Source organism: Carassius gibelio, chromosome B20, assembly GCF_023724105.1.
Source record: "Carassius gibelio isolate Cgi1373 ecotype wild population from Czech Republic chromosome B20, carGib1.2-hapl.c, whole genome shotgun sequence".
Classification (NCBI taxonomy): domain Eukaryota; kingdom Metazoa; phylum Chordata; class Actinopteri; order Cypriniformes; family Cyprinidae; genus Carassius; species Carassius gibelio.
Window position 1 is genome coordinate 16,434,755 of NC_068415.1, and position 286,379 is coordinate 16,721,133.

A 286,379-nucleotide genomic window follows, 5' to 3' on the forward strand; every position below is an offset into this window, starting at 1 on the left:
CTTTTACATTCAATTTCAAATAAATAATATTATTCTGTACTTTCTGTATATCAAAGAATCTTGAAAAGGTTTTTCAAACTGTTTTTAACATTGATAATAATAAGTGTTTCCTGGGCAGCAAATCAGCATATTAGAATGATTTCTGAAAGATCATGTAACAGTGAAGACTAGGGTAATAACTGCTGAAAATTCAATTTTGCATCACAATCATTTATGTTACTCTTTATTTTTAAATTGTCATAATATTTTCAATAATATTTCACAATATTAGTGTTTTATTGTATTTTGAACAAATAAATGCAACCATGGTGAGCATAAGAGACATTTTAAAATATTACTGACTGAAACCTTTAAATAGTAGTTTACATATATGTATGAATATAACATATCACAACTACAAAGATTGTTTCTAGAACTTGCATTTTAAACCTGTAATGGCATATTCTGGTATTACAATAATACCTCAATAACAACAAAGAGGTGTTTTCACCATTGCTCTATATTGCTTCCTAGTCTAAACTCATTACACTGAAGAGGATAAGAGACACTTGAAATGTGCAGTTATGATGTATTCAGCTAGCATGAATAATACATTATGAAACAGACTGGATTTCAGCCCTTGACATTATATCTGTTTTCACTTGAGAACAAATATGTAGTTCATGATGAAATGAAATGAGTGATTCGGTTGATTTATTTGTGATGTGAAGAATATTATTGTGACAACAGTGTAATATCCAATCCAAAGAGATTTGCTCTGTCAAGATTGGAGTATGGCATGAGAAATACCTGCATTTATTTCCTACATAATGACAAAGATTTGATGCTGGCAAAGCACATCTATCATGAAAGTTGTGCATTCGTCACAAACAATCTTATCAGCAGCTGCCGTCCACAAAGCAGTGATTACGTGTGAAATGTGATTAGGTGGAACCGCAGGTGACTACCTGCCACTGATAATAATAGAGAACCTTTGAATATGATTTACATGTTATTGAATAATAGCAGCTCATTGCTTTCTCTGTACTTTTCAAAGAAATATATCATCAGAACATAGTTTATTCAAATATAATTTACTCAAATAAGTGCCTGTTTCTATTGATTGCTTGACATTTTTTAACACTTTATATCCATTCCCTATTGGGGTTCATGTCATGGTATACAAAGATAGTGAAGAAATCATGCTCCTCCCTTTGTCACGTTGGTTCCAGATGGTTGCCTCACTTGGCTATCATGATTGTTCTCCCTTTTGTGCCCTTTGTAGCTATTATTTGTGCCATTTGAAATGCACTGTAACTTTTAAAAGGCCTGCTCAGCTCGGCTCGTTTCGCGCCATACAGTTAATGTTTTCATGACAGATCACGCTTCCATAAAGTCAGGCGAAATGAAGAATAAAAGCTATCACAGCTAAAGCACCTCTTATTCAAAAATTGATTCATATTTTCATAGGTCAAAGAAATTGCACCTTACAATTATCCCATTACAGATCTGTGCCATTATGAGATTGCCTCTGGCACATTCGCTGGAATCAGCCGTTACACACAGAAAGCACAAAGACAGCAGGAAATCCGTTTTCCATCGGGACTCATCAGAATTTGCACTGATTCTCCACCACCCTTATTTTCAGAGTTCACTGTGCTTTGCACTTTTGTTAATTAGTCAGCAAACCCTGCAAAGTATGAGCACTAACATATTTTACATTACTCTGTGGCTCCATGCTGTTATTATATTATTATATTATATTATATTTACTGGAACTTATATAAGTTATTTTTTGGACTGTGCTGAGCTTAGTCAACACCTGTAGATGAAGTCTTGATGTATCTGGGTGCATTTCTAAACTTTTTATTGAAAGGATATCTTGTATGTCATTGATTCATTGATTTTTTTTTATGAAAAAATGTCTTAATTGACACATTCACTGGTTAGCGGTTCACTGGCATGAATTGTGCTTATGAAAGCAGTCCTTCTGAAATTACCTTTTTGAAAATACCTGATGAAATATAGTAAATCAATCATAAAACAGCCAGTATGTCTCCAGGCTGTCTGTGAAATTTATGTTAAACATGAAATACTTGACATTGATGGAAGACCTTGTTGTGTTCAAAGGCTCATTTCTGATGCATTGCATTCAAGTGGACACTCCTGCATCACAATCTAGAACTGCAGTTAAGGTCATGTCTGAATTTCCCTTTATAGTAAATTAGATATAGTAATAGTAATATGTGCATTTCTATGTGCTACAGGAATTGAACTCTTTCACTTTGAGATTGCAAGAACATATAACCTGCAATCTTTAACCTAAAGGAGCTATTTTAATCTGTTGTACAGCATTTAGTATTGCTGGTGTAAAACAATGCATTTATGTTTATATGTGATGTTTAATATTGCTTTTAACTTGAATTAAATCAAGTTTTAGTTTCCACATAAAGCACTTTTTAGGCTACATTTTGCGGTCTACAAATAAATTCAATTAATTTACTCTAATTGTTGCATTTTGAAGAATCTGAATTCACTCTGAAGCCACAATAAATGGACTGAGAAGCAGTTTCATTTGACTCCTAATCAAATTTGAAACAAACAAAAAAAAAGTGTGTCCTGCTACACAAACAACATCCCGTTCAATTTTTGCATCTCTGCCCTGGATAGAATGCTGAGGTTTAATTTGAGTCATCATTGCCTGAGCTGAGGAAAACAGGAATAAATAAACATATTCAAGGTGACAACCAGGTGTCATCTCACTGAGTGCAGCGAGCGTGCATGGAATGAATTGCTGAGAGGAACAAATGAGATTGGTGATGGAGAAAAGGCAGAGCCTGTGATTAGATGACACATGAGGATGGTTCGCTGGTTTCCTGTTTGGCTTTTGGACTGTGATGGATGGCAAAACCAGGTGTCACCTGGGATTGCCTTTTCCTTACCTCCACTCACGCCCTTCTGCAAATTTGCTCTGTCTCGCTCTTTTAATCTCACACAAACAACCCTCACACACACACACACACACACACACACACACCTCACACACACACACACACACACTATCCATCTCTTTTTTTTCTCACCATTTGTGTTCTGTCTTGTTTGTACTGCAATATAAGGAAAAGCTAAAAATGTTATATTGCACCAAATAAGAGAAAATATATGAATTCTGTCAAACAAATGAATGTGTTTCAATTCAAAGCATGAATCCTTTCCTCATGTGCCACCAAAACAAGCCATGAGAAATATGATGCCTTTGGCAATGTTAACAGACAATAATAATATGCACTAATTAATTAGATTTTAATAACTCATAGCTCTATGAATATTTTTTTTATTTTACAGTTTTGTGAAAATCTGTTTTATTTTACTGTATTATATGTTTTTTTATATAAAAAAAATAATTATTATTTATTTGGACATTAAAAACAACACTTTCTCTCATTTTTAAATCCTTTAGAAGGCCAAAGAGCTATAGGTGCGACCATATGCAGCATTGAACAAAGTCAGACCTATGAAACCGTTTGCTCATGGGGTTTAGGAATAATAATATCTACATTTTTTATAAATTTAGTATTAATAAACAGACCTTTTGAACTGGCGGAGGGGGAATTTTAAGCTTTGAATAAATATTTTTTTTCTGCATGTATGTTTGTTTTTGTTTATTTATTTTACAAAAGTTTACATTATAATAGTAAATGAAATGCATTTTTTAAAAAAAACAAGAAACATTTGGTATTTTACAAAAGGATACATTTAAAGGTGCTTACAGACGTTTAAAGGCCAAGACAGATTAGTTAGCTGGAACTAAAATTAAAACCCTAAAAACAAATTTGTTTAAAATAAAATACATTAACAGAAAAAAATTATAAATAAAGTGATCTTTTATTTTGCGTAGCCAACATTAATAATTTTCATTTAATTTTACATGATGTACTAAAATAACCAAAAAGTAAAATTCATAAAATAAAAATAATAATTAAAAAAAACTTTCTAAAGTGACAAAATTTATAAAATAAAATAATTCACAGTATTAATAAAAACCAAAGCCGTAGCTGGGGTTAGCGGGGCCCGGTGCATGTTGAACCAGTGGGCCCTGTTTGAAATTGTTTAATTTGTATGTTCATTCTATTTATCTATTTGTGTTATTTGCACAATGTTTAATTTTTTTTTCAAGTCTGTAGGTGTCCAGGTACAGAAACCAAATAATTAAATGTAAAATAGCACTTCATAGTCTTCACTGTAAAAATTAAATATACAATCAAACCAAAATTTATTCAGATACCTTCAACATTTCTCACATTATCACAGTTTATTTTGCTATAGTTTAGAAAATGGTAATAAAATATGACAAAAAAATCATCATCTTGATAATGTCAAATAACTTCGATAGAAAATTATGTAATGGATTACAATCAACCAAAATTCAGACAACTGTTAATATGACAATATTTACACAATTATCAATACTTTGTTGACCAATTAAGCAGTGCTTAATTTTGTTCAGTCAGTGGTGTGAAAAGGTCGCATTAGAAATTCAGGAAAAAGAAGAATTTTTGGGTATAATATGTCACAGTTCCCTTTATTTTACTATACACACTTACATAAGTGAATTATAGTGTCCTGCACCTACTAGCAAAAATAAAAAATAAAAAAATAAAAAATTATATCTGTTGTCTGAATAATTGTTGGATTGACTGTGCATTAATTCTTGTTAAAACTGCAAAGTAATTAAGTCAAGAGCAGTGAGTGATTTTCTTTCTTTCATTTTCTTGGATTAACATTACAGCTGCTTAATACAGCAGCAGACATAACCTACAGTTTTTTCGAAACATACTTTCTAAGACTTGTATTTTGACATATTTTGTAATTGTCGGTACAAGAGTAGAAAGAGGCAAATTCGGTGTTCAAGTGTTTTGAGACGCCTCTCTCTGCGTGAGTCCTGAACACCAGAACACTGCGGGTGCTGAATTTGTCACAAACGCCGTACAAACAGGGAGATCCAGTAGCAGTGTTTATTGGGTTATTCAGAATTGCAATCAGCCAGGCAAAGGTCGAAAACCAGGTAAGCAGTCCAAAAAACAAGAAACATAAACAATGGCAGGGCAACATGAAATACAGGGTGACATTAAACAAGGACTCCATGACAATGACAGAAACAAACAGGGTACTGTATAAATAGACAGGTGCAAACAATCTGAGTGGGAACAGCTGTGTGCAATGAAGTGCTCAGTCCAGATAAAGGCTTGTGTAAAATGCAGTACTGAAGGGGGTGATGATATGGAGAAGTGAGACCTCTAGTGGACACCCAGGGATACACAGACCAGACACTGTGACAGAGCTGGGCTCTTTCACATCCTTTTCTGTTTGTTTAAACAACTGCGATTTGTATTTGTTCCTTCAGGTGCAGGAGAAACGTCGAGGAGAACTTTGCAAAAAGGAGAGCTCGGTTCAATGTTGCTGTCTGTGAGACACGGCTCTCTGCGTGCGCACTCGAACACACAGCGTGAGTAACCAGCTACTCAGTTGAGCTTTTCCGCGTATTGTGTTTGAATGCTTTAAACTCTATTGAATGTTTATTTTGGCAAGTGGCAAAGCTTAAAAACACATGAAAATTATAAGTTTTCGTGACAACACGCAGCAGTGGCCTATCAACTGTCCTGACCGTCTTTTTAGGCCGACCTAAAGCCCCCCAGCCATGGGCTCCTATAATCTTCACCACCTTTCATCCCACTAGAGATGGCCCTGATAAAAACTATAATAGTATCTCACTGATACTAAAATAACACTGGGTCAAGACATGATGAAAGGACCAAATTACTGTAACCCATCATCAGTGCAATAAAATAATGCAGTTAAATTGTTAACCCACTGAGCACAAAGAAGTGAATTATTTAGATGCTAAATGCAACATTCCACTGAAAACTGAAACTGTCATTGGCACAAATCTGCAGTTTCCGTGACAGAAGCATTAGTCCACATGCTGCCATCACATTCCATTTCAAATGGATAAATATTTCAGCATCACTTTTGGGTTCCAATACTGATATGAGAAAAGGGCCTTGCTGGAAGGGCCTTGCCTTGTCTTCCAGATCTGTGGTTGCATGGATTACTGATTGTTTGCCTAAAGCTTCTGATTGCTGGGACAGCAGATGCATCTTATAATGCTGCAATATTATGTGAGTGAGCTTTATTTTCTTGGAAATTCCTGGTGCACTAATGCTGATACTAATGCTACTCACTGTGATGAAAATAATATTGTCACATTGATAATGACATCAATGCTTTTTGTTTGGAGTTAATGTAATCACAATTTGTATAATAGCTGGTTAGACTAATTATTGTTTTCATTTATCAAGCATGCCCACGAATGAAAATAAGTCCTATCTTAATTTTTTACAGGCCTTTTTCAATGACCTTTATGTATCAAAGACCTCATTAGAACGATATCTTAAAGCATTCTGAAAGAAAACAGGCCTTTGACATTGTCTAATGATAAGATGAATGCATGCTATATTTCACAAGAATTAATGTGTGTGAACATGTATACAATCACGAAAGGGATTTTTCTTTCATAATCCTTCCTTTTCATCATCATGCAATAACCTTTCTTGTTCTTCTGGCATGCCTTTAACACTCAGAAATGATGGCGTTGGAAGAGAGATTGTGTTTGGTGTCTTTCTCAGATCATTTGTCTGGTGTGTCAGCTTCAGTAGGAGTGTGTGGAGAGACTGATATCCATGAGGCACTGGGCTTGTCACACTCTGTTAAGGTTGGCTGATGTGTTAAATGCCAGGTGACATGCGCAGAGTGGCAGCTTCTCACACCCACCACCCCCCCCCCCCTCTACAAAGATGACACCCTGACATCTGTTACTCTCAAAGTCATCTCATTTCTTTCATCTCGCTCTCCCTCCCATCTCCTCCCCTCCTCTTCCATTTTCTACTGCATTTGACATTAAAATCAAGAAAATTTACTCAAGTGTAGAATAGAAAATTGCACAAAGGGCTTACAACTTTACTGGTTTAATATTCATTTGAAAATAGTCAGTAACAGAACACTGAAACTGCTTGAACTGAAAAACAATATCGGGAGTCCCAAAGTTGTGAAAATTATGAAATAATGATAAATGAGGATAAAATCAATACAAATTAAATAAAATAAAAAAATAAAAAGCAACTGCAACTTTGTATCTCATATGTGACTTTATACATTAAATCAATATTGTGATGATATTTCTGATAACTGTGACTTTATCACAATTGCTATACTGTTTCTCATAATTGTGACTTTGTACATTATAACTGCAACTTTGTTTCTTGTAATAGTGACTTTATACATCACTATTGCAATTTTACTGATCATAATTATGAGTTTAAACAACACTATTGTAACTTTGTTTCTTGTAATTTTGACTTTATATATCGCTGTGATGATTTCATTTCCCTTTATTGTGACTTTTTAATTTCAATTGCAATTTAGTTTCCCATCATTTCACCACTTCTGAAACAGAAACAACGTCAGAAGAATCTCACGTTGAAGAAGAACTGGACTGTTGCTCAGTGGTTCAAAGTCCTCTTTTCAGATGAGAGCACGTTTTGTATTTCATTTGGAACCAAGGTCATAGAGTCTGGAGGAAGGGTGAAGAAGCTCATAGCTCAAGTTGCTTGAAGTCCAGTGTTAAGTTTCCACAGTCTGTGACGATTTGGCCACTGCAACCGTTTCCCAAGAAATTTTGGAGCACTTCATGTTTCCTTCATGCTGACCAGCTTTTTGAAGATGCTGATTTAATTTTCCAGCAGGATTTGGCACCTGCCCACACTGCCAAAAGCACCAAAAGTTGGTTAAATGACCATGGTTTTGGTGTGCTTGACTGAGCAAACTCACCAGACCTGAACCCCAGAGAGAATCTATGGGTTATTGTTAAGAGGAAAATGAGAAACAAGAGACCAAAAAATGCAGATGAGCTGAAGGCCACTGTCAAAGAAACCTGGGCTTCCATACCACCTCAGCAGTGCCACAAACTGATCACCTCCATGCCACGCCGGATTGATGCAGTAATTAAAGAAAAAGGAGTCCCTACCAATTATTGAGTAAATGTACAGTAAATTAACATACTTTCCAGAAGGCCAAAAATTCACAAAAAAAATGTGTTTGTATGTTTTTTATTTATTTTGTATTGGGTTGGGTTTTTGTTAAATGTTAGCCAAAATCATCACAAATAAAAAAAACAAAGACTTAAACTACTTCAGTCTGTGTGCATTGAATTAATTTAATACAGGAGTTTCACAATTTGAGATGAATTACTGAAATATTCAACATTCTAATTTATTGAGATGCACCTGTATATCACTATTGCAATTTTTAATCATAATTGTGACTATGCAATGGCAATATTGTATATTGTGATTTACTTTATATTTCACAATTGCTATTTTATATATCAGTATTGTGATTTTATTTCTTGCGATTGTGACTTTTTATAATCACAATTACACCTTTGTTTCTCATAATTCTTACTTCATAAATCTTGATTTTATTTCTTATAATTGTGACTTTATATCACAATTGTGAATTTATTTCTCACAGTGTAACTTTATTACTTAAAACTTTGCATCTTAATTTTTCCTAACTGTTACTTCATATCTCACAATTCTAACTTTTAAAATTTTTACAAAGTCTCCTTATCTGCAGAAGCCAAACATGAAGATGGAATGAATGCCAATGTAACAGCACCATACCAAAGTGGTCAATGAAACTATACAACAGAATGCAAACAAATTAGTTTTTAGCAGGGCTGAAAATTCTGATAATTTTTCATGTTTTATTACATTTCATATTTCAATGCAATAATACGTCTTGTTTTATAAAAAAATTATTTAAGATCTGACTTGAATCTAATCTTTAATTGTGCTTTTTGTTAGTTTGCAAGGCTCATAAGTTTATTAGTTTCATTAGACAGAGTCAATTCAAATATTTGTGCCAGGTACCATTTTTTTTTTTTTTTTTTTTTTTTTTTTGATTACTTTGGATGAATTCTGTTGCAGTATTGTTTTGAATGGTGGTTTCTCAGTGACTGGTGTCTGTACACAACAGTAATGTGCCAGATGCTCCTTTAACAAGCATCATTTGCCTCAGAAGCAGAGAGCTGGAGATGGGGCGGTAATTGCCATCTGGTGCGATCATTCAGCAGAATCATTTTTAAGACAGCAACATACGCTTTTACCACTGCAAACTGTTTATGTGTTCAGTTGCGTGTTTGCTGTTTTACATGGAAGAAGCTTATAGTCACTGCTTTCATTCAGTCCGATTTCAGTCACTGGTCATTATACACTCTGTTTATTTGGCTTGAATGTCTTTTGGCCCTCTGTAACTCTAATAGTTCAGGGAAAATTACAGGAAAAAGTTAGGGAGGGTCCTTGACAGTTTTGGTGCTGACTGTTTCCAGATTGTTTGGGCTTATTGATCTGTCCAGAGAATGGCATTTTGTCTTACTTTGTAATCCATTTATAGTCAGCATTCAGCCGTTCTGTTGCTTTGTTCTGTCTATAACTTTGCATGCGATTCAAACTTTTTATTAAAGACTCAAAACACTGAGAGTTTGCATGACTGAAGACATTGCTTTGACTTCACCACAAAGGAAAGGATTCACAGCATATTACCCCAAATAGCTGCACCATTGGGGGTTTTATTTTATAAAACACATTTGGTTATTACATTTCAAAACAAGAACATCTAACATTCATATTAAGCATATGCTTCATGACATCATTCTGCATTAAGTTTTGGTTTTAGGAATAATCCCTTTTGACTTATAATGCATTCGATATTATTATATCCTACACCTAGCAATTAATCTAGCAAGAACTCTGCTATCTGATGTTTCAAATGTGTCATTACTGAATCATTGTAACAGAATCCTAAATGAAAGAGGTAAATTGTATGTATGTATCTCCATTAAAAAAGAAAATACATGAACAATAATAAAATCTAATTATAAATCTTAAATATAGCCTTAATATTTGACAAAAATAAAAAAATAAAAATGAATGCATTGCCAGTTTCTTTTAAATGCCTAACTTCTTGTTCATGGATTTATTGGATTTCTTTGTAACTAATTCTTTAACACTGAATTATTTTAAATCTTAACAACTCTGCAGGACTGAAAGTGCTAGGCCAACGCTGGATCGATGTTCAGAGCAGAGGAGGTGTTCGCAAATTTGTCTTGGCTGATAGGAAGTCAATGGTTGTGTCTAACTAGTGGATTTACACAGAGGAGACTGACATGACACACGGTGGCCCGCAGCCGACCCTGCTGCCAGTGGCTGTAGACCCCGCACTCTCAACAGCTACATGAGTAATGGGCTGTGAGGGGCTTAGGTGGGACTGTTTAATTACCCGTGAATTATTGCTGTGGCAACTCACAGGTCTCGCCCGGTCCAGCTAAATGAGGTGGCAGGCTGTCATGATGGAGGGCTTGTAAATCTGACATTTGGGTGACAATTCTGTGTCCATGCTGGTCATTTTGGGGCCTCATGGGCCTAAATCAGGACAATTTTGTTTACTGGTGCTATCGAAAAACACATTTTGAGATATGAAGTAAGATAGTGGAAGATGCTCCCTTTTGCCCCAGTTTGCCCTTAGTTTGCCCGCGTTTGCATTTAGCCTGTAGGTTTTCATGGATAGTGGAAAAATATGTCTGAAATTTACATCTATCTCATGGAATTACTGAACAATAAGTTTTAGCCCAAGGGTCTAATCTTATCTTAAAAAAGATACTCAACAAATCTATAAACATGAATGCACCCACATATTTCTCATTAACAAATGTTCAACATAATACAACTTACAACATCAAAGTTCACTATTTTCCTAACTTCCAGAGATACAAGATAACAAGCTATTTTTCACCAACAAGTAGCATGAACGATAAACTGATTCATATGTAGAAAGTCTGCTTCATTCTAGTGAATTGGTTAGTTTGAAGGGTTTATGTAAATGAGTCATATGCTTACTTGCATAGAAGTTCATGCACATCATTTTAGACATTTTTACAGGAAAATATTTAGTTACAAGCAAATGTTGTTTAGATTTATATAAATTAATTTAATATATATGTTATAGTTTTAGTTTAAGTGTTGAGATCAGTTTAATCTGTTGTCACCTACTTTTAATTCTGAGTAGATTGTAGCTTGGCAAGCTACATTTTGAAAGTAAATTTCCAGAAAGTCATTTTCTGGCACATATATATTAGCAATTACAATAATTTTGTATGCATGGCTTTTAGCTAGCAGGCAAATTTATCCTTGGCTTATGTACATAATGATAGCAGTTTACCTGCCAAACTCTTTTTAGCAACATTTCTTACTATGGCATGTAATGGATGGCACCAAATAAACCCATGGATTCTGATTTGGCATGTTTAGAATGACTCAATTCACTGATAGAACAGTTTTCATTCCTTTAATGACATTTAACCTGGACTCTGGACTGTTAGACTCGCTCATGTGATTGTTTTTTTAATGCCTAAAAGTCCCTAAATTTGTTTTATCCACCATCTCTTTCGACCCTTCCGTGACTGTCATTTTTATTTCAGTAGAGCACACTTGTCCATGGCTGAAGTCTTTCAAAAGCCTCCTAGAGAATAATGGTCAAGGTTCATTTTGAGTGCTGCAGGATGAATTAAATAAAACGCTGTGAATAGTGGGGACATGCCCTTTGTAAGTGCACATTAACAAGGTTCTCCGCTGAGTCCAATGTGAAAGTGCAGTCATGTATCAGAGCTGGAACGCTACTCTTCAGTACATACTGTAGCCTATGAGGCCTATCCTACACTTCATTAGACACACACCTGCTTGAGCAATTTATTATGCCAGGCAAGGCAAAAAAAAGTGTGTCAAAAGAAGAAAAATGAACACAGTACAGCACAGGCAAGTTTGCAACTCATTTATCTATTGTTAAAGAGGGCCTGAATAGAGCTGATACAGTATGTCTGCATTCACACATATACACATATATCATACAAATATATAACAAGAAGCTCCCATCCAGACATTAGTTTAGCAGGAACACAGCCGCTGCATGGAATAAACAATTTAGCTTTGGTTATTAAATATAAAAGGGTCATTATTTGTGCATTCAGTGCTAGGAGGCCATATGATTTTCTATTACCTGTTCCCTATTACTGCAACAACACACCTTAATTAACACATACACACACATATGTCACCACAACACAACACATAGGACTAATTTTGTTGTGTTGTGCTAATTTCTTTGTGTTGTGGCTTGTTTCTATTGCGTTGTGCTGATTTTGTTGTATTGTGACTTGTTTCTATTGTAGCTTATTTCTGTTGTGTTTGGGCTAATTTATTTGTTTTCTGGCTTGCCTCCGTTGTGTTGCAGCTTGTTTCCATTGTGATGTATGAATTGTGAGTCTGGTGAGTAGATTTCATTATTTCTACATTTAGATTGCTGTACTTTCATGACTGAAAACATTTACCTTAGTGGGTTTCCAAGCTGTCTGTGACTTTAAATATTGTAATTGTAACTTTTTAAACATTTTAAACTTTATCAAACTAGAAACAGGCTTCAATAAACACCATAATAAACACCTCCATAAAAGAGCTCAAAGACTTGTATAAGGAAGCTAAAGTGGCATAGCTGTTCCAGCAAATGCATTTTTTATCTCATGTTTGCTTTTGTTAACACTTACTGACATGTCACTTTAAAAGTTTTGCAAAATCTACAGGTTTAATACAATAATTTAAAGACTATCTTCATTGGGAGAAATAAGGATATTATTTGATGCAGCTGGTCATGTTGATTCAGATATCTCATCTCACCTCAAAATATCCTGTCCATGTGAATTAATGTGGTCGATTTGCCAAAGGTCAGGGGAAGCCACCGCTAGCAAATTACAGACTGTCAATCCCATCCTCATAAATTTACAGTTTTCCCCAGATGGCTGTGGAAGAAACTGCACATAAATTGATATGCACTGTAAATTCAATGTAGCAAAATGTTTAGCATCCACCGTGAATTGGATATGGATGGATGAAGGATGAAATCTATTTAAATGTGTCCATGCATAAAATACTTGAAGGTGAATATGAAACTTAGCTATGGGTGAGATACATTTTCACACAGCTTCCATTATTTCCTCAAGTAGATGATGAAATAAACATTTCTTTATATTGGTATGCATGCATTTAAAAAGTTAATATTGTTATTCATGCATTTTGAAAAATTTTGCATGCATTTTGAGGCCACAGTTTTTCCATTATTATTGTCTGAATAAGCCTGGAATCCTATTACTGGCACAGTACACATTTCTGAAGCTCAGTGTTTGGAATCTGGTCCTGTCACACTTCCCATATATCTCAAGGGCAGAATCTGAAACAGCTCGTGCCCAGCAGATAAAGTGTGGAATAATGGTCCACCAGCTTTTCATCAAGAGCACCAGTGGAATGTGAGGAGTTTTGATTAGCTTTAAAATAGTCTGCTGTGGACATTGAGGAATTAGCTGTTATTTCGACTGGTTTTAACCCTTTTTTGAGGGTCAAAGCTCTGATATCGAAGCATTTAGCTGCTCCAGCTTTGAATTGGGGGTCTCTTCTAAATGGGGATTATGTCACTATAAAACATCAACTAAACACAGAATAGAAGTGATACAGTTTCTTACTTTTCTCCAAGTAAAAGATAAACTTAAACAGAAAGCAAGCTGGATATGTTGTTGTCCCTTTATGACTATAAGCATCTCTTATAAATCTGTCATTAAATTAGAATATCCCTAAATGACTTTAGTAGTGTTCATTCACATTGGATTCTGTATTGAAAAAAAACAATTAAATACTTTCGTTTGAGAAGTAAGTCCTAATGTAGGTGTTTACTCACAGAAACCCTTTCCCTCATCTTTGTCTGTTCAAACCATGATACAAATTTGAATGTTTTCATTTATGTTATTTATAAAACAAATGCTTTTTATCCATGGAATGGGCTTTCAGTAATTCACATCCATCGCTTTTGCTCTTTTGAATAGGGCTTTGCTCTGCTATCTCTTTACATGCTTTCAGTCTCCGTATTTACAAGTCTCAGGGGTGAAAAGACTAAGTTGTGTCACTTTTGAAGCATTGGTCTTACTCAATTACCATACTTTTGCACACAGCACTTCAACATTGGTCTTTTTCACTAACCGGCTGTAATCCAGTTTATTCAGGCACTGGCTGCCCTGGTAGAGTCTGTTTTTTCTTTTAGCTCAAATACATCTCTTGTCTATTTAAATTACTGTAGTTTTACTTAGAGATTATGCTCTGTTCATAAAACTCAGCACTCACAATTTGTTGTGCTATTACTGCATGTGGAAAACAGATGGTAAACAAAATTTGTGTACTTCTTTTTTTTTATTATTGATCATAGCAGCTGTAATTCAGTGACTGATGATGAATTTCTGGAAAAGAGCATTTTAACTATTTTGCTCTGCATTGAACATATTGGTTACAAATCCTAACTTAACCTAGAAATAAACAATGGTTTTGAATTAGGATTCTTTCTGAGATGGTGACATACTGTAGGCTCCAGCATACCTACATATGACAGTATAGTTTGGAAAATGAATGGAAGGATGGAGTACCATAGAGAGCAATGCTACAATTTTTGTAGTTTCAGTCCCAATCCCACTCGCCTCAGCAACCCAGTGTTGTCAGGGTATAAATAAATGTCTATAGAATCAGACAGATCTGTGTGGCATGACTTTGTCAGGCTCCCGGCCAGATTCTGGATCAGGGTTATGCATGGCTGTTTCCGTGATGAAGGTGGTCATGGCCCTATTCACCAGCTGTTGCCAATCGCTGAGCCTATCACAGCTGTCTGGAGGGAGAGGAGAGGAAGGACATGGAAGGACTAACATCGCTTTGGGCTGTTTGTATGCTCATTTTAAACTGTTTATAAGACAGTCTAGCCATGCAATATTATGCCTTTTTTAATTGTCTTGTTTATATAATGCCTTTGGTTGTTTCATTTGTCTCTTTCACTCAGTTTTTCCCCAGAAGACCACACAAAATGTATTCATATTCAGTTCATCTATGCAGCGTGTTTACTGAGAACACATGAGAAAATGACAAAAAGACAGCAGATCACAAAACCCTGAAAGCAATTTTACTGTCAAATGCTGAAACTTCACTCATTTAACACTAATAATTTCTTCATACCCCTCCTCTCAGATGTTTGGAAGCCGGTTTTTAAGTCTAAAAAAACTAAAAAAAAGAAGACAATTCTGACTTTATTTCTCAGAATTATGTCATATAACTTCGCAATCTTTACTTTTTTTCTCAGAATTGTGATATAAACTTGCACTTATGAGTTTTAAAGTCATATTCACAGGATATAAACTCGCAATTCTGACTTTTTTCTCAGAATTGTGATATAAACTCAAAATTATGACATGTAAAGTCAAAATTGCAAGATGTAAACTAAGAGCAATTGACATTTTTTCCACTCAGACTCAGTTTATATCTCACAATTGCAAAGAATTGCTTAATATAAACTTGCAAAGTTTTAAAAAAAAACTTGTGAGATCAAATTTGTAATTACCTTTCTCTTTTTTTTTTTTTCAGTGGTGGAAACAGGCGCCCATACTTATGCAACTAATAAGCCTTAATGATGATCGTAATAAAATCATCTTAAAGCATGATCGAGATTTCGACCCAGTTCATTCATCTCTTTTCTCTGTTACATAGAAATACATAGCTTTGATTCAGAGATATTTTTTCTGGTTTGGATTAGAAATCCATTAGATGTTTAAATCACTGGCCTGTCCCTGCATGTCTCACTGCTCAATGTGACTTATTTGGTTTTCCTCCTGAATAGTGGTTCAATGGATGCTATCACAGGGGACATGCTCAAAGGTGCCCGTCCAAACTATCCTCCCAAATTACTCTCGCCATCGATTGCATTGATCCCCAGTACTGTTAAAATAGGTCGAGTGTTGCATCATTTATCAGACACGGTCTAACGCAACCTGATTAACCTCTGAAAGTATATGTTAGGATGAATTATACTCCCACGCCACAGCACAGCGATCCACAGCCACCATCAATGAGCAGCCTGCAGGTTGCTGCAGAGGTCACACATCTCTCCAGATTTCTCATGCATGTCAGGGATTTATAGCCATAGGGCCTAAAAGCTTAATATTTTGTCTCATATTTTTTGCAGTCACTATTAATTGGGTCTCTGTTACTTTGTCTACTGTGCTATAGTTATTAATTAATTGCATAGGTGTGGGTCCAGCAAAAAGGAATTGATTGTCTTGAAGTTAAAAGCATTTAATTTAAGACAGTAAGCTTTTTCTTTGTGGATGCCTGGGCTTCACACTGACTATCTGGAGAAGCAGAAAATGAGCTAACTGTAAGGTGATTAATGGTTTTGGGAAAAACCTTTGTTTCATCTCTGGGGCAGCGGAGTTATAATAAACTAGTCCTGCTTTAATTCACTCATGATACACAATATTTTGTGATGTATAGTGTACTTCCCATCTTTCAGGTTTTACTGATTTACATTACTTGAAATCATTAAAAGATTTCACTATTTTCATTAGTAAACTCTGGGTTAAAAGAGTTTTTATATTTATTAGGTCAATAACATTGATTGGACAAATACACCTTGTTATGGACATACAGTCTATGATTTAAATAACTGCTTGTTATGTTGTAAATACAGATTTTAATTTCATTTTAATAAATGCCTTATAAGTCTCAGTAGAAATGGCATTGAATGTTTCATTAAAGTAATTTTAGTTTATCATAAACACTTGTCAGTACATACTTATATTTCACATATGTCATATTTCAAAGACTTATAAATGACCTTAAACATAAATTTATATGAAATGCTATTTTGATTTGCTACAACTGGATAATGCACTTAATTTTTGATCATGCTGTCACCGTTCTGATTCTTCCTCTTTTTACCAGACTGTGTTTTAAGGCCAGGAATATTTAATGAGGAAAGCAAACACGCTGTTAATGATTTGCCTGTTGTTAAACAGCTTGCTGTAAGACACCAGTTCCACATGTTTGGCACAATGACCCAGGTTTAAAAGCAGCGTTAACCACTCTTTTTATAATGCTCTATTTTATGACCTTTGCTTGGGGTTTAAAATGACAATAGCCCAAGGTGAAAGGCCTTGTGACCTGGTTGCCTTTTTATTTATACCTTTACATCCCTGGACAGATTTTACAACCATCTGTGCGTGAACTGTTTCACTTCACAGTAAATTTTATTAAGCTCAAGCCATTAAAACTGAATGTTGACTCGGGAGACCTGAGCCCTTCAGTTAATGACCATCCTATTAGATCATTTCTGACTAGTGCCATAATGATTTTTGTATATAAACAAATTAAGTCTTGATTTAGGGTATACTAGGCTTCTCAGCATGACTCATTGCAGCAGTGTACCTCATTCTGAGCTATAATTATTCTCGCTGAGCCTTAGTGAGCTTTGATTTGATAACCCATACTTCAACATCAGGACCGGCATCAAGCAGACCCATGACGCACGGCTGTGTTTTTATTATATTATTGTTTCCAGAGGCTCATTATCAATGAATCCATTATTTTAGCCACATACTGGTCAGTGCAGTTAGTAACAAAATCTGCCACGTTTAAGATACATTTCTAAGTTTGAAATTTCTAAATGATTTTCATTTGAATATTTGTGAATTATGAAAGTTTATAAATGTTATAGTAAGATAAAATGGAATATGGATAGACAAATTATTTAGAGAGCGAGATGGAACAGCTAGTTACAGCACATACTGTAAATTTATAACAGCCTTTTTTGTTCCTTTGTAATATGTAGATTGCAAGTGTTTGCTATTACTGTGTCTGAAACGCTCATTCAATTAACTTGGGGCATAATTTATAACTTCAAAATTAATTTCAAGCAAGAATCTAAGAGAGACTGCTCAAATGTTAATGTCTTTTGCAGGAGAGCAAACTGTGACGAGACTACTAATATCGGCCAAGTGTATCAGCAATAACACAGGCTCGTTTCATACACCGTTATTATCTTTGCAAGTATTCAAATGGCCACTCTGTATAAGATGCATATAAAGTATTTTTGTGCCAAAGCAATCAAAGGAATGGTCTGAAATCCTGAACCCCATAACAGTGGTTGGCGCAGTCATTTCCATACCATTTTTGTTTAGAAATGGAAGTATGCTTACTTTGTTGTCAGTCTTACAGTCTTACATGATTTATGTTCCCTCTGGATCACTGCTGTTTAGGCGCTAGATCTGAAAGTGCAGCTCCCTGTCCACTGGCAGACCTACGAGCACCATTAATCTAAAGCCATTAAGATGGAAGCAGTCCAGTGTCTGATAACCGATAGTGGTTTGGACGGATTTCCTCACTGGACTATAAACACTAAGTGCAATGTGAATCAACTGAAAAAGGTTGTGTGATGCTGTGACCAGCAAGATTTATCAGTTTAAAGCCCCAAGATGCGTTTCGGAGGTCCAGTCTTGTGTTCTTTGTCTTCAGTCTTTACTATCAAGACCACTGTATTTAAACAATGCTTTCCTCATAATATTGTTACAATTTTAAATAACTCTCTTTTGTTTTAATATATTTTAATGTTACATCATCCCTCATAAATAATTTTAATCTGCTGATTTGGTGCTCAAGAAACATGTCTTGTTATTACCGTTATTTAAAAGTTGAGCTGCTTTGTGGAAAGAGTGACCATTTCAGGATTCTCTGATAATTAAGAAGTTCATAAAACAGCATTTATTTTTAATTGAAATCTTCATATAAACACAAATGACTTAATTAACCTGCGCTGAATAAAAGTAGGCTATTAGTTTCTTTCAGAAAACAAACTGACCCCAAACAGTTAGGGGTCAAATATTGAATTGTAGTGTATAACTTCTATATAAATGGCCAGCTCAGCATTTTCATCTTTAGGAGTGAAAATTGGCTAATTAGCATTGCATTAGCATTAGTGGTCAGCCATTTCGTTTTTTATATAACTGAAATTTAAAATGTGTTATAGTGATAATGAGCTGCTTTGTGTAGTTAAGGATTTCAACTTAATTATCTAAGGAATTAAAACTCGCCCTTTTATATAATAGAGTTCCAAATGAAAGCTCACAATGAACTTGTTCATTTAATTAATACTGTACCTCAAACAGAAAGACACACACAAAGTGAAAAGCTTGCACACAAACTATTGGTTACACACATAGCAAACGCATTTAGCAATTATAAATAACAAAAAAAAAAAAACACACACTGTTATTTAACACATGGCTCTATTGTAGCTGGATAACTTTCTAAAACTATAGCCCTGGATGATTTATTTTTGACTCACTTACGTTTCACTCACAGAAGCAGAATAAGAGTATTGAGTTCAGTGGTAGCACTACATCTAGCACTTTATTTAGAGTCTACAGATGGTAAATAATGTTCATTTAGAATTTGCTTTTAGAAACACACAAATCAGTCTGAACAATTGCCACAGACACATTTATTAATGTACATTGATGCTCCAGTTTCTCTTTTATAGTCCTTGGGACTAAATGAGCTGAACTTATTGGAAAACATGTCTCGGTCTATATTTCGCAAAACTCCAAAAACTAGGCTGCACACAATTTGCTTAAGTTTCTAGTTGAAATGAACAACAGAGGCGTTAAAAGACACCTTATCCATTCTCATACAAATTACAATTACAGGGACAAATTAAGTCAGAGAGTGAATTTGCGTTCTCATTCAGCCTGTCTGCTGTTTTTGTTTCGTTCAGATGTTTTATGTAGTTAAATTTCACAAAGCTAAGGTCAGACTATTATGTTTTTGATTCAAATTTCTAAATCTAATTACAATCTAAATAACACGTATGCAGCATCTTTGAGTGGATCGTGATTAAAATACAGTGGTCGCCTCCCATTTAAAATGAAAAGAGCACAGGCGATGTCTTAGTTTGTTTATATACAGAGATTTAATTTATTTGTGTAAAATTTCTATTTTGTTTTGTTATTTGACATAAGACTATTTGAGTTTCACAGAGAAATGTGCAGCATTTTGTCCAGTTAATATAAAATAATACATTTTCATTAACAGTTTGTCTTAAATATCATTTTGTAAAAGTAAATAAATAAATAAAATAAATAATATTGTGAAATCAGTATCATAAATCTAATAACATGGTGAGCTGAGTGACATTCTCTCAATTTCATTTCTGAAATGCACCAGGACTAACAACCAACGTAATAAAAGGTTGGCAGATTCACATTCATCTTTTTCTGATTTTTATTTTTTTATTTTTATATGCTTTAAATAGTGTTGTGAAATATACAAGAAGTGCTTTAAAATCTTTTTGTAGAAAAATCACCACAGGCATGTTTTTCCAGTGTGCCTGATTTTCATGTCTGTTAGGCCTACTTATACAAAGCTATTGCAAGGTTACAGAAGACTAGAAATAGTGTATTTTTATTTCTCACCTTAAATATTCTGTTAAAATACTCTTTTTGTGTCATACAAATTGGATAAAACAACTAAATGGTGACATAAATGCTGTTTTATTTTGATTTTTTGTACTACAATAAACTGATCTTTTTCTCCTACAGTGAAGTCTCTGCTAACTCACAGTCTGTTTTGTTGAGAGGATGATGGGTTTGCATTGCCTCAGGGCAGTCCTGTGCCAGAGCGCCTCTGTCTTTCATGTAGTCTGCTGTAGATGGTCAGCTGGAGTTCAGAAGACTGATTGTCTTTTAAAGACTGGTCCACCAGATGAGCCAGAGGTGCACCTGTCTTTTTGTTTTCGAGTCTTGGCTTTCAAGGTTTTCTGAATTTCTTAACACTTTCACCTCACTGGGCTTTAGACCCTGTCACTTTATAGACCAATCCATTCTCTACAGCCAATAGGTTGCGGGTGACAACATATTTTTATTATCATCTTAAACTCTTGTGCTTATTATTTCTTTTCATTCAGAATAAAAGTACTTTTTGTGTTTTACTTTTGCGCCACATACCATCTCTATTGTCACGGGAGGAGCACAAGACAGACACAGTGGGCGTGGCGTCAGGCCTCGGAGAGGCTTTTATTAACAGAAATCATAAAACAAAGGGAATAAAAGTGGCCAAAGGGGGAAAGTGTCCAAAATAACAGGGAATCTGGTGTCCTCGTTGTGCTGCGGGGTTTGTGTGGGTCGGGCAGTGTTCACCGAGGAAGGGTCCAGGCAAGGGGCGGAGTCCGGCGGCCGCACGCGATCCCCTCCTAGGTCCGGGGCGCGAGGGGCGGCGGCTTCTCCTAGCGGCCGCGTCTCTCTCATTGGCCGCGGCGCTGGTAGGGGATGGACGGCCCGGCATCCTGGCCCGTCGGCCGTGTAAACGGGTGCGGTTCTCCTCCGGATCGCGGGTCCGGCAGCTCACGTCTTGGTGGCGCGGGAGTCCCTCAACGCACCCTTCCTGGACCCACGAGGACACCAGTGTGCATGCACGGGGAAGAGACCGGTCTCCTGAGGAGAGGCGCGTTGGGCTTTTAAACAGCGGCGGTAATGAGGCTCCACTTCCTTCAGGTGTGCCCCATCACACGCCGCCAGCCCTGACTCGTCCAGCGCCCCTCCTCTCACACACCCACTCCAGTCGGGAGCCTGGTGAAGGGCGGCGATTTAGGACGGGGTGCCGGTGATAATCAGGGAGGAGGCAGCTGACTCGTCACACTATTTACTGTCTGAATCTAAATTTTCAGCCCATTTAGATGACAAATTAGATTTATGTTTCCTTTCCTCCATTTAGTTGCCACAGTACATTTGCTGCAAGCGTTTGCAAAGTATTAATTTGTTTTGCATGAGCTTGTCCCCTGAAAATCACATTTCAGTCACAGTAATCACTTTTGCAAATATGCTATATATATTCAAAGTGTAAATAGCCTACATATGTGCATATTTACTGTCGGTGCTTGAAACTGGACTTAAATATGACACACGTTATACTAGCTGTCATACGCCCATAGCCTTATGTATTACTTTATTTGCATTCCTCCCTTCATGCCTCTCTTTTTCTCTGTCCCCTAAACAAATTTTAATACCAGAAATCATTAGGGGACCGTTCTACATTATTTTCAAAGGAGCAGTGAAAAGAAAGACAAATCCGTTCTCAAGAGCACTCTTAAATTCTTCAGCATACAGTATTGGACGGTAATGGGAGCCCTTTTTCACTTTTGTTTTTATATAACTAACATTTAGAAAACTGATTACTTTAATCACAGTGGGCCTATAAGTGTGCAGAGATGCTCTTTCACTCTACCTTGCATAAATGAAGGTCATTTGTACAGATGGTCTTGCTGTAATCAAGGCCATAGTCCTGCAGGATGGTTTCTTAAGCCATGACTGCATAATATCCATGACATTAATATTACATCTTTATTGAACCTTAATCACTTGTGGTTGGTGTTTATATAAGAAGCACACCATAACTGGACGCCTTCCAAACAACTCCAGATGAAACACTGTGCCATGCTGAGCTTAATAAATAAGCCCCATTCATCCCATTAGTTGTATTAGAGGAGATTGTTTGATATTTCCTGCAAATAATGACACATTTTTATGCTAATGAGAGTGAGTGGGCGAGAAATGTCAAAAGTCAGATTCTTATTAACGGTGTATTAAACTGAGCTTACTTGTGATTGTAAATCTGAGGTTGATTAAATTTATGAAAATCTATGACCTTTTTTTTCTTTTCTTTTTTTTCTTTTTTATGTAATAACTTTTTATATGAAAAAAATGGGTAACACTTTAGTTTAAACACATTACTTTTAAAAAGTAACTTTCCCCTACACTGATAAGGACCAGTTCTCACCATAGTTGCTTATTAGCATGCCTATTATTAACATATTGGCTGTTTATTACTACCCAATAACTAAACTTAACAACTAACTGTTAATAAGCAGAAAATTAGAAGTAGCACATATTGAGGCAAAAGTTGATGGATTGTTAATGGTGAGAATTGAACCTAGAAATAAAGTGTGACCAAAAATGTTGTTAATTCCTAGTTTAAATAAGATTTGAATCCCATTTTTCTATATTTTCTCAAGCAGGCAACAAAACTATGTAAAATACATATTCTTTCTTCATCGATATGCATAGGGTTTTTGTGGTTCAGATCAGATGAAAATCTTGCATTGTATATAGTGAGATGTAGACTGAAGTTCAGTCACCGAACCACAAAATAAGTACCTGATCTGGACAGCAAGATCCTTTAAATTGCATATCACTGAAGCAAGAAGATACATTTTATGTAGTTTTATTGCCTACTTGTGAAAACAATGAAATTGCATGACGATTTATTAATACTAAATGTATTCGTATGCAGTATGATCAGCAGCTGATTGAATTGATTGGTTAAATGTGGTTTGCTTGCTATCTACTGTCTGTGTTACTATTGCCACCAAGTGGCATAAATTTGAAAAAGCAGTAACTTCATTTGATACAATTCTGTTTGGTGCTAATTTAAAGAGATCAAATATGTAGAATGCCCAATAGTGCCTGTTGTCCTAGGAAACAGATTTTTAGTCTCTTTGTACTGCTTATAGTCTCTCACTCTCACTCTCTCTCTCTCTCTCTCTCTCTCTGTCGCTCTCTTTAGTTTTTTGTTAATGTTTTAAAGTACATTTTGGCATTTAGTTGGTAAACAGCTTTACAATTATGCAGAAAAATGTGCACTAAATAAACACTCTTTATCTTTACAACATAACTTTGTAAAACAACTTTTCCATCTGGACATAATAAAGTGAAATAAAATTATTTTTTCTTCCTTCAAGAATGTGTCCTACATAAATGATCCTCTCTGTTCTTTTCTCTCAGTTAACTCTAATCAGATCCGACACCTTTTGACATGAAATCTCCCTAATCCCAATCCCAAATGTTCCTGCTTCCTGCAGTTTATTTCCCTCCTGAGAATTAGAAAACATCTTGTCCAAACCTGCAGTTTTAAGTCTCAACAAATCTCCTCAAGAAGCAGAAATTCCCACAAGACCTGCAAAGCTTCAGCTATGTAACAGTGTGGAAAAACATAAATACAGTATCTGGGAGTTCTTCGCAAAGACATGCACAATGTCAGCTGAACCAAATAAGGACCAAATATTATTAACCAATAATAATTCTAACTCAAATAGAGGGTAAACAAAGAATAAGAAATGTAACAAAAAAAAATAAATACTTTTTATTCTGTCTTGGCTTATAATGAACCAAGAGTGAATATAAAAGGTAACAATACATTTCACCTTTTATTGTTGTAAGAACCCCCTAAAAGATTCATTGTTTTAAATAATGCTTAACCATGGCAGTGACGCAGCTGAAATGGAGGGCGTCCAATCATCAACGGCTCACTGAGTTACTCACAGGCTGTGTATTATATGGCAGCACTGCACTGCAGGCTGTCTACCTTAGGCAATAGAAATGGACTGCTGCTCTCTGTTTTATACCTCGTTCTCATTAGCTGATTCTATGAGCCTGCCGTTTCCTGGAAATCAACCTTGTTTATGGTTTGTGAGCTCTCGCACATTCAGTTCTCATTGCAGGATGTCGGAGTAAGTGCAGTGCTGACAAACTCTGAGCTACTGACATAAGAACACCCTCAGTTTTCCTGAAAACAGACAAAGGAAAAGTGATTAAGAAACCTGATATATTGTGTTGTATTGATTTTTGTGGTGTCCTGCTATGTGTAGTAATATTGTATGACTAGGATCCTTTTCAAATTCAGATGAGTGATGTGGTAATCCAGCAAAGTGAATGACTAGCAATGAGACACAAATAAACGTTTTTCAAAAATAAATAAATGTTTAACAAATTGCTGTTATTTAGCACCTATATGTCTGCATTTATATTCTGCATGTGGGCTTGAGACCCTGAAGTGTCACGGAAGTGTAATGTACTTTTGAGAAAGTGCAGTCATACATGCAACAGCAAAGCACTGCCAGTTTGTTTTCTTGTCCAGAAATGTGTTTGCTTCCTGTTTTATTTGTCTCCAAGTCTGTTCACTTGTATAGGTTAAAAAGATGTGGGTATTTCTACCCCTTTTTGCATTTTTGTGTCTCGGGTATTAACTTAATACTAACAGATTTACTGATTTGAATTTGTTAAATATTATCTTTGCTACTTTTTAAAAATGCAAGTATAAATAACATTATTTTACCTATGGCCCAGACTTTCTGACTTTCAATCATAAACTATGCTAAATCATAAAAATATGATTAGAAAAATATAAACAAAGAGTGCAATAAACATGTCCTGTTCTGTACTTGTGGCTTCATTTCTGCCACAATATCTGAACCTAATAAAATTGGTGTTCTTTCTAGGAAGACAACATCATTCATTCATTCATTCATTGTAATTTGCACCATCCATCTCAGTATGCTATGCAGAAAGGAAACTCTTACAGTGATTATTTTAATTACTTTCAGAAAACAAAATGCAAAATTACATTTCCTCTATCATAAATGATTCGCTGTTGGACAGTATTAGTAGATAATTGAACTGAGCTAGTGTGAGCATGGAAAGTGTGTTTTAGGAGATTTTTTAGGCAATTCTGTCACCAATTTAGGCTCCAGATTTCATTCTCCCATATCTATAGGAACAGAGAACTGCAGGTTCCAAGTTTTCCAGTCACATAAATCAGCACCGACTTCTACTAACATATACTAAACTCTCAGACCGAGATGATAAAGGACAAATAGAAGAGGAGTTCCACCACTGTCCTCACGAGCATTAATCATCTCTGTCTGTCAGGTCTCACTGATGACTCTGCATATCAAGTTTAGCAAGGGTCATTCACCCGTCATCCATGGCCAACTCATCAAGAACAGACAGGATCATTGCGCTCTCTCCCTTCTTTCATTCTCAATTTCTTGCTCTATCACTATCCGCCCCTATTCACAGTCTTTCTTTTATGCTAAAAGTCAGCTATGTATGCAAATACAATAACTTATCGTTTTCTAAGGTTTGCAGCCAAAGCAAGACGAAAATAAGCTTGTGCTGAAGCTGTTGTGGAAGAGGAGATCAGTTAACAAGAGTGCCGCTGTCGTCAGCTTGCCTGTCTGTTCTAGTTTTGTCAAGCATTTATCAGCAAAATAGCCACAGAACATAGTCACCATATTGGCAAAATGCCTGAAGAGCTCAGTGAAACAAACAATACCTTCGCATTTATTGCAAATACTTAATTTCAACCCTTGTCATTTGAAGAGTGTGAATTTAAAGGGATTGCTAATTCGAAAAAGTCAATTGTCTGAGAAGTCAAGGTGGTCCAAAAGTTGTAAGCTACAAAAATGGCTTAAAAGTAATATAATCAATAAAGTAATTAAACATCACTGGTGCTTATGTCAGGACATTGCGTCATGTGACATGCAAGAACCAATGAGAATTGATGTTATAACCCATGTCAGTACAAGTGATTTGAACACTGTACTGTATGGAAATTGGTCAATTTGATTTAAATTCCTATGAAAGTGGGGGGAAAACACTTACTGTGCATTTCTTGGATTTTTTAAATCAGTGGAGTTGAATTGATTAACTCTCAGCCATTCTTAATGTCCTTTTTCAAGCTTGAGATTTTGTACCCCACTGACTTTCATTGTATGAAGAAAAGCAGTCAAAATATTTTTCTAAATATTTTTTTTATTCTCAAAATATATATTTTTATTCTTCTTTATTGCACAGAATAAGTACTGTAACTATGATAACGAGTAAATCGTGACATCATGAAGTTCATAAATCATTTCCCGTCCTTTTAAGAAATTGCAATTAAACATCAGATCATTTAATAGATTTGTGCAAGCTATAAAATCAGGCTAATTGTGCTGTTTTAGCGCCCAGGACAATACAATTCTTTTCCAACAGTTTTGCATAGTTTCATTAATATTTATCATCAGAGGATACACATAATTATAGAAAAACCTGTGGGTAAACTAGAGCTCCACTACCACTAAAACATAATTATGAAATTGAAATAAACATGTATTAATCTCACTTTGGCTCTCAGGAATACAACTTTTTTCCATGACCTTAATTAAAATTACAGCAACACCTGCAACACTTGCAAGAGTACAGTTTGCAGATTATTCCCCGAACCTGAATGCCTGAATTCAAGTACAACATCTGGATAAGCAAGATCCCCTATAGAGGAAAAAAAATGCAGAATTTTTTTTTTAAATAGACTAAAGAAAATGATGAATGGGTTGTCAGTCAGGATGCTGTCCATTAAAGACTCAGATGTGTTAAACTGCTTCTCTTATCCATTTATCCAGCATGATGTGAATGCCCTGCAGCAGGCTGCTTTTAGACATGCATTTTACTCTTTTAAATTCATACACACTACTCATTCAACACTGGTAATGCAATACACTCAGTGCAGCTGACAAGCTTTAGAAAGATTGACTTGATGCTGTATAAAGTCTCTTATCCTGTAATTTATTTTAGGTTAATTTATCATGCAAAGGAGACATCTTACTCATCTTATCATGTTTTCATTTAAACACACTTGTCACTGCTGATTCCAGGTCACATCTGCCAGTATACTGTCATACACTTACCTATATTAAACAAAGTAGGACCAAAACATACTACGACTATGTTGCACTTTTATTTTTACTAATATTCCATAATTCTCACCATATGAAAAAAATTGCAGTTCAGCATGATTACTTCTATTGTGTTTGAAATATGGTTAAAGTATACTGCCAAATGTACTGCCAACCATGATACACTAAAATACATTTCTATTGACACTTGCCATGTATTTGAAAATGTTTGTAATTACATATTTGTAATGATGAAGTTACAACTTCAAATATATTTACTTTATATGCAGTATTTAAAAAAAAAACTAAAATCATATATAATACTTTAAATGTGCTATGGTATTTTAGTCAACACATTAAAACAAGTGCATTTCTTTAAAGCATGAAAAAAGATTATTAAAACATGATTTAGTTATAGTCACAAGAGTGTACTCTCTTTAAGTACATTTAAGTGGCCTTTTATTTCGTTAATATCATATGATCTGCAAGTACAGCTTTTTAAAAATATACTTTTGAAATTTAAAGTACAAGTATAATTGCACTACTGATATTTTGCATAGAATACATCGTTTAACAATACTATTGTACACTCAACCAACTGTATTTATTACCATTGTCTAACGTTTCTGCTGTTCATGTATATATAATCCTACGTTGCATTCCTATTTATGTTCTGTACATTTTCTGCTTAATACTGTATATAGCAACTCCACTGTACATCCTGTAAATCATAGCTTCACTTACTCTGCACTTCTATGTATATAAAACACCATACTTTTGCACTTATGTTCAGATCTGTACTTGTACTCTACATAATGACAATAAAGTTGAATCTAATCTAATCTAAAATTCTCAATAAAATCAAGCACACTTCATTTTCACAACAGTCAACAGCCGTAATGTGAAATGAAAGGATATTTATTTTCTTTCATATTACTATAACATACTGTATATCTTAGCAAAGCATACAGATTTCATATATATGATTTATTTTCTTTCAGAAAAGAGGACAATAAAGTTCTTGTCAACACTAAGGCACACTCACAACATCGCTTTATATTATTCTGAAGCATTTCATTTAGTATTAATGAAAGGCTTAATGAAAGACTGATAGAAAAAAAATAGTACTTTGTTTTTTAATCATAACTGAACCACTTCTGATAGAACATAACATGCTATTGCAGACTCTTTTAAGAGTAAAGTTGCATGAGCATTATGTGCTTCTTGTAGTGGAAACTGTCGCTAAAGCACAAAGAGAGCCAAACCCATATTGTCATGCCAAAAACCAACTCCAAATCTGAAGCACATTTATTCAGTAAACTGCTGTGCATCTCTCTAAATGTCTTTGTAATGAAAAGCTTTGTCTGGCTTTTTGTTTATTAAAGTTTTGTTTTCTGAAAAATACTCAAATGGAGCTAAATTGATGCAGACTTTCTTTTCTTTATTGCCTAAAAAGCTATTTAGCCTCAGTCTGGAACATTCCTAGAGACTGAAACATTCACTGTCTGTTGTCTGTTGGAAAATAAAGCGGCACAAAGCAGTGAATGCAAAAGCCAAAAAATGTTATGCCTATCGAAAAAAAAAAAAAACATTCCCAAAATATCAGAAAGGGCCAGCTGGCTAGTTGACATCCACAGGCTTCTTCCATCTGTCAACATGTAAGCTCTTATTATGCTAATATGCTTGAGCTCTTAAAGTTAAACATTACTGTTTATGCCAAGTCCTTTTATTCATCTCAATTCCTTAGTCAGCGCAGGGGTCAGCATTTTTAAATAAGCTGTCCACATTTCATTTACTGTAGTAAAAGGAAACAGACGAAAGGTCCATCAACAAGCGGCCATCAAGGTTTAATGAATTCCATTGATTCTTCTTCCCCAGTTAAAGACTGTTCTGACTGGAATATAACCACAGCAGACTGATGCTTCAGAGCACTGCTGATTTACATGTGCTGAAAGGTACAATGCACAGCTATTCATTTGTAAATCATTTGTATTCGGTTATTTATTTTCATAATCAATTGGCAAGTGTCTGCATTGTAATTCTATAATTCTAGGGTGGCACTGATCCTAAAATTCCAGTATCGATAAGGCAATAATTAGTGATTAGTGATAACTGTTTAAAACAACTATGCTATTTTGCCTAAAGAAATTAAAACACTAAAAACTAAAATCAGTTATTAGTAATTTAAAAAAATGCCTTGCAAGAAATAGTTCTCTGAAAAATGAAGATTTGCTGAAAATGTACTCACTCTCAGGGCATACAAGTCTCTTTGGAACTGATTTGGAAAAATTACATGAATGGGTGAATGGGTGCCGTCAGAATGAGGGTTTAAACAGTTGATAAAAAATTGATGGACTGGAATTGTGTGTACTACTTGTGGATTATTGTGATGTTTTTTATCAGCTGTTTGGACTCTCATTCTGACGGCACCCATTCACTCCAGAAGATCTGTTGGTGAGCAAGTGATGTAATGATAAATTCAAATCCAAATCTGTTCCGATGAAGAAACAAATGCATCTTCATGCATCTTGGATAGCCTGAGGGTGAGTGCATTTTTTGCTAATTTCCATTTATGGGTAAACAGTTCCTTTAAGTGAGCGGTGAAAATAATCTAAATGTACAAAGATGAGTAAAAAGAGAATTCAGTATCTGCCAACTGGTAGTGATACATCATACATCCCTAAAGATTGTTCAGACCTGATCCTGTTTTGGGGCTGTGAGATTCTTTAGTGTGGTCCCTCCTCACTATATGCTATACACTATATGTGTGTGCCGACTGCATCAGGTCTGGCTGTGATGGATGAGGTGGGTTTAGCTCCCAGCGTCATGTGGACTGGACTTGGCTCGACTGAGCGAAAAATTGTGGGATCAGAAGAGTGGAGTATATTCTGCCAGGAGACGCTGGTCTTGATGGGAATCTTAGCTGACACAGAAAACAGGATCCTGTCACCTTGACAAATCAAAATCCAGTGTGGGCAACTATACTCTCACTGCATATAAAGTGAGGAACTGTGATTGTGAGAAAAGTAACAGTTCTGTCCAGATGAAAAAGAGAGAGAGAGAGAGAGAGAGAGAGTTTCAAAATGCAATTGGCATGGTTTTCGCTTTCATTTAGCTAAAAGTTTCCTTTTATTCATTTCAAAGTCAACTGCACCACTGCACTGAGCACAATGAATGCGCTTTGAAAAGAAGGGGCTATATTTGGAGTGATAACAACAAGCATAAAACAAGACAGAAAGAAAATATAATGGAGGATGTCTGTGGGTAGCAGATATGAGGTTGAGTTATGTTTTTATACTATTTAAGACAACAATCACACCAAAATGAGAGTTTTGTGGCTTGTAGTCCTAGTATATATTGCTTTGAGCTCACATCCTAGAGTACTTCTAAACTTTGAAGGATATAACGTAATTAAAATCCTGAACTACACAGATTTTTGTCGAGTCAAATGCTTTCTAGATTGATAGAAAGCATTTATATCTCTCCCCCAATACCAACAGCAACTAGCAAGTACTAAATCATATCCATGGCTATTATATAAACTAAAGGTTAAAGGGCTTGGAGCAATCAAACAATCAATCAATGAAAGTTTTATTTAGCAAGGACACAGCAGTAAAGTGTCAATAAAGACATTTATGATGTTACAGAAGATTTGTAACATCTTTTGATCTTTCTATTTATCAAAGAATCCTGAAATTAAATTGATCACAAATTCTACAATATATATATATATATATATATATATATACAGTATTGTTCAAAATAATAGCAGTACAATGTGACTAACCAGAATAATCAAGGTTTTTAGTATATTTTTTATTGCTACGTGGCAAACAAGTTACCAGTAGGTTCAGTAGATTGTCAGAAAACAAACAAGACCCAGCATTCATGATATGCACGCTCTTAAGGCTGTGCAATTAGGCAATTAGTTGAAAGGGGTGTGTTCAAAAAAATAGCAGTGTCTACCTTTGACTGTACAAACTCAAAACTATTTTGTACAAACATTTTTTTTTCTGGGATTTAGCAATCCTGTGAATCACTAAACTGATATTTAGTTGTATGACCACAGTTTTTTAAAACTGCTTGACATCTGTGTGGCATGGAGTCAACCAACTTGTGGCACCTCTCAGCTGTTATTCCACTCCATGATTCTTTAACAACATTCCACAATTCATTCACATTTCTTGGTTTTGCTTCAGAAACAGCATTTTTGATATCACCCCACAAGTTCTCAATTGGATTAAGGTCTGGAGATTGGGCTGGCCACTCCATAACATTAATTTTGTTGGTTTGGAACCAAGACTTTGCCCGTTTACTAGTGTGTTTTGGGTCATTGTCTTGTTGAAACAACCATTTCAAGGGCATGTCCTCTTCAGCATAGGGCAACATGACCTCTTCAAGTATTTTAACATATGCAAACTGATCCATGATCCCTGGTATGCGATAAATAGGCCCAACACCATAGTAGGAGAAACATGCCCATATCATGATGCTTGCACCTCCATGCTTCACTGTCTTCACTGTGTACTGTGGCTTGAATTCAGAGTTTGGGGGTCGTCTCACAAACTGCCTGTGGCCCTTGGACCCAAAAAGAACAATTTTACTCTCATCAGTCCACAAAATGTTCCTCCATTTCTCTTTAGGCCAGTTGATGTGTTCTTTGGCAAATTGTAACCTCTTCTGCACATGCCTTTTTTTTAACAGAGGGACTTTGCGGGGGATTCTTGAAAATAGATTAGCTTCACACAGACGTCTTCTAACTGTCACAGTACTTACAGGTAACTCCAGACTGTCTTTGATCATCCTGGAGGTGATCATTGGCTGAGCCTTTGCCATTCTGGTTATTCTTCTATCCATTTTGATGGTTGTCTTCCGTTTTCTTCCACGTCTCTCTGGTTTTGCTCTCCATTTTAAGGCATTGGAGATCATTTTAGCTGAACAGCCTATCATTTTTTGCACCTCTTTATAGGTTTTCCCCTCTCTAATCAACTTTTTAATCAAAGTACGCTGTTCTTCTGAACAATGTCTTGAACGACCCATTTTCCTCAGCTTTCAAATGCATGTTCAACAAGTGTTGGCTTCATCCTTAAATAGGGGCCACCTGATTCACACCTGTTTCTTCACAAAATTGATGACCTCAGTGATTGAATGCCACACTGCTATTTTTTTTAACACACCCCTTTCAACTAATTCAACTAATTGCCCAATTGCCCAGCCTTAAGAGCGTGCATATCATGAATGCTTGGTCTCATTTGTTTTCTGAAAATCTACTGAACCTACTGGTAACTTGTTTGCCACGTAGCAATAAAAAAATATACGAAAAACCTTGATTATTCTGGTTAGTCACATTGTACTGCTATTATTTTGAACAAAACTGTATATATATATATATATATATATATATATATATATATATATATATATATATTAATAATACAAAGTTTTCAAATCTGTCAACAGTAAATATATATATATATATATATATATATATATATATATATATATATATATATATATATATATATATATATATATAGTCGAGCAGCAAATCAGCATTTTAGAATGATTTCAGAAGGATCATGTGACACTGAAGTCTAGAGGGCAGAAAATGTGATGAAAATTAACCTTTATAATCATAGAAACAAAACACATTTTAAAAATACAAAACAACATGCTGATTCTCTCAAAACAGTGCCTGCACTGCCCCCATCTGGCAAAATAATAATAAAATCCAAGTATCACCAGACTACGTTTAACTGCTGTGCTCACTTAGTGTTTTACTGGCTGTGTGGTGATTTTAAAACCCAATTAAATTGCTTCCCATCAGCATTTTATGACATCTTTTTGAGTGTTGCGAGTTACAGTGATTAATAAAAGGTTTACCACATTTTCCTATTGGCCTGTAATATTCACAGTTATGATGTCTATTTCAATGTTCAAGCACATTCAGTAATTTGTTTCCTCCAGCACTGAGGAACATTCTCATAAACGAGCTGAGATATGCATGTAATATAATGTCAGACAGATGTTTGATGACTATAACGCTGCAGCAAACTTTTCTCCTTTAGTTTTCTGCTTTACACAATCATTTTGAAAGCACATCAGGGTCCATAAATGGGATATGCAGTCTACATTTTTATGAACTGTTTTTATGTACACTAGTGCATGCACACGTACACAGTTGGAAACACTTACATCTTCTGAAATCATGTCTCTTTTCATTAGCAGCTTTGGTTTCATTAATACAGACAAATATTGAAAATTATGGCAGTTTCAAGCATTAGGGCTTGTGCATGGAGAACAGGTTTGGAACATACAGTAATTATCTGAATCAGACATATAAATTGTATAACAACTGGTATTGGGATTGGGGTAAAGAGACACATCTGATTGAAGTGATGAGGCTGTGGATGGTGTGCTTTGACGAAGAAATAGAGATAGATAGTATGATATTGTTTGTACTGGTTGTCCTTATGTATACCTAGAATTCAGAAAACTGTATATATATATATATATATATATATATATATATATATATATATATATATATACACACACACACACACACACACACACACACACACACACACACACACACACACACACATATATATATATATATATATATATATATATATATATGTATGTATGTATGTATGTATGTATGTATATATATATATATATATATATATATATATATATATATATATATATATATATATATACATACATACATACAGTACAGACCAAAAGTTAGAACACACCTTCACATTCAAAGAGTATTCTTTATTTTCATGACTATGAAAATTGTAGATTCACACTGAAGGCATCAAGGGCTATTTGACCAAGAAGGAGAGTGATGGGGTGCCGCGCCAGATGACCTGGACCCACAGTCACCGGACCTGAACCCAATCGAGATGGTTTAGGGGTGAGCTGGACCGCAGACAGAAGGCAAAAGGGCCAACAAGTGCTAAGCATCTCTCGGGGAACTCCTTCAAGACTAATGGAAGACCATTTCAGGTGACTAGCTCTTGAAGCTCATCAAGAGAAAGCCAAGAGTGTGCAAAGCAGTAATCAAAGCAAAAGGTGGCTACTTTGAAGAACCTAGAATATGACATATTTTCAGTTGTTTCACACTTTTTTGTTATGTATATAATTCCACATGTGTTAATTCATAGTTTTGATGCCTTCAGTGTGAATCTACAATTTTCATAGTCATGAAAATAAAGAAAACTCTTTGAACGAGAAGGTGTGTCCAAACTTTTGGTCTATACTGTGTATATATATATGTTGCACATTACAGTCATGCAGTTTTTCATCTGAATCACATTAGGAGGGCAGTTGCCATTATCTAAAATGCATATCTTTCAGAAATGGAATCAAATGCTGATTCTTTGCTATTTCATTGAAATGTCATCAGTTCTCATGGAATGGACCTTGCTGTACAGTAAAGAGCAAACAGATGTTTACAAAACCCTTCTAATTTCACGAGGAAACGCATGGCTCAACAACATGCAATTTGTTCTTTATTATAGAACTGCAGACTGAACAGCTCTATTACTTTTGTGTTTAGTAAACAAACACAACTGAACGACTTCAGTCTGAAGGGAGACATGAATATCACAATGCTGTAACACATGAACTGCACTTTACCAGGAGGGGATGCATTCATTCATTTTGAACTATATAATTATAAATACCTCGTAATCGAGACAAGAGATGGGTATGTCAGCATCATTCACATCTAGAGAGAGAGAGAGAAGAAGAGAGGGAGAGGGAGAGATGGGGGAGTGTCATCACTCAGCGTATGATTTTTTTCGTCGTGGTAGAGCTCCTCTATGAATCTTGTAAATTATGTTTTGAAAACTGTACAAAATACAGTGAACGTACCGAAGAAACCCGTTCTGACACCGATTCCTCTGTCGACTTAAGGTAATGTAAAACAATCTTCGTTCGCGCGAAAGACCACAAGCAGGGCACCCAGCACATTTGATAGCCTCAATACGTTTTTTGCATACTGCATACTATACTAACGTAAAGAAGGCTACTTTTCAACACATTGCTATATACTGTATGTATGTGTAGCATATTAGATCAGCGTGCCGCGACACTAATGTAGACTAAATACGACACAACTATGCGCTCTTATAATCATTTAGCAATCGCTTAATGATTGCATGACAAGAAAAATAATAAAATGCACATCGCTGGATTTAAAATCTATTGTAATGATAATTCAGGGCTTCTTTATTATTTGGACCACAGGAGATCTCAAACTCGTCTTTGTTTACATAAATACGAGTGCTGCACTACTCGAGAGAAATTGGAAACGGGGCAATCCATCTTATTTGTCATTATGATATCACATATTAAGGTTGTGTTATGACGTGTAATGCGTAATTTTAAGAGCTTACACTTATCCTACATTAATCATATATTAAGTCATTTCCTTCCAATACTTTAACATCAAATGATTATGTTAAATCACACTCAAGTCTTGTATTATAGGCTGACTGTTATTTCTCTTCCACAGAATCAGCCCCAGATCTTTCTTTTCGACCGACACCTGACCAGTAGAAGACTTGAGTTTTACATCAAAATGATGCTGATATGGGTTGTTCATACTAAATGACATAACATAAATAATAAATGACATCACTCAGTGAACACCATATGACAAGCATCTATATTTCCTTTGCTCTTCGGGAGGTGTTGTAATGGACCTAGAATCCAAGGCTGTGTAGGTGTGGATTTGTTTTTGACATCATGGGCTGTGGAGGCTCCAGGACAGATGTGTTGGAGCCCAGATATATGGAAAGCTGGACCAAAGAGACAGAGTCCACCTGGCTGACCAGTACGGACACAGACCTACCCCTGTCCTCCATCCAGAGCATCCACTCGGAAAACTCTTCAGAGGTGGGCTTCCCATCAGAGAAGACCGCCAACCTCGGTGAGAAGGGATTGAGATCATATTTTAAGGCTTTATTTGAATTTGTCAAAGCTTTTGAATGGAATGTTTTCATATTTAATTAGCTGAACATATCTGTTCACTGATTTTACCTGACAAACTCTTCAAATGACATTTCCTTCCCAGAAGGACAGGGAAAGTGTTGCGAGCCTGCTGTTGGTGAGCAATTCACTCAAGTAGGCCTCTTGTTGCCATGGTGATGGTTACATCCCTTTAGTACTTCGGTACAACAGTATGAGCAAGGATGAACACAATAAGCACTGCTTACCACTTTTGGGCAGAATTGTGGCACTTAGGGCAGCTATAGTGGGTAAATGTTTTAAAATATGAGGGTTACATTTAAAAATAATTATTGTATTAGCAAATATAGTATATAAATATATAAATATAGTATGCAATAGTAAATATAAGGTTGTTTTTCACAGTATTAGGTTTTTATTATTTTTTTATTTTAATTTTATTTGTAACGAGACATCTTTTAAAACTTTTGACTAATAGTGTATAATTCATGAATCATACATATATCAATGTATGTACATTTTTATTATTTAATATATAATTTTTTAATATTTTAAATGTATTTAAGTTCATATACAGCATAATATAATAATTAAAGAAATACTGTCTACTGATAGATAGATAGATAGATAGATAGATAGATAGATAGATAGATAGATAGATAGATAGATATGAATTTAATTATTCATTTAAATTTATTCTGTACATACACTCATACCTGAAATGTTTCTGATACGGTCACCGATGCAGAGATTTTGTGAAAGAGAATGAATAACTTTCATATTTTTTTTTCTGGGTACAGATCTGTTTGATGATGGTCTGCCTTCTCCAGCTCAGGCGTATCTGAAAGTGTGTTCTGCCATGTCTGAGGTGGGTCTGAATGACATGAAACCTGGCAGCACCCCTGCAATCCTCTCTTCTCAAGAACAGGAAGTGCTGTCTTCTTCTGCTACCACAGTGCAAAGGAGAAGCGTGCTACGAACTGAGGAAATAGTAGGTATTTTTTAATTGAATATAATGCTTTCTATTTGGCAGCATGTGTGAACAAGACACTGTAAACTACATCAGTGTTTCTGACCTTTGTCTTATGTATGGCTTTATCTACACCTCACCAGAAATGTGTTTCTTTTGACTCACTTTACAAAAATTTTTATTTAGCATTATTGTTCATTTTACTAAAGTGGGCTGTAATACATTTATGAACTTTTAAACTATAAAAGTATATTGATGCACATGAAAACCAGCTTTAGATTTTTTTTATTATTATTTCAGCTTTAGTCTGTTATTTTAGTACAAAACATTTGCATTGAAAACTAGCTGAAATACATTACATAGCTGATTTTTTTTTTTTCCAGAAATGTAAGCTATTGTACATTTTTGTACAAAAGTGTTTTTCTATGGTTTTAGTTTTTGCTAATAATAATAATCCTCAAACGCATCCACTATTTATTAACCTTTTGTTCATTCATCTGAGAAATGTGATAGATTTCCAGAAATCGTATTAATCTATACTGTAAACTGTAATAAAATGTTGAAAACATTTGCCAACAATCATGTCTTAAAATCTTTCATTGTTATCTTCATTAGACCAAATGGCAGGACAGCCGGATGTCCACCAAGCAAGTGACCATCACTGTGACTCAAAGCATCCGGCAGGTGGACAAGAGCGGGAAGATCAAGGAAACTTCACAAACCACCTATGAGGTCATGAAACCGGTGGATGGTTTGATGGACGCAGCAGTTGACTCAATGCCTCAATGAGGTGTTCACCCAAGACCTCAAGAAGACTGTATCCTGGATTTCTGGAAAGCCTTGTTGAAGATGTCATGGACCAAAGAAGAAGCAGGGATGACCTAAATGAAGACGTTCATCAGTGCTGCCATTAACAGGTTTCAAGGGTCAGTTAAATGTTGTATTCATTATTCAGTTACACTTGACCTATTTAATAATATGTATTTTTATGTACATCTTTTCTCTGTAATGTCTTTGTCAAAATGTATTGTTTTTTTTTCTGATGCCAACGAAAAGAATCTTAGTAAAAGCATCTACTGTACATACACTGAAAGCACAGGATTGGTCAGGAAGGGCAACCAATGATTTTGTGAAAAGTGTAAAAATGATACTTAAAATAGTTTAAAAACATACCAACAACATGTTTGTCCCAGAAATAAAAGAAAGCTTGATGTCGATGTACTGCTTTAATTTTCATCTTGGATCTAAAAAAAAACAGGGCCCTTACTATAACACTGTTGTTGCCTTCAGCTTTTTGGGGTACAAAAACCTAATTACAGTTTCTGTAGCAAGCTAACACTGCTGCGAAAGGTAGTGCAAGAATATATGAAGCAGCACTGTTTTGTTTGTTATTGCAGTATATCATTGCTTTACACACTGAAAGATGATGTTTATTGTTGAGTTATAAAATATCTACTGGAAGCACATAACTATTACTGTCTCCTAATCTTTATGTTGCTTCACTCTCTTAATTAACATTTTACAATAAGGTTTTGTATATGAACATTAATTTGTTAGGTATTATGAAGTAAAAATTAACAACGTATTTACAGTATTATTAATATAGATCAATGTTAATTTCTACTAATATGTTTTTTTTACTTTATTATTAATTTTTAAATAACATTAGGTGTACTCTGCATAGTTTATTAGAATTTGAATCTATTTTATTTTAAGTCATATTTTCAAATTCTTTAAAAAAATCGCCATTAAATAGGTTGATTTTGAAAACAAATAGAATCAGTTTAAAAGTATGAACATGGTTTAAATCTGGCTAGTTGTGCAACAAGCAAGATTCGATTAGTTGAACTGTATGTTCTTAATAACTTAATTGAGTGATGATTAATTTATAAACCTAGTGATTGCACATTTAAAACATATTTGGTTTAATAATTATTTTATATAATATTAGATAAATAACATTCCTGTTTCATTTATGCATGACTGATAGATATGCATCATATTAGGTTTATTAATAATACAATTGTCTAAACGAAATAGAGGAACATTTTATATGCAATTATAAAAAAATATATATATATATAGGCCTAAATATTTTTTGAGTAATGCATTAAAACAAACTGAAGTAACAATGAATAACAATAAATTGACATTCACTTAAAAATGTATTGTTCATTGTTAGTTTCTGATACCTAATGAAATAACTAATGTTAATTAATTTAACCTTATTCGCTAATCTAGAGAATAACATGGTTGAAAGTAAATGTTTAAATTATTTTTTTTCTCACAAATGAATATAATCATGTTGGCAGAGCTGTGGTAGAGATACTTTTTGTTCACAAAAGAGTAACATGGCCATGCAGAGAAAAATCAAATGCTGGAGCATCTGGTGAAAGTCACATTTATTTACTGTAGCACTGTAAAAGTACCATCAGACCAGGGAGCATCATGCGTCCTGGAGAGTATGAATTTGTTTCTTCTTATTATATTCAGCAAGTCCCAATCTAAAACATTCCTCTTCCCTCAACATCCACTCTTCTGCATTGAACTCTGGAAAGAAAAATGAAATCTCTCTCTTGGCAGATTCAGTTGAATCTGAAAGAAAGAAAATAAGAAAATGCTGAAAATTTAGAATCGAAGAATCTATATTTCGTAATTTTCGGACTATAAGTCGCACCAAAGTATAAGTCGCATCAGTCCAAAAATACGTCATGTCGAGGAAAAAAATAGATATAAGTCGCACTGGACTATAAATCATATTTATTTAGAATCCAGAACCAAGAGAAAACATTACCGTCTACAGCCGCGAGAGGGCGCTCTATGCTGCTCAGTGCTCCTGTAGTCTACCCCTGAAAACATTAAATGAGAACAACTGAAAACGTTAACTGAAATATTAACTTAATTTATTTACCAAAATCCAAGAACAAAAACAGATATTGGTCATCTGAAGAGGCAAGTTATTCAGCTAGCGTTACACAATAATACACAGAACAACAGGCTGAACACATGCCCGGTTTGTTAACATAACACATTTAAGTTACAGGAGCAATGAGCAGCATAGAGCGCCCTCTCGTGGCTGTAGAAGAAAATGTTTTCTCTTGGTTCATGTCAAATTAATTTTGATAAATAAGTCGCACCTGACTATAAGTGGCAGAACCACCCAAACTATGAAAAGAAGTGCGACTTATAGTCTGGAAAATACGGTATATATGATGTGTTTCTGAGTGTATATATGAGGAGTTTCTACATCAGAACAGATTTGGAGAAACGTAGCATTACATCAATTGCTCATTGGTGGATCCCCTGCAGTGAATGGGTGCCTTCAGAAAGAGAGTCCAAACAGCTGATAAAATCATCACAGTAATCCAGAAGTAATCAACGCAAGTACATTAATTAACATCTTAAAGAGGTGAAAAGCTGCGTGTTTGTAAGAAACAAATCTATCATTGAGATGTTTTGAACTTTAAACTGTTGCTTCTGTACTGGACAAAGCGTTATTTTGGCTAAAGAACTTGCATTTTGTCCTGAAGCAAGAGTTTAAAGTTAAAACACCTTAATGACGGATTTGTTTAAAAAAAATAACAAAAAAATTTATTATTGTGAGGTTTTTATCAGCTGTTTGGGCTCTCATTCTGACGGCACCCATTTACTGCAGATGATCCATTGGTGAGCAAGTGAACTAATGCTCAATTTCTCCAAATCAGTTGTGATGAAGACAAAAACTGATCTACATCTTGGATGGCCTGAGGATGAGTACAGTTTTAGCACATTTTCATTGTAGAGTGAACTTTCTCTTTAACAGTTCAGTTTTGAAAAGTGTTTCTCCACCTGAACCATGAGTAGTGTTTCTGGTGTCAGTCAGCCCATATTGGCCGCGCAGGGTGTCTGGTGAAGTGAAGCGAGCTCTAAACACTTTTGTTGGACCCATCATCCCCCTCCAGTGAGAGATAGCATCTTCCCTGGCAAGGATGTACGCTCTCATTGGGCCACTGTTGTGGGAATACAAGTAAACAGCAGGATTACACAGAGAGCTGTGACAACCTCATGTTCGCGCTTAGATAGATAAATAAAATTGAATCTAAAAGCAAAATTGGATTTATTTATTTTTTTCGTTTATGATGTTAATTGTACAAACAAGCCTTAAGTCACAAAATATGAGCAATACTGCCTTAGAGGCTCTGCTGGAACAAAAATGGAACTAAAAGCTTAGGAATAATCAGCTGCTTATTTTCAAATGACTCTGACTTAGAATAAAAGACATGGGTCAGTTCGAGCGCTGCGCTAATGTTTTATCTTTCACACACAAAGACATGTTCTGAGGACAGGGTGCCATGGTAACATGGACCTCACTGTCTGAACTGGATCAACCGCTACATTAACAACCAGCATTGATGTCCCTCTCCACAGATGAGAGATCATATATCTGCATTAATTATTCCTTTCGAGGGGAAGTGCAGTGGTACAGCATCTGTAGTTTTACATTCATTTATATTACACTACCACTTAAAAGTTTTGGGTCAGTAACATTTTTAAATGTTTTTAAAAGAAGTCTTGTTCACCGAGGCTGTATTTAATGAACAAAAAATAAATAAAAAAACGGTAATATTGTATTTCTCTTTTCATGATTTTTAAATGTAGTTTATTTCTGCGGTGGTAAAGCTGAATTTTCAGCAGCCCATTACTCTTCAGTGTCACATGGGCAAATCTGAATCTTACTGACCCTAAAGTTTTGAATGCTAGAGTATATTAATATTAATAAGTAGAACAAAAAGCTAAATAAAATGCATCCATTCTTTCTTAATGCAGTGATTTAACTGCCTTTGATGAAACGTGTCTGTGTACCTGTAGGATAATTAGCTCGTGAAGCTACAAGGGTTTACATGGTTATCCTTTGACTTCAGTTTCAAGAATTTGTACAGCAGTTGTTCCTCCAGGAACCATGAACAGGTTTTACCAGGAACGTTATCATGAAATAGCTGAAATGTTAATGATGTACACACATAATGAATTCTCAACGTCTGAAGCCACGTGCAACTGAACAGATGAAACGGGATTGAACAGAATTCACATAAAACTGTGACCCAAAAACAACTGAAGATCTGAACCAAGCAAATCATGCAAGAATGTTGTAGTAGAATGGTCATTATATAACATAAACCTAAAAGCATAAAAACATTTTGTTACCTGAAATAAAAGTTTGGTTGAATTAAAATAGGCATTAACTAAATAAATATAAATATATATATTAGTTCCGTCAAATGATTATTCGCATCCAAAATAAACGTTTTTGTTTACATTATATATGAATGTGAAAGTGACTTGACATTCAGCCAAGTATGGTGACCCATACTCAGAATTCGTGCTCTACATTTAACCCATCCAAAGTGCACACACACAGAGCAGTGAACACACACACACACACACTGTGAACACACACCAGGAGCAGTGGGCAGCCATTTATGCTGCGGACACTGTGAACAGTGTATATTTATTTCGTATAAATACAGTGTATATAAAAAAAAATATATATATATAGTATAAAATATAATATATATATAATATAATATATATAAAAAAATAATAATATATATATATATATATATAAATGTATATACATGTAAATATTTTCCAAATGTGTAATTATATATACATAATAAAATAAACACAGTACACATAAATATATTATGTAAACAAAAACTTGTTTTGAATGCTATTAATCATGATTGATAGTTTGACAGTACTAATATTATAGATTTTCTCATTTTAATTAATTTTGATGTAAATCAATGAAAAATAAATCTTAAAAAAATGTATAATTCATTACACTTATATAGCTCTTTTCTGTTATTGGACACTCAACGCGCTTTAAAGGGAGGAATCCTGTTAATTTATAAACTATATTGACATAAAAAAATAAATAAATAAATAAACATTATACCAATGACACACACACACACACACACACACTCACATACATATAAAGTCAAAAGATAGCTAGACAGATCAATAGCTTACAGCTACAAATTATTTAATTCATACATACAAATGACCACAATTCTGTATATAAAAATATATGTGTACATATAAACCTGATACTGTCTCCTTCATATATATATATATATATATATATATATATATATATATATATATATATAAACACTTTTTGATTTGTGGGGAAATTACAATAAACATTTACCTTGACATGAATTCAACCAGTCTTTGATAGAAAAAACGTCCTGTAAAAATAAAAACAACAAAAAATAAATTGTTGCATATCTTTTATCTTTGATTTAACTTTTGATCAATTGGAAATAAGCCAACGAGGGTGATGTGGTTTATGCAGCAGATTTTTGTTGCAATCTGTTAATATGGTCTGAAAAGGCTTTTGCATATATAATACAGACATATGAATGCGAGGCAGCTGCTTTTCTTTGGATGCAGGATATGAGAAGCTGAGAGTGAGTAACATGTTCTCTCTCCACATGCTGTGTCAACTTTATAACTCCAGGTTGTGTGAAGCCTTTACTATGACTCACCCTGTTTAAAATCATGCATCACACTGACACCCACCCACACATATACTCAACCGTTCAATCTGTTACAAACACAGACCCCTTTCATTCATGCAGAGGATATTATAGGAAGAAAGATGCTTTTCTACCTGCATGTTCAGCATAAAACCTTTCTGACTCTTCTGTTCTCCACATCAGATCCTTCTTCCTGACTATAATGAAGTTTTCAAGAATCTTCTGATGAAGAGCCTGAAATTAAAATAAATATTATATCAATATTATATATGTTTTCTATGCCCATCTGCATCTCTCAAAACCGAAACTTATTGTCAGTAAAAATGTGTTGCTATGCTAATGGAAGCCTCTTGCGGTTTTGATGTAGGTCTTTTTGTTTCATGTTTGTCCTCTGCAACAAGACGACAAAGAGATTTGTTCTCCAGAAAGAACAAGGTTACAGACTGAGTGATGAAAGTACATCTCACTCTAATGAAAACACGAACATTATATTTAAAATGGCTTCAGTTTTCAAACCACGCTACATGAGGAAATTGTTGCTAATTAAAGGCACCTTTATCTCTTTGAAGTGACAGACAGCGGAAATTAAATCAGGCAAGACGCTGGCTCATTTTGATAATAAAGACAAATTATATCGTTTTAAGCCTCCACATATTTTGAGTTACAAGACATCTTTCTTCGTTAAAAGGGTAATGTTCATCAGGATGGGTATAGAGTAAGTCAGAACCTTTTTGTCAGCCAAAATTCTTTTACCTAAAAATCTTTACTGGAAGTAACCCCTGAAACTTGTTGATTTATATGAATAATCAATATTAGACTCAAGGTTCTAATAAAAAAAAAACAACAACAACAAGAAAATAGGACAACATATACAACCTACAGCATCTACCACACACAATAAGAAGTTTCAAAATGCAACAATACCAATGTCTCCACAGCTTTGACTGATACTGTGTAGTACTAACCCTTATGTTTGATAGACCCACAATAATCTCATTTTTTTAATTATTTAGCTGGCAGATAAATCTATACATAAGATTTCATAAAAGTGCTTTAAAAGTGATTACTCTAGCACTCACAAACATTTAACTTGCACTATGCCATCTAGGTCTCTTTAGTAAAATTCTCATTGCATCATTATAAGCTACCTGCAGCTTCTGCAAACTAGATGTTCTTTAGTTGAACCACAGATGAGCAGTATAACGTGTTGTACAATATGCTTTAAAAAGTGACACCTTCACCTCTTCTTCTGAACAGAAACTAAACTTACATAAAAATATATTCGCCTGCATATACATCATATGCCATTGTCTTTCAATATCCTCATCATCTGTCATGCGTCTGTCAAGAATACTTATAATATTTCAATTTAATAATTATTTCATTCTTTCAATAATAATGAACTTAAATCAAAATTGTGTCATTCTTTACTCACCCTCATGTCTTAACCTGAATTCTAACATAGAACATAAAATAATATATGATAAGAAATGTCTTTTTTTTTTTTTTGTCCATACAATGACAAACAATGGTTGGCAAAACTGGAACATTCTCCCAAATATCTTGTTATGTATTTCACAGATGGAAATCAAGTCATAAAGGTTTTTAACTAGCTTTATTTAAATAATAACATAATTTTAATTTTCATCTACCCCTTTAAGAATCTGCATTCCATGCATAAACTAATAAATAGCAGAAATAAATCACCTCTCAGAGAAAACACACATTACTTGTCATTTGGCTTTATCAAAATCTCATAGTTACAAAGATATAGCCATTTTAACAAGTCCTAGCCCCACTACTGAATTTCATTTGCTAATGTCAGGGGGTCTCAAAAATAGTGTATCCACGTGATGTATGTAATGTAGACACCACGAACTGCGTTGAATTTGTCTTTATTTATTTATAGCCATGGGCAGGCCCGTGTGATCTCACCTCCAGAATGAGCGGATGGGCCACAGCATCTGGTTTGACGACCGCAAGGGTGAGCTGCAGTGCCTTCACACACCGCATGTCTGCTATGCTGCCGCCTTTTGACGTTAATACAAGAATTAACTGTATTATATTTCCCCGTGATTTGGCTCCGGTTCCATCTGATCAGAATTTAAACATTAACCAGCGGACCTAAACACACATGAATGCTCATTAACATGTCACAGCTGCAGTTAAGGTCATCAATGCGCGGAGCAACGAAATAAATAAATCAATACAGTGTAGGCAATCGACCGAAAAGGACTTAAGATAGTTCAGCTGGTGTTTAAATTGGTTTTCAAATTAATTTCTCAGGAAGAATATAGCTTAATATCTAAACTGAGCGTACTCCGTGCTGTCGGTTACGTGGGCGCCGCCATCTTGTCCGGAAGTAAACAATAGGAAGTTACAGATCGTACAAGTCTCATCAAAATCCTACTATTTCAACTAACCAGTTGAAGCCAACACAATAGCTGATAATTAGCTAACGTTTTTAACAACACAAACTGAACCTTGAATAATAAAAATGGTAATTATGTTTGTTTAAACACATTTTAATAGAGGGGTCGAATGCACTTTTCTTGTTTTGGTGATACAAAATATTGGCTATTATGTCTGTTAAAATATATAATGTATAAAGCAACCAATTTCCTTGCGATACTATGGAAAAAAAATATTTAAAGTTAGAGATATTGTCCAATGTGACAACTTGCCTTAGGTAATAAGAATGAACTTTAAGAATAGCAAAGACATTTGATGAGGTTTCTTTTACATTAAGCTGAAAGAAACAGATGTGACCTATGACCTTCGACCTGCACTGACATCACATCTTTGGAAAAGTCACATGACAATAAGAACTGTAAAACCTCAGCCTTGGGTTGACAGATTGTTCATATATTTAAAGAATGTTTTTAAGTCAGTGATACTCAATACAAATATTAACAATTATGTTCTGTACTATATAAATTCATGTTTACTTTTGTGTTTGTCTTTATGTGCATGTGAAGGATCAGACATCAGGTTGCTTCAGACACCCCTGAAACCCAGAATAATGAAGATGCAGACCATTTGATAACGTATTGTGATTTATTTTCTTAACACTGATGTGATACCACAATCATAGTGTATTACTTTTTATTGCTGCATGTCTCAGCTTCAGGCTGCAGTGAATTGTCTTGAATGTATAATCCATGATTTTCACACACCTGTAATCCTTTGTTCATTTGACTGTCGGTGTGATTGTGTGAGTTTTGACCTAGTTACCTCAACTTTACCCTGAACCCCCCACTTTTCAGTGAGATTGCTGACACCAGTTTAACTAACACATATCTCTTTTTGACACCCAATCTGTTTCATGTGGGTCTTTTAAGTAGAGACAGGATGGGGTCAGAGGTGCATTTCCTGCTATATGACCATTTGGTCTGCTGTTTAATAATATCTAGCCTTCATTTACTAAAACTGTAGACTACTTGTGACCGAAAAAAATACATGGGAAAGTGTTTAACATCTAGTCAGATTTTATAATTCACAGCAAATCACAGAAATGCTTCTCACATCAAATGTGATAATGACTTACCACTAGAAAAATATCATACAAAATGATTGATCTTTATTTAAAGAGTCATTTTGAGTAACTTTGCAGGGCAGGGAATAAGCTGTTTACCTCTCAGTTGCTAGCACCTGTTTTGACATCTACTGTGTCCTTTGACCTTTTCTATTCCCATCCTTCACAGCACAGCACCATACTCTCACAGACAGCTGTGTCAACCTCAGCGGGAGCAACTGTCATACCTAAGGAAGGACAACACTTTTAAAGCTGAAGAATTATAGTGCCTTAACCAGATCTACTTTTAAATGTGTGTTGATGACTTTCACATTACACAAGAAATCACATGTCTATCATACACACGCGAACACACACACACACACACACACACACACGCGAACACACACACACACACACACACATTTGTAATGGTGTAATGGTTTTTATACTGTGCAAACTATATTTTCTAACAATGTTCCCACAAGGTCAACATTTTCTGGCAATTACTATCCACGTGGGGACATTTGTTCCCATAATATAGTGAATACCAGTACACACACACACATGCATTCATAAATCTGCATTTCCGTCAGCATTTACCCGTTCCAAAAATGAATGAATTAATTTCTTCTTCATTACAAGACATTCGGTGAAGATATTTTGTTGAATATTTTAAGTGTTTTGTCCATACACTGAAAGTCATTGTGACCCCAGTGACTTTTAAGATATTTAGAGATATATATAGAGAGAAATATTTTCATAATGTCTTGTTTTATGTTTGACAGAAGGACGAATTTCATGTACATTGGGGCAACGTGAGTGTGAGTAAATAGTAATAGAATCTTTTTTGGATCTTTATAAGTATATAAATTTGATCATCTTCCTTTGAATGAAACTGCATTTATATTTTCCCAGTTGGTCTAAAATGTCCCTGTGTCTCTTTTAAACATCATATTTGTCATTCATCTAAACCAATACTTTACTTATCTAGATTAAACAGATAATATTCCAGTGTTTCAAGAAACCAAATCATTTATGAGTTATAACAATCTGGAAAACAGAACCCAAGGACCCAAATTTCATTTATTCATTTGGCAGATGTTTTTATCCAAAGCAACCTACAATGCATTCAAGATAATACATTTTTTTAATCAGTCATTGATTTCCCTGGGAATTTAACCAGTGTTTATAGCATTATTGTTTGAACATTGACCATGCTTCTGTTTGCATATTAAGTGTCTTTTATTACTATTTCTTTAGATTTATATTAATAATTTGACACAATGCATTTCTTCAGTATATATGTTTTGAAATATAAAAAAAAAATTAAAATAAATTTCTACCAGAACTGTTCATAACCTTATCCTACCTCAATAACAGCAAAAGTGTTTTGCAATGCAGCTTAAACAACAGTATTGTAAAAATTTGTTAAGTGCAAAGAAAAAAAAAACACCTAATGTCAATTGGGACTATCTATAGCCATAAGAATCATAAATTGGTAAATCATTACCAAGCTCCATTCAACACAACAAAATATCATTGTTTCTGTGCTATGGAGTAGAACTGTAAAAAAGATTATAGCTGGCAACTTCAAGTCCTGTGCTGTGCATCTGTGTCCTGGGAATCAGCTGTTTGAATTTCACTGCCTGAAAAACTATATGTCAGCCTCCGGAAAAAGAGAGAGCTATATGGCCTCTTAGAATAAACTGGGATGCTGCTGGCCAAATGCTAGTGACAGAGAGGAACAAAGTTATTAGCACCGTGGGGCCCAATTTGACTGCCAGTGTTAAAAATAAACAGAGCGGTCAGATTTGGAGCTTACGTTCTCTTCAAACACTGAGCATTCTCTCTCTCTCTCTCTCTCTCTCTCTCTCGTTCTCTATTTTACCATTGACCCCAGTGAACACTTGGTCGCTATTGTTTCCGTAGTGCATTAAAGACACACCCTTACAATTGTTTCATAGCTTCCATGGGATTAGCTACTGAAAATAACAACTGATCATGGCGGGGTTTCATATTTATATTTTAATATTCTTCAATGGATTCTGTTTTTAACCCGATGTTCATTTAAACAGTTTACAATTTAGGATTATGTGGAAATTAGGGCATATTGTTAGCTTTAGAAGCAAAAAATATCTTCACCGACAGGTGTATAATGACCTGTGGTTATTACTGATGGCACATGTTGTAATCCTCTGTGATGATGTAGATGCAAATGTCTAATTTGTTACTGTCATTTGCAGCCACAGGAAACAGTAATTGTTGAGCATGCATGGTACTATTACTGAGAAAAGCAATGCTGCTGGCTATTTGTGGTGGTTTAATGCTGTTAAAAGGGTGCGGAGTGTAGGGTTTCAGAGTAAGCCTCATCTCTGGCCCTGGGTCTCCTGTTGCCTGGGCTTCTTTTAGAACACAGGTGCTGACTTCAGGGGTACTGGCGTGCTTGTTGCAGGGGAAAATGTACCCAGACCTCCCCCATTTCCTCCACAGAACTAGGTCGGGTTCATTCTGTGGGTGGCTCAAGTCTTGAAATCATGTGGTCATCAAGCATGGTGCAAAACCAGACAGTTCAGATACTTGTGACAGCAAATGAATATCATTGATATTTAACAATTCACATCGAAAATAATGTAATGGACAAAAAGTTGTATAATAAAGTTTTTTTTTTTTTTTTTTTTTATGATGCATTTTCATGTATGTGACAACGTACAAACTGAATTTGTAGTTGTGATTGAAAATTATATATTAAATATATTAGATAAAATTCCCTTCATGTTTATTTGTGTGTATTATGTTCAATGTTGAATGTTTTCAACATTGACAATAATAAGAATTGTTAATTGAGCAGCAAATCAGCATATTACAATGATTTCTGAAGAGTCATATGATATAAATTACTTTTGAAAATATATTTAAATTGAAAACTGTTATTTTAAATGGTAATGTTTCAAAATTATTACTGTTTTGCAGTATTTTTTATCAAAATAAATTTTATTCCTAATTCTTATTCATAATAATATATAATTTAATTAAGAATGTATAATTTATTGCATATTTTTTATAATTTATTTAATTAAATGTTATCACATTTATTTAATCAGTTAATACGTTACCATCTAAATCAGTAAATAATTTTCATAATTAATTATTTTATGATGTGTGTATATATATATATATATATATATATATATATATATATATATATATATATATATATATATATATATATATATATATATATATATACAGTATTGTTCAAAATAATAGCAGTACAATGTGACTAACCAGAATAATCAAGGTTTTTCGTATATTTTTTTATTGCTACGTGGCAAACAAGTTACCAGTAGGTTCAGTAGATTGTCAGAAAACAAATGAGACCCAGCATTCATGATATGCACGCTCTTAAGGCTGTGCAATTGGGCAATTAGTTGAATTAGTTGAAAGGGGTGTGTTCAAAAAAATAGCAGTGTGGCATTCAATCACTGAGGTCATCAATTTTGTGAAGAAACAGGTGTGAATCAGGTGGCCCCTATTTAAGGATGAAGCCAACACTTGTTGAACATGCATTTGAAAGCTGAGGAAAATGGGTCGTTCAAGACATTGTTCAGAAGAACAGCGTACTTTGATTAAAAAGTTGATTAGAGAGGGGAAAACCTATAAAGAGGTGCAAAAAATGATAGGCTGTTCAGCTAAAATGATCTCCAATGCCTTAAAATGGAGAGCAAAACCAGAGAGACGTGGAAGAAAACGGAAGACAACCATCAAAATGGATAGAAGAATAACCAGAATGGCAAAGGCTCAGCCAATGATCACCTCTAGGATGATCAAAGACAGTCTGGAGTTACCTGTAAGTACTGTGACAGTTAGAAGACGTCTGTGTGAAGCTAATCTATTTTCAAGAATCCCCCGCAAAGTCCCTCTGTTAAAAAAAAGGCATGTGCAGAAGAGGTTACAATTTGCCAAAGAACACATCAACTGGCCTAAAGAGAAATGGAGGAACATATTGTGGACTGATGAGAGTAAAATTGTTCTTTTTGGGTCCAAGGGCCACAGGCAGTTTGTGAGACGACCCCCAAACTCTGAATTCAAGCCACAGTACACAGTGAAGACAGTGAAGCATGGAGGTGCAAGCATCATGATATGGGCATGTTTCTCCTACTGTGGTGTTGGGCCTATTTATCGCATACCAGGGATCATGGATCAGTTTGCATATGTTAAAATACTTGAAGAGGTCATGTTGCCCTATGCTGAAGAGGACATGCCCTTGAAATGGTTGTTTCAACAAGACAATGACCCAAAACACACTAGTAAACGGGCAAAGTCTTGGTTCCAAACCAACAAAATTAATGTTATGGAGTGGCCAGCCCAATCTCCAGACCTTAATCCAATTGAGAACTTGTGGGGTGATATCAAAAATGCTGTTTCTGAAGCAAAACCAAGAAATGTGAATGAATTGTGGAATGTTGTTAAAGAATCATGGAGTGGAATAACAGCTGAGAGGTGCCACAAGTTGGTAGACTCCATGCCACACAGATGTCAAGCAGTTTTAAAAAACTGTGGTCATACAACTAAATATCAGTTTAGTGATTCACAGGATTGCTAAATCCCAGAAAAAAAAATGTTTGTACAAAATAGTTTTGAGTTTGTACAGTCAAAGGTAGACACTGCTATTTTTTTGAACACACCCCTTTCAACTAATTGCCCAATTGCACAGCCTTAAGAGCGTGCATATCATGAATGCTGGGTCTTGTTTGTTTTCTGACAATCTACTGAACCTACTGGTAACTTGTTTGCCACGTAGCAGTGGTGGACAGTAACGGAGTAGCTTTACTTCGTTACTGTACTTAAGTACATTTTTCAAGTATCTGTACTTTACTGGAGTAGTTTTATTTCGCGTAACTTTTACTTTTACTTCACTACATTCCAAAGCATAAAATCGTACTTTTTACTTCACTACATTTCATAAAACATATCGTTACTTCCTATAATATATCACGTGCTCCGACACGCAGAAGCGGTGTCTGATTCATCATGAACGAACTGAGTCTTTTCAAAATATACTTTTAAATCGGATCGCGAATCGCAACAAACGATTCGTTTACGAATTAGAATGATCCGATTGCAGCTGTTCTGGAGTCGACCACTCACTGATTCAAATGAACCGTTTAGTGCGAGTCAGTAAGAACCGGGAGATCTTGTGAGCGCGCGTGCGTCTGATGTTGCTAAAAGTAAGTTATTAATGTCGAAATTTAGGATTAATTATTGTAACTGAAAATCATATTTAGGTCAAAATTGTCCGTTTGTTTTGGGAACTAAATCCGCTGTAAAGAGTGATCTGTTTAAGCCCACTGAAATGCTAGAGTGCAGACGATGCAGACACATCAATCAGCGTCTCTGTGTTTTAGATAAAAAAAAAAACACATACACACATTAAACTAACACAGATTATATAAAATAACTCGTGCATGTTCAAATACCTTGCTGCCGTAATATTAACAGTTTTATTAAAATGCTACCATGTCCTATGTGACGTCTGTTTTTATATTGTTTATCAACAGTAACGTTATATTGTTTGGATTAACAAGACAAGTAGACAGACATGAATGTTTATTCATAACCGTACTGAAAATAAGTAAATATTGTTAGCTGATGCTAACTGTCTAGCTAACAAGCTTGCTGGTGCTAACTTGAGGTAATTTTTTTATAAATAATGTCCAAATATTTTTTATTCAACCACCTATATATATATATATATATAAATATATATATATATATATATATATATATATATATATATATATATATATATATATATATATATATATATTACATCTAGAAACAAAAGAAAGGATGTGATGTTCAGAACATGGTAACTACAGTAATTATCAAAATGGGAAGAGATGCACCCCATTTGGCCAGGGGTGTTTTTACACCACAGACAAGATTTGAGAACGAAAAAATCATTATGAAAATATAATTATATTTTCCTTAAAATGTTCTTCCTAACTTCAGGCCTTATTATCATGTCATATATAACTGTGATGTTTTGTAAAAGAACAAACTTTAAAATACTTTGTTCGTACTGGTGAAAATCAGATGGTCATCTCTGTTTTCTCTCAGGTACATCACAGTGTAAGCTTCACAGTGAATATTACTCTCGTCAATGAAGTCCATATCAACAACAAAAATATATCTTGACTCCATATAGTGGTTATTTTGGAAAAAATCCCTGGGCCCGTATTCATAAAGAGTCATAATGCAAAAAGTAGCTCCTAGTGACAAAATTCTAAGAAAATTCTTAGAAATGTGGCTGTTTACTCTTAGAATTAAACAAAAAATCCTAGTATAGAAAAAGTAATTCAGAAAGCATCTTAACCCTTAAAAGAGGTCTTAAGGTCAAACTTGTTAGGAGCACAGACGAGGACTTTTAAGAGGCTAAAGAGTTTCTTTAGCAGAGGAGAAAATGGCAGAGAGACGAAGAGGCAGAAGAAATGTGTAGCAGACAATGGATGACAGCGAGTTAATAAGATGCTATAGATTATATAATAATTTATAATTTAATATATAAATTAAAGTAATCACTACATTACGATATTTGGCAACTGGGAAAATGCAACAATGCAATAGTGATGATTTGGGTCTGTCACAACCTTCTGTAAGCAGAGTGATCACACAAACAATTACAGCACTTTCAGAACATCTTATTGTGTCGCAGTTCATTTCGTTTCACTGGACATTCCCACCTTGCAGGCTCAAAAAACTACATTTATGAATATAGCAGGCTTAAAGGTACGCACAAGCAGGGAGAATGAACCGTTAATAGCTTGTGCTATACGCTCTCATCTCTGCTTCTTGTCCCTTGCTGTGACACCCGGCCCGAATTATCCTTTAAGAATGGCCTTGTGTTCATCCACTAACTGGGCTAACAGTAAACACTGTTCCTCTGTCCAGTTTGGATTTCTCGTCCTTCTTGGTTTTGATGCCATGTTTGATACATTAAAACCAACATTCAAACTGCACTTAAATAGGACAGCAATCACTATAATTAGAAAGAGTGGAACAATTTGTATCATTTTAAGCCAATCAAATACCTTATAGGAAATTAAAAGCTTGGTAAATAAAAAAAGGATTTATATACACACAGTGTATATAATGTGTGTGTGTGTGTGTGTATGTGAGAGAACGGTCAAATAGGAAAAATTACGCATGTAAATTCAAAGTGAGAATTAGAATAGACCTATACTTAAAATCACTCTTTTTCTTTCCTTCTTGGACAACCAACCAATCACAGTCTTCAAAAGATTGTGTCATACATAGCAACGGGGTCAACCCCGCCTCCTCACTAAGATGAAAGTTTTTGTCTTTTCCTTACTCAGAGTTGCTCTCGGATCAGTCCCGAATCGCGTTTAACTAAAGACTCCTACGTAAAAGTTTTTAAGCTAAATTAAGAGTTTTCTGAGAGGATTCTTAGAATCTTTATGAATACGGGCCCAGGTATTTTGAGAAGTAGGATTATTTACAAAAAATATGTGCTAGTATAAAATTAAATTAAGTAGCCTATATAAAATTTCAAACATCTATCTGTCAGTACTTTTTTACTTAAGTACATAAAAAATTGAGTACTTTTTTACTTTCACTTGAGTAAAATTGAAAAAGGAGTACTTTTACTTTTACTGGAGTAATATTTTACTATACGTATCTGTACTTTTACTCAAGTACTTGATTTGTGTACTTCGTCCACCACTGCCACGTAGCAATAAAAAATATACTAAAAACCTTGATTATTCTGGTTAGTCACATTGTACTGCTATTATTTTGAACAATACTGTATATACATCTTGCTTTGTAACATGATGACCACAAACACATGAATCCATGCATGTAATTAATGTTTTCAGAGTATCTTTTCCAGTTGATTTTAGAAAATTAAATAAAAACAAATATTACTAATTATTCAAATTATTTATTATTAATTCAAATTATAAGCATTTTAGTAGGTGTCTTAGACTTCTAGACCCCAAGGTAAAGGCTATATTTCATTCAATTTTATACACACACACACACACACACACACACACACATACATATATATATATATATATATATATATATTATTTAGAAAACCATATATTCCTTTTTAGTTAGACCTCACTGTTATGAAAAATACTACAAAAAAAAATTAATAATAATAAAAAAAATAATGTGCTTGTAATTTTCGCCATTTATCAAAGTAATGTGAAGCATCTTGATCCCAAATCTTTCCAGCCTTGAGCCTAAAACCAGTAGCTTATCAAATCCCAGACAGTAGTAACACTAGCTTGTTTCAGCTGTGACTACTAACCCACCACTGTACAGAGTCACTCGCCCGCAGTTGTTTCCTGGTTTCTCTTCTTTCTCCCTAAAGGAGCCATTGAAATTCGGTGTAAAAGGGGAGCAGTGGGTGTAGGGTGTCTGGAGGCGAGTGTGAACAGCTGAGAGGTGTGATTTCACAGGCTCGCTCTCCCCTGTCACGGCCCTGATTGGGTTGGACAGCAGGCAGAGGAGAGGCCCTGGCTTCTAAAGGACACCAACAGGTGTAGGACCACGGGGCAGAGGAGGGAGTATAAGGCAGGCTGAGCACTCGAAAAGGCCGGGAGCGTGTGGCCATGTCTGGGCAGAATCCACCAGTCAAGCAATGAAGACGACACACTGTAGCACTCAGCAGAAGAGGAAAGATGGGAACAGAGAGGTGTGGGGAGGGTTTTCATTTGTTGCTAGATTGAGTTGGCTTTAGGCAGTGTTTTTTTTCTTCTCTGAACTGGGGTAGACTTTACATTATGCTAATTACAACATCTGAGACTATTTTAAAGTCTTTTCTCATTCTTTAATTGCCAAAGAAGTTGAGATGAAATGTCTTAAAATTATTTCAGATTAAACAGGAGCAGCCAATTTCATATCTGGGATGTCAAAATGTCTTTGAATATTTTTCAATTCTTCTATACGTATAATGGCACTATATATATATATTATATATAGCTCCATTTTGATTCGGACCGAGACGCTTGGTGATATCTCTGTTTTACGAGACAGCAAATGGAAGATTTTACACCTCTGGCACTGGAAATGGTGCTGTTAAAGGAAATGGAGGTATGAGCGTGTTCCTGGGTTTTCACCTGAGGTGTCAAAGCTTGTCTTTGATCTACTGTATATCAGTCTCCTGTATCCAGGAGTATAAAGGGGGCAGTTTGTGGATTTTAAGGTTTCCATGTGCCAGAATGAGAAACCTTCAGGTCTATTTAAATGTGAGAAGATGTTTGAGTGCTAGATGTGCTCGTCCTCTCCTGCTTGGCTGGCTAGCCTCCATGTCCCTTGTCTATGGACACTTGTCAATGCATCAAAAGGAAAAGATAAGTACATACAGGTAAACTAATTTTTTTCTTCACACTTGAGCTGTAATATTACTCCTTCATTCTACAAAGTGAATAATAAATGTTTGTTGTGGTAAATACTGCATTTTTTAATCTTTCTGGATGATATTTCTGGATTCACTTTGGAGTTATCCAGCATTTTGTTTTGCCTTTTTTCTATAACTTATAGTTAGAAAGCAGAAAAATAAAATAAATATATTGTTTAAAAAATGTATCTCTTCTCCATGCATTTTTTCCTGGCAACTTTGTTCTGTGAGGGAATTCAGATTTGCCCCTTGTGATGACATGCTTCCTTATATGCCCATATGAATATTAAAGTTATGGAATGTAAGGAAGTGTGTGGTTTCAGGGGGAACCCATCACCACAGGACCCGTGCATGCAAATAAATAAATCATTATATATGGACATAAAAATGATTCATTAAACCTAAACTAAGCCAGAGTGTCATAAATTTGTGCCATTTTGAATTCTAAGATGACAAAAAATCATTTGAGCTGCATGAATGATTCTAGATGGGGTGCTAAAGCTGTTGTTTTAGTCAGCTGGCTGGTCATAAACACACGTTTGTGGCCTCCACACCCCGATCATCTCTCACTGACCCGTAGCTACTGAAGATGCAGGGCAGACTGACAGAGTACAGCTGTCGTTACTTCACTAATCCCTCTGAGAGCCACGAACTTTATGGGTTTCCATCAAAGAAGTCGCTAAAATGCTCTTTTCATGACTATCAGCACATTAAACAAAAAGGCAGTAATTGATAATGCTAAACTTATGTGGTAATGCTCATCCAATGAACTGCACAGGAAATACAATTGACATTTTACTGAAGAAACAGTTTGTAAATGGGGCTGCCAAGTTGATTTTGTATTATTTTTAAATTATTGAATTTTTCCTTTGTCTTCTCAACAGGTAAGCAGCGAGAATGATTTGCTGAACATTTGAACATTGCTGAACATAAGCTCCGTTAGTCTGCCGTTCTCTCTGTCTGAAGCAGCACGCCCTGCTGTGGCTGGTCAAATGGAACCAAGTCAGGTGTTTCTGTGAGGTTTGGTCCCCTTCAACCAGCTACTGCGTCGTGAATACAGCCAACATAGAGCAGACATTACAAGAGAGTCATTCAGTAGTCTGCTTCTTTGGAATTTAAAATGTACTAACCCTAAAAAATGTAAATTTTTTCATTAGGATTTTTATTTCTCATAAAATTCAATAAACTATTTCCTTTTTCAATGTTGTGTTCATTTCCTACTTTATAACAATAATAGAAATTAACTATTCCTTCTACAATAATCATTCAGTCCCTAAACTCGTCTTTCATTGCACTTGCGAAAAAGATGTGTGCTTAATTGTATTGATTGTGCACTTTTTGAATTGCATTGAAAGTATATTTTTTATAAAACTGTAACTGTGCAGATCATGCAAAATTAATCAAATAAAAGGCCACACACACATAGTCTATTTAATTCTATTTTATAAATTAATAAATAATTTGCACTTTATTGTTAAACAAATTTTAAAATAATTAATAGGAAAAAAGTGTACATAAAATGTTGAATTTAGTTAGAATCCATTCAGTTAACTATAAATGTTTTTTAAAGATTAAGTGCCTTTACTGACTGTTAAAGAAAAAATAAATAAATAAAAATAAGTTTTAATTTGTACCGTATTTATAAGATGTGTTTGAGTTTAGTTTTGGGTTCAAGTTCTCCATTAACAGCAAGCTTTATAGCACTCAAGAATTATACTCATGAAATAAACCAAATATGAATGCACTACAAAAGTCTGTCTGTACATGTGCATTATGTACCATGTCCCACTGTAATTAACGAACATTGCTTTCTAAGCTTTGCTTTTAAAGCCTTACATTAAGTGGCTTGGTGTATGAGACATTTCATGTTAGCAGATGATCTAATATCTGAGTTTAGGGGCCTTATGAACTGTACTTTGTATCATGGTGTTTCACAGCTGGGAATGTGTGTGTGTGAGTGGCCCTGATATTCCTGGTAAGTTATGGGGACCAAATGTCCCTACAAGAACAGTAATACCAATATATTTTGACCTTGTGGGGACAAAAAAAACAGGTCAAATATGCAAATCATGCTGACCTCCAAAACTTGACATGACATTTATTTGATTTAAATTAAACGTCAAACATATTGGCCTATACATTAAACCAGATTTAGTGTCTAGTCTAGGCCATGCCTTCTGGTTTGACGCCGCTCTCAGTATCTGTTTTTGGTTGGGGCTGGATGATGTAATCTGCTGTGATCTTCCTACCTAAAGTTTTCCCCTGATAGAGGATGTCAAGTCAATTGACTTCAGGTGTGGCACTCTTATGAAGGACTCTGCCTACATGGGCCTCAATGGTATGTTTTATTATTCGCTAGTGGGTTGTTTAGCTCACTAAAACAAAACCTGCAAAAATATTGGCCCCCTTGGTAAATATGATCAAAGAAGGCTGTGAAAATTAATCTGCACTGATAATCCTTTTGATCTTTTATATATATATATATATATATATATATATATATATATATATATATATATATATATATATATATATATATATATATATATATATATATATATATATATATATATATATATATATATATAATATTGTTCATTTTTATATATTTGTTATCTGCAGTATATTAGCTGAATGCACACAATGGCTGAGTGCAAATACTATCAGTGACGAGAATTTAAATACAATTCATGTTTTGGTATAGTAATGACAGCTTTTTTTTAATTAAATGTTACAAATTTCCAAAATGTGTTTAAATGAGCCTTGTATGTTATATTAATTATAAATCATGTTTATTGATGTTTTTAACAGGGAGTGGACTTTTTACATCCCAGGCTATTTGCGATAGTTGTGATTTTTTTTGATGAATTGTAAAAAAAAAAAAAAAAAAAAACTAGGAACTAGGAACTGAACCACTGAACTAGGAAATGTCCCTGGTTTTCATTTCAGAAATCTGGTCACCTTACACTAGCAACCGATCCAATCATTTTTGTTGAGAAGTCTATAATGTTACTGGAGAAATATCTGCTCTGCCCTTCTTCATTCAGATTCACAGACCAAACTGTTATGTAAAATACTTTATTACACAGCTCACTGGAGTACTACATTCTGATTAGCCAATCTCAGCAGAATAAATTGTATTTTTGAATATATTTTGAAAAGCAAAGTGTAGGCCTACAGCCTTCTGTGGAGACTGTATTTCACCATAATATATAGAAGCATGAAATATTACATTTATTATACAAATAAAACAGTAACATTATATTAGAATGGAGTCCAACCCTTGTAAATGTATGGATGATACAAATGACAGAGACCGTAATTTCCAAAAATGTGTGTCTGACTGTTACAAGCATGCTTTTTTTTTTATATTGACATATCTTTGACCAGCAGAGGGCTCTGGAGTGCTTCGAAACAGAGATTTTTTTTTTCTTCTTTCTAAATCGTTTAATACTGTTTTTTTTTTTTGTTGTTCAACAATTGCACAGTTTACATTAGCGTGCATCTCCATTATAAAAAAAAACACATTGTGCAGTTTCCAACATTGCAAGTATTTAAACATAAACAAAAAATAAACACAAGACTCACAACATCACATTTTGCCAGGGGAAGTACGGACTTACAAAAATATATCAAATTGTTTACACACCTTCACAGTTTTTGTTGCCTTTTGATTAAGAAAATACTTAATTGTGTTGACATATTGCTTGACCTCAATAAAATATGTTTTGGAATGCGCAAACTTACATTTATGGATGTAAAATTTTGCCAAGAGAATAATGAGATTAATAATGAAAGTTTCATTAGGCCTAGTCTTAGTTCTGTTGACGTCATAAGGGCCAAAAAGAACATCCCTCCAAAACAACTTGAAATCTTTCTCAATTTTTTTCTGCAATAAAATTACAAATGTCAGACCAGAAACTCTGGACAAAAGGGCAGTGCCAAAACAAATGGGTAACTGTTTCAATAGTCATTGAGGAGAAAGTGCACATTACATCAATGTCTTTTTTACATTTTTTAACAATATGATCATTAGACGGGTAAAACTTATGAATTATTATATATGATATTTCTCTAATTTTGTTGGTCAGCAAATATTGGTTGGGTAAGAGCCAGACCTTCTTCCAGTCAATGTTTTGCATAAATTTATTCCAGTATGGAACCACATATGGGACTGTGATAATATCTGTTTTGAACAGGGATCTAATTAGTTTATTGTTCTTACCATTGTTACAAGAAAAACAAATCTTACCAACTGAAGTGTCAGTCAGCGATAACAAAGTTAGTTGTTCTGTGTCCAATCTTGGTTGAGCTCTATATAACATGCAGACACCAGAGGAAATTTGCTCCAAAGACTTTGGCATAATCTCCAGGAGACACAGGAATTGTGTATTCTTCTAGAAACTCATTATAAGAGTAAAGACAACCATCCCTGTTAAATAATTGGTCAACAAAAATAATGTTATTATTAAACCAGTAATCAATAAATAAAGATTTGTGTTTAAACAGTATGTCTTTGTTGTTCCATGCTTCGAAACTGAGATGTATCGTCTTCAATTAGAACTAAATGCGTCACTCTCTGGTTAGAGTGAAAGGCAACTGTTCGCGTGATAATAAAAAAAAAAAAAAAAACTGTTTGCGTGATAAGGTGACACAACCGAGCGTAGTCGCTTCCGAATCCTATTCAGACTCGGTTTACCAGAGAAAAGTTGCTAGGAAATGAAATATAACGAACTCGGATGGGGGACAGGTTGACAGTATCAACAGGTAACGTTAACTGTTAACGTAAAATGTGCATAAGTGAAAACGTACGGTAGCAGAGAACCAAGCAAACGTAAAATGTGCATACCGGTAAGTGAAAACGTACGGTAGCAGAGAACCAAACAGACATTTCGCAGTTGCTTATACCGGTGATCGTCACAGTTAGTAGTTTTTAGCATTGAAATAGTGTTGTTGGTGACAGTATTTCATTACGCTTATTCCAATTAATTCCTTAACAAGTTTTGATAACTTATATACTTACAGTTAATTTAATAAAACATCCTTTAGTGTATAATTTGATCGTAAGTCACAAACAACAATATTTTAGCGCATATTATATATTTTAACATTACTAAATACGACAGAATGTGTAAAATACGACGTTATAACTGTGTTATTACCATTTAAGGTGATGACATAACTTCATTGAATGTGTCAGGATGGCCGAGCGGTCTAAGGCGCTGCGTTCAGGTCGCAGTCTCCTCTGGAGGCGTGGGTTCGAATCCCACTTCTGACAATAACCTTTTTGTTTTTTTATCTTCTGTTTTTCATGCTTCTTCAACACGAAGGGAACGTTTTGTTGTTGAAAGCGACTGTTTTACGTCTTTTTCATAAAAGAAGTGACCGATGGACCGTAGGGTGTGACCATAGACTGTATAAGGGTGTGACTTGCTAAACTTACATCTAAAATTATGTTAACAAGTGTGCTCTTTATTTTACTGTTATGCATGAATAATATGTTCATGAATGATATAACGTAAAAAAAAATTAAAGGGTACATAACATACACAGTCTCACCTAATCTCATGTTAATCTTAAGTATAGTACTGCATCCTTCATATATCCAAAAAGTCTTTAGTTTTATTTGTAAAAGAAAAATACAGTTTTCTGAATCTTTCTGGAAAAAGCCGATCTCCTGGAGGCGTGCCGTGAGCTGAGCTATAATACTGATGTTTTGTGTTGTTTCCATTAACATATATTCATTTATGTGCTGATTTCCAACAAAATACAGAAATCTGATTCAATTACTTACATGAATGGGGTCTTTTATCACAGGGACGGCTCCATGTTTTAATAGCAAATGATGTGCAAATCCAGCATGAACTTGGGCCTTGTTTATAAAACAGACAGCATCGGACGTTTCTCTATCTGTAAGCATTATAACAAATATAATGCACAATACAAATGAGTCCCTTAAGAGAGCATAAAATACTTCATTAAATTCATATATTTATTGATTAATTGATTAATTTCTAGGACACAAGTCACGTTTAACTTATATATAATGTTACAACTGGTATCTCTGTTTAGAGGAGAAAGATACAAGAGAGGAACATTTCTCAAAATACCTGCAACATTACATAAATGTCTATAAACAATTGTGAAACACTCTGGTTTACACTGTTGTGAGCATTACATAACACAACCATTACATTACATCGTTCAAATGAATGGGACCAGGTAAATGTTTGTACTGAAGCCTGATGTGTTGTTCTCTTATGCAAATACATTAAACAAGCCCTTTCTTTCGGAACATGCTGCACAACTCCTTGTTCAAGCTCTTGTTCTGTCCAGGCTGGACTATTGCAATGCTCTCTTGGCAGGTCTTCCAGCCAATTCTATCAAACCTTTACAATTAATTCAGAACGCGGCAGCAAGATTAATTTTTAATGAGCCAAAAAGAATACACGTCACACCTCAGTTTATCAATTTGCACTGGCTTCCAATAGCTGCTCGCATAAAATTCAAGGCATTGATGTTTGCCTACAAAACTACCACTGGCTCTGCACCCATTTACCTAAATTTGTTACTTCAGACTTACGTGCCCTCTAGAAGCTTGCGTTCTGCAAGTGAACGTCGCTTGATTGTGCCACCCCAAGGAAGCACAAGGTCACTTTTACGGACATTTAAATTAAATGTTCCCTTCTGGTGGAATGACCTCCCCAACTCAATCCGAGCAGCTGAGTCCTTAGCCATCTTCAAGAATCGGCTTAAAACACATCTCTTCCATCTGTAGCTATTTGACCCTCTAACTTTAACACTCACTATTCTAATTCTATTCTTTAAAAAATCTAACTACCTTTCTAATCTTTTTGTATATATTTTCTTTTCATTTATTATGCAATTGTATATGTATGTGTGTGTGTGTATGTGTAAAGACTAGCTTGCTCTATCCTTTTTTTTTTATTCTTTCTGTTTTCTTTTTATTTATTATATTATTTAAAATCCCATGCTACGTGTACTGTGTTAACCTAACTGAGACTTGTTACAGCACTTATATATCATTGCTCTTTTTGTTGTTTTTGATTTCTTCCACTGTCTTCATCTGTAAGTCGATTTGGATAAAAGCGTCTGCTAAATGAATAAATGTAAATGTAAATGTAAACAAAGATACTAATAATGTTCGATTATGCAAGTTTTTTTTTCTATCGTGCAAAGTTAATAAACACTCACCTTTTGATAAAAATCGTACCACTTGTTTTGACACCTGACTAGAAAAGCTGACCCCTCCACCTGGCGGTGATTCGCGGAAACGTGCCGTCGACATCCCCCTGTTCTCTGATTGGTCTAATGTCACGAATGTCAAGAGAATGTTTTGAATTGCGCTTTTTGATTAGCTGGAAATGTTAAGGCGCTTTGACGCGATTGGTCCAAATGTCACAGCGCTTCGAGGCGATTGGCTGCGCAGTTCGACATTGCTCAACATTTCTGAAATATTGTCGGACTATCCTTGCGCTCAGGTCGCAGTCTCTTCTGCAGGCGTGGGTTCGAATCCCACTTCTGACAACAACCTTTTCGTTTTTTATCTTCTGTTTTTCATTCTTCTTCAACACGAAGGGAACGTGTTGTTGTTGTTGTTGTTGAAAGCGACTGTTTTATGTCTATTTCATAAAATAGGTGACCGATGGACCGTTTGGGTACGGTGTGACATGCTAAACTTACATCTAAAACTATGTTAACAAGTACTGTGCTCGTTATTTTACTGTTATTCATGCATAATATGTTCATGAATGATATAACGTAAAAAAATATATTTTTAAAGAAAAGTCAGTTTACTCCTTTTAATCGCTAGAGGGCGGCGTTGTTCATCCCGACTGCTTTTCACATCAGTTAACTAACGCGGAGTCACGAAGAAATGAAACATGGCGGACTCGGACGGGAGACAGTTTGACGGTGTCAAACATGATAAAGGTAAAATGTACAGACTTTTTTAACGTGTGCTGTTACCGAAATAAACACGTAAGCAAGCAGTCCTTTATAGCCGTTAACGGAGAGCTCGTGTGGCCGCTGATCTTCACTCTGCCATGGCAAGGCTGACTTGACATATGCATAGTAGAAATTACATCATGCTGCTTTTGTCATTTGGAACGCATTGTTATCAAACTAACTTACATAGACACGGTTGCGATGTTCCCTGTTGTTTGCATATGTAACTGGATGTGTTTGCGAGACGAACTGAATCTCTGTGCAGCGTTTTTTAGTTTAATAAAGATCGACTGAGGCAACATGATGTAATAACACTGCAAAGTCAGTGTCCAGAGGATTTATGTCATCACAGACATTATTATTTCAAACTTATTCTGACTATTCAGTAAATTAGTATCTTCTGTCATTGGTGTTAATAAAGAGTAGTTTTAACTTTGGATGCGTTTTAAATATATGCTTACCTGTGTCACAGATGAAGATGTAAAGTTGCAAGAAATTGCACTGGCAAAGGTAGGTCAAGTCTTTATTTTATGTTGATATAATTTCACAATATTTAGTGTTTAATTAATCATACTTCAATTTACAATTGAATACCATTTTTTTAATAAAAGTATCACAAACACAATGGCTGTGTCTCAAAACCTAGACAGCTGCCTCCCTGGACAGCATTTTGGGCATCACAGCCACATTCTCAGCAGACATTGAAGGTCTAGTTGCCCAAAATGCAGGATGGGTTTTAAGTGGCAGTCTGTCTATTTACTGTAACACTGGACTATTTAAAATCATGCAAACTGTAATGCCCCTTTTTTATCTATAGAATGAAGGTAAGGAATTGACCAAAGAAGAAAAGCAGCGTCTTAGGAAAGAGAAGAAGCAGCATAAAAAGAATAAAAAAGATGACAAGGGTCCTCCAGAGAAGGAAAAGGAGAAAGAGAAAGCATCAGTACCAGCTCCGTCAAAACCTGCCACACAGAGCCCAGCACATAAAGGTACTTCAGCCTGCTTTGCTGCTGTTTCAAAATCATTTTTCTGCATTTAATCTAATAATCTGCATCTAATAATTTTCCTGTTTGCTGGGCTAAATGTGTGTATTGGACATGTGTACTATGGTTGTATTTTTACCAGCTGACTGCTTACAAAGTGCTTAATGAAATGTGAAATAAATGACACTAACAGAGCAGAGTTCATTTAAATCTAATCAAACCTGCAACACAACCCTAAGGTTAATGTCTGTTTTTTTTAGGGCTCTTTAATTGCTTTCCCTTTTTATCTCATTAGGGGCTCCTGCACCTGTAAATGCATCAGAATCTGCTGTGGCTGCTGAGAAGCCTGCCAAGAGCAAAGCAGAACTTCGAGCAGAGCGTCGTGCACGGCAAGAGTCAGAACGAGGATCAAAACAGGGCAAGAAAGAAGGGGGGCAGCAATCTGCCTCCAGCAAGCCTAAAGCTACCCCTAATGAGCTTCAGCCAGGTAATTCACTGCATCTAAAAGGTTATTCCAGGGTGGAAAGTTTGGGCATATGCACGGTGGCCAAAATAATAGGCATGCATTGACGAGCACAAACGTTAGTGTGATTCATTTGAATACTTTCCTCTCATAAATGTTTTGTCTGAAAGGGAACTTCTACAAAAGCATATTAAATAAGGCCAGGTGTAAAAATAACTGTCGGTGGCTTTTCAGCGCAAATTTTTCACTGCGCGTCTTTAGTAAAACTTGACTACTGACTAACTTGGTGCTACTTTAACACCAAAAGAGGGTTTGTGCTGGAGTAGGGCTGAAACGATTCCTCGAGTAACTCAATTACAAAAAATGATTGAGGCAAATTCCTCTACCTCGAAGCATCTTTTAATTTATTTTAAATCTCACGTCAGGTTCTTTCGCAATTGTTTTTTTAATGCGACAACGTGTTTATGTCACCCATTGTTTGCCAAAAAGTTACGTTTGCGTAATTTTCAATGTGTTTAATGTTTAATGTGCATCTCAGAAAATGCTTTATTTAAAACCCCAACTGAATGGCACTTAAATGCACTTAATTCATCTGTCAACTTTATTGTCATTGTTCACAGTACAAGTACAGACAGAGAAACAATGGGTGCTAATTAAATGTTTCTTTTTGATGTATGCATTGCATTCTATGTATTTAAAAAAAAAAAAAAGGAAAAAGGAAACTTAGTTGTTCATTTTAAGAGACCCAGGAGTCTTATTTTCTCTTGCATAATTAATATTGCACTTTAATTAAGCAAAAACACATTTTATCCGATTACTCGATTAATGAATGGAATTTTTGGTAGAATAAAGTAGAATTACTAAAATATTCGATAGCTACAGCCCTATGCTGGAGCAAGCTTATTGTAAAACTGGCCAATAGTTTTCAAATTGAGATCTGTAGTATATTCTATAGGGCTGGACCAGAAAATCTGATTATTCGAATATTTGTTTGGTGGGTTGGTTGTTGTTTTTTTGTTTGTTTTTTCTTTCGAACACCTGGCATCCCCCACGAAACGGTTCTCATTCATGCTTGAATATGAATCGCCCATGAGTGAACGTCATGAACGTCATGATTCAGTTCATCTGGAAGAGAAGACAAAAAAGCCAAGACCTCAGCGGTGTGGGAGCAGATTGGGAGGTTGAGTGAGGACAAGACAAAGGCAGAGCGCCAGATATGCGAATTGAAACTGTCCTACCACAACAGCACATCCAAGTTTGAAAAATCAAAATCTAAAGTTCTGTTAGTACGCCTATAGTATATTGTTGGTGTAAAAAAAACAAGCTGCTTTTATCCACCATCTTAAGCAGTTATTTTACACATGATAAAAATGTGCTACATACTTGCGAATAATGCAGTCATAAAAAAAACGTACAGTAGCCCAGGCTAAAAATTTGTCCATATTAAATGTATTGCTCTTAACAGACCTGTGTGTTTTGTTTCACTAGTGCAGTGTCCGTTCTTGGAGCATATAAGCCCTGCCCATGTGAGGCGTTGTTCTGTAGTTTATTAAAAGTTGATTAATTCTGAATGTGTTGTGTGTCCATATTGCACCAAAATGCCACACTGCACTCCCTTGGGTCCACAGCAACACCCCCGCCATACGTGAAGTCGATTGGATGAACAGTTCTAATCTTGACATAATATAAATGCAAACTGAATGAAAGACACATAGAGATTCCTGTATTTATTAGAGAGAAGAATATGTTCAGTCCCTCCCTCTGAAGCTTTAAATACCTTGTGTTGATTACTACCAAAACTCAGAAGCTCAAAAAATGGTATTTGGACCAGCCCTAATGTTTGAAAATAATTATTTTCTGCTCAGCAAGGCTGCATTTACTTATACAGTAAAAATACATGCCTAATTCGTGAAGCCGGTCTCAAAAACATTAATTTACTAACTAATTAATAATCTAATTAATTTTAAGTAAAATTGATGTAATTGATCTTTTGTGAAAAGCAAGACAAAACAATAAAAAGCACATTTTGGCTATTTAATTTATGCAATGGTGAAAAAATTGGCAAAATACATGGGGAAGAAACATACAAAACAATTATTACAATTAAGTATTTAGTGTTTCATTTTGTTAATAATCATTTCGTTGCATCCCTAGTAAAAATATTTTAAAGTACACTGCCATTCTGTAGTTTGGGATCGATACAATTAAATGTTTTTGAAATTTCTTAAATGCTCACCCTTTTGATTGATTTTAAAAAGAGGTAATATTAATATTGGAGAATATTATTGCAAACTAAAAACGGCTTTCTCTTCAAATATATATTAAAATGTTTATTGCTGTGGTATCAAAGTTTAATTTTCAGCAGCCATTTCTCCAGTCTTCAGTGTCACATTGTCTGTGTATATATATTTAAAAATGCATTGATATATTTTATTTAAAAATACACACACATATTTGCCAACACACATATTCACAGATGTTTTATGAATTGGATAAGCAAAATTACCCAGCCTTATTTTCATTTCCTTTCTCTTTTTTGTCTGTTAGTAGTGAAAAGGTTACCAGAGCACGTACAAGTGGACGACCCTGCTGCGCTGAAGAAGTTGGCCAAAAAGCTTGAGAGGCAGCAGGTGAGACATATCCACAGTCATGGTTTGCCTGTTGTCTGATTATTGCCCACTGACAGATGATTGATTCATCCAGGTGTTTTCTGAGATCCATTTTGCAGTGTTTTTTGACCCAGGTCCTTCCCATGTCTTACAGAAGTCAGGGCAGGGATGCGGTTTAAATAAAACTGGAGTCGAGGTCTGGCTCCACACTTTTGTGTGCAGTGTATTGTTGAATTCTTTCTGTGTAATGTGTTTTTATTCTTGGGTAAAGTTGTCTGCTGGAGGTGATTTCACTGTGATTATTATCATTACATTGTGTTCATGTGATGAGCTAGATGTCCTATGTGGGTGAATTTTCTTTTTTTAATGTTATTAGGTGTAGCTTTCTAAGTCTCCTGTGGAGCCCTAATTCATTTGTGCACATTTGTGTCATGTATGTCTTCATGCTCAGTGTTCTGTTGCAGCCTCAGCTCTTGACCTGAGGAGGGAGGATGTGACCTCCAGAGCGTTCGACCTTGAGCAAACAAGTTTCTCACATCCAGTGCGGTTGTTCTTTCTGCTGTCTTAGGTTCCTTTGAGGTCAGATTATGGATACAAGGTCAGCCTGTTCTCACATCTACACCAATACAGCCGGAAAAACCCTCCCACGCTGCAAATCAGGTATTGTAAACAATGTATCTTCTACATTAGTCATAATTTAGTCTTGATGGAGTTATATAAGTGGAAGTCTCTTATACCCATCCGGTAAAAATAAATACACATTTTTACAGTTTAGTGTGTTTATTTTTCGGGAGAAGCATATTAGTAATTAAGCTTAAATAACCTGGTTGACTTATTATTTTTATGGTTTATTTTGTAGCATCCCTGCCACAGTTATTCACCCATCGATTGTTCGGTTGGGCCTGCAGTACTCTCTGGGCATTATAGCAGGATCCAATGCTCGATCTGTGGCCCTACTACATGCCTTCAAACAGGTACCTCATAATAAAACCTTTAAAATAGCTCAACAGTTCTTAATTTTGGAATGAAATAGTATTTTTAAAAAAATTTTTTGTATAGGTTATTCAAGACTATAGCACCCCTCCAAATGAGGAGTTGTCAAGAGACCTTGTGAACAAGCTGTCGCCTTATATCAGGTTCACCTCCTTCCTTGTGATAATTGATATAGCATGAGCTCAGATGTAGATCTTACATGGAAACAGCTGGTTAACAAACACTGCAAATTCTCATTACGCCTGCAGTTTTCTCAGCCAGTGTCGACCCCTTTCGGCCAGCATGGGCAATGCCATCAAATACATCAAGAAGGAAGTCTCAAATATACCAAGTCAATGCAAAGAAGAAGAGGTCAAAATATTTAGAGTCACTAGTTTAGAGACTGTACTCTTCCTGTGAATTTCTAAAAGCAATGTTTTCTCAACAGGCCAAAGGGAAACTGCAGGCATGTATTGATAGTTACATAAATGAGAAGATCATTTTGGCCTCTGAAGCCATTTCTAAGTATGCTATTGAGAAGATAAGTAATGGAGATGTCATTCTCGTTTATGGCTGGTAAGATTTTTCAGTTAATTTATGTAATTCTGTAATAGTTTGGATTTATAAAGTGTTTCAGAAGTGCCTTTCTTGTCTTTTTCCAGCTCTTCACTTGTCAACCACATTCTGTGTAAAGCTTTTGAAAAGCAGAGGAAGTTCCGAGTCGTAGTTGTGGACAGTCGGCCCAGGCTGGAGGGCAGAGAGGCGCTGAGGCGTCTGGTGAAGAAAGGCATCCGATGTACTTACGTGCTCATATCTGCCTTGTCCTACATTCTGCCTGAAGTGAGTCATTCTTTCAGTTAAAGCTTTTTGCAAGCACTTTTTATTTTTAGCTCATTGCGAGGAAAAGCAATTATTATTATTATTTTTTTTCAAAGTGCATGCTCCTTCAAAGGATTGATTACGTGTGTCATATGCAGTAGCTAAAAATACAGCTTAATTATGGTTTGGGACTTTTGTTCTTAACAATACACAGTAGCAACTAAAGTAATGCTAATAGAACAAAGATAACTGCTTGGTTTGATCCGTCTCGACCAAATTGAACCACTTTCTTTTAAGAACACCAAGGCCTGGTTTCACAGTTAAGGCTTAGGTTAAGTCTGGATTGGGCCATATTTCAATTAGGAAATGTAAGTATATTTTATAGACGTGCTTTAGAAAATAACATTACTGGTGTGCATCTTGAGACAAAACAATGGCATTGATATATTTTAAGATATGTCAGTGCAAGTTTCTTTCATTTAAATGAACCCAGACATGAATTTTCCTGTATGATATGTGTTCCTGTAGCTCAACTGGTAGAGCATTGCATTAGCAAGCGCAAGGTTGGGGGTTCGAATCCCAGGGAACACATGATAGTAGGAAATTGTTAGCCTGAATGCAATGTAAGTCGCAAGCGTCTGCTAAATGCATAAATTAAATTGTAATTTATTTTAGTCCGGGTCTACTCTTAAGCCTTGTCTTTGAAACCAGGAGGTAAGAGTTTAAAACAGCATGTGCACTTTATACAAGTATAGGTTTATTACGGACATTCTTAGAAAGCAATTACAGTGTTATTTCAAATGATTATATGGCACTGCAAGGTTCTGTATTATACAATATAGATTGTTTGTATTCAAAAGGTTGGGGACACTAAGATTTTTTGTTATAGATTTTTTTTAAAGCCTCGTATCGAACAGAGTAAAACGGCAATAATGTGGAGTAATATTACAATTTGAAATGTCTGTGTTCTATTTCAAAATTATTTTGACAAGTTCAAAATATTATTTATTCCTGTGATGGCAAAGCTGAAATTTCAGAAGTCATTACTGCCAATTTTCAGTGTCACATGATCCTTCATTTTTGTGTTTCAGAATAGTTCAAAAGAACAGTATTTTTAAAACAGAAATATATGATAAATGTTTTTAATGTCACTTTTGATCAATATAATGCATCAATGCTGAATAAAAGTATTAATTTCCTTCCAGCAAAAAAAACAAAAACATTTGAGTGTTATTGCACTAAAGTTAACTGGCCTTTATATTGCCATTAAAAACATGATCTGAATGCTGAATCAGAAACTGCACTCTTATTTCCAGGTATCCAAGGTATTTCTTGGTGCCCATGCACTCCTTGCTAATGGATATGTGATGTCACGTGTGGGAACTTCCCAAATTGCCCTGGTAGCAAAAGCCTACAATGTACCAGTGCTGGTTTGCTGCGAGACCTACAAGTTCTGTGAAAGAGTGCAGACTGACTCTTTTGTATCCAACGAATTAGGTAACTGTGATGTCTGGCTTCATTTCGAAGTATCATGCATAGGTATTCACAAACACACACAAAAATATTTATTTATTTATGTTATACAGATGACCCAGATGACCTAATTGTGACCAGAAATGGAAAGTCCCACCTAGAGAACTGGCAGACTATTAAATCACTGGGGCTTCTGAACCTGGTGTATGACGTGACGCCACCAGACTTTGTGGACCTTGTGATCACTGACTTGGGCATGATCCCCTGCACCTCTGTGCCTGTGGTACTGCGAGTCAAGAACGTAGATCAGTGAAGAGCAGACGAACACGGTTCTGCTTCCCTCTAGCATCTGCACATGAGAACCTGTGCACACGGGGCTTCTGGCACCCAGTAAACTTACTATGACATGGAACAAGCTTTTCAGATTAAGCCACAGTTTATGTCCTCAATAGTGGGATTGGATACATTTAATTTCAAATTGTATAACTGGTCCAATTCCAGTTTCTAAAAAAGTCCCCTAATTAGATTTTCTTTCAAAATTCTCTAATTAGTACTTAGAATTGTTGTTCACAAGATCAAGAACGCCAGATAGCTTTGTACTTGTGTATGTAAAGCCTGTGTGCTGTATCTTGGTGGTCAGTGCATAGACTTAAACATAAGAAACATCTATCATCCTTTTTTGGATAGTTTCTGTTGCCAAAATCCTTTCATAGATGTGAAAAAGGGAAAAAAGGAACATGGTGCAAATGTGTGTAAGATGATGGAAAAACAGCGTGTTGCATAAGAGGATTTGTTCGTATTACCTTAAAATAAATTTGTATTGTATTGGAAACCTTGGAAATGCTACTGAAGAATACATGGTTTAGATAAAACAAACCAAAAAACTACTGTTGGCTTATTCTTTGTGTTATTGTGATAAATCTTTATTTCAGGTACCAGGCTGTTAAGGTACATTCTGAATTCCCTATCACAATCCTACATTATTGACAAAAACCTGAACAATGTCATTTACGTATGTCAGTGTTCTTCTAATAGTGTGTCTGTCTATATATCTCAAGATGGAACCGATTCCCTTTTACACTCTTACGTTGCCAAAAACAGAAAAGCATAGTTAAAGAGGTTGAAGGATAATCAGTTAGGACATAACATGTGACATCTGTAAACAGCAGGATGTGGAAGTAACAATCTACATTTCCCCATCTGTAAAATTCAATCTTTTTCTAAGTCAAAACACTACTTTTTAAGTAAACACTTAAGTAAACATCTTTAAAAATTAAGATAATTATTTATCTTAAAGCAACACAAAATATTTCTCATTGTTATAATAGATCAGTGCTTCACGTTGACATGTTTAGTGTCTAAACATCGGTCAGAAATGTGGCTGCCCTCCAAACACAATCAGCGAGGTCAGTCTACGGTCAGTTTCCCCTTTACGGACCAGCCTCGTCAAGGCTGTGAAAATGTGACGTATTCATGAAAGCTTTCAAAATACGTATTCATAAAAATGTTTAAGGATTTTGAGGGTTAAAGGAAAGGAAAGTTAATTAAAAAAAAACCTGCTTTTGGCAAGTATAAAAACAAGAAACTCAAATGTTCTGCAGATGGGTCACACCGTCCAGTGTATGAAACTCTTTGGTGTCTCCTGCACCGTTTCCAGTAAGTTTGATGCATGTTGTGGCTCCACTGTCAGTCCAACAGTCAGTTTTCTTTAAAACTCAAGTGTTCTTGACCTTTCGTCTTTGTGTGAACCAGAGTAAAGATGAAACCACAACTGTAGATCCGGTTAGTATCCCAAGTACCTTAACTATAGGAAACTCGCCCTGCAATTGTTAAAGAATAATGAACGTGTACAATAAAGGAGTAATGGCCAACCTGTTTGGGATGATTTGACGGAGGTCTCACCTGTCTCATGCACTTGTATCCATGGAAATTATGCAGACAACTACACTCAAAGAACCCTGGTCCAAATGGGCTGCAGAATGAGTTTTCAGGGCAATCCCAGGCTGAAAAGACAAACCATAATCAAGAAATGCGTTGAAATAAATTCATTTTGAAGACTGAGATTTTGTTTTTATTAATTACTTACGCATCTGTGCAGTCTGATTGCAAATATTTATCTGTCCTTCGCAGATTTTGGCATTGTTTTTCACTTCAACCTTCTCCCATGATGCATTACCCCCGGGACACTCCAGTTTTGAGGGTAGTAGACTAAGTAAAGATTTGTCAAGTTAACTCAACGTGATTTTAAATTTAAATCAGCTATTTTTAGTATTTTAGATCTTTTAAATGCCATGGACCCATGGATGGATATCATCATCACAATACCAAATTTATACTGTAAAATAAACCATATAAATATGCATAAAACATTTTATTATAGTTACAGTATTACATTATTTCCACTGTGCACATACATACATGTTCAGTGTATTATTTATTATTCTATCGTTGTAAGTATTTATACTTTTTTTTTTATTATTATTATTTCATTAATTTTGATTCTATACATCTATTACACTGTTTTTCTCTAAACTTTTTCATGGACCCCCTGATCTCCAGAGCCCAGCTGAAAACCCATGACATAATTAAATGTTATAAACATGATATAAAGCGCTCATGCATAACTTACAGTTGGGTAAGCTGGCTAAAACCCTGAAATATGAAATCGCTCAGATTGGAGATTGGGTTGTTGGAGAGGTCTCTGTGAAAACAGATATTCAATTTAGTTCTAAAAATGACAGATTATCCTGATAAAAACCTGCTCTGGTACTTACATTATGAATGCTGTGGATGAATTATACAGGTGCTCTACATGACTAATAGAGCAGTTTGCCAAGTCCAACCTAAAACAGTACATTACAGTTATATTTTTACATAGAAAATAAATGTCACAATTAAAAATCTTTGGAATACAAGAAAGTTTTCCTACCCTATAATGGTATCTTCATTACTGGTATTATTTCTAAAACAGCAGCGTCCCTTAATATGGCCTTTTGTTAGGCAGAAATCCCAGACAGGACTGTCTTGTCTTACAGTCCCTTCACACATTTGACACAACTAATGAAACCAAAGGTGAAATGCAAGCTTTAAAAAACATTATAAAACAACATTTAATGTTTTACTTGACGACAGTGATGAGAAATGGCAACAATGTAACTTATAATATCTACTGTAGCATGCAAGTATTATTTAATTACAGTCATTCAGCGAATCGTCTCACCTGTGCGTCAGTATCCTGGCTGTCGACATATACATTGAATAAAACAATAAAAACAGTACATAAATATATAGTAGATGCTGTAACGCTAGCTGTCATTTTCGCCAAAACAAAGTCATGTGACTCGACGATCATGTGATGTTCAAGCGCCGAGACCCCACGTGACATCGAGGAGGCGCAAATATTTAGCATTTCTCACGCTGAAATTTCGATTTCGCACATTCCACGAATACGGATGACTTTTTTTTTTTTTTTTTTTTTTTTTACATTATAAGCATATATCCCCTGTTGTTTTTATTATTAACGTAATGTTTAATAAACATCTAAAAAAATTAAATAATTAATCAAACATAAAATGAACCTCGCATAACAACAAGTAGTTTGGCAACAGAATATTTACGTATGTGGATTACCCTAGTTCAGAGGTGACACTCAAAAATAAAAGAAATATATAAAGTAAAAAACTAAATTAAATTAAATATTTTAATTGAATTAAAAATAATAATAATAATCTCATTCAATGTGACAATTTTAGACAAATTAGTTGTCTAATGAGTGCATTTCAAGATAAACCATTCAGCTTTTACCAAAGTCACTGTAATAAATAAAGAAATATCTTTCAGAGTTTATCAATAACTATAATAACAACAAAACACTATGGTGCCTTAATGAGTTAATTTAGGCAACCCCATTGCCCATTTTTATGCCTTTTAATTACTACATTTGATAACTTTTGTATATACATTTTTGTGTAATGTCTATTTCTATTAAGTTGCAACGTATTAGACATAACAGGCAGGGCATCGACACAATAATAGACTTTTATTATTATTATTATTATTATTATTAGTTTGAAATCCTTATGTAAACTTTTGCTAAATTACTAAAAGTTAAGCACATCCTTTCATTTTGCTGAGAGAAAAAAAGACATGGGGCGTAAATACCTCAAATCACAAAGATGGTTTAACCTGCTGTTTTGAGAAAACGATTTAGCTCATATTTAAATACTCTTTGATGCAGCTTAACCACTTTGCTTGTATCACACAGCTATTTTTGACCCCAATTAAATCTTAATCTGCATTTTAAACACTTACATAAAAACAAGTTATGTCGTAATGGAGAGATTGTTTACTACAAACTACGCTTGCGATTCGTTCATGCCAAAGGACCTCGAATGAAATTTTTTTACGCAATACCTCCCCCCGCTCTGGAGGAATGGTTTGATCCAGACTGTTGCAATGCTTCGGGAGAGCTCAGACAGATACATATTGAATACATTACAGCAGAGAGGCTTCAGGCTTGATCTATCGTGCTGGAAGGTTTCGCTACAATGCAGACTGATGTGTGTTCTTCTTAACAGGTTGGAGCACAATATCGGTATCTCGAAATGCATGCTGCGACAAACAGTTACTTCATTTGTTTCCTCTCTATACTCGTTTGTATGTACAAACAGGGGCTGTAGACAACCGAGGAGCACCTTTACGTGGAGTGATCTGAAAGTTAATTGGATCGTGGGCCTTTCGACGACACTTGTGTGTTTTGCAGACTCGACTCCCACATTGTTTTACACCGCGCGAGGAAGCGAGAGGACAGATTTAGCGACAAATTGCCGACAATGAGCGTGGAATTACCTCCAGTCGCAACATGGCTGCTGCTTAGATGTTTATTGGAAAAGTTCAGCCCTGAACATTAAGAAAGTTTTTAAAATAATCCACGTTGCAAGAAAAGAACTTTCCTGGCGTAATTCAGCTCTGGACTGGACTGGACAGGACTACACAGGGAATCAGAGCGAGTCATTCAGTTTGGTCCGTGCATGACAGCAGACCAGCACAGAAGGGCTTTCCGTGAACACTCTCGCCTTTAACAGCATTTTCACCTCGGTCAAAGACTTGTGATCTTACAGCAGAAAATGCATTTCTCCATCCCCGAGACGGAGGTTCGCTCTGATGAAAATGGATCGACTTATGTGGTAAGTTAAGTGTGGTGGAGGTCAAATAAGCGATGCGTCTAGCTTTATCATTTTGAGATGCTGTGCTCTGAATCGCTGTTGTGAACGAATCTTTTCAGTGAATGAATCTTTCGCTGACTGACGGAATCTGAGGGAACATGATCTGTTCTTCATACGAGTCAGTCTCGTTCACAACAAAAGGGGAAAGATGCCGACGAATTATGAATATATTTAAATTATTATTTCATTTATTATTTCATTTAGAATACTGTCTTTTAAAATCCTCCACAGTTGAAAAAATGGAGATAAATGATAGATGTACTGTGTTTCCATTCGAGGGTAAAATACTTAAAAATACTCTTTCTGGAATCTCTTACTAAATTTGTAGAAATTTAGTTTTTATTAAAGGATGACAAGACCCGTTTTAATCTTGAAATACTCTGTTTTTTATATAAACAAATTGGTTGAGTGAGTGATTTAATGATTCACTCATTGCACTCAACACAATCTGGCTTGATAAGAATACGATTCAGTAATCAAAGTTGAATGAATAGTGAATGGATTCAAAAGACTAAAACCAAACAGCTTAATATGAATATGAAATAGATGTGAATATTAATACGTCTACTGCAAGAGTATTGCTAATGTTTCCTAAAAAATAGCCTGTGTACATAATTTGTCATTTTAATTTCAATCTTAAATTTCAGTCTTAAAATTACGAGATTTATATGCATCCCTTTAAAGCTTAATGAACTTTACAGTTACAGCTTTATTAAAATGCAACAACAAAGACTGAAGTTGGAATCAGATCAGGAAGCTTTGTTGTGTGTATTGGTCCACATTGCCTCAGTTCTTCTGGCTTCTCTCCCGCAGCCATATGCTGTGCAACATTGCCATTTCTTTCAGCATAACGGTTATCCAGCCTAACTGGAAACAAAGCTGGCTCACTATCAAGACATGACACTTCATTTGTCTATGAAACCGCGAGTAGAGCCTATCAATACCAGGCAGCTTCAGTTTGGCTCCTGGGGTTCCATCTGTATTGCAGTGAACTGTGGATTAAATACAAAGCATATTTTGCCTGAATCTTTTCTTGTAGGTGTCTGCAGATGTAGTGCAGATGTGCAGCCTGTGGTGTTGTTGACTCTCCTTAGCCACCAAATGATTTGAATAAGGGCTGAGATTATTTATGAGCTCCACTGTGCACATGGATGCTCTCTGCCCTCTTAAAACACCTCCAGGAGAGCCGCACAGGTTTGATTGCACATACCTGAAGATACTGTGAATCATTCCTAACAGACCGACTGCAAACATTGTCTGTGTCCATCTGTGACTGTGATTCAGAGAGAATGTCTCAATCACAGATTGTCAGTGACATTCTCAATAGATAAGTCTTTCAAGGCCACTAAGAAATACATTTGTCAGATCTATGAATCACACAGACTTTTTACTGCTTATAATGTTTTGTTTCAATTTTGTTCATGATAACATAATTATTGTTTTGCGTAATTTAAACAGATGTTGCATAAACCGGTTCACCCGTTTAGTAGTCAAGATTGGGAAGAATTTTTAGTTTTGCTTTTGAATGTCTCTTCTGTTCAGCAAGGTATTTACTTGATAAAAAATACAGTAAAATATTATTTAAAATAACAGTTTTCTGTGTGAATATATTTTAAATATTCAAAATGTGCAAAATATTGGTGATTTTTTTTTTTTTTTTGGTGAATTCTCAGTAATGGTGCTAAGAATTCAGCTTTGCATCGCAGAAATAAATTACATTTGACAATATATTCAAATAGAAAACTGTTATTTTAAGTTATAATATTATTTCACAATTTTTATTGTTTATTTAATAAAATAAATGTCACCTTTGTTAGCAGAAGAGTATTTAAAAACCTAAAACTATAGAGTGCTTTGTTCCGCTCTGCATTCACTCTATTTGGTTTTCTGCAGTCATGTAAAGCACAATGTTGTTTTACTCTATATTCGTCTTATTCTAAATTTGTCTTGCTCTTTATTCAGCACAGAGTTGCATATATTCTTTAGAACTGTTCATGTCACCAAATATGCATACTTTGCCAAAGAGCCACAACAATGAGTGGGCTGCGATTTAAATGGCAGACTTCCTGTTCAAAGACAAGGGCAAAAAAGTATTGCATTTCCTGAAGACTTGCATACTCATTCTTCCCGTTTTAAATATTTCACGACAAGTAAAGGCATGGCAGTTTCATCCTACCTCTGTCAGTAGACTTGTTCTAGCTTTGATATCTTTGATGACTCATGTATTCGCAGTGTTGCGGTGGTTGCATGCCGTGCTGACAATAATTGGGTCACTCTACATATTTGCAGAAGTCTTTTTAATAGCATTGAATGCATGTGAATTCTGTGAGGTCTGATGAAACCATTCTTATAATATCAACAGTAAGATGGAGAACATTTACACAACAACCTCTTAAAACAAACTCAAACAAAGAAAAACATTTTTGGTTCAGGACTGCTCAGTATTTTATGTGTATTTCCCAATTTGATTGCAGATTTAAACGCCACACGATCCACAAGAATGCCTTAAGAAATGTTTTTCCTGTGTTTCTGAAACGGCACCCTTTATATTTGGTTTCTCCATTCTGAAATCAAAGTCCCCTAGACACATTTTGATTTGTGCTTGTTTTCTGAATTTAAGTAAAAGTCCAGTATTCCACTGTGTTCCTCAGTGAGATGCTGGTGTGATACTGATATCCTCAACACCGAAACAATGAGCTTACTTTTCTTTGACAAAAAATGGTGGTAAGAATCCATGCATATCGAAATATGATTATTGTGCCTTCCTGGTTGTATTTGTTGGCATGGATGCAACATCTGAAACAGCTGGAAAGCTTCTAGGGGAGAAAAAGAAAACCGTGAACTGAATGGCCTTGGTTTCCAGGCTCAGTAAGGGGTAACCACTTCAGAAATGTCTCCTGGGGGGGAGGGGGGGTTAGAGGTATGGCTCAAATAATAAGACACAATTGACACAGTGTTTGATTTTAGTGTCAAAAATGTTTCACTTTAAAATCATTAGCTTGTTCAAATGTAATAAATAGATTTTTGTGTAAGAAAAAAAATGTTTTCTTAATTTATCTTTCTTTCTTTTTTAATAATGCACATGGTTTTATTTCTATTAGTAAATTCAGTGTCTGGTTATTAACTGACCATTCAAATTATTTAGGAATGTATTCTGTGTGTTTATTTTATTTTATTTACACTACCATTCAAAAATTCTTATTTTGAAAAAGGGGAAATTAATACTTAATTCATTAAAGATGCATTAAACTCATCAAATGTTACCAAGTCATTTTGAATTTTGAAAAAATTAAATAAAATCAGTTTTTAAATAATTGCTGTTCCTTTTAAACTTTCTTTTCATCAAAGAATCTTGAAAAAAATGTATATAATATTTTAGAATCAATAAAAAAAAGACTAATAATAAAATAAATAAATAAAAAGTCTTACTCCAAACTATTCAGAGTTTATTTTTATAATGTATTACTTTTTCCTTCTGCAGGCTTACAATATCCATGTGAATGGTGTCTTGCATTGTCGATTACGTTACAGCCAACTCCTGGGCCTCCATGAACAGGTGAACACACATTTTCATCACGACCTTCATTTCAGAAATTAGTATTGAACCCATATTTTTCAACGATTGACGCATGAAAAGCTGTTTATTTCAAAACGGTATTTAAACATTAGTTACAAATCACTGGCTATAAAATCAACCACTTAATAGTCAGTTAGTGCTGTGGATGCTGAGATGTGAAATGTGTTCTGAAAATGCAATGCTTCACTGAAACTGAGGAACTGAAACATAATTAGATCAGAATTACAGTAGACCTTACACACAGACGCACACAGCATGCTTATACTGAAAATAGATTGTGATTTTAAATGAATCGTCTTCTTAATTGCTACAGTTATTAATATGAACATCTGTTGTATTATGCACTGGTTTGGATGTGACTGCACTCTCTGCAGTAAGACAAAAAAGGTTTTGTGAGGGAAAAACACATTTGGACAGGATTATAATCACAAAGTACACACACAAAAAAAAAATATGAAGCTGTGATCATATTCACCAGTCCTGAACAAGTCACAATAGTGGGAAATGTTTTGAGTGGTCTGGTCACCCACTGAAAGTGACACATCTGCCCATTACCCTTCTAACACCTACCAATTTCACCGACTCTAAGATTCCTCTTGAATGAGCGAGAGCTTCAGTGATCTCACCATTAACAGCATGTTGTTTTGTTTCACCGCCACTGTTGCTAGGTAACAGTGCGTTGAAGGCCTAGTCAGATCATACGTGGTCATATGATGCAATCCGTGGAGGCTGTCCTGGTGTGAGGCTTGCTGTTAACCCTTAAAATGGGATTTTAAATGTCCAGAACTTTGTAAACTATCCTCTTGTAAAAAAGTTAAATAATTTTATATATATATTTTATATTGTAATTATTATTTATATTATGATATTATAATTATAAAATGTATATTTATATAGTATTATAAATATTTATATATTGGAGATGCACCATTTGCAATTTTCTCGGCCGATTCCGATTTTCAGTTTTTTTTGTTAGTGTAACCTGCCGATAATTTACATGTACAAAAAAATGCTTTTAAGTTATTTCAGCTCCATTTCAACTATTGAAAACTATTTTTTTGTCCTTTTAGTTTTAGTCGTCAACACTGCTGAATATATTTCCATATAATTTTCTTACTGTGCTGTTGAATAAAATCCCAATAACACAGATGGAGCAACAGCAGGCATAATTTGAGTAGATGCTGTGAAGTGTAAACAGATTTATTAGCTTGGTGCCTGAGAGACAGCGTGTACGACAGAGCAGTGCACAGCGGACAAGGGCAGGCAATGGTCAGGTGGAGTTTATCCTCTCAGAGTTTGACCTCATCCATTTAAAATGAACTTCTCCCCTTGTGTCCTTTCAGATCAAAAAAGAATATGGAAATAATGTGGTGCCAGCTTTTCCACCAAAGAAGATCTTCACCCTCACACCGGTGGAAGTCGATCAGAGGAGAGAACAGCTAGAGAAATACATGCAAGCCGGTGAGAAGCATCTTCTTTTATCTGAAGAGCTCATGCAAAAGTTTTGAAATTAGACTCAAAACAGATATACACAACTGTTCAAAATGTTTGGGGTTAGTAGTATTTTTTTTTTTAAATATGTTTTTGGAAGAAGTCTCTTATGTTCACAGAGGCTGCATTTATTTGATCAAAAATACAGTAAAAACTAGTAATACTGTGAAATATTATTACAATTTTAAAATGTAAATTATTCCCGTAATGCATAACTTTGATATATTTTTTAAAGGGTTCTTTAATGAAGAGGACATTGAAAAGAACCACATTTCTTTGAAATACAAACGTTTTGTAACACTATAAAACTCCTTACTGTCCCTTTTGATCAATTTAATGCATCCTGTTAGCGTACTTCCTAAAAAAGAAAATGATTAGCCTTCATATAGGGTCATATGGTCACGTAAGAGGATGCAGCTTGTTAATGTTCTACATTGACATTCATGTCAGGAAAGTGTCAGGCACGCTGTAAAAAAGATACAAACTTAAAAAAAAAAATAGAGCCACTGAGTATTTTGCCATGCATGTAGTTGAACAGGTTATGAGGGAGGTTTTCTCCACACAAAAGGAAATCAGCGGCGCTGGCAGCACCAAGAGCTGTTTGCTCGAATCCATTCCAGCACTAGCACTTTCCATCGAACAAGCTAAGCCTTGTTGAGCTTATTTGCTCACAGTCTGGAGCTGCTCTTGGCTGGAGCTCCCCTCAGTTACATCATTGAGAAACATGCTTATGGAAAATTATAAGGACACAAACACACAAGCTGTTCAGAGCGTTTGTGCAAATGTCTTGTGATTGTTTGCTTGTGTGCTATATTGGAAGTAAAAATAAACATTGTAGTTTATGTTGGTCTGTTTGACGCCAACATGTTTTTTTTTTGTTTTTTTTAACTGAGGTTATTATTAGTCAGGGAGGCATGGTGGTATTTTTGAAGAAAGGCTGCATTGTATACCAGATTAGTTTGCTTTTACACGATTTTGACAAATGATTTTTAAAACATTGAGGTTTACATTATGGTTAAATTGAGACACTAGAATAAGAAAGTTGTAGTATTTTCTCAATATAGCCTTCACAAACACATTCTAACCAAGCATTCTACAAACTTTCCCAGAGGAAATTTGTACCTTTAAAGGACTGTCACAGACCTAACCACATCTAATACTTTGATGTCATGTGTATTGGCCTTGTTCTCCTGTAGCTTTAATGCATTCAGTTAGTTAAAGCAAATGTTTTGGAAGTTTGTTTCAATGAACTTGCAAATTTCACTCACCTCTCAAGACTTTTATGCTAATCAGTACTAATTTTGTTTTATTGAGCATATAGTACAACTGGTAATATTGTGAAATGTTATTCAAATTTAACTGTTTAAAATAAAAGTAATACATTTTTTGGCTAAAGCTGAATTTTCAGCACCATTAGTCTTGAGTTTCACATGATTCTTCAGAAATCAATCTAATATGCTGATTTGCTGCAAAATATTTTTTACATTTCTAAAAACAACAATCTTTCATACCAATGTCTTAATTGTCGCTTTTGATCAAATTAATGCATCTTTGCTGACTAAAAGAATTTCTTTCTTTAGCATTAATTAATATTGAATACATATAATAAATACTTTTTAAAAATTTCTCCCTGCAGTGCGTCAGGACCCCATTCTGGGATCCAGTGAGATGTTCAACAGCTTTTTGAGAAAAGCTCAACAGGTAGAATTTTTTTATACTCTTTTTTTTTTTTTTTTGGTAATTTTTTTAAATTATTTATATTATTTCCATAATTTATTATCATAATTGCAAATCTTGTATATTAATTGCTTCTGTTTGGAATATTGTAGACATACATATGAACACTTATTGTAAGTTTTCAGACTTTCAGAGCCTATGATAAAAATGTTTATATATATATATAACTGAATTGGGTTTTCCTCTCCATGTTCAAAAATGTCCTAGCCATATTTCTGCCTCCTTTATTTGCATTTAGCATTCAACATTTGCATAATTTCTGTTATTTATTCAACTTCATGGTGTCCAGTTTTGTCATAAAACCTTATTCATTTGAATCTGCCTTTCTCCACCTCCCCATTTTTTTCTAAGAATCTAAACTACCAAATCCCCAAATTTTGGGGAGAAAAAAAATCTAATCTTAAGTCATCCAGTAAAAGGGTTAAACCTTGGTTGGTCTGATTCCTCTGATTTCCTCATTAAGATGTGTGTTGAATGAAGACCCCGTCCATGAGCCTATCTCACTTCCTTACATTCCACTACCATCCTGTACTACATTAGTTGCCTCAATCACATTGCACTCATTCTTCAGGAATTTCATTCCCCACCCCACATAGATATTGGCAATTCTGTAGTCCGATCCCGTCCATCCCCCCGGCTGCCCATCAGAGAGCAGTCTGCAGACTTGGCCTTGCGTTTTCATTTTCCAATCTCTGTAAAGATCAGCTGCTGCTCTGAGACTCTCTGCCTCAGCGGGGGATGAAACATGCAGGAAGAGGGGGGAAAGATACATTTCGTCCCCTTGGAATTATAAGGTTCTATCTGCATTCCGAGTAGTTTTGAGATATTGAGCTTCAAAGTTTTTGTGTTCCATTTGACTGTGTAGATAGAACCTTACTGTTTTTTTTTAATAAAAAGTCCCGTAATGTATACAACATTAAAAAAAATATATCAATTAATGTAAATACATTGACACAGTATAAGAATATGTGAATAAAATATCAGATAGAACCTTATAATTCCAAGGGGACAGTGTCAGAGATATGACAGTGAAAGAACAGTGAAACTACTTATTCATTACAAATGTCAGCAATGTGGTGTTTTGACACTTATTACCAAACCACTTCTCTTCTCTAAGAAGGTTTATGTTGCAGTATATATACACAGCTCAAAGCATAACATTTATTCTAAATGAAAGCACCCTCTGACGTGAAAGCTGAAATGCACAGGAAATGAAACTGCTCTGACTATGTGTGTGTTTTTTTGTTTTTTTGTTTTCTATTCCGTGTTCTTGGAGTGTGTGAAAGGGTTTGATTTACTGTAATGTTATCCTGCATGTTCTGCATGTACCCGAGAATACCCCGAGATCAGCTGAATCTGACAGGAAGCATCAGAAGTTGAATTAGAGTTCAGCTTGAAGGTGTTTCCCCAAACCCTTTTTCAAGTGCATCACTGTTTGTCTGCGCTGCAGGAGACTCAGCAGATTCCCACTGAGGAGGTGCAGCTAGAAATCTACCTGTCCAATGGCCAGAAGGTCAAAGTCAACATCCTCACATCGGACCAGACTGAAGATGTTCTGGAGGTGAGAAGGTTGTTTTGTAACGCTTTCCAAAGCACACATCTGCTTCATGTTCTCCAACCCTATTATTATTGACAGGTTTGAATAGTATTGTCTATGGTTTACAGTTAACACTGCTTATTACATGTGTTTATTGTTCAGAGATGGGTATATTCTTATGGTACAAGAAAAACCAATAATGTTTTGCCAAAATTAGAGTCATTTCTAGCTATTATTGCAATTTTCTTTGTAAGGACAACTTAATTTAATAGATAGATTGATTCGTTTTACTATATTTTTGATTAAATATATGCATAAGGCATTTAGAAGGCAACATAGAACATTAACTACAAGTCTGAAAATGTTGATTAATCATTATTTAAATGATTGACGCATTTATTATAGACTCTTTCTTTTTTTTATTTAATGAATACATACAATATGTGTTGTACTTTGCCTGTGTAAAAAAAAAAAAAAAAAAGGAAAGAAAAAAAGAAAGTAGATCATGTTTTTCTTCACTGATTCTTTACTTAGCCCTGCTGTCCAATCAGCAAACACACATTTGAGCCTGGGTTTCAAGGGCTTTAAGGAGCTCTTTGTGGGTCATGGCTTTCCCACGTGCACCACACAGAGTGATGGCAGATCCAAGCTCTCATTAAAATGCACCCTGCACCCATATGCAGCACCCACAGCTTTCGGCTGTGCTATTCCAGGACACTGATGGCCCAAAGCACCCTTTAGCACCTGATGGAAGTGAAAAAGTCAAGTGTTAAACATAAAACAGGCATAACTGTAGTGAAGTGAAATCTGTTCAATCATGGGATCTTCTTGGATGGAATGTTTAACACCTGAAACACTCCTGTTAAAGAGAACCACCCAAAGCGCTTTTGAAAGTGTGGGCACAAAAAGAAAAGATGTTATTTTTAAAGAATGAAGCGACGTATGATTAGTGTTCTTTGCCTATGAATACATAGGCAAATCTTGTGAATTGGTTTGCCGTCATCTCTTGTTGGGTAATAGTGTAGATGAATTATTTTTGATGTCTTTATCAGGCTGTGGCCTCAAAGCTCGACCTTCCCGATGAGCTGGTGGGATACTTCAGCCTCTTCCTGGTTCAGGAGAGGGGGGATGGGGGCTGCACTTGTGAGTATAACATTTGACATTTTCCATTTTTACATTTGGTAGAAAGCGTAAGATGTGCTGGCATCAGATGTGACCTGCTGGCTTTAGCTGGAAAGTGGTTTGGCTGTTAGTAAATGGTATCTAAAAGTCAACATACTTGCTCTGGACTGAATATAAAAGCAGACCTGGCAGCTCAAAAGAGTGACTGTGATCTGTTGAGATGGCCGCCCACTCTCCACAAAAGTAAACTGAGGTCAAGTAGATGAAACTTCGGTCAAGCTGTTGTTGGCATGGCACACAGCTCTGCTGTAGACCTGTAATGCATGTTAGACAAACACCATTATTATTATTATTACTCATACTGGGTTAGGGATTGAACTAAACCCAAACCATAAGTATTAAACTTCTGGTCTGTAACCCTGTTTTTTTTTAGCTCTAAATATGGATAATACCTCAAATTATACAGCCAAACCCCTCATACATTAAATATTTACTTCAAGTATCCCATGAGGTTTAAAGTTATTTTATTTTTTTTACTTTTACATGCATGTTCATAGTTTTCTAATGTGATGTTCACATTCAATTTGATACATCACGTGTTTTAAGAACCCAGTCAAATTTAATTATTGTTATGAGTAATACAGTTGTTTTATTTTTTACCTCTTATTATTATAATGTATTGTTATAATGTAGTTGTAATGTTCCAGTGCTATTTGAATTAATATAGCGTTTATTTTATTAATTAAAATGTTTTTAGGGTATTTTACTTTGTTAACTGTAATAACCTTGTACTGTACAATAAGAAAGTAAATATTTTATAATTCTAAATCATTTTATTTTACATGGTATATTATTTAAAACACTAATATTTTACGTTCGTGACAAAGTATGTTCAGTTGACATCTTTAAAAAAAAAATACCTCTTTTTACAAATATTGGTAAAACAAGGCATTATGACCTCTAAGAAGAAAAAAAACTACTGCATTATAGAAAACTAACATGGAACAACGGTTCAGTAGAAATAAATGTGCGTTTCTCCTTAGTCTGTTATAAACAATATTTGTTGAGACGTTGTTGGCAGGAGTAAATGCAACAGCAGGAGTATTCAAATTGGTTGTCACTGTATTGATTGATTGCGTATGCCCCGAAATGCCCTGTGCAGAGAAATATTACTTGAAATTAAACCGATTATACACTCACTGCGAGGAGTTGTTTGCTCGAGATCATATTTAATAAAATTGTGGCTTTAAGCATCTTCTCGAATGACCAGCAGTGCATATTTTTTATGAACACCCCCCAGGGACAAAATAAATGAATTTCCTCACTCCAGAGTTTTTTTCCCCGCAATATGTGTCATTAGTTTAGTGCAAAGAAGAAATTAATTTGTGAAGAATAGGCCATCTTGTCATTGATTCTGCTGTCAATGAGTTATGGAATTGAACACCTTTCAAAGGATGAATTCCTAGAAGAGCAGTAGAGTTATTGGAAGAGGAATTTTTTATTTTTTTATTTTAGACTTCACAGATTTGGTCCTGTTCTTGAAACTGAAGGACATCTCATCACTGATTTTATGCAGATGTCTGGCAGTGGCTCTCCTCGTCTGGATGTAATGTCATCGTTTTGTTTGTGGAACTTTCCATGTCTCCGATTTTATGTGAGCTGTGTTTGTTTGACTACTTTTAGCTAAGAATCATCACGCATCCCTGAGGAATGACATGCTATGTGCCTCCCACTCAGTTGCAAGATCCTCACCTGAAACAGTCTTAATCCTGTCAGATTTGATGAAAAACAGACCCCAGAAGAATCCTCCACAAAAATGAATCTGGCATCCTGCCCGATCTTGGCAGAAATGCACATTGGAGGAAAAAAAGTGAGAAAAAGAAATGCCTGCAAACAAAACCTGATTTTCGATTGAGTGCCGGTGGAGCCTAAATCAAGAACTGTGTGCCAAAAACATGTCAGTGCTAAAAACAGAAAAATCGTACTTTATTATAATTATAATTTCGATTTTTATGTTTATGTTTGATGTTTTAGTCATTTAATAGTCATATTGACAATTAATAATAAACACTGTAATCATTATTACTATGACTATCCTTATTGACAATAATACTGTTTAATAATAAAACAAAATAACGAAAAGAAAAATGTAATTAATTATTATTATTTTTTAATACTTATAAGACTTTTGAGATCTTTACAGTGACAACTATAAGCAACAACCTTGCAACCAATTAGAAACGTGGTGATAATGTTTGGGTTCATATGTATTTATTAAAACATTCCTGTCACATAATGCCATTCTTGTCTTAACATGCTGTCTAATGTCAGAGCTCTGAAAGGGTAAGCCAAAGAGTAGAAAGACAAGTTGTGATGGCATGCAATATGCTATAGATCTTTGTTGTCTCCTCTTCTTCTTTTCACACTTCTGTTTTTAATGTTTCTAAAAGCTCAATTCAGTTCAGTCCCTAGCTTCCCTCTTTCCCGACTCTAGAGAAAACGTCTTTTCTAACAGCTGCAGCATTTATTCTCTCCCCCCTTCCCTCCCTCTGTTCTTCCTTCTCTCTCTTGCACAAAGTGATAAACATGTTATTGTGCCCTCTGCGGCTTTAGCCAGATGGATCTCACTTTGTTTGTTGTCATTGTTATTATTCTCCAAATGTCCTTGAGTCTGAATGCACTCATACATTTCATGTGGTCTCTCATTTCCTTGTCCAAACCTCTCTGACCTCCCACGGTGCCCCAGACGTGAGAAAACTGCAAGAATTTGAGCTGCCCTACGTGTCCATCACCAGCCTGCATAGTCCCGACTACCGCATCATCCTCCGTAAAAGGTACAAAACTTATTTTGGAAGTAGTGGTTGAGCATTCGGCCCTACAGCAAAGTGAACAATAAGAATACATGTATGTAGCCTAGAGAGCAAGTTCTTATAAAATTTGTTAAATGTACTTCGTATACTTCTAAATCAATAACAAAAAAAAAAATTCTGTCATTTACTCAACTTCATGTCATTTTAAACCTGTTCACACCACAACTACAATGGTAAGGACATCACTTTAAAAAAAAAAAATTCTTGCTGATGAATGATAAAAACATTGACATCCAATCAATTCACACTGCTTTAAAGAGCTTATCATTTGAAGCAGCAGGTGACATAATTGCAGTGCACGCTTATAATACACAGAACGTTACAATGCATTGTTCAGGATTAAGAGGTGGGCGATATACGGTAGACACAGTAGAAATGTGTCTACCGTTAGAGATTTTCGGCTATCATCTTTATAGCGGTTACATTTTTCACGACGTTGCTGTGCTACGTGGCCTTAAAACTTATCATTTGCATGTGTTTTTAAGCACTGAGATTTAAAAACTAGATTTTAAGCTGATGAAAAGCAATCAGCAGTGAAAGAACTGATTTTGATATGCGTACACTTTTCTTGAGCATTAGAGTTTTTGAGCATTAGAGAGGTACACGCATTTGAAGATGGTGCACGTAGAGCACTGGAGTATTGAACAGAGTCAATTTGACCTCTTTATAAGCCTTGAAGCCAGTTAAACACAATTGTATGTATCAAAATAGCCGTCTTTGCAAATTTACTTGTAAACACAGTAATTTAGGTATTAAGTGAAAGCAAACAGCTGAGAAAGAAAACACACGTATAACAGTATATCCGGGCAGCTCTTAAAATGACTGCAGTCTAATATTCATGCTGTAATTATTTCACTGCTGTCCATCGTTCATGTTAATCAAACAACAGAAGAGAGAAAATCTCTCACTGCTCTTGACTAAACCACTTTTGTATCTTTTAATAAGAAGAAATATATATTTAAACAGTGAAGAATAAGCAGTGCTTTTATACATTTGATTACTTTATACAGTGTATTAGCATTTCTTATTTATTTGTTGTTGTTGTTGTTGTGTTTTTTTTTTTGTCCCGTTGCTTGTAATTAATTTCTTATTTAATTGCTGACTGTTTGCTTGTATTCAGTAAACTTTATTTTTGTACTATTATTTATTTTATAAATATATGTATATATATATAGTGTGTGTGATATTGACACTGGTGAGAAGAATTATGAAATTTCTATGGTATCAAATGTGTTGCTATCGTAAAGACCTTATTTAAAAAAAAATAATAACTATATTGTACTATATAACGTTACCGTGAAATAAAATTACTCATTACATGATCACTCACCCCAAGTCAGGATATGCTTAAACAGTTATATTTAAATGTTCTTGTAGTGAACAGGCCCTATATAATAGAATTTAACTTTTGTAGAACTATTCCTTTAAAGTTGTTTCTGAGAAACCTCATGAGTGCCTCCCAGAGTATAACTTTAATGGTGAGATGTTTTAACAAACAGCTCTCAGAGGGCTATTCAACACATGGATATTTGCTTCAGGAAGAGGTGCCCCACAAGGCTCAACCTTCACTGTGTTTAAATGACTAGAAAGGCAGTTTTTGCCTTCCTGTTGTAGACGTGGGTATAAACATCATTACCACAGCGATCTGATCATGTGGTTCTGTGCAGCAGTAGTTTTCATATTTCCACTATAGACTTTTTGGACTTGAAATTGGATTTAGACGTCTCTTTTAAAACTCAAACGGTCTCCGAAGTGCTGTGCTTTCCAGAATCTCTGAAGTGGTTAAAGCAATACAAACTTCATTATTTATTAGCTGGAAAGTGCACATCCGCATACAGCATATAAATCTTGATGTTCTTAGTGCTGTATTAACTGCGGTATTCATTAAATGCACTTTGGAGTATGTGGTTTATGCAACGGAATAATTAGTGAGAATCAGGGGAGATTATTTATGTAAAATCTCCAGCAAGGGCATTGAAACAGCATGTGTTTCACCATGTGCATTAGCAGGTGTGAATGCGTTATGTGAACACAAATTGTTTTTTAGCATATTAGCACAGCTTACCAGAGATTATTTTGCTAAAAATGTTTCCACTTTCACTACTTGTACATCCTTGGTAAGCTAAATCTCACACCTCTTCACCTTGTTCTGTTGGAAAGGATGCACAATATGCTGGCGTTTTTCTTTTCAGTTCCCTCAGAGGAACTGCAGGCCTCTTGACCTACTTTACAGGAGACTACAGACAGCCTTCAGCCAGATCGCACCTGTTCACTACATCAGGAATGGAATATAGATCTGGCTGCTCTGATTGGCTGCTGACAGGGAGGAAAGGGTAGAAAAGCACAGGAATATTATAAATTAAAAACACAGCTACTGTTCAAAGTTTGGTGTCTGTAGAAATTAAGACATTAAAATTTTTAATTAGTAAGGATGCAATAAATTATTCAAAATTATGGAAGCCCATTTCCGCTATAAAAAAAAAAAAAAGGTAATCGCGAGTTTTTCTCACAACTATAATTTTTTTCTTACAATAGCGAGTTTAAATCTTGCAAATCTGACTTTTTTCTGAATTGTTTCTCAAAATTGTGAGAGATAAATTTGCAGTTCTCATGGAGAAAAAGATCAAAATTACAACTTAATCCGAATTGCACGTGTAATCTCCCTATTCTGAGTTTGTCACAATTGCGAGTGTATGTCTAACAATTCTGTCTGAACTGTGAGATGAACTTTTTTTTTTTTTTTTTTGGTGGCGAAAATAGCCTTCCAAACAGAAGTGGCACTGAAGACATTAATAATGTTACCAAATAATTTTATTTTCAAATAAATGCTTTTGTTTTGAAATTTCTATTTATGAAATGTAACAATCCAGGGAAAAAAAGGTTGAAAATAAAATTTGGTTTCCAAGTTATTTTCTTGATATTACCCATTTAACTGTGTGTTTGATCAAATAAATGAAGCCTTAGTGAGTATAAGAGACTTTAAAAATATTTTTTTAAATCACTGCTTGTCATGTATAGTTTTAAAATGCTCCAGCATCAACCGCTAAAAGCATTCAAATGAGATTTAATGGATATCCAGTTTTGGCTGCTATGTGAACAATATCCACTGTTATGCAAGATTACATCATTGTGCTCTTACAAACTCTGCTAAAAACTTACTTAACAGACCTTGTTCTGCCCACGGTATGATGAGTATAGTTTTTGATATATGGACGTTCAAGATGGCCATTGAGCTGAAGATTGCTCATTAGCCATCTTGTCATTTGCTTCTAGGCAAATGGAGACATATACTGCAGCAGGATTTGTTCAGTAACCTATACGCTAGTATTGCTCTGTAGCCATAGACAGAAGCAACGTTACATACATAACAACCTTTTCTTTAAGTTTAACTTAATGGAATATTTAAATACAATTATTCTAGACTATTGGTAAACTGCAGTTAGATCCTCAGGCGTGTGTAAAGAAATGATGTGATTTCGCAGTAAAATGCAGTGCACATGATTTTAAGTCTCTTTTGTGCTCTTTTGTGGTTTTAGATGAAACATCAGAATGTGAATGTGATCAAAGAGGAGGAAGGTAAATTATAGTATTTCCATTGCATAACTTTTCATTATTGTTTCCTGCCCTATTCTTAGCTACTGGGACACAGCGTACGACAGTGATGTCATGGAGGACCGTGTGGGACTCAACTTGTTATATGCTCAGGTAACAGTCTACTAGTTTAAAAGATACTCAGTTTGGTCCATCACACAAAAAGTTGGCATAATGTGCATAACTGTTCTGGCAAACAATGTGTCTCCTGTTCTGATTGTCAAAAAAAATAATAAATAAATATATTATATATATATATATATATATATATATATATATATATATATATATATATATATATATATATATATATATATATATATATATATATACACATACAGTGAAAGTATTCAGACCCCCTTAAATATTTCACTCTGTTATATTGCAGCCATTTGCTAATTTAAGTTAATTTTTTCCTCATTAATGTACACACAGAACCCCATTTTGACAGAAAAACACAGAATAATAATGATATTTTTGCACATTTATTAAAAAAGAAAATCTGAAATATCACATGGTCCTAAGTATTCAGACCCTTTGCTCAGTATTTAATAGAAGCACCCTTTTGATCTTATTCAGCCTTCAGTCTTTTTGAGATGCAACAAGTTTTTCACACCTAGATTTGGGGATCCTCTGCCATTCCTCCTTGCAGATCCTCTCCAGTTCTGTCAGGTTGGATGGTAAACATTGGTGGACAGCCATTTTACAGTCTCTCCAGAGATGCTCAATTGGGTTTAACTCAGGGCTCTGGCTGGGCCATTCAAGAACAGTCACAGAGTTGTTTTGAAGCCACTACTTTGTTATTTTAGCTGTGTGCTTGGGGTTATTGTCTTGTTGGAAGATGAACCTTCGGCCCAGTCTGAGGTCCTGAGCACGCTGGAGAAGGTTTTCGTCCAGGATATCCCTGTACTTGGCCGCATTCATCTTTCCTTCGATTGCAACCAGTCATCCTGTCCCTGCAGCTGAAAAACACCCTCACAGCATAATGCTGCCCCACCATGCTTCACTGTTGGGACTGTAGTGGACAGGTGATGAGCAGTGCCTGGTTTTCTCCACACATACCGCTTAGAATTAAGGCCAAAAAGTTCTATCTTGGTCACATCAGACCAGAGTCCTTCAGGTGTTTTTTAACAAACTCCATGGGGGTTTTCATGTGTCACTGAGGAGAGGCTTCCGTAAAGCCCCGACTGGTGGAGGGCTGCAGTGATGGTTGGCTTTCTACAACTTTCTCCCACCTCCTGACTGCATCTCTGGAGCTCAGTCACAGTGATCTTTGGGTTCTTCTTTACCTCTCTCACCAAGGCTCTTCTCCCCGGATCGCTCAGTTTGGCCGGACGGCCAGCTCTACTAAGGGTTCTGGTCGTCCCAAATGTCTTCCATTTTATGGATTATGGAGGCTACTGTGCTCTTAGGAACCTTAAGTGCAGCAGAATTTTTTTTGTAACCTTGGCCAGATCTGTGCCTTGCCACAATTCGGTCTCTGAGCTCTTCAGGCAGTTCCTTTGACCTCATGATTCTCATTTGCTCTGACATGCACTGTGAGCTGTAAGGTCTTATATAGACTGGTGTGTGGCTTTCCTAATAAAGTCCAATCAGTATAATCAAACACAGCTGGACTCAAATGAAGGTGTAGAACCATCTCAAGGATGATTAGAAGAAATGGACAGCACCTGAGTTAAATATATGAGTGTCACAGCAAAGGGTCTGAATACTTAGGATCATGTGATTATTTCAGTTTTTTATATATATATATAATTCTGCAAAACTTTCAACAATTCTGTGTTTCTCTGTCAATATGGGGTGCTGTGTGTATGTTAATGAGGGAAAAAATTAACTTAAGTGATTTTAGCAAATGGCTGCAATATAACGGAGTGAAAAATTTAAGGTGGTCTGAATACTTTCCGTACCGACTGTATATATAATTATAAAATGTATACATATACAGTCATTTAAACTTTGTGGAAATCATCCAACATTGGCTTATTTATATTTCTCTTAGTTTTTGTCTTTAAAAACTAAATGTAAAATTTGTATTAAAGGGCCTATTTTTTTGGCTGAACAGTCCCTTTAACTTAACGCAAATAAACAATAAATGAATAACACGATTTAAAGGGGAGTAACAGAATATGTTGACATGCTTCAATGTTCGAAAATCACTTTATTTTTCAAATACTGTACATTATTGTGCCCCGCCTCTCTCAAACGCCTAGTCTTCTACAAAGTCCCTCCTTCTGACAAGCGCAGTCTGCTCTGATTGGCCAACTGACCCAGTGCATTGTGATTGGCCGAACACCGCAAGCACTCGTCGGAAACATAATGCCCCTTTCCATAATTGCGAGATTCATCTTTCAAAATAAATGTAAAGACAGTTAATAATGTGCTTAGTTTTACCATCAGTTCAAGCTCGAAAGGGGAACAGAGTCATGTAAAAGACACAGTGATGAAGCTTGTATGTGTTAGTGCACAAGCCACGGACGGATAAGACAGCTGAGTCCACTGTGTGACTCTCTCTCTCTCTCTCTCTCACACTCTCTCTCTCACTCACACACACACACACACACACACACACACACACATGAAGCGCAAAACTCCGCATTTGAACAGTCAATAGCAAATACTTAAACTAATAACAAATCCTACTTACAATAGCTGATTCAGAAGCGCCAGATTGTCAAAGTCAGAAATACCTCCTCTCCTACCTTCACTAAGAGGTCGTCCATAAAAATGTGTTGCTGTTCTGTTGTAAGTAATCTTAAATATTTCTAAATGCAGCTACTTTCTGAAAGCCAAATAAAGTGTTTTTGCATTTATACACACAGCATCTCCCTGACATGGCTGCTTCGACACTAACTGTGGTTACTGAAACCACACCTTCTTTCTTTGCGTGAACATTAGGAGCGGCATTACTCAAATCTTCCCACATAGTGACATAGACATGTGGGGGCGTGTTTGACTGAACTATTTTAGGGGGTTGTGACAGAGTCTTTACTTTGATAAATAATATATCTTTGGATTTTAGACTTTAGTATTTGCAACTTTACAGATCTTAGTTATGCACCAAGAGCTTGTAAAACTCCAAAACTAAAATAAAATGGCGAAAATACAAAAAAAAAAAAAAAAAAAAAATATATATATATATATATATATATATATATATATATATAATATTTTATTTATTTATTTATTTTTTATTTTTTTGATACATAATATATTATTAGTGATGTAATGATGAGCTGCGAGCCGATTGAAAATCGAATCAAATATGTGATCATTCAATTCAGTTGAGATGACAAACAAATCGTGAGTAGGAATTTATATATATGTATCTCTGAGGTGAAATTTTAGAGCCTCTGAAAGAAGCATATTGAAGTAGTGTTCATAAGCAGATCTGCTATGTTTACAGTGATAACCCAGAAAACACTGTAGCATTGCTGTTCATAAGCCACCTGCTGGTAGAGAGTAAAATTGCATCTTATTCAGCTCGTCTGCCGTTTCTTTCAGAGATGTTTTATGTAGTATAGTTTGACAAAACTAAAGTCAGAACATTCTGTTTTTTCCTCAGATATCGAATTTATACAACCTTAAATTAAAAACTGGTCATGCTAAATGTATGCTGCATCTTTGTTTGGGTCATGAATAAAATGCAGTGGTTGCCTCGGACAAAGCCTCAGTTTTTTAATATGAAGAGATTTCTTTTGTGTAACTTATTTGATTTGGGGTTTGTTTTAAAGATTTCTGTTCAGTTTTATTTAAATTTCACAAAAAACATGCAGCAATAATCATTTACTATTTAATGTCTTCAATCTCATTTTGTGAAAAAATCGTGAGAATTTAATCGTGAAATCAAAATTGTGTTCCCTATATATTATAAATCTTACTGTTTTAATTAGAAGATATTTAATATATATATGTAATTAAACTAAAAGTAGAATTGAAAACTAACAATGAAAATGAAATAAAAACTAGACGGAACAAGAAAATTAATCCTGACTGCATATTGAGCTGGAAGAACTGCACAAATCTTCCCTTAAAAACAATTTATTCAGTCAACTTCAGAGTGAGAGAAACAGATGTTTTCCTCTTTCTTCCACTCAGACGGTGTCTGACATAGAGCGGGGCTGGATCCTTGTGAACAAAGAGCAGCACAGACAGCTGAAATCCCTGCAGGAGAAAGGCTCAAAAAAGGAGGTACGGCTGAGCTCCGCCATACACGTTATTTGATCTCCCTAGTGTAAAAGTAGTGAAGAAATTCACTGCTTCTATAAAAGCTGAAGTAAATTCTCAGACGTGAATGTATTCTGTTGAAGCCTATGTGTCTGTTGGGTAATCATCTGCGTATAACTATATTTTGTCCCACAGTTCATCAGATTGGCTCAGACTCTGAAGTACTATGGCTATATCAAGTTTGATCCCTGCATAACAGATTTTCCTGAGAAGGGCTGTCATGTTATAGTTGGGGCCGGCAACAACGAACTCAACTTTCACGTCAAATTGCCCAGTGATCAGATGAAAGAGGGCAGCTTCAAAGTCACGCGCATGAGATGCTGGCGGGTCACCTCATCTGTAAGTTTGACTTAAAAGATAAATAATTAGAATTTTATAATAAGGCAGACATAATTGCAATTTTGCATTCTAAAAGTTCAATTTTTGATGTACGAAGCAAGCAGACCGCATATGTTGGTCAATGTCGCAATTATATTTGACCAACGTGGGCAAAATCTGCATGGGGAACTTTTCTGCTTCATGCAAAACTCCTGATTAATTGGATTCCTATATAAATTAGCCTACTTAAATTGCTGAAAAATGGTAAATGCAACCTTGCATTTAGCAAAATCATACAAAAAATTGTCACATTGGCCACAAAAGCTTGTCGTTCAGCAGTTCCTGAGTTCATTCCTGAAGTATGTGAATAGTTAAGTCAAATGAGGTCACATTTTTAAAGAAAGAACCACACCACTTGGATTTTAGACATAGTTTCTTAAAATAAACAGCCAGCAAAACCTGAAATTCTATTTCATCTAAAAAAATTAAAAATAAAATTCTAAAAATGAAATGTTTTAAATACTACAAGCAATTTTAAGCATTATAATGTACACCATGATAATGATCCGTATAATAATGTCTTATCTTTTTGAAAATAAATACATAAAATAATATGTACTACTATTTAAGGTAAGGATTTAGGAAAACTTCCTTTTGCGTCTCCAGACAGCTCTTTTCTCCAAATTCCTTCTATGACTGTCTCTTCAGGCATGTCTGGTTGGTCTATTTTGGAGAACGGGAAGTTGAAATGAGGATGACCAAAAAAGCCACTTTCAGCAAGGAAACGAGACTGTTGTTTGTCTGCTTGCTTGATTATAACGATCAGCTACCAGACACTCATCCATCTATCTATTGATATTTATTTCATGCGAGTCCACTAAATGTATGCCTTCGTGGTTTTCTCCATCCATTTTAGTATACCAGAATTTAGGAACAAAATGAAGACAATCAAAATCTTCATTCTGTATCTTCCCCACCGCTTGATTTTAAACACTAGGTTAATTAACAAATGTGACGCATTGTAGCAATACCTAAACAACGTCTACTGAGAATTTGAAAATGCTTGGAATAATGTTGGTCCAATACAAGCACTTCAGTGCATATTGGAAGTTGTCTTTGCTTCACTCTGCAGTGGTCTTGGCTTAGTCTTTGCTCTAGAATAGCAGAGTTGTGTTACTAATGAGCTCAGAACGGCCATCCTCTGAGACCAGGGCCTGACGCTGAGCATGCTGGGACTGCGTAGCAATGTGTCTCTAATGGGACTGACAGAGTTTCCGGTGTCTGTGTGAAGAAGTTGTCTGCCTTGTCATCTGAGACTATTCTAATGAGACACTTTTTTGTTGTTGTGCTGATGATGCTATGTAATTATGAGGACGTTGACATTTAGAGCAGAGCTAATGATGACTAATTGAGCTTTGAAGGTAATTGCCACGTAGAGGAGTTTAGAAAATGGCCTCTGTAATTGCCTCGACACAAATAACAATGATTATGATGATCGTATTTGTGATGACCCGGCCTGATTCTACAGCAGGTGCCTGTGGCGAACGGTACCGCAAACCCAAGCAGTTCCAGTAAATGTGACGTGAAACTAGAGCTGGCCTTTGAGTACCTGATGAGCAAAGACCGTCTGCAGTGGGTCACCATCACCAGTCCACAGGTCAGCACAGAATCAATCGATGATATGGAAGTTCTGTACTGTTTTAAAATGCTACAAGTTATTTTAGGCATTCATTTTGAGATTCGCTGAAGATTTCAAATGTTATCTAAATATTAGATTTTAAAGTTGTTTTTAAAGATGCAATTTAAGTGAGTTTAGAAAATGGCAAAGGTAAAAATAGTGAATGAGCCTTAATGAAATATCCAGTAGTGACCAATAAATGTTTGTCTGTTTGAGAATCACTGGACTATGAGTTTATATTGATTTTCCCCAGGCTATCATGATGAGTATCTGTCTGCAGTCTATGGTAGATGAGCTGATGGTGAAGAAATCTGGCGGAAGCATTAAAAAGGTCCGTATCGATGTTTGTCTTGTAAAGACCTGCCAAATATCTGTGGAGTTTCAGTCGGTGAATGCATCTATGTTTGATTCATTTAAGAGCTTGAGTCTTCATTTGTTTTTGCCAGATGAAGAACTCTTTCAGCATAACCTGGTCTTAAATGATTGTTAAATCATCTGTTTGCTGGAGAGACATAACTGTGCAAAACTGAGCTCACTTAAAGTCAACTTGAAAGTACAGTATATATATTTAAAAAAAAAAGTATACTCCCTTGTAAGATCGGTTCACTTCCAGAATAATAATTTCTTGATAGTTTACTCACCCCCATGTCATCCAAGATGTTCATGTCTTTTTGTCTTCAGTTGCAAAGAAATTAAGGTTTTTATTAAACATTCCAGGATTTTTCTCTATAAAGTGGACATCAATGGTGGCCAACGGGTTGAAAGTCCCAACTGTATTTTCAGTGCAGCTTCAAAGAGCTCTACACGATCCCAGCCAAGGAATAAGAGTTTTATCTAGTGAAACCATCGGCCATTTTCTTAAAACAATAAAAATGTATATACTTTTTAACCTTTACTTTTTAACTTTTCATCTTGCACCAGCCCAACCTCACGCTATACATAGTTGTGTTGAAAAAAGTCACATGTGAAATTGACAGAAGTACTGACCCAGTGTCAAAGTCAAACGCACTTTACGAAAAAAAAGGTGAAACAACGATGTCAGAGGATTTTGAATTTGGTGGAAAAAATTGAGATGGAGTTTGTTTGAACTGAAGTACACCGATTAAAAACTAACCGCATGTAAACTTTCCAACTAGACACGCATTGCAGAGCTATTGCAAGATGCACGCTGGTGGTTGATTGCAAAAAAGAGGCAGGGGTTAAACAGATTACACAGAGAAGTCTGGTATACGTTGTTATCAGAGAAAAATCTGTCACTTCACCACAAGACAGAGCTATGCAACATTGTGATGTATGGATGAATTATTCACAATGAGATCAATAACTTGCATTTATAAAAAAATAAAAATAAAACTTTCAAGTTTTGAAAGAATTCAAAACATTATTCTCCTCAATAATATGCATCTATGAACCATTCACAATAAGTTCAAGGAAGTGTTTTTTGAAAATAAATGTAGTATAATTAGTATTTCATGCCTGTTTGCAGGGCATTTTCTGTCTTTTTCTCTGAGTTTGTGTGATTTGTGTTTCCAGCAGATGCAGAAGAAGCGACAGAACGGCTCGTTCCAGCGCTCTGACAGTCAGCAAGCTGTGAAGTCTCCTCCATTACTGGTGGGCACCGAGCTTGTTGCTAATGCAGAACACCTCTAGTTTTGATATGGGAGATGGACCATTGTTGATCTGTGATATGCATATGACTGTTTTTCAGGATTCCCCGGATCCCAGCCGTGAACAAGTAGTCAAACTCTCTGTGAGTTGTCAATGATTGACTCACAATGGCAACCTTCTCTAAACTGTTTTTATTTATACTGTATATATACTGTTATTATTTATATACCATTATAGTATTTATTATTTCAAATTAAGTTTTTCACGTTTTCAGTGTTTATCTATAGTTAAGTTTAGCTTTCTTTCAGTTTTAGTATTTCAGTTTAAACTTATTTTATATCCAAAGCACAATTTGTCATCTAATTAATATTTATATTTTATTTCAGTGAGCAATTTTTTTTTTTTTTTTATTGTCGTTTTAGTTGTAGTTATTTAGATATTTTTCTAATGTTCGCTCTATTATTATTATTGTTATTCATTTTTATTTCCACAGACCAAGCTGTCTTCTGTCTCCCTGAGAGGACTAAGCTCTTCCAACTCAGCCAGTGACATCAGCAGCAATGATTTCCATGGAAACTACTCCTTTGAAGGAATAGGGGACGATGACCTTTGATGGAGTCATCCTCAAAAACTGGACTAAAGGAGACAGATTCATTTAGCGGTTTCTCTGCGACAAGTGTAGTTTAATAAATGCCCAGTTCTGCAGTTTTGTAATCCATTTTGAAAAAAATAATTATATCAACGGTCTCAAAAATGGCCTGTGAAGTACATAATTTTGACTCAGGTCTCATTACTTTCATCAGAGGCCTCAGATTCAGTGCTCACTCACCTAAAGTAACAAAAATTGGATGATTTCAGATTTGAGGCATAATTAGAGACAACGTCAACGGTTAAATTGAGACAGGGTTACATAAGCACCTCAGGGCAAGTTGCTACATTCAAAGAGAGGCTGTGATGAAATTTTCTTCTGAAGACGGGCTTTATTGAATCGTACTTTCTTACTAGAGACACAAAACTGTGCTTTTCCTCTCATATCATCATCTGGCAGACACCTTTTGTCTCATTTTCTCGACTGCTTATGACAGTAGTGGCCTACTAGAGGAAGATCCATACCAGCAAACTGTGTTGATATGTTCCTTTTAAAATCAGTTGAGAATATTATTTAATAGAGATGTGCTTCGTATCATTCAGTGTGCCAATGTTGCTCAAACTATTGTGTGGTGGCTGCAATATTAACCATGGCGTGGTAGATCTCTGCAGCTTCCTGTTTTTTTTTTTTTTTTTTTTTCAGGAGAGGTAAACTCGACCTGACACCTACTGCATATTCATTGCATGGATGAAAATACAAGATCTTTACTGTGGCCTGCTTTCTCTCTGCCTTATGCTGATTCAGACGCCTTACAGTTTAACTTCTCAAATTTAACATTAAATGTAGCACCGGACACGAGTTGGCTAAAAAGCTTCTCTCAATCTGGCCACCGCTGTGTCCTGAATCTCGCTTTGTTTTGGTGTGTTCGGCTGGCCCGCCTGCACTAGCTGAACTCATGTCTTTTTTTTGCACAGTATTAAGTAAGATAGATGGCTTGGGTATTTATTGAGATCGTAAAACTGTGGGGAAACATCCTGGAACATTCGCAAGAGATTTGTAGGGTTTTTTTTTTTTTTTTTTTCTTGAACCGATATTTACAAAGGTTTCTCATAAATGCCAAAATTGTAGTTCACTAAAGCATTTTGCACAAAAAAATCATGGTAATGTCACTTTTATTAATGTACATGCAATTTAAATATATATATTCTGAATATTTACTAATATCTGTATTATCATTTGACCAAATATAATCCAGGCTGTGTATAAATAAAAATAAAAAGATTAGAAACTAACATTTATCAGTGTTTACAAAATTGTCGAAAAAGAGTGTTTACAAATTTCGCATCTAAATTTCAGCGATAGTCTTAGTACACTTTATATATTTCATTTTGAAGAATATCATTCCAGTCTGCATTTTTCGTTATATCATATACATTTAGATCCATTTTGTATTTTACTAAATGCATTGTGGCAATCATCTCAGAGGACTGTGATCACATGGTGCTTGGAAAATGGATGGGTTTTAAATTTATGCTGGGTTTCTGACTGCAATGATAGTCAAATTGAATGAAATTCCCTTATTCTTCATCCCAGATGATATATATAATATGATTCCTCCCATAGGCAGAATGTGTTAAATAAGAAGGTTGTTCTCATGTCTGTGTGCTGTATGGCTGATTATTTTTGAGCTGATGATTGTAATTTGTGATTGCCATGTTCAGTATGTTCACCAGCATCATCATCATCATCGTCTAGGATGAAAGGGGTAACCATCTTTAATCTTAAACCCTGTATATCGCTCATGAATCAGTATGATTTATTTCTCAAATTCTCACTTCATTTTAAATCCAAGAATGGAAGTTAGAGCCTTCTGGGTTTCAATAAATTTAGGTGCCAAACGGTGCTACTCTGTGTTGTTTTCTGTTCCCTGGTTTAATAACACAAGCATGATGGGTATTTCAGCATGTGTAATTATCATGAGATTGCCTGTAGACACAATGACTCCTGAGCTTAGTGTAAAAAAAAAAAAAAAACACTAAAGGTCCAAGGTTGAACCATTGAAAATGTAGCTTTTTGACCTCCTACAATTTGTTTCATCATTCAGTGATCACAGATTGTAAAAATGGATTTTTAATGTAAGCTTTTGCCTCAAAACAGGCTGTAACGCTTCAGAAAAATGATCTCCGACTCATTCTCACAAGCTAACAGCATGAAGATCACTGCCAAGAGTTGTCAGTGCTCCGGTGCGGCCCGGGGTGCCGTCTTCATTAGCATGTTTACCAGAGCTGTTCGCAGCAGAGGATCACAGCTCTCATTATGGAAGTGTGAGGATTACACACTGCCTGTCTCCACAGCTTAATCATACCCTGCTGGTCTATTAGGAACTTACTTCTGAGCAGTCGTGTGACTGAAAGATGGCAAATTAACTTAGATGAAGTTTCAACACAAACTCTTTTATTTGAGGTTAAGGCATTAATGAAACCACTGCATAATAACAAGAAAACACTCGAGCATCACACACCTACAAGATTACATCAATGATCTGTCGTTTTTGGCAACCTGAAGGTTTAACTGCATATTAGGGTTTACGGTTACTGTCGTCCTTCAGTATAGCTAACAATGCCAAGGGGTGGCAAATACATGCCAAACATTCCTCAGAGATAAAAAAAAAAAAAATGAAATCACATACAAAAATAAAAGCTCTTATGTTCAGCATGACACGGATACCCACTATGCACCATTTTGCTTCAAGTAAACTCAGACAAATGGCATTTTTCACAGTCAAAAAAGATACACACAACAATAAAAGGCAACATAACCTCTCAGAATTATTGAGAGCAAAAACAAGATTATCAAAGATCACAACATAACAGACATTTTCATCAGTAGGGTTTTGAATTTCTTTGATGAATAAATGGTCAATAAATGATCAAATGGTCAATAAATGATCAAACACATAAAACCTCAAAAGAGCCAACCAGGGTAAACTTTAAGTGCATGCAATGTAGCTCCAGGCTTAAAGAAGAACTTCCTGTGGCAGTGGTGCAGAGTTTGGCACTGATAAATGAACCACAATCAGGCTCAGAACACTCTTTGTGTAACACAAACTGCCTTGTTCAAAGGCATTAATCAGGAATGTCCAAACCTGCCCCTGGGGGACCGCTTTCCAGCAGAGTTTAGTGCTGATCATCTCCCACAAACCTGGCAGGAATTTTCAAGTCATCCTAAAGACCTTGATTAGCCATTTCAGGTGTGTTTAGTGTTTTAATGTGTGTTTAGAAGTGTGTTTAAAGTGTGTTTAGTGTTTTATGCTTTAGAGTCTGCAAGAAGGCTAGTCCTCCAGGAGCGGGACAGGACAACCCCTGCATTAGGACATTCAGGTAACTGTCTTTTAATTTGTGCATGACTTCATGTAGCAGCTTGTGGACAATTCCAAGAAATGTCTAAAATAATGGCTTTCAAAATAAATGAGTGTACTAAGAAAAGAGCAACCAACAAAGCGTATGCAGTAACAGTAAAATCTCATATGGACAACTGTCTTGCAATAAGAGGCTACACCTCTTCTTCGTCCTCCATCTCTTCCTCATTTCCAGGCAACTGCACTTTAGCCCAGCCATCTGTCGTGAGGCTGTGCTTCTTCTGATGTCGTTTGTAATTGTCCCAGTGGCCAGTGGTGTAGCCACACTCTTGGCACTTATGGGGCTTCTCGCCTGTGTGCCGCAACATGTGCCGCTTCAGGTTCATACTCTGGTTGCAGCTGTAGTTGCAGATGGCGCACTGAAAGGGTTTAGCGCCCGAATGCACCCGCTGGTGCCTCTTGAGATTAGCCAGGTTGCCGCAGGCATAGTCACACAGGTGGCACTTGTAGGGTTTCTCGCCGGTGTGTACTCGATGGTGCCGCTTGAGGTTGTCGAAGTGGGCGGAGGCGTAGTCACATTGTGGGCACTTGTATGGCTTCTCTCCGCTGTGGGTCTTCATGTGGCGGGCCAAGTGGTTCGGGTAGTGGGTGAGGAAGGGGCAGGCAGCACAGGTGTAAACCTTGTCCCCTCGCTCAGCGGGGCATCTGGATGTGTCCTTAGTGAGCATCTCCAGGGTGCACTTTGCGCATATTTGGGCCGAGGATCCGTCTTCGTCATCCAGGGCCGTGCCACACAGCCGACAAGTGAAGGGGAAGAACCTTGGGGGCAAGGAGGCAGGTTCAGATGCACTCTGTCCAGACTGCAACACCCCTGTTGACGACTGCTGCGCAAGCCTGAGGCCATCAAGGGCGTGCAAGTAGTTCCCACCCCTTTCCATGTGGGGTCGCAGGGCAGATTGCACAGCACCTGGAACTGAAGGATTTTGAATTAATACTCTCTTTTCAATGTTTTTTTCAGGCTGATGATGCACATGGCAACTTTTTTAGCAACTTTCCTGGCTAACTTTTTTAGAGCAATGTTACTTGGGCACTTTCCCACTGAGAATGGGTAACAAATTTGGATCAGTCGTGGGCCCTGTGTCTCACCCGGTTGCCCGTTGATGGCAATATTGACCAAAGTTGCCCCGTGTATCATCAGCCCCAGTGGATAAAGAAGAACCTTACTTACCTTCGGTGGGGGCAGGAGCCACTTCCTTTTCCTTCTGACCCGGCATAATGTGGTTTAAACCGTTGCCGCTTATTGGCTGAAGGGCACTCTGACCCGGGCTTACAACTGCATGCATACGCTGATGCCTCTTCAGGTTCCCTAAGGAACTGCACGCAAATGTGCAGTGGTTGCACTTATAGGGCTTTTCCCCGGTGTGTATGCGCAAGTGCCTTTGCAGGTTTACTAGTTGTGCCGATGCATAGGAGCACAGCGGACACCCATACGGCTTTTCGCCATTGTGCGTCTTCATGTGCCTCTTAACATGGTTAGTGTAGCGCGAAGTGAAACCACAGAGCGTGCATGAGTGGAGCTTTAGGGAACCATCCTCCGCACCAGCGCCCTCATTCCCTCCCCCTCTAGCCTCCGCTTGTAAACCTAAGCCCGAGCAGAGCTTCCTGTCCACAACACCATCCGCATTCCCTTTGCAGCAGCGCATGCAGAAGGGCCCCACCAAGTCCATGCCGGGTCCCAGGGGGTCTTCCAGGAGCTGCCCACAGCCCCTGCAAGAGAGGTAAGAGGGAAAGGCAGACTCAGAAACCCTCTCTTCATGCTCGCTTTCGGTCGCACGCAGGTCATCGGCGTCACTCTCCATACTGAGGCGGCTGAAGGATGAGCTCTCCTCGTCTCCCAAGGGGAAGCCAGGCAGACTGATGTCAGCTGTACAGGACCACAGCAGGAAACTGCATTACATTTTGCAGCTGCATAGATATGTTTTCTGCAATCTCAGATAGTGTGAAAGCATTCGATTACAATTTAGGGCTGATAAAAAGACTTTCAGTAGAAGTTGACCGTAACATTAGTATCATGAGTTACTAAAGACAAATGCTCTCACAAAAAAAGTAAAACTTTTATGCAAGATCACATGCATCTACAGTTGTCAAAATTACAAATGTTGCACAAAATATCAACAGATGAAGTTCTAGGGAAAATATTTAGCGTTTATACTTACCCACTAAGCCAGTGGACAAACGTTAAGTAATGCAACAAATAAAAGATGGTACTCCAACAAAACACAAGGCTATAGTGTTTCTGCTCACTGTCTTTCCATGAAACGTTGCTTTCCTTCTGCACTCCTCATGCACATGCAGTTTGGAGAAATGTGTGAGTCTGAAGTCTGAGCGGGCCTTTATATCGCCCGTTTCAGAAACCCCAGGTGGATGATTACCCAGCCTAATGATAATGATGATGACTATAATGGTCCTGCTGATGATGATGATGATGAGAGGGAGATGATGATGATGATGATGGTGATGATGATGATGATGGTGATGATGATGACAACTATGATAAAGACCCTGAGAGGAGATGATGATGATGGTGATGATGATGATGATGACTAAATGCCTTATTATAATGTGTCCTTGATGGTGATGACTGTCTTGATTTGATGACCCTTATATAATAGTGGTGGCACAGTGTATTTTTTCCTGATTTGCCATTTTAAGATTGTATGTTCTGTCAGAATGCCAAAACCAGAGAAATTTTCCAGAACGGTAGGCTCACTTCTTCCATCTGTACATGAAAGATCACATGGCTCGCAGACAGACAAAATGCAGCACGTTTGCATAATAGCACTAATATTACAAGTCAGTCTTTGCAGTTAATGTTGCATATTGAGCACATATGTCAAATTCCAGCAATAAAGCAAACTAAAGTATGTTTAAAATCCTCAAGATTTAGCAGTAGCCATCATATAATTTATTTTCAAGTAATAAAAAAAAATCACTTTATTAAAATTTAAAAAAGAAAATTATTGACAAGAAATTTCTATGTAAAATAATGATTGTTTTTACTTCTAATGAAAATTTTGAGTCTGAACCCTTTAATGTTCCCTACCAAAGTTAGGCTTAGAAACTCATGTAACTCACCTGAGAACCTTTCAAGACCTATGATCTTGTTGTCATTGTCAGGATCTGAAAACTCGAGTTCTTGTCCCAGGAGAAAGTCGCTCTCAAAGGTAAGGCTTGCTGGACGTACAGTGCCTAATCCATCTTCAGAATCCACTGAAAGCAAAGGGTCATGGTCAAATACAGCAGTAATAGAAAAACAACACTGAAAGATCATGCAACTTGACCCAAAATAGACAGTCTCTGTGTCATATTTCTCTCCTTATCACTCCTGATAATGTCTGCTGTGATGTTATTGTCTGTATGTGTGCATTTTTCAGTGTTTATTTCAGTTTCTATTTGTCTTTGCTATGATTTTTCATTCTTCTTTTTTTTTATTTATACAAGTCAAAATCTAAAAAGTAAAAATGGTAATAATAATAATAAAAAATGCGTCCAAAACCCATATGATGCCCATACAAGCAAGTGAAAGTCATGCTGAATCTTACACTTATTATACAAACAAGATGATTTACTGCACTTGTGGGAATATGCTAATTTGTATAATTAATAATTAAATAATTAAAATAAATATAACTGTCAAAACCGTCATAAGAATTGGGTGTTTCTTAAATTATAAGCACTTTTTAAAAAATAATAATATAATAATAGTTATTATACTATTATGATAATAATAGATATTTCATCTGTCATTTGAACCAAGTCACAATTTATACATTGTTTTTTAGAAACATTTTATGAATGAAATATTATTTACCGGTAAACTAAATCAGTTTTTCACACAATATTTGTCATAATGACAATTCCAGCTTGACAGGAAAGAAGTTTATCTTTCATCTTTACTAGTGGAAAAATGGCTAGTCACAGTGGAAATGACATCACACTGCCAGTTTTATTTATAGAACTTTTAATGATGGATTTTCATATTTTACAATTTACAAGGGTAAAAAACAAAAACAAAAAAACAATAAGTATATTAATATCTGAATAGAAACAGTAAAAATAAACAAAGGCAATGTACTTTTTTTTCCCAAGACAATTTTAATGTGATTTTCATGTAAAGAAAAAAACGGAAAAGTAAGTTAAAGAAACATGCAGAATCGACCAGTAACGGGTTCAGGCTTTACTGTAATTTTACTGCCATCTGCTGGACGAGACTGAAAATAAATCACAACTTTATAAAAAAAGAGGACACAAAGAAACAAACTTAAAACATAATTAATTTACCAGCTAAGACTGAAAATCTTAAAATGAACTAATATTAAAATGAATTTCACCTTATAGATAGCTAAATTTAGCTCTTCTTCATAATCTGACAAAAACACAGAAACAACTGCTACTTTTGTTAGTCACATTTTACATTTTAAAATAAAGGACACTGGATACACAGCACATAATCATCAGAAGAATCTAGTCAGCTTGACTTACACCTGAAATCACAATTCAAAGTCAAAACAGATGGTAGTGCAATTATGTTTCTTTCAATACAAAATTACCACTTTTTATTTATAATTATAAGTTATTCATAGAGAGATAGATAAATAGATACTTTATAATGATATTATAAACTAATTATAACACTATAACCAATTAGTCGGGGTGTCTCTGTAATTTACTGTAACAGAAGAGTCTGCTTAATGCAGCTAACATTCAGAGATTCTAGAGAGACATCTCCAAGTTTATATTATGACAAAAAAAGACAACACGAGTTTCTATGATTTTTCTCCTTATTAGTAAAAACCATCCAAAACCAAATAAGGGGGGTGATACACGTTTCAAATAACTTCGCTAATAATATCAGAAGAGAAAGCAGCTTACACTTGACTGGTTGTGGATTCTGTTGTTTTCTTCTTGGCATCTTCCAGTTAACGTAGCCTTTTTATTTTCAACCTCCTCTGGATTCCCTCGAAAACAATCAACTCATTCTCCAAAGTATCCTTTAAAAGCATTGACATAACACACGTTACTGACATGCACGTCAACACAGATACACGGCGCATCTAGGAGCTAACTTGCTAATCTTACAGTGGCATAGACTCGCGTCATTTACAGCAAATAAAATATGTAACGTTATTAAACTCGAGATCTACAGAATGCGTGTGTGTGTGTTCTGAACTGCATGGCTATTTCCGCCCAGCGATATGTCGCCTACCACACACATCTAAAAACTCAACTCCAGCAATATTGTCAAGCTCAGCAGATGTCATAAATATACCTGCTCTTTCTGGCTGACTCGGTAAACAACTAACGGTTTCAGTCGAGGCAAAACAGCGTCTGACGGTGCGCTACTGCTCTCAGTCCGCCATTCCGTAACACATCCACCACAAAGAAAGGCAATTAATGCTCTTTTTTTCATAACTTAATTGATTTCCAAATTGCCATTGTATTCATTTTCTTCCGCTACGTTGCGTATATCCGTTTTCCCAGTTACGCGTTTCCGGGGACATAAAGCCGCTCTATTTTTACATTTCTATTTTTATGGAATATTGTGGGCGCAATAATATGAATAATTCTTACCTATTATATTATATTATATTATATTATATTATATTATATTATATTATATTATATTATATTATATTATGCAGCAACGATCATTGTAATATTTTCTTTCTATACTATTCTTGCTGTAGCAAAAGTCTGTTGTACCACAGTCCATTATACAAAGTTGTCGTCCTAATTATTATTAACTATTATATAAAAATTATAATAGTAATACACACACACACACACACGCGCGCACATACACATTTAATGCCATTTGTGTGTGTGTGTACAAACAAGAACAGATAAACGGGTACTGTTTCTTTACCAAATGCCATTAAATGTGTTTCGTGTAAGTGATTCTACGTCATGCCATCGATTGGGATCACTGCAGTAGGCAGCTCTCTCTCTCTCCCGCAGGCCATTACTAGCTCTCAAGCAGCAGGCGCCGCCGGTGTACAGACTCAGAGGAGGGAACCTCGGGGTTCGGGGGATCTCCTCGCCAACGTCATGCGGCGAATCTCTCGGACCACAGAGTCCAGAAAACGCTGAAAGACACGCAAATAGGCGACGTTTTACAGCAGTGGGAGGAGCCACGAGAGCCTGCGCGTCCTCAGCCGTTCAGTGGGAGGAGCCACGCGGTGGTGCTGAGCTGATAACGCACTGAGCGGAGGGAGGTAAGAGACCGATTTCTTTAAATTATTGTGCGTTATCTTTTAGATAAAGGATGTTTTTCTCTGCCTCCGTCTGTCTATTATAAGCGGAATTTAAGCATACAAGTATATTATTTGGCAGGGGTGAACGGCAATACGTAATAACCTTGCCACTCCCTGCAGTGCTGTTCTACCCTGGTCAGACCTTCTGATTAATTATTACAAATTCGGTTCTTAGACAACGAATTTTAGTTCATGAAATTTAAAGCAGAGCTAAACAGACATATTTCAGCATAATCTAGAGGTCGTGCATGTGATTCTGTACGTAAATAGCTACATGTATTATAAAGGTCCGTACTGTATCATTAAAGTATCAGTTGGTGTAAATGCCGGATCACTGATGCGCTCGTGGCCCAGAAATGTGGAGGTGTGTCCTCATATCGCGTCCTAAACGGTATTGCCACGATGCTTTCCTGATGAGAGTTATATTAGTCAGTCAGGGTGTTAATGGGATCCCCTCCCTCTTCAGAAGAGCCTGATATAATTGTAAACAAAGCAATGATAACATTACATTCGGCCTTTGATATTTTTGGGTTGCCAAGTTGTTGCCCAACTTTGCTTAGTGTGGTTAAACAAGAAAACTGTTGAGTGCATGTCCAGGAATAGTCCTGGGAACGGAGAGAAAGAAAACACACCGAAGCCAATCCAAAGATCTCAGCCACAGGATTTTGCTCTATGGCCAGAGAAGCTATAAAACAGATTTGAGCTTTGCCTCATCACTGAGGCCCACTGGGATACTGCAATATACATGATAAAAGGATTTATTTTCCATATATGCAAGAGACTGCTGGTGAGTATTATATTAGATAATAATGATATGCAATTAGATTATCCATGTTGCCTGGCTATAAAACATAATTTTAAAGCAGAATGTCCAGATGCATTCTGGAATAATTTTAATGTGTCATGTAATGCATTAAAATCAAGCTTTTTATTCTCACAGCCTTCATTATAACGCCCTTTCTTCATGCTTAACGGTTGGTCCAGTGCATTTTAAAACCCTGCTTGTCAGCGTGTTGAATGACCTTGGTATTATATGTCTTTCCTCTTTATTGGTTTCTGTTCTGTTGAGTAATGGGGCAGTCTAAGACAAGACACAGACCCTCACTTTAATTACGTAATGCTGCCAGAGGGGGCTGATGCTGCTTATCTGAGATCAAAATATTGATCTTTACAGGATCTTTAGGTTTTTTGCAGAGGGATTTAATAAGTATTTCTTAAGACTTTTCTCGACATTGTTTTTAGCAAGGTTAAGTGTAAGAAATGTAGTTATTATGAAGACCCATTACGACAAGAAGAATAAGTCATTGATTTTCTCATATTACCATTTTTTTTCTAATGACCATAATGCTTAAAGTACTGCTTTTTACCAAGCATCTTAATGTTTTATTTTTTAAATATTATTATAAATTTTAAATATGATTTATGTTTAATTTAATTCACAGGTTTTTTAGATTTACTGGTAGACCTCAAAAGCTGTCAAAGCTGTCTTTGTAATGCCTGAACGAGATCGATCCTCGTGATTATGTGCTTTCTTTTTTTAGTTTTATTCTTGAATCATTTAGTGGTTTGTATGCTTAGACAGCAAAAGAGCTGGACAGCTTGCCAAATGCAGTGTTATTTTAGCATAGTTTATGTACAATTGTACTACTTTTATATCATATTTTGATTCATTTTTTATTTGTATATTTTCTGTTTTCACGTTTTCACTAGTTTACAGTAGTTTAAATGTTAGTCATTTTGTTTTATGCTTTGGTCATTTTTATTAGTTAATAAATTAACTTACATTATAAATTACATAATTCTATTTAGCCTTCTTATTCCAGTTAAAGTTAAGTAATTAACAGTTAAGTAATTCTAATATTTAGAAAGTTTTCCCTCTAGTATTTATATATTATTTCATCTTTCAGTTTTCATTTTTTAATAGTTTTAGTTTTAGTGCTAGTAAACAATACTAGCACTGGTCAACTGAGATCAGATTTTAAAGCTAGATACAGTTTGTCTGTTCAATTTTGAAACGCTTGAACGTGATGTTCCTCTGTAATGATGTTAGCTGGTGTGGTGTCTGCCAGGTGCATCACTGTCCATCTTCACGTCTGGTTCACCACAAGAGTGTTTCTTTTCAAAGAGGGTTGCATTAAGAATTGAAAGTAAAACCCCCACCCCCACACTGGAGCCTCCGAATCCTTCCATAGGGAAAAGAAGTCAGTCTGGACTATATATCGTCTGTCTGACACCTCCTTCTCCATTACATGTTGACTGTTGATATGAGTGTAATAGTGTGTGGTCCAGTTGCGAGATTCATTTCACACGATCATGTATCGGGATAAAATAGAGCTTAGACTTCTCCGTTCCACGAGCTACGTTACTCCATAGCACACAATAACTCCCTCTCAGTCAAAGCATGCAGTACACAGGTGTCTTTGTGTGTGGGTGGAATACAAGCCAGGAAAATAATCAAGGTCTTTGGAAACATCTGTTTGTAGCTTATTAATCAGTCACACCTGGCTTGGAACTGAGGGACAAGATGGAAATAGTTTATAAGGCTGATTCTTTTATAAATTGTTTGTGGGGTCAATGATGTGATGCTCATCTTTGTCCAGATCTGTTCATTAATTCATTAGAATTCAGTTCATTGATACAGTGACTTGAATACACTTTTCTATAATAAATATTTGTTTAATTTAGGATATAGTTCAGTTTGTAAAATGTCAAATGGTGAATAATTTTCAGCAAAAAGCTGATAAGTAATCACAGGAATAAATTACATTTTGTAAAAATATATTAAAACAGAAAATAGTTATTTAAAATTGTAATAATATTTTTTAATTAATAATACTTTTTAATCAAATAAATGCAGCCTTGGTGAGCATAATAAAAGTAATTCAAAAAATATTTAAAAAATCTTACTGACCCCAAAGTTTTAAGTGGATGTGCACTGAGAGATGTTTTCTGCAACAATCTTACTTTCACAACTCATAAATCTGTTTATGTTTTTCCTTTCAGGGATGAACATTTGTGGTGATTTTGGGTAACTGAAGGAACAGAAAACATTTCATGTGAGAAGAAAACAATGATGACCTTAATCAGGGAACTCTGTTGTGGAAAATTTTCGTACTCTCTCACAATGGTCTCTCTGCCTGTGTTCAGCGTCAGACCATAAGCAACAAACAGAGACACACAAACAAAAGGGGCCCGATCCGCTCATGCTGTTTTGGCTGGACTGTCCAGCTCTGTACAATGAAGAGACCCAAGCAGCAGTCACAGTCTCTCAGTTTTCTCAGCTTCTTCAGCCGAAAGCCCAAATCTGACCCCAAGATTGAGAAGCCCACCGGGACTTTGAACAAGGAGGAAGTGGCCATTACTCTCACACCCAATGAGCATGAGCATGTGGAACAAGTAAGACCACATCTACATTTATTCTGTAACCCGTTTCAGTTTAATTTCTGTATTCTGGAAGCAGCTTGGGGTAATGCTTCATTTCACCTGGTAGACACTTTATCATCTTAATTCCTTTTAGAAACATCATGCTCAGTCAGTCATGCCCCCTCAGATTGTTGATCGAGAAAGAAAGACAGAAAGAAAAGAAAGAAAGAAAGAAAGAAAGAAAGAAAGTTTAATCTCACATGTCTAAAATTTGGTCATTCCAATCGGTTTACATATTCATTCACTTTAAACTGTCCTCATCTGTCAAACTTGTATGGCTTTGTCCCGACGGAACACCAAAGGAAATATTTATTAAAATGTGCAAGCTGCTCTTCTCCATACAATGAAATTAAATCTACCTTCACTGGACATTTGGGCCTTCGTATGGACCACTTTCAGTGGGGCACCAAAGTGTTCAAAATGAGTGGAAGAATTATATCCATGATGTTCATATCCCTTCCCCTGAACCATTTTATCTAATTTGTTTTACTGGGAGTGTCTTCTTGTTCCTTTTGGCAAGAAATAGAGTGGGTAGACTGTTATTTTATTATTAGATAAAAACACACAATTTTCATCAAGCTACACTGAAAAAAAATATGGTAGCAGCATTTTAGGTTTTATGGATTTAATTTAAATTTACAGTAAAAACATTTATTTATATTTAATTGTTTTATTTTTATTTTTATTTAATAATAATGTTAACATACCTGCAGTGCATCCAGAGAGCACTTCACTTTTTTTCCGCATTTTGTTAAGTTACTGCCTTTTTCCAAAAAGTTTATTATTTTCCTCAAAATTCTACAAACAATACTCATAATGACAATGTTTGACATCTTTGCAAATTTATATAAAAAAAATGAGGGGGAAACAATCTCATGTACATAAGTATTCACAGCCTTTGCTCAATACTTTGTTGACGCTCCTTTGGCACCAATTACAGCCTCAAATCTTTTTTGGAATGATGTGAAGAGATTTGATCATCTTCATTTGGCAGTTATTTTGCCATTCGTCTCCTCACCTCTTCACCTCTCAAGCTCTGTCAGGTTGGATGGAGGCAGACGCACATTTTCAGTTTTTTTCAGGGTTTTCCAGAAATATTTGATTTGGTTCAAGCTCAGGCTGTGGCTGGGCCAATCAAGGACGTTCACAGAGTTGTCTAGAAGCCACTCTTGCTCTGTGTTTAGGGTCACTGTCCTGTTGGAAGGTGAAACTTCTGCTCAGTCTGAGGTTCTGAATGCTCTGGACTAGGTTTAAAATACAGTGTGGCTAATCTTCATTAGACTAAGAAAAAGTCCTAACTTTCATTACTGTCCTCAGTAATTTTGTCTTTCCTCTCAGGACCCGGCTCACAGTGATGTTGGATTAAAGGGCGGTAGGGATGGAGGAGATCCTGGGAAAGGGGAAGGAGGTGGAGTGGGAGATGACGAGGGAGGTGCAGAGTGTGGGAGCAGTGGCTCAATGGGTGTACTGTCCTTGTCCTCCTCCAGTCAGGAGCAGCTGCTGGAGCACCTGGTCGAGTGCCCGCTCTGCCTCCTGAGTCAACCACGCGCCCACTTCCCTCGCTTGTCCTCCTGCCAGCACCGTGCCTGCACCGACTGTTTGCGCCAATACCTACGCATCGAGATCTCAGAGAGCCGTGTGGGTATCGCCTGCCCACAGTGCCCTGAAGCTCTGGCTCTGCCCGATGTCCGTGCCATCCTGGATGACGGTGCACTGCTAGAGCGCTTCGAAGAGTTTCAGCTGCGCCGCTTTCTGGCTGCTGACCCAGACACGCGCTGGTGCCCGGCGCCAGATTGCAGGTTAGAACATAAAAATGACTGAATGCAGCACAATGATGAAGCACATCCACTATGTTCCAATGAAGATATTTTGTACATTTCCTACCATAGATATATAAAAACTTTATTTCGGAATAGTAATATGCATTGCTAAGGACTTCGTTTTGTCAACTTTAAAGGTTATTTTCTCAGTATTTAGATTTTTGTGCACCCTGAGATTCCTGATTTTCAAATAGTTGTATCTTGGCCAAATATTGTCAAATCTTTACAAACATACATCAATGGAAAACATGTTTATTCAGCTTTCAGTTGATGTATGACCCTTACCCTTTGTGGTCCATTATAACATGATAACAGAAAGAACATTTAGATCAGTAAGACTAAAGAAAAAACTAGTAAAAATATTATTAATAATAATAATAATAATGTGGTGTAACCCAAACCAGACAGTTTACAGAAGAGTACAGAAGCAACACGTTGGTACCATTATTGAGGAATATTATTAAACCATTTGATTTACCACTTCACTCAACATATTATATTACTTTATTACATATTTTGACATATTACTATTGTATTACATATTATAAAATATAACAACATATTATATTACTGTCTAAAACATCTTAATGTCATAATAATTTCTGGCATTTCAACACAAATCTGTAATTTTAATTAAAAATGTTACAAAAAAAGTGCAAAGAATTTATCATGGCAGATTGTTGAAATATAAATTTGAATTTTATTGTTAGATTATAGAAGTAATATTCCAGGGCCGATACTGGCACATCATTATTTTTACATTATGGCCAATATTAAAATTCTAGACAATTTTGTAAATACAACATATTAAATAATTACAATATAACAGATTTTTTTATAATTAAAAACTAACATTTTATATCAGTTGTTTTAAATGCTACAGTACAATTGAGTTTAAGCATCATAAGATTTTCAGGTATGGTCTGAAAATGGATATTCATTTTGAGATTTGCCAAAAATGACATTTAACAATGTCAATATTTTTATTTGATTTGATTGTGAGTTTAAATATTAACTTGAAGTGAGCAGACAGTTCATAAAAACCTGATTAGGAATAACTCGTATGGTATCGATACTGTATATTTTTTTCTAGGCACAGTAGGTTAAGATTACTTTGCTGACATACTCAGTGGAATTGTTTGCAAGAAACATAATTACTAGTGAGAAGAAATTGTTTTAATTTGAATAGAATGAGTACTCCTGGGGGGGGGGGAAGTCTCAAAAAAGTTGTGGTCTTGTTCTTTTTCTGGTTGCTTGTAGTTTCTCAGACTATGGTTTCTCCATAGTTTAGCCAAGGTGGTGTATCAGCTCTGATCACCTTGACAAAAATGGTGTACTAGGTCATCCCCAGTCAAACCAGTAGGTAGATCCCCCATCTAAACTAGTGTCAACCCGCTAAAAACCATGTGAAGCTGGTTTTTGCTAGAATCGTTGTGTCACACGCACTGCAGCGTGAAGCACGTGCTCCTCTGTGGTGCATTATGTATAGTCCTCTAGGCTTGTGTTATGTTTCTTAATGGTAACCAGATCAGGTTAGTGATGGGAACCCGTGGCTGTTTGCCATTTCTTGTCAACAAGATAGTATTAGGTATCACCTGCAGTCTCTCTACATGGACCCAAGAGCATCCTCTCTTTACTACTGTGGCTGTGGTGCAAAATAATAACAATATACAATTATGTGTTTTACATATTGATTAATGGGGTGTAACAGAGTGTAGTGTCACAATACAAAAAAATCTATATACAGTATATTGTGGATAGTGACTATATGTACTTTGTATAGTTCAATATTCCCAAATAAATAATGGTAAATTAATGGTAAATATGGTAAACCCAGAAGTTCCCACACATGAGCTTTCTTGTTTATTAATTATTTTTAATTAGTGCTGTCAAATCGATTAATCACAATTAATCACGTGCAAAATAAAACTTAGTGTTTACATAATATATGTGTGTGTGTACTGTGTATATTTATATGTATATATTTAAGAAAGGTTGTAAAAAATCTAAATATTGATAAAATTGCCTTTAAAGTTGTCCAGATTAAGTTTTTAGCAATGCATATTACTCATCCAAAATTAGGTTTTGATATATTGACAGTAGGAAATTTACAAAATATCTTCATTCTTCACTTAATATCCTAATGATTTTTGGCATAAAAGAAAAATTTATAATTTCGACCCATAAAATGTTTTATCAACCATGCTACCTATGACTCGTTTTGTGGTCCAGGGTCAAATCTAAATATAAATGTAAATATTAATTAATTAATCTCCTTTTATTTCTACAATTCATTAGCTATGCAGTGATAGCTTATGGCTGTGCCGAGTGTCCCAAGCTGAGCTGTGGTCGGGAAGGCTGTGAAACCGAGTTCTGCTACCACTGCCGCCAGCTGTGGCACCCAGATCAGACTTGTGACCAAGCCAGGCGTCAGCGCGCTCGCCACACGTCAGGAGCCAATGATGTTTCCACGCTCTACGTCTTCAACGAGGAGCCTGGTGGTATGGCACAAACATTGAGGGTCTAACCTGATACCTGTTTGGTGTCCACCAGCTAAGATGTTTGCTCTGCTTTTATTCTTGAAGATGCAGAGGAGATCAAGCCCTGTCCACGTTGTGGTGCCTACATCATGAAGACTAATGATGGCAGCTGCAACAGAATGAACTGTACAGTCTGTGCTTGTCAGTTCTGTTGGCTGTGCATGCAGGAGATAACTGATGTGCACTACCTCAGGTACACACACACACACACACACACACACACACACACAATACACCCAGTCATCAAGTTACAGTTAGAGTAGTTGCACGTAGCCAGATCTTTGATTAATGGCTAAGGTCTGGTCATCAATTTGGTCTGTGGGTGTGCGTAAATGAAACTCTTATTGCTTTTAAATCTGCGTGCATTTATTATTTGATTAAGTTATTGTAGACAACTGTATGATCTCTAATTGCAGAATTAGATCATTTATTCAGTGTGCAGAGCTTTCACTGACAAATATAGGACATTTGTCTGCAAGCACTTAGCCCACATTCATCACCAGTAGTCACCAGCAGAGTCTGTGATCTGTTATTAAGCTACTCTCGGACACATTCAGTCCAAGCTAAACAGGTAATTCTGCAGCACAAGAATGTCAGATATGTTTTTCTGGCCCTACAATTCTGAGTTTGTGCCGAGTTGCTTGTGTAGCCGACTTCATGAACATTACAGATGATCAGATTTGCTCGATTACTCTTAATCAAGTCTTGCAGAAGCTGAGCCATTTCAGAAGTCTGATCTTTAAAATAGTGACTTTTGGTACCCGTTTCACTGAGCTATCGATGCACTAAAGCTGAGTTCTGCTAGATTTTGCCATTCTTGGATGCTAGCCAGCACCGACTTTCATCAATTAATCAGTACAAATCTCTGTTCACATTTCCCTTTCCGTGCAACCCAACCCTTATAATTTGCCAGAAGCAGGGTTCTTAATTTAATGAACATCTCATTCTGCTAGGCTCCAGGCGGGCGGAGAAATATTTTTATGAAATGACAGAATACATAAATAATTCTCTTTTCTCCTTTACTCACCCTCATGTCAGTCTAAACCTGTGTGCCTTTATTTCTTCTGAGGAAGACAAAAGAAGATATTTTGAAACATGTCTGAGTTTTTTTTTAATCTTTTATGTTTTTCAGCGAGTCAGTGTTGTTTTGAAACCTTTGATTTTCATGTTTTCAAAATATAGTGCTACGGGTGTCCTGAGTTTGAATCCTGGCTCGAGGACCTTTCCCGATCCCGCCCCCCTCTCTCTCCCACTTCACTTCCTGTCAGATATAAACTGTCCTATCATAATACAGGCAAAAATGCCAAAAAAGAGAAAATATATTCTTTATGTTTCACAATAGAAATAAAGTCACACAAGTTTGAAAAGACATGACGGTGACTAAAGGTTTTTATTTTTGGGTGAACTATGCCTTTAAGACAATACAACACATGTCAAATTTTGTCATGTGACACCACATTTGTATTAAAGTCCTTTTTTCCAACAAAAAGGCGACATTTGAAGCATTGAGATAAGTGTATTTACTTTAATTAATTTTTATTTTTCAGAACACAAATAACGATATTTTTGATGAAATCTAGAGCTTTCTGACCCTCGTAGACAGCAATGTAACTACCACACTCAAGGCCCAGAAAGATAGTGAGGACATCGTTAAAATAGTCTATGTGACATCAGTGGTTGTACCATAATTTTATGAAGCTATGAGAATAGCTTTTGTGCGCAAAGTTTTGTCCTTACTGCCTTTTATAAAAAAAAATCTTAATTTGTGTTGAATGAAGGACTTGTAGGTTTGAAATGACATGAGGTTGAGTAATTAATAACAGATTTATCATTTTGGGTGAACTATCCCTTTAAGATAGTAGCCTTTAATATTTAACCACACTGAACAGAACAGGAAGTGACATTGACCATAGAGGATTGTAATTCACCCAGGCGGTGCATGAGACTAATCGAGGATGAGACCATAAAATATTGATTCAATGAGACAGTGTGTGTGTGTGTGTGTCTGGCTTTTATTGGCTAATATTCCTTGTCTTATCTTTAACCTCATATCATTTACATGCCACAGCTGTGTGAGTGTATATAAAATACTTGAATTTATCTTCCTCACAGTCCTTCAGGCTGCACTTTCTGGGGAAAGAAGCCGTGGTCGCAGACCCGCAAGGTTTTGTGGCAGGTCGGCATGCTGCTCGGGGCTCCGGTGGTGATCTCACTTATAGCAGGCATTGCCATACCAGTCATTATTGTGGGCATCCCGATTTATATGGGCCGCAAGGTAAAGACCTAAAGTTTGCTGCATTATTTTGTCCTCTCTTTGATGAAATGCATCCAGTGACCATTAAATAGCTCTGGGATGATAATAAGACAAGGTCATGCCCTTGGCAGTTTGCTAATTATAAGAAAAGTGCTGCAGAAAGCATATATGTAAATTTATGTAAATCCACCAGACCTGTCTCCTTCAAACAGACAGTAAATGTGATATAGAAAATGTTTGCAAAATAGGGAGAGAGAGTTTCACTTTGCTCTTATTTCATGGATGTCATTATGCTCTTCAGGACCTCAAGAACCAACACCAGATATATTGCCTTTTTAAAATCGCCATGATCTCAAAATGTACAATTCTTATTCTTTCATGGATTATCACAATGTTTATTATAAATGGTTTATCCATGAACATCGTTATTATTTAAAATTTGTGAGAAAAAATAAAGTGAAAAGACATTTGACATTTTACGTTTTATGCTTGTATGCCTGAACAGACTTTAAGTTTGTATCTGTTTGCTTGCCAGGTTCATGGTCGCTGTAAGAAAAACAATATCTCAGGAAGTAAACATTATCTGACAGTGGCCAGTGGGGTCATGATGTCTGTTTTTGTGTCTCCAGTCATAGCAGCCATTACTGTGGGTAAGAAAATCATCCATCCACCTTGCTGGTTGCATATAACATGATGAACATGTAAAACACTGTGGTTAGTACTTATTACTTCTATACATACTGCTATGCATATGTTTAACACAATGCACAAAGCTTTCGTTTCAATATTCACTACTGTCACTAAAAGTCTGTCTGTGTTTATATAACTGAATGTGCGGAATAGGGATATTAAGAAGTCAAGGAGCACTTTAGTGGTCGTATTATTGGGTTATGTAAATTTAAAGATGCTGAAATAAGCATATTGATTGTTCTGGCATGAGTTCAGACAAATGAATCTAATTTGCCTCTCAGTTGAGACATTTAATAAGAAAGGTAGAACTTTAAAAAAACACCCTTAAAAATCATTTCAAACCCGTACGACCTTTTTCTGTGAAGCCTAAATGGTCATCTGAAGCAGAAACAGGCTAAAATAGAGACATTATTCATTGGAAATTTAAGAACAATTATGTTAATCCAGATCTTTTTTATCATGATTCAGGTGAATAGCAACATATTCTGAAGTCGATTAATCATACAAAGCTATCATATGACTTTGGAAGACCGCGTTTATGATATTTCATTCATATTTCATATTGCATTTGCATCTGTTATACAGCTTAAACGTTTTTAAAGCTTAAAAATCTCCATTAATTGTAATTGTATGGATAATAGCAACTGGGCCATTATTAAAGGTTTCTTATGTTCCACAAAAGCAAGAAAATTTAAATGGCTTTAGAATAACTTGAGGGTAAATAACCAATATTTTGTGAGGGATGAACTAATCCTTTAACATCCATTTTGCATGCATTTAAGCTTATTTATGTCCATGCAGCTGTTTCATTCATGCACGCACATACACACGGCAACTGCCCCGGTCATCTCTGATGACTCATCTATCTTCTGCTTTGGCATTCCTGTGAGAGCTAGAGCGGGGAGGGGAAGATTACAGCAGCCGGCTGCAACTAAAATGTCAGAGTGATCTCCATGGCATAGCGTGAAGTCCTGAGCGCAGCACATTCACTACTCTGTGCTCTCCTTGCAAACCCAAAGCCTGTGTTGCCTCTCATTCTCCCCTCTGAATAGCCCTGTCTGTTCTGCAGCTCTGACCTCTCCTCAGGAGAGCCACAGAGGGGCCTTGTCCCCTTCAATGTCCCCATCAACAATGCCACTCTGTTCCTATCCAGAACCAGGAGGATCATGGCCTTTTGTCTCTCTTATTGTGCGTTGACCTTGTCTTTGCTGCTAGCATTATGCCTCTGTGTATTTATGTTGCTATTATGTGCATTCTTGCCCCTTTTCCTTGTTTAACATAATTCATCTGAAAATAAGTTCAATTTTGAGCTAAATATGTCGGTGATTTGAGTAATTCATTATGTATTCTTGTATACTTATACATTTTGTTCTGTAATTAATAATCATGAAAATCTTTTGATACCTTATAAATAATTCTAAGTAAATTTTTTGTGCTTGAAGGGGTGGGGGTGCCTCTTATGTTGACGTACGTCTACGGGGTTGTTCCCATGTCGTTGTGTCGTAATGGCTGGTGCAGGCCACAAACTGACCCTCCTGAAGTACGGAACATACAGCTGGAAGATCTGGCCAACTGTGAGTCCAACTTCCTCAAATTTTCCTATATGAATATACATTTACAGTTAACTTAAATGTTGTGCCACTGCTAATTGTGTAAATGTATTTTTTCAGTAGCCTGACAGTAGTTCAGTTGCATTAGACATATTGCTTTTTTAGAAGGTAGAAATGAGAAGGTATTTAACTAGCCATTTAATACTGAGATTCCTATTTTTGTGCCTGATATGGCTGATACAATTATACAGAGATAATATAACACAGATATTAGAGTATACAGAAATATATTTCCTCCTATACCAGTGATGCGCGGGTCAGTGTATAAACAACCCGCACCCGACCGACGTTTTCAACAAACCCGCCCGCAACTCGGACCACAAAAAAAGAAAAAGAAAATATTGTACCCGACCCGCTTCCTGAACCGCGTTTTTTAAAAGTAGTAAATGCTCATCGTAGCGCTATTGCATTGCATGCGCGAGCTACAATATATTATGAGGGTATCTGTGAACCGTTTATCCTGTCAAAGAATTACTCAACCTCGAGCCAATAGCCTTCAAGTATGAGATGTGACGGGCATGTGATTTGTTGAATGTAGTGAACGAATACACCCTTCACTGAACGAGTTTCATGAGTCTGAATGAGATTGAGAGATCTTTTCGTTCAAGAACTTTGAATGAACTGGTACATGTCATTCGTGAGTGAAATGAATGAGAGTATACCAGGTTAGTCGGCAATTTAGCATTTCAATCTCACAAAGCGCAGTAGCCTACTGTGCACATACGCTTGTTTGGATATTTAGCATAAAGAACATAACTCCACGTTTAATCCCCGATTTATGAATGTGAATATATAATATATGAACTATCTGACCAAACAATTAAAATAATTATGTACGAAAATCTCGTTGCTTTGTTCATCTGAACAACTTATTTAGACTTTATTTATTGAATGCGATTATGCACACATTTTAATAAAGCCAAATCAGTTTCTGTCACAAGTGAATATGTTCGTTGACTTAAGACATAACACATAAGACACTCTTTTTTTACTTGCTGTAGCGTATTTCGTGTAACATGAAGAAATGGTCAGTGAACGAATCAGTGAACGAATCAGTGAACGAATCTGAACAAATCATTTTGGTGAACTAACTGAAAATGAACGAATCTCTTAGAATCAAAATTTCCACCAGCTCATGCGTCATCTTCGCGTCAGTTATTCAACCAATAAAGTGTACGCCTATGTATTTCAAAACTGTGTCTAGTACTATATAAATTAACGACCCGACCGACCGCGACCCGAATATCATTAAAAAATATTTTTGGATGACTCGTAACCGCAGGCACCCGCTCATTTTGGATCAACTTGCGCATCACTGTCCTATACATAGCTTCAGTGAAGTTGGCTATTACTAATACTGTAGTTGAGTTGCTTTGCTGTAGTTGAACTACTTTTAATAGATTCACTGTAGTACTTCTTACTAAGTTTTAAGTTTTTTTGTGTTTTAGTGTAGTAGTTTTAAGAGTATTAACAGTTTAACCACACTGAACAGCTTCTTTGTAGTTTTATTCTAGCTAAAGTGAAGCTTGTAAGAGTATATTTTCTGTAAATAAGATTTCAATAGATTTAAATAGATTTACTTAGCTATTTTTACTAGGAGTTTTTAAGTGTAACTAACTACTTCTAAGATCATCTTTGTTGTAGTATAACCACCTTAAACAGATTTGCTGTAGTTAGCTACTTCTTACTAGGAGTTTTTAGTGTAATAACTCATTTTAAGAGTATCTTTGCTGTAGTTTAACCACACTGAACAGCTTCTTTGTAGGTAGTTATTTTTGCTAGCTTTTAGTGTAGCTAACTGTTTGTAATCTAATGTCTATAATCTAGTATCTTTTCTGTAGTTTAACCACCTTAAAAATATTTACTGTGGTTAGCTAGTTTTTAATTTTAACTAACTACTTTTAAGCGTATCTTTACTGTAGTTTAACCAATTCTCTGTAGTCAGCTACATGTTAGTAATATGTGTAGCTTACTAGTTGTAGCTTTAGATTATAAATACTTTTTTTAATACTGTACATTACTCACAACACTGTTTGCAATAAAACAATCCTACTGTATTGCTAATTACTCAGTACAAGTTTGTATCTGAAACATTGTAACTGTAGTGCAGAAAGATTAGTTTTGTAACATTAAGCTCACAGTTTGGCCTGATCTGATGACATTTAAACTTCTCTTGAAGATCTTCTATTTTCTCATGTAGTCAGTGATCATTGGACTGGTCAGACCAACCCAGCTCTATCTGACGGAGGCGTACAGGAAGTGAGTGTGAACGTGGAGGAAGTGATGCCGCTTCCCAGCACCAGTGTGGTCCAGTCTGAAGAAAAGGGCTTAGTTGAACCTCCTCATGATGGATATGTTGATAGCAAAGTGCAGGTTGTTCAGTCAGATGACGTGGATGTAGCTGAGGAGTGTGCCTTCAGCAGCACACAAACATTCGCTCTGAGGTCAGCTAATTTCATGAATTTTTTATTATTATTTTATATTATTCAAGTATTGAAGCAGTTCTGTTTAAATCTATACAATACTATTCAAAAGTTTGGGGTAAGATAAGTATCTTATCTTTGTGAAGGCAGCAGGTATTTCAATAAAAATACAGTAAAACAGTAAAATTGTAAAATGTTAGTTTATGTTCTAATAAATTCTAAAAATGTAATTTATTCCTGTGATGCAAAGCTGAATTTTTAGCATCATTACTCCAGTCTTCAGTGTCACATGATCCTTCAGAAATCATTACATGCTGATTTGATGCTCAAGAAATGTTTCTTATTATTTCCAATGTTGTGCACAGTTGTGCTGCTTCATATTTTATTTTATTTACTTTCCAGGATTCTTTGATGTATAGAAGGTAACATGAATCTTTAGTAATATTATAAACGCTACTGTCACTTTTGATGCATAAAAGTTTTCATTTGTTAAAAAAATACAAATAAATACTGACCCCAAACTTTTGAACGACATTTTTTTTTTTTTCTTTTTTACAAATATTTAGTTCTTTTATTCAGGATTTCTAATTTCATAATGATATGAATATGGCCCTGGCATTTATACAGTATCTCCTCAGAAATATATGTTTTTTAATATAGCTCATAATCATGTAAATATGTGTTATTGCATGTGAAATGTTTAAGTGATCAGATAGGGTTTTAAAAAATGAGCATAAATCACACCATCATTTCCTTATAATTTTTTTCCTAAAGTTTTTTTTTTATTGTTGTTGTTTACAGCAGGGAAGGGACTAATATTGAGGTCCGTGTGGAGATCGAGACCCAGCCACGGGACAGCCGGAAGCCGAGTCTTAGCAGTATTCTGTCTAGCAAGAGCCTGTCTGCAGAATCGCTCAGCCAGCCCTGTGAACCTCGGTGCGCCTCTCACCAGGCAGGGAGCACCGACCCCGTGTCAGTTCCTGAGATAGACAGCGTCTGAGCAAATCCTGGCAAACCACTGCTTCCACGGCCCACCTACACTCCCACTGGGTGCTTCCAGCCTCTGCCTGCAAACACAGAGAGCCAGCGACATGGAAACCAACACACAGAGAGCGTGCAAGAAAAAAGAGAGGGAGAGCTGAAGATGAGACGCCAGGGCTGCTGCCAAAATGCTACGGAGTGGATTAAAGACGATCATTTAAACTCAAATGACCAAGCGCATGTTTGTCAACGAGTTTGAGGAGTGCTAATCAATTTTATACTGTGTTCTATAGGAAACAGTGCCTGTTTGGATGCTGGTCTGTTTAATTTATTCAGTTAGCTTTTCTTTTAGCTGTACCCTTTTATCTAATGACCGTATGGTTCGTATCCCCCAGTTTATCCATAGGGGGGATAAAGGCAAAATAATTAAAGTACGGATTAATAGCATGGTTAATTCTGCCACAGTTGCTACCTTGACATATTATGTGACTAGCAACATGGTGAAATGCAGTAAGTCTTGTTCTGCAGGCTAATGCTAACTTGGGTAATGGGCTTTTCCCTCCATTCATTTGGATTATGCAATTTGCAAACTGTTGCATTTTCACAAAAGAGTAGCAAAATCTGTCTAGAATTAGCCTTCCGTATCATACTGTTTTTAATATGTCCTGATTATGATAATCTTAGGTTAAAACTGCTGATTTTAGGGAACATAAACATCATGTTGCTCCGAAAACTGAGGATCTTGTTTCCCTCTGTTCACTTTTAGATCTTTATTTCTGCAGTAAAGGTTTTTGTTTTTGAATCAAGCCTGTTAACTAAAGAGAGCACCTTATCTCAAACATCTACACTGACAGTTTCAGCTTACTAATTAATTCCTTGTATTGGTACCCCAGAGCCAACAGTTGTATAATGTCTAGACTCCTGGTATTTTGACATTCAGTATCAATGGAGGAACTCAGAATGCTAGATCAGGCCTCTTATACAAACTTTCCCCCTCTTTCCTATTCAAAAAATGAGCAGAGGATAACCCTGTTTAAAGTGTAAAAGACCTCCAGGAGTTTCCAAAGATGAACTTTCATAGCTGCACTGCAGATTGGAAACAATGAATGGAACAGTATGTCAATAAAAAAGATTTGTATTGAACGTTGACTGGGAGAACGGAGACTGCTTTGTTTCATTCTCGTTTGTTCAATATTTTTCATTTTCATTTTTTGGTGGGATGTTATTTTATGTAAATTCTATTTAAACCTCTATCTCACCATTTCTATAAGACACAGACAGAGGGCGCTACACCTCTAAAAACACACTTTTTCAATTATTCTGTTCCTGCTGAATCTGGAGTCCAATAGGAAATCCAAGAAGTTCAGAGTTATATATGTTTAATATGTTTAGTTATATATGTTTTTATATATGTTCATGTTTAAAAGCTGTTCTTTGAAACCTTTCAGAACTTTAACAGAATAAGTTAACTAACGAAACCAGACCATAAAAAAGTTTTAGGGGCACAATGTGAAGATGCTTTATTTGTTGATGATAATATTTTATTGTTTATTGGACATTGTTTCAGAACAGTAATTTAACAGTAAAAAAACAGTGCTCAAGGTCATGAAACTACCAGGAGTTTTTTTTTTTTTTTTTTTAACAAATATTCAGTTTTCAGTAGTCAAATGTTATAAATCAAAGTAACAGGGTTGACTGTTCAAAATCGTCCATTTCTTGCAAACCTAACAAAACAAACGACAAAACAAGAGAAAAAAAGAATGTACAACCAATCAGCATTGGTCATTGATTGTACATAACTATAACGTAAACATATAATATAAGAAAGGAGAAAACAATTGCTCATTGAAAGCAATTGTTCATGTACTGAAACTATGATAATGTTATCATGAGTTTTTTTTTTTTTTTTTCATTGAATGGATGGGAATGGGAATTATGATGGCTGTTATACAATATGCATGACATCATGGGGGCACAACAGATATATATTCAGCTGTGAAAAGTTGCTTACTACACGTTATCATTGTAACAGGGTTGACTATTTCAGATCATCCAGTAGCTACAATACATAAAGTAGCCTAATAAAAATGAGAGAAACATTTATTTTCTTAAAACTATGATGTAGTTTTTTGGAAAATTTAATAAGAGGAAACTGGTAACAGGGTTGACACACAACACGTGAGACACAAGTTCAAATATGTTTTTGATCCAAATAAATAGATAACTAAATAATGCGTAAACCGATAATAACATATAGCCTAAATTACATTGTTAAAATCTTTGTTTTCGTTGGTCACAAAATGACCATATGTTCGCTCCAAGTTCGAAGGACTGTTCTTCTCATTTGATCAGTCATGAAATGTCAGCGGTTGTGTGTGAAGGGAGCAGCTCGTGGATCTCCGTCAGTCAGTCAGGCAGTTAAGGGTTAATGTTACTGTACAGATACAGGACTGTGAGCTGGTGTCTATAGGCTGCTCGTGTCCACTCGCTCCATTACTCGCTGCATGCTACTCTACTTTCCCCATTCCCACAGTGAGCACCAAAGAAGAGCTCTGCACCTGCTCTGCAGACACCTTCCAGCATGGATGCGTTAAAATCCGCCGGGAGAGCAATAATCAAAAGTCCCGGAGTTCCGCGGCACACATGGGGAACGTCCAAGCATGAAAGTGAGTAGCCTACCTTCGTTTTTCTCTGTTTACATTTACTGACTACAACTGCATCAGTGCTGCTGTTCATGCAATGAAACAACCTATTTTACCAGTTAAGTGATAGACAGATATAGATAGATAGATAGATAGATAGATAGATAGATAGATAGATAGATAGATAGATAGATAATGCAATTCTATTTGCTTTATTGTTTATATAGTTAGCTTTTAGTTGTCTCTGCACTCTTTGAGATATTCATCTGTATTTTTAATAACAGTTAATTCTAATTAGGAATTTCCTGGAGCGTGTAGGCTATTATATAGGATCCTTGTCTAATATTGACCCCATATTGATAACAGTCTGGTTACTGTAAAAATATATTTTTCTCACTTTTTCCTTGTGTGTGTAAGAAAATCCAATTAGATCTCATAGATGTTACCACTGAACGGTTCAAGGTTGACTGGCTTTATGAAATGTGTTGAAACTTGGTCAGGCTCGGAGAGACAGCTGGCCACGCTGTGCAAATAAAATCACAGTTCCAACTTTAACACTTCCACTGACTCCAAATCACACTTCATCCATTTATGCTGTAATAATTGAATCAGTTGACTGGTCCTGTCAACTTTTGTTCTGTCAGGAGGAAGAATTTAGGGCTCTGTATGGAAAGAGGGCAGTGGTTTTCTGAGACAGCCCGTGTCACATCAGCGGTGACAGGCAGGAGCCTGAGGTCATTCTGACGTGTGAGATGTGAAGTTCATGAGGCACTCTGGGGCCAAAACATCCCTTTTCCACTTAAACTGTGTGCTAGGCATACAGCTGGAGGAAATCAGTCTTCTGTTGCTGAGAGTATGTATATTTACTAAAAACCAAGACAATTAGCATAATGAATTATTCAAATCAACAGTTGTGTCTTGGGAATTTAGCTCCCAGATTAAATGTTCATGATTTGATCTGTAATGGCTTTCTGTCTTTCTAGCAGTGCTTTGTATTTCAAAGAGGATCAAGTGCACAAGGGTTAATTGTTGAAAACATGACAAAAAAAAAGGTTTTTGGTCTACTGGCAAAATTTCTCACAAAATGAATATTATATAGAATCATTCTTGAGGATGATTCAAGATTTCAGTTACACTTTTTTAAAGGAAGAGTAAAGTGTAAAAATTGTATTGATATTTACTCACTCTGTATGCATTTGTTTTCATCAGATGAACACATAAAAAAGTCTGTTTTTGTATGAATAAAAGTCATTGGGATTCAAAACAAAGAAATTTATGCTTTTAATTGGCAAGGACACACTAAATTGATCAAAAGTGATCGATAGATCGGCACTCTTCATTTGTAATGTTACAAAAGATTTTCATTTTAAATAAATGTTGTTCTATTGAATTCATCAAACAAAAAGGTGTATCATGGTTCCCACAAAACGGTCTTCAGCAGCTCAACTCTTTCAACTTTGATAAAAATGTTTCTTGAGCAGCAAATTAGCATATTAGAATGATTTCTGAAATTACTTAATCCTAGGGTAATGTTGCTGAAAATTCAGCTTCGTCATCAGGAATAAATTACATTTTAAAATATATTCAAACAGAATTCACATTTAGAAATTCACATTTTTTCCAATTATTAAGTGTTTGAAACACAGTTTAAAAAAAAGATTAAACTTTTGTGCGTCCATACAAAACAACAGTGAAATTAATTAAATATTTTTAACTCAAAGGGGAGCAGATTCTAGTACAGCATACTAACAAGTGAATAATGAACTGTTTTTGTACTGGTCTGATGAATATTCATTGGAGGCTGGTGTTGTCTCTCAAGTGTGCAGTTGACTTGATGAAGGTCAGAGTTTTCACTGGCGTTCATTAAAAGTGAAATTTCATGTTTTATGTTGCCAAAAGAGAAAGTTCAAGCTAAAATATCACATTTGGGCTTTTTTTAGATGTTTTTTTTATTATTATTTAGATAGTTGGTGTGTGTAATGTCATGCACACACCAATGAGAAGTCACTATCAATTCTCGCTATGTCATTAAAATAACACTGACAGTTCCAAAGGTCACATTAGTTGCTGCAAGTGTTTGATGCATTTCTTGGTTTTTATACTGCATACAGTTGCAATTTCCAGTGCAATAACCCCTGGGTGGGAAATAACAGGTTTGAGCAGTAACTTCCCTTCTTATCTAAAGTAGACATAAGGAACATGAACTATCCCTTTAAGTGAAGCAGACATTCTGGCTTTGGATGAAACAGTTACAGGAAGTATGTCAGCAAATTGATCACATTGTGACCAGGCACAGTGTGAAGGACAGGGAAGTTACACTGATATCAGAGAACTGGTCTCCATGTGTCATTTTCAATAATAAGAAATGGATAAGGTGACCGTGCAGACTGACACACACGAGCAACGTGGATAGAACATTCTTTCACCCACTGACGCACAAATGCATACATTTGCTCATGTATACTACAGTTCAAAAGTCGCTTATGCACTTTATTTGTTCTATTTTAAAATGTAATTCATTCCTGTGATTGCAAAGCTGAATTTCCTGCATAATAACTCCAGTCTTCAGTGTCACATGATTTTTCAGAAATCAATCTTATATTCTGATTTGCTGCTTATGGAACATTTCTTATTTTGATAAAAAAATTTAAATAGTTGTGCTACTTAATGTGTTTGTGGAAACATTACTAATTTTTTTCTGGATTCCCTGATTAATAGAAAGTTTAAAAGAACAGCGTTTATTTGAATATAAATATTTTTCCTCCTGTCACGTTTGAATGATTTTTAATTCATAAAAGTATACATGTTGTTGCCCAATTTTTTAACAGTATAATGTATGCACATATGTATAGTGAAGAAAAATATTCTGTACAACATCGAATCAATGAATGAAGTGTACATCTGAGCTGATCTTAAGAATGTTCTCTGCGAAAAAGCAGAATTTTTATTCTTTATCATGTACCATTCTCATTATTTTTGATTTATGGTTTCTTGTGTCAGGTTCTTTTGCTAGATACTGAAGGAGTCTTGACTGTTTTGCTAAGATTACCTACATTTTATTATTCAGCCTATGCATGTTAAATCATTTATTATGCAAATTAGAAGCTAGTGCGATATAGCATGTTCTTTATATTAATTTTTAGCTGAAATTTATTTAGATATTTCACCCATATTGACTTTGTTTTGCTAAATGCTTAGAATAACTATGAATCTGCACCAAGTTCATGGTTCATTCATTTCTTCAGATAGCTGGGGTTCAAGAGTATCTATTATGTTCAAGGTTAGCTGATAAACAGTGGTTTCCTCTGTGAATTCTATGTTTCATGCTCTATAAAGAGGCTATTTTGTGTGCTTTCTGACTGCACTTGAGGTTTTCAGATGGGAGCTCTTGTAATAAAGAAGTCTTTCGTCATCAATAAGCACCAGCGTTCATACAAACTGGGTGAAAAACTCACACACACAACCATTTTTCTAAATCAAGTGTGTGCAATGCTGTGTGAAAAGACCCTATTAGGTTTTAAAAGGGTTCATTTCAGAGTGTGTCCAGCAATAAAGACTGAGACTATCTTTCCTCTCCCTTAATTAGGACTCAATTCTGACCTGGAAGGCACGAAGGAGAAAGAGAGAGAGAAATGGACACACTCCTTTATTACTTCTGGCCTCGGTGACTCCCAGACATTGTTATTGTGATCACCCTCAGACACTGTGACAGCCGTGTGCAACAGCCTGTCTGGCTTTAATCGTGTCTCAGCACAGACCACTCAGGTTCAACAATAATTATTTGAATTTTGTAAAAAAAAAAAAAAAAAAAAGAAGAAGAAGACATTAGCCCTTATGCCCTGGGTGACAAAATCAACCTAGCCTGTGAATCAGGACTGGAATAAACAAACAGATGTTCATACTGCATTTATTTAATTAACATAAATTTGCTGCTTGCTCAATTTACTTAATTAAAATGAAATAATGAAATCTGATTTAATCATGTGCAATCTATTTAAATAAACAGAAGTTTATTGAATGCATTTGAATACTTTTCATGTTGTTGATGTAGCATTGCACATAGAAATTAGAAATCAGGGAATTTTCTGTTACCAGTATGTAAAGATGGGTGATATGACTAAACTTATATATCAATATGAGTAATTTTATTTCACGATAACAATATATATAAAAATATATTTATTTTTGCTTTAAATAAGGTCTTTATTATATCAACATTTTTGATACCATATACATTTCATAATTCTTGTCACCAGCGTCAGTATCACAAAAAATGTATACTAACCTAAATTTACTGAATTCTTATTTATTTTATCAAGAGCAGTTAGAGATTTCCTCTTTGTTGCTGTTTGATTCACATGAATGACAGACAGTAGGAATATTAGACTGCTGTCACTTTAAGAGCTGCACGGATCCAATATACTGTTACACAAGTGTTTTCTTTCTCAGATATTTGTTTTCACTTATTACTAAATAATATTACCAAAACTAACTTATCCTAAATTACTATGTTTATGAGGTTACTTGAAAAGACGGGTATTTTGACACATACAAGTGTGTATTTAACAGTTTAAGGCCTGTAAAGTGTTAAAAATGAACACAATGCTCTTGTGCTTTATAAGAACTGCCTTCACGTGCGCGCTTCTCTGACAGTGCTCAGAAACAGTGCTCTTTCAGTGTGTGCACATATAGTGAAATAACTTCTTTTTTGCTGCTAACTGTGTTTCTGCTTAAAATCACTTGTTTTAACCACAATGCTTAATGTAACGTCACATGAACATGTAACTGCGATAGAGAGGCCCACTTAGAGAAACCATTCACTCGTATACCTAATCTTTAGACCAAGTCTTCAAAACTATAATCACATGACATGCTTTAAACTTAACAAAGCTCTAAACACAGTTCTGTACATTGCACACATCATTCAAAACTAACATTTCTTTTGTTTAATTTGGGAAACTGGCATTTTAATGCCACACATTTACTGATGACCTACACACAGCGATCATGTGTCAAAACATTTGTTCACTTGCAATTCTGTTGTATCTATATTGCACAAAGTGCTTTATAAATAAAGCTTGCCCGCGTGTTCAATATAGATATATAGATGGAAAATTCATCAGTTGTACATACAGTAAATACAGTATATACAGTATGTGCATATGCATGTATGTGCGAGAGCTATGACAGACTCCTGTTCTTCACTGCAATGCACTGCAAGGACACACAACAGTAGTGTTTTACATTTTTCACATCTTTGTGTAGTTTGGTTTATATGTCGCTAATTATTTTATGTTTGTGTGTAGCGTTACTATGCAAAAATAAAATGTTACAATTAATTAGACGATGGTTTATAGCTTCCTTGAGATCACTTAGCTTATACTATATCTTCAAACCATTTAATTTTCAAATAGTTATTGCATAAACAAAGCAATGGAAGGTCGATGGACACACTGTATCCCATTGTTTGGAAACGCAAAATATTATGAAGCTTTGCGAAGCACGTACCCATCACTAATGTGCACTATTGCTAATTACCAGTTAACCAACTTTAATTTCAGATTAAGTAAACCCATTTTCAATATTTGGAACCTCTTCCAAAGCCAGACAATTGTCTTAATGCTGTGGATGTGAATATCTGGATGTCAGTTTGAAATGCTATGAGCTTTGCTGTTTTGATGTGTTCTAAAGTGAATATCACATTTTGACTGTTTCTTTTTTTTTCTGGATCAAATATAAATGCATTCAGTTTGAACTGCCAGCTCTCACATCTGTCAGCAAAGGAGAATTTAGCTTCCCATGCCTTCTTTTTAAACCAAATGAACCAGTCTCTCTGTTTTCCCCCTTTTTTTGGATTTGTTTGTTATGTATCTCTCAAATCACTAACAAATAAGAGCAAAATCCCTTCAGACCTCAGAATAGGTCTCTCTCTCCCTCTCTGTATCTCAGTCCTTCTTTCTTTGTCATTATTTTTCCTTAGTGTCTGTGAACATAGAGACTCCCTGTGGTTTGTTCCCTGCAGGTTATGAATAAAAGAGGAGAAAAGGATTTTGGAGAGAGAAACAGATGCACAATGTGGCCACACTCAAGACACAACCTGCAAAAAACCAAACAAGGAATCAGGGCCATACTTTACAATAAAACTTTGCATTCATGTTACAGTTTACAATTAGATGTAATGTTATTGTGATCATGTTTTATTCTCAAAAACAAACAAAACAAAACAAAAACATTATTAGGGAAGTTAAGGTAATGTAGGTTGAGCTTATTTTACAGTGTATAATTAATAAATGCATGCATTTGCATATAATTCTCTGAGTTTCCCCTTAAACAACACACACTTTTGATCTAAATTCATATATGCAATTGAAAGTAGTTCTTTCTAGTCATTCTTAGAAGTTGCATAGGATTTTTCATTAAACTGAACCTGCTTTATCTCTGATAGACTGAGAGAGCGGTCAATGATAAAGTCCTCCCAAATATTGATTTTCTTTGTTCTCTTCATGTTCACCAAAACTAAACAGCATGATACACCTGCATTAGATTATACTGATCCATTGCCATACACAAGCATTGAGATTACTATAAAAATATTTCCCTTAGTCGAATCATAGATTGTGTTGACAACATTATATTCTTATTCCTAAATTCTATTTTGCAATTTATAATATCACTGTTTCTCTCAAGAAATATGCATTCCAACTGTATGTTAAATTAAATATGCATGTACACCTCTCCCATAGTTCTCCCAGCATACAGAGAAAGAGTAATGCACACACTGACTGCATGAGAATCAGCCGTCACATCCTCCCACAGAGCGATCCGTGACATCCAAACCTTGCTTCCTGTTTGACAACCTGGACATGCATCAGGGAGAAATTTGACACTCGTTCTGTCTCTCGTCCTGTTTCTCTTCCTGCCCTTCCCGCTCTTCTGACAGCTCTCTTTTTCTCTGTTGATTTTAGGTGCCTGTGATTTCCTATAAAATATTCCCTTGTTAAAAAGCAGTCTTTTATTCTATTTTAGTCCTTCCGTGCTGCCAGCATTAGCCCCAGTGAACCTTGTCACTGATAGTGTCTCTTCGTCTGTCTGTCACTCAGCTCCACTTGCTCTCGGTGTCTTTTATCTGTGCTGTTGGGCTCAGTGGGATTCAAACGGCTCGGCTCACTCAGACTGAACACCTGAAACTACAACTGATCAGACTGATGAGCTGTCTCAACCACTGTGTTTCAACTAACTTTTATGTTTGATTATACGTTTCATACGCATAAGTAGAATATTCTATTAATAACACTGATAAATCTTTTATATGACTGACATTTGGACTATGACTATTTTGGATTTTCTGTACAAAACAATTGTTTATTATAAAATGGATACTTCTGGTCCTTGATTCTGTTGGTTGAGCCATGTTCGAAGCTGTTGTGAATTACACTACAAACATACACCTTTGTTTACTTCTGTGTGTTGGAACCAAAACTTTTCCAAAAGTTTCTGAGGAACTACATAGTTTGGTGGAAGAATATTTTTTTTCTTATTATTTATACCATTACACTTTATTTGTTCTGTTTTATTCTGTGAAACCTTACTACGTATATGGAATAACTGTTTATAAAAGCAATAAGGACAGTGAAGCCGTGGTTTACAGTGAATTTACAACAGCTGAGGGGGTTAGCTGTTATAGTTATTTATATCACCTCCTAGCTGTTATAGATTCACTGTAAACCATGGCTTCATGGGGCTTATTGATTTATATTAATTTAGTGTTCAGAAATATGTGTTTAGTGTAAATTCTATTCTTTCCTTTTTCCTTTTTTTCCTCTTATTTCAGAGACCCCTATGATATAAAAATGTGATAACAGTAATGATAATAAATGCTGTGTTTTCCTTCACCGAAGAATCCTGAAAAATATCAAAGAAAATATTAAGCAGAAAAAACCCCACCAAACTAAATATATATATATATTCTACTGTTTGATGATAAAACACTGTAATAAAATAAAATAAAGCATTAAGCAAAAATAATGAAAAAGCAAAAAAGAAAACAAATAATGTTCAGTAGTGTAACACCTGTTAGAAAATCTAAGCATAATAATATTTTTGCATTTATTCGTGTTTTTTATTTGTGGTCTCTAAGACCACACTTTTGGCAGGATACTTGTAACAGTTCTCACAAATTGAAAAAAAAAAGCCATGAAGAAACAACTTTCAATATTAAGCATATCTTTTGAGCTATAATAGCAGTCACAGGGTCTCTCAGAATCCAAACCAAATCTGACAATAATCTGACAAGAAATCCACTATATAGGTCATAAATATTGACCACAAATATAGTGTTTAGATGTGACTGAACCTCCTTAGTCGATCAGAAAGAATAATGGATAGTGTTCATTTTAGCGTGCTGAGCTTGCTGCTGTACTGCATCTATCCTTTGGCAGTGTCTTCAGTGTTGACCCTTAACCTCTGTCATTACTGAGTGCATGCAGGGTGTTCAGAATGGCTGCTCAGAACCAACTAAAACCCACCAATCAGCAGCACGTGGAGAAGCTGCATTAGTGCCAAACTCCCATGGGACACCACTTACAACATACACACCAGCTGAGGCCCTGTGATACACAGACATCAGCGTATTAAGCCCATACAGTTGTGTTCTATTACTGGGCTCTTAGAGGATGAATTTCTGGTGAAGGTGTTTCTAAATATTCACTGGATAAATAGATTAAACTGTTATCTAATCCATTAGTTACATTAATCGAACACCAGCAAATGAAGGCATGATTGTACACAGAATATTTAGTGACCAGTTTGCAATTTAAAATGTTTCAAGCAATATTTCACTCAAAAATAAACATTTTCTGAAAATGTACTCAACCTCAGGCTTGTTTTTTCATAGGAACGGATTTGGAGAGTTTTTGAGTGAACTATTCCTTTAACTATGATTTACCTATCTTATATGCTTCAGTCAATTTATGGATTTCTACATGCATTTCCCGGATCATTTTTCTTATGTGAAACTATGTGCTCCCACTTAAAAACTCATATATTTTGTAAAAGACATGAGTTTCGCCTACCTGCTCTTATCTGGCAACACATCCCGCTGAAAAGCAGACCTTGATGAATGGTTTTAAACATAACCTTTGCACATATGTGACCTACAGCCAATAGTGTTGCCCGCTTCAGGACAAAACCATAAAAAGTGCTGAGGAAGCACCCATATCTCATAGAGTTTTGAATAAGCCTTAGAAACTTTTATTTAATTGATGTATTCTTTTAACTTGGACCTTCATTTTAACTCTATGTGCTTTTCCAATACTCAAAAAGTGAGCAATAAAAATCTCAGACATTGTTTTCATGCATTCAGATAATTTCAGAAACAAAGGTGTGTGTCTGGCTTCAGATACATTGTGACATACAAAACATGTTTACGTTTTCTTAAAACCAGATGCTAATGTGCATGCTGTTCAGTAAAAACACAACCTGAGAGAACGAAGTCTGAGCCGCTGTTGTGCTGCTGATAAGACTCAAAGCTTCTGTGATTTTCTGTGAAGAAACATTTTGCATTGCATTTGTATTACTTTGAGTTAAAAAAAAGCAAATAATCCACATTTTTATGTATGAGGATTTGAGGTGAAAATGTCTGTATGATAAATGTTTACACTTTGTTCTGAACATTTAGTCAAGCTTGAGAAGGAAGACTGGCTTATTTTGTAACAGTAAATTATAATTCTTGCAGATTATTAGTGATGTGCAAAGAAAACTAGGAACATAAATGTATGTGTCATTTCCAATCATGCTGTAATTTTGTATAATATCAATAATTTATGTGTAAAACAGCTATGAAATGACCTTTAGAAAACAAAAAAGTCTGCCATTTCATCACAAAACTGTTAAAAATGTAATTGTAAATATGTTCTATATTGATAAGGCAGCCCGTGTATTAGTTCCCATTGGTTGGCAAGTCGAGCAGAGAGTCATTAATTCATCCAGATTTGGAAGAAAATTCCCCTTCAGTCGCCTGGAGGCAGGAGATGTTGTCTTTCTTCTTTCAGTCATACTGTAAGACAGACCTTGCGTTCTGTTCATTAATTCCATTCGCACTGTCATGAATATGAGTGATAACACTCGTAACTACAGGCCCCTGAGACTGAGAACACTTTAGAGGAAAGGAAACTGTGAACAGAGATGAATGAGGGTTATTCTCACAGAATTCTTCCGTTTTAATAATTAGTTTAAATAATAAGATTCGGTTGCATTGAAAAATCACGCTGGCTCATTATTTTTATTTAAAAAACTGGAATTTATGTAACTTTTTAACTCTATTTCAGCTATATTTTTTTCATTCACTTCTGCATCACGAAAAGCAAAGAATTTTATTAACTAAAGCGCAAGTTTTTTATAATTTTGATATTCCGTTTTATTTATTTTTTCACATTTTCTGAATTCATGTTTGTATTGTTTTCATGTCTGCAGCATTATTATGCATCTAGACCATCTTTTAAAAATTAGTCACAGGACTGTACGATAATAAAAGATGTTAGATTTATCTGCTGTATTATCATTCAGAAATGATGTAATATTCATTTTAACACTTTTTTTTTTTTTTTTTTTTACATTTTTACATAATTTGATGACTATAATTCTTTCCCAGAGTTAAGTGTGTGCTATTCTGACTGCTGAGGTTTAATAACAACCCACACTGTAGGACTGTCTTATGCCCAGTGACTTTTGTTACTAGGCAACGGAGCTTGGTCTGACGCTAGCATGGTTGTCCTGAGCAGAGAAATTTGATGAATATACGGCATGATCAACACAGCTCACAGGATCTGAGAACACAAAATTAAATATTGACACCTACCTCTTATTCCTCTTCAGCAATGCACACGTAACTGAACAGTCTCCTTCACTCTTAGAAATGAAGGTTCTAAATAGAATCATCAATGTTTCATGGCTTGATACGACATGACAACCTTTGAGTACACCACCAAAAAATGAAAGAAACATTAAGAATATTTGCAATCACTCATATAGCCAACTGAAGTACCTTACAGCAAAAAATGAAGCTTCTTCAATGGTTTTTTGCAGCAGCTTCAGTTTTTAGTGTGTATTCCACGTATGGGCTGATGGAATCAGTTCTATTCCCAAACTCCTCTTCCCTCCCTCTCAGCCGTATCATGTCCTATATTCTGTCAAGGTAATGTCCTAGATTTTTCCCAGCACTCATTATTTTGATAGTTAATGGCAGAGCAGAGATCAGAGGCCTTTTTATTCAGCTGCTGTCAGCACAAAGTAAAACAGTTTATTTTTCTTTGATGGCTCGAACTATTCAAGTCTGAGGTGTTTTATATTCAACAATATCTACGTGATCCATAAAAATGCTAGTGCAGAATCATTCCTGGAATCTGGCATTTGATTTACAGTTGCTACGGGCAACTGTCCTGCCGGTGTGTCCATGTGTGAGCTCATGTTTTAATTATTCATCTTATCATGTAAATGCAGTTGTTATATTTACTGGGATTCAGCAGTAAATTCTGAGTGTAAATGAGACCATAATGTAGCCTATGTTGTATTGATATATCTGTGACTGGTTATTTAACTTGCTCTCCTTCAGTTGTCACAGTTTAGGGCATCCATTGGCTCGGTGAAAACACACTCTTTGGTCGTTAAGAAAAACAAAATAAATACCCTTAAAAGAAGGATAGGGATAGTTCACCCAAAAAAAGAAAATAAAGACAATTCTGTTAACATTTACTCACCTTCATGTTGTTCCAAACCTGAATTTGAGTTTCTTTCTTCTGCTGAACATATTGTAAGCAAAGCTATTTTGGTATCCAATCAACCATAGAAAAAAATACTATGGAAGTCAAAGAGAAGTTAATAAAAATAAATAAATAAATAAAAAGCATAAAATGACCTTAAAAGGTACATAACATAAACAGTTTCACCTAATCTCATGTTAATCTTGAGTACCTATAGAGTAGTAATGCATCCGTCATATCTCCAAAAAGTCTTTAGTTTTATCATATTTATAAAAGAAAAATACAGCTTTCCGAACTCGGTAAACTTTCCCTCACATCCAAAAACACACTTATTTGGAGACATTCTCAAACAAATCCTATGCAGCGCTGGCAACGATTTCCCAATGAAGTGTGTTGATGTGCGCGGTCTTGCTCTCCTCTGGTCAATGTGTGTGCGCGGGAGCTTTTCTGAGAGAAATGCTCACATAAGGAGTTCCACCATCGACTACGTTATTAGATCCACAATCGAAAAAAAAACAGCCAAAACCTGTACCATCCCGGAAGTTAGATTTTCAGCACAAAAATTCTCTGTCACTCGTCCAATTTTTATTTTTTTTACTTTGGCCATGTTTAGCATGAGAATCCATCTCTTTACACTGTGAACAACTCTGAATACACGAAACACCATTGTAGCCCCCCTTTAAAGAATGATGTGTATTGTGTGTATTGTGTATTGTGTATTGTGTGTGAATGCTGTGTTATAATGTAAGCACACAAACCTTCCCGCAAAAGTTTGAGAAGGTTCGTTTCTAAAAATAAAACCTAAAAATAACCTTTACAAAATGGTTAGTTGTAGTCCTCGATTCTGATTGGTCAGCAGCTGTGTTTCACGATACAGCATGCTATATGACCGCTTCACTCAAAAGTGCACAACTCCCTCAGCAACACAATCCTTACTGTAATGGAAGTGCTAAAACTGTTCCATGTATTAGGCTATGTATTTCAGCAAAACGGTTTCATATTCATTTAACAAAGTATGAGCTTGCATTATCTTGCATCATTCACCTTAAATTTTGAGACTAATGCCTTCCCCTGCCAAAGAGACTATTTCTGTGAGTACGTGTGTGGAAGCCATCAGTTTCGGAAGTGAGGCGGGAATATTTCTGTAATAATAAGTTTTCTGTTTCAGGCAGGATTCTGCATGTCCATATGTCCATCAATCTACACTGTAATGAGGCTTGCACACTGCACTATGCCGCAATTCGGAAAACACGTTGTCTTTACCTTATTGTTTACTTAAAGAAGGTTGTGTATACTTTTTTACTAAACTGATATATATATATATTTATCATTTTCTATATAAAAAACTTATATTCAACATATTGAAAATGTTTCTTTATAAATAAAACTTAATACCGCTAGAGAATGTTGTAAATATGTCTTTAATAGGTTAGCACACAAAAACCTCTCTGCAACATTTTGAGATTATTTGTTATAAAAATAAAGTCCTGAAAATAACCATTAGTGAGCCCAGCATGTAGATTTTCCCAGAAAGGTACCATACAGCGATAATAGTGGAATGTTCTGTGTTTGTTGGGAGATTCCAGATTTCAGCCCAACCCATTTAAATGCTTCTGACAAAATATTAATATGCTAAACAGCATGTTTCAGTAAAATTATTTTGATTTAAAACTTAAAAAGCATAAGGTTTGCATCACAGAGACATTAACGTGCGGCAAGATCAGTCTGGAGAAATGCCATGCATCCTTTGTGTAGTGTCACAGCACGTCTCAGCGTCTGTGGTAATCGCATTTTACGTTTGCACAAATCGGATCACTCTATCACACAGACACACATGCACCAACCCAGACGACAAATTATGCACTGTTAAAAATGCCACTCACACCAAACAAACACACATCATCCTGCCGTTGGCCAAACCTGTAAAAATCCAATTACTACCAGCACTTATGGCCTTTTTGCTTTATTTGTTTTACTTTATTGTCATAACCTTTGCAAAGTTTTCTGAACATAAACATGTCCTACTTCAATCTAATCTGAGCGAAGGCCTGGAGCACCAACACGAATCTGATCAATTATTTATTTAGCAGCCTGCTGAACGTATGGTACATCCCTCAAGTTCTAGTTGCAGCTTTATTGTGGCCCAAGTTTTGTGTGTGTCAGCGTTCCCTGTTTAAGATTTTAGCACGACAAATGTGCTGCAACAGCTCAAGGAGATTATACGGTACATGCCAGCAAGACACCCTTAGAGCCTTTTGGCTACTTCTGTTATGTTTCCATACCCCACGGCCCATCCTAAATGGGCTAATACATGTCATTTAGAGATGGCTGCAGTGCTGAGTGAGCATTGAGGGTTAGTTTACCTGCTTACTGAGTGCTGAGAAAGATTTTGTGTCTCTGCAGGTTAGTTGAGGAAGCCGTGATGGTGGTATTGTCTTCCTGTCCTCAAACAGCTGGTGCTGCTGGGAAGGCCAGATGGCTGCACGCAGAGCTGTCAGAGCAGGACACAGAACTGTCAGATTAGATGAGGTTCTGTCCTCCATAGCTGCCCTTTTAGGCAAAGGGACATAGAAGTAATCAATTACTGTACTGTATGTGTAGAAAAGTGGCACACAACGTAAGTGCACGTTCAAAATAGATGAACTTTGGCTCACTTGTTGTGATGAATATCGAGGGGCACTATTTGTTGTCTTCCTGCATTTCTGAAATTTGTATTAAGTATTATTATTATTGTCGTTGTTGTTACATATTATTGTTAATGTAAAATATTCTTTAAAGTAATTTTTTTTTAGTTATTGGAAGTCACAAGACGAATTCTGCATGCAGTATTGATCATTTTTCTTTGTTATTTTATTGTTATTACACATTATTATTCATGTAAAATATATATATATATATATATATATATATATATATATATATATATATATATATATATATATATATATATATATATATATATATATATATATATATATTATTATTTTGGTTTTGATTACACTACTGGAGGTCACAAGAAAAACTTTGGAGTTTATTGATGTTTGAAGAAGAAAAACTTTGTCTTACCTGTCATGATGAATTTGTTTTCTTATGTTTTTCCTTTCATATGTCATTTGGTATATAAAATAAAATAACTGTAATAATGTTTATTATTATTATAACTTTTATTATGATTATTAATGTAAAATATTTAGTTTTCTATTGAGCTGGATGTTTTTTAATGTTCTGTTTATGTTGCCATTTTTAAGGTTTTGTTATATGTAGTCTATAAAAATAACAACATTTTAATACAATGTATTAGTAGTAGTATTATTGTAAAATATATATGTTTTATTTTGTTTTCTGTTGAGCAACTGGAGATTTTTCAATGTTCCTTTAATATTGTCCTTTTTTAAGTGTTTTCAATATATAAAAAATAGAATATACATTAATAATTATAATATTAAAATTACTATAAAAAAATTATATATATATATATATATATATATATATATATATATATATATATATATATATATATATATATATATATATATATATATATATTCATTTGTTTTCTTTTCAGCTACTGGAGGTCACAAGAAGGGGTTTTTAAAGAGTTTACTGATGTATGAAATAGACAAACTTTGGCTTTACCTGTGAGGAAAAATATAAATTATCAAGAAGAGACTATTTTAAATGCTCTCTTCCTTCAGTTCTGATGCATTTTCTTCCATTAGAGATGTATTATCTAAAATAATAATAAAGGATCTTTGTCATTTTGAAAGCATAACAATCAATAATTCACACTGATAAAACAGTGAGTTAAGGTCCAGCACTCCAGTGCTTGCTTTATCTAGATTTTTTCCCTCAGAATTGCCCTAGCAGGACAGTAGAAGTCTCGTCAGGTTCATTCTGCATATCTTTTGATCCAGCTCTGCACTCCTACAGGGCTTTGTATTAGACCCAAATGGGACCGGAAAGCTATTTAAAGCTCACTGTGTGGCACAGTTTTTGAATTTTTCCTTACATGGGAATGAGCCTCACTTCTCCTGATGGAAAGGTGTGAAACCATGTCATCTGTTTTGAATGGAAGTATTTTTATATAAAACACTGGAGTTTTTGCTTCCAGTTTATCAGCGGTTTCTTTCGAGCATTTGATTTTTAAAGCCTTAAATATTTCGTTTGTAAACCAAATTCATTCTTCAGTGGAAAACAAAATAATATGCTTTACAGAATATTATAGACAGAGAGTCAGTCAGAGAGTAAGGGTGTCTCCTTATATGTGTATTTATAGTAATTCAGGTGAGTAAATAATAACAGGGTTTTCAAATCTTGATGAACTATTCTTTAAAATAACAAATAATGAAAATGTTTATTTTGTGTTTCAGAGCTTCCAGAGAACTGGACGGACACCAAGGAGACACTCTTGGAAGGGATGGTGTTTAATGTGAAGTATCTGGGCATGACTCTGGTTGGCCAGCCTAAAGGAGAAGACATGGCAGCGGCTGCTATCAGGAGGATTGTAGCCACGGTCAGTCATCACAGTAAAAATGGGTCAAAGGACTTGACAAATTGAGAATAGTAAGGAATGATCATGATCCAAATTGGCACAAAATCTTACTTGCATCATTTTGTGTCTTTGAACATTTTGACCATATAAGGGTATAAAATTATTTTGTCACTTAATAATAATAATAATAATAATAATATATTTTAATAAATAAAAATATAAATAAAATGTTTTCCCCCTTATTTAGATTTTTTTTTATACTGGAGGTCATGAAAAGAAAAAGTCTGTTTATGATTCTTATCAGTATCAAATTGATTAACAAAACACAGAAACCAAATTTTTGTATCAATAGTTTATTATAACACAAACAGAATTTCTATCTTAATTACACCTTGATATTTTCTATTCATTTTTTATTTTTTCCTTTTCAGGTGCGTGTACATTTGATATTGCATATATATATATATATATATATGTGTGTGTGTGTGTGTGTGTGTGTGTGTGTGTGTGTGTGTGTGTAACCCTAACCAGAAAAGCCTGTTGAATCAATATGACTCAACAAAAAACAAATGGCCTACTCTACGCATTTTTCTTTTTTACATTTTATTTTAGATTTATTATTATTATATTTTGTCCGAAACTTTAATAAACTGTTCTATTTTAATAATAAAAAAATAGATGTTTATTTTACTTTTATATTTCAGGCTCTACAGGCTTAATTAAACAACATAATTCCTTTTTTCTCAGATCTCTTCTGCTTTCTGGAGCTGCACAATCGAATCAGAACGTGACAGTTTTCTCTCCGACTGTCAGTCTGTGAATCACTGAGATGAGTTTCATTGTGTGGTTTAAATCAGTGTTTACTGTCTCCTGGGAATAGAGAAAGACACTCCAGATATGCTTTGCCTGATTTTCTTTGCCCTTGACGAGTCCCCTTTCTCTCCTCTTCTATGTTTCAACCATAATATCCTCTCGTCCTCATCCATATTGGCCTCTTTTCTTCCTGCCATTGCTGTACCAGTGTTCACAGGCCAGGATCATAGTAACAAGGCATAAAGATGAATTTTATATATGAAGCATCATCTCTTTCAGCTCTTGTACCTGTGGATTTGGAGTTAATAGCCCACACAGATATTGCTGACCTTTAGAGGTTATTGTTTATGGTCAGTGAGTTACGAGTGACATTTTAAAGCTGACAGTGACAAGGATATTTGTTCAGAATTCAGACCAATTGTTTTTGCTTGTCATCCACATGCAGGCTCGGGCCAGTGCAAAGAAGTTTCGGAAAGTGACCCTCACTGTCTCCCCCAAAGGAATCATCATCTCAGACACAGAGACCAATGACCTCATCGAGGATGTTTCCATTTACAGGTAATAAACCACACCGAAAACACAAATGCTTTTTTTTTTTTTTCATCATTTGAAAATCACAGTGTTGTGCTAATGGAAAGACCTCTTAAAAAATTCACTCTTCAAAAAAAAAAAATAAATAAATAAATTATTTAATCAAAATAATAAATTAACCTACTTAATATACTATGTCCTAAAAGTATGTAATCTTTTTAGAATAAATGAATATTTACAGAATAGTTGGCAAGCTTTGGACACTACTTCATCATCATAACTCTGTTGCTTAGTAATGTGCATCCTGTGAACATTTAAACTGCCCAATAATATGTCAATCATCTTTATGCATTTAGTACATTTTAACACATTTATCCAAAGCGACAGTGCATTCAGGATATACATTTTTTTTTACCAATATGTGTATTCCCTGGGAATTTAACCCACAACCTCTTGTGGTCAATATTAGCTGTTAGTTGTGTGCACGGATTTCCACTTTGAATTTCTACCGAAATCATTATCTGGGAATCTCTGGCATACTCATTTCAAAATACTATGATTTGGGACATACAAAGTTTAATTTTGAATACTATTTAAAATGAATATAATGCGAATTGGGACATGGCATAAGTTTCCTAAATGCGTCTATCTTCATGTGAATCATTCGTAATCCTGCATCATCTCCAGAAGAGTGTAAGGTTTTTTAATGAATCTTTGCATATCACCTTTTCTAATAATGTGCTAGCAAATTTCATGATGAATGCGGCTAAAGTTTACCGTCTTTCAGAGAGAGGCTTGGGAGAGAGGGGCGGGGTCGGCAGAGCTCATTTGCATTTAATGTAGCATGCAAGGAAACAGCTAGCTACTGTATGAACAGAGCGGTTTTTGACAGGATAAAGCAGTGTCATTTTACACTACCATTAAGAAATTTTAAGCAAACTATGTTACAGACTTTTCATTAAGACCCAAAGAATCATAACAACTCATCATAACAAGGACCGATGACCTCTTTAACATGCTGATTTGCACAAGAAACATTTCTTACCTTTAACAATGTTGAAACCGTGACTTCTGATGAACAGAAAGTTAGAACAGAAGAAGAACAGCATTTATTTGAAATGATTTTAATAGTGTTAAACTGTCTCTTTTTATAAATTGAATGCATCCTTTATAAATAAAAGTATTAATTTCTTTAAAAAGAAAATCACTTGCTGACCCCAGACTTCAACCTGATCTAACTTTTAAAAATGATTTATTGTATAATGTCTGTGTACATTTTACAAAGTATTATATAAATATGATTTATTTTTTTGTTTTATATTTTATTGATGACATATGAAAGAATATTTTGTTCTTTAACAAACCCAGGTGATTTAAACCACACGGAGAACCTGATAAAACTGTTATTTTTGTTTTGTATGTTCTCAGAATTTTAAAAAGCCATTAAGTCAATTATTGGAATAAGCCTCCCTTCTTCATTCTCTCCAAATCAATTATTTAGAGATTTTTAGTCAGTCAAGGTCCGTAGAACAACATGAAGTCAGCAGCGAGATCACTAACCAGTGAATCAGTAACATTTGAATATCTCAAACAAATGTTGATGCAAGAGATGATGTGCTTATTTCATATTCATGAATTTTGTTTGTATTATACCCGTCTGTTGGAGGGAGGTGTATTATTCAGTGGGCATGAGAGAGATCCCCCTTATCAGCTACAGCAGATACACAGTCACGGGAATCACCCATTCCACATCCTTCCTACTCTCTCATTATTATTTCCTCTGTCCTTTCTTTCATTCTCATTTTCTTTAAATAACACACCACACATTCCCTCCCTGCCCCTTTTACATCATTGTTTTCTAGTCAATTGAATTATTGAATTATTTAAAATAGTGTGTGTGTGTGTGTGTGTGTGCGTGTGTGTGTGCGTGTGTATATATAAATCCAAATCCAAATTCAAATGAGTAAGAAATATATCTTCTAAGATACTGTATATTCTCTTCGTATTAATATAGATTTGTTTGTTTAATGGATTTTTTATTCATTATTATTTCAGTATTTTTCAGTGGTAATAAAGACAAATATGCCAATTCATTTTTTCTTTCATGATTTTGTAATGTATGCCAGAAGAGCATCAGGTCTGCAACAAAACACTCCGTCCTTGCTCCTGGATCTCCTCCATCCTTGGGACCGTCCTGCCTGCACCCTTCAGAGATGCTCTGTGGGGTTCTGGCAGTTTTAGTGTGATGACATATGGATTCCTGTGTAAGACAGATAAATGCTGAGAGCTCACGTAGCAGGACAAACTGCCCTCCACAGCACTGAGCTTCTGCTTGTTTTTGGCCCGATTCAGGTAAAGCACACCTCAGGATAAAAGAAAACACCCTGGAGCGAAGCGTCTTATATGGCAGAATGTAATCAGTGAAGACTTTGATCATACAGCCTCAGTTTGACTTTCAAAGGAGGCTGGAGAATAAACACAAGTACCAGGGGACCATGAAATCAGAGTTCAGTCAGAATGCTATAATAAATGCAATTTCAACCCAGACCCCTAGGGGGTTTTGGACAGCCATTTGGAGGGTGAAGAACAGAATCATGGGTATTTTGTGCCTTTTCACTGACTCCAAGGAAAACGAGAGCATTCTGAATGAAGTGTTGGGGGGGTGAAAAGAAGGAAACACATTAGCGCTAATGATATGAATACTTTTCCTCATCTTTATTCACTCCTTTGACTCCCATCCCCCTCTCCGCAGCCTCATATACAAATAATGAAAAAAAAAGGAAAAAAACCAACAGCCGTTCTATTTTTAGTGAAAAATATGAGATGATGTTGTTTGTCTAGGCTCAGTAGGAGATGCCAGCTTTATTACAGCAGAAGTTGTAAAGGTTTGAAGGGCATTCTGGATCTTTTTTGCTGCTTGTGTTTCAGTTCTGTCAATGCTCACTGCAATTTAGGATTTTTATGTGGCTTTTTAATCCAAATACACACATCAGTTTCACTACTGCCAGCTTATCTTAAAAAGAAAACATCTAGATTTGTGTGCAAGACATCATTTTCCTAAGCCATAAATCTTGCAGTGATTTGTGTAATGAGATTCACTATGGTCCCGCATTAACTGAATGGGGGTTCATGAAAAGATTAAACCCCCACTTTGGCTTTTTTTCCATTCTGGGAATGTTATATTCCACTGTTATGTGTTCGTAGAGAGAGGGGAGCCAGTAGGGCATCGCTGAGGGAGATGTGACCCTGCCAATGCAAACACTGCCAAAGCTAAAATAAGCAAGGGCTTTTTTTCTTCCCTGTATTCACAGACTGTTTTCATACATTTTATATTTAATTAAATGTATTATTTAATGTATAGAAATATAATATTAAATTAAACTTTATTTTTAAATAAATGAATACATACAGTATAATTTTTTTACATATATGAAATATTAATTTAATTGAAAATTAAACAAATATATATATGTATATATATATATATTTAAATATATATATATATATATATATATATATATATATATATATAGTAATAATTCCTTTGCATTTTTTTGTTTAGAATTTGGAAAATCTGTAAGTTCTTACAGTCACAGCCACTAGGTCATGTTTGTTAACCTTGTTACTTACGTAAAAGCCTCCATTCTTTCTCTCTGTACATTGTATGTGACCTGAGACGTTTTTTACATAACATTTGTTAAAATTTAACAAGCGTTTGTCGCCTCCTTGCCTAATCTCCAAAAGCAGGCCTCACTAACTTCTTTTGATGTGCATTGATACTTTACTGTGTCTCGGCATTTCACTTTGCTTGGATTCAGTTTCTTTGTTTTTAAATGATCCACTTTATGTTTTGTCATTCATATACAGTATGAAGCAAATGTCTGAAAAATAGTTCAAAGAATAAATATCTTACATTCAAAATATGGTATTGTTAGTTATTTTACTGCAATGAAAATTGTTGCATCTCTAACTTACACGAGCAACACGTAGTAGTGGCATTTTGTTCCTGAATAATTTGGTGATTTTTAACGAATCGGTTGTGTGAATGATTCAATGACTCACTCATAAACATAGTCACTTGTTTTTTTAGTAAGTGTAACCAATGTAACCTGCAAAAATAATTAATAAAAAATTTCCACCAGTAGAACTCAGAAACACATTCAAGTGGAGTGACGCAAACTGTTTTGTTGGACTATAAATAAATCAGCAGCGTATAATGCCGTGCAGCCAATCAATTTCATGGACTGGAATATTAATATATAAAATGTAAATTAGCGCTTAGTTATTAATGCATTACATTTCATGGAATTCCATGGAGTCACTTTCAGAACATCCTTCTTTATTTGATTTGCGTGAAAGTAAAGATTTAAAAGTTTTTGTCAGTATATCTGAGGTTGTTTTTGATAAAACATCCCACATCTTTCATTCTGTTTCAATTGAGCTACAAACAAGCTACATTCAGGCCATTTACACTCTCCTTCCCTCTCAGCTTTTCACTCTTCAATAATGAAAGTGTGCAATGCACCACAGACTGGAATAAATGATAATTCACCACACCCCCATGTTCAGAGACTGAAAGGGGAGGGAGAAAGGGAATAGAGAGTCTTGGGCATTTCTATTTAGGTCGTGGATCAGAAGCCTTGCACTAACAATTGTAGATGAAGTGAGATCAGAGCTCTGTCTTCCCCCAATCTTTGTCTAATGTATCTCATTATTACACACAGGCCCTTTTGAGTTGGTACTAAAGATTTCCATCCTTTTCCTAAAATGGCATTCAAAATCCACTTTCTATTACATTTCTGATGGTTCATATTTTATTTGAATTATTAGTGTGTCTGATATTATATTATTATCATATTATAGATTGACAGGATATCAGTCTAGTGGGGCGGGGAAAATATGAACCCAAAATTAAACTTTTATCCTGATTTACTCACTGTAATTTTCCTCTGTTATTGAATATGGTGACCATGACTGTAAAGCTAAATTTTCAATTGTATTGAAAGAATAACATTAAATTTAAGTATTTTCTTAAACAAATGGCTTCTAGGGATCAAAGAATGTTTTCTAGGTGAATTTTGGAGCTTGGCAGTCTTTTTATTAAATGCATTTCTTGGTGTTGTTAGCCTCATAATCTACTGTTTAAGCTAGAGGAAACTGTCACTGAATGGAAGAGAGAAGTGTAAACATTCTTCAGAATATATTATTTTGTGTTTCACAGCAGACAAAAATAATAATACAGGACTGGAACAATGTTGACAGAACTTATTGGTGCAGAAATAGGTCTTATTATAGTTCACCCACAGATTTTACCAACATAATTCTGAGAGATTTTACTTTTTAAAATTACAGATCTGTTTTTGTCTGGAATCGTCCTGGTTAGTCCACAGACCTTATAGGACCTATTAAATGGCTGGATGCAGTACCTGAAAGATACAAAAGACTTGACGTATTATATAAGAGGGTTTTTGTCCAGGCAGCTTGTTTAGGTTGCAGTTTCTCTGAACATAATGCTGGTGATTTTCACACACATTCATTGATATCAGTCATAACCAAGACCCTGTCAGTACATTATACATTCCCAGAAATGTTGTTTGATGAAAACAGTGAAAAACTTGTATTTCTTGCCTCTGCAGAATATCTTACTGCACAACAGACAAAACTCAGGATAAGGTCTTTGCCTACGTCTCCCAAAGCCAGTTCAACGAAACTCTGGAGTGCCATGCCTTCCTGTGCCAAAAAAAGAAAATAGTAAGTGTCTTCAGATGCACATTGTGAAAATGTTTGGATGTTACAGATGGCAACAATGTAAAATTCCTATCTATCGATCTACACTTTTTTTTTAAAGAAATGTTTCCCATTTTGATAGTTTTGTAATCCTTCACCACCTTTTTGTGTGACCTGCTTAACCCCTTTGCGTGCAAACATCGCTGACGGCCCCAGTTTATTATTGTTTCACTTTCACAGCACATTAAACATCACTGTCTTACTTCATCTGGACAAACTGTGCATCAATGGAAAGTTTAAAGACTCAAGCTTCGATATTTGACCAATATTTTGATAAAACATTGTTGCAGTGACAGATATTTAGTGATTTATGTCAGGAGTGCAAAATAATAAATCCGTATTATGCCACATTTTGAATAGAAATTCACAACTCCCTCATATTCAGTCACGTCAAGAGCGGTTTATTTGTGTTCACATAGACTCACTGAACAGCGTCAATAAGGATTTACAGACCAAAGATGCATATCTGCGGAGATATATGGATATATTTACTGATGTTTACTTCATATTTCTTCAGACAGAATCGTCATTTCTATTCATTTTCCACGGATTTACGCGATCAGATGATAAACAGCCTCTCCCAGCGATCTGTGTGTGCGTGCAGTAGTCACAACTCGTGCGGTGTGTGACTCAGACTCTGATTGGGTCTTTCAAACGTCAATCTGAGAGTGTAATATCTGGACACCGCCCCATCGTGTCACATGCTTCCTGCACACTTCCTGGTAGTTATCTGGCCAAAACAACACTGAAACACCTCTGTACACACAAAATATCCGAATAATAAACCCGCGATTACGATAGTAAAGCTTGGTATGAGAATTTCTTGAGATCTGGGGCGTTTTTATAAAAAAAATCTAAAATGTACATCGGAAATGCTAACTTGTGCAGCGATGAAAAAGGCTCAAAATAACATATTTTTACAACAGTAAACGACCAAATTCCACCCCTGATCGCTAAAGGAAGTTATTATAAACACTCGATCGGGGTTTAAAGTGAGTTTTGAGTAAAAGTGTACTAATAATTTCATAAATTGTCAGATGTAGCTTGATGCTAACTTTAGCACCAATGCTACTAATAGCAGGTGCTTTTCTTCTTCATAATGCATTTTTGTCTCAATAATTCACGTAAGGTCGTAAGAAAATGTTTTGTTGTATTTTTATAGTAAGACTTTTGATAAATAAGGGCTAATTGCAAAGAGAGACTGAAATGAGATCGCTGCTTTGTTGCTTTGTAAAGCCTGAAAAACCACAATCAAGGCTAATAAAGGTGGAATAAAAACAAAAGAATAATGATAAAAGAATAATGCGGATAATGTGTCATACCTGGCGGAGGTGTGAAAGACTCGTTTGGTGAGAACAATACAATCATGATTCGGGCAGTTTTTAACAGTGAAACATACACAAAGAGCACAGCAGTGTTTACATGTGAGATCTTACAGAGATGACAAGGGCCATAAATCAATCTGATTAGTCTTCTCTAAAAACACACATGACATGGCCTTAGAAAATATTTCATAAAATTCACAGTTTTACAGATTCGATTATGAAATTTTTTATGAAGTCTTGGAAGACTTGTGGCCTTAGCTACACTGTGTTTTCAAACTCATTTCCTACATCAACATTTTTTTAAATACATTTAAAACATATGTTTTTAATATTTTTATTTTTGTTTTTATGTTTGAGCTTATATATCTCTATTATCATAACAGTCTGAGTGATTCTGATTCCTGAACAGTAAACTTTAAAGTGTCAGCTTTGTGAACAAAGGTTGATTATGTATCTAGTCAGAAAGAATCATGAGCAGAAACCTTTTTATTTTGGGTATGTAATTTCGGTCTCCATGCCAAAAAAGGGGGGTTACTAGTAAGGGGTTAATAATAAGCTATTTTCTCGCTCTTGTTTTTGTGAAAGCCCAGTCTTATCTTATGGTATCTACCGCCATCTAGTGGACAAGAGAATCATTCTCCAAAATTCTCACCCAGGGTTCTCTTTGATTCTGTGATCATGTGTTCTCCACAGGCTCAGGCTGTGACTCTGACAGTAGCACAAGCTTTCAAAGTAGCTCTGGATCTGTGGGAGATCGCACAGGAAGGTGAGTTTTTTTTTTGCCCTTTGTCCATATAAATATATTCCAAGTAACATAAGATAGGCCTATATTCCTGTCTTCATTTGCAGACAAAAGTAAGAGAACCCGCACATGCTACACCTGTTCAGACCCTGAATCTCAACCTGAATCTGAAGCAAACAGTGTTTCAGGTACATTTATTGGTTTGAACACAATGGTTTGCTGGATGTCTGTCTTAATTTTGTTAAATTAATGGGAATACTTTTCTTTACTTGTGTCAGAGGAGGAGAAGACTCAAGCTCTGATGGAGCACAGACTTAGGAAGCCCTTCTTCCCTTCCTTCCTTTCACCATCTCCACGCAGCAAAGCTAGGAGACGACCAATCAAACACGACTCCTGGGTATGATGTCATCATGTCACACACTGCTATTCAGAAGTTTGGGGTTGGAAGGAATTTTAGTAAGGGGACCAATTTTCACTATTACCTAGTTGCTTATTAATATTAACATATTGGCAGTTTTTTTGTGCTTATAAACACATACTCTGCCTTACCATATTTTACATCCCTAATTCTAAACACCTAACTTAATATCTACATTACTAACTATTAATAAGCAGCAAATTAGAAGTTTATTGAGGCAAAAGCCATAGTTAGTGGTTTGTTAATGAGAAATTGGGCATTAAAATAAAGTGTGACTGGATTCTTTTATTTTTGGTCAACAATATATCAAGATAGTAATCCTGTCAAATATTATTACAATTTAAAAATAAATGTTTTCTGTTTTAATGTGTTTTAAAATGTGTGGTATCCTGTGATGGTAAAGCTGAATTTTTAGCAGCCATCACTAGTTTTCAGAGTCACATTATCTCTTCAGAAATAATTACGATAGGCTCAAAAGCAATATATTTGAAAATATAATATAGTGTTTTTTTCTATATCAATTTAATGTGTGAATGTGAATACAAGTAAAAAAAAAAAAACCTTACTGAACTCAATTTAGATCACAATTAATTTTACACATAAATATCCCTTCATTTTTCAGAGTTTATTTCTGTATTATGTGATATAATATATATATAATATATAGTGTTCCTGTAGCAAGCGCAAGGTTGGGGGTTCGATTCCCCGGGAACACATGATAGGTAAAAATTGATAGCCTGAATGCACTGTCTGCTAAATGAATAAATTTAAATTTAATATAATATGGCTGAAATGCAAGGCAGTCTTTCTGGTAACCTGAATGGCACTAGTTCATCTTTTGGCCTACCTGATCATATGAATCCTCATTAATTTGCTGAAAGAGTGCCACTATTGTGCAGAGTATCAGCTCCAAAATCAAGGTCAGTTGTTTTGAAACCAAAGCGCATGCCAAGGCAGTAATTACTTAATTGCCATTGGCTAAGTGCCATTATATTGTCAGTCCTGTTGATATAGCGCATAGTCACCACTAAGTGGCATTCTCTGCTTAAATACAATATTATTGATTAAAAACATGACCACTAGATGGAGAGCTGCCCTTTCCGGTTTAGTCGTCAAGGACTGTTTTAAGAAAGTTTGGATCTGTCGAGCTCTCTGTCTGCACACTGTGCTCAACTGTGCCTTTGTTAATTACTTTCCAGCTGTGATTGAATTCCATTCACTGTTAAGGCAGGTTCTGAAACCCAATTAGGGCCTTCAGTCTGCTGGTGTCAGATAATGACCGTCACAGAGATACTGCAGATGAAGGTTTTACAGCATACTGGTGCTGACAGATACTCTCTGAATCTGTGTGTATGATATAATGTAGATGTGATCTGTGATGGTTTTCTGTGTTCTTTTATTTTCAGGATGCGGAAGATGGCCTCGATGAAGCGTTTTCAAGGTAAGTTTGTGTTCCCTTCTGCTCAAACATAGTCAACCTGTCTCAGAAATCAGTGATTGATCCTACAGGATGCTTTCAAATACACTCACATAAAAGAAAAGATATTACTGTTCTAGGCAAAAAAACAAAAACAAAATATCTATACTACCATTCAAAAGTTTGGAGTCTGTATGTTTTTTTTTTTTTAAAGATGCCTCTTATTCTTACCAAGGCTGCATTTATTTGATCAGAAATACAGTAAAAATAGAAACAGTAATTGTGAAATATTATTACAAGTTAAAATGATTTTTTCCTGTTTTAATAGATTTTAAAATGTTATTTATTCCTGCATTATTTCTTCAGTGTTCAGTGTAGCATTATCATTCAGAAATCATTCTAATGTGCTGATTTGCTGTTATAGTAATTATATTTATTTGAAATAAAATCTTATTTGAACATTCTAAATGTATTAACTGTCACTTCTGATCAATTTAAAGTCTTTGCTGGATAAAATTATTAATTTGTATTTATTCTTTTAATCTTACTGACCTCAAACATTTGAATGGATTCTCTCATGTTTGTTCTAAGATTGTTTAATCTGCAACGCGGCTCAGGAAATGTCTGAATACAGCATTTAAAAAGAGGTGATTTCCCCCCGAGATGAACTAAAATTCTTTGTTTTAGGCACCAAGAAATCAGAATGTGGGTTTTTCTAGCATATTATCCATGTGTGTTTGTTAGTTTCGAGGCCATCTGTATGCTGATGTGGAACTGTTTGTAAAATATTTGCCTGCTCATATAATCAGCTAGTCTGTTCACACTCCCTCAGGTGTGACATTATGTCTCATAAAGTTGAGATGGAGCGAGATTCGACACACAGTAGGAGCGCTGAGACACATTAACCGCAGCGGCTCTGGTTCAGATGAATGGGCATGGAGAATCATTTTATTCTGAGGGTCTCTACTCATACACAGTTATTAATATCAATTCAAACAGAGCCCTGGAAATGAGTGCAATGATAGGTTGGAGTAATTCATGTTTAGCTAGGACATGTTTAGCAAATATTCATGTTTAGCTAGGACAGCAGCAGATGGCATGTAAAGAGTTCATAATGACTAAATTTAAGTAACGCTGGTACTTAAGAGGTACTTAACAGGTAAAGCTGTTAGATACATAAACAAGAATTGGCAAAAAAAAAAATTACCAAAAATATAGTGAAGTGGAAAAAAGACAGAAAACAAATAGAATCTGTCATTGCATTAATTTTTATAACTGTATAATAATTAATCAATTCATTCATTCATTCATAATACATATTTTATAATAAATGCAACAATTTCTAATGAATTTGTAATTATTAATCTGAAATTATAATCTGTTCTGTCATTAGAATTTTATAATTTAAATATATTAACTAATATTTTATTAATAATGATTATTTTTTATAATGTATATTTTTTATTAAATACAATTATTACTCTAAAATTATAATCTGCTCTGTAATTGGATTAATTTAATAGTTACAAAATAACAAAATTCATATTTTGTTAATAATTCAAATTTAAAATGTTAATATTTTAGTAATCATCATATTTTATTGCATTTGTATAATAAATAATAATAACATATTAATATTTTAATAAATTTTAAGATATAATATAAAGATTAATTATTATATAAAAATATAACCTGTTCAGTAATTGGATTAAATTTACATTTATGATGTAATAATACATTTATATTTTTTATAATTTATATATTTTTTATAATTAATGTTGAATTGACAAGAATTATTAATGTAAAAGTGGAATCTTTTCTGACATTGGATGAATAAAATAAAATATAATAAATCGTATTTTATTAATAATTAATGTTTTTATAATAAATAAATAAACATTGAATTAATTAGAATTATTAATAAAAATTATAATCATATTCAATTAATATACAATTGATTATTTATTTATTTTAAATTAATGTTTACATTTAAATTAATGTTTACATTTATATTCAATGTATTTTAACTTGATACACAAGTCATTCTCTTATTTCTTACCACATTCTCTGCTGCAATAAAGACGTGACTGGTTGTGATGCCAATGCATTACTGTGACTTCATTACTTTCATACAGCAGGTCAGAAACAGCACTCTCATCCTGCCAATGGAATACATTATTATAAGTAATGTAATGGGCCAAAGGACCAGGATTCTCCAACTGAATCAGATGAGGCGAATCCAAGTAGTCAGCTCTTTCCTTTCACTGAGCATGAAAAAAAAACCACAATAAAAACCATAATAATAGATCTAGATCTTCACTTGCTGAGTAAGGCTGCTATAGTTTGAACAGTGGGATGCTGGGAAGGATGTGATGGTTTAACCATAGCTTACTGTCAGAATTTGTCATGCTCTCTCTCACCTGCCCTCTCACGCAGCAATATGGAGGTGGAGGAGATGGACGCAGGTAAGTGAGGTGAGAGAAACCGTACCACTTAATGAGCCTCAAGTTATCAGTCACACTTCAGACAAGCTTCACACTTACAGTAGTTTCCTTCATGGTCATTACCTGACACAATTAATGTGCTTCACACATTGCTGCATGTCCAATATATCTAGAGTACTGTTTAATAGTTTGGGCTCAGTAGATTGTTTATTTTTTGATCAAAAGTGACAGTTTTATAATGTTGCAAAAGATTTCTATTTTAAATAAATGCTAATAAATATATGCTAAAAAATAAATGCTAATTGTTTTGCATCAAAGAATTCTGAAAATGCATTCATTGTCTTTTTTTTTTTTTTTCTTTTTTTTTTTTACAGTATTACTGTTTTACTGTATTTTTCATTAAATTAATGAAGCCTTGCTAAGAAACTTTTTTCGAAAACAGACAAAAAATTCTTACTGACCCCAAACTTTTGAACGGTAATGAAGCTGATAAATTCTTTAGAACTATGCATGCAAAAGTGTATATATACTCAAATAAATAAAGAAATACAACTATGTTATAATACAATTATTTTTCCAAGTCTGGAAAACTAAATTCCATAAAATGTCCAGGTTTTCAGTGACTGTGGGTACCCTGGTTGTCTTTTTTTTTTTTTTAATTTTTTTGCATGTTCACCTTTTGCATCTTTCAGTGTAAAATGTATTTGTAAAACCTAATTTAATCCACAAAAGTTTCCAGAGTTAGAAAAGGATTACTCTTCCTCTCTCCGTCAGACTGGCAACATCCCGCAGCAGAACCGTGTCTGAGGATGCAGCTGTGAGTCCAGTGGAAGAAGATCTCCTGTCCTTCAACAGCGAGGATTCAGACTGAACACACACACACAGATCACTCTCACCAGCCTATCAGAAAGTGTCCTGAACACACAGCACACCCCAGCACTGCACACAACATGCAACGTATGCCTCAGTGATGGACTCATTCACACAACTGCCACTTAAAACGGCAACAATACCACAAAACAGCAGCATAGACGTGCATGATTCAACTGTAGAACTCTTGAATGCCAATGTACTTGCATTATAATACTGTAAGTTCAGGGTAAGTACTTGACAATTCAACATGTGTGATACTGCATCTTGCTATATTGTATTCAAGTGTTTGTGTAAGTAGAATTGCTACATATACCATGTAAAAAGTGTAAATCTTTTCAACACATCGGTGCTATATTTAGATACTTGGGTTATATTATTTAAATATACAGTAACTGCAAACATGTACTTGAAAGGAAGACCAAATGTACATTCCACAAAGAAAACAGTTGTCCGTCCTTCAGCCCAGCGTTCTTCAAGTCGAGTGTGATGAAACATCAGAGCAGGTACAGTATTAGAGCCGCATGTGTTAGGGAGTTGTAGTGAACGTTTGCAAATATAAGGATGTAGAATTGTTCAGGACTCACATTCTGAAGCACTGTAATTCAATTTCAGATACATGTTTTGGGTCAGGGTGACATTTGTTTAAGCAATCATTACAGAAACTCTTTTCTGTGACCATATTTTACAAAGGCCTCAAAACACTTCTGAATTTCCTTCTTTAGGGTCTAAAATAGTCTTGTGTAAAATGCTTTCACACTGGCTTCCAGCCACAAGTGTTAGATTTATTATTATTATTATTGTCATCAGTGAAACGTAATTGATGTTAATTATTTATTAAATATATGCAACTTCATACATTTACGGACATGGGTTTTTATTTATTTTTTCCTTTTCTTAAAATTATGTCAAAATCATTAATGATTTGGTAAAAAATAAACCATATTCTGCCGAACAGCTGTTGAATAGAAAAGGCACAACAATTTATAGCTTACGTTTTTTTCTGTAGGTTCTGCTATTTCTTGGCTTTAAAGGAACTAAAGAATATTACACTTTGCCTCTCAGAAATGAAAATTAATAATTTTCCCATGAGTCCCAATCAGTCTCTAGCAGCTAGCGTTACTGCCATTCTGCCCTTTTTACCTTATATTAAAATCCACGCTCAGAAATCCCTTCATTATTCTCTGAAATCATTAAAAGCTCAGTCTTTGAGCCTCAGTGGCTCTGTCAGCTTTTTGCTCTTTTGTGCATTTTTGAATATGCAGTATTTGCGCTCAGTATTACAGATCAAAATTTTTTTACCATTTTCTTTTCCGCTGGAAGTGGAATAAGTTTTATTTTAATAGAATATATACTTGTAATAGCAGTGTCTGCTGTAGCTAAAGGTCTTAGTTCAGTTAGTGGTGTTCTGATTATTTTGATGTATCATTGAATCTGTCAGTGGGTTAATTAAAAAATGTTTGTTCTAATTTTACAGTTTATGCATTTCACAAAAAAAATTACAAATAATAATAATCACTGTTTTCTGTGGAAGGATTTGGGACACTTTCATTGTCTTTAACATTTGCAAAAGCCGTAGTAAAAACATTTTTTATTATGTCATCATATCTGAAATGATATTGTTCAATCAGTATATAAGATTGTGTGTGATTTTATAATGTGTTTTATTTTGTTTTGTTTTGTTTTTTATAGTAAAATTTGGTGCTTTATACAAATCTATGCAATCTGTGTTTGGCTTTGTAAACATACTAATCTATATTATTGAAACCATCATCATAATGATCTGAAGAGGTAATTTGCATATATACATACACATTGGTTGATATATAATACTGTGTAATAAAATATTTGTTCAAAAACACAGTAGTCTCATATCTTGTGATTTTAGCAGTTAATGAAAAAAATTGTGCTATTAATATATTTCTATATCGAGACAATGTAGATTTGATTAATTCTCTGATGTCTTGACAATGTAAATGATTCTTAATGTACTTTGTTTGGTGGTTGAATGCACCAATAAATTACTTCTCACTTCATTAGCACGTCTGTGTTGAAACAAACATAAGCTTTGGGTTTTTATAAGCTCTCATATACCAAATATGCTATAATGCCAATATGGAGGCAAGAAAAAAAAAACTTACATCAAGTCATTCATTATCTTTATTAAAACTGATCAGGAGAAATAGAACTCATTTAAAAGAAGAGCCATGAACTGAGAGCATAAATGCAAAATATGCATGCACTTTTCATCATTAGGTTTATGGTCTTTTCATATTCTTAAAACAACAATTCAGATTCAGTCAGGATATTCCTTTTTTTATTTTTTTTTTATTTTTTTTACAGTGAGATTAGCCTTTTAGGTACATTATTCAGGTTTGAGGGTTTTAAGATTATAACAGTGAAACAAAACTGGGTAAATAAGCAAATAAATATTACTAGCCATATTAAGGATACATAAAAACTGTTAAAGAAGGTGAAGAGGTGAAGCTATTTGTAAGCAGAGGCATTTGGCATAAATTGGTTCTCTCTAATAAGCAGACTTATGAAAATAAGAGCACAAATTTAAAGAAATAGTTCACCCGGAAAATTACAATTTGCTGAAAATTTACACAAGCCTATACCATCCAAGATGTAGATAAGTTAGTTTCATCATCGGAACGGATTTAGAGGAATTTCGTTTTTTAAATTTGAAATATCAATGGATCCTCTGCAGTGAATGGGTGCTGTCACAATGAGTGTCCAAACACATCACAATAATCCACATGTGATGTTTTAATCAGCTGTTTGAACTCTCATTCTGACGGCACCCATTCACTGCATAAGATCAATTGGTGAGCAAGTGGTGCAATGTTAAAATTCTCAAAATCTGTTCTGACTTCTACCTTTCTAAAGGCCTCAGATAAATTTTGCGGTGAATTATTCCTTTACTCTAAAGACCTGCTTCTGTACACATCCTATCAGACCACAAGAGCTGCATGCACAAACAAAACACAAGCTAATAAATAATAGAAACCCTGTCATACTTCAGCACCATTACAAAAAATGCACCTTCCTTCCTTCTCTATACAAGAGAAAAGATCCCAGATTTAGTCTGATATATTGCAGTAAGGGGTTTGGGAATTCTCCATCCATCATAAAATATAAGACATCCAGTCATACGCGTAATGTACGTCATTTACACTTCCAGTAGATGGCTTTAATATGTGTATATGGGTGGGCCGATACAGCGGTGTAGCTGATGGATTTTTGACCGTCGGGTGATGAAAGGGTTGACATACTGTCATCCTGATACTGCCACGGAGGGCATGACTGACGTCTACGATGCTCCCATCACACCTCGATGATGTTGATCGATGGCACAGACTGGTGGAACTGCAACAGACAGGACAAAAAAACAGAAGAATAATTCTCCTCCGAGTGGCCTGTTTCATCAGCGCCTGCAGTCGTTTGTGTGGCACTCTGGGACACGATGGCTTGCTGGATGGATAGAACACCGCTGAATGTTTTTGCAGCTTGAGTTTATTATATTATTGTATATATGGCTTTGAGCACTAAGAATGTAATATGCATGGAGACGAATGCACATTTGTTGCTCTGTATAGCAGTGCAGTATGTTAAAATTGAGGCCATTAGGGTCTTGGTGCGGGAGATGACATCATCAAAGAGTCTGATATTGATTTTATCATGCATCTAAAAGGCGTTTTTTTTTTTTTTTTTTTTTTTTTTTTGATGTGTGATAAGGACTAATGGTGGCACATAGTGGAACGGGTGAAATCTGAAGCATCTGTCCTTGTTTTATCGCTCTGAATTTCCTACACAGAGAAAGTGGCAAGTGAAGAGCTACAGGAAAATGGGAAGGACCAAAGGCACATGGTGGTTTTCCTGAGATGGTTTATTTTAGAAGTAGGTCGGTAGCTCTGGTGTTTGATCCACAGAAATCATTATGCTGAAAAGCCTGATTCTAAAATTAAGCGTCATGCATAATATTTTCCACTTTCCTCTCCAGTCTGTATCTTCATGGATGCTACAGAAAGTAAAAAATATTATGATGGCCTTAATTATTTTTATTATAATTATAATTAGTATTAGTTAGGTGCTGTTCTATAGGGTTGGATGTAAATATTGTTTTTCAGATTAATTGCGATCTCAATTTTGATATTGTTTTTAAAATCCCAAAATTGGTTTGCATACAAATGTATTTGTGCAACGCTTCATAATCTGGGCTTTTTAAAAAGATTATTTTAATAATTTACAGTTATTCATAAATTTACATACCCCTTGCAGAATATGCTAGATGTTAGTTTTTTTTTTATTTTTATTCTTTCTTTTTTTTTAAATATAAATATCATTATTTAATTTAATTTATATCATTACATCTTATTAACTACTGTCCTGAAAAAGCTGTTTCAAATAAATGTTTACTGATTTTCAGTTTTGAGGAGTAACTATTTACATGTAACAGAATTTAATTACAAAATAAATGTAACTCTATGTAACTATATCAGAGAATTTTTTATATATATATATATATATATATATATATATATATATATATATATATATATATATATATATATATTCTGCAAAGTGGTATGTAAACTGTACCAAATTAGGTTTCCTCTATCAGTTTGTCCTGCATCGCATCGCGCTTCTGAATTTTCAGCACTAAAGCAAAATAAATAGACTTAAAAAAAAGGTTAAAAATAAATAACCTTTTGAATCAGTCTCAAACACTTCTCTGCTCAATTTACAGCATTAGCAGGAAGAGCATTTAAATGATCACTGAAACACACCCAAATGAACCAGAAATTAAACAATTCAAGTGCTTATGAATGGGAAAATATGTATCGAAGCCCAGTCTGACTGTTCTATATTATTTATAAACAAAAATAAAGATTTTGGGACACTGACACACTTCTTTCTAGCAATCTGTTCAGCATTACTGATAATAGCCAAAAACACACCAAACTGCGAATTGTAGAGTTGTCTGCACAAAATAAGGAGAAGAAAAAAGGCTCCATAGGCTTAGTTTCTGATCTCACAAAAGTGATACAACAGAGAGAGAGAGACCCTGAAGCCCTTCACGAGTCAGGGAATGCAGGATTGGCCTAGTGCTGACAGACTGACGCTCTGGACATTATAGTGTTTGGTCTCATCCTTCACTGCTGGCAGGTTTCATCCCACAAATAACAAAAAGGTTTTATCAGTCAGAGGTTTTATCAGTTGGCAGTTCCTGGGCAGACAGTCTTTGTGAAAAGTGAGATGGATAGCAATCTAAATGCTTTTCTCCTTTCTGTCTTAGTCTTTTTTCAGGTATTAAAAGTGATTGGGTTGTTTTTCCCTGTCCTCTAACTCTAAATGCTTATGCTACGCTTTTCATTAAGAGCTAATGGAAAGTATCGTGTCTGAATTTACAGGGAAATAGATTTTTCAATTTCAACTCAATCTGAGATTTAGGGGGAATTGTGGGTAAAAAAGAATAAATACATATCTGTTTTGCACTGCAATATCGGAAAACTGATCAGATGTGGTGACAGATTTTAGTTGAAAGTTAAAATCTGTTACAACTTATTCATTTACATACAGTACTGCATTTTTCTAAAGTTGCTTTCTTTCACAATGAAGAAACATATTTTTGCACTAAGATGTTGTTCAAATATAAGAATTTAAATAGTTAATTCAAAAATGTAATTTATTCATCCCATGTCTTTGAAAAACATTTCTAAGACATTTTTTTTTCTTTGCAACAAAAGCTACTTTTTTCCACACAATGCAAGTGAATGGTGACCAAGGTACAGATAAAGCAAGATTTTTATTGAATAAAGACTTTACATTCAGTCCTCACAAAATGATCACATTGCTTGAAAAGACTTGATGGACTACTTGATGCTTTTATGAGAGTTTTTAGTCCTTTTTGGAGCTTGACAGCCTTTGGTCTCCATTCAGTTTCATTGCAGAGAAAGAGATGATTTGAAGGGATTCTGCTAATCTTCTTCATTTGTGCTCCACTGAAAAAGTAAGTAGTAAAGGTTTAGAGTAAATGTTAGAAAAGACGGATGTTGAGAAAAAGGTTCACAGATGTCCCACCTTGCTCCGTAGCAGACCTCCGCTCTGATGCTCTGGGGTGCTTCTCTCTGAGGATGGTTTTACCTTCTCTTTACTGTTGCTGGAATCGTTGTCCTTTATTATGTCATACTGCCGGCAAAACAAGGCAATTACAGCTGCAGAAACAGAGAACACATGGAGTCCTTTTAACCCTACAAAAAAACGAACTATTGATAATAATAGTAAGAAATGTTTCTTGAGCAATAAATCAGCATATAAGAATGATTATAATGCTTTCAAACGTTTAATCACGATTAATCACATCCAAAATTAAAGTTTTCATTTACATAAAATAAGTAAATATCTCAGTAAATATATTTCTAAAGGAGCTGTTGACATGAACTTTTCACCAGCTGTCGGTAACAAACAAAGTAATCCATATACAAAGAAAACAAAATAAATAAGATCCAAAATTAAGTTCTGTGTAATAAAGTAGAATGACCCAGAAAGGGAGGTGCAGTAATTAGAAAGCAATCCTGCCCCTAGTCAGTGGAAAATAATATTAGCTGGTTTAATTCCAAACTGATCTATGACCAAATGTGCCACACAAGAAACATTTCATGATTGATAAAAGCAAAGAAATCTCTCAAGACCTTCACAACCTTATTGTTGCCATACTGATGGCATTGGTTACAGAAGGATTTCTATACTCCTGAATGTTTCAGTGAGCACTGTTGGGGCCATAATCCAGAAGTGAAAAGAACAATTTCACCATAAACCGGCCATGACTAGGTGCTTCTCGCAGGATTTATGACAGAGTAGTCAAATAATTATCAAGAGCTTTCTACGAGCCAAGGATCACTTGTGGAGATCTTCAGAAAGATCTGGAATGAGCATGTACAATTGTTTAAAAGAAAACAATAAGTAATGCACTCAAACGCCGTGGCCTGTATACACTCTCACCACGCAGGACTCTATTGCTGAAGAAAAAGCATGCTGAAGCTCATTTAAAGTTTGTTGCACAACATTTAGATAAGCCTGTGAAACACTGGAAGAGTATAGTCTTATCAGATGAGGCAAAAATGTTACTCTTTGGATGCCATAACACACACTATGTCTGGAGGTCAAATGGCACTGCACATCAACCCAAAAACATCATGGTGTGGCACCGCCAAAATTCATATAACTGAAGGAAAAATTTACATTTTTCAAGACATTCTTGATAAAGATTTGCTGCCATCTACCAGGATGATGAAGATGAAAAAAGGGTGTTGATAAAAAAAAAGAATTGAATCCAATAGAAAATCTATGGAAAGAACTAAAGATTAGAGTTCATGAAGAGGCCCACAGAACCTTCAAGATTTGAAGACAGTTTGTGTGGAAAAATGGAAAATGGAGGTGTGGAAAATAACACCTGAGCAATGCATGCAGCTAGATTCTCCATACAGGAGGCGTCTTGAAGCTGTCGTTAGAGGCTTTTGTAAGAAGTATTAAATACATTTCAGTAAGTATGTTCAATACTTTTTTCATTTCATTATACTTTATTACACAAAAATGTACTTAGTTCAGGGATATGTGCATGTATACAGACATTACAGTGAAACAACATATTATATCAATTTGCCTTTTTATTTTTATTTTAACATATAGATAAATTGAATACAGACCTAAGATTACCTGTTATATTGACTCAAAAACGAATTATATTTTTGTTTAACCAATGAAAGAGACATCAAAGCCAGCGGCACATATCAGAAGGTCTAGCCGAGGAGAGGCTGCTCTCAGCGGATACATGAAGAATGAGCTCCTGCTGATCGCGTAGAGCTCACGTCTCCGAGATCAGCGAAACACATTTTTAAATAGGCACTTTATAATTAAACCACAGATCTGAGTTTTAATCAACTACATTCTCGCCCTGAAATCCTTTTTAAATTATATTTCATGACACAATAGCAGTAATATTTTGAAAATGATCCTAATAAATGGTGGTTGAACTTAACCAATGCTGTGTGAACTCAACCAATCAGGATGTTTAGTGCCCAAGTCCCGCCCCCATAAGTTCCGGAACTTTGAAAAAGTACCACCTCGCCAGCAGGGACTTTCTGAGGGGCATTTTTTAACCCGGAACTTTATTTAGTTCCAGGTTCCTGCGGTGGAAACACACCGAGTACTGACCCAAAGTCCCTAGTTACACCCTACTTGATATGATATTATAACTTTTAAATCAGGGAGTGGGGCTGTCCCTGCTTTTTATGTTGGACACGTTCAGCATTCTCTGGATTGAGAGGGGCAGACAGAATTCCTTTCAGTAGTCAAAGTGCAGCGGTGCGAAGACATTCCTTGTTTGCTGGAGTGGCAGTTGCAATTGAGCGCATGAATTATTTTGTGACAGTGAGGCAGACTGGCTCAGTGCCTTACGTAAGCAGAGAAATGCTTCTCTTTCCCATGCCCTTCTCAATATTCAGCAAATACATTTAATATTTTATCAGTTTAATGCATATTATGGTTTTTCAAGGCTTTTAGAGCTGGCATGTACAGTATAGTGGAATTTTAAGCACCACTTAATTCAAGTGATACTGAAATTATTCAGGTGAAAAATTAATAACCATTAGCAGATCCAAGACCAATTATAATCTGCTCTCTCTTTCTCAAACTCACTTGCTTTCATCTCTCTCCGAGGTTAATAATTCATGAGGTAGTGTTTTTCTCAGTAGGCATAAACACTCAGAACAGAATTCCAGGACTTGGATGTTATTAATAGAGTCGACACATTTCCTTCGAGCTGACATCAGTGTCTCACCTGCCCACATAAGAAGCACCACCACAATGATGATCATCTCTCCTGTCTGCAGGTGTCGAGCTTTATCCAGTCCTTGGACAGTCGGGTCATCTGTTAGAGGAGACAGAGGGTCATCTATGATTGATTGTACTTAGACCTGAACGGTCATTTGTAGCGGATACAGTCATCACCGAGCCAACTCTGAAATTAAAAGAGCACAATTTTCATTCTTGCGGTCATGAATCAGAAATTGTGACTATATTTTCTATGCACTACTGTTCAAAAGTTTGGAGTATTTTGTGGAACTTTTTTTGTTTGAGGATACTTTAACAAATAGAAGGCATTGACTTAAAAGAACAGCATTTATTTGAAATAGAAACCTTTCAGAACACAATAAATGTCTTTGCTGTTACTTTTGATCAATTTAATACGTTCTTGCAGAATTAAAGTATTATATGTGTGTGTGTGTCATAATCCAGACTCATTAACATTTCAACAAAGAAAATAAACATTTTATGTTCATAAACACATTTTTTCAGGGACATGAATTTAGGACCGTTTTTAAACATTCAAATACCTTTAAACATGTCATGTTTTTAAAGTAAGTACTACCTTTTTTAAAGCTGCACTAACTTATTTTTTTGGCAATTAAATAAATGTAAATATTGAGAGATTACATTATAAATGCATCTTCCAAACTGTGCTATTGCTTTACCTTTAATTACTATGGTAGGCTTTTAATAACTATTTATACTTCGGGATAGATTTCGCTGGAAATTTGATCCATCCATCAGTTGTCTGTGCATGTTTACATCATATCCATAAAGATACAAGCCATTTGATTCATCTGAACAGAACAACAAAGCTGAAACTTAACTTGTGTAATGACCAAACAATGCTATTTTTATGCTTTAGCTACGAGAGGGGCAAAAGTTACATAGTGTAAAGATTAAGAAAGAAAAAAGTATGCAGAATGCTGCCAGCTGCTTATGTGATTAATTTGACTTTTGTTAAGCCCTAAGAATGTATCCCAAAGCTGGTCAATTTCCCAGCATCCCAATCTCTACCACTATCCAACCACTGCCTGATCCACCGAGCCATCTGTCTTCATTATTAATCCAGTGTTAAAGGGATTGAATTCAGGCCCATTTCCTCCTCCTCATATCTTTTAACCTGTGTGGAGTTGGTCCAGAGCACCACTCTTCCCAATTGCTGTTCCTTTCTGGATAAAAGCAGTGCTGCCCCTGAGACACCTGCTGTCATAAATTGAAAAGGGTTTGGGGGGTGGTGCATATTACACCCAGCCAATTACTGGATATCACATGCATTGTCGTGATTTCCAATAGCTGTCTCATAGTATTGAAATGAACCCTCGCTCCCGTTCACATTCTCCGCTGCTAAACATTCAGGATAGAAGACAGGCGAAACGTTCCTCTCATCAGCCCCATGAATATTTTTAACGATAAGTGTGGAGGTTTTTCACTCATGTGTGTAAAATGAATGCTGCCTGTTCTCTACAAGCGGGTTCAACCTTGCCACATCTCTCAACAGAGATAAGAGCCTCATGTGGGACACAGTGCTGTTTATTTAACTGGTTACGTTCCAAAAGCCCAACGGGGAAGATCTTTAGAGCCCTTTAAAAAAGAGCTGCTATTTGACACAACATGATGCTTTCTCGTGTCTTCTTTGGTGTAAGGATCCAAAGCAAGACATCTGCTCATTAGTTCCACAAGCCTGAAATAAGTTCAAAGACACTGTTGCACATGTACTGTGACATTCCCACGAAGAGCAGGAAGATAATCACTGCAGCTGCATACATTTTGCCATCATTTACTGATTCCAAACCTACACTCCTAAAAAAAGGTCCTTTATTGACATTGATGGTTCCATTTGCTTTACTTAGCAAAAAATTTACTTCATAGTGGAAAAGGAGTCTTCAAATCATTCTTCACTAAGATAAAAATGGTTGTTCAATGAAAGGTTATTTGGGGGACCAAATAAGTTATTATTCTGTTGTTCCTTTTGGAACCTTATTTTTAAAGGGATTGTTCACCCAAAAATAAAGTTCTGCCATCTTTTACTCACCCTTAAGTTGCTCCTGTATGAAATATATTTTGTGTTTTAAGATGATATTTTTTAAGAATTTTATTAACAATTGACTATAGCCATTTTTTTTCAAACTATGGAAGTACACATCTGTTTTTACCAACATCCTTCAAAATATCTTCTTTTTTGCTCAACAGAAGAAAGAATCTCTTAAAAATTAGAACTACTTAAAGGGATAGTTCACCCCAAATTTTTATTTAGTCAATAATTACTCATCCTCATGTCATTCCAAATGAAAGACCTTCATTCAAAAATAACGATTTTATTCAACAATTTCTTCTATTCCATGTCAGTTTTCGATATGTGTGGTACTCTTGTGAATGCACGGCGGAGACTGACACATAGGAGAAGAAATTTTTCTTTGCACACAAAACGTATTCTCATAGCTTTGTAAAATTAAGGTTGAACCACTGATGTTTTAAAAATGTCCTTACTACCTTTCTGGACCTAGAATTTTTCAGTTGTGTGGCTGTCTATGCAGAGTCAGAAAGCTGTTGGATTTTATCAAATATATCCTCATTTGAAGATGAACGAAGGTCTTACAGGTTTGAAACGACACAAGGGTCAATAATTCATGAAAGAATTTTCATCTTTGGGCAAACTTGTCTACATCACTTTATTTTTTCTGTGGATTACAAAGGATGATATTTTTCCCATACAGTGAAAGACAATATTTTGGACTGCACTGACTTCCACTGAACAAAATGTAGAGAGGTTTTTAAAGCATCTTCTTTTGCAAAGATGATGACAGGATTTAAATTTTTGGGTGAACTATCCTTTTAAGTGCGGGCAAAGCAGATCTGTCTGGATCGTCACAGAGACAGCATTGTGCTTACTGCAAGTTGTTTATTGTCTTTCTAGTCATAAATGTGATAGGTCTTTCCTCATCAGGATGCACAGGTTTGTTTGTTAGACCTGCAGGGTCTGGTCTTTGATATTGACTCAGCTTCTACAGACGCAGTTCTTTGAAGTATCACAGTAATTGAGTCCAATGGGAATCATCTTCTGCTCAGTCTGACAGCACATGAGAAGCACTGGCCAAAAATACTTCAGATGCAAGTGAAACTGTCTAGAGTCATAAAACAAGACACATTACTCAATGACTTGGCACACTTTTCCTATCTGTCTCTATTACCTTTATGAAGACGACTTCTTTCCTTTTTGGATTTGTTTGGATACTGATCAGATTCCTTGGGTGATTATGACAAGTTGACTTTACTCTAAAAGTTGAAAAACAAAACTCTGCATTGGATCGTGTTTCCTGTTTGTAAGCAGATGGCAGATACTCCCTGCTAATTCTATTGCTTCTAATTTCAAATCTATGCACCGCAGGACAGAGGAGGGAAGACTGGAATTGAACTATTTTTGCATCATGATAAGACATTATTATAGGAACAGAGAAAGATGCCCTGATGTATTGAGAGAGACTACACTAATTGGAAATCCTCTGAACATGCGGCAAATCACTGCGGCACAATCATGAAAATGTCTAGAATCTGAATGATGCACTGTTAAATTCTTTCTCTGGGAGAAACGTTAAACTTTATTTTTGAGAAACTGTTGATGTTTCTGTCAGAAAATGAATGTATTTATTTATGAAGAAGATGTTGAGCTTAAGAATTCGTATTCAGATTAGTGGTTAGTATGGATTTTTCTATGACCAATTCTTAAACTATGACCCTTAATAACCAAACACTGTAAACTGAATAACCACATAAAATCTGAAAGATCAAACAATTATTAAAAAAAAATATATAATAATTAATTAAAAGGGGGGGCAATGTCACAGAATAATGGAGTTGAACAGTACAGGGACAAGCATGGATGGTAACAATTAATTTAATAAAAAAAAAAAAAAAAAACACTATAATGACCAAGGACCGAAAAATAAAGAGAATTAAAGATATTTTAAAAGTCCTTGAATTTTAGCCACTATAAAAGTAAGAAGATAAGAAATATATTAGCGGTGGAGAGTGAAACCTCTTCTTTTTAAAAATGAGCTTACAATGAGTTGAGAGTATACTTTTTATGCCTCATTGTGTTTGTACAGTAAGTTTTGCCCAGGCTTCTTCTTTCCTAATGACAGGCCTTTTCTCTATACTTGGATGAATTTAGACTGTGGCCTTACAGACAGATGAAAGCCAAGATGAAGCTAAATTCACACTTCTATAATAGAAGCTGCATGGAAGAATTTTTTCACCTATTCAATCATAAAAGAGCTTTAGAAATGATTCTAAATGTAGTTTCTTTAAACTGAAGCTCTACAAAATAACCTCGTTAATTGCACTTCCTGAATCAGCAAGAGTCAAACGTGATGTCTTCAAATCAAATCTGATGATACATTCCTAATGTGTTGAATATGTTATTTCAGTTCAAGGCGGGAGAGCATTAATGACATATTGAGCGTGTTTCTGAATTACGTGCATCCTTGAATGCTCCGATGATTAATTTCAAGCGCTCCATCTTTGTCGGTGTGCATAAGATTGGATGTTTAGTTGTTTTCAACATGGCTGGCAAAAACAGCTACTTTCGTTTTTAAAAGTGACTTGATTTATCTGGTTTCCAGTGCTATGCTAGATTTCATGCAGAAGAGAAAATCTCTCAAAAACAGTTCGTATCAACACAACATTGAAATGGCTGTTAATAATCCACTCAATTGGCCTGCTATCATGGACCACCCGCTTGTGCCGCACAGCTCAATACAGCATATCCCCCTGAGAGGCAGGGAGCTGATTAGAAATTGGAGCTGAAAATGAGAGGCATTAACAAGGTCTACCTGCATCCATGCGTGAAGTGTTCATCAATAATTAATTGGGTTGTAGGAAAAGGAACTGTTGAGCACAATGGTGGAATCCACTGAGAATGTAAACAGTCAGTGCACTGTTTGACATTTCAAATTTTTAACACACAAAATGTCAAGCTATGAAGGACTGCATCAAATGTGGGAAGAAGGATATTGATGTATAAGAGTAGGACTGGGCTGTTACCTTGATTTGAACTGTTTGAGGGGAAGCGGTCTGTTTTCTTCAGGGTTCTGAAGTGGATGCGTTTACTGGCCTGGCTCTCTCCGTAAAGGCCGATGGACTGCACTTGGATAATATAATCTGTCTCCTCCTCCAGGTCCCACAGCACACAAGATCTGCTGGTGGTGTTCACCTCCCTGATAAACCTCTGCATTTTGCCGTCCATTCTCTGAAAGAGTTAAACCACCATTGGTATAGAACAGAACGAAACAGGATGCTTTTATAATACAATGACCAACAGTATTATTTGTCAAAAGATCAAGGGAATTTTGTCTTCTCGGTTCATGACACTTTTAAGGGTTTTTCATTGTTTTAATTTTATTTCTAGTATAACGTTATAATACCAACCATATTTGTACTTTTTTTTATTTACAATAAGAAACGGTCACACTTTATTTTAAGGTCCAATTCTCACTATTAACAAACCATTAACTACAGCTTTTGCCTCAATAAACGCCTAATTTTCTGCTTATTAATAGTATAGAGCTATTATATGATAATAACAGCCATGCTAATAAGCAACTAGTTAATAGTGACAATTGGTTTCTATACCTAAGTGTTATCGAAGAAACTAAACCAATGTATAATGTAGTTGGTATCTGAGGCTTAATGCTATAGACAAGCAATACATGTTTTTTCAGCTTGTTTATTTTCATATAAAAATATGGCACATAGTTACTTGAAACATTGGTATAAAGCCATTTAAAACATCATTCAATGTAAATTGTGATCATTGTAATCGCAATTTCAATTTCATGGGAATAATCGACAATCAGGATTCTTGTCATAATTGCGCAACCCTATCATAAACATTAGTGTAGAGTTGGACACCCCTTCGCAACTATAGCTTCCACTCTTTTAGAAAGAATGTCCTCAAGATTTTGGAGTGTTTCTCTGGGAAGTTTGGCCATTCATAAAGTAGAGCATTTGTGATGACGGGCACTGTTGCTGGACAAAAAGGCCTCTATTTCTATTACAGTTCATCCACGAGGTGTTTGATGGTGTTGATGTCAGGGCTCTGTGTGGGCCAATCAAGTTCTTACACAACAAACTCATCCAACCAGTGTCTTCATGGACCATCCTTTCTGCACTGCATGGGACACAGTCGCCACTAAGTTGGAAGCATAAAATGTATTGGTATGCTGAAGCTTAACAGAAGTAAGGGGCCAAGCCCAACCCCTAAAAAACTGAACCCATGCCATTATCCCTCCTCCATCAAACTTTACATTTGGCACAGTGCAGTCAAACAAGTAATGTTCTCCTGGAACCTGCCAATCCCAGACTTTGAAGGCAGTGAAGTGTAAGTCATTGCTCCACAACAGGTTTCCACTGCTCCAGAGTCCAGTGGTGCTGTGATTTACTGTACACCACCCAATTCGTTTTTGAATTTTTTTCCACAAATGCTTGTAAATGTTATTCACCTGTGGCAATAAGTCTGTTTGAAATACCAGAAACAAGTATTTAAGAGTGCATTTATATTGCGGAACTTTATACTGTGGGTTGTGATGGGCTCACATTGATGCTGGGGTGTTTTTAGCCATAGTTCATTCCAAGTCTAAACTACACACACACACACACACACACACACACATATATGTATATATACATACATACATACATACATACATACATACATATATATACATACATACATACATACATACATACATATATATATATATATATATATATATATATATATATATATATATATATATATATATATATATATATACTGTACATGTTCTTCCAAACTGAAAAAAAAAACCTTTCAAGGTTCCTGTAGAATTTACAAACTATGAAACATCACCTGCAGCTTTAGGCTGGTATTTGCTGACATTTCAAATGGCTCACGCAGTCTAGAGGTCAGCAGTACAGTAACAGTAAGTGCTTTCAATGAGGTCAACTTAGAAGTATAAGTCACACGTTAGGGTGCTAAAGGATCTTCTCGGAGCCCTTTCATTTCAGCTATAATTCTGCCTTCTAACTTAATGTTGCATTTAGCTCTGCTTTGGTTGGTCTTTAAAGTCTGCAAATAGATCCAAAGCACTTTCCTCTGCCCTTGGGGTCTGAAGCAGCCTCTAGGTGTGGGGGAGTCTGAAAGAAGTCCTTGGCTAAATGAATAATGCATTAATCTGTGAGCGTCGCCTTCACAGCCATTACAGACATTGCATAACATGATTGACAGATATATTTGGAATTGCTTGAATGTGTCAGTCACTTACAGTAGATAATAAATAGCTTCTGAATTTCAGTAATCTTTTACAGTGACAGAAATCAAATCTACATGACCAAATTCACATTTATTGCACACACAATTTTTTAAATAAAAGCTATAGCTAAGTATAAACCAATGGAAGTATGAAAGTTTAAGGAAAATGTTTATTAAGGTTTAGAAAAGTTCTGGTCCTGGCTTCTGATTGGTCACTACACTGATCCAGCCACTCTAAAATTTGGTTTGATTTGGTTTAGAAAAACATTCACATAGCATTTACTTTTTTTAAAAAGACAGTTTATTGTTTAACTTTGTAAACATTTTATGACACAGTAAAAGAAAAGGAAAATTATTACAGTTATTTCCTTTCTTTCTTTTTTTAGAAGAACACTACAAAATATTTCAGACCCTGAAAATAATATAACTGGAAATTCTGTCTTGTAAAGATTGTTAAATATGAAAGTATTTCAGGCTAAAAAAGTTTGTAAAATTGGCCGAACCAAATATATGAGAGCTAAGGTCAGACCAAAAAGGCTTGGCTATAATCCAAAAAAACAAAAAAAAAACAAAAAAAAACATTTACTGTGTGTAAATGGCTCTTACTTGTTTACAAAAAGAACACAGGCTGTCTGTGCCCGTATCCTTAGAAATATCAGAATTGACAGTTTCTATTTTGTGTAAAATTTTTAAATAATTTACCTGTTGGGAGATGGAAAAGCCGATGATGATGTCACCCTCAGGCACCTCCCAGGACACCGTTGCTGAATCAGCTCTCAGGTGCATGACTGACACATTAACTGGAGCAGGTGGACGGTCTGGAAATACAAAATTAATACTAATAACTTACAATCTTTGAACCCTAATTTATACAGAATTCATAACTTGTCAGGCTTCATTGCCATTGTCAGGCCCACTTATTCTATGTTATTAATTAGAGGGAAATAGAGACAGGAATCATTTGCTGCAATAACTGAAATAATATATTATTATATTTCCATTTTAGTGCAGAAACTAGTGCAGCCAATGCTTCAAGAAAACTAACTTACTGTCGAACAACAATGTTATCATGGACAAGTTATTATCATGAAAACACACCAATAATCCACATGTTTGAAATATGTTGCTGTGCTCTGTTTTCATTTGCTGTCCTTTTAAAGACTGTCCAAGTCACTTGCCAAGAAAGCTTTCCAATCTGACCAATCAGATTTGAGATGTGAAACATTTACTCTGTGGCTTGATGTCTTCTCACCGGCTAGCTCTCTGAGGGGCTACAGCTCTCTCTAAAAGCAAACCCACTACAACACCCAGAGATGTTTTATGCAAAGCTACATTTCTTTTTCCTTAATGCTAGTACATCCCCTCTGGGCAACATGTTTAAATTGGTATCTTGAAAGTTGTTTGGGTCCATTATGCTGTTTGCTATATCACCAGTTCACCCCTTCTTTTGTGATCATAGAGTCTGCATTCAGAAGTGACTGAACTGAAATCAGACTGACAGTGGCAGAAATCACCAAGGATTTAATCAAAGAATCAGATATGTTTCACACAAAAAAAAGAAAGAAACTGATATAAAGATATACTGTAAAGCAGAAGTGATTTGCTCATGACTATATTTTATTGAAACTGCTTTCTGAAATTGACTGAATTTAGCACACTGTGTCCTATATGAGACTTTTATGCAGATCATTTTTTATTTTTTTATTTAGCTCAGTTGTTGGGTGCTAAATCGTGATTTTGGACAAAATAGACCCGGTAATTAGTCTCAGAAAAAAGCAGATGAGAACAGTGGCAGATTCAATGCTCCAGTACATGCCTCTGTCGATCTGGAAAATAGAAAAGCAGTGAACTAGACTGAACTGCGAGAGCATTTTCTAGCATCTCCTCTGTGCAGTGCTCTAATGGACTTTATGTGTTTGTGTGGGCGATTGCAAAAAGGGGAAGGGGTGTTTTTTTGTTCCTGTACACGAACCCATGGAATAGCATCAACAATGACAAATACAGACTCTTAGCTATGTTACGTAACGGCTGTTTTGAAACAAGTTATGGCTTGTTGCACAATTAATTCTGTTCCAGATCTGTATGATGCATCTTTACCAAAGGACCACAACATTAACAGGAACTTAACCAAATAATGCCTGAAAATAATCAGAAGATTACCCCCAGAAGAGTAAAAAATATTCAGGCATTACTTTCTTCAGATAAATAATGTATTATTAAAATGTATTTACTTAAAAAATATGCCAGAATGGTGCTTTATCTATCTCTCTCTCTCTCTCTCTCTCTCTCTCTCTCTCTCTCTCTCTCTCTCTCTCTCTCTCTCTCTATATATATATATATAATATTGCACTCAAAGAAAAAATCTGTCACTGGGGAGGTATCCTGAGATACAAAAGCTAAAAGGTGCATGTCCATACCTTATCTACCCCTAAATTATACATAATAGCTCCTTAAAAGTTCATACAGTATTAGTAGACTACTTTAAAAGTACGTAAGTACAGTTTTAAAAGATAATATAGTGTGGTGTTTTTTAGCGCTAATATGTTTTTGAAAACTAAGTTAAGGTAATTTATGGATTTTGTAAAATGTTAGTTTCAATTATAACTAATTCAATATTAGTTTATCTAAAATATCCAATTGTTTTCTCTAGGGAAAGCATCTACAGCAGAGGCATGCAGTTCATTATGAGTTCAGAGAATGGCTATGATTAATATTAATTACTATAAAGTTCCTCGTTATTTCAGGTGTGACATAAGTATTACATAATAAAACATTGGAATATGTATGTAACTGCCTGTAAATTATTTATTTGCCAAACAATGGTAATTTCCTGCAAATCTGTGTAAGTTGCAGAGGTATTCAGGTTTTAGTGCTCTGTGCTCTGTTGCTATGGATCATCATTATAGTTTGATGTAAATCTCAACTAAATTAAATAATAAAAAAAATTAATTAATTAATTAATAAAAATTGTACATAAAACATATCAACATATCACTTACAACATGACAAGCACTGCCTATTAGGTAATTAAATAGATATCCACTTAAAAAAATTACTCTTCAGCACTCAGTAAGTCAAGCAGAGGAGCATGGATCTGCATTTGTCATTTGTCTGCTGTTCTCCAACGCTAATCATCAGCAACAAAACCCATAATGCATCACAACTCTGAAGAATCATACGCAGCATCAGACTGATAATCAATGCCCTGTGTTGACGCCCTAGGGGGTCACTAGTATGGCAGTATGGCATGAGTAAGTCATCTCTATGCAGCTGTGATACACTATAGGGGTCACGGCTGATTATGCTGGTCTTCCTTGCCCTCAGGAATGGCTGTGTAAATTGGATGGAGAGAGGTCTGACTCCAGCTCTGCACCAACGATAATCATTTGGAGGAGAGGGAAGGCCACCTCGGTGAAGGCTGACTGTGACATCAAAGCGTCTATGGGGTCACATGCATCAAACCTTCCATTTTAATGAGTTCCCAGATTTGCAACTACATTGTTGTTTTTGTGTAATTCTGTGGTTATTATGAGCTCTGCATCTACACTGGTCGTTATATGTTACATAAGATATTTCTTTAATACATGTGCAACTGGTAGTATACTTTGGGCTGTAAGCACAAGATAAAACAGCACAATTGTGAGAATTAACTATATATTTTGTATAATTATGCCAGTATATATATAGTTTTGTCCATTTGTGTAAGAGGAAAATGTATCACTGTTATAACGTGCTGTTACACACTAAATGACAAGCCAGTTTCACCCCATCTGTCCAGCAGATGCTCACTGAAGTGAAAAATGTAAGATTTTCATAAACTGATATCATGGAAGATCTGCTAGGGTCATGTTTCGCCACATCTACAAATGTATTTGCAACTATTAAATTATGTCTCATCATAACTGATAATTTGACACAGAAAATATTTGTACGCTGAACAAAATGTTCCAAAGTCAAAACACATCGTCCCAGTGATGCCAATGTCCAGACAGTACTAATGATACTGTACATAATGAATTGCCAAGTTTAGTTTCAATATATTAACTTAACAATATAATGAACGTTCTCCACTTACCAGGAATAGATGGTTCTTATTAAACAATTAATCAGGTTTTTGTCATTTTAGCCATGACATTTCACTCACCCTTTCCCAGCGAGAGCTCATTGTCCTTGAAGTAATAGAAATTACACATGTCTGAAGGTAGCTTCAAATAAATTGTAAGACATGGCCAAGCATAAGCTCTTTAGTGATGTGGAAAATAATTGTTTAGATTAAGGAAGACGTGAGTTATGGTGGTACTGTCAGCATTTACATTGCATTATATTACTGTCTGTATTAATGAAAATATACAATAAAAATAAAAAAGACACAGTTCACCAACCCCACTGCATTTTCCAATGCATTATGCTGTACATCTCTAAGGTTTTGTCTTCTACATATGTTGATTTATACTGCTAAGCTGCATATAGAACATACATAATTTGTAATGATACAGTATATGATATATTCTATATTTTAAATCTTATATAAATCATCTTCCAGTTTTGCTGTAAAGAAAACAGAAGTTCTCAAAATTCAAATTTTGTGCATTCAAAGAATAAAAAAAGGAAGGGAAAGATGTAAAGGCCTTAGATATAGTGACTAAACTACATCACATCAGAAGTTGGATTATCTCCAAAATGTGCACTGCGAACGTAGATGAATATACTGATGCAAGCTTTGCTTACTTCCATTAGCATCTGACAAGAAGTGATGCTTAAAACTCTAATAAAACTTAAACCCACTAAAAGCAAGTATACATTTTATATAAAATAAGACCTAAAATAAGTCTGTCGTTATTTCAGTCATGTCTCAACCACTCAAGCTCAGATGCACTCAAATCTGTTACATAACAGAAAGAGGAGCGCAAGTCACCCTGGGTAAAACACTGAGCATACAGTTAAAAAGCAAGAGGGCACATGAGACACACAGACACTCTGTCAGAGTAATTCACAGGAACCAGGCACATAGCACTTCAACTGTTCCTCATGATCTGAGAACAGACCAAAATCTCCTTCAACGAGACCTTCAACATGCAATCTCAACTACGATCCACAAGAAGAACACCCCACACTGCCCTTGAACAGTCAAAGAGGTTTTCTGAGGACAAGATGGAGAACTATATTATATACATATATTATATGTCCTTATATTTCAAGGCAAAACACTTTTCAAAGACACGTAATATAAGTATCACACAGAAAAAATAAACTGAACATGCAGAGACTGAATCCTTTTACGTGGAAATGTTGAAAGTCTTTGTGAAAGACATTTTCAGTCGCTGTCCAAACGTATGAAAATGTAATTGTGCTTTTTTTTTTACTCTACAGACAAATACAATACTAATGAGATGAAACAGTCATGCATTTCTGCTCCACCATATCACCTGTGCACAAGTGCAACCTCATTTCCCACTGTCAATGACGTTTCTATGTAAACTCATTTCATTGGTTTGTGAAGGGTCTTGCAGTGATCCATGAACACCCCCCTCCCCCGGTCCACCAGAGGTGGAATTGGATGGTGTGTCAGTTTAAGGTCAATGTAATTGGTGACCACGGTCCACCAGGTCTTGCCTGGCGATGCAATTCTCTTGTCACCTCACTATGAGCCACATGAGGTATTGGAAGTCTGACCATTTTTAACAGGAAACCAATTTCAGCACAAATCCTCCGGATATACACTGCATGGCCAAAAGTATTTGAACACATCAGCACCATAGCATATGTGCTTGCTGAACATTTAATTTCAAAATTTTAACAATAACAGCTTCTACTCTGCTTGGAAGAAAGATTTTAGAGCATCAGGTCTGGTACTAATGGCTCACAGCTGCCATTCCATAAAGTTCTTCCCAAACTTAAAGTGTACTTAAAAAAAAAAAAAAAATCCAACATCAAATTCAGTCTTGATCTAATGTGGGTTTAAAGGAATAGCTTGCCCAAAAATTTACATTTGCTGTAAATTTAGAAATGTAGACGAGTTTGCATCTTCATCAGCACAGATTTGGATAAATTAAGCATTTCATCACTTGCTCACCAATGGATCCTCTGCAGTGAATGGGTGCCGTCAGAATGAGAGTACAAACAGCTGATAAAAACATCACAATAATCCACAAGTAATCCACATGACTCCAGTTCATCAATTAATCACTTATTGTGTAAAGTGTAAAGCTGAGTGTTTCGAAATGGAAGACGTATTAACTTTAAACTGTCTTTTCTGGCCAAAATATGTGTCTATAATCCACAATAACATCCATCCCTTGTTGTCCTCTCACTTAAAATCCACTAACAGATTTGTTTGACGAGTTTCTGCTTGTAAATTGTCCTTGGTCTGTGCATATTTCTCCCCAGACTCTTTTTTTCAGTAATATTATAGACAGAGGCCTCGTCTGAAGAAAATGGCCTTGATGGTTTTGTATATTACATAGACACAGCTTTTAACTTCACGAAACAATAAAAGATGGACTGTGGATGATGGATTATTGTGCAGTCTTATTGGACTGCTTGAATTCTCATTCACTGGAATGGATCCATTGGTGAGCAAATTATATAATGCTAAATTTCTCCAAATCTGTTCCGATGATGAAACTCATCTACATCTTGGATGGCTTGAGGATGACTACATTTTCAGCAAATTTTGATTGTTTTGTAAACTATTCCTTTAATCAAGAGATATTTTGCTATAGTATTTTGAGCAGTGCTGTGCTCTGCATGACACTAACTAATTCATTTCAGGTGTCTGTTGACAAGGAAAAGAAACCAAAATGAATTTAAATTATTCTCCCATCCTAAATCTCTGCAAAGAAGCTGGTCTGGATCATAAACTAGGACAGATTTTAAACTGTATGATCATAATTTCTCACATATCTTAAATCATATAGTAAATCATTACTTTTAATATACATCCATAGAGAATTAATATTGGGCTATTCTGTAATGTTGCCTCTGCAGGTGTAATCTAATTTCCAAAAGGAGAGATGTCTTGCTTTCCGAGAAGAAACTTTCAGCACTGAAAGTGTTCATATTTCAGCCAGAAACGCTGTGCTTGTGAGAACAGAAGTGCCAACTGCTGCCTTATCAAAGCTACCACAAAATCCCAGATGACTCAATCAGGAAAAAAGGGAAAAGGATTAGAACAATACAGGAATGCATTTTCCTGACATGCTTCCATACCTTCATCTCATGCTTGAAAATGCACTAATTCCTCCCAAAATATTCAAGAAGGATACAAGAAAAATCTGCTCAGTAAAAATATTGGCAGAATTTTACAAGGTACAACTATTCCTGTAACTCAAACTGTAAAGCATGATGCTAGCAACAGCAAATTCATGGGTTCGATTCACAGGAAATGCATAACCCTCTAAAATGTATACCATGTATGTATGCAACATTAGACGCTTTTGATAAAAGTGTTTATCAAAATACATGAATGTTAATGGTTATTTCTTGCTGTTACATTTTCTGTTATAAACAATGAACTTTATGTAATCTTCTATCCAATGCAATATATTGTAGAAAACAACTGCTGCTGATTGGTTAATTGTTATGTGACCAGCATTATATAGGCCAATTGTTATGATAGTTTTACTATTGATTTTATATTTTAGAATCAAATATTTTCCAATCAACTCATTTATTTGTGATATACTGCATAACCACTATAAAACGTATAATACGCTCAGAAATCAGACTCTGATCTGATTTGAGTCCAGTGTTCAATTGAATGTCAATAATCCAAAAACCAATGATAAAAAGTCAACTCTTAGCCCATTTAGTCTTAACCAGTCAAAGCACTTGAGCAATTCAACACGGATCTTTGCTATGTTAAAAATATTTAACATACTGGATGTTATTTAAGTATACCTGTCGTTCAGAATTTAAAAATCTTTATTTTTTGCAACCTATTGCATGACATGATTTTGCTGACAGGCGCACAAAGACCCCCAGCACAGAGCATCCTAGCAAAACCTGCAAAGGTTCGGTACATCTCAATTACAGGAGCTCACGTGCATCCATAAAATACAAGACAGAACACTGATTATCAGTCAAATAAACTTACTTGCTCCCACCAGAAACATTTCACTACCGAAGAGCAACAGTCCGACTGAGTTAACAAGGACAAGAACGCGAGCCATATCTCCACTTCGAATGTCCAAGGATCCAAATAGATGTAGTTATCTTCTTTCGCTTCTAAACGGATATGTTTATAGCAACATTCTGAATATAAATTCATTCAAATAACACACATCTTAAATAAACTACAGTAAAAATCTCATGATGGGCATCATGTTCGCAAATCCTATTAAAACACGTGCCGGAACGTCCACGTCAACATCAGGTTTGATACTGACTTTCCTTCGACTTCCAAAATGCCTCCGTCTCACTACAGATCCATGCTCGATTATTTTAGGATTTCCTCCGAAACTGAAGGTTGTGAGGGAGCATCAAGTTCAGTGTCGGAGGTCTTCAGATACGAAGCATGAAGCATTGACGCTCGAGCATGTCAGTGTTGATCTCGAGCGAGCGCGCGGCGATCAGCACCACGGTCAGCTCCAGAGAACGCGAGCCAGAGACGCAGCTGATTTATTTATTTATAAATGTGCGCGCATCCTGACAGTGTGGAGATCTCAGCGTTGCTACATTCCTCAATGAACAAGACTCAGTGAGTCCACTCATTCATAACAAAGCCTTCAGAAACGAAGCATTTACACGAGTTTTCTTTCATTTTACCTCACTGATAGTGAATTCAGGCAGCCAAAAAACATTATTTTTAAACATTTTTTGGTGTCAGTTTTGGAAAACAATGCCTTCCCAAGAAGAGTAGGATGTTTCTTAAATACCGGACAGTGCAGAAATACTACTCTTTAAAGGTGCGGTCACATGTCATTTATACTATAATTTTTGCAGGTGAAATACATCCATTTTGATCCATTCCTCCAGCACTGTCCTGTGTTGTTCACCAGAATTCACCAAAAGAAAAATGCTTGATTTTAAATTAAGTCAAAGCTTCATATGTCGTTGCAGAAGTAATGGATAATGGAACTTTTTTGTCTGATTGAACTTTAAGAAGAAAAAAAACAATAATAATAATAATAATAATAATTAATAAAAAAATACGTCGAAAAAAACGGGAAAAAAGTTATCTGTTAAGTTTACAAACGTATTTTTAACCCTAAAATGCAACACAATGCAATTCAAAATACTGTAAAGCACCTGTGAAAAATCAATGCAGAAAAATTCCTCTTATTAACAGAGTCCTACTGCATACACTTTTTATGAACATATCTTACTGTAGGCCTACATTTCACTGACCACCTGCATAATGCAAATTTATAGAATTTCATTGCTTTGGCCTTCACAAAAGTCTTTACAATAATTTTGAATGCTGAAACTATGGCATTTTAATCACAGCAACCTTCTGACATAATTAAACTTTAGAGAGTGTCACAGGGTTGCTCTGCAATGATTACCATCCTTCTCACTTACAGGCAAGGGCTTTAAAGGTCAGTGCAGCACATCAGCTTCTAAATATACATTTTCAGGTATGTTAACTCCTTAAGGATTCAGTGATGTGCAGGAATATTGTAGAATCATAAAAGAAATCATCTGGAGTTTTCTGTCATTTACTGAATAGGCTCCAATCTATAGTGTAGTGTTAACAACTAAAGCCCACTGTGGCATTTTTATATAAAACTTTGGGTTATACATTTTTTTCAATCACTAAAAATACTGCATGAGCAAATATTTCCTTGGAAAGCTGTTAGTTTAAAACTGTAAAGAATAGTGTCTGTAAACTGTAATCATAACAAGATGTTGTGTGTCAGCTATATGTTCCCTTCTTTAATTAAATAATAATAATAATAATAATTAATTTCAACAAGTATTATATTTCGTTATAGGTCTTTGAGAGATAAATTCCTCATTGCTCATCTTTGTCTCTCCTTTATCAAGAGATAAATTGCCTCCTGGCAACAGACAGAACTATCACTCTAAACATGTTTTCCATTAATGCTGAGGCATAACTCAATCATGTGACATATTAGTCTACTATTTTCTTCAGCCTCTGCTCAAGTCATATACATTATGCCAACAATTTAAGGCAGGCCCAAAGATATTTTACCTCTAGTTCAGGTGACTGCCTGCAGTACACAATGGTAGAAACTTAGTGTATTTAGTTAATGCAATATTCATCATTATCCAACAAATATATTATTGTTATAGTCTCATTAAAAGCTCTGTCCAGTTTTTCACCATCTTCACATAAATTCTAGCTAATCTTTAGATTTCGGGTATTATTTAAAAAAATGGGAGGGGGGGGGGGGTGATTGGTGGACCTATTTGGCAAATGCTTTAAGCACAAAACATGCTTTTCAAATTTACACTAATTGCTTTGCAATTTGATCACAAGGTGGCGCTACAGTTGATCACTAAGTAGGTTACAGTTGCAACTGAATATATTGCTAGGATGTTCTGCAATACAACAAATAATTCATCTTTTAGGGAATAACAAAGGCAGTGACTGCCTCTTTATTATAAATTATACTAGCAATTTAAAGTTCATTACAGTCTGAATAAAGTTAAAAATTTAAATCTGTGCATTCAAATAATATTTCCAACTGGTTTCAGTCAAAATGAAATATTTTCAAAATCAATGGAATAGTGAATTAAATAGCTGAGGAAGTAAATTCCCACCATGAAAGAAAAGCTTCAGAACAGTCTTATCTATTTGTTTATAAAAAAAAATAAAATAAAAAAAGAATAAGCACGTACAGCTATTGATTTTTGCTGCAACAGGCTCTCTAGAGCCTTCTAATTGTTTCTGTGAGAGGGAGAGAGAGACCATAGTCAATTTCATCATCAGAAAGGACAGTATTCTAGGTCACAGAAACATTAATATTTATGCCAAGGATGTTTCTCCTATAGATTGATATTAATTATCCACATCCACTGGTCTGACTCTGCAATAGTTTACACTCCAGAGACCTGTATTGTTTCTCTGTATATTTAAGTCTCTCATTTTAATTGAAATGAATTACAAATCTGAAACTTGTATATAACGTTTTTACATTTTATTTATTTTGCTTTTTTTTGATGATAAACTGCAAAGAAAAATGAGAGGGGGAATGAGATAAACTGCAGGCCAGATTCGAACCTGCGCCATGCATGCCTACATATTTAATGTTTTAAAGTCAACATAAAAAACTATTATTAAACCCATCTTACATTACTTCTGTTCTAACATATTTCTGAATGAAACATAATTTTCATTGAGCTGCAACTAAATATGTTTCAGTTCTAATCATTGTTCTGATCTCCCATTCTCCCCATCCCCAATATGCTAGGAACATGCTAACATAAAAATGTGTTAAAGTACTGGGGTAATTTCTCAATATGCATTCAATCTTGTGTACTAGGCCTACATCATCAAGTTCAATTCCGCTACTCAAGAATGCAAGTACCTGGATGTGTTCTTGATGTCGAGGATGCATCAAATGCAGACTTGAGAGGACTGAACCATCAGAAATCCCAGAAGACACTGTGGGCAGATGACATACAAGGCTGTATACTTCAGACTTGGCATTCTCACTTAAGAGGTTCCCGCTGCATGCTCGTAAATACATTATGGTTTATGAGACCAAAATACACAAGAATGCAAAACCATTCATTGCATTCTTGGAAGTGAGAAACAGCAAGCGGTAGCAAAGTGCTAAACATGCTAACAATAGGTTGCAAAACATGCTAGAATTCAGTTAAAACACATAACGTATTGTAGTAAACACGTAGTAAATTGCTAGTATGTTGTTAACATGCCAACAATGTTTTAAACACACCACCCACATGTTAAAATATACTAACAAAAGCCCAGGAAAACGCCTGCAACTCCTAGCAACCAGCTGAGAATTTCATTCGATTTTTTTATCAAATTATTTTTGTGGATTTTTAGCATTTTGATGAAGTCTGTATAGTCTAATATAATCTGAGTATTTATATGTCTGACTTTTCCAAATTTCTCTAAGTAAAACCTTCAAACGTTTTAAACCTCACTGATTCTTTTAATCTTGTGTAATCTATGTCTGGACCCACACAAGAACATGGACACACACTTGATCTTGTTTTATCATATGGTTTGCCTGTTCTTAATCTAGAGATATGTGACGCATTGTTTTCTGACCATATGCCTGTATTATTTGAGACTGCTCTTGCCTTTCATACAGCGCTGCTGCACGGCGCTGTCACATGATTAACCCTTCCACTACTGTTCAGTTCTCGGTTGCTTTCAGTCAGAACTCCATCACTCCTGAGTCTGTATTGCAGACAGATGAGCTTAGCTCATGGTTTCACTCCACCTGCCAAACTGTTTTAGACACTGTGGCTCCATTTAAATCCAGGCAGCCTAAAACTAAATCTGAGCCCTGGCTAAATGACATGATTCATGCTGCGAGACATGAGTGCCGTAGAGCTAAGCGCAAGTGGAAGAGGGACAAACTGCAGGTGTCTCTTCAAATTTTAAGGGATTGCTGGCGTCATTACCAGGAAACTGTGAAAGAAAAAAAAAAATTCTCAGATATTATTCTGGCGAATTTGTTTAACACCATTGACTCACTTTTAAATGCCCCGCAGAATGCTTGTATGGAGGCATCCCCTGCTATGTGTGAAAAATTCCTTTGCTTTCTTATTGATAAGGTCACTTCTATTAGGTCTCAGATTGTTCCTTGAGCTTCAGACTCTTCAATCTCTGTCCCCTGCTCGGCTGTCTTTGATCATGATCATTTTGATCATTTTGAGCCAGTGACTTTTTCCTCTTTAGAGGAGGTTGTTAGTCCCTCGGGTTCTGCAAATGATGCTGTCCCCCTTCGACTATTTAAGGAGGTTTTCCCCACTGTAGGACCATCTGTTGTTGCAGTTATAAATAGTAGTCTGACCTCGGGTGTGGTCCCTGAAATTTTAAAACATGCAGTATTCCTATTTCCAAATTGCCTTTCCTTTCAAAAATCATGGAGAAGATTGTGTACAGTAAATTATTGACCTTTCTGGAAGAACATAATATACTAGAGGTTTTCCAGTCAGTCTTTAAAACCTTTTACAGCACCGAAACTGCTATTTTAAGAGTTTTTAATTATATCTTTTTAGCTACTGACTCTGGTGACTGTATTTTCCTTGTGCTTTTAGATCTAACTTTTTGTGTTAGCCTTTGTGTCTTTCCTCTTTCGTGTGGTGTCCCACAGGGCTCAGTCCTTGGCCCTCTACTTTTCTCTCTGTATTGCTTCCACTTGGTTCCATACTTAGAAAGTTATGCAGATGACAGTCAGATTTATGTACGTTTTAAAAAGAAAAATGATAACTCTGTTGGACAACTACTCGATTGTCTAGACGACATAAAGGCCTGGATGGCTCTGAATTTTTTCCATTTTAATGATAAAAAAACAGAAGTGATGGTTTTTGGAGGCACCTCTGGCATCCCCCGCTTGTAGATCTGGGCTCCTTGGCACCCTATATTAAACCTAGTATCACAAACCTAGGAGTTAAAGTGGACCCTGAGCTTAAATTTGACAGTCAGATCAAAGCTGTTGTCAAATCAAGATTATTTCATTTGAGGCAGCTGGCCAAAATAAAGCCAGTTCTGTCAAGACAACATTTCGAAACTGTAATTTCCACGCCTTTATAACTACACGGCTGGACTAATGTAATTCTCTATATGTGGGGGTTAGTGGGTCCTCCATCACCCGTCTCCAGATGAATGCAGCAGCACGTCTTTTAACGGGCACACATAAACATGAGCACATTTCCCCTATTTTAGCTTCATTACACTGGCTGCCTATTCAATTTAGGATCCATTTTAAAATTCTGTTATTTGCTTTTAAATCACTAAATGGTCTTGCCCCGCCATACCTCGATTTTATTTACTTGATTTAATTTGTTACTTTGAATGCTTTTATTGTGTGGTTATTAATTGTTTATTTTTTTCTGTACAGCACTTTGGTCAACTTTGGTTGTTGTAAAGTGCTCAACAAATAAAGCTGGTATGGTATGGTATGGTATATTTGAAACTATCAGACAAGGCTTTGTCAACATTTTTTTATCAACTTGTATCTGTCTAGTACAGGTAAAAACTAACTACTATTAAAATATGTCCTTTTGTAAGGCACTAGTCATTAAACAAAGGGAGGTTTCGGTCAGTTTAGTCGGGTCTTTTACTTTCCCCCCTCTTTATTTCCTTACTGTTTTGTAATCATATCGCTCTCTTTCCACTGATGGTATAGTATAGAAGCGAGGGATGAAGTGATTGTGAGGAGAAAATATTGGTCTTTCATCTGGGGTGAGTAAATGTAACGAAGCACAGCAAAGTCAACCCAAGGACAGAAATCACAATGAATGCATCTGACAGAGACCCTTTTGTTATGTGAAAACAATAACAGCAATCAGTTTAACAAGTGCATTTTCTCCCTTGGTATGACATAAAAATAGCTGTGAATCTGTCTGCTACAGTGCCCATTTGATTGTGAAACATGTCAGTCAGATTCTTTGTTTTGTTCTCAATGGTTTTGACTCAACTGCAATTTAGTAATTTAGACAATGGTGTATAGAGACATGACACAAGAGTATTTCTGTTTGAAACACAGAATGACTGCAGGGAGGTCAGAGGCCCTGAAGTGATTTTTATCAGAAAAGGCAAATGATTGTGGAAAAACATGTTGACTCAAGTTCACAGACAGACCACCAGCCTTGAACTGTACACATATGATACAAAGATAGTAAAGGAATTCCCTTAACAACAAATGGTGCACGAATCAGACCGACTCCTCAAGTTCAACTCAGTGATCCAGTCGTGAAGAATGTCAGTGAGTAACAGTTCACAAAAAAAACATCATTTATTTTATTATTTATTTTAATTAATGCTTTGTTCCTCACACAAGACTATCGTACGGCTTCAGAATATTTTTTTTATTGTGGTTTTGATTCCCTTTTGAAGCTTCATAATTAAAAGGAGGGCCTTCATCTGAAATCATTATTCTACAGAAGAAAGAATATCATACAGATTTGGAACGACGTGTGGGTGAATAAATGAAGACAGAATTCACATTTATCCATTTAACTTATTTGGGATCAAATCCTGATGTCATATTGAAGAGAGTGACATTTATTTAAGAAGGCTTAGGGGGGGGGGGGGGCATTATCAGAATATTAATATATATTGTTATAGATATTGATATAGATTTAAACTTCTAATTAAAAGGTATTAAGGCTCACTGTCTGGCAGATGATTCTGAAGAAAAGTGCAGTGTTTGACCAGAGATATAATTTATGATGTCAAAAAAAAAACACAACATCACTCCTGTGCTGGACTACCCTCTGGTGGAAATGACTGAGAGAGACAGAAAGAGGAAATGAGTGTGCACAAACAGAATACATCACTTCAAGCTTTAGCCTTTAAAAGGTTCAGCCTCTTCTGATTGAGGTGGTTATGATATATTTTCTAATTCAAACTTTAAAAACACTCAAAATCTAACCAACATTTTGAAACAATGACCACTAAAACCAGCACAGTACTTAAGGATGTCAGTCTCAAAGACCTATTTCCAAAAGTTATCAAAGCTTGTTTTGATGAATGTTCCTGTTTATTTATTTGTTTATTTTAAATTATTATCTTACTACATTATCAAAACAGTATGGGTGAATGGTCCAGCACATTCCAAAGCTGTGTTGCAAATGTAATAATTTGTAACTCTTTGCTTAAAGTGTTAAAAATTGCTGATGACACTGATCAAGTGGATTTTACAGTTTTGGAATTTAAAAAACGAAATCTTTGGCCTTACATGCACATTTGCGGGGGCTTAATTATCCAATATCAGGCCGTTTTCTTCTGCCAAGAGATGATGTGGAGTAAATGGATCCATAAAGAGAATTTGCAGCCTGATGGAACATGGCCAACCTTGATGTTTAAACTGCATATTTTTTACAGCGAAAACTTCCTTCTGTAATCTTTGTAATGGGTTGAAGTTTTTGCAGATAAGCAATTTGTGATGATGCATTAGAATAATTGGTCTTCTGTACATAAATCACACAGCTTAGAGAGCTGGCCAACACAGAGAGCTTGCTGACTACGAGTCTCCTATTTGTCTTACCAAAAAAAAAAAAACAACACAGCCATATCCGTTTCTCAAATCTAATGATGCATTCATCTAATATAGCAGTGAAAAGCTAGATAATGACCTGATTAAGGAGTATGACAGTAAAACGCACTCTCAGTAATGATTCATTTCCACTGCCACAGTCAACAAAGCCACTAATGTCAGTGATAAGCAAGTTAATTCATCAACTTCTGTTAAATATCATCATTCCATCAAACGAACGTTACTTACTATATGAACAGATATCAAATAAGCTTGCGTAAGTACCTCCTGCATCATTAACACATCTTGAGAGCACTGACGAATCAAAACTTGGTTTCAGCATGCACCTCCCAGAAATATTTTGCTTAAATGGAAACCTTTGCTTTTCTATGAATGCTGAGAAAAGCTTCAGCAGCATGTTTGGAATTCCGAGCCATAGAGTGCTTAGCTTATGATAGGAATGCTGACTCACTGCTTCCTGTTTCAGTTGCATACAGGCAGGCAGGAAACCACAGGAGAAGCTCTTGGGTGTTGGTTGCGTTCTTGGTTATCTACAAACATATAAAGCCCCAGGGGTGAGTTTAAGGCAGGAAGTGTAGCTGTATAAATGCTGGGCATTACCCATAAACATCCGAGTCACCAGAACCAGAGCTTTACACTGAGCAATTGGAGAGACGTGCCTCAAAGCATTTTAAATTAAGAGGGTGCTTTTTAAATTCTCTTAAAATTACACCTTCTATTAAGCAAACATTTTAAAAGACATGCAAAAATGAAATTCCTTTTTTTTCTTAAGGGTTTACACATTGTACATTGATCATATGATCATATTCAGCAAGGATGCATTAAATTAATCAAAAGTGACAGTAAATAAATTTTATTTAAAACTTATAAATATTTATTACAATAAATAAAATAAATGCTGTTCTTGTGAACTTTCTATTCATCATCTATTTCTTCTGAAAAAAAATGTATATATCATGTTTTCCACAAAAGTTTTAAGCCGAACAACTGTTTCGATAATACGAAATGCCAGTGGTTTCCGAAGGATCGTGTGACTGTGAAAAAGAGGAAATGTTCTCAGAACTTTGGCTGTGTTCTCAAAGTTCTGAACAAATGTTACATTAACAGAATGTTTGTTTAGAATTATCTTTAATGGTCTTTAATGATGTTCTCAAAACATTAGCAGAAAAACTTGATTCATGTTTCATTCATGATTTTGGCAATGGGTATATTTGTCCATCCTTTTGACCTACATGTTTTTGTACATACCCTTTAATATAAACTATATAATCTGAATTAATTATATTTAAAAATATGTTGAAATTGTTATTTGAAATTGTAATACTGCTTCCCGATAGTACTGTTTTTACTGAATATTTGATCAAGTAAATGCAGCCTTGGTGAGAATAGAATTTTTCTTTTTTTTTTACATTAAAAAAATCTTACCAACCACAAACTTTTAAATAGTAGTGAATAATCACAAATTCCTTGACTGTTATCTAACTATTTAATCTATTCATGGTGAGCAGAACATTCACGGTCTGTTATCTCAAGAGGAAGCCATGTAAGTGCTAAGTCCTGTAATGACTGATCATTTTATGGTTTCCTACATGAAACTTCACTGCTCATGTAGTCAGCTCATTTAAACACATTCAAATTATTTCAGAGTTCAAATGATTCATAGGTATGTGCAGAAATAATGTTTAATATCTGTGCATGCTTTTAAATTTCCAACTGAAATATAAGAGGATTTTGTTTACTCACTGTTAAAAACCGATTTATCAGAGAGTTAAAGTGTTTAATTTCTGTGAATAAAATAATCAAAATTAACTGCATAAATAATGACTGGTAAAACACTCCCCCAGTCTTCCAATTGGTTGGATAAAATGATAGCTCCGCCCCAATCTCGTACCATTGTTTAGGCTGGGCTGGTCAAATGCTCAAACAAACAGAGCCACAGTCTTTCAGGGGAATCAAACAAACGTCATATTTACATTTGTCTGCATACTTACAGCGGTGATAGAAGAAAGTAACTTATCGGAAAAAAGTGCACACTCACCTTTAAAAAAATAATGAAATACCCTAAGAAGCCCACAAGATAAAACAAATCTAAGAAAAAAATCTTGACAAAGCTGGTATACAGTAAATGTAAAAAAAAAATGTTTTACTGATATACAGGGATTCATTATTGTTGCTTTAGTATATTCCCCATAATCCATATTTTGATCTGGAGTTTAGTCCATCCTATCATTCCATATGTTTTCGTGCATCCCCTTTTCAGTTCATCTATTGGTTCTGCATTGAGGTCATGGTTGCATCTCGTACTGGCCCTCTGTAGCAATGAAAAAGTCATTGAGTATGTCCTGCAGGTGGTCAAAGGTGGGCCTGTCCTCTGGCCTATCCCTCCAGCACTTCAGCATGATGTCATAAAGCTCCTCTGGACATCCATCTGGACACGGCATCCTGTAGTCCCTGTCAAGATTACGGATCACCTCTGGATTCGTCATGCCTGAAATGTAATAAAGCCCAGCCAGGTTTTTAAAGATCTATACATCTATCCTACACTGTTCTGAATGGAATACGAAACCCAAGAGAGAAAAGCCCATTACCTGGATACGGTACTCTGCCGTACGTGACAATCTCTGTCAAAAGAACTCCAAAGGACCACACGTCTGACTTGATGGTGAAAGTACCGAAGTTGATGGCCTCAGGGGCCGTCCATTTAATAGGGAACTTTGCACCTGATTGGTAAAAAAAGATGTGATAAAAGGTGATAAATGGGATTTTGGAAAAAGCAATGTGCAAGCATGGAAAATTTGTATTTTGCAAAAGTTTATTAATGATCCAGAAATACTATAAATAAAGCCTAAAGTAATGAAAGAAATACTATAAATAAAGCCTAAAGTAATGAAAAATCTGCCTTCATGTGGTAAAATCAGACAACACGGAAATGTCACCATGGAAAGAAGCTGTTCAATATCAGTAGCTCATACCCAACCTTAAAGGTCAAATATGTCAGATCATCACATTAGAAATCAAATGTCAGCATTGACTGGTGCCAATGAATCTGTGGCAGTGGAAAAAACACTGCACTGTGGGAATAAACTGGTGTACTCACCTTCTTGTGCAGTGTATTCAGATTCTATGATCCTGGCAAGGCCAAAGTCTGCTATTTTACAGTGCAGGGTCTCAGAGACTAGAATATTAGCCGCACGCAGGTCTCTGTGAATGTAATTTTTCCTTTCTATGAAAGCCATTCCCTCTGCAATCTGTTACACAGAGAGAAATTAAACTGAATGTAATAATATAGGCAATATGTGGAATACTTGGTAATTTTTAAAATGCAGTTTCTCAAAAAAAAAATTTAACTTAAAATTTTGTTTGTCAGTGACATTATTTAAAATCGCTACAAAAAGCATCAAAGGATATTGTTTGATGGCAAGAACAAGGCAGACACGTAAGTTAGCAGCAACATAGTGGGCTCTAACAGGAAGTTTCACAGAGAGCAAGAACAGAGTCTGGGGCTTGTTAGGGGCTTCAGGTCGATGGAAAAAAGTACGTAATATCCTGCCGGAAGATATTAATCTAAATTTGTGGTGGTGTTTCTAGAAGAGTTCAGATCTAAAAATGTGCAGGCCATGAGCTTACAAGACCAAAGACCATTTCCTCTACATATCCCTGACAGTATCTGGTGCATAACAATTCTAAAAATAGTTACAGAAGTTGAAAATGATGTACAGGGGGTGCATGAAATAACTAATTAATGTGCAGGTTTCCATGCAGTGCATTTAAATGTATCATGTTCCATAAAGACTCAAATCTGCAGCGCCAGAGAAATAATTAATTGCTACTAAGAAGACAATCAAGAGAAATCCTGACAAGTTGAATTATTCTTACTTGTGCAGCCATATCAATCAGCTTGGGAAGTTTTAATTGGTGGCCATCTTCCGTCTTCAGAAAGTCTAATAAGCTTCCTTGAATAGGAAAAGAACAATTTTAAAGTTTGGACAAGTTATGTCATCATTTGAATTACATATGGTTTAGGACTCTAATAATGTTCTGGTAATACCAACCATTAGCCATGTATTCTGTGACAATATATATGGGTTCTTTGGTGACTACAGCGTGCAGTTTGACCAGTCTCTCGTGCTGGAGCTTCTTCATCAGATTAGCCTCCTGAAGGAATGCTTCTGGCTCCATGGTGCCTTCCTTTAAAGTCTTGATGGCAACTTTCTGGGAGTTTTTGTAGTACCCTACAAACAAGAGCCACAGGCACATGCAATTTCATCAACTTTTGGCAGCTCAATGAATAACATTTTTAGAACACATAATTTTAGAATCAGTTATTTATGATCAGGTATGCTGTAAAAATCAAGTGTAATAAGCTCTTTTATATATATATATATATATATATATATATATATATATATATATATATATATATATATATATATATATTTTTAAACAGGGTATATTTACTGTCTGTTCTTGCTTTAAGCATATACCTAGTTATATAAAACAAATAAAATCAGCTAATAATACAGTATGAAAACAAATATTAAGCCTATACTGATATGTTAAAAGAATTTTAAAAGAACAAGTTGTTAAGATCTGCAAGAGCGCACACTGTATAGTGGGGGGATATGGATTAGAGGTTTTTGCAGCTTCCGATTAATATTGACCATGGTGGCCAAAGTAAAAACCTCTTTGACTTTCAGTGAAATTATCATTCATGTGGCTAAAATGTGACAATACCACACAAAACCACACAAAACACTGACACGCCCTTGAACAAACAACTTCAGGGCCAGTATAAAAGAAGTGTATTCTGAAGTGAGATGAATACAAAGACATATTGACTATGACTATGACTTTTGCCTCAATAAACTCCTAAGTTGGGCAGTATTAAGGACGTAGAACATGGTCATGCAGATATTTGGCTTTTTAAGTACTAATAAAAAGCAAATATGTTAATAATATACATGCTAATAAGCAACTAATTAATAGTAAGAACTGGTCATTACCTCATTTTTATATTAATTAAATCTCTGATTGAATTAAGCCTCTGAATAAAATGTTTTAATTACATTTTGTAAAATAATTTTATGCATGTTATATCAAGGCAACACTGCTTCAATGAAAATAAATGACATTTTATAGTATTACTATAGTATTCATCTCAATAATGAAAATCTTCCATTTTAATTATTGTTTATAAAATTTACTCTGTAGACTACTGTAGGTTTTGTAGCATATAAATCAAGATAATGAATCTGAATACATACTACACAAAATTAAGAAGACTCTCTTATAAACTTAACTCAAATTGTCCAGAGCAAAAATATGCGTCAACCAACCATTGAGGCAGAAAAGGAAGAATAAAGATTTGTTACAAAGGCAACATTGCGCAACTGAACTTTCTTCTGCTTCTTACCCATCCACACTTCTCCAAACTGACCGGCACCCAGTTTTTTCACCATTTTCAGAGTCTCTCTGGGAATCTCCCACTCATCTTGAGCCCAGGGTCTCTGAGGGGCAGCGGTTTTACACGGACTTCCAAGCTTCTGACATAAACCATCTGCGGTCCCTTTATGTGCAATAAAAGAGTTTGAGAGAACAGCAAGAAGGTTGAGTGCTGATTATGTCACAAATGTAGGAGCAATTTCTAATTAAACAAGACTAGATCTACCAATCTGTCTGAACTGAAACCATGTTTACTTGGTTTTGATTCTGTCTGGAGAAAAACACAAGATGTGCTCAAACCAAAACGTAGAAAAAGGTTTTTGCTACTTGTAAACAGTTCTATAAAAAGACACAACAAACCAAAATGGGGCAAGAATGTGGAGTACGAACTAAGACTAAAGCTGACCTATTTATCTGGTGGTTAAAGCAACTGTTTGTCATGTTCTCACTGCTACGACCACAGAAAGCATACAGTGGAAGAAACAGAAGAGGTCCTAGATACAGCAACAGTCTTAGCTCTGACTACTTACTGGAGTAATATTTGACTAATTCCTGAAGAGAAGAAAAGGTTGTGGAGGGAGAGATGTAGAAACCACCGTTATCAAGGCCTCGGATCTTATAATGCTTGACAACATCACCATGCTCTGGGGTGGAGTCTCTTATAGACAGAGAGAAAGCACCTGCAGAGGATCACAAACAGCTGTTCAGTAACATGGCTGATCAGTAGGCTCTTCTCATTTTTATGAAGAACAGAATCCTAACCAATACTTGTCGGCCTAGACTCTGTAAAAAGATCAACGTAATCAGGGAAGCATTCAATACCTTTAAGACGGCTCTTAGAATCTCTGAATCATTTTGTATGTCAAGGATTTCTCACATCAGGTTTGCTTGTCTTTAAAGAAATGGCTGACATTGCTTATAGAATGTAATTTGCTAAACAGTAAACAGATATTTTTAATTTATTTAGTGATTTAACACTGCATTTTAAACACAAACTGTTTTTGTCTTATTTTCCAGAACAAATATCTAAGGCCATGCATTTGGTCAAATTATACACTCAGTAACCTCAGTTACTGAGAAATTTCCAGTGAAGTAGAGTTTCTGCATTTTCCATTGCTCTGCAAGTAGATAAATAAAATAAAAAGGCTATTAATATCTCCCCTCAAAGCAAAGCACAGATCTCAGTGCATGGGTTGACATTTATTTGCTCTTTCGGGCTCTCTGCGTGATGTGAACTTGAAAAAGAGCTGCAGATGAGATTCTGGAAACTTACGCACACTTTATCAGCGACAGATTTGATCAAAATCAAATAAAAGTAACAAAGTTTTGAGGCTGTGGGCCCAGTGCTCCCTTAAATGTTAATTTAGTTTGGCTGGCCTGAGATAAAAAATAAAAAAAAAGATCAGAAGAACTGAAAATATTGTGATGGTGTATTATACTGACTAATTTAAGTCATTTCTTTAGTATTTCCTTCTCTTTGTGGTAGAAACTGAACTAATGTTATAATTCTTGCTGTGGCTGGATAATGTAGTGATACACAGTACAAGCTGCTTAAAAATCACAGCCTCTCTAATGTTCCTGCTTCAACTCACCTTTGCAATATGTTTTTGGATTTTTTTTAGCACCAAAATTGATAATATATGTAACCACGTAGTTACCACTCATACTTCTGCTGCCTCCTTCTTAAATATTTCTGCATTTTCTGGTATCTCTCTCTTTAACTTTGCATTTTAACTTGCTATTCTCCCAGTCTCGATGTAATATGGTTTAAAAACTGAAAGCCTCAACTTCCAGAGTTGGTCTGATACCATCTTGTCTGTTTAAATCATGTTTTTATTCACCCTCTCCTGTTGTTTTGAGAACTATTAATAACTCTCTGTGCACCGATGTTGTGCAAGCAGCACTTAAAATTCCTGCTGTCACCCCTGTACAAAAAACAAACAACATGGACTTTGATAATCTGAATAATTTTCATCCCATAATCTTCCATTCCTCACCAAAATTTTAGAACAAACAGTGGCTTCTCAATTGCTTTATCATCTTTCCTCTAATGATCTTTTTGAGCCACTTCAGTCTGGATTTTGTAAACTGCACAGCACTGAAACAGCGTTAGTTAGGGTCACTAATGACTTGTTAATGGCTTCTGGTTCTGGTTTATCTAGAATTTCTGATTTATCTATACTGATTCTTCTTGATCTTAGTGCCGCTTTTGACACTATAGATCACTCCATTTTAATCCCCCTTTTAAAGACTATCTTTGGAGTTGATTCTGATTCTGCATTAAAGTTTGTTGTGATGGGTGATTGCAAGTCTGAGGTTGGTGTGGTGTAGTCTGGTGTTCCCCAGGGATCAGTTTTGGGCCCTTTACTTTTTAGTATTTACATTTTTCCATTTGGCCAACTTTTAAGAACACTTGGTCTTAACTTTCACTTTTATGCCAAGATCTATATGCATTCAGTCTCTTCTTTCTCAATATTTTACTGAGATTAAAATTTTTTCAAGTGATGCTTATTGGTTCACCTCATCAGTTACGTAAAGCAGAGGCCATAACCTTAAGTGTGGATGGCTCTGCTTTACAATTCCAAACTACACTAAAAAATCTGGGGGTGATATTTGACACCAATTTAACATTTGACCATTATATTCGTAACACAGTCAAAGCATCATTTTTTCATCTCAGAAACATTGCCAAATTACGTCCCATGTTGACTTCCTCTGTGGCTGAAAAGTTAAGTTTTATTTTATTGTTTGCTTAGGTTTACACTGCCTGCACTGTTATGTGTATCTTTTAATTTCATATTTTTTATGTAAAGTGCTTTGAGATACTACTTAAAGGCGCTATATAAAATAAAGTTTATTATTATTATTACTGTAGCAATGGAACTCTTTGAAATGTTGTGCACTTTTGTGCTTTTGGGCCTCAAGACGTGTACTGCTTGAGCAGCCATTCAATGATCACAATAAAACAAAGGGGAATTAATGTTACTGGCATCTGACCTTTGGTTGTTTCACTTTCTCTCACAAGAAATGCTCCAGGTTTGTTTCCCGGTGCCAGCAGAAGACGCTCTGTGTCTCTCCGACTCATGTCCTTTAAAAACCATCTGGAACAGAAAACAGACCCTTTATAATATCAATCTTTTACAAAGATTAAGTTTACAAATTATAAATCTGTTAGGTCCGAGTGTAAGAGTATTGATGTTATTAAGCATGACATTAATTCAGTGCATTGGCTGAAATATGGCAAGTGCTAATATTCAGAACAACGAACCACACTCTTGCCCATGCACTACTGCTGAAACATATCCATATACTGGTAATATTTGTTACTACTGTACCTCTCCACCTCCATCGTCTGTGCTCTTGCCACATATGTAGACGGAATATATCCCTCACAACCAGTGACCAAGGACTTCGCCAACCACCATTCACCAGTCCTGAGAAAAACATGGGACAAGTTAGTCACTGTTATCATTTGGCTCTTTAATCTTTTTTTATGTGTTATTTGTGTGTGGTTATTTTAGTTGACATTCGCATGTAGCAAATTTAAACAGTACACAATATAAAAATTATTCACCTGGAATAACAAAAGCAAAAAGGTAAAATGGGTTGATATCTTAATTAGAAGTTTATTAGCCCAAAACTATGCCTACTGTGTTATACACACTTTATTAGGTTAACAAAGTACTTACCAATTATGATTAATTGTAAACATTTACAAGTGGAGATCCTCTCTAATATATAAATTGCTGGAAGTCTTTGCTGTATTTTAATTTTATACTCGTATTACCAAAAAAAGTAGCGGTATTTTTTACTCACTCTTTAATAATCTTGAGTCTGTCTCCTTTTTTGAACTGTAGATCATTATCACTAACAGGCTGGAAGTCAAATTGAGCAATGACTATATCTTCATCTGAAAAGAAAGTTAAAATATGCAATTCAAATATTGGAAAAACATTGCATTCTGGTGCATTACATGTGAACAATAACATGCCATGACAGTTTCTGGCCTTTTATTTTCTAATTTTTAATAAGAACACAAGATCTGCACCCAGCAACATTATTAATATAATGTAAAATGGTTTTTGAAAGAAAAACGCTTTTCCGAATATAAAAACATATTACCTAGACTGTTGCTCTGCTTCCTGTGATCTCTTGACAACTGTAAATAAAAGATTTCATTTTCATATTCATTAATGATTTCTAAAAAACTTACATGTAATAGAAATGTATTCATTTGCAATAATATACTATATATAATAGTGTGGTAATATTTAAAAAAAATAAACTGGAAATAGTCTTGTTTGTCACTGTGAAGCTCAGTAAAATAAAAAAAAAAAAAAAAAAAAAAAATATATATATATATATATATATATATATATATATATATATATATATATATATATATATGTTCTCAGTAGAATTCAGCTGGTCATTAAAAACACTAAAATCAGCAATACTTACATGAAAGTTGTTAGAGTTTGATGAATTATTATGTTCATGCCCTTTAGAGTCTTTGCGATGTTTCTCGTCACTACAAGCACAACCCATCCTAAAAAAAACACATTTAATCAGTGTTCATTTACTTATATGTTATCAAATCAATTCTATTGCTTCCTTGTAATCACACCTATATTCACGGCTGTCAGTCTCCCCAGTTCTCTGCTCGGAGTCCAGTAACAGTCCAGAAGAAACCCAGAAAGGTCCAGAAAGGCATCATATTGGGTGCTGAATAAAAACATTTTTAAACTCACCCACATGAGCCAAACATGATCATGATTTTAACACAGTTTGGTGGTTTACACTTTAAAAAACTTAATAAGTATGATTCCATTAGTATAGTTGGACAATCACTGACAAACGCAATCCTATCACACAAACAAAAATAAAACACAAATATTAAAGTATTTATTAAAAAGTGCTCACCCTTATGAAAAAAGATTCCATTGGATGGAAATATTAACTAGTGCAAAAGACAAAAAGATGGGATTTTTAGGTGTTTATCATTTTAACAGCTTGTCAAACTGAACTAAACGAAAGAAACGTTTTCAACACATTTTCAGCTAAGGTGATAATTTGTGATGAGTTTTTAAATAACAGTTTCCATTCAGACTCTATATAAGCATAATCATAAATATCATTAAATGCAGACTACTACTTGAAAGTCAAAATATATATTTTTTTATTTTATTTATTTTATTTTATAGTTTTGAAAAAATGCTACCGATGAAGTAAGTAAAACTACAAAATGTTACCATTATATATCACAGGAATGTCTACTACTGTACATACAAAATATCAATTTAAAGTCAAATAAATATGTACTTACATTTTGTGTGTCCTTTAAGCATGCTTAAATATATTTAATAATCAAAATTCAGGTACTTAATTTATGAACTAAATCACGAAAGTATTTTTTCTCTTACACACACATATGAAGATACACAGGCAGCCCATCTACTGCAGGCACACACCCAATCTGCATGTGAGGCCTGGTATATGCCCTGAGAGACCGCATTAGTTGAAAGAGATAAATAGAGATGTTTATTTAGCATACCCCTCCCTCTCTTTCCTCTGTCAGAGCTTAATTCAAAAACTGTGCAAATGCCTTAAGTAAAGCACGCATTTGATGAGCATGTGATGTCAGACACTGAAACTGTAGACAACTTCATATTTGAACATCCTCATTCTTAGTAATGGTTTGACAGCTTTGAATGTTTATTTTTACTCTATGCCGTCCGTCAACAAGGAAGCCTGGTAATTTTTCTTGGAAACACTGAAATAACGATGTTTAAATGTGCTTCAAGAAACAAAACATTCTTTTAAAATTGTTTCAATGAATTTGGGAAGTTGTGCTGTCTTACGGGCATATCTCAAAGAAATATACATAGAACTAAATTCTCCAAAACTTCCCATGTTGTATGAGCATATGAGAAGAGTGAAGTACTTAAAAGCTACATACGATTTAGCTCACAGCAGCAACTTTGTCACAGGATGTTGTTGACTAGCCAAATAGACATCTTTCCCTTTATAGGCGCTGTGGTTTTCTTCCGTTGAACTTCAGTTAAGCTGCATTTACTCTGCAGCTGTAAAGTTCAGATTGAAAGTGTTATATTACAGGCCATTAGTGTGTTTGTAGTCAAGGTCCTGTTACATCTTAAAGATCCAGTTACACTGAAAATAACAGTTTAGATTTTAGCACGTCTATATTTGACCCTGGACCACAAAACCAGTCATAAGTAGCACTGGTATATTTGTAGAAATAGCCAACAATACATTGTATGTGTCAAAAGTTTTATTTTTATGCCAAAAATCATTTTAAATGAGGATATTTTGTAAATGTCCTACTGTAAACATATCAAAACTTTACTAACAACTTCATTTGGGCAATTTTAGGGCAATTTTCTCAACAACAAATAATTTTGCACCCCGAGCTTCCAGATTTTCTCATTGTTGTATCTTGGCCAAATAGTGTCCTATCCTAACAAACTATAAATTATGGAAAGCCTATTTATTCAACTTTCAGATAATGTATAAATCTCAATTTCAGAAAAATTATCCTTACGTTATGGTCTCATACTGTCATGTTCTCATGAATGTTAACATAATACACATCAAGCAGATTCTTAATCTTTCTGTTCTACACAGATTTTTGTCCAATCATTTTTTTTTCTAGAATGAGTATGTTCCTCCTTTTAATACCAAATACCAAATTAACTTAAATGATTCATGATTTACAATATATTTAGGAGGCGGCATAATTAAGATGCCTACTTTTGGAACAACTTACTAATTTTTGCAGTGTACAGCAAATGTCACGATGGAAATTAGAAGTTAACTGAATGAATGTAAATGATGTGTGTAAAAAATATGATAAATAATAATGAAGCAGTACGAACCGTGATACTGACCTTGAAGTGAGACATCTTGAACAGTATCAAGTAGCTCAGCACAATCTTCCCTCTGAGAACTCACTGTAACACAGTAAAAATTCTTAATTGTAATAAAATACTTTATATATTTTGTAGAATAGAAATGTCATGTTGTGTTTTCTCCTCATCTGCTATGACTGTATAGATTATTTAAATATAAAATATAAAATAAAATAGCAAAGCTTTCATTAAGAAATCATATTTTGTATTAAAAAAAAAGCCATAATCTGGCTGAAAAAAAGTACATTAATATAATAAAATAACATTAGCTGTTCAATTTACATGTCTTATTGCTACTTTAAATAATAATTAAATATATAAATAAATAAAAATTTTATACTGGGCCAGTGAAAAATGTTGGCACGGTAGTTATAAACAGGAACCATGGCCATTAGAAAAATTCTTATTGATTTCCTTAAAGTCGAACTACAATAAAATTATGAAATGAAAAATAAAGTAGCCCATTGATTTGCGTGAAAACAACAACAACAACAACAGACAAGATTTAAATCTAACGAGAGTGTTTGTTTACAGTCAGTCACCGACTGTATGTGTGAAAACAAGCGTGATTTGAGAAGTAATGTGTTTCCAGCGCCCCCTTAAAAACACCTCCTCCTCACGGTCCGAAAACTGGTTTAGAACTGGAGGATTTTAGTTGGGTGAATGGAAACTACTTCCAGAGCCAAGCCCGGTGATAAAGTGGGCAAGTCGGTTTAAATATAGCATATATTTAAACTTTAAAATATTTTATATTGAGTAGGCCTATTACATACAGTAGCCTATATATTTTCTACAACAAGTCATTTTTCTGTAGGCTAAATGAATTTTATGGCTGGTTCTGCAGTGTAAGAGCATTTTTACTGTCCTTTAGCAGCTCACTCTGTCACATTGCACCTCTAATGAAAAGCGGAAACATGGACTTGTTTACTGACACGTGCAAAAGTGTGCCGATTTCTGAACGTCCACTAGAGAGCAGCAAAGCCTATTATTGAAGCAGTTTAAATGACTTAAGCATATTGTATCCGATTTTACGCTGGAAAATGAGTGTTCCCAGAGACCTCAGTCAATAAAGATGTTTTAATTATTCTAACTTTAATTTTGCAGTTTTTTAAATATATATCTTTCTTTTTTTCATTATTTTCATCTATTCATGGTAGCTGAATACAAGCATCGTGTTATAAATATTATCTGCTCGAATATCTATGTGCTACATTAATCTATTATTATTATTATTATTATTATTATTATAAATAATAAGTTTATGGTTTAACATTCATTGTTTTCTGTTTCATTTTCATAATGAAAAATGTTATTCCATCTAAAATCTTTTTTTTTATCTGACTTTACATATGCTATTATCTTAATTATGATTCTACTACAAAACTGATTTTAAACAATTTTTAGCTTGTGTTAAAGAAAATGTATACATTATATTCGACCTGGTGTGAAATTCTTTGTATTATGACAATGCCTATATGAGACTGAAGATGACATCATTCCACTTGATCATTTGAAGAATTCTGAGAAACAAAGGAAACAAACTATAAACACCAAACAATAGATTGTTGATTAACCATTTATCCTAAGTAAATGCTGTTTTTCCCATACTGTATAATCAGGAACACATTTATCATATTAATACGAGAACTACATAAACAATTCTATCAAGGAAGGACCATTCACTTTAAATCACTTCAAAGTTGTTTCCTGTCAGTTCCTGTTTTCCTTTCTGAATCACTTTTTGATTGCACATAAATGGAGAGTATCAGCGTCACCGTCAGGCCAGCTTTTTGTGGACCACCTGTGTATGTGATGTAGCCCCTCTGACATGCAGTGCAGGTGTGTGATGGGAGTTTCTTGAGGGTGTCCTGGTAACACATTCATCTTTCTCCCACTCTGGTTTTCCCAGAGATTGCGGATACTGCGTCCCCACAACCCAGGTCCCCAGACGCTGCATCCTGTCCAGCAGTATAACCTGAATAACAGTGGAAACCAAGGAGCAGAGAGAGAGATTGTGGCTCGAGAGAACCTCCGTGCCCTGCCCATATTCATGACAATGTGCTAACCCTGCAAAATTCCTGCTCTGCCGTCTTATTGTGTTTGGTGTGTGTGAACATACAGTATACAGTATATGCCAAAAAGGGTCCAGCTGTCATACTTACACTCTGCTGAATATTTCTTAGGGTTATTTATTGTTTATAAAAGTGATTAAAGTAAACTAAATTAAAATAAAACACACTGACATACAATCTGACAATAGTCAACTATATGATTGGCAATACTTTTATACAAAATGACTATATTTTATTTTTATAATAATAATAATAATGAATATATTTTAAATAGAATTACATATTTTTTTTCAATTACAAATTTTTTTGGCAAAATCAATGCATTTATATTTTTCTGGGTAATTGTTTTTTTAATGAAATTATGGATGAAAAGCTTAATAGGCATTTTGTCTAATTAAATTAGCTTTTACATTTATTCATTTTTGCCGATGCTTTTATCCAAATTGAGTATACAGTGTGTATTTACATATACATATAAATATACACAGCCCACATACACATATATATTATGTAAACACAGACCTTTATTTTGGATGCAATTAATCGCAATGAATCATTTTGATAGCACTAAAATGAATATATATATATATATATATATATATATATATATATATATATATATATATATATATATATATATATATATACACATATATATATAAAGACTGCAAGACTTTGACTTTAAAAAATAAACATATGCTCATAAAAATGAAGGTTCTAGAGACTTCAAATTATTTAAATATTCATTGCTCTAAGGAAACCACACTTCTTTTAAGAAATTTTCAATGAAAAATTATTTGGGGAGCCACAATTGTTCTTCTATGACATTGCTGTGAAACAGTAGTTAACAGCCAGGTCAAAATGGCTAGTAACTGTGCATCTAGACTGTGAACTCTTGTGCATTGAACAACAGGTACTGCAGACCTATAGTAGATGAGAGCCTGCTCTCTCATACTGTTTGCGTGCACCCAGTCCTAACTGTGCCAATCAAGCAGCACCTGAGGACAAAAGAGAGAGAGAGAAGCCCCTATTCACAGCCTTGTAGGGTGCTTCCTCAGTGGAAGGGGGAAAGCAGCCTGCTGTGAGAACATTTACTCTCTTCCTCTCACCGTGTGGGAAAACTCCTCTGCCCCTCTCACACATTGAGCCGGACAGGGACTCACTCATTTATTCGTCCTTTATTAAATGAGACCATGGACACATCGGCTACAATAGCAGTAAAACGAAACAATGCTCTCAAGGGCCTGTTGTTTAGCCCTGGCTTCCAGGACTGCTTTATACATGGTACTTCCTCTGTGGAATCAGTTTTTGTCAGGAGTTGGTGGTCTGAAAAGACATGTCCTTGGCACTGGAGCCATATCCTACAGTAAAAAGACATGCCAGGATTGATACAATGATCAATGATTGGCTTATTCTCATGCTACTTGTGTCCTGTTTGTGTTCCCAAGAATTACTGCTGATGTACCTGCAATTAACGGGAAAGATACTTCACATATTATTAGTGTTTCATATTATATTAATAATATAAATATATTTATATTTATGTTTTTTTTTAATTAGACAATATGTAAAATTAGCTTTACAGAATAGAGATAAACAACATTTTTGCTTTTAAAATTATTATATTATGCTTTATTTTATGATTTTCTATGGTGAGTCACTTCCTTTTTTGATAATAGTGATTGAATATTTTGTTATGTAATATTTTTATAAATATTATTGATTTTATTTATCACTGTATTTTGTCCGGTGAAGTTCAGTGTTCAGAAAAAACACAGTAGTCCCTTTTTTTAAAGGAAAATATTGACAACATTACATACAGTATATGTGTGTGTGTGTGTGTGTGTATAAAGTATAAATCATCTAAAATGTTATATATATATATATATATATATATATATATATATATATATATATATATATATATATATATATATACATTCTAAATTATATACACATTCTAAAATCGCTATAATAATAAAAACTGATTTTGATTTTATTTCTTGTGAATAATCTGTCTGAATGCTCTGCATGCTTGGGATTCAGAAAAATACTGAACAGGACAAGTGTGCTCTGTCATCCACCTGTGTAGTGTGTGAGGCAGGAAGTCCTGGCACACCGCTTAAAATGACTCTTCTCCTGACCGACAGGCTGGCACACTTGTTTTTCCTGGAACATCTGGAAGTCTGAGAGTGTGGAGTCGCTCTAAGCGGGTCTTTGCAGCTGGCTGCAGGCATACCACTCAGAGGTAAACAGGGAAAAACAGGGAAAAACCCCTCGCATTATCCTCCGGAATAGATGTCTGTATATCCCAGCATTGAGGATGGAAATAACTCTGTCAGGGAGCAGGTGCTTCCTCCAGCAAGTCTTATTTATCCACATTTACAGCCATGTTTGGGCAGCCATGGACATCAGCTCAAGTTCAAGCCCTAAAGCCTCTTAATGCCAGCAATAGCCAAAAAATGTTTAATGATCTGATCTGTCACATAGGCAATGGGCGGCTGAATGTGTTCTGAATCTTAATAAATTAGGATTCATAATCTCAAAGTAACTCCATGTTCTTCATTTGTCATCACTTTCTTCACTTTGATTATGATGCATTTAATAGTTATCATGTTCTTCACATAGGCAAAACTACTATGTATTTAAAACTATGATTGAAGTTTAAGATCAAATAGTATTTAGTTCACAAATGTGCTTCTGTTGGTTTCATATGGTCTTGAAAAATGTTTTCCATTTTCAATAAAATGAAAAAAAAAAACATATATATATATATATATATATATATATATATATATATATATATATGTTGACCTGTCCTGTCAAAGATCAAATTATCCAATATTTCTAGAGTATTACTGACCTTCAAATACGGTCATCATGAGAGTTTTTATGATATCATTTCCCGTTTAATGTTTTTCCTCCAGCATGTTGGTTGCTCTACATGTTTTCGCAGTACTTTTAAAAATAAAGTTAAAAGTTAAAGCAATAACCTAACTTCTGTATTGTCTGTATACTGGCAATTATTTATGTTCTTCCTTCCTGTTTTATATGATGCTAAAATGCAATTGGTCTCATGGTCTCTCTCTCTCTCTGTAAGGAGATGCAAGACACTCCAGGATATAGTCTGAACTTGTGAGATTAGAAAGCTGTGTTTTGTCAGTGGCTTCAGCCCCGCCTTCGAGTGTGGCACTCGGTCGATGGGAGTGACACCAATTATTTATGTCACGTTCCCTCCGGAAGCAGAGGATGGAAACTCAACAAGAGAGGACCATCCATCAGACTTGTCCAATGGGGCTGTATATACCTATGACTCCAGCAAGCAAAGGCAGGGAATGAAGTCTCTTAGGACAGTTTCAAATAACCAGCCACACACTTACCTGTCAGAAAGAGACAGTAATTAAAAGTCCCTGAATATACACACAATTTAGTCTACATATATCCATATTAGACTAATAGATTGGACAGGTGATGTCATTTTGGGTGGTGTTAACTTGAGTAATTGGACTTGTCGTGGGATCCTAGGGCTCTGCCCCTGTTCAGCAAACCAGCCGGCCTGTTAAAAACAGCAAAGTCGGAGAGCAAAAACAAAATGCAGGTTGTTTCAGATGTCTCACTGGCTGGGAATTGACTCTTAACTAGGTGCTTGATGGATGAGGTGGGTCAGGTTATTAATAGTTTGCTGATTTTCACCTTCAATATTTTCAGGGGGTATTTTTTATTGTGTCATGAATGTCATAGTATGATCTATTGAAGGTTCAGGGACAAAGTCAGCTCCCTTGAAATAATTTCCCTGTTATTGAAAACTTCTGAAAGGCACCGTGACCAAAGCAACAGGGTTTCTGTTATGGAAGTAGACAGTTGATTTAATGAAGAGTAATTGAGTGGCAGGTGTCTGTCATAGAATATGCATTTCACTGGAAGACAAGTGAAAATAGTTATAGAGAGATTAGAGTACCATAGAGAGAGCAATGAAAGTCTATTTCACCATCAGCTCAGGCCAAAAGTATCTACAGGGAGTCATTCTTATAGTGCTAATGCTTGCTAATGACAAACTTAAATAACAATGACCCCATAATTCAATTATGCAACATCCCTCTGGAAGGATTCTAAGTACAGTACATCCCAGAGATTTGGGCCTTCTTTTAAAACCGGAACATTTTCTTTTTTTAGAACTAAACCTTTCTGCTTGGCAACTAACAATAAATAAATAAATAAACCTTTTAACCTTGAATATACAGTATTTATTTCAGGCAGGAAATAAGTACATTCAAGTAACAAGGAATTTATTGTATTTAAGTTAACCATTAAGCGCTTGACCAGCAGAAAAGAAACTGCAATGAAGGAACCACATTTGTATAATCTGCATCATTTGAAATTAGAGTTTTGTGTGAACAAAACACAGACAATACAGTCCAATAGATGTACAGTCCTTTATGTGGCAAAACATCTAAGGCATGGCTTAATGTGTGCACCTCAATCCTTATCATACACAATATGCTGTATATTGGTGATTTCTGGTGATGTCAATCATATACATCCGCATTCCGTGCATTTACTTTAAAAGTAAGCATTAGTGTACATATTCTGACTAAGTCAGTTTTAGCAGGGTTAACAAAAAAATGTTTTTAAAGGTGTGCTTTCCCACAAGCAACCTACAAGTAAATTAGATTCTTATACATTCATTCTCATAATCTCACAGTTTATGCCCCGTGATTTCCATTACATGTCACTATGATGTGTGATTCTTCATTTACACTGTGGAACATTTGTATATCAGTACATACATATACAGTATGATTCAGTAATACATAATTAACCAGTGTCAACAGTCCATCCAATGGCTAAGGCTTACAACTGAGTGAATTATATAAATAACTGCTATTAAATATGTTGTTCTGACATAAATATACTAAATTTCTAAACAGTTTTCCTTCCATCAAGTCAGAAGAGCTTAATGTGCTGTTCAAGTTTCAGCAGTTCCCTTTTTACAGTACCTGAGCAGTAATGCTGTGCTTTTGCATATATAATCTGCATATATAATGGAATCATAAGTGAATAATAAGTAAAGTGCATTATATGTTACTCTTTGGTAAATAAAATAAAGAATTAAAAGGGCTATTAAAAACGTATAATTATTATAAGGTCTAAGGATACTAGAGAAATAACCCCTCTGGAAAAATTTTTACAAGCTAAAGAGCATCTTTGGTTCTTTTCTTTTATGCTGAAGTAGAATCCTACCAGTTGGCTTTCAGATGATTTAAACCTTTTTTGCCTGTTCCTCCTGAACTTCCTCAAAGGAACCTGGCTGAGATTCCAGGGATGACTTTGTTATCTGCTTTTGCAAGGAATTTCCGGACGATTCCCAGTCACGGTCCTCTGAATCATCACTAGTCTCATTTGTCTGGTCATCATCACCTTCTGATGTGTCCTCTGTAATATCTGAGAGTTTGGCCTTCTCCTTTCCATTCTCTTCCACCTCTTCTTTCTCCACACAGGAACTCTCTTCTGCATCATCACTGCCGTCCTCTGGGATCTCTTCATCTTCAACCTCATGTTCATTATCCTCTTCCTTGCTCTTTGGTAGTCCAGCGGCTGAGAGTTTGAGGAAGTTCAGAGAGTGAATGAGCATCTTGAAGGTTTTATGTGCAGTTTTCCTCTGTGGCTTGGTCTCTGACTCAGAACTCAAATCTCTGACTTGGTTGTGTTCTTCTGTTTCTGAGTCTTCTACATCAGCATCGGCACCATCTTCAAATTCTGAATTGTGCGTTACCAAAATATTAAATGAAGCTGTCCCATTTGGTTTGTCATCTTTTGGTTTTGGCTGTAACAGAGGCTGTAAAGGTAGAGTGTTTCTATTATGCTCCCCTTCATCTGGCTCTGTGTCATCCTCAGCTTCATCACCAGCTTCAGCTGATTCACCAGTGTTGCCCACATAACCAGTTTTGCTTGCAATTACCTCCACATTATCGTCTTCTTTACCACTTTCTTCACCTTTATCGTCAACACTATCTAGAACAATGTCACCATTGTTCCTAAGGGGTGTTTCATCTTCAGTTACCTCAAGGTTAGTCAAGACATGACTCTCAGTGTCCTCAATGTTAGAAAGAACATTTTCCTCTGATGCCTCACAACTGACAGTTTCTATGTCTTCCTCATCGTTTGACTGACCCTTGTCCATCTCATGAACAGGAGTTTGCTCTGCCAACTCTACCACAGCATTCTTGTCTTCAACCGTGTTGCTATCTTCAACAGTAGCTTCCTTTTCAGAGATCTCAGTTTCATCTTCAGTGGTCTTCTCATTTGCTGTTTCTACTTCAGAAGTCTCATTTTCCTCAGCTGTCAAACCTCCTGCAGTTCCTGCATCATCTGTGTTGTCTTCATCTTCATCAGTTCCTCTTTCTTCAACCGATGTCCCCACTGCAGTATCCCTCTCTTCAACTGTCTCACTCTCTTCAGCATTCTGCTCATCTTCTGCTGGTTCATCATCATCTGTCTCACCCTCTCTTGCTTCAGCAGTTTGGCCATTTTTTGCCATTTCATCCGCAGCTGTTTTACTCTCTTTTGTGGTATCCTCCTCACCTGAATCACTCTCTCTTGCAGTTTCAGCTTGCCCGTCTTCTACAGATTCATTCTCAGCCATCTCATGCTCTTCTACAGTGTTATCAGCTGTATCACTCTTTTCTGCAGTTTCATCATCACCTATATTGCTCTCAGTTTCTCCTTCTATAGATGCATTTTCAGCTGATGCCTCAGCCTCCCCTGCAGTTTCATCTTCAGTTATTTCATCCTCTCCAACAGTTTCTGTTCCAGCAGTTTGTCCATCTTCTAAAGTTTTATCTTCAGTCATCTCACCTTCTTCTGCAGTTTTATCTTCATCAGTTTCTCCATTTTCAGCTGTCTCGTGCTCTTCTGTAGTGTTGTTGCTTATTGTCTCAACTTCTTCTCCAGTTTCATCTTCAGTTTGGCATTCTTCTACAGTTTCATTTTCAACTCTTTCATGCACTTCTGCAGTATCATCATTAATGGTCTCACCTTCTTCTCCAGTTTCATCTCCAGTAGTTTGTCCATCTTCTGCAGTTTCACTTTCAGCTGTCTCATGCGCTTCTGCAGTTTCTTCATTAACGGTCTCAACTTCTTCTCCAGTTTCATCTTCAGCAGTTTGTCCCTCTTCTGCAGTTTCACTTTCAGCTGTCTCCTCCACTTCCACAGTGTCTTTATTAACTGTCTCACCCTCTTCTCCAGTTTCATCTCCAGTATTTTGTCCATCTTCTGCAGTTTCACTTTCAGCTGTCTCATGCTCTTTTGCAGTTTCTTCATTAACTGTCTCACCTTCTTCTCCAGTTTCATCTCCAGCCATTTGTCCATCTTCTGCAGTTTCACTTTCAGCTGTCTCCTCCACTTCTGCAGTGTCTTCAATAACGGTCTCAACTTCTTCTCCAGTTTCATCTTCAGCAGCTTGCCCATCTTCTGCAGTTTCACTTTCAGCTGTTTCATGCTCCTCTGCAGTGTCTTCATTAACGTTCTCACCTTCTTCTCCAGTTTCATCTCCAGCCATTTGTCCATCTTCTGCAGTTTCACTTTCAGCTGTCTCATGCGCTTCTGCAGTTTCTTCATTAACGTTCTCACCTTCTTCTCCAGTTTCATCTCCAGCCATTTGTCCATCTTCTGCAGTTTCACTTTCAGCTGCTTCATGCTCTTCTGCAGTGTCTTCATTAACGTTCTCACCTTCTTCTCCAGTTTCATCTCCAGCCATTTGTCCATCTTCTGCAGTTTCACTTTCAGCTGTCTCATGCTCTTCTGCAGTTTCTTCATTAACGGTCTCACCTTCTTCTCCAGTTTCATCTCCAGCCATTTGTCCATCTTCTGCAGTTTCACTTTCAGCTGTCTCATGCTCTTCTGCAGTTTCTTCATTAACGGTCTCACCTTCTTCTCCAGTTTCATCTCCAGCCATTTGTCCATCTTCTGCAGTTTCACTTTCAGCTGTCTCATGCTCTTCTGCAGTTTCTTCATTAACGGTCTCAACTTCTTCTCCAGTTTCATCTCCAGCTATTTGTCCATCTTCTGCAGTTTCACTTTCAGCTGCTTCATGCTCTTCTGCATTGTCTTCAATAACGGTCTCACCTTCTTCTCCAGTTTCATCTTCAGCAGTTTTTCCCTCTTCTGCAGTTTTATTTTCAGATGTCTCATGTCCTTCTCCAATCTCATCTTTAATCGACTCACCTTTTTCTCCAGTTTCATATTCGGGAGATCGTCCATCTTCTAGAATTTCATTTTCAGCAATCTCATGTTCTTTTGCATTGTCATCATTAACAGTCTCACATTCTTCTCCAGTTACATCTTCAGAAGTTTGTCCATCTTCTGCAGTTTCATCTTCTGCTGCCTCACCATCTCTTAAAGTTTTATATTCAGCCATTTGTCCATCTGCTGTCTGACCCTCAGCTGTATCACCTTCTTCTGCAGTGTCACAACCAGGTATTTCATTCTCTCCAGCAGCTACTGCTTCAGCAGTGGTCTCACCCTCTTCAACAGATTCTGTTCCCGGGTTTTTCCCATCTTCAGCAGTTTCGTCATTGGCTGTCTTGTCCTGCTGTTCTGATTCTTCCTCAGTGTGTTCTTCAGATGCTTCCGCCTTTGCTGCTTCAGTTTGCATTATATCATCAGATTCACCAATGTCATAATTTGCCACAACTTCATCTAATTCATTCATCTTAAAACTGCTTGTGCTTTCTTTGACAGTCATTAATTCAGAATCAGTCTCAGGCTTTTCTTGCTCTTCATCTTGTGCAAATTCATCCACATCTTTCTTTAAATGTCTGGGTGTGTCTTCTTCTTCATCCTCCTCACATTCTTGTTTTTCATCTTCAATTTCTTGAGCACTGGAAGCAAGAATTTCTTTATCTGCCCCATCTTTCTCATCCTCCTCTTTGACAGCCTCAAGCCCTGCATTTTCTACTTCTATCTCACTTGCTTGTTCATTGGCAGTCTCCTCAATCTTTTCATTGTTTGGGGCCGATTTCTTCATCTGAAGAATTCTCCGTAAATCAAAGTCCATCATCATAGGGGCAGAATTAAGCATTTCCACAGGTAACACATGCTTGGATGCCATTTTCTTTTTCAAGCATGTGTCACAAGGACAATATTCATCATCACTTCGCTGATCGCTGAAATCGGTTCCTGTCATTGTGTAATCATCGTCACTTATAGCAGGTTGAGGATCAATTGATTGGTCGCGCATCACTTTCAGACGCCTTCGCCTTTGCTCTGTTTGAATGGTAGATTCACGTGACATTGTGTCTTTTGGTGGTCTTGGTTTTCCAGCTCTGCCTTGGATTTTCCTCAGCTCCCCGTCTATACTCGACTGTATCCGTCTGCGAACTTCATCTTGCAATTCGCATATCATTGCATCAAGTTGCTCGTTGTCATCCAGATTCCAACGGACTTTGAACTCAGCCATTGCGTTAACATAATGTGTCATAAATTGCTTTTCTAATTTGTTCAATAAATTCAGAACCCATATAGGATCTGGATCTTGAGAAAGCCTTTTTGATAGCTGACCTCTTTGTTGTTTTGGAGCACTGCCTGAACTTGTGTCCTCTTGTTGGTCTGATTCAGTGTCCTCTTTTTTGGGATTATTCCCAGAACTCTTGTTTGAGGAAAGAGGTGTTTCAATGAGTTCCCTTGGACTATCATTACTCCTGATTGTCTCTTCAGAGCTTGGGACATCATCTTTTAGCTTTCCTTCATCTGTGTCCTTTGTCTCTGGGGTTAACTGAGCTTGATTTGCTCTATCTGGAGTGGCTGAATCCTGTTTTGATCCTGGCGTTTCTGAAGCTTCCCCTTCTACTGTTTCATCAACTTCCTGTACCTTTGTTAGGGTTTCCAGGACTTCACATTCTGTGTTGATTTGTGCTTGGGTGCCATCATTGACACTACTTTTCCCTGAACCTGTTGAGCCACTGTTAACATCTACCCCTGAGGATGACCTGGCTTTGAATTCCTCATCCAGACACTTGTTTCTTTGCCCAGATGGTTTCTCACTGTCTTTTGGGTCACAAAGCCAAAGAGACTTAAGCATGCTCATGAGCTCCCGGTATTTTTCCTTTTTACCATCTTCAGCGCTAGGACCAAAGTCTAACAACTGAAGATTTGCCAAACAATCCAGAAGACCTTGCGCTGATGCACTGAGCTTACGTCCATATACAGAAGATACCTCTGGTAGGCTATTGCATCGGTCGAGTTTGGGGCTCAACAAGACTTTCATCACTAGAACCGAAGAATCAAACATCTTTGGTTCATCCCTTCTCTGATCACCCTCAGACAATGCAGGAGATTTTTTGTCAGTAGCCCCTTCTGTATTCGCCACCTTAGTATCTTCCATTTCATTTTGCGTTTCAATCTTGGTAACATCACTTGGCGGCAAACTTCCATGATCATTATCATCTCCTGATGGCAAATGTAATGTGCAAAGTGGCTCTATCGAATCATAATTGTCATGGAATTCGTCGCCCAAATCACACAAGGTGGTGTCTGATGGGATTTTCTTCAGCCATTCATTCACCACTTCAGTTGGAGAAGCATTTGGCAAGGAAGAAGGACTCAGCTCAGACATATCACCATCCATCTTGTGGCAAGAAGAGCCACTTCCAATTCTTTTTCTACATTTGCTACTTTTTTCACTTTTAATTTCACTGACATTTGTATCTGATCTACAAGACTGAGGTTTTTCTGCTGCTGCATTCAAATGGTCAATATATTCTTCTTTTGGTTTTGGAGCAGGAACGTTCTGTGATAACATGCTATCATTAGAGCTGCCAAGTAGAATAACAGGTTTTTTGGATTTTTTAGGAGACTTTGGTGGGTTAGGACTTAGCTGGTTTCCTGATGCAACAGAAGTCGCTGAATGACACTTGAGTGCATTGTCCTCAGTTTTCTGTGTTGACTTGGTTTTTAATTTATTGCTTTTTTCATTAACAACTGTAGCTTCAACATCATTCTTTTGACCATTTACTTTCAAACGAGAAGATGAACTGGATTTATTGCTCTTTGGTCTGTCAGTAATTTCTGCATCACTTCTTTCTTTAGTTTTAGATTTCTCAGAGTCTGTGATTGCTGAGGCACTTGAAGCATGTGAAATGGTTTCTATCTTTTGTTTAGAACTGCATTTTGAACAGACACTTTGAGATTTATGGGTAACATCTGGGCTTTCAGCTTTCTCTTGACCTGTGATTTCAGTGTGTACAGACACATTGGAAGCTTTGCTAGATGGACGAATACCCTGGGTTTGAGAGCTCTGCCGCATTGAACTGTTGGCTGATGGTTTGCTTACAGATAAAGTCGTTAGATACTTTATTTTGGAGGATGTATTACTTGCTACATCATCTCTTTCCTGAATTGTATCTGTAGGACATGTAGAGCCACAGTGAGAGCTTTTGGATTTCGATTTACCTGATACATTTGACTTGGCTGATGCAGAACTTTTAGGTCTTTCCTCTGTCGTCAGTGTGGCTTCATTTGTGATTTCTACTGGAGATTCTGATAAACACTGGTCCGATTTACCACATATTTCAGTAAGTGAAGAAGCAGAGTTAATTGAAACAACACCTCCATCTATTTCCTCAACATCATCAGCCTCATGATCTTCAACAATCCCAATAGAAACGGAGGTGCTTGTTGGTGTAAAAACGCTTTCATAGGCAGAACCAACTGAACTGACTTCGGACTTTGCTGACTTTTTAGACAGAGGACTTGTCGGTATCTCTTCATGGTCGAAGTTTTTTTCAGAAGATGCCACTGGACTTGATGGTTTGTTTATTGCACCACAAATACATTCATTTGAGTTCTCTGTTTGAGATACTTTTGAGTGATCAGACAACGGACTCTCATCTCTGTTTAATTCTGTATCTTCAGTGTTTGTGTGTGTACGGTCCTCACCCTCAGAAACTTTAGACTTCTTGGACCTAGTAGAAACATTTGATTTAACTGACAATCTGCTTGGTGAATGGCTTGCTTTTGTGTTCACACCTGCTTTAGACATTTTAGTTTGTGCAGATGCATTAGAGGCCACACTTGTTGATCTTCTGTCAGGCTCTTCAGCTTCTGAGAGGAGGAATTTTGCAGAAGCATTTGATTTAGTAGGCACAGCACTTGATTTAACAGTGGCATCAGATGTTATGGATGGATTTGACTTCACAGACAACGAGCTGGTTGTTCTGTCTACCATTTTACTTGCTGATTCATCTTCCTCTGTTGTTCTTTCTGAACATTTTGATTTCTCAGATGAACAAGATTTTGCAGACATTGCACTTGATGTTCGGACATCTCCAGTATCTGTGTTTCCAATTTCTTTAGGAGCTAATTCAGAAATATTTGACCTTTTAGATCTTGCAGATCTTGCAGATGTAACTGATGCTGTACTTGATGCTCTCTGCCCTACACTGCTAATTATTTCAGAATCTTCTGACTTCTTTGATCTAGCAGAAATTGAGGACAAAGCGCTTTCTGTTCTTGCTTCCTTTTCTATATTGACAGGGTAATTTGGATCAGATCTTCCAGAGGCATCAGATTTTAATGACCTAGAACTTGGTGCCCTCTCTACCTTTTCTTTATCTGGCTCATATATGATTATTCCAGAAACATTTGATGTTCTGGATCTTACAGAGGAACGTGATTTTGTAGATGCAGCACTGGGAGCCCTTTCTTGGATTTCACCGTCATTTGTAATTTCATTTTCATCATGTGTGACATCAGATATTACTGAAATTGAACTTGGAGGTCTCTCTATGTTCAGAACCTCTTCTTCAGCACCCATTCCTGAATGCTTTGACTTATTAGATCTTACTGAAATACTGGATTTAGTAATGCTTGGTGCTTTTACTTCACTTTCTTCATCATCGGGCTCTTCTGGTGGTATTTCTGAAACATTTGATGCTTTGGATTTTGCAGAGATACTAGTTTTGGTAGAAATATCAGATCTTGCTGACATAGCACTTGTTACTCTGTCTCCTTTCTCTTTATCATCAGCTTTGACATCTGTTGCAGAAGCTTTTGACTTTGCGGAAATGCTGGATTTTGCAGACAAAGCACTTGAAGCTCTCTCTTCTTGGTCTTTCACATCAACAATCTCATCAGTTAAAACATCTAACATTTTGGACTTATTGGATATTGCTGAAACACTTGATCTAGCTGACAATGCACTCTGAGCTCGTTCCTCTGTTTGGTATTCTCCTGCTTGAGGCAAAGCAGTTAGCACTTTTAAATTATTGGATTTCTTTGATCTTTCAGAAGCACTGGATTTAGATGACATGGCACTTAGTGGCCGTTCCTCTGCAACTTCAACTGCCTCACTTACAGTCACTCCTGACCGACTGGATTGTGCTGATAATGCACTCTGAGCCCGTTCTTCTGTTTGGCCCTGTGCTTTTAAAGGCTCTTCTGTGACCAATTCTGAGACCGCTGATTTCACAGATACATTTGATTTAGAGGACATTGCACTTGCAGATCTCAAATCATCTCCATCTCCAGCTACAACATCATCAGCCATATCAGATATTTTGGATTTATTGGATTTTGTTGACAATGCACTTGGTGCTCTTTTCTCTTTGTCTGGCGACTTCTCTGTGCCTATGCAGGGTTCTTCAGGTGCTGTGCTGCATTCATTTGATGCTTCAGAGATATGTAATGCTGCTGCAGATAATTGAGCATCATCTCCTGCCACCTCTGACATTTTGGACCCTTTAGATCTCACAGAAATATTTGATTTAGCTGATCTTGCACTTGATGGTCTTTTCTCCATTTGCTCTACATCGGACTGATTTGATTTCTTTGACAATGTGGACACTTCAGAATTAACAGACAAAGCACTGGAGGCCCTGTTTTCTATTTCCTCCTCTTCCATCTTAGACTTATTTGATTTTAAGGAAGCATTTGATTTGACTGACATAAAACTAGGAGCTTTTTCCTTAATTTCTTCTCCTGATTTTGGTGTTGTTTCAGATTTCCTTGATCTTGCAGATATAGTAGACTTTACAGAAATAGCACTTGATGCTCTTTCCTGAACATCCTCTTTTTCCTGTGCTTCATCTTGTTCTGCCTCAACATTTTTGGATGCTGTGGATCTTGTAGAGGTATTTGATTTTGAAGACACAGAGCTTGGCGATCTCTCCCCTGGTAGCTCTGTTTGAAGAGCTGCTTCAGCTTCAGGTGTGTTTAATTTCACTGAATTTAAAGAATCATCTCCTTGGAAAGATGCTGCTTCTGACATGTCAGACTTTGATTTATGCGAGACATTTGATTGAACAGAAATGCTTCTGGAGGCTCTGTCTTCATCTTCAAGTTCGCTCCGCTCAATTGACATTTTAGATCTTGCACAAATATTTGATTTTACCGAAATGGAGCTGGGAGCCCTCTCCACTGTTTGATCATCATTTGTCACCGCTTTGATTCCAGACTTGTTTGATGTTCCAGATTTAATACTTGAAGCTTTTTCTTCTATTCTTTCCTCTAATGCCCCATCAGACACAGAGTGTGGCTCTTCAGACTGACTAGATGTATCAGAAATATTAGATTTAGATGACACAGCGCTTACGGCCCTCTCCTCAACATTGTCTTGTAGCGGCTCAAAAAAGCCAACATCTGATACTTTTGACCTTATGGATATATTTGATTTAACAGACATTACACTTGATGTTCTTACTTCAGAGATTTGTTCCTCAGACACAATGTCTGAGATGTCGGTTATTCGTGATTTGTCAGATTTCTGAGATTTTACTGACATGGCACTGGGTGCTCTTCCATCCTTTTCAAGTACCTCTGAAACATTTGTTTTATTCGATTTTCCAGAGATATTGGATTTTATGGAGATAGCACTCGAGCATCGCTCCTCTGTTATTTCACTGTTTGCTCCAGTAAACTCAGCGTCATTTTCATTCTCACAAGAGGCTGAACACTCAGACAGTGACTTCACAGAAGTTTTTGATTTGGCTGACAGCGCACTTAGTGCCCTTTCGTCTTTTTCTTCCTCTTGCACATCAGTTCTGTGTTGAATGTCTTCAAATTGATCAGTTGATTCAGAATCCCCTGGAGATTCTAAGTCCTTTGTGACCAAATATTTGAGTCTGGATGATGCTTTATGTGCCGCTGATGCTTCAGACCTGCCCTCTTCATCATCTACTTCTGGACTGACCAACTTTCTGGATCTTTTAGACTGTCCTAAAGATGAAGCTTTGCTTGGTGGTCTTGGTGACAAATGTGACGGAGATGCAGGAGATTTACAGGATGTAGTAGAACATGGGTTTGGTTCTGCATCTTTGCTCTCCTCGTCTTCCTGTTGGCCATGAGATGTTCCCGAGGTACTCAGAGGAAGGTCAACATCTTCATCATCTTGATCTTCCTTCAGTAATGCTAAAATTTGAGAAGAAGAACTCACAACAGATACAGGCCTCTCCTCTTCCTCAACTGGCTGAGTAATCTGAACACTTAATTGATCTTTAGGGAGGTTAGAAGATATGACATCAGGTCTGTTCTCTTCATTTTCAGATACATGAGCGTTCTCAGGCTTGTCTTCTACAACACTTGTGCTCTTTGTTTTAGGCGACATTGAGCGTACTTCACTTCGACTGCGGCAATGGTTGATGGTACATTGTTCGACTGTGGAGTCACCCTGCTGCCCAAAGGTCCGTTGAATGCAAGTTGCCTTTTCTACTACATGCTCTGTGTACTCCTCACTGGACATTGTGCGTATGCTGTCAGTAGATGCCATTTTGCATACTATTCTCCGCGAGGACGCACTTGAGCTTGAAGATCTGATGCGTCTTACTGATCCTTGATCAGGAGGAACAGGATTCTTCCAGATATCATATCTCTGACAGTGAGCACAGCAGTGCTGGCAATGTGGCTCCTCAAAGTGTCGCTGGTAACGTTTGGTGCTGTATGCCTCATCTGCTTCACCAGCAGCGAGAGAATCGGCTTCTGAGCAGCTCTCAGCACTTCCATGCGAGAGGGAACGAGCATCATCATGGACAATATGGGATTCGTTAAAAGTGCTCTTTGCCTTCTTCACTTCCGTGGACCAGTGCAATGTCTCGTTGTGTAATAGTCGAAAGCGCACTTTCATCTCCATTGACAGGCTTCCGTCTTTGTTGACCAGAACTCGCTTTTCAATGTCATCATCCATCGTATTTTCACATTGATGAGGACAAGCACCTCTGTGCCCTGGTGGTAAAGAGTTAAGTCCATTGGGAAACAACTTTTCAGATGAGATGGACAGTCTTGCTGATCTGTTGCTTGAATCACACCTTGGATGGATGGCGCTTCTCTTAGTTTCAAGTCCAAAGTTGACTAGAAGTAAGAAAGTAAACAAAGTAAATAACTTTTACAATACATATACAAAATAATCAAATAATTGTATAGATTTTTTTCTTGTTTTCTATTAAATAAGCATCCTGTTTAAGCTGTATAAGAAATCAAGTCTTGGTATAAATGTAAAGTTTATTTTTCTTATTCCAATGGCAAATACTTTTTTATGTTTTAAGCATAAGTTTAAGCTTATTTCGTAAAACAAATAAATAAATACTTTTATAAAATAAAATAAAATTTGAACACATGGGTTAGAATTTTCAAATTTTAGCTTCAAGCTAATTTATGTTGTTTTGAGGATTTTTAGTTAATTTTTTTACTGTAAAGTAAGAACTTTTTTGCAGTGTGACCTACCATTTTTCCTGGTCCCCTTTTCATCACTGCAGACACTAGAGCGTTGCTTTGTGTTCAGCTTTGGAAGTTTGTCGTAGGAGTTCTTCCTGAAGTTGTCCAACAGGAGTGGGTGGAAAGGCTCACGTCCCACACAAACTAAAATGCTCGGGCAATGCAGCAGACTTTGCACACTGTCAATCTGAAAAACATGCAAATCATTTGCTACTTTACATAGACTGTGCTGCTGGTTGATTACAATATGACAGAATCGAATCGATTAAGATCAGCAATATCTGGCTGAAATTATATCAGCAGGGATTATTACAACTGCCAAGTTCTGATGAGGAAATGTGTTATAATGGATTAAAGCCATATCAATTAAAGTTTAATGGCCATGGGAAGTCAACCCATCTGGTGTATACATTTTCCCACACTAATTTTTAATCATGAAAACAGTGATCTGAAAATGTGTGTGATCCATTATGCAGGGTGTTTTAGGTACATGCGTCAGTACTCATGGGTCAGCATAAACAAGAAGTGGACAAACAAATAGTGCACAAATACACAAGCCATGTTAAGCCTAAAATGTGTTTTAATGTCACTGCTGATGAGGACTGTATGATTTTTGATTAACATTGATCTTTAAAAACAAGATATTTAAAGTGTACATTAAGTATACTTGCAGTAGTTCCAGTTTAGCTTAATTAGATACAGTCTACTTTAGTTGGACTACTTCCGCACATTTAAAGCAGACTTTAATAGTTTAGTATACTAAAACCACAATTGCAGGACATTTGAAGAAAATAAATATGTGAATGTATTGTATAATTAGTATGAAATCAATGCATTTCAAATGCAGTTTTCACTAGGTTAATGAAGAAATAACTGTCTTCTTTAAGGCTTTTTGTGAAAGAAAAAAGCTAAGAAACATGAGTAGTATGTCTGAAAAACATTTTTAATTGTAGTAATCTAACAACATCTAATGCAGAATCAAGTTCCAGACTCATGAAAGCATAATATACTGTATATATAGGGAGTACAAAACACATCAACATGACATAGCCCTCTTTAACACAATACTAACCTTGTGTTAAATCTGCATGCTCTGCAGTTTTATATTTTCAAAACGTGTCAGGTTTGCAGTGGGTTTGATTGAAAATAATTAACTGGAACTGTAGAGGATGCGAGTATCTCAAACTGTATGTTTTCATGGCATTGACCTGCTTCTGCTGGTTCAAAATAGCTCTGATTTGAGCAAGATTAATAGTTATTCTCTGGATGCTGGTGCATCACTGCTGTGCAACAATATCAGTAAAGGAATATCCTGATCCATATCCATATCTACTGTAACAAGAACAGCAAGAAACATTTATTCAAAGATATTTAAAAAGAGTGTATTGAAGATGAGAATGCTATGGTCAAAAGCATGAAATCTTAAATGGTACACACACAAAATAGTATAAAAGTAAATAAGTAACTCAGTTATAAAAAAAATAATGTTACAAACAGCCTGTACACAGAATTAACATGTGTTTATCACTTGACTAAGATGGTTGTTTAGATTTGTACTGTATTTGTGGCATAAATAAATGTCACTCTTTTTTGTAAGGATATTAAGATATTTATTTAAATATAATATATTTAAGTGTAAGTGTGTGTGTATTTTATTTATATGGTTTTAGTATATCGTCAATCCATCATTGGACCTCACTATGCTAATCAATGACATAATATTTTTTAATGAATATATATATATATTCTTTACAACAAGTAATGGCCGTTGGTTCATTAATAATGGAACATAATTTCCAAATGACTTCGTATTAAGTGGGAAATCAGTCACCGTTTTGTGATTTGTTAATACATTTATTTTGACTGACACATTAAAAAGAATTGCTTCACAACTGCTTTTTCCAAACTGTCATTACTAGAGACTACATTTTAAATCAAATTTACATTAAACTGTCAAACTTTTTGTGACCATTTTATATGCAGTCCAGAGCCCTGAAAACTACCAGTATACTCAAATCTCTTTCCCAGCAACCGAAGCACAAAACTTTATGTCTTCTAAGACACACGAGGGTCATGCAGGATTTTGTTCTTGTTCTCTTACATGTTCAACTTTCAGCCAGTGACAAATAAACCTTAACACTAGTGCTGGTCGAGCTATTTCTGGCATTGTCTCTTTGCCATTCGTAATGTTATCCATGTATCAGTCAGGCCCCTGTGGAGGGGTGTGTGCAACTTTACAGCATGTTTTCTATGGGAAGTACAGGCCTGTGGCAGTGCTAATAGGATGTGCTTGCTCTAGACCCACAGAGGACCAGCAGCGCTGACCAGAGTCAGCAATGACTAGCGAGTCCAGCTCTGATGGATAGGAAATTCCTGGAACGACTCCAGACATTCTGTGGACTCCAAGCCAAGAAGTGTTCCCCTTTTAAAGGGACAGCTAGCGCTTTCTCTGTGTACAGTGTGATGCCACCATTAGCCCCGTAGCACACTGCGCCGTGCCCATTGCGTGCAAACACTTCGAGACGTGTCTTGATTTTGTGGAACAGCCTCTGGTTGCCCCTTGGGGATGTATAAACTCCTAGCCTCTCACCTTTTATCAGGGCTGCCATAGCTCTGTCCCAGAGGGGCTATTTCTTACACTGCCCGAGCCACTCTGTCCATTGCTTATCTACCCAAACCACCTGCAGACTGTAATTCTTTATTTTTTCCTCTTCCGTGGTCTGTGGCATTTGCCCTTAAGCGCTAGTGGGAGTGATAGTAACTAAAATGAACTTTACGCTGACTGATCTGCTCAACTAATCTTGTTCTCAGCATTATGAGCGCTTCATAAATCAAACAACTCAATTTGTGGCGACCGTCACTTTGTTTGCTTGACTGAAATAACTAATGTACAAAAATCTAATTAAAGAGTTCAAGTTTAGTGGTTCCACAGCTTTGGGACTTTCCAGCTGTTAGACGTGGAGTCACTAACAAATACCTAGCTTCCTGTAAACACGTGTTTTTAACTAAAGTGAGAGCTGTGAAGGAACAACAGATCTGCTAGCCTAACTTCTCCAAAGCCTGTTGATTATTTGTATCAGAGCCTCCGGTTTCAGCCACTAGAGGCCTCTGTGTCCTTAAAACATTTGGTGCTCCTGCACAACAGCATTCTTACATAGTTTGGGTCAGTTAATATACATGTAAATAGCTACATTTTATAACACTTATAATGTTAGACACAACCAGATAGACACAAATAAGCAAACCTAAAGACTGACTGACAATATTTAGTGTGGAAAGGGGCTTCATGGCCTTTTTTTCTTTTTTTTTTTCTTTTTCTGATGCTGCTCAAGAAACATTATTGTCAAACACTATTATGTTGACATAAAAAATAGTTGAACTGCTTTATATATATATATCTTTACTGACACTTTTGCTCCATTTAACGCACTCTTGCGTAACACAATAATAGTGTTAATTTTGTAATAATTTCTTACAGACCCCAAACATTTGGACGTTAGAGTGTATTTTCAGAAGAGACTCACCTTGTGGCCTTCCAGTGTGTAGAGCTTCCTGATGAGACACTGCATGAGTTCAGAGACCTCGTCCATGAAGAGCGCCAGACTGCGCAGGCTCCTGCGGCGCAGCACGATGCTCCTCCGCACAGACGGGTCACTGTTTTTCACAAGCACAATCTTCCTGGAGTGCCTGTGAGGATGGTGATGGTGGTGATCTTCAACGTGCCCAGGAGCTTCCTCAGGTCGACTGGGCCTCCTGACTGTATACTGCTGAGAGTGTGGATGTGTCTGGAAATGATACCATGGGTTTGAGTAAGCTCCTGTGGCCTCTGAGGCCATCGCCTTGGCCTGCTGGTGATCAGCACAGAGATAGCATCCATGAGCCTCCAGCGGCTCCAGTCTGGTCGAACCGGATGAGCCTCTGAAGGACGCTGAGGAGCTGTGTCCATGGGGGAAAGGGGGCTTGAGAGATGGGTCGTCTGTGATGGTGTCAAAGCATTGAAAGCTTTGCTTGTGAGAGGCCATTTTAATTTCATCCAGTGGCCTGTAGTTGATGTCAGTTGACTATGGGTTTAATCAGATGATAAAGGGACCACATGAGAACATAGCAGGGCTATACTCTCTGGCCTAGCAGATCACACTCATTCATCCTCTCCTTCCATTCTGTAAAAGACAAAAGCATAAAACATATGCGCAGGTTAATATCACTAACAGTGCATTAAGTAATTCACTGTCAAGCCCATTAGGTTGTCAAGCCCAGTGAACATTAGAACAATGATGCAAATTGGATAGAATTGCAACTGAAATGGTTTGGCCTATGAAACAAATAATATTCAAGTATGAACTATGTAAGAATGTGGGCTGTATCTGGAATTTAAAATATAATTCAAACCTGGAACTAAAACAGTTTTTCAGATTCAAGAATAAAGTAAAAGTATACTAAAATGCTAGGATCTAAACTGAATAAGAAATTTGAGATTCTGCACTATTTCTAGGTGATTTAATTAATAACTATACATATTTCAGATGTTCTCACTTCCACTGGTGCTCTTTGGATAACATGATTTTAACACAAGTGCTAGTGCTTATGTCTTTAAAGTAAATAATTAAGAAATTCTTGAATTCATGTTGATTTCATTCAGCTTTATTACTCGTTTTAAGAATAAAGGTATCAAATAAAATATCTAAAACAACATAGAAAAGAAAAATATTTCCATAAAAATGCTTTATAAAATTGCAAAATTCCAATATTTTTACTACAAATCTGAGACGTGGATCACATTTTATGCTTAGATTTTATGCACACTTGCAAATTGTGCATGTTGCATACTTTCTCAAATGAAACAAACACAAGAGCGTTGATCATAAGAAGTCATTTTTTTTACCTCTTTTTAAGAGAATATTTCTTGTGTTAAGACAATCCTGATAAACTTGAGAATGAACTATTAAGCTTAAACAAGAGGATAAACTCATAAGCATAAAAAGACTGAATGCTTTTAACTCGATCCTGTTCTTAACAGGGTTTAAAATTCTCTGCTAAGTGAGCCAAACACAATATTGGAACATTTGCACTGTCATGAAAAGAAGAGTTTTTGGATTACTAATTGATACTTTATTTTTAAATTTGTACCTGAGCCCACTTTTCCTTCCAGAATCTCATTAAAGTCTTTTCTCAATCACTTCCATGCACAATCAAGCTTCTTTACATAAGACACAGTACCTTTAGAACTGAAATGGGCACAGAGTCAAAGTGCTTTATGCCCATTGCAACTATTAAAACTTAAAGTATCTGCAGTGTTGATGTCAGAACAAACCTTTGAAAAAAAAAAACAGATTTAACACGTGACTTTAAACAGGTACATCTGCAGGAATCCCACTGGCACATCATGACAGCACATTTGTGCCTGGCACACGCTACAGCTGAGGGAGCATTACTGAGTTCAAGACACAGGAACGATGGACAGATATCAGAGACTAAGCAGGGATAAAAAGAGCAGACTTCGCCTAAATTAGACTAAAGAGCTTATCTACAAGTGCAGGGAGAAAGTGGAAGCAACATGTGACAGGATGAAGCTGCAGTGGAAGCCTATTGCTATTTTTGATTCAAGTACAAATGTGAAAATTCAATATTACCAAGTCATGTGATTTAAGAAAGCAAAGTTATGAAAGTCAGAAACAGAAAGACTTAATTTGTTCAAAGAAAGGGTAGAACTCTAAATCAGTGAAATCTAACACAAAACCATTAATATATATTCTGATATTCTTATATTATGATCCAAATATAAAAAAAATTAAACAAACTGGGGGAAAAAAATCACTATTTTAGAATCATGAAAGATCATGTGACACTGAAAACTGGAATAATGGAAGATGAAAATTCCACTTTGCCATCACAGGGAAAAATTACATTTGGGAATTAGAATAAATGCAGCCTCGGTGGGCATAAGTCAAATATATATAAAAATTTTCAAATATATATACAAGAAAATCAACATTCAAGGGTAGCTGAATCAATATAGGTTATCAGAAACTAGGACACAATAGGAAAAATTATACAATTATAATTATACAATTATACAATGAACAAAATGCTCTATGATCATAAGGTCATAATTGCAGGATAGCAAAGAATTCATTTGAAGTATCACTGACGTAATTCAGATTACAAAATGTGGAACTAGGAAAGCTGAATCTGGCAATCTGCATCCTTTTTTCTGAAAAAAAAAAAAAGATGTTCTAATAAATTACCCAGAGGGCTGTTCCAATATCTGCTTTTGATGAGAACATTTGAAGAAAACAGAATGTAAACAAATAATATAAATCATATGATATCAATTATGTTACCCAAAACAAGTAAATTCTTGTGATACAGAGGATCTGTAAGCTCAAAACAGCATATGAAAAAGATGTTAAACAAACCTAAGCTAAGGACGTTTTAAACATCATGAATATCCACAGAACTTTGTGAATGCAGGCAGAATTTTTGAACTCTGACTGGCACAATGCGTTAAATGCAACCCAGATATCTGCAATGATGTTTCTCATTATACTCTAGTATTATTGCATGCACCTCTGTTGATATCTTTGTAATCACATAATTCAGATCTACTTAATACCTAGACCATCAAAAAGATCAGCTGAAGCACAAAAACTGGAGAGAATTGTTACTTTTACCACAGAAATATTCTAAACCAATGAGGTTTAGCCGAGGTCTACATCTAAAAGCACCAGGATATTGTCCAATGTAAACCTAAAATGTCCTTTACAAAGGACTGCAAAAAACTCACCATGATAAGAACCATGATCTCAATGTTGAGAAAACCAAGAGCTCAGAAAAGCATCTTCTGAGTTTCCACACAATGAGAGTTGAGAAGGAGCAGAAGCTGCTATGAACTGCCAGCTGAAAAGCACTTGTCCCACTGGGGGCCTACCTGCTAATCGGTCCTCGGGAAGCTAAGGATAGAACATAAAGCCTTCTTAATCACTCTGAGGCTGCATCAGAATCTGCTGAGGCTTTGGACACATGACTAGAACTTGGCCATTGCATAAAAGAGCAGACTTAGCACATTGTCAGTGAAAGACCCTTGAGGACACTGATAGTTGATGGCATATGGTTCCATTTTTGTAGGATCCATAGGACAAATAAATAAAGCTTAAGCAGCCTCAGCATGTCATGGATAAACATTCAGCTGAATGCTGGAGTCTTACCTAATCAAACTGTTCAGAAGACCAAACATAGTTAATGTATTTGATCTTTAATCAAACATATATATCAAAATTCTAACCAATATAAGCTGATAATGTAGTAGACAAATAAAAAACACTTAAAACTAGAATCAGTTTTTAATGCAACAATGATTGTACTTAACAAGCATAATTATATTGTAATGTACATTATAAAACAATTATATATTTTATTTGATAAAAAATTTTTTAAATGTTAATATTGTGAAATACAATGTTATTACAATTTAAAAGAACTGGTTTTCTTTTTATAATTCAATATATTTGAAAATGTAATGTATTTTTGATGGCAAAGCTGAATTTCCAGCATCATTGCTCGAGTGTCACTTGATCCTTCAGAAGTCATTCTAATATGCTGATTTGATGTTTGAGAAACATTTATTTTTTAATCATTGTTGAAAAGTTGTGCTGCTTAATAGTTTTAAGTTCTTAATAGGCTTCTTTGATGAATAGAAAGTTCAAAAGAACAGCATTTATCTGAAATAGATATTTTTGTAACATTATAAATGTCTTTACTGTCACTTTCACCAATTTAAAGCATCCTTGCTTAATAAAACTATGAATTCTTTCAAAAACAAAAATATCTTAGTTACCCCAGACTTTTGAATGGTAGTGTAGAGACTTTCTACTAGTACTGGTAATAACCTAGCTAGCTACAGTACCATGGATGGAGTGAAAAGTAATTATTTTAGTTACTAAAACCAAAATTTCTGTCTCTGTCAGTCAGACATCTATACCTTATCGCTTAGAACAGAGCTCATGAGGGTATCTGGGATGATCCAGTTAACATGATGGGTGGCCCAGATGGAAATGGATTAATGGCTCTTATTCAGCAGTAATTAGAACAATGCATATCACATTGCTGTCCTAAGGCCACGGTTCTGATCTGAACCAGCATTATTTTCATCAATGCTCTGCCAGCAATGACAAATTCAATTGATCATCTACATAAAGCCAAGTATTTAATACATAAAATCACAAATCTTTTGCACAGTGCAGATTCAAGCCCACTGGCATGCGAAGAGCACAAATCTGCTCTTTTGATTGCTCAATCAAGTCAATTTTTAGAAATTTTGTGACTCGACTTTTTTCTTAGAGTAAAAATACTTTAATGTTTGCTTGTATATTCACATTTATCCTGAACACCGGCTGTTAAGACTTCTGGGAATCAGCGGTAGGAAACAGCTTGTTGCTGAATAATGGCCACAAACAAAAAGCCAACTACTCAAGGCTAGTCACCTGCTAATGTCATTCTTATCAGAAACTGCAGCTTGTAAAGATATCCCAACCCAGGTTACAACTTATTTTCTGGAAATTGCAAGGGTAGAGATGCTTATTCATCCGAGAAAGCGTCTTTCTACGAATGTACTAAGGGTGAACTCTTGCCATCTGTCTGTGTGTCATAAGAGGCTTGGCTGAGCGGATGGGTGAGTGGGGACATAAGATTGTTTTTCTCCTGAGTCATGTGCCGTAAGACCCCTGAAGACTTCACACCCCGGCCTCCTCCCTCTGGGTCTTTCCTGAGTTAAAGAACCTCCCTAAAGATGTGGAACCAGAACACAAAATGATTTCCAAGAGAACATAACAGACAGGCTATCCATGATTTCTGGACATAAAAGATGGAAACTAAGATAAACAAATCGTTGTTTTTTCTACAAAATATAAAGGTTGTTAAAAAGACGATCTGATGAGCATGTAAATATAAAGGTAGGACACCATAACTGAACTTAGAGGTTATAATAAATGATCATTACTCTTATTAGGACTCTTTTTTTCTGGGCCACACGTGAGCTCTGACATCTCGGCTTAGCTGCTGCTTCCTGCATGTCAGACCTAATTACTGCAGAACCTGCTTTGATACAAGCTGTAGCTATGTTTGACTATTTAGTCTTTAAGGCTACATCTATATAACATCAAGTTAAATGATGTTCTTGAAAGACAAAATAAAACTCTTGAAGCAAACACAGGTTATCATATGGCTTCAGAAAATGTAGAGCATACAAGTCAGACTATGTTTATTATGCTTTACGAATTTTTGCATATTTTTGAATCTCTAGTACCTTCATTGATATTTCAACGCAAGGAGCATCCATCCAGCACAGGCTTCAAAATGTTCTGTTTTGTTCAGCAGCAAAGATTAAAGAAACTTACAGAAACATACACACATGAATGTAAGCAAAGATCATTTTCATTTTTGAGCAAAATTATCTTTTTTGCCTATACAGAAAACGCCATTGAAGTTGACATGAAATGAAAAAGAATCTGTTTTTAAATGCATGTTATTGATCTTGTTTGAACAATTCATGTATATGTTTCGTTTCTTTTTTGTTGTTTTTGACCTCATAATTTTTAAACAAAACGTCATTAACTAGATTTTCCGATGAAACGACAGACTTCTCTCTGGTGATGTATGCACAGCTTCTCCAATCATTTAATCCACTTAAACCATGCTGCAAGCCAACATCTCAAATCCGATCAACAACCAATGCACAGAACCAGGTCCCTGCTTTCAACAATCTGTTACACTCGAAAATACATCACTATATGGAAGAAAAGATCTGATGCAATAATAGATGGGGTTTTACTTTAGGCTTGTTTATACAAGAAAACGAGAGAGAAAATGAGAGAAAAAAATTAGGTGTATGGAAAAGAGGAATGTGAGCATCATAAAAAAGGGCTGTGTGAACATGAGACACTTTATCAAATGCTAATTTCACTATTTTTCCATAATCAACCTCTCTTGCATAATAAGCAGCTGAATTAATTCTGACACATATGCAAGGTTGCATTCACACCTACCTGCTTAAGAGCATCTTTCCCAGCACATAATATGCCACATGACTCTTTGGGCTCCTTTACACCAACAAGGGCTCATGCATGCGTGTGGTGCTGCTGTTGTAGAACCTGGATGTGCTTCGGCTGAGCCTTGTTCACAAGCAGAGGAAGGCACATGCACAAGTCTTGGATCAATCGTGAATAAGTGTTGAAGTCAGACACAGATGAGAAGAAATTTTAAAGTTGTTATTTTTGTTTTCTTTGCGCACAAAGTCAGCAGCACCATGCATGCATTGTGATACTCTCGCAAAGGTGTCGAAGACTGATATGGAAGAAAATAAATTGTTGATTGTTGAAGTTTATATTTTTGTTTTCTTTGCACACAAAAAGTATTCTCATTGCTTCATAAAATTGTGGTTGAACTACTGATGTCCTGTTTTAACAATGTCCTTAATACCTTTCTGGGCCTTGCACTTTTCAGTCGTGCTCCTGTCTATGCAGGGTCAGAAAGCTTTTGGATTAAAAAAAATATATCTTAATACATTTGTTATATTTAAAGTCGATATACTATTTTGTTTCTGGCAACTATCAGTTAACAATGAGCAATATTATATTAATAAAATAAAATTAGCCTTAAAATATTGCTCATGGTTTGATTGTGATACCTATATACCTCAATATCGCCCTTGCTTACAGGCTACTGTACGATGATCCATGAACACTATAGTGTACATCCTGTTATGCACCTGTCAATATGTGTCATGGCAAACTATCACTGGCACTATGACTCATTTCCATGATTTTCATTTGAAGTGAAGTCTTAAGGAAACAGATCTGACTATCCACCAGGAAAAGATGCCTTGCAAACCCATAAACAACATTGCTCTAAAATGTTTGCGCACATTGGGGGGAAATGATATTACTTTGTGCAGTGGCCAAGGTCAGCCGCTACTGATCCTCCCCCTGCTGTCACATTGTAAACACATGGGATCAAGGCATCGGAAATTCTCTTTTGTCAAAATAACATATTTGAGGTTAAACGCAATGATTTTTGGTAATGCAGTTGTAACTCTGGTGGAGAGCATGAGTTCAGAGGTTATATGAGCTTTTTTTGTTTTCACAGGCAAAATGCTTGAATAATGAAGTCGATCACTTCTGCTTTCTTACTCGTGATTTGTCTACATAGCAGGTATAAAGGCCACCCCAGACATAACAGAATGAAACAGATTAAAACATCTCTCATCGTAATCATTACTGTGGTTTCAGGAAATTAGTTGAGTAAACATTAGTTAGTGACTTCAAACAAGATGTAAGTGGTCTTTGGGGCCTATGATGGGTCACAAGCATAAACACTCCTGAACAAAAAAATGGTTCTTGAGCTGTCAAACTTAATAAATATTTACAAACACAGAGGTAATGCTGACATTTTCATTCTCAGAGAACCTTGATTGTCTAGCATCTCTAAAAGTAGTCCTCTTTTGGATTGTATGATTCATAAGATGATTGAATCATTGGCTTAATGTGTTTTCGCAGTTCATATAGGTCATGGATTACTGGAACAAAAAATTCCTGAGTATCGGGCTGTCACCAAAAACTCTTTCCAGCAGCAGGACAGGAAATTACGTGCCTTTTTACACAGACTAAATGAAAGATCCACATTGCAATTAGGAAGCACAATAGGAACATCCTCCTCCACATTGGGGTTAAGAGTTATGACACTCCTGGGAGCTCCTGTGCTTTACAAAAACAAGCCTGTAGAGTTTGCAACCTACTCAGACTGACCCTGGTAGGATGTCCAGAGTATGAAGATCTGTATCAGCAAAGGATTCGGTGAGTCTGACTCCGGGACACTGATTACACCTACAATACAAGTCAGCTCTGTATGGGAGTTGTGGGTCAGAAGTAAGAGAGAACCTGACACAGATGTCCCATAAATTGCTGAGACTATTCTTATAGCTTTGTGTTTTGTCAGAATGCTTTATGGGTTGAAGGACTGACAAACCCGTGCCTTGACTTTTTTAGTTAAATTAAAAAAGCTGTGGAAAAGCGCTTCAAATGTTAAAGGATTAGATCACTTCCAGAATACAAATTTCCTTATAATTTACTCACCCCCATGTCATCCAAGATAAGATAAGACCCTTATTCTTGGCTAGAGCCCTTTGAAGCTGCATTGAAACTGCAATTTTTACCATCAACCTGCCATTGTCCACTACATGGAGAAAAAAAACCTGGAATGTTTTCCTCAAAAACCTTAATTTCTTTGTGACTGAAGAAAGAAAGAAATAAACATCTTTAGGGGTGCACGATATACTGTATATCGGCCGATGATTAATGCGCACCTCATAAGTAAAGACGGTTATCTAATCAGCGGTAAATTCAGTCAGGTGCGTGATTTCACATAAGCCCCTTTCACACTGCACGTTGGACCCAGAAAATTTGCTGGAACATTTCCGGGTCGCCTTCTGTGTGAAAGCAAACAGGGATTGATCCCGGGTCGGGGACCTAGTAACATTGCCAGGTTCAGTCACGGAACGAGCTCTATGTGGACAAAAGCCAGAACCAGTGCTGTAAAGGGCGTGTCGTAGTGATGACGCGCGCTATCACGCGACTCTTTTAACTGGTGTTTTGAAGGCAGATCAACGTTTGTGACAACAAAAAAAATGTGCAAACTGTAATGAAGCAGAGATCAGTTAGTTCCTCACTTTTCGTGCTGAAGCTGAGATCGTTTGCCAGCTTCAGTGAAAGTTAACGGGCCAAGCGTTTACGACTCGTACATTACACGTCACACCCTGATGTCTTTACAGGACCTTTATGGGTTGTGTGTGAAAGCACGCATATATTCCGGGTAATCACTGTCAGTGTGAAAGTGCAAAATCTAGCGACCCAGAACAATTTCCGGGACACATTACCCGTGTTTTTTCCGGAATCGCAGTGTGAAAGGGGCTATAGATTATCTGTTATTACACAATGCCGTTGTTAACTGACAAGCTGTGCAAATCCAAGCTGATAATGAACGTGGATTTGTGTAGCTTGTAAGTTAACAACGGCTCCCTGTAGTAACAGCTATTCTATGTGAAATAACACACCTGATGGAATTTTCTGCTGATTAGAAAACTGGTTTTACTGACTAGATGCGCATTAATTATCGGCCGATATATATCGTGCACCCCTGAACCCTTGGATGACATGGGGGTGAGTAAATTATCAGGAATTTTTATCCTTGAAGTGAAATTATCCTTTAAGGTTTAGAGTTACAAGGGTATTTGTTTTGGGGTCAGTAAAATAATCAGCAAAGATACATTAAATTGATCAAAAGTTAACAGTAAAAACATTTAGAACGTAACAAAACTTCTATTTCAAATACATGCTTTTTTGTTTACTTTCTATTTATTAGAAAATCCTGGAGAAAACAACAATGTCATATTAAGCATCAGAGCCGTTTTCAACACAGGGTTTCTGCAGGGTTTAATCAGTCAAATTTAAGACTTTTTAAGACCTTTTTATGACTATTAGGATTTGAATTTATGACCTACACAAATTACGATAAATAACTTTCTAATATAATCTAAATAATTCCTTTCAAAAGTCTTTTTTTTATTATTGACTTTCATTGAAAGTAACAAGTTTTATTATTTAAAGAGTTATTCTATTATTTCTTAAGATTAAGAAACTGAAGCCTTCGCCTTATTTTTCTTGAGTATCAAGAACACAGGAACACTTAACAATTGTAACATTGTAAATTAACAATTATTTTATGCCATTACTTTACAAAATAGCAAGTATTATTGGTGTTTGGTCACAGTATTCAACACCCACAGCCAGGGCCGTAGCTGGGGTCAGCGGGGCCCCGGTGAAGGTTGTACCATTCGTTTATTTTTATTTATTTTTGCTATTTACACAATCTTGTGCAAGTTCACGTTCATGTGCAAGAGGGACTGACAGTGATACGCGGCTCTCTCCGCACCGAACACAGAGCGCGCGAGTGACCAGCTACTCTGTTCAGCTTTTCCGCGTCTTGTGTTAATTGGATGCTTGATACAGATTGTTAGCGACGGGCTTGAGCCAGCTACTAAACGCACCGTATTCGAGCCATAGATCGTTAAAGGTACATTTTCCCATTGTGATAGCCAGGATGATTTCAATTAAGCTAAGCAGTGACTCAGTATGACACAGTATGTTCGGATTTCGCGTGGGTTTCTGTGAAAGTCTTTCTGACAAGTCTGTATGCTGCCGCATGGACCTTGTAGTTCTGAAACACTGTGATACCAGTGTGATACCACCCCAATTCCTCATACAGAACTACAACAGGTGAAACAAATGAATGCCATTGCCGCTGCAAGCGCATTTTGATGGAAGAACAAATTAATGGACTAGCATATCAATTTAAGACGTGGCTAAATGTTTTTTATGACCTTGTATGGACAATCCGGCTGTTTTTATGACCTTTTATGGCCTTAAATTCTTATTGTTAAATTTATGACTTTTTATGACTTTTTATGGACCCGCGGAAACCCTGCAACATTTATAATAATAAGTAACATTTCTTTCAGCAAATCAGCATATTAGAAGAATTTCTTAAGGATCATGTGACACATGTTCACTGACTGGAGTAATGATGCTGAAAACTCAGTTTTGACAACTGTACACTGTATTAAAATAGAAACAGTTATTTTAAATTGTAATAATATTTAACAATGACTGCTTTTACTGTATTTTGATTAATGCAGGCTTTATGAGCATAGCGGATTTCCATCAAAAACATAAAAATACATATATATATATATATATTACCTTTATTTTTCAGTTTCATGACTTGTGAATTTTTTTTTTTTTTTTTTGTCAAGCTGTTTTTATGTATTTAAAACATTACCAGAATTAGTATGCATGGTGAAAGTATCCTGATGATGCTGATTAGGAGGAGACAAGGCGTAAAAAGTTGATATTGGAATCGTTTACCTCTACGAAGGAAAGTGAGGAAGCTGTATTCCTTCTCCCATGGTTGGCCGTGGAAGTCCAGCCTCATTTTCTCAGTTAATGGCACCTTTCAGTATCTGCAGTAAACAGGTGCTGGACTCAACACGGCTGGCATATTCACATGCAGGTACAGGTGGGTGGCCGTTGGCTGCTTGCAGCATCCCTCAAGTTTTCCAGGGGTTCCCATCTGTACCCATGTGCTGGCTCCACCACATGGCACAGGGCCCTGGGCCGGGTCTGGTCCATTCTTTAGCTGGCCTTGCACCACGCCTGCACCACATCTGCTTGCAGAGTCTGTTGTTCTATCACAATGAGCAGGAATGCAGGAGAACAGCTAGACCTATAATCCCCAACCATCAGTAATAGATGCCAAATATGAATAGTAAGCAGGTTATTATTCTTCTCCATCCACATGCTGGTATGTGCAGTGAGCATATTGACAGACACAGACTCCTGCCTGGCCATGAAGCTGTGACATACCATAGTAATTATATAGACTAATATGAGACATCAATTCTGTAAATTAACAAAACCACTGTCATTGTTCCCCCTTGAACTTTAAAGCTGACTTGTATGGGAAATCATATACTGTATATGTTGATTTAAATTAGTTAGGTTATTGTAGCCTTTTTCTGCAAAAGTTATTGTCATCACGTTATTTAGTTATTCAAAGTTTTAATATCTCACAATTGCAACAGTATCTTACAATTACAACTTCACTTCTCATAACTGTGAATAAATACTTCATAATTGTGTCTTTATATCTCACAATTTAACTTTATATTTTATAATCACAACTGTAATTCATGATTGCAAATTTAGTTCTCAGAACTGTGACCTAATATTTTACAATGTGAGTTTATTTCTCATAACTGTGACATAATATTTAAAAATGTGAATTTGTATCTCTTAACTGACTTAAAATTTCACAATTGTGACTATATCTCACATGTGAAACTTAATTTTTTCATACAGTACATACATGTGAATTTATATCCCATATTTGTGACTTAATATTTCACAAAGTGCATTCTTTTCTCATAATTGTGACTTTAATATTTCATGATGTGAATGCAATAATAGTGATCATTTTAATTTTATATCTCGGAGTTGCAATTTAATTTTCAAATTTCAACTTCTGATATCAGTATTGTGATTTCATATTTTAAAATGTTAATTGATTTCTTGTATTTAACTTCCCATCTCACACTTGAAATCTCATAATTGCAACTTTATCTTACAGTTGTAAGATATACTCTTATTTAAAAACTTTTCTCAGATTTACTTTTTTTCTTTTTTACTTTAGGCCAGGCTTAAATAATTGTTATTCATATAATTTAGATATATTTAACTTAGTGTGACTGTACAGTGTGACTTCACAGTGAACAGTAGCAGGAAATAACTCTGATAATAGCAGCATGTGCTAGATTCTCAATAATTATCTGTCTGCATTACAGTCATAACTTAACTGTATGAATGCTGGCATAAATAAATTATGCAGTTGCATTTTTATTTTTTTACATTCTCAGCCAAAGAAAATACAAATAACCATAATGTTGACTTGAATAATGCAATGCGTAATTTATTCTTGTCTTAATGACTTTGCATCTGCATGCATTAATTTACAAAGCAAAAATCCAAGTATTTTATTGTTTAATATTGAAAAGCCTTGCAATTTTCCAGTGTAGAGTATGTGCTGTCTAACTGATTTTAGCATGTGGGCTGACGTTATCAGGTGGCTTTTTCCACACCCAGTCGGGCTTATAATCAGAGCTCGAGCCAGTATGTCTCAGACAGGGGCGTCAATATGCATGACCTCCTCTCCCTCAGGACACTTAATACATTACCCAGATGTGCTCAGCAAGGTTGTACACACGCAGTGTCACACCATCAGATTACCCGCTGTGAGGAAGATGGCACGTGCTGGAGTACTCTCTTGCATATTTGCCCGGTGTTGTGACGTCACTGCTGGGGAAACAGGAAACAGTTGAGACTACCTGGCATCCACATTCCACAGAGCTGACCTGAGAATGGAGCCGATCCCGGGAGCAATCAGAGAGAAAAAAACAAGAAGAGCCCATTAAAAAGGGGAAATCTGTTCACTTAAATTATATATCTTTAAAGCATAAATGTCTTAAAGGGTTGTCGTGAGACAGATGCATATTCAAACATGAATTTGAAGTTGTAATGCTGTAAGAAATTGTGAAAAGAACAGTTTAATAAACAGTGTATAGCCTACCACAAATTTGACATAAGTTATTAATATAGTTAAGTTTGCAATTTGCATATTTTTTATTGAATCAAGAATGCATGCATGACCTCATTTTACAAATAACAATTCGCATAACATTCTGCACATTAATGTAATTCTCAGGCACTGTACTGAGCTAGCCAACACTTTGGCCTATTTAAGGAACATGGAAATAGAGGCCATTCTGTGGGTGACACTGAGTGCAGTGTATTCTTAGTATGTTGCATTGAGAATTATTCAAGTTTCACAAAGGAAAGGACTGTGGCAGATGAGTTGATTGTTTGCCCTGATTTCCTGAAAGTCAGCAGTCTCCACAATGACTACAATGGGCCTCGATGATTATGAAAATCTTGGTGAACACACTATAAACTTATATCTAATGTTTAATTAAGTTAATGTATCAAGTGAATATAATTTAAATACTGGACAATATTTTGATATATGCCCAGTAAAGAACAATTTACATAACCGCTTCAAAACTGTTTTAACTGAAAGAATAATAAGCACACCCATATAACCGACCTTCATCTAAAGTCTCTTTTTATGTCTTAATTTAATGAGGTTAATGTGTCCAGTGAAATATAATTAAAATACCTGATAATATTGTGAAATATATCCAGTAATGATCAAGCTACTTTTTCCAACGAGTAGGCCTAAGTTAGCTGATGGTTACATCGCTGTTTTCAAACACACTCATTTAAATTCTGCGTCTTATTTTTAATTAGGTTAATGTGCCTAGTGAAATATGATTAAAACAATGCATAATATTTTGAAATATAGTCCAGTAAGGATGTTTACCTTAGAGGATGATGATTTAACGGTCCTTTCTCTCGTTTGGAACTCCAATGAATCGTTTCATTGGAAAGTCCGATTCATTCTAGTGAATCGATTCACTCTAAACGGTTCTCTCTCTGTTGTGGTGAAAGGCGAGTCTAGGCTACTTTTTGGGCGAATTATGATGAACAGATTAAAAAATGATTCTCCATTTCATGTCCCCGTATTATTATGCACTCTTTTATGTAAATAATGTATTTTTTTTTCTTGCATTTGCCTGTTCAAGATTGATACTGTGACCAAATGGGATATATATTACTAAATATTTTGTAATATAATTACTAATAAAACCTACAATTTGTATAAATATGTATTTTAGTCTGTTTCTATGAAGTAGGCTATACATACAATGTGTAACTGAATATATGATTGATTAAAAAACACATTTAACACCACCTCTTAGAGCAAGCACACAACAAGGCTAATTGTAGACAATGCCAAATAAATGTATTGTTTAAGTCTGACTGAAATCAAAATTTTAAAATGTATGTAAACATATGTGGTGGTTATAAAAATAGATAAAACTAATAATAATTAGTGTCATCAATATGTCATCAAAAAAAAATAAATAAACTGAATGTCATTAATGCATAGTGTATGATTTTGGATGATGGCGATTGGTATTCCTTGCCTAGTATGGATGATTGATCATTTGATTATTTTTTGCCTTGGAACTTTCACCTGCTGGGGGAGGGGCGCGCTGCTGAGACAATACAGAGACTCAGAAGATATTGCAGCAGCTCCGTGTCCTGTGTCTTTTATTGACTCTTTTTCTCCCCTAATCAGGTATGATATGAGTAAATCGTAGGGAAAATACACTTCATATAAGTCAAGGCTGTGAAAAATGGCAAGTGTCATTGTTTGAAGTGCATTCATTGTGTATATATCTATGTCTAAAAGTTCGGTTCAAGTTTCCCGCGTCTGTATCACATGTACAACTAGTGAATGCTAAACTGATGGCAGAGACTATGCGGTCATAGAAATGTGAAAGCAGAGTGAATTAATAACATATTGGTGTTTTTGAGAACTAATTTAACAAGTTAAGTTACAGGTGGCAATGCTTAAAGGAAAGGAATCTGTTGGTTCATAAGAGAAAGTGTAATATATGTTCATGCTAATGGTGTGTAAAGAGATAATTAGTTTTGCTGACATGCTATGATTCCTGAGGTAATTTAAGAAGTTTAAAAGAGTTGAAGATATGGTAGACGGCACATATGTCTAAATGTTGAGTATCACATGAGAATATTGTATGTAATATGCAGTACGTATTATTAACATGCATTGAGATTCAAGTTTCTATTGAAATTATTTGTTTAACTTGTGGAAACAGTATCTGTTGAGAAGCTATATCTGTGATTAATTCTATATTTTTTTTCTGTATATTGTTTTTATCTAAAAGAGATATGTTGTTATACTTTTCACTGATATGAGAATGCAGAAATATTTGCATTAATGTGAGACAATACAGAGACTCAGAAGATATTGCAGCAGCTCCGTGTCCTGTGTCTTTTATTGACTCTTTTTCTCCCCTAATCAGGCGGTTAGGGTACTACACATACTGATGTTGAGTTTTGTGTTTTAACATGACACAATGCCCTTCCCCAAGGCCAGTGGAATAGATTGTATTGGGCCCACTTACTCTGAACCTAAAGGTGTCTGGGTCATAAGCCACAATTCAAGCCTCGGCCTGGGGCTGGTGGCCCCAATCACCCCCTCTCTCCCAAACCTTGAACATTCCCTCACAGGCTGTTAATAACAACCTCACTTGTGAAAAGAAAATGTAGTCACATGATGAATGTACCTTGACTGAAACGTTTCTTAAAAACGAGTACGACGCCTCAACTCACATCATAACCACAAGCTACTAGCACTTGTCTTTGGAGCCAGTGACAGAGACCGATTAAGAAAATCTGTGCTGAGCCCGGTGTGTGGCCAAACCAGAGGAGGGTCAAATCGAAGCCCTAAAAAAACCACGGTGCGAGATATTAATCAACGAGAGCCATGTTTCCTCCCTGCTAAAACGAACAGCAGGTTCCCTTTCCCTCGCCATGGGCTCTTATAATGCGGGGACCTGCCGGGGCCCAAACATCCTGACGGAGAGAGGCTTTACTCTTATCAGGCAGGAAACACTGCTTCTCCGCCACATCCTCTTTACAAGAAACACGACTCAACCGTTCCCAAAAAACGCAGGAAGACCAAGCCAGACTCCAGGATTTGTCAAACGCCCGCCACCGCCTCCCTCTTTCCCCCACTTCAGATTCCTTTTATCAAAAAAGAGGAGGAATTTGAAAAGAGAGGGAGAGAGAAACAGAGGGAGAAAAATAAAAAACGATGAACGTGTAAAACAGTTGACGGGACGAGGTGTATTTATTTATTTCACAGAGATTATGAAAGTCTGCATCAGCAAGATAGGACAGGCAGCAGAGGGGGGCGAAGGTAGGGTAGGAGGGGAGTTCCAGCGCTCTGCTTAAGACACAAACCCAGAATAAGACGAGGGGAAACAAAAGGCCCATGGAGATGGAGGCGGGGAAAAAAACAGCAGAGCCTGTTTTACACTAATCCTCTGATCCGCGGAGGAGTGAAACTGAGTGCATAATGGGTGTTGCTGATAGCAAACTGGGAACACAGGGTGGATACTGCCAGTTTCCAGGGCTATGGTTATGACGACGGCCCGCCACGCACAACAACAAATAATTTAGAGGTCAGCTTCTTGAAGGGACCTGAAACAGAATAGCGTTCAGTAGTAAAATAAATGTGTGGAATAAGCCTCCACAAATATAGGAAAAAATAAAGAAATATTTACTTGTAAATATTTCTAAAAAAAAAAAAAATTACTCTGAATATGAATATGAATATGAACATTTATAGTTTATATGCTCATTCGTGATAAAAATAATATTATGAAAATTTTAAAAAGAGCCAAAAAATAATTTTCTTCCATAAAGAAATCTTTTTATGAATAATAAAAATGAAACTTAGAAAAGAGCTATATAATAATAATGAAACTGAAAATAAACTTATAACTTTTAGTTTATATGTACTATTACCACTACTAACAGTGAGCAAAAAAATCTTTCAGTCATTACAAAATCAAGAGTCTTTTCGGCTGAATTTATTTTGTGTTTTTATTTAGCGGCGTCTAATTCAGATGGGACCTCAGAACATTCACTTTTAATATATCACAAAATGAACAGCATCTGCAACATTTTTTTTTCTCAAGTCCAGACCTACAGACAGAATCACCGTGCTGTACTTATATGGGGATAAACAATGCAATTTATCATGAAATCTTATGAAATCTTTTGAAATCATTGAAATCGGCCAATCTGAACAGTGTTCAACAAACATCAATACTGAGCTACGTTCTTTCGCTTGACATCCGTGTTGATATCTAAAAATTAGAATACTAAATGTATAAACTCAAAATTGTATTTGAATTAAATTAATATGGAAAACTTATTAACTGGCATACAATATAATTAATTATTATTATTATTTTAACTGAGCATACATATACATTTCTGAAATGAATGTAAAGGGAAAAGAAAGGGCAGACTTTCCTTTAAAATGATGTCCTATAAAGGAAGAGACCAACCTCACTTAAATAATTCTTGAGGTAAAACAATTGAGGTCTGAAAAAAAAATCAAATGAATATATCTGGACTGAAAAAAGCAATACAATAAGCTTTAATGCAAAGCAATTTGATATATAAATAAGCTTTATAGCATATGTACATGCTTTTGTGGCAAGATATGACAGCATTTTCTATGTTTGTCCATTTTTGTCTTTTACTTCCGTTCTTCTTTTGGAAACAAAGATGGGAATGAACTTCAGTTTTTTTTTATCTGTGCATCCCTGAGGTGTCCTTTGACTTCCTGTAGCTTCTCTTTTCCGCTCCCTCCATGGCCTTCCTTTCACCTGCCAGTCACATTGCTGACCCTTGTCGAGCCCACAGTCTCTGTCTGTGTCAACCGTCTCTGTTTTGGTGTTTATGAAATGCTGTAGTTGTTGTAATAGGCTGCCGTGGCATCGGCCAGTACAGAGATGAGACTGGTTTCCGTAGCACTGCTGGAGCAAACGGAAGCCGGCGTTACCTGTATGTGTCCCGTGACTGTCATCCCGCCCTGTTCAGGATGATAACTATTGGAATTTAGGTACTGGTCGAACTCATCTCGGTCTACCTCACCCAGCAATTCAGCCTGGCTCAGCTGGTCCAGACCCTCCAGGTGCCCCTGTTCTGGAGGGGGCGAAAGCTGGCCCAGGTGCCCCTGGTGCCCGTGATGGATCTGAACCTGGGGGAATGAAGGGCTGTAATAGGACAACGGAGGAGGTGTGATAAGGGTCGCCCCACTTCCCTGATGGGACATCGGGATGTGGCCCAAATGTGAGCTGCCACAGTGCAAAGATACCTGCTGGGAGTAATCGGGGTGGTAGTGGGGTGGACTGCTCATGTGCACTGGGGTGGGACGCCTGTCGTCTGGGCAAGAGGTGGAGGATGAGCAGGAGCTGGTGGAGACTGAGCTGGAGGACGAGTAGTAGGTCTGGTGTTCGTGATCCATGGCGTCCAGAGGTGACATCTCAGGTGGCGTGGGCAAGCCGTATGGGTACGTATCGAAGCTGCTGTTGGAACTGGCGGGATCTCTGAAGACCCTGACGCCAGGTAGAGCTGCGCTGGGAGAACCGAAGCCACCACTGCCACTCACACCGCTCTCGTCATCTTTATCGAGGGGGTGACAGCAGCCTCGGGGATCCGGGAGGGAGTTTTGGTCGGGGCCGAGGGTGGTCAGCAGGAAGCCAGGGTCCACGCGTTTACAGATGCGCTTCAGCTGCTTCTTCCTACGAGGACGGTACTTATAATTGGGGTAGTCCTGCATGTGCTGCACCCTCAGCCGCTCCGCTTCCTCCACATAAGGTCTCTTCTGCGGTGGAGTTAAAGCTTTCCATGACTTTCCTATTGGAGAGAAAAAACAGGAAAATGAAACTTAATACTTTATTTTTAAAGATCCATTTGGAGTTTTAAAAGATTGTCCAGTTAGTAACTGTTCCCTTTTCAAACATATTAGCACCAACATAAAATAATCAAATGGTTTATTAGTTTACAAACAGTTAGTTTATCTGCTTCTCTGTTGTGCGGCAAATTAAGCTAGATTAAATAATGTCTGCATAAGCATTTTATATATATATATATATATATATATATATATATATATATATATATATATATATATAGATAGATGAATAATCAACAACTAGTACAATTGCTTATAATGGGAGTTATAAAAATATGTCTTTTTGAAGATAGTTTTAAAAGCTTTTTAAAGGGACATTATTTGTAACTTGGCATACATTTTATGATGTTTGAATTACTATAATGGCAGTAATTATACTGAGTTTATTTTTTTTAGCTTTTAAAATAACTTGAAAGAATTTAAAAATAATTAGAACAGCAGAGAGAAAAAAAAAACATAATTTCCTATGAATGCCAATAACTGTAAAAACAGGCCTGTAATTTTCACAACTAAAATAATGTAGGCTACAGCAGTAAATAAAACTGATAACAAAAAATTATACACACATACAAATTATTATTTTAGAACTTCTAATTAATAAATTATCCCATGAAGTTGTTCACCTTTCTTTCAGTTATTTCCGATAAAAACTCAAGGTTTACTTAATAAATTTGAAATTATTTCTATTATTTATTTTATAGTCTCCCACACGTGTGGAATTATAAATGTGCGCTTTTGATCTAAATACAAATAAATACAATTTAAATGTCTCGTCTCACTGACTCAGATTTATTTCAGTTTTGTTTTAGTTTATTTTCAGTTCAGGTTCGTCTCGAACACGTTCACGCTCTCTGTGTTCTTTACGCTTCTCGAGTTTAAAACAAAACAACTATTTATTTGAATTTGTGTCTACGGTTAGTTTAGAAGGAATTAAACATGCCACTTTCTGTATTCAATATATAAAACAAAACTGTCTGACAAAAGTCGCACAAAACTTGCCAATAAGATTAATAACAATCACCTACTTTAATAATAGTAATAATAAATATGAGCCGTTAATAATAATGATTATTACACAAATAGCCTGCTGATAATGTCTCACCCAGCATCTTGCTCAGCTCCGCGTTGTGGAGATCGGGGTTCTGCACTGCGAGTCTCTTGCGCTCATCTTTGGCCCACACCATAAAGGCGTTCATGGGTCTCCTGATGCGCGGCTCCGACACCTTGTCCGCGGGAGCTCTGTGGGAGGTGTGACCGTCAGGTACGTCCGCATTTCCCGCAGAGCACTCAAAGCTCTCCGGCCAGGACGAATACGCGCTTATCAGAGCAGCCATGTGCGCTCACTAAACTTCGGCTTCCCTTCTTCTCAAACTTAGTTGCCCGAGCGCGAATGTGCCCAAGAGTTTCTCTTTTGTTTTTGAATTTAAAGCAAAGTAAAAGCGCAATCAGAGATGACTTTGACTGAGCAGCTGGTGGCTGAAGAGCAATGTGAGAGAGATGAGTGGATGGTGCTCGACTCCCTCTGAAGCTGTGATTCACTGTTTCCTCCGGCATTGGGAAGCGCTTTATATGAGAGGAGCAGCTTCCAGCACAGGCCCACGGGAGGATCTCAGCTCCTCCTTGACTGCAACCTGAGACCAACGACAGAAAAACAGAGGTGACAAAAATAATTCAACAGCTTTACTACTAAATCACGTCATTACCTGCTGGTTGGGTTATAGTTTTCATGACATGGATATGGTTGACTGTTTTCTGTCAACCTAGTAGACCAAATTCCCTATGACAATTATTCAATAATCAATTAATGGAAGGAAATATTTATTAGAATTTGAAACATGAAAAACAAAGTTTACACATTTTACAAGAGTTTGGTTGGAAATAGAAATGTATACAGGTTCTTCAGCTGTTCTTTTCAGCACCTCAAGTTTAGTTCTTGAGTTGGTTTTAGGATTCTCTCGAAATTGAAAAAGGTCAAATTACAAGATTATAAGATCAGAGTGTTAGTTTCTGTATACATCTACTACATGTAGGTTTTCTGAAGAACTAGAGAATAAGAAAAGGTTCTTCAGTTGTATCAAAATTAAGAGAAAAAAAATACTATTAGTAACTTACAGTATGTCAAGTGCATTCTGTGACATCTGAATGTTTGTTGTCTTGATCCACTGTGATATTATCATTAAATAATTAAAACTTCTCATTATGAGGTCAATTTCTCAATTTTTGAATGTCAAAATGAAAACGAATCCCTTCAGCCGAAGTTGTCATGAAAATAAAGGAAGCTATTAAAAATATAAGAAAAAAAAATGTATTTAACCACTAATTCACAAGATGTTACATTGTGTGTCATTGGTTAAAGGGTGTTATTATAGGCACAAAATGCATCAAAAAATAGCAATCAGAAGCCAGGACAGGGATTATCCATTTATGAATTTTGGTTTAAAATTTGGAAGCCTGTAATGAATGATGATGCCAGGAATGGAAAGAGTATGAGTGGGGTTAGTTGGCATATAATTATAAAATTAGAATAATTAACAATTAATTCATGTTGGGGTTGGTTGGCAAAGATGTGCAACAAATTTAGTCATATAAAAAAAAAAAAGACATTCTGTCAAGAATGATTTTACCTGAGCACTTTTCACAACTAGAGCAAATTAAAGCTTTTGTTCCACTACTATTAAAATAATGAAAATCACGGCAACCAACACACGTTTCCACTTTGCTACTGGAAAAGCAACTAAGATTCTTCATTAAATTCTGTAACCGGTTGTGCATAACATTTTAAAAATAGCAAAGATGTTGAAACGTTACTTTAAATAGAATGATATATTTAGATATTTAAACCCGTTTTGATTGGGCCGCCGCGTCCAAGTTTCAGCAGAATTCATGACGCATTTTACATTCCCATTATTCATTTTCGCTTGAGGAAACTCTTATTTAACTTCTATCAGACATGACACAGAACTTTCCCCATACAGGTTCTACATAACTTACTCATCAAAACCGGTCGTTCTGCACAATGATTCACATGTCAGACAGTTCAGATCCTCCCTTCTCAAGCTGTTCCACACCGACATGAGGGCTGCTGTATGTAACTCCTATTGTAATGATCAGATGATGGAGTTCCTGTTGACAGCTGTATCGGTGGTTCATGAAAGCTGCGGCAAAGAGCGGAAGAGTTCAGAATAAACCAATGATCTACTCAAGAGAATCTCAGCCGAGAAACTGGTGTTTAAAACAAAAAGTATCATTTTATGACTGACCTTTAATTTTCTTCCTGTAAGATTCAAAGAGTTCAAAGGAATGGTTGGTTCCAGTGCAGTGAACGAACAGAGGACGAAAACCATTAAAATGAGGGGTTCATTCACTGAACAGGAAGAGGAGCTTGATGCCCCAGATTGCAAAAACATAACGATAGAAAATGACACTTCCTGCTCTCCTCGTCCTACCTGAGCAAGTTTGGGTGTGACAAACTGGACGTGTAAACTGTGTTTACTCATTTGTGCAGTTCATTAGATAAACATCTTTCTGGTTCTGCATTTTGAGGCATGATTTCCTCTTTTGGAAATTGTCCTGAATTGCAGACGTACCTGCTGCGTTGTGTTGAGTTTAGCTGTGTTGAAGCAAACCTACTGAGAAGTTTTAGCTTTAAGGAGAAATGGTTTATTTTTGTCACATGACCAAACATTTATAAAGGGCCCATGATGCACACCTGCCTGCATGGTTGGAATGCACGAGTCATAAATAGTTTATTTTATATCAAAGCAAACCTGTGTAAATATATATATATATATATATATGTTTCTTTTTTAACGTTTTTGAAAGATATATTGTGATATATTATTAAAATGTAAAATAACTGTTTTCTATTTGAATATGTTTTAAATTTAAATGTATTCCTGTGATGGAAAATCTGAATTTTCAGCATCCTTCTTTTTTAATTATGTTCATAGACCATTAATTATTATTTTTTTTAGCAATGAATTATTAAATGAAGCATTCTCTTTAAAAAAGTAGTAATGGGGTAAAAGTGTGTCAGATACTTCAGGGTAGTCAGTTCCTGATAAATTTATAAAGTATAATATATATATATATATATATATATATATATATATATATATATATATATATATATATATTCTCTCTCTCTCTCTCTCTCTCTCTCTCTCTATATATATATATATATATATATATATATGTATATATATGTTTTTTTTTTCTAGACATTATTTGAAATGTAAATGTATTTTGACATTTTCTGCTGTATGGTAGCTACTTCAATTAACTGAAATTTTCTTAACCTATTTCTAACATATCAAGATTTGGAGTTGGAGTGTTTCTTTTTCACATTCAGTGTTTCCAAAACTTTTTTGTCCCATCTAAAATACAAGATACATTTGAAAACACTCTTAATTTATACAAAACTCCTACACAAGTTAATTAGTTAATAAATCATATATTCTAGATGAATTCATAAATCGTAAGGTGTGAAGTATCAGAGGTATTTCTGACCGTTCCTATTAAGTTGTGTCACTGGACCACTTTCTTTTAATATAGGCTATTTTAATATGTTTGAAATCTCATTTCTCCATCCCTAAAGCACAACATAAGCAAAATGTGACACATCTCACATCTTCCCCCACTCCCCCTTTTTAAGGCTTTGACAAAATAATCTGCTCTCTATTTTTTCTTCTCTAAGAAACGATTGAAACAATCTCCATCTTCTCATCCTTCCCCTTTTGACAAGCACCTCAAAAGGGATTCTAGACATGGACCGTGGGAATAGGTTGGATGTAGCTTCATTTTTTTCATCATCACAGACGCTTTCAGATTTACCTCAGAGACCATTTATAGCGGCAGTCATGACACATAAACAAATTAAGCCGTTGCTGTGTGGCAGATTCTACAATTATTGTTCTGAGTAACATAAGCCGTCCGTTTCCTTTTCCCTCTTTTTGCACCATACACCCACTCAGACTCCAAACAAGACGATCTTTTTGGGGTTTCTTTCCTCTCAAAATGCCGTATTGTCTCCTTAATAAACTCACGAGTCACGACAAAGTTGAACAAAGTGCACGAGAACGTCAGTTCCACTGGATTTGATTATCATTAATCTAGCAAAACAGGACATCCTTTGGTATTGCTGAGTTCAAGAGGATCAATATTTACCGTGTGACAAGGTCATTAGGATTTTAACAAAAGCATCGTATTTGCTGCCAGTTACTCTGCACCAGCTCAAGACTTCAGTCATATGTACTTAACATACATTGGCTAAGCTCGACCCAATGGTTGACATTATCATTATGAAAAGAGCTCAAAGCTGTACACAGCAGTGTGACAAAGAAAAGCAGGGTCACGCCGAGCGGTGTAGCCTGCTATTAATCATGCGCTTATAAAAAAAAGAGCAAAATGTATTTGTTTAGCGTCATCATTAAGGATACGTGCATAATAGGTGAGATTAAATTTAAGTCCCAAGATCCATGTCCCAAAACCGTCTATTTGTATAAATACTGACAGTAAACAAGGCTGATCTGTTGGGCAGCCTGACTATTTCTGAGAAGACTAAATCTGGCCAAACGGCAGACGCGAATCAAGAGTGAAATATTAAACACATTTTTTTTTTTAATTCTATAAACTAATTGTGAACTGGACTGCAAATGCCTATTTAAGTCACTCTTCAGTCTTCATTCGGTGTATATTCTAAAGGGAACAATAGGAGTGAACGGACAGACACCTTTACACAATTTGTACAAGCAATATTCATAGAGCTGGTTTGTCAACATTGCGTAAGTTACGTTTTTGAAAAATGACTTTTTAGTGTAATGGAGCCTGAGGTGACTGTCACAGATTTTGCAATACCGCCAGACACAATAAAAGAGTTAGGCTATTTTAAACAGTACTCTTGAATTATGCACATGACCATGACTGGAAAAGTTTTACACGGATGTGGCAAAATAATGAACTCAGACCTTTGTTTTGAATATTATTAGTGATTTCCCATCCTTTCATAAGGGTTTGAAAAAGTGCATGTGGGCACAGTTTAATAATCAATGTCATACTGTATGAAAAAAAAAGTTAACGCAAAAAAAAAAAAAAGAAAGAAAACCTGCTAGTTGCTGTAGACGAGTTGTTTCTTCTTCAGAATATATTTGGAGAAATGTAGTATTGCATCACTTGCTCACCAGTGGATCATCTGCAGTGAATGGGTGCCGTCAGAATGAGAGTCCAGACAGCTGGTAAAAACATCAAGATATTCCACAGCAGAACTCCAGCACATCGATTATTATTTTGTGAAATGAAAAGCTTTGTGCTTTGAAAAAATCCATCAAGATGTTTTAACTTCAAGCCATTATTTCTGTCCAAAATACATAATCCCCTGTCTATTATATGAACTTGGAACTATTATATGATCTTGAACTGAATCAGGAGGAAAAAATATGTAAAAATTAAGTAAAAACAGTCCAAAACTGTTCTAAACAAACATGTCTGGTGATTTTGGTTAGAGGACAACAGGGGTCGAACCTTTCACTGGAGGAAGCTTTATTGTGGATTATGAGCAACTGATGTATTGCTTAATTACTTTTGTTCTGATGAAGACACAATTATCTTTATCTTGAATGGTCTGAGGGTGAATACATTTTCAGCAAATGTTCATAGTTGGTGAACTATTTCTTTGACAAACTGGAAATCAGAGTTGAACTGAATTAGCCATATCAGAAATGATAGGAACTATATTAGTCATATATTAACATTAACTAATACAAAGCAAAACTATATAACTGATTTTGACTAATTATGCCAATATTTGTCTGGTTATGTAGAATACATCATTTCTCACCTGATTATTCCTATTTTCTCTAAATTATGTTAAATGTTCTGAAAATGATTAACACAGATTTAACCAAGCATTCTTCCATCATGGACAAACTTTTTTTTTTTTTTTTTTTATATAATATCAATTAAATGATTTCTATAGGTGGCTTTTGAAACATTAACAAATCTGCTTATGAAAATACCTATATGCTTTGTGATATTTCATTACTCATTATGAAAAATTATATAATTTTTGCTACATTCAGGAATTGAAATGCTGCACATTATTATCTCTCTATGTATCAGATATATTGCATACATTCTGCATAAACACACAAACACTAACAGACATATCTATGGCCCATTTTGCTCTTATAGCATGCATCTAATTATGTTACTTCCTGGAAACCTGACAACAAAGAAAAACACAACCACACAAAAAGTTTAGACGTTTTAATATTTTTTTTAAAGTTTAAATATGGAGATAAAAACCAATTATAATTGTAAATTCATAGGCTTTGCTGCCAATCATTTTGGTTATCTCACTATTAATTTTTTTATTTTGGTGATCTTAACTATTTATTAAAATCACAACGGTATCAGAGTCCAGAGTCAAGAGCAGTCAATTGTAAAAAAATCATTTTTGTTTCTGTTTTTTTTTGTTCTTTTTGGACACCCCTTCCTCAGTCACTCTTTCCTCTTCTCTCTTTGGCTTTTTTTTCTTTTTATCTGAAACTTTAGAGTCCATAATCTCAATTTCTGTTGTTTTGGGTTCATCTGAATCAACCTCTAGAGATGTTTTTTTGTCCTTCTTCCTCTTTCCCGTGGTGGGAGCGTCTTCTTCAGTGGAACCCTCCGTTACTGTAGGGGCACTGCACACTTCAGTCCCATCCTCATCCCGCTCCTCTCGCTTCCTCTTGTTCTTTTTCTTCTTTTTCTGGGAGCGATTTGGCTCTTCACCACTCTCGCCTTTTACTGAGGTCAGTGCATCTTCCTCTACACCATCTTGATCACTCTCCCTGTCTTTTTTCTTCTTTTTCTTCTTCTTGGACTGCTCCATATCGCTGGTGTTGGGGGAGTCCTCCATGGAGGCAGGTGTAGCCAGTGGAGAAGGTGCACTGCTGCTGACCTCAGATGAAGAGGCGGCTGGGTCTCGTCCTGCCTGAGTCTTCTTGATCTGGGCCATCCGCCGGGCGAAGTACTCTTGCATGGTCAGTGTGCTGGTCACGGTGTTTGTTTGTGTCTCTGGGTTGGGATCAGTGTCTGTGTCCTTGTCCTCTTCTCTCTCTTCCTGAGAGTCAGGCCCACTGCTTCCCTAAATGAAAGATATAGACAAATATGACAAAAAGTTATGACATGAAAGAAAAATTCAAAATAAATACATTTATTGGTTAATTATTTGATGATGAGGATGATGACATTGATGATGGACAGCTTTATTATAAAACTTATTAATTTTTTAATAGAATAAAAAAACTAATTATCATTATTACTGTTGTGATTATTTTTACATTTTATAGTAATTTACTAAAATATAAAAACGGTGTAGAGTTTAGTAATAATAATCATACCAAACGTACAATTAATAATAACAGAATTATGCAGTGTACCATAAAATTCAAAATCAATTCATTTATTGGTTTATTTGATGATGTTGATAAATTGTAATTATACTTCTATATCTATATTACTTTTCATTAAAAAAAACAAATTACTAAGGTAATTATACAGCATTTCTTATGTTTTAATACATATAATTTATAGGGCTGTCAAATGATTAAAATTTTTAATCAAATTAATCAGAATTTTCAGTGGATTAATCAGGATTAATCACTATTTAAATCACCTGAATCCTAACCATTTTTTTTTTCTGAATTGCATACCAAAAGATAAATAACAGGACACAGATACATAATTTTTATGTATTGATTCATCAATATGTGGTTCTTTTTTTCTGAATTTCAAAAGTTTAACATTTACTTCGATCAAATTTACCTGAGCACTATATCAAACCATGCCATTTAACTACAGATAGTGTAAGAGTTTTAGGTGAATCAGTGGTTAAATATAGCCACATATCTATGAAATTATGCATAGAGAAACTCGAAAGAATGAACTCAGAAACACAAACATGCGCCCTCTGCACTCTGGGCACTCTTGTTTTTGGGAGGTGTTCATTTGCTCTGCCACAATACTTTAGGATCGATATTTTCACGTTCTGAAGGCTTCAAAGTGCCAGTAAAACCAAGTAAAAATGCATATGCTTTTCCAAACAGCTGTAATTTTCGCTGCATTGCATGTAGGCGTTCTGCGCATGGGCAGTGTGAAACACAGGATGCTATAACAGGAAGAAGGTCCAGCGTATCAACTACCAAAGTCATCTCTGTTTATCGAGCTTGGCATGAATGTATTTGAGAGTAACTGGGGTAAAACCTTAAAGGGGGGGTGAAATGCTCGTTTTCACTCAATATCCTGTTAATATTGAGTACATATAGAGTAGTACTGCATCCTTCATAAATTCAAAAAGTCTTTAGTTTTATTATATTCATAAGAGAGAGATAGTCTGTACCGATTTTTCCCAGAAAAACACGACCGGCTGGAGGCGTGACGTGTGGGCGGAGCTAAAGAATCACGAGCGCGAATAGGCTTTTGCGTTGAGAGCATGTGGAAGCTGTGACATTACCGTGAGGGAAAACCCATCATCCAAAACAAACCATGGCTTACAGTCAGATTCAGCCGTTTATTTATCCAGATCCAGAGGCTGAAACTGAACGAAAGCAGCAGCAGCAACGACTCGCTCCGAGCGGGGCTCGAACCCGGGTCTCTGGCATGGGAAGCAGACGCACTAACAAGGAGGCAGAGATATTTGAAGCAGTTTTACTCACCGCCTGCGGTTCCAACACATTGATAGTGACCCTTTTTCCTTGGGATTGCATCATCCTTAAGAAATAAACGATACGCAAATCCGTCGTCAAACTGGGCCTTGTGAACAAGCATCTTCGAAATGCAGGGAACAAACAAAAACACTTGCACAACTCCGTTGATGCTCTGTAAAAAATAAACTCCATCCACTGGTCCCTTAATGCTGTTTTTTTTTTTGGTAATCTGTGCAGGGTTGTCTTGCCCTGGCAACCAAAAACACACTTCTTTTGTGACTTTTCGCTACGCTCTCGCTCTGATCACTGAATCGCTCTGATCAGTGAAATGTCTGTGCTGCTCAGCCTCGCTATACGGGAGCGCGCGCTCTTCCGGCAGAAGTGCCTCAGGACCCATATAAGGAAATTCGCTCCATCTAACGTCACACAGAGCCATACTCAAAAAAAACTTTCCGAAACTTGTGACAAACCGGAAGGAGTATTTTGGGACCAAAAATACTCCTTCAAACGTACAACTTAATTTTTGAAACTTTGTCCATGTTTAGCATGGGAATCCAACTCTTTAACAGTGTAAAAAACTCAGTATGCATGAAATAACATTTCACCCCCCCTTTAAGCTTCTTCGGTGTTTTCGTCGCAGCACTCGCCGCTGTTTTTTACTATCTTGAGAATTCAGAGATCGACGAGACTTTCCTGACCTGAATAATTTGTCACACTGCACATGCGTGAAATGCGTTAAAAAATTTGACGTAATTAACAACAAACAACTAATTAATGTCGTTAACGCGCTATTTTTGACAGCCCTAATAATTTACAATAATAATAATAATAATGAGTTCATTATCAATATTATTGCTATTTAAAAAACTATATAATACAATAATTTATATACATCATCATCAAGTGATAATGCATTAGCATTTTATAATAAAAAAAAGAAAAAGTACAAACTGTATAACACAACAACATTAGCATATTGCTATTACATCACATTTCATTATTATCATTATTATTATAATGTACTTGTGTTGCGGTTAGGCTATATTATTGTTGTTGTCATTATAATAATTACCATCATCTTTAGGGGTGCTCCGATCACGATCGGCCGATCGTTATGCGCATCTCGTCAGTAAAGCCGGTTTTCTAATCAGCAGTTAATTCCATCAGGTGCGTGATTTCACATAGAGCAGCTGTTACTACACAGAGCCGTTGTTAACTGAGAAGATGGGCCAATAAACGCTGAAAATTAACGTGATTTGCGCATCTTCTCTATTAACAACGGCTCTGTGTAGTAACAGCTGCTCTATGTGAAATCACGCACCTGATGGAATTAACCGCTGATTAGAAAACCGGCTTTACTGAGGAGATACGCATAACGATCGGCCGATCGTGATCGGAGCACCTCTAATCATCTTATTATCATCTCAAAAACTAGACAAAGAACTCAACATGAAAGTGGAATAAAGCTGATAAAGGAATCACATAAACTAGTGAAAGAGTCCTGTCTGTTAGGAATGAACAGGACAACCCCTCAATTAATTTAAAGAGCCTCGATGCACACACCCCTATGTATGCGTGTCATTAAATGCTTAAACCTCCAGTCATGCTGAGACCTGCCCCAAGTATCTAGTGACATCACTGAACTTCATCTGAACTATCTGCTAAGAGACATTAACCAAACACTTAGTTTAAATTAAAAATAAGTCTGAAAACATTTATTCTTCTTAATCGGTCAAGAATCTGATTCTGTTAATGTCTTAATGTTTCTTTACGCTATGTTGTATAATATTCCCCACCATGTATATATATAAAGAGGAAACGGATTCAAAAGGGTGTGTTATCTAGAAGTCACTGTGTAAATGACTGGATTAAACAACTGATTCCTGAAAAACTTGCCTGATGAGTGAGAGTCAGTGCTTGTGTTGGCCAAACTAAGACAGTGATTATAAGCATTAAGAGAAAGAACAAACGTTCTAGAATAGCACACAGCTTAATCATAACAGGCCAAACTGTAGCACGACACGGTGACTATGTTGAAAGACCACAGAGGAACACTGTCATCCTCCAATAGTTTATCACGGTGACTCTCTCTCCCATTCATCTTCATTTTGTTAATGGCCTCCTCAATGCATAATGATTTGCAGTGAAGAATACCAGCTCTGAAGCTGGCCCTAGACCACGTCGGTGCGCTACATTACGCCAGAGACGCCGGTGAAAACAGTATTTTTCAAAAGATGTATGGAGGGATTGGACCATAAAAAAAAAAAAAAAAAAAAAAAGGTTTTGTACAGCCAAGAAACAACTAAATACATATGACAACTAACAATGCTGTAGAGCTTAAAGCTGAAGAACAAAAACATTGATAAAATATTTTATGACAAAAGTTTCGAAAATGAAAATAGGGAATCGATTTAACCAAATATGTACACTATTCATTTTAAAATAATTAAACAATTAAAAAATATAGAAGTAACAAAACTCACAAACAATTTAACGTGCTTATAAGATCCAGTGACGTCGAAAGCGACCTCTTATGCTGCGTTCACACAAAACGCGAAAAGAGCGTCTGGCGCGAATGATTTCAATGTTAAGTCAATGTAAAGACGCGTTAATGCGTGTCTGGAGGTCTCGCGGCATGGTAGATGCGGATTCGCCTCATTCGCGCATCTAGTTATGAGTTATTTGGAGTTATGAAAAGGACCATTGCAAGCTGACAGCGACTGGCTTTTGTGGTGGAAAATTGGCAGTAATATCCCCACCTTGCGCAGCTGTACCCGAGTGTCCCTGGGACATCAATGCAGTCGGAGCGCGTCTTCTCAACAGCTGGACATATAGTGAATAAAAAACGCTCTGCTCTGGACCCTGAAAATGTTGATCGACTTGTTTTCCTGTCCAATAAATTTGTAATGGCCCTAGCCTTTAATTATGCCTGCCTAGTGCCGGTTACGTTCAATAAAAAAACAAAAAACAAACATGGTCTGTTCTCAAGTCCATTTAAAGTTTCATTTTTTTTTAACAGTTGTTTGAAATGGATTGAATCATTATTTAAAATATTGGAGATTTTTGAATTGCCTAAATCATAAATGCAGCCGAGTTGAAGCCTTCAGTGATGTTTTTCTTTTGTTATGGTAGCCGTCCCCTCTGCATATATTTTTTTAGAGAATGTTGCTGTTTGTTATTCTGCACGAAACTTCATGCCAATAAATAAGAAATATCGCTAACTTGTGCATTTCCAGCGCTCTCTTTACGTTTGTCCATTATTTGACGAAAAAGGAAACGTCTTTTTTTTATAAACATGGAAAATCGATTCAATGAACACTTGCATCTTAAAAATCGAAAAAGATTTTTTCACAAGAGTGACAGCCCTAATTATAATAATTGCAAAATAGTAATGTAGTAGTAGTCATCAGTTGTTTTCTGTATTGTGATGTATCAGAATTAGGGATGCACGATCATGATTTTCATGGCCGATTCCGATACCGATTTTTTACAAGCAAACTGGCCGACTCCGATACCGATTTTCGATTTGTTATCTTAAAGCAACAAACAAGGAAGGAAGGAAAGTGTGCATAAACAAGCTGCATAGTATATAAAACACTATATATGAAACTACATAGAACTGGCATAAAATTAAAAGATTAACTGTAACCATGAGAAATTAAAGGCAACAACTGAATAGTTCTGCAATCCAAACAACACACTCAACACACATTCAATTTTAAGTAAAAACCGTCCGGTTCCGATTTATGGCCGGTAAACCGGTGCATCCCAAATCAGAATAAAAAAATACAATATAAAAACAGCAGGGCAGGACTTGGACATATTAATCAGTTATTGATTGGACAGAGTCAGATGCAAGATTATGGTCAAAGTTAGAAAAGGGCAGGTTTAAGTGAACTAAATGATTGGAGAAGTTCTGCATAAATCACCAGAGAGAAGTAATAATATTTAACATGCAAAGAACCATTATATGATTTTTCACTTCTTTATGCAGACGGATTTGTTATTTCCCCCACATTTTAAATGATTAAAGATAATAGAGGGAAGAAAGGAAATCAATGGGGGAGAGAAGGAACAAGAACTAAATGATTTACAACGAATGGGAAAAAGAATGCCAAAAGCAAAAAAAAAAAAAAAAAAAAAAAAAAAAAAAAAAACCTATTGGTCACAGTTTAATTAAAAGTTTGTATTATTGTATTATTAGTATCGTGATTAATCTCATCCAAAATAAGTTTGTTTACAGAATGTGTACTGTGTATATTTAATATATAAATACACATACGTGTGTGTGTGTGTGTATATATAAAATACAAATATTTACATATGTATACATTTATATTCATATATAATTTATATTTTATATAAATATTTTATATACACAAATTTACTTAAATATACACGCTTGTGTATGTATATATACATCACAGCACAACACAGCACACACACATATATAACGTAAACAAAACTTATATTGGATGCAATTAATCACGATTAATTGTTTGAAAGGACTAATTACTATATTTTATTAGAAATCTTAATACTATGCTGAACTAAAAAAAGAAACCTTGGGTATTATGACTCAAATGGTTTAATATAACGTAAATTATTTCTCGTTTTATACATATTTTGGACTATGGGTGGCACTATCATAGAGCTTTCTATGTCTGTGATGTCAAATGGTTATAGTCAGTGAGCTACTAGAACTACCTTTTGCTATTTTATACACAACTCGGAAAATAAAATACTGCTACGATGCCTAATTGCACAACTCTTGGTTGTAACTTTTCAGTTGAAGGGCATCAAGAGAAGAGATGGCAGTCTTCACTGCTTTCATAGCCAAAGGTTGCAGGTTCGAGTCTCAGTAGTGCAGGTGTGGGGAGTGAATATACAGTGCTCTTTTCCACCTTCCCACAGTTGTTCCATGGGCACCGCAGCAAAAATGGCTGCCCACTGCTCCAGGTGTGTGTGTTCACTACTCACTGCTATGTGTGAACTTGACTGGATTAAATGCAGAGCATCAAGTCCAAGAATGGACCTGCCACAGGTCCCTCAAAAGTTGTATGATGCCCAGAGGAAGAGTGGAGAACTGCAGATGTGGGCTCATTAAAACAGAAGTCTCACTTTTCCCTCCAAATAAAAGAAAATCTATATTTCTGGTTTGGAGGGGGGCTGAAAGAGGTCTTCAGAGGAGATGTGGCTGACATCGTGTAGCGGGGACTTAAGGGAGAAACGACTGGGGGGCATTTTGAGGCACACTGTGAAATTACTCTCTGGAGAGAAAGAACGAGTAGAAGAGGAAGAGAGATGGAGCGAGTGGGGAAATCCTCTTCATCGGAGAGGTGGTGATAGTGTGTTTGTGTGTGTGTGTGGTGCGACGTCTCACCGCCTGGGGACCTCCATTAGGCTTATCTCTCTAATGTGCCGAGAGAAGTGCTGCTGGTAGCATTCCCTCAACAGTGCTGAGCACAGATTGGGTTATACCACACACAGGCAAGCACATATACGTGCACGCGCACACAAACAAACAAGCGAGCAGGAAGGCTGACACGGAGATAACGCAAGTCCAGGTTTCATGACTGTGCTTGGACGTCCTAATGAGGGTGTAAACACATCAAAAACTGCCCCTGAATGTTTTCAGACGCTCTCTGGCTTCTTCTGCCTCCACATTCCCCTCGTTCTTTCTCTGCTCCTGGCAGATGGGAGGCCCCAGGAAGAGGATGCGTTCCCTGAACTGTGTGCAGTGCTCAGATAAGGCCCTTGCAGCAGGAGCTATGGGCTCTTTCCTGCTCCGCTCTCCCCAGGCATGGGCGGCTGGAGGGGTGGGGGTGGCGCGGCAGCAGGGCTGGACTTGGAGGGGGGTGTCGGGACATTCAAAAGGCCACGGTGTGGAAACTGAAGAACAAGACATCGCCGCTGACGCCAACACATTGCAGCAGACAGTCTGAAGCAGCCAGGGACAGTGGGGGAAAAAAACGTTGTCGAAATGTGTTCACGGACATAAAAAACCCAAATCGTGACAACACTCTTGATTTTGCTGCTGAAAACTGCAACTAATTTGTCCCACTCTGTGCTATGTCAGAGAGTCCCTAATTTATGGTGCGAAAGTAATATTCCTTCCTGCATAGAGACACGGCGCTCTGACTATGCTAGTTTAGCACTGCAAAATGCTGCGTCAGCAATGAGAACTTCTAGTGTCCAGGGATTAAAGACTGCAATATGGTACAATAACACTGTGCTATATATAAAGTTAAGATTATTTCTAGTACCAATATTTTGGAATACTTTTACAATAATCCCAGCTGAGGACGTTAAACCTTCAAAAATAAATGTATAGATACATTAATACAGCGGGCATGCAGAACAAGCAAGGTACAGGTAAGTTCAGAATTTGTTAGTACTGTGCTAAAATCTTTAAAAAAAAAATTATAATCTTGAAAAATATTTTTTTATATATAAATAAAAAAAGTGTGCTTTGGTGTCTCTCAAATCAGACTTATCAGACTTATCATGAGGATGAAGCTCCACGTCAGACTTATCAAAATGATCATTTTTGAATCTCATTGTTCTCCAATCATGATCCCTGTTTTGCTCATTTGTATTTAAATTTAAACGAAAAAGAAAAAATAACTTTTTAAACCATAAAAAAAAAAAAATAATGTCTGATGCTCTCAGGGCATCATCAACTGTAGAACATTTCCAGAGATTAAAGACTGCAATTTAGGGCAATAATATACATAACATTATGATTATTTCAAGTATAGCGATCTTATACTGTACTTACTACTACTAAGCACTTTATACATATAATATATTTTAATATATAAAAAAAAAAAGTTAAAAAAATATATTTAAGAAAAATACACTGTGTTAAGAGTTTGTATTGGTCTCTCTTGCTTTGATTGTATCTTGCAAACTAAACTCGACTTTATGAAAAAATTGTTACGCTAACTCATCATTTTTAAAAGGATAAAAAAAAAACTCTTAAACTAACAAAATGGTTCCTGACTAAATAAAATAAATTATTTAGATCATGGAGGTCATCAATTATAGATAAGGGCATCGTAAAAGCTGGACTGGTATGATCAATCACTTTTCATTCGGGGGAAAAAAAATTATTTGATACATCAACACGGTGTTTTTCTCTTCTTATCCCAATTTTTGAGGACGGAAGCATTTGAAGATAATTTACTCCTTTGAGGGTTCCAAGTTAAACTATATTCTAAACAAAATAGATCCCGGCCCATTACACTCACAAGCCGATGGATAATATTGAGAAGATATTGGGAAGAGGACTGATTGTGCGAGTGTGTTCTCATTGTCCTGCCACTATTATAAATTTGGTGGTGGCCTGGGCTTATGGATCGGGACCCAGATTACCCAGCTGTCCCTCCCTGATGAGGAGAAAGGACCCGCCGCGCCATCCTTCATACCATTCACGTGGGCGGACAGCAAAACAGGTGGCACCCATGCAATACAGAGCTTTGCATGCTTTAATGAGCACTTTAACATTTATCATGATATAATACATTACATGAACGTAATGTAACGAAGTGAAACAAAGCAAACAGTCCAATTACAAGCCATCCTTTGATTCATGTTTCTCAGGTACTTTAAATGTACATTAAGCATTATGCTCTTAGCAATAAAGACACCATGTAAATCATGTACTCAAAACTTTAGACTACTTCAATCAAACAAAAATAAAGGATGCATTCGAATGTTGCAAAAAAATGGCTTCATAGCAGTGGATCAAAAGTTACACAGATATGGAAACAAACAAGCACAGCCACATATTATTTTGTTGTTATTATTATTAATAATCTACATCAATCCACTTTCTGTATGCATTGTGCAAGTTTAAAATGGTATTAAAACAATTACAATGTAATTAAAATTATTACTATTATTATTATTATTAATAATAATAATAATAATAATAATAAAGCACCAAATTCTATTTTTAGGATGCGTATGTAAAAATGTTAAAACAAAACAAAAACTACATTTTTTACGCATTTTATTATTATTATTATTATTGTATTATTATTATTAATAATAATAATAATAATAGTAGTAGTAGTAGTAGTAGTAACTGACACACAAAAGACATTCTTGTAGCTTGCATGGTTTGTTAAATTTGTAAAATAAAATTATACACTATATAATTTATAATAAATTAATAATTCTTAAATTAAAATAAATTTTTTTTAAATGTTGTACTAATTTAACACCATGCAACCTAAAATAATATCTTTAGTGTATATTTGTATTATAATAATTATTATTATTATGTATCATATTTAATTACATGATCAATATTAATAATTAAAACAATGCAACCAAAAAAAAAAAAAAAAAAAAAAGAATGAATGAAACGGGTCAAATGAAGGTGTAAGTGATGAAGAGGTATTTGAATAAAGACCTCCAGCTAATGGAAACAGTAAGCTGGCGTGATGCAGACCTCTCCACCAACCTCAGACTTCATTACCTATCATGAGTAACAAATGGCGACAATGCGCTGCATAGGGCATCATCACTAAACTCTGCTTGCTTTACATTGTAAAGTGCTTGCCTTTCCGTGCCCTCCAAGGAGCTGATGTGTCAGCCCCAAGACAGAGGACACACCATTTATTCTCTGCCCTGCGGTGATTTATTAGATTAAACTGGCGGTGATTAAATGCAAGCCGAGGCCCACGAATTCAGCAGCGGTGGTGGCTCTCATGAGCATCAGGCGAATAGCTTCCTCTGTTCGTACCGTAATCATCATGCCAGGGCAGCCCTCCCTGGGCCAACAATGACTGCAGATGTTGGCCATTTCAGTTACCCTTTTTAGTTATTGCCGTTTTTATTTTCACATTAATTTGTACGTGTCAGTGGGTTGGCATGGGCGTAAAGCCAGCTGCCGGAGGGTAAGTAGCAAGCAGTCATCTCAGTCTGTTTCTTCATTATTCTGTGTCCCTGTCAACAGCGTAAGGGAGGCCGTGCTTTTGTTTGAGGCAATTAGATGTTATCTGAGAACATATTAGGGCTCTCCCGCTCGAAAACAAACATGCCTTTGAACACTGGCGCACAGGCGTCGGTTACTGCATTAGTTGAGAAGTTAAACACAATGGAGCGCATGGTTACAACGTGCCAGTGCGCACTGCTGTCTGCTCCTAAATGAGCACTTATCCTCTAGTGATAATACGCCATGGGCTGATCCAGGCATGTGGGCGGAAAAAAAAGGTTTTATACTTAAAGTAACTTCTCATTTTAATGATTAAAGTTTTGCAGCCTTTTAGTACAGGAAATGAAAGGGATAGAAAAATGAAATCTGGAAATGTTGCGAGCCAGATTTGATATTGCACCACCCACAAACGCACCAAAACACAATGCTAATCACCAAGCCATGGCTCCAACAATCACTACAATTTCTGAAATAAATTGATACTTTTATTTAGCAACCATGCATTAAATTGATCAAAAGTGACAGCAAAGGCCAAAAAAACCCGGTTTCCATAAAAATATTAAGCATAAGAAATGTTTCTTGAGCAGCAAATCAGCATATTAGAATGATTTTCTGAAGGATCATGTGATACTGATGACTGGAGCAATGATGCTGAAAATTCAGCTTCATAATTGCATAAAATATATTACAATAGAGAATGAAAATAGAATTAGAAATTTATATTTTTAATTGCAATTACATTTTACAGTAGTACTAGATTTTATGTACGTTCTAAAATAACTCCAGCCTTGGTGAGCATAAGAAAAAAAAAAAAACCTTACTAAACCCAAAACTGTAAAATTACAAAACGTTTAAAAGCCTGAAGATAAGATAAGATGGTGGAGTTTTATCTCTATATTTGTATAACATGTTAAATGAGGACGAAGCTCCACGTCAGCCTGCTGGCATATTTGGAGCTCAACTTTTGCATCCTCAGCAGCATTTCAGTATTCGACTCCGCCCACCAGCAGACGCCCATGCGGCCAATGACATCGCTGCCTCTCGCCCCTTTACTACTTCATCTGCCAAACGGTGTAGCCTCTTCTCCTCATTTGGTGAAGCGGCGGCATCAGGGGAACGGGTGAGTCAACTGGCCGCCGATCCTTCATGAGGACGGGCGTGGGCTGATTCAGAACAGCTACAGGTACCAACCTCCAGTCTGAGGGCTTTGTTTTGGAGCTGGCGTGGGAGTGGGAGAGACCACAGAGGGTCACGCCAACCCCTGGAAACACAGCGAGAGGACATGCCTGACCAGAACCATGGAGACAACTCCAGACATGAACTGTCTCAGCACATACTTAAGAGAAGAAAACCCAATTCATACATATATATATATATATATATGCACACTGTATATGTAGACTGTATGTACGTACATTTATTTTTACATTTACATAGGGAGAGTGTAGTTTAAATATATACAGAATATTTTTCTCTGCTGAAAAAAAAAGCTCAAATTGTTTAAGCTTAAATAATAAATAATAATAATAATAATAATAAATAATAATAATAATAATAATAATAATCTCTACTTCAAAAAAAAAAAAGTTAACTGTTCAGGTACAATTAGTTTTCTCACTTGCAATAACAGATTTTTTTTATTGAAATTAGTCTGTTATGCTCACCAAGCCTGCATTTAATTAAAAATACAGTTAAAACAGTAAAAATTTATTGACATTTTATTACAAACTAATTTATTCCTGTGATTACAAATTGCTGAATTTTCAGCATCATTACTTCATTCTTCAATGTCACAAGATCCTTCAGAAATAACTAATATTATGATTTGGTGCTTAAAATTATTATTATTATTCATGTTGAAAAATGTTGCTGTTTGCTTAAAAAAGAAAAAAGAAAAAAAGAGGCTTAATATTTTTGTGGAAACCATGATACAATTTAAATTCTGAATTCTTTGATAAACAGAAAGTTCAAAACACCAGAATGTATTTGAAATGGAAATCTAACATTGTATGTTATATAAACCTCATAAATGTCCTTATGGTCTCTTTAGATTAGATAGATTTTATCTTTATATTTATTTTTACCTTTACATTTATATATTTTTACCTCCATACTTGAATAGTTGTGTTTATTTTAAAATTTGTTTTTAGGGCAAAGGATTTCCAGCAACAGGTATCAATGGATCTCTTTAAGCCCAAATAAATGGCAAAGGCAATAATGAGCATAATAAAAAATAAATAAAAAATAAAAACTATACAAAATTATACAAAACTTATTCAAATTATAATCAAAACAAATATCAAATTTATCAATGCAATTTTCAGACTCTATTGTTTGCTGCTTTAAAATGAAAAATCTTGGACAACAATTTTAAACCTAAAACTCATATGTGCAGATTATGCTGAATAGACAATATTTACTGAGCAATTTAAAGTGCAGCCCAAATCTGACGATTGTCTGAAACGTATTCCACACACACAGATGGAGTTTCACGCGAAACATAAGTGTAGGCCTTAGCGATCCACCATTGACGCAAAGAGCAGTGGTAAAAAATGACTAAGTTTCACTGATGTATGAAGCAGGAGGGAGTCCATTTATCAGCGGGCCCTCAGCGGTCGCCTGCTTGGGTCCCTCAAGTCACAGCCCGCGACGCTCCCCTTTTGACTGATTAATTAGCCAATCACAAGACATTTTTCACCAGCAGCAGGAGGGTTTATTTCAGCTAATGCTGGGGCCTCGCAAACCGAGCCACGTTCAAGCAAACTCGGCTCTTTCCTTTGGGCCTGCCGGAGTGGAGGGGGCTACAGAGGGGCCGAGGGAGATAAATCACACCCACTCCTCATGACTCCATACACACTAGCCTACAGCCTAACTAAGGCCCCCGAGAAGAGAACGAGCCAACGAGACAGAAAGAGATGGGGGGGGGGGGGGTAAAATAATAAGACATAAGGAATAAATACTGAAAGCTAGAAATACAAAAAAATTAAAATAATAAAAGTGATCGAGTGAAGCGGACGGTTGTGAGAAAGGCACAAAAAAACCATTGTAATTCCAAAAGCGCTAGTCGTGAACACCATTCTCCCTGCCTTTGAGATTTTCCCACATCGTTCAGAGCAGAAGGCAGTGATGGATAGCAGCACGGCCCCCAGACAACGGTCAATGCCGTCTCTCCAACATGCTGGATGGCAATGGTTCTCAACCCGGGGGCCGGGGCCCACTAGGGGGCCTCTGCAAACATCCTGCTGCATGATGGGCTAAATCAATTTAAAATCAGACAAAAGTTTGAAAATAAGCTAAAACAGCCAAAAATTAAGAAGCAAACTGGCACTGCAGCTCTTATTTTATTTGTGACCTTAACTGTAATTTTTATTTATGAACTACGATCTATGTCGGAATTTTAAAGGTATGGAAAGTCAAGGAAATTAATAAAATACTGAACATATCTGCAATTAATATATTCTTGTTATGTCAAGCTCTAAACTCATTTTATTAGGCAGAAACTGCTGTGAAATTGCTAGGTGTTTGTTAAAAAAAATAAAACGGCTGCAAAGTCATTGGTAATCGAGTAAGTTTAGAGAACGTTTAGTTCTTGGAACTTATGGAATTTATCTTAACCATCTAATTTCAATATTTTAATATTATTCCTATGCTACTTTCAGTTAATTAAAAAAATATATATAAAAAAATATTGAGCAGCTATTACAACAGATGGACCAGAAATATCTTTTCTTTGAGGATAGAGGGCCTTTAATCAAATGGGTTGACACCCACTGTGTTCCACTATTGTCCATCACAATATTTCAAACTCAGCATGTGTTTATGCAGGTAAAAAGGCGGCAACTGGATTTTGACACAGAAAGATGGAGAAGCGATTTAGTCACTTTCCATTTTTGTTGAACTTCCTCAGGAGATAAGACTTTTCCATCATCATTAATTATGAAACAAATTAAGACGTGCCTTATTCAAATCAGGACCACAGTGAACAAAGAAAATGTGTAACTTAAAACAAACAAAAAAAATAACACTACTACTATGCCAACAAAATATACACAGCTCCATTACAGATTCTTAAATCAAGGTAATGAGATCAGCGGTGACTTGGAACGGCCTCCCGTGTGCATGCATGTGTGTGTGTGTGTGTGTGTGTGTGTGTGTGTGTCAGAGTCCGAGAAAACTGTGACAAGAGATAAGGGACTGGCAGGAAGCTCTGAGGGAAAGAAGGAAAACCCCTGGTGCAAGAGGTGGGAGTGAGGGCGGCCAAGACACAGCAGCAGTGAGATCAGCACTTTGCAGGAACACTAACTGAGCAATGCACTAAAAACCCGAAAGTGACACTGATGATACAAGTCTGGTCACAAAAACTCTATGGAACAGGTTGATAATTGCCCTCCTTGCTCAGACTTAAGCAATTAAAGCATCAGCTCTACATGTTGTCCCATCGTGAACCCAGGATGCGTCTACAGCACGCACTGAGGAAAAAATCTTCCACTGGCCATATCGCTGCACAAGCACACAAAGCACACATAAACAACGCCCCCTCATTGGCTTCCTATGCAGGCCTAACTGCCCCTCGCCACCAGCCCTTCGCCACACGGCCTCCTGGGATACCATTGTGAGCCTGTTCAGATTGGTTTTCAATCCGGTCAATGAAGTCCCTTCAGAGCAAGACAATAACACACTGCAACAAAACGATTAGCTGAAGAAAAAAATAAATATATAGCACACTTCCAAATTTAGGAAAAGCATGAGCTGCTCCTATTGTGTTGCTTTCTCAGTAAAGAGGCAGTTTAGGGGGCTTTAGACCACATACATTAGATGTAGGCCTATTTCATAAACCACTACCAACCGAGAGGAAAATAAGAAAATTAAACAGATTTGTGTGACAAACTTTATGATGCGTGTCAACATGCACATACTGCGACTGTTAAAAAATATATAAAATGTTAATAATAAACAATATGTAAAATCAACTAATTTAATAACTTATAATAATGTCTAAACAAATATGCTGATTTTGTGCTTGAGAAACAGTTTTGTATCATTTATTAACATTATTATCAATGCTGAAAACATTTAATTGTCCATTTTTGTGGAAACGTTTTTTATTTTTCACGATTCTTTTTAATGAATAGAAAGTTAAGAATGAGGAATGTAGAAAAATGCAGATATGTAAAAATGCAGACATGATTAGTTCAGCAATCCCTACATTATCTAATCAGTTGATAAAACATCCTATAAGCATGCAGCAAACATGCTCCGCTCATCGTTGAATAATTCCACGTACACTGGAACATTAACAACTAGATCTCTAAAAACCAAACATTAATAATGTGGGCAACTTCCTGTTTTATGAGTTATACACTGAAGAATTTATTTATTTGAACTTCCTGTAAGGAATAACTTTTTTTTTTACCATCTATTTTTTATTTTGTAAATTAAAGACATTTTACATTAAATGCTGACTGATAATCCCCTATTGATATTGTTAGAATATATGCCATTGAAAATGGACACACAAACTGGTCTTTTCATTTTTTCCACACACTCAATTTGAGAAAATACCAAAATAACCAGCCATTTATATGCTGTATGAGAAGAATCAACTTATAACACAACACCGTCTTTGCACAGCAGCCAAAAAAACGAGGCACGTGCCGAGTGTCATGACAACAGCAAAGCAGCTCTGATGTGGCATTTCATTTACAAGCCAAAGCTTAAAACCTAAGCTTACCTAAATCTATTCTTCTGCTGCCTCGCAAAGCACTGGTTATTTCCTTATGGAAATACAAATCACACTAAGAACAAAACCCCAAAACGGCAGTATAGTATTTACATTTCAACAAAAAAATAAGCAAAAGATAAGTCTGCTCACAAAAAAATTGATGTAGAAATAAATTACAATGCCAAATTCAAGGTGGACTTGCAAAGAAAATACAGACGACAGGGGCTGGCAGAGCCGCCATCAAACTGAATCCAAACTAGCCGTGTAAGCCAAAAACTCCACTAAATAATCCCATCAAACCAACTTCTCCAAACCAAGTTTCCAGGGTTTAAAGGGATCATCAGTAATTCTGTTTTTTACTTCTATCACAGCCTCCTGTACTTGGGAGTTGATGGGGAAATGTGGTTTGATCGTGCCCACTAGCACATCATCAGAAATACACTGATTTGACCACAGAGGTGGCTGACAGGACTAGGGGTGAAAGAGGAGAGAGAGGGTGTAAATCCGTTAAGGGGATTTAAGTGGGATCCCTGCCTACAGTGACTCGTGTGTGGAGTCAGACTGCATGCTATGACACGGCTCATTATCAGCCTGAAACTTGCTGTGAGCGGGTCACGTGAAAGCAGAGGTCAGCGGTGCTTACAGGTGGGCTGGACTGTAAGGTGATAAAGCAATCTGCTGCAACTGCTCTGCTACATCTCAATATTACGCAGCACTTCAAATGTCCACTCAACATAGAGGAAAGGCTCATTTCAGATCTTAAAGTAACACTAAGGTTCAAGGGTTAGTTCACCCCAAAGAATTAAAATTTGGTCCTTAATTACTCACTCTCATGTCATTCCAAAACCGTAAGACCTTAGTTCATAAAATTTCAGTTTAATGAATGAAGGGTCTATGCAGGGTCAGAAACAGGGCTGCACAATTCATCGAAATTAAATTGCAAAGGCAATAAGTTGTGATTAGCTAGAAGCTGCAATTGCCATGTGCATCTTTCAGTGAAGCATAGTTCTGTGATGCAGTGTTGTTTTTGGCAGCCCTTTTAGTTTTAGTCTTAGTCTTTTGGACGAAAATGCTTTTTAGTTATAAACTTGATAGTTTTAGTCAATTTTTAGTCTACGAAAACGCCAAAAGGTTTTAGTCAAGTTTTAGTCAATTTTAGTAAAAAAACAAAAAAGCCAGGAATAAAAACATTCTTACTTTGGCAATTGTGGCTTTATTTGAGAAATTGCTAAAGTGCAAATGAACAACGTGCCCAAAATATAAGCTATTGAGGAACACATACTTATGCTCTACAACTTGTGCTTCAATTTGTCTGCCAGTGCAACAACAAGATGCATATTATTTGTAAACACAAACATCATACAACCCTGTCTAATAAAAGTGACACAAACATTCAGCGATGCAAATACATGTATGGTCAAAAAAGAGAGCGTTATCGAAGCCCTCACCCTGCAGCAAATATCACAATTTTATATTTATATATGAATGTCAAGAGCTAAGAAGTGTATGTATTTATATAGCCTTCACTACACACAAAAAATATACAATTAAATTATGCCAATTTTAAATCTATTGTGTATGCTAGGTGTAAAAATATAGGCTTTTAATAATCTTTCAGTGCTAAAACCCATGATAATATGAAACGTTTCAAAACAGAGGGCACAAAGCACGTATGCACATTGCGGGTGCAGAATGATGTGCTCAAAGCAACATGGAGTCACAGTGTGCTGCGCTGCTCAAGTGCGCATTTAAAAGTACGTGCAGCCCCGTCCCAGGTGCAGCCCCGTCTCGATCTGCAGGCTGCAGCCGGGTGCTTCTCCAAAATAGGCAGAAATGATATGCATTGTGAACATCAGACTTATAATCATTTTCGTTCCGTCTCGTCAACGTAAACTCGAAAACGTCTCGTCATGTTTTAGTCACATTAGAGCCATTTTTTGCTAGTCATCATCGCATTATCGTCATTAAAAAAGGTGCGTCGACGAAATCATTTTGTTATCGTCATCGTTGACGAAAACAACATTGCTGTGATCAGCGGTAAATCTACATCCAAAGGCCAGAGAGCACTCTCGTGCTGAAACTCCAGATATGCCCTGACGCTGCAGCAGAATAAACAGAAGATTTAACTTTTAATGTGACTTATGAAACAAGACTACGGCAATATATGGTTTATCAGAGTTCTTATAATTATAATTTATCATCATCATAAAGTACTTCTAAAACTAAATGCTAATCAACATAGCCATTATCACTGCTTAGACTGCTATGAAATATTGTGTGCCTTAATTATCCTGTTTAAGAAGCCACATCATCTCACAGAAGGATTTGTTTCAAACACTTGACTGACGTTATGAAGTGAATTTGGATTTAAAACATGTTATTAAAAGTTGGTATTTTCACATGCTCTCAGATAGCAGCATTTTACTACACAGAGCTGTAGTTCACTGAGAAGCTTCCATTATCGCAAACGATTTCATAATCCTACAATTATATCGTCTTTGATTTTGAACGCGATTTTGCATAGCTTGTCAGAGAACTATGGCTCTGTCTAGTAAATGCTGCTCCACCTAAAAGCAGTTGATGGATATTTACTTCTAATCACAGAACTGGCTTTACTGACTAAATGTGCATAACAATTGCAATTAATCATGTTCGATTAATCATGCACCCCTAATCAGAAAGCGCTCTGATTTCATTAAAAATATCTTAATTTGTGTTCAGAAGATGAACGAAAGTCTTACAGGTTTGGAATGACATGTGGGTGAGTAATTAGTGACAGAATTAAAATTCTTTGGTAAACTAAGCCTTTAACCAACATTTGTGTCTTGGTTATGTTGGTTACCACACATTTACAGTAACATCCACAGTTTTCAAACGTTTGGCAAGAGATAAAACAGAAGTCACTTTCAAACTAAGGATGTTTAATATGGTTTGTTAATGTGGAAAATCAGTGAAAATTGTGAAATCTGCAAAGGGAAATATTTCACCTTCATAGAACATATATACTGGACTGAGGGGATTCCTATTAAAATTGCAGAATTTTGCCACAAAAACAACAACAAAGGTCACACCAAGTCCAAAATTCTCATCCCAAATGTTCTCACATTAGAAAATAAAAATGACCTCAAGTTGTGTCAATCATGTTTAAACACTGCCTCTGAAACTTTCGTCCATCATCATCATAAAAAAAAAAAAATTCAGACCAGGTTTGAATTTCTGTGTTTTCGCATTCGTAGCAAGCATTTTGATAGGAAAGGATTACAAACATAAAAAAAGCAAAAAAAAAAACAAAAAAAACAATTCTAACTTTACATGGTGCCGCATATAGTTTTCTATTTGTTTAACTAAAAAAGGAGGGACAAATGGAAATATTTTTCGATAATCAACATTAATATATAAACTTGAACCTGGAATATTATTGTAGCAAATAAAAAAAAAAATAAAATAAATAAAAAAAAAAGGATGTGTTGTAAACTTACACCGCTTAGCTCATCTTGATGTCTTGTCTCTCGTTTCGATCGCTTCCCAAAAATACAAGCTAGGTCTGTTTCGCTGCGACTGGACAGGTCCTTTCCTGTGAGAAAAGGTTAAAAACAAGGAGACTTTTTACAGATCTTTGACATTATTCCACACAATAGGACATTTGTGTAAACATTTCGCGTTCTGCTTTAATAGGAGGGCGGCAGGGCTCTATTCAACATGCAGATGCTTCTGCCAAACCTGTCCAGCTAACGTGCGCTACTAAATACATCTTTAAAAGATGTTACTGTCAGTTCCTTGTCGATTTAAAAAGAGAACAGTGTTTATTATGCACTTCACAAATGTCTGGGGAGATGAAAAGGAAACGTTTCCGGTCGCAACCTGTTGACAAATGGATATATTTTTCTAGTGGTGTTCAACTGTGTAAACTATTGATTTAAATGGACAAGGGTCACTTGACGGTTTTGAACTCCTGCCGAGAGGAAAGGTTAAGAGGTAAAAGAGGGCATGTTGCGTGGTCGCAGGGGATGAAACGGCTGAGGAAAAACAAACGGTGCAGGGCCGGCCCCACCTCAAACCTCCCGTTTTCAAGCAGCTCAAAGGCTCCAGGAGTGCATGGGCGCCCGTCTCAGCCGCGAGTCCTGTTCGTACAGCTGCATCCTCTTCCTCCAAGCAGCTCCTGATAACACTTGCTTATTTATTGCTCTAGGGTCTTTTTCAGCATGGCTTTCAAAGGGGAGACCTTGCCTTCAAGTAACCAAGGTATCCTGTAAGCAGCCTAAACAAAAGGCCAGGCCGAACATTGAACACAGTGGACAACAAGTTGAGCCCCAAAATGACCTTTTTACTTTTGGAAAAGAGATTTATCAACTAACAAAAGGTTAGTTTTGGGCACTACTACAAATGCCACTGGAAACCATCAGAGGTTTAACACAACTAAGATTGAACATTTTGAGTCATGTTCTGATCGCTTTTGCTTTTTCTATATAACAAAGGAATGGGGACTGAGGGTTTTACACTTCAAAAATATGAAAACCTGTCCGTAGGGCTCAAGCGTTCTATTCAAAAGTCAAATGACAGCTTTGTGTCCAAAACCACACTGAAATTTTAAGAAGACATGAGAAATCTATTTTTGGCAAATGACAGGTATTTGTACCAATAACACATCCTGCAAGTTTCATAGTTTTAAAAATCCTCCTCATTATAAACAGCATTTATTTAATCAAGCTTATAAAATGATCTGTTCTGGATCTGAACACTGACTCTTGATTACGGAGAATGCTAGTGTCACGTCGCATCCTAAGCAAATAGAAATCAATGATGGAACCATGCGAGTGGGCCTAGATATTTTTTCTTATGCTATAAGGTTAGCCAATCATAACAGTGGTTGGTCCCTGAAAACCATTAAATGGCCCACCCTTTAAAACAGGTCATTTTAGAGAAAGGGTAAGAATGAGGGTTGAAAAAAAAAAAAAAAAAATTAAATAAACTAATTTTATTTACTAAAAGTAAATCTTAAGGTATATTAAAATAAAAAATCCATGTCATGACTCCTTTAAGTCACTGAAAGTCTTTCCATACAGTCGGCTATTAATCACTGTGACTGAATCAGTGAGTTAAATGCAAGAGCTAAACCAGTCCAATTCATAATCATGCAGATCAGTTTTGTGAACTACATCAACTGATTCTTCTTTAAAAAAAAACAAAAAAACATTGGGATTCAGACATTTTCCGTAAATGTTTTCAGCATTTCTGGAGCTTGTCAGCACTAGTCCTCAATTAATCTCATTATATTGAAAATATAGCTCGGATATTCTTCAAAGCAAAACAATTTTGTGGTAAACTATTCCTTTCACCAAAAACAAACTCTTAAAAGTGTCTGAAAACCCAAACCACAGAAGAGTGGCAGTACAGTCTACTGGTGCACACAAGGACAAGGTTATGAAATCCTGCTGGAAGCAAGATCACCGTTGAGATGGCAACAAATGTGACAGAACTCTGGCCAAACCAGATTAGCAATCACAGAGGCTTTTTCAGATCGACTTGCTAATCTGACAAGCGAAATACTAATTGACTGCCTCATAAGACACCTGGATAAATTCTAACCTGTAAGCTGTAAACAAGGAAAAAGGATTTTCTGGAACAAGAAGAGAAGATGACAAAAAAAGATGAAGGGGTGTTCTTTTAACTGGCCGAGCAGGAACTATAACGATGAAAATATTACATGGGATGGTTGGTTTCTGAAGCGAAATCAGGTCAATAATTAATAAAGGGGGTCCAAAATTGTTCGGTTCATCTGTGTAACAGCTTGACCCTCTCAGTCCCTCAGATGATGAAGTGCTTGAGGTTCAACTCACATCAAGAAATTCTGGATCAGTTGATAAATGTGCAGCCAATTAAATCTGGGTTACTGGTTTACACTGCTCATGTCTGAGCTGGGCGCGGGAGACGCTGGTGCCTTTCTCCTGTTCTGAAACTCATCAATCTTTAAAACTCCAGCCCAAAACATCTTAATGAGATTGAGAGAAATATATGAAGTCACACCACCTTTATACCTGACAAAAGACAATCAGAAACAAGAGGATACTCAACACCAAGAGGCCTCTGTACACCACATTTAGGTTGTTGGTAGTCAAACGTTTTGACAACTACTCACTTTATTGCTGTTTTTAGAATAAAGATCATCTGAATTAAATAAAAATATAAAAATTATTTGGCGTTTAAAAAACAAAAACAATACTTTATTTTAATTTTCTACAAAATAACAGACCATTGCTTAGATAAAGGGAATATGTAATATTAAAACAACAAATAATGTATATATAATAAGTTATACATAATAAATACAAAAATATATGAAAAAGACAATAAAATTACAATTTAAATTATAAATTTTTTTGTTCTGAAAAAAAGATTCTTACAAATAAAAAAAAAAAATGTGGGGACAGAATTATTTTATTTGAAAAACGAAAAAGAGAATACTTGTTTAGCAAGGATGCATTAATTTGTTCAAAAGTGACTAAATAAAATATACAAAGATAAAGGCTGTTCTTTTAAACTTTCAATTAGAGCATCCTAAAAATAAAAAGATCAACATTACCAAAAAAAACATTAAGCAGGACAACCATTTACAATATCAATAATTAGAATAATAAAATATGAAGAAATGCTTCAAAACAACATATCAAAATGATAATGAATGTAGAGAATGTTGAACATTCTGCTTTTCAATCACAGAAATAAATTACACTTAAAAATAATATTTTACATTTGGAAATATATATATTTTTTTTTTACAGTATTTTGTTCTTATATATGCAGCCTATTGTAAGTATAAGAAGCTTCTTTTAAAAACATTTAAATACTGAGGCCCAAACCTTTTAACAGTAGTGTTTGAAGCATAATATCTCTAAACACGTTATGATGATAGTACACTAGTATATAAAAGAGTTTATTGGTCTCCATACTGAAGTATTTACATTTCACATTTACTTTAAAATGAGTAGCACGCTTTTAAGCAATAGATATTACTAGTTCATCTGTTTAGTCAATTAAAGGCCTTAACCTAGCAACAGCTTTGATGAGGCGGACTCAGGAAACGTACAAAAGGTGAAGCCTTCTGTGGGTTAGAGAGCAACCAATATCAGCAAAAGGTGATCCAATCAACAAAGCCTCCACAGGGGAGATGGACAGAACCCCGACGCTATGACACAACCAGCCAACAGCCATGACAACTAACTACAAACCCAACCAGTGTCACGTTTTCAAAGACATCTTAGTTCCACTTTCAGACACCGCAACAAACCTCGTACACAATGTTATAGATCAAATTACAAGTACACATTCTATATCCAATAATTAATTTGTCATAAACCATAATCAAAGAGGATTTTGGTGGAATCGCATCCAATAAAGTATGAATACCTTTTACTGTTAAGCTATAAATGCTTAAGGTTTTAGAATGTGAAGTCTTTTACTAATGAGCATGAGTGGTGCTTTTTCACCTCAGGAAGGCACAAAATGTGACTTATGGAGGCAAAGGGCAGCCATAACCAATCAGAGTTGAGCTGAGGTCACGGACATGAGGTTAGTGAGGTGGCCCAATTACCACAGGGGGTCGTGATGAGGTTGTGTCCGTCTCAAGAGACCTGAGACACATCCACTAAGACGAAGGTCTTCCTTCTTATATTTAGACAAAAGCTATAAAAAGAACACATAGACAACGACAACAACAACGTTAACATTGTTTTGGATGCGGTGCTATCTGTGGGACTCATCAGGTGCTGATTGAGGCCATTTTGAGAAGTAAGTGCGCTGACCCGTGCTCCTCACAGGAAACAGGAAGTCAAGCTTAGGAGCGGTATGCAACAGTGTCCTCTCAGGTGATAAGAGATGACGAATTTTTCACAACATTCCTGACATTTTCTATAAACATCCATCATGGAAAATTAGAGTCTAGAAATACCAACCTTAAAAATGTCGAAGCATCAAGAATGCAAAACCTGAGGGCAATTAAATTTCCCACTCATCAAGACCTCCAACAAACATCAGGCCGCTGTGCTTCCCATGTTGGGAAGGATGTGAGGCTTTCAGCAGAGGTCAACAGTACGTGACAAAACATGCAGGGAGATCATTCATCTGCCAGATCAAACTCAGGTTAACATGATAGTCAGAAAACTTGGAGCTTCATGATGTTCTGTACTTCTGGTTGAGCTGACCGCACAGTTTGAGCATGCTGATCTACTGCAGCGCTGACCCGTGAGCTTTTACTACATGAGCCAAAGCATACAAAGTTCAGCTGCTGAACACAGGAAGTGATGGATGGGGGGCTTAATTTATAAAGGAAATTGAAAAATAATACAAAAAAAAAAAAACTGGCTTGGCTTCGTGAATGTTTTTCAAATTAACACGTCATGCAAGTTGTTTGAACAAAAGAAAAGAAACAACCTTTTACCACCAGACGTAAATAGACAGGTCTGACTACACAGAGAGCAACTCAAGTGATTTCTTTGTGAAAAGGTAAATTGCAGAATAGAAGCACACAAATTATTATTATTATTAATTAATAGTAGGGGGCTGTGGCAAATTCAAAGATTCAAGATACTTTAACTTTTCCAAAAAAAAAACAGGATTCCCACTGCCATGAAAATCATAAATATATTAGGAAGTCTAAATTTAACAGTATTATCAGTTACAAATTGTGAAAAAATTCAATAAAAATCCAAATCCTTGTCCAGTACATCAAAAAAAAAGAAAGGTCATGGGGTCTACTGTATAAATATTTTGGGGACAATGAGGCACCTTGGAGTCAAAAAGGTTGAGAACCACTGTTTTACAGCAAAGTTTTCTCAAAATAAAGTCACGAAATATAATAGCTGATCTGGAAGACGTTGTGACATCGAGTGACTCACCCTTAGTAAATTTCATGTAATGGACCCTTTTCTTGGACGTCTTTGACTTCTCCTCCAAACTAAAACCCTGTTCCTGAGTGGGGTCTGAAAAAATACAAAAACAGTAGAAATTCAAATAAGGAAAATTATAAAATAAAGAAAGGTTATCACACACAAGGCAACACACTCCTAAAGCATAAGAGAAATGAAAACAGATTTTTCTCAACATGACAAGCTCACATCACATTTCGTGTCATTTTAACATCACAATAGCACCACCTAGTGAACACTGAGCAGAAATCAAATGTTTCAAAGCTGCGATGATAAATATCCCAAGGTTCAAATGAACTGCTCTCACTCGTAATTAAATTGACCCTTTTTTGCGTTTTGGTGGTGTTGCGCACTTCATGTTTAAAATTCAGCTTACTGTCAGTGTTGTTCTGTCCATGGCAGTTATTAAGTTCAGCGAGGAGCTGGTTAAAATCATCCTGGTGAGCAATCCAGTTATCCTAACAACACAAAAAACACCATCAACAATGACTGAAAAAGCACAAAACGGAACAAATAATCTCAAAGCCAAGAAAACAGGAGGTTCCTCACCTCGTTGTTTACTGAAGTGCCCAGCCCCAGACTGTTGTTCTTGACTTTAACCTTGATGTGTTCTGTAGACCCCTGTTCACTCTTGCCAAGACCCTGCCACACAAACAAACCAGGAAAAACACAAGAATATAATGATACAGTTAGAACCATAACTTCTACATTACTAAGCAAGACACGTTTTTTTTTTTTTTTAAACGGTTCACTGATTTTTCATCCACCACACACCACTAGTGAAACAAGAGGAAAACTGATCTCCACTGATTTTAATCTTATTGCATTCTGAAATTCTAGATGTGAGGTCTTTAATGCTAAAATTTGTATTTTGTTAAATAATGTGTTAAGTCGGTTACTTTTCCTTTGGACCAGCCCATACGTTCCAGCATTTTCTGTCCAAATTTGGACTCATCGTTGCTCCATGCGCTGTTTCTGGGGTCCACGGACCACTTTTGCTTACGACGAGCTTATGAAATATCAAAACAATAACATTACGTTACAATCTCCAAATAGTAAACCACTGCAATTAAAGGGAAAAAAAACATACACTTTAATGTTACTTTTGTATCAGAGACCTTTATCACAAAACTTGTGCGTCTATTAGATACAGCATAAAACTGAATATACGAATCTGAAAACACATGTGTGTCCTGGAACCACAAAACCTTAAGTCTTAAGTGTCAATTTGTGGAAATTGAGATTAATACATCATCTGAAGGCTGAATAAGCTTTCCATTGATGTGTGGTTTGTTAGGATCAGACAATATTTGCTTGCCTTTAGATACAACTATTTGACAATCTGGAATCTGAGGGTGCAAAACAATCTAAATACTGACAAACCCGCCTTTGAAGTTGTCCAAACGAATTCTTAGTAATGTATATTAATAATCAAAAATTAAGTTTTGATATATTTAGGGTAGGAAATGTTCAAAATATCTTCATGGAACATGATCTTTACTTATAGTAATGATTTTTGGAATAAAAGAAAAATCGATCATTTTGACCCATACAACGTTGTTTTGGCTATTGCTAAAAATATACCCCAGCGATTTAAGACTGGTTTTGTGCTCCAGGGTCACAAATTTGATCTTATATTAAAGAGCCACGATGGCTAGTCTGCTAGCAACATGCTTAACAACGTGGCGGAACGCAAGAATGACTTTAATATAACATATTCATCCAAATAAAATACACATTCATAATACAATCTTACAAAAAAAATGGCAACTAATGTTTTAAAACGTATACGACTAGCCTAAAATATATTTTAACTGGCAAACTCACGTTCGGCAAGCATAGACATCTTGAGGGGTCCTTGAACACGTGGAGGAACAGGCAGGTCGTCCAATTTGTGCCTGGTTGAAATTAATGTATTTTATAAATTAACGAATTCATGTCTGGCGTCAAAAACTTTACAGTATTATTATATAATATGCTATTATTTAAAAACCCTCAACAAACTATAACAAACACGAATTTAGATTAAGCCATCAATAAAAGTATTCGTATTTACTAGTAATATATATTTTGTAACAGTAGATGGCGTAAGTTGGTTAACTATTTCTAATCGTGTGTAATTTAAATAAATAACCTATTATTGTCCGCTTAAGGATCTAATTTTAGCTTTAGTGACTTGTTTTTTAATTTAATGTAACTTAATTTCATTATAACAGTAGTGGCTATCAAGCTTTAAAACTAATTGGTTTTCATGGCACGTAAGTTAATGCTTATATTTTCACAATAATTAAAATGACATTAATACCAAAGGTTAATATTAAGTAAATACCTAAATTAAACTCTCCATACCTGCCCTGTGTTAATGTGGTCCGTATGTACAGTTTACAAATAAAATGAGTTTATTCTGAATCAAGTGTTTTTACTGAGCAATTTCCACAATGACTGTTTCTCTCTCAGGTCTCTGAAGTGATTACCACAACATCCCAGATACTGAGGACACTGTCTGAACAAATGGATCAGATTTAATCACTTACTAAATTACACTGTGGACAGTCTGTGCCAAAGATCAGATTTGGATGCAGTGTTAAACAAGATACTCTTATGAAAACTAAAACTGCAGACTCATAAGGCCAAGAAATAAAAGGCTGCCTAATGGCCAGAAGTACACTTTGATGTCTTTTAACAGTTCATCCAAAAATGAAAATTATGCTATAATTTACTTACCCAAACCTGTATGAGTTTCTTTCTTCTGTTGAAAAAAAAAAATATTTCGAAGACTGTTGGTAACCAAACAGTTGACATTATCCATTGACTTCCATAGTATGGGGAAAAAATACTATAGGGACCATAATCTGCTAAACTTCTTCTTTTTGTGTTCTTTGCAATAATGGCAATTAAAAGCATCAAAGTACACTTTATATACTAATATTATGTTATTATTATATAATATTATGTTATTTTTTTGCTGTGCTTTGAAAACACTATTTTGATGACTAACATACTAAAACGTAACGTATTTGATTAAATTTAACTTTGGTGTGTTATTTCAATGCATGTAAAGTTCACATACTGTTTGATAAATGTCATAAATTGTAACTTCATCGTTACAAATGTGTAATTACATATATATTTAAATAATTTATAGAACATTCGAAGGAGTAATTAAAGATTTATATTTTGTTTACCATAAATGCTTGTCACTACATGGAGCACTTTAACCATATTTCATTAGAATAAAGACATTTAAGTTCAAATAATTGCATTTTATATACATTTTAATACATTTTCATTTAATTGTAAATAACATAAGTATCTGAAAACATTACATTTCATTCACTCATTTCATTCCATAATAAGTAAATAAGTTACATGTTTTATTTCCATAATAAGTAGTCTTTTTAATAGTATGCTAAATCATATAGTTATCTTTCACATGGACATAGTGTCAAATCTTCAATTGTACACTTTTCTTTTTGTTGCATGGAAATCATAAAGAGTCCAAATATTGTTTCATTGGCAAGACTTCAATTATTTGTGCTTTGCACCACTGTATTTTCAATACATTTGTCTAAATTGCAGAAAAAAATATAATCAGCTATAAATATCATCATGAGACTATAATTATTTCCAAATGTATTTTCCTCTAATTGTTGGGTGTATTTAAGTTTTAAGAAACAAACTAACCACACTAATTACCTGAGAATACTTTACACAGTGAGCTGTGATGAAAAGGTGTGTGGGTGAATATAGTAAAATAATTGTGCCAACTTGAATCTATCAGGAAATTATCATATCCTGTCAAAACTCTTTGCATGTGAATTTAGAAATCTAGTCTCACCAGACTGCAATTTTATGATCCTAACATGAACACAACGCATAATTTCTCTGCAATGGGAAGCATATGATTATGGAGGTGAAGGCTGATCTTTAGCTGGAGGTTAAAGAGTTCATCTGCTGTCTGTGGTGATATACAGTGAAAGAGTGAGTAATGCTGCAATGTCTTATTGAATTCCCATCTCACTGGTCATTGATCCTGCTGTACGTGGCACAACTGCACTGAGGTGAAAATTTCACAGATTGAATTGCCATTAGTAATCAGTAATTACTCAATTGGCAAGAAATGGATGTGCTGGAGCATGTATATTAAAACCATTTTCATTTTTGTTTTTGATGGCATTTCACTGATAATGCCCGAGGTAAAATAATACAGTACACTTTGGTGTCCCACAGCTTTTTAAAAAAGCATTACACAAATCCCAGGTGCATTTTGTTCATTTGTTTGTTTTTAATTTCTGTGTAAATGTAAAACAACTCTCTAGTAACAACTCTGCTAGAATTTTTTTTACAATTCAAAAAATTTGAAGTAGAAAGACAGAAACGGTATTCTACTGTAGAAAAAAAAATCATCCGAAAAAAATAATAATAAAATGTTTGCAGTGTATTAGATATGTTAAATAAAATATTATCTAACATACAACCTATTTCGAAAAGTCACTTTTTAAAATTTGTAGGTAAATTGTAGTTGTTGTATGTTTTAAAAAATTTATATATATATATATATATATATATATATATATATTTTTTTTTTTTTAAATTACATATATTTTTATGTTAAATATTTTTCTTCAATCTATAGAAAATATATACCAATATTAGCCACTTTAGCCTTTATAGTATATTATTTTTTTTTATTTCATATATTTTTATGTTAAATATTTTTCTTCAATCTATAGAAAATATATACCAATATTAGCCACTTTAGCCTTTCAGCTTAATTTACACTAACTGTGCAACATTGTTACTATAAAAGATCTTTTGAGCAACAGAAAGGGTCCATGGATGTTAGAGGTTAAATGCCAATATCTTTATTTTTTAAGGGTGTATTCATGTGCTTGAATTTGTAAGTCCTTTCTTTAAAGACGATTGCTATGTGTTTTCATAGCATCAGGCGACCATGAGACAGCTGCAGCACAGCATTTTTTGGCACTTCCCTCTTTTAGGAACTGACCGTGCTGGTTTGTTTACTGACCTTCACTCAGACAGACAGACGGCCAGCTCTGATATTCAGTATTCACACAGCACATTGACACACTCCTGCTTCTGGTATTGGTGGAGAGGTGTGTGCGTGGAGAGGTGTGTTCACGCAAAGAATGCTTACACAACATGACACACCTCACAGAAGAAAGAAGGCACTCCATTGGAACTTCATTACTCGGTTCTGGGAAACTCAACAGGGGTTTCTTGAATTGGGACAAGAGTATCACCTGAGAAGAACGAGTGGGAGGAGGCTCTGCTGTCATATGAGTGGGCATGAAAATGCGTTACGTAATGTTTGCATGACAGTAATATAGACTGTGCTCTCCTCTTATAGGGCTAGATGTTGGTAGGTTTTACAGCACAAACTCATGCAAACTATATATTTTTTCAGGTTTTTAAGAGCTGATCACTTGTTTTATACCACATAACTGCTCATATTTCTCTATATTACTTTAATAAAACCAGAAAAAAACATGCAAAAGTAATTGTTCACCAATTTTACACAACTTTGTAAGCTTTTAACTCAAATGAGTCAGTCTTAGCCATTAAACCTTGTTGTAAGATATTGTAAGAAATTAATAAAATGTATTAAAGAAAAACGATCAAACTTTTTGAAACTGTTAAATCTTCTCGCATATATATTTAAGTGTGTGTGTGTGTGTGTGTTGCTGTGAAAACTCAAATAGTCATATTTGTATTATTTAATAATAATAAATAGATACAAATGTATTTAATTGTATTCAGATTATTTGACTATAAGGTAACACATAAACAGTAACTTTATCAGCTAATATCAGTTAATATAAGTTTTATCAGTTAATATCTTCCTGGCTATGTCCATTTCTTCACAGTTTGGTGTGGTCTTTGGTGGTCAAGTAGAGGTCAATATTTGTTCAAGCCTCATACCAGTCAGGATTCCAGACGACTGCCTCTACACTCTACAAACACGTTATGAAATGTTGGACTTAGGAAATAATGGAGCGTTATGAAATTATGGAAACACAAACAACATTTAGCA

The 286,379-nt window shown here is 35.8% G+C and overlaps 14 protein-coding genes, 1 long non-coding RNA gene and 1 other non-coding gene across 34 annotated transcripts; 7 read left to right on the forward strand and 9 right to left on the reverse strand.

The window, feature by feature from the left end:
• The first annotated feature begins 35,321 nt into the window (after positions 1–35,321).
• Positions 35,322–38,973, forward strand: baalcb (BAALC binder of MAP3K1 and KLF4 b). Its single transcript, XM_052585542.1, has 4 exons — positions 35,322–35,478; positions 36,080–36,496; positions 37,335–37,525; positions 38,120–38,973. Exons 2-4 carry the CDS (start codon positions 36,313–36,315, stop codon positions 38,291–38,293), a joined length of 549 nt encoding a protein of 182 aa, XP_052441502.1. The 5' UTR covers positions 35,322–35,478; positions 36,080–36,312; the 3' UTR covers positions 38,294–38,973.
• A 916-nt stretch (positions 38,974–39,889) lies between these two features.
• On the reverse strand, positions 39,890–46,393 carry nme6 (NME/NM23 nucleoside diphosphate kinase 6). The gene is made up of 5 exons (XM_052585543.1): positions 45,967–46,393; positions 44,166–44,265; positions 43,701–43,740; positions 41,333–41,493; positions 39,890–40,099 (listed from the first exon to the last, which is right to left on the reverse strand). The coding sequence occupies exons 1-5, from the start codon at positions 46,042–46,044 to the stop codon at positions 39,951–39,953; spliced, it is 528 nt and encodes a 175-aa protein (XP_052441503.1). The 5' UTR covers positions 46,045–46,393; the 3' UTR covers positions 39,890–39,950.
• A 9,597-nt stretch (positions 46,394–55,990) lies between these two features.
• On the forward strand, positions 55,991–58,183 carry LOC127984525 (uncharacterized). The gene is made up of 2 exons (XR_008160609.1): positions 55,991–56,948; positions 57,866–58,183. It is a non-coding gene; the product is annotated as an uncharacterized LOC127984525 (long non-coding RNA).
• Positions 58,184–62,176: 3,993 nt separating this feature from the next.
• On the forward strand, positions 62,177–62,259 carry trnal-cag (transfer RNA leucine (anticodon CAG)). Its single transcript has one exon. It is a non-coding gene; the product is annotated as a tRNA-Leu (tRNA).
• Positions 62,260–64,807: 2,548 nt separating this feature from the next.
• Positions 64,808–73,155, forward strand: LOC127984566 (translation initiation factor eIF-2B subunit delta-like). Its single transcript, XM_052587270.1, has 13 exons — positions 64,808–64,934; positions 65,422–65,459; positions 65,767–65,938; positions 66,228–66,419; positions 68,943–69,025; positions 69,573–69,664; positions 69,864–69,978; positions 70,064–70,140; positions 70,246–70,348; positions 70,425–70,552; positions 70,639–70,816; positions 72,112–72,292; positions 72,382–73,155. Exons 1-13 carry the CDS (start codon positions 64,886–64,888, stop codon positions 72,579–72,581), a joined length of 1,608 nt encoding a protein of 535 aa, XP_052443230.1. The 5' UTR covers positions 64,808–64,885; the 3' UTR covers positions 72,582–73,155.
• A 24-nt stretch (positions 73,156–73,179) lies between these two features.
• atraid (all-trans retinoic acid-induced differentiation factor) lies at positions 73,180–75,645 on the reverse strand. The gene is made up of 7 exons (XM_052587274.1): positions 75,489–75,645; positions 75,198–75,325; positions 75,043–75,111; positions 74,898–74,969; positions 74,355–74,476; positions 74,171–74,271; positions 73,180–74,088 (listed from the first exon to the last, which is right to left on the reverse strand). Exons 1-7 carry the CDS (start codon positions 75,618–75,620, stop codon positions 73,984–73,986), a joined length of 729 nt encoding a protein of 242 aa, XP_052443234.1. The 5' UTR covers positions 75,621–75,645; the 3' UTR covers positions 73,180–73,983.
• A 1,039-nt stretch (positions 75,646–76,684) lies between these two features.
• Positions 76,685–103,738, forward strand: snx17 (sorting nexin 17). 3 transcript variants are annotated; one of them, XM_052587272.1, is made up of 16 exons: positions 76,685–76,845; positions 76,939–77,454; positions 80,975–81,049; positions 82,414–82,531; positions 84,198–84,262; positions 85,749–85,859; positions 86,888–86,978; positions 89,704–89,791; positions 93,463–93,532; positions 97,514–97,606; positions 97,778–97,981; positions 99,489–99,617; positions 99,892–99,969; positions 101,172–101,249; positions 101,347–101,388; positions 101,740–103,738. In XM_052587272.1, the coding sequence occupies exons 2-16, from the start codon at positions 77,395–77,397 to the stop codon at positions 101,857–101,859; spliced, it is 1,422 nt and encodes a 473-aa protein (XP_052443232.1). In that variant the 5' UTR covers positions 76,685–76,845; positions 76,939–77,394; the 3' UTR covers positions 101,860–103,738. The 3 variants fall into 3 exon arrangements, with proteins under 3 accessions (XP_052443232.1, XP_052443233.1, XP_052443231.1); XM_052587273.1 differs by having other exon boundaries at positions 76,705–77,454; positions 101,175–101,249; XM_052587271.1 differs by having other exon boundaries at positions 76,707–77,454.
• Positions 103,739–104,267: 529 nt separating this feature from the next.
• znf513a (zinc finger protein 513a) lies at positions 104,268–110,726 on the reverse strand. Of its 5 annotated transcripts, none has more exons than XM_052587265.1 (5): positions 110,523–110,726; positions 110,126–110,244; positions 108,329–108,463; positions 106,422–107,117; positions 104,268–106,166 (listed from the first exon to the last, which is right to left on the reverse strand). In XM_052587265.1, exons 2-5 carry the CDS (start codon positions 110,163–110,165, stop codon positions 105,388–105,390), a joined length of 1,650 nt encoding a protein of 549 aa, XP_052443225.1. In that variant the 5' UTR covers positions 110,166–110,244; positions 110,523–110,726; the 3' UTR covers positions 104,268–105,387. The 5 variants fall into 5 exon arrangements, with proteins under 5 accessions (XP_052443225.1, XP_052443229.1, XP_052443226.1 ...); XM_052587269.1 differs by lacking the exon at positions 110,523–110,726 and adding an exon at positions 107,410–107,455 and having other exon boundaries at positions 107,498–108,463; positions 110,126–110,140; XM_052587266.1 differs by lacking the exon at positions 110,523–110,726 and having other exon boundaries at positions 107,410–108,463; positions 110,126–110,140.
• Positions 110,727–111,195: 469 nt separating this feature from the next.
• On the forward strand, positions 111,196–128,397 carry si:ch211-278j3.3 (E3 ubiquitin-protein ligase RNF19B). Of its 5 annotated transcripts, XM_052587261.1 has the most exons (11): positions 111,202–111,468; positions 113,577–113,708; positions 114,511–114,903; positions 116,269–116,729; positions 119,049–119,251; positions 119,336–119,483; positions 121,403–121,565; positions 122,080–122,194; positions 123,677–123,808; positions 126,024–126,288; positions 127,069–128,397. In XM_052587261.1, the coding sequence occupies exons 3-11, from the start codon at positions 114,745–114,747 to the stop codon at positions 127,265–127,267; spliced, it is 1,845 nt and encodes a 614-aa protein (XP_052443221.1). In that variant the 5' UTR covers positions 111,202–111,468; positions 113,577–113,708; positions 114,511–114,744; the 3' UTR covers positions 127,268–128,397. The 5 variants fall into 5 exon arrangements, with proteins under 5 accessions (XP_052443223.1, XP_052443221.1, XP_052443220.1 ...); XM_052587263.1 differs by lacking the exon at positions 113,577–113,708 and having other exon boundaries at positions 111,196–111,468; positions 127,072–128,397; XM_052587260.1 differs by lacking the exon at positions 113,577–113,708.
• Positions 128,398–129,593: 1,196 nt separating this feature from the next.
• si:dkey-71h2.2 (low density lipoprotein receptor adapter protein 1-B) lies at positions 129,594–162,348 on the forward strand. Of its 3 annotated transcripts, none has more exons than XM_052586957.1 (10): positions 129,594–129,914; positions 146,017–146,159; positions 147,397–147,509; positions 153,119–153,233; positions 155,288–155,360; positions 155,444–155,524; positions 155,615–155,733; positions 157,161–157,195; positions 159,608–159,636; positions 160,390–162,348. In XM_052586957.1, exons 1-10 carry the CDS (start codon positions 129,830–129,832, stop codon positions 160,434–160,436), a joined length of 840 nt encoding a protein of 279 aa, XP_052442917.1. In that variant the 5' UTR covers positions 129,594–129,829; the 3' UTR covers positions 160,437–162,348. The 3 variants fall into 3 exon arrangements, with proteins under 3 accessions (XP_052442917.1, XP_052442916.1, XP_052442918.1); XM_052586958.1 differs by having other exon boundaries at positions 129,595–129,914; positions 159,608–159,645; XM_052586956.1 differs by lacking the exon at positions 159,608–159,636.
• A 279-nt stretch (positions 162,349–162,627) lies between these two features.
• fndc4a (fibronectin type III domain containing 4a) lies at positions 162,628–193,340 on the reverse strand. Of its 4 annotated transcripts, none has more exons than XM_052587086.1 (6): positions 193,084–193,340; positions 177,353–177,468; positions 174,403–174,607; positions 169,331–169,420; positions 166,573–166,706; positions 162,628–163,857 (listed from the first exon to the last, which is right to left on the reverse strand). In XM_052587086.1, the coding sequence occupies exons 1-6, from the start codon at positions 193,289–193,291 to the stop codon at positions 163,816–163,818; spliced, it is 795 nt and encodes a 264-aa protein (XP_052443046.1). In that variant the 5' UTR covers positions 193,292–193,340; the 3' UTR covers positions 162,628–163,815. The 4 variants fall into 4 exon arrangements, with proteins under 4 accessions (XP_052443046.1, XP_052443049.1, XP_052443048.1 ...); XM_052587089.1 differs by lacking the exon at positions 193,084–193,340 and adding an exon at positions 188,146–188,224; XM_052587088.1 differs by lacking the exon at positions 193,084–193,340 and adding an exon at positions 184,746–185,252.
• A 314-nt stretch (positions 193,341–193,654) lies between these two features.
• Positions 193,655–203,831, reverse strand: LOC127984446 (tyrosine-protein kinase Blk). Of its 2 annotated transcripts, none has more exons than XM_052587084.1 (15): positions 203,588–203,831; positions 203,185–203,221; positions 202,889–202,986; positions 202,723–202,810; positions 202,384–202,420; positions 202,078–202,171; positions 201,597–201,695; positions 201,259–201,362; positions 198,792–198,941; positions 198,233–198,385; positions 196,872–197,051; positions 196,696–196,772; positions 195,917–196,067; positions 195,408–195,539; positions 193,655–195,307 (listed from the first exon to the last, which is right to left on the reverse strand). In XM_052587084.1, exons 4-15 carry the CDS (start codon positions 202,807–202,809, stop codon positions 195,105–195,107), a joined length of 1,467 nt encoding a protein of 488 aa, XP_052443044.1. In that variant the 5' UTR covers position 202,810; positions 202,889–202,986; positions 203,185–203,221; positions 203,588–203,831; the 3' UTR covers positions 193,655–195,104. The 2 variants fall into 2 exon arrangements, with proteins under 2 accessions (XP_052443044.1, XP_052443045.1); XM_052587085.1 differs by having other exon boundaries at positions 203,685–203,805.
• A 7,652-nt stretch (positions 203,832–211,483) lies between these two features.
• On the reverse strand, positions 211,484–223,551 carry rp1l1b (rp1 like 1b). 2 transcript variants are annotated; one of them, XM_052585816.1, is made up of 2 exons: positions 215,189–223,551; positions 211,484–214,792 (listed from the first exon to the last, which is right to left on the reverse strand). In XM_052585816.1, the coding sequence occupies exons 1-2, from the start codon at positions 223,434–223,436 to the stop codon at positions 212,523–212,525; spliced, it is 10,518 nt and encodes a 3,505-aa protein (XP_052441776.1). In that variant the 5' UTR covers positions 223,437–223,551; the 3' UTR covers positions 211,484–212,522. The 2 variants fall into 2 exon arrangements, with proteins under 2 accessions (XP_052441776.1, XP_052441775.1); XM_052585815.1 differs by having other exon boundaries at positions 211,484–223,551.
• A 2,660-nt stretch (positions 223,552–226,211) lies between these two features.
• Positions 226,212–228,085, reverse strand: LOC127983530 (retinitis pigmentosa 1-like 1 protein). The gene is made up of 2 exons (XM_052585720.1): positions 227,488–228,085; positions 226,212–226,385 (listed from the first exon to the last, which is right to left on the reverse strand). The coding sequence occupies exons 1-2, from the start codon at positions 227,983–227,985 to the stop codon at positions 226,212–226,214; spliced, it is 672 nt and encodes a 223-aa protein (XP_052441680.1). The 5' UTR covers positions 227,986–228,085.
• A 17,060-nt stretch (positions 228,086–245,145) lies between these two features.
• sox7 (SRY-box transcription factor 7) lies at positions 245,146–248,597 on the reverse strand. Its single transcript, XM_052587231.1, has 2 exons — positions 248,151–248,597; positions 245,146–246,990 (listed from the first exon to the last, which is right to left on the reverse strand). Exons 1-2 carry the CDS (start codon positions 248,380–248,382, stop codon positions 246,029–246,031), a joined length of 1,194 nt encoding a protein of 397 aa, XP_052443191.1. The 5' UTR covers positions 248,383–248,597; the 3' UTR covers positions 245,146–246,028.
• A 5,699-nt stretch (positions 248,598–254,296) lies between these two features.
• On the reverse strand, positions 254,297–282,291 carry LOC127984435 (PIN2/TERF1-interacting telomerase inhibitor 1-like). 2 transcript variants are annotated; one of them, XM_052587072.1, is made up of 7 exons: positions 282,152–282,291; positions 281,224–281,333; positions 280,874–280,966; positions 280,701–280,782; positions 280,295–280,378; positions 274,892–274,977; positions 254,297–255,173 (listed from the first exon to the last, which is right to left on the reverse strand). In XM_052587072.1, the coding sequence occupies exons 1-7, from the start codon at positions 282,168–282,170 to the stop codon at positions 254,496–254,498; spliced, it is 1,152 nt and encodes a 383-aa protein (XP_052443032.1). In that variant the 5' UTR covers positions 282,171–282,291; the 3' UTR covers positions 254,297–254,495. The 2 variants fall into 2 exon arrangements, with proteins under 2 accessions (XP_052443032.1, XP_052443031.1); XM_052587071.1 differs by having other exon boundaries at positions 274,883–274,977.
• Positions 282,292–286,379: the final 4,088 nt, after the last annotated feature.

What these genes read in the sequence shown, in the direction of transcription:
- znf513a (XM_052587265.1), bottom strand. Translation starts at nt 110,165, where the DNA reads ATGCCAAGAAGAAAACAACAGAATCCACAACCAGTCAAGT. An exon ending in AGGTCTTGAAAGGTTCTCAG is followed by an intron (nt 107,118 to 108,328) that starts GTGAGTTACATG and finishes GGTCCTGTACAG; the next exon opens with CTGACATCAGTCTGCCTGGC. An exon ending in GGCTCCTGCCCCCACCGAAG is followed by an intron (nt 106,167 to 106,421) that starts GTAAGTAAGGTT and finishes AAAATCCTTCAG; the next exon opens with TTCCAGGTGCTGTGCAATCT.
- LOC127984435 (XM_052587071.1), bottom strand. An exon ending in TGGGCTGGTCCAAAGGAAAA is followed by an intron (nt 280,967 to 281,223) that starts GTAACCGACTTA and finishes TTTGTGTGGCAG; the next exon opens with GGTCTTGGCAAGAGTGAACA. An exon ending in TTACATGAAATTTACTAAGG is followed by an intron (nt 274,978 to 280,294) that starts GTGAGTCACTCG and finishes CTTTTCTCACAG; the next exon opens with GAAAGGACCTGTCCAGTCGC.
- LOC127984446 (XM_052587084.1), bottom strand. Translation starts at nt 202,809, where the DNA reads ATGGGTTGTGCTTGTAGTGACGAGAAACATCGCAAAGACTCTAAAGGG. An exon ending in ATTAGTCAAATATTACTCCA is followed by an intron (nt 198,386 to 198,791) that starts GTAAGTAGTCAG and finishes TTGCACATAAAG; the next exon opens with GGACCGCAGATGGTTTATGT. An exon ending in CGGCAGAGTACCGTATCCAG is followed by an intron (nt 195,308 to 195,407) that starts GTAATGGGCTTT and finishes ATTACATTTCAG; the next exon opens with GCATGACGAATCCAGAGGTG.
- atraid (XM_052587274.1), bottom strand. Translation starts at nt 75,620, where the DNA reads ATGATCGTCGAGTCACATGACTTTGTTTTGGCGAAAATGACAGCTAGC. An exon ending in TCATCCACAGCATTCATAAT is followed by an intron (nt 74,970 to 75,042) that starts GTAAGTACCAGA and finishes CTGTTTTCACAG; the next exon opens with AGACCTCTCCAACAACCCAA. An exon ending in GATACAAGTGCATGAGACAG is followed by an intron (nt 74,089 to 74,170) that starts GTGAGACCTCCG and finishes TAACAATTGCAG; the next exon opens with GGCGAGTTTCCTATAGTTAA.
- LOC127984566 (XM_052587270.1), top strand. Translation starts at nt 64,886, where the DNA reads ATGGCGGACTCGGACGGGAGACAGTTTGACGGTGTCAAACATGATAAA. An exon ending in CGGTGTCAAACATGATAAAG is followed by an intron (nt 64,935 to 65,421) that starts GTAAAATGTACA and finishes CCTGTGTCACAG; the next exon opens with ATGAAGATGTAAAGTTGCAA. An exon ending in CCCTAATGAGCTTCAGCCAG is followed by an intron (nt 66,420 to 68,942) that starts GTAATTCACTGC and finishes TTTGTCTGTTAG; the next exon opens with TAGTGAAAAGGTTACCAGAG.
- sox7 (XM_052587231.1), bottom strand. Translation starts at nt 248,382, where the DNA reads ATGGCTGCTCTGATAAGCGCGTATTCGTCCTGGCCGGAGAGCTTTGAG. An exon ending in GGAGCTGAGCAAGATGCTGG is followed by an intron (nt 246,991 to 248,150) that starts GTGAGACATTAT and finishes TCTCTCCAATAG; the next exon opens with GAAAGTCATGGAAAGCTTTA.
- nme6 (XM_052585543.1), bottom strand. Translation starts at nt 46,044, where the DNA reads ATGCGGTGTGTGAAGGCACTGCAGCTCACCCTTGCGGTCGTCAAACCA. An exon ending in GTTTTATGCTGAACATGCAG is followed by an intron (nt 43,741 to 44,165) that starts GTAGAAAAGCAT and finishes TTATTTTTACAG; the next exon opens with GACGTTTTTTCTATCAAAGA. An exon ending in AAACACTACTCATGGTTCAG is followed by an intron (nt 40,100 to 41,332) that starts GTGGAGAAACAC and finishes TCTTTCTTTCAG; the next exon opens with ATTCAACTGAATCTGCCAAG.
- fndc4a (XM_052587086.1), bottom strand. Translation starts at nt 193,291, where the DNA reads ATGCAACTGAAACAGGAAGCAGTGAGTCAGCATTCCTATCATAAGCTA. An exon ending in ATGTGTTAATGATGCAGGAG is followed by an intron (nt 177,469 to 193,083) that starts GTACTTACGCAA and finishes TTGTATTTCCAG; the next exon opens with ACCGTCCACCTGCTCCAGTT. An exon ending in GCTTTTCCATCTCCCAACAG is followed by an intron (nt 174,608 to 177,352) that starts GTAAATTATTTA and finishes TAACTCTTTCAG; the next exon opens with AGAATGGACGGCAAAATGCA.
- si:dkey-71h2.2 (XM_052586956.1), top strand. Translation starts at nt 129,830, where the DNA reads ATGGATGCGTTAAAATCCGCCGGGAGAGCAATAATCAAAAGTCCCGGA. An exon ending in GAGGATGTTTCCATTTACAG is followed by an intron (nt 147,510 to 153,118) that starts GTAATAAACCAC and finishes TTGCCTCTGCAG; the next exon opens with AATATCTTACTGCACAACAG. An exon ending in CTCGATGAAGCGTTTTCAAG is followed by an intron (nt 157,196 to 160,389) that starts GTAAGTTTGTGT and finishes TCTCTCCGTCAG; the next exon opens with ACTGGCAACATCCCGCAGCA.
- snx17 (XM_052587272.1), top strand. Translation starts at nt 77,395, where the DNA reads ATGCATTTCTCCATCCCCGAGACGGAGGTTCGCTCTGATGAAAATGGA. An exon ending in AGAAAGGCTCAAAAAAGGAG is followed by an intron (nt 97,607 to 97,777) that starts GTACGGCTGAGC and finishes TTTGTCCCACAG; the next exon opens with TTCATCAGATTGGCTCAGAC. An exon ending in AACAAGTAGTCAAACTCTCT is followed by an intron (nt 101,389 to 101,739) that starts GTGAGTTGTCAA and finishes TTATTTCCACAG; the next exon opens with ACCAAGCTGTCTTCTGTCTC.
- rp1l1b (XM_052585815.1), bottom strand. Translation starts at nt 223,436, where the DNA reads ATGGATGATGACATTGAAAAGCGAGTTCTGGTCAACAAAGACGGAAGC.
- si:ch211-278j3.3 (XM_052587261.1), top strand. Translation starts at nt 114,745, where the DNA reads ATGAAGAGACCCAAGCAGCAGTCACAGTCTCTCAGTTTTCTCAGCTTC. An exon ending in CTTCAACGAGGAGCCTGGTG is followed by an intron (nt 119,252 to 119,335) that starts GTATGGCACAAA and finishes TTATTCTTGAAG; the next exon opens with ATGCAGAGGAGATCAAGCCC. An exon ending in CATAGCAGCCATTACTGTGG is followed by an intron (nt 122,195 to 123,676) that starts GTAAGAAAATCA and finishes TTGTGCTTGAAG; the next exon opens with GGGTGGGGGTGCCTCTTATG.
- LOC127983530 (XM_052585720.1), bottom strand. Translation starts at nt 227,985, where the DNA reads ATGGCCTCTCACAAGCAAAGCTTTCAATGCTTTGACACCATCACAGAC. An exon ending in ACACACTGGAAGGCCACAAG is followed by an intron (nt 226,386 to 227,487) that starts GTGAGTCTCTTC and finishes TCCCTTTAAAAG; the next exon opens with GGGAACACTTCTTGGCTTGG.
- baalcb (XM_052585542.1), top strand. Translation starts at nt 36,313, where the DNA reads ATGGGCTGTGGAGGCTCCAGGACAGATGTGTTGGAGCCCAGATATATG. An exon ending in AGAGAAGACCGCCAACCTCG is followed by an intron (nt 36,497 to 37,334) that starts GTGAGAAGGGAT and finishes TTCTGGGTACAG; the next exon opens with ATCTGTTTGATGATGGTCTG. An exon ending in TGCTACGAACTGAGGAAATA is followed by an intron (nt 37,526 to 38,119) that starts GTAGGTATTTTT and finishes TATCTTCATTAG; the next exon opens with ACCAAATGGCAGGACAGCCG.